General features: G+C 32.1%; 9 protein-coding genes across 20 annotated transcripts; 5 read left to right on the top strand and 4 right to left on the bottom strand.

Annotated features, from left to right (window-relative positions):
- Positions 1-25,975: 25,975 nt before the first annotated feature.
- Positions 25,976-121,903, bottom strand: LOC127063943 (E3 ubiquitin-protein ligase TRIM9). 2 transcript variants are annotated; one of them, XM_050994304.1, is made up of 9 exons: positions 120,672-121,903; positions 114,541-114,819; positions 46,331-46,426; positions 44,033-44,426; positions 42,361-42,393; positions 34,914-35,086; positions 29,914-30,052; positions 28,525-28,755; positions 25,976-27,981 (listed from the first exon to the last, which is right to left on the bottom strand). In XM_050994304.1, the coding sequence occupies exons 1-9, from the start codon at positions 121,158-121,160 to the stop codon at positions 27,653-27,655; spliced, it is 2,163 nt and encodes a 720-aa protein (XP_050850261.1). In that variant the 5' UTR covers positions 121,161-121,903; the 3' UTR covers positions 25,976-27,652. The 2 variants fall into 2 exon arrangements, with proteins under 2 accessions (XP_050850261.1, XP_050850271.1); XM_050994314.1 differs by lacking the exon at positions 42,361-42,393 and having other exon boundaries at positions 120,672-121,899.
- Positions 121,904-126,758: 4,855 nt separating this feature from the next.
- Positions 126,759-129,203, top strand: LOC127063956 (L-2-hydroxyglutarate dehydrogenase, mitochondrial). Of its 2 annotated transcripts, none has more exons than XM_050994349.1 (7): positions 126,759-126,882; positions 127,049-127,250; positions 127,409-127,621; positions 127,751-127,942; positions 128,018-128,289; positions 128,371-128,550; positions 128,639-129,203. In XM_050994349.1, exons 1-7 carry the CDS (start codon positions 126,800-126,802, stop codon positions 128,832-128,834), a joined length of 1,338 nt encoding a protein of 445 aa, XP_050850306.1. In that variant the 5' UTR covers positions 126,759-126,799; the 3' UTR covers positions 128,835-129,203. The 2 variants fall into 2 exon arrangements, with proteins under 2 accessions (XP_050850306.1, XP_050850297.1); XM_050994340.1 differs by having other exon boundaries at positions 127,046-127,250.
- Positions 126,801-130,987, bottom strand: LOC127063976 (post-GPI attachment to proteins factor 2-like). Of its 4 annotated transcripts, none has more exons than XM_050994411.1 (6): positions 130,397-130,984; positions 129,991-130,237; positions 129,697-129,912; positions 128,575-129,578; positions 128,199-128,453; positions 126,801-128,134 (listed from the first exon to the last, which is right to left on the bottom strand). In XM_050994411.1, the coding sequence occupies exons 1-4, from the start codon at positions 130,589-130,591 to the stop codon at positions 129,451-129,453; spliced, it is 786 nt and encodes a 261-aa protein (XP_050850368.1). In that variant the 5' UTR covers positions 130,592-130,984; the 3' UTR covers positions 126,801-128,134; positions 128,199-128,453; positions 128,575-129,450. The 4 variants fall into 4 exon arrangements, with proteins under 4 accessions (XP_050850368.1, XP_050850377.1, XP_050850381.1 ...); XM_050994420.1 differs by having other exon boundaries at positions 128,214-128,453; XM_050994424.1 differs by having other exon boundaries at positions 126,801-128,453; positions 128,575-128,766; positions 130,397-130,987.
- A 345-nt stretch (positions 130,988-131,332) lies between these two features.
- Positions 131,333-173,639, top strand: LOC127063964 (WW domain-binding protein 4). Its single transcript, XM_050994362.1, has 7 exons — positions 131,333-131,679; positions 170,777-170,984; positions 171,085-171,186; positions 171,287-171,364; positions 171,619-171,856; positions 172,533-172,881; positions 172,985-173,639. Coding segments are annotated over exons 1-7 (1,197 nt in total). The 5' UTR covers positions 131,333-131,677; the 3' UTR covers positions 173,205-173,639.
- LOC127063968 (calmodulin-lysine N-methyltransferase) lies at positions 138,503-147,573 on the top strand. Of its 2 annotated transcripts, XM_050994386.1 has the most exons (3): positions 138,503-139,566; positions 139,862-141,785; positions 143,780-147,573. In XM_050994386.1, the coding sequence occupies exons 2-3, from the start codon at positions 141,150-141,152 to the stop codon at positions 144,137-144,139; spliced, it is 996 nt and encodes a 331-aa protein (XP_050850343.1). In that variant the 5' UTR covers positions 138,503-139,566; positions 139,862-141,149; the 3' UTR covers positions 144,140-147,573. The 2 variants fall into 2 exon arrangements, with proteins under 2 accessions (XP_050850343.1, XP_050850333.1); XM_050994376.1 differs by having other exon boundaries at positions 138,503-141,785.
- On the bottom strand, positions 173,283-178,689 carry LOC127063948 (facilitated trehalose transporter Tret1-like). The gene is made up of 4 exons (XM_050994327.1): positions 176,402-178,689; positions 175,610-176,177; positions 175,266-175,467; positions 173,283-174,725 (listed from the first exon to the last, which is right to left on the bottom strand). The coding sequence occupies exons 1-4, from the start codon at positions 176,466-176,468 to the stop codon at positions 174,117-174,119; spliced, it is 1,446 nt and encodes a 481-aa protein (XP_050850284.1). The 5' UTR covers positions 176,469-178,689; the 3' UTR covers positions 173,283-174,116.
- Positions 178,690-179,028: 339 nt separating this feature from the next.
- On the top strand, positions 179,029-182,035 carry LOC127063993 (protein-L-isoaspartate(D-aspartate) O-methyltransferase-like). 2 transcript variants are annotated; one of them, XM_050994436.1, is made up of 6 exons: positions 179,029-179,167; positions 179,521-179,587; positions 179,647-179,786; positions 180,483-180,708; positions 181,045-181,130; positions 181,200-182,035. In XM_050994436.1, the coding sequence occupies exons 2-6, from the start codon at positions 179,533-179,535 to the stop codon at positions 181,380-181,382; spliced, it is 690 nt and encodes a 229-aa protein (XP_050850393.1). In that variant the 5' UTR covers positions 179,029-179,167; positions 179,521-179,532; the 3' UTR covers positions 181,383-182,035. The 2 variants fall into 2 exon arrangements, with proteins under 2 accessions (XP_050850393.1, XP_050850402.1); XM_050994445.1 differs by having other exon boundaries at positions 179,040-179,167; positions 179,509-179,587.
- Positions 182,036-182,232: 197 nt separating this feature from the next.
- LOC127064004 (NADH dehydrogenase [ubiquinone] 1 alpha subcomplex subunit 6) lies at positions 182,233-183,505 on the top strand. The gene is made up of 3 exons (XM_050994453.1): positions 182,233-182,592; positions 182,919-183,034; positions 183,206-183,505. The coding sequence occupies exons 1-3, from the start codon at positions 182,466-182,468 to the stop codon at positions 183,332-183,334; spliced, it is 372 nt and encodes a 123-aa protein (XP_050850410.1). The 5' UTR covers positions 182,233-182,465; the 3' UTR covers positions 183,335-183,505.
- Positions 183,506-183,726: 221 nt separating this feature from the next.
- Positions 183,727-256,885, bottom strand: LOC127063917 (receptor-type guanylate cyclase Gyc76C-like). Of its 5 annotated transcripts, none has more exons than XM_050994248.1 (21): positions 256,547-256,885; positions 255,321-255,963; positions 239,041-239,163; positions 217,141-217,872; positions 212,682-212,879; positions 189,969-190,275; positions 189,583-189,729; positions 189,216-189,409; positions 188,937-189,096; positions 188,619-188,773; positions 188,099-188,386; positions 187,656-187,916; positions 187,514-187,585; positions 187,259-187,427; positions 187,034-187,183; positions 186,577-186,916; positions 186,355-186,478; positions 186,181-186,279; positions 185,959-186,103; positions 185,613-185,869; positions 183,727-185,510 (listed from the first exon to the last, which is right to left on the bottom strand). In XM_050994248.1, the coding sequence occupies exons 4-21, from the start codon at positions 217,804-217,806 to the stop codon at positions 184,596-184,598; spliced, it is 4,647 nt and encodes a 1,548-aa protein (XP_050850205.1). In that variant the 5' UTR covers positions 217,807-217,872; positions 239,041-239,163; positions 255,321-255,963; positions 256,547-256,885; the 3' UTR covers positions 183,727-184,595. The 5 variants fall into 5 exon arrangements, with proteins under 5 accessions (XP_050850205.1, XP_050850197.1, XP_050850236.1 ...); XM_050994240.1 differs by having other exon boundaries at positions 217,141-217,849; XM_050994279.1 differs by lacking the exon at positions 217,141-217,872.
- Positions 256,886-258,318: the final 1,433 nt, after the last annotated feature.

Below are 258,318 nucleotides of genomic sequence, written 5' to 3'. Positions count from 1 at the left end.
ACGTAGTCGAAGTTACGTGCACTAAATCATATACGATTTAACGGAATGTCATGCTGTTTGAAATAACACAAATCCACGAGATCGTTGCGTATAAATATATATGTATGTGGGTGTATACAGTATGTATGGTAATTCGTGTCAAAAGCGTCTCGTCAACTTTTACTCGGAAACGAACTTTTAGACAGAAACGAGACTTTGGCGGATAAGATGAAACATCCTGAAATACGGAAATTAATGTTTGCGGTTGTAAAATTATCGTGTTCGCCTCTGAAAGGATTCAACGTGTTTACACTGATCACACGCTATGCGAGGATCCGCACAACGTAGAGAAACTAATTGTGACCAAATTGCCCGTTCGTAATTATTTCCGCCCGGCGTTCACTGTTGTCTACACGGACGCCGGACGGAATTTCAATCTTCCTGCCTGGTATCAATCGCAAAAAGCGATAGTATCGATATCATGATATTTTGACATCGAAAACTCCTATCTGTCTTTTTCTTTTTTACTTTGTTTTTATTTAAATTTGATTAGTTGTTTTAATTATATCAGAAATTTTAATTACGTTGATTCTATTTTTCATATAACCATTTTTCTGAAAAAAAGAATAAGCTTAACCGATGAGGTTCGTTATAGTAGTTAATACTATTTTAAATATCTTTCTGTAATTTTTATTTCCTTCAATTTAATTCGGTTAAATAATTTCCATCACTTTGAAACCAAAATTAATAAAATTGGACTGAAATAATTTACGGATCTTCATAGCGTGCAACTTCGTATACATTTTAAGCTCAACTATGCTCAACCATTTAAACTAAAACTAATATGTGGATTTGTGTACGCATATACACATATCTACGTTTATACGAATACGGATGAATCTATGTATATGGAAATACATTATGTATACATTCTGGTAGAAAATTTAAAGATAGATGAAGATTTCTCGTTAGGTCCACAAATTAAAATTATCATTATAACTGTCCATAATAATGACAATTAATAAAATTATCGTACAAAATATATTTGATATAGATCATTATATTATATATGGATTATTATAACTATTCGATGTTACGATGAAAAGAAATTTCAGTGTGTAGAAGCGCTAAAACTAATATGAGAATAAGGATAGGGGTAGGGGAAAGGATAGAAGAGCACGCGAGCAACGCAAAAGCTCTTCAAATTATTTCCGCATTGTACTAGACGTAAGAAGGAAAGCGGAGTTGCGGAATTTTAACGAGTTTTGTGCAACTTGATATTACGAGAGTAGAATATACCTTGACAGAGAACTATGCGTCCTCTTTTCTGACAGAACTGTCGCATCGACTTTGTCTTTCTTTCACGAACAATACATTTGCTTGCTTCTCTTCTCTTCTTTCGTTAAAATCCGAGAGAATACAAAGAGTGAGAGAGAGAGAGAGAGAGAGAGAGAGAGAGAGAAAGAGAGAGAAAGGAAGGAAAGAGAACGAATTCGTTTTTGTCCCGTGCAGGACGCGAGAAATCTCAGAGATTCGAGAGAAAATACCTTGAGTATCATAGCGAAACTGTTTCTGAGTATTTTCCATTCAAATTTATACAATGAAATTATTATATTCGTCGAATCAATGGTCATGGAAATAACATCTCTCTTTTTCTTGATAATGGAAAATTCCATCTGTTAAAATCCTAGCTAATAAAGAAGGAAACTAACAAGTTGATTTACTTTTTGACCACAGTTTTGATAAATAAGTTCGTTCTAGTGAAAATTGCAATTCTCTATTATCCAAAAAAGTTAATTAAAGTTATTTCGATGAAAAGAAAGAGATGGATTGAATATTAAAAGACAAAATAATATTATTTTTATAATTGTGTAGGTCGTTATTATAATTACAGAATACACGCACACATACAATACATGTATATACATACATATCTATATATACATACATATACATATATACGTATCTATTTACTGACACGAAATGTGATGTTAATAATAATTGTGATCCAAGCTCGTAATTGGATCGGTCATTGAATTACATTTAGCCAGTATTTCGTCCCATCATGTCTCGTCTTCGAGAAAGGCCTATATACTATATATCTATATGTATGTACCTACCTTACTCTCGAATGCCGTTCCGGAAATTTACGAGCTCTTATGCAGCGACGGGACTGCTCTTAATGGCGACTCGATTCGTAGTTACACATAAAATTAGAGTAACATTGCGATTTAAGTGGAGACAAGGGAACGCCGACCAGTTTAAACACAGAGAAAGAGAGAGAAAGAGAGAGAGAGAGAGAGAGAGTCCGACTATTTCTCGACCCTACTTTAAACTTCCTCGAGAGTAAGTCCTACGATTAACGTCGGACGATCCCCTAAGCTTAAACTTTTAAATCCTCTGTTTCCACTCTCTACGTCGTGATAAAAATTATCGAACGTTTATCTCCGTTCGAAGCAGCACGGATAATCTTGCTTTTCCAATTCAAGCTCTGTTAGATTACTTATACATGAAATGTTCAGAAAAGCTATAATTTTTTTAATCGTATTTATTACGAATTTACTTCAAACTTTTCCTCTGAAAATGGAAAAAAGAAAAGAAGGATATACGATAAAGATACATTATTTTTTATAGTAATCAAAATATAAACTTACAAAACTGTTTAGATACTAATTAAATACATTCTGTGTTACATCACTTTTTTCAGTTTTCATTATTTTTCAGTATGGCATTCTTCGCCTTCGAAAATTGAAATTTCTTTCTACTACAAGATTCTAAAAGTTTTCGTTTGAGCGTGAAACCGAACCGAGTCGTCTGTACATTCCAGTCCTTAAAAGTCACCGGACTTCGAGCAATATACCATTCTGTCTTCTATTCTCGATAAGAAATGCTAAAAGAACGAAAAGGAATATATAGGTGCGATATGTTCGCCGCATACCGTGCATAAGCCGAGTGCATTCGAGCCAATGCACTTTTCTTTGGCGAACATGAAACGTAGCCATTATTTTGCGGTTCAATAGTTGTTCAGAGATGTTGGAAGAGGAGTTAGAAGAGAAGAGAAGAAGAGAAGAGAGGAGACGAGAGGAGAGGAGAGGAGAGGAGGGAAGAGAAAGGATTACGTAGGCTGCTCGTGGCCGACTAATTACCAACGTGACGTGTCGAGTTTCGAAGATGGTTTCTATCTCTCTCTGTCTCTATTTCTGTTTCTCTCTCTCTCTCTCTATCTGCAATCGAACCGAATGTTATTGTTAATGAGAATCGACGGAATATCAACGTACTACGGTCGCATTCAAGATGAGATTGGTATTATGAATATTAGATTGTCCATGTTGGGCGAAATTCGGCCTAATCGTCTCTATTCTCTTCTGATTCTACAGTTCGATAGAATCAGATAGATCGTGCTTCTCTAATCAGCTGCTTGAAATCAAAAAGAGGAAGTTAAAAACGAGATATAATAAAGTAATCAAAGATAGAATTCTGCATAGATATGATTTTATAGAATTTCGTGCTTTAAGACGAAATAATCGATACGAAATAGAAGAAAAATAATCGAAAAATAATAGAACGATTTATTAGTACCTCAATTTGGTAGTTTTTATTTACCGTTTGTTCCGTGAACAGTTTACTTTCCACTATTTTTCTTTTTTTCTCTTGGATGTCGAAGTTTTACACGGTCCATATGAATTTAAAATTTTTAGCCAGTAGGGCTGCCCTTGGCGGCGTGGAAATTCGTAGGGCCAGCCATAATCCCCTTTTTCTCTTTCCTTCTTTCCCTTCACCCTTACTCGTTTCGCGCATTCGGTTCGCTTTTGTACCGCGTCGCGTTTACGTCGAGCACCGGGATTTCATTCCCCTCAACCCACTTCGTCCTCTTGGCCGCAGAGAGCATAAAACACTCGTAAATTTGCATTCCACGCGCGTCGAAAGAGAGAGACAGTTAGAGAGGTGGAAAGGGTAGAGAGGGAGTCGTTGAACCACCCTGTCGTCACTCACGCTACGCTTCTCATTGTCGAACTCGTTACATTTCTCTCTTGCTCGATCGTTAAATCGTATGAAATGATTGCTTCCTTCAAACGAATCTTGATAATTTTTCTTTTGAACTTTTTTTCTATCTAGATTCTATAAATCTTTCCGCTTTCTATCAATTTGTATTCTGAAATTTTACGATCAATCGATATTAGATATATCTACATGAAAAATAAACATGATCGTCCTCGATATGCCTGATATATTTATATCTTCCGATATGGTATATGAGATGTTCTAAAATGACTATTTCCTTTAAGCGATTCTTGATAATTTTCTTCTGAGATTTTCTATCTGGATCCTATAAATATATCCAATTTCTATCAATTCGTATTCTTGAATTTGAGGATCAATCGATATAGAGATACATATCTATATCGAAGGACTATAGTTGGACATTATTATTCTTATTTTTTCCGCTATAAGGATTCCTAAAACTAGAAAATAAGATTCGATCAAGAATTTTTATTTGATTTTCTTATTTCGTCATAAATGTGTCAGAAATGATTGAAATAAAGAAAAGGACTCGAAATTGAACATCGTATCCTTTGAAATATTTCAACTATTATTTTTTTCTTTGAGTTATTGAGCTTCGTAACACTAAGAGGTCTCAAAAGAGAAGAGTACGCTCTCCATCAGCGTTTACGCGGTATACGTTCCGCGGACGGTGTTAATCCGGTTCTTGCCGACAAATCGCCGGCCGCACTCACTGGACACGCTAAGTCTCCTTTAATCCGCGGTCTGATCTCAGATTAAGTTTTACGCTCGACCGGATTCCGTGACGACGTAACATTTCTCACTTTCGAAAGGTGCACACAAATAAGATGACCGACTGAAAAATACAAAACTCAATTATTTCTTATGCTTCTTAGTAATCCAAGTTTTTTTATTTATTTTACTTGAAATAAGAAAAAAAAATGAAGAAAGAAAGAAAAATATGATTCATATATCATATTAATGATAAAATCATCGAAGCAAAATATTCATCATCTTACGTTATTTTTTTTCGTTTTCTTTTTTTTTGAATGAAATTATCCTAATTTTTTCAATGAAACTATCCTAATACAAAAGTGTAGGCATTTATTTCGTTTCTTGTCAACAGATATAATAAATAATATCTGTTAGTTATCACCGGTCTTTTCGTTTGTTCTTTTTCCACGAAAGAAACTTAAGAAAGGTGTAACTTGCGTAAAGTTATTTTCACAGTGTACATAGGCTATCGATCCGAAATGCAAAGGGTCACCGTGAGACAGCTCAGTCTGTGCTTTACTCGGGCCATAACACAATTACGTTAATTGGCCGATGCTTACATTAGTATTAAGTGGAAGTCTGACGAGAGGAGCCGATCCTTTGGGTGGGGGTTCTTTGGATGGGTGTTGCGTTAAAGAGAGAAGGATGGACATATTAAGAGGCCTAAAGAGAGTGAAAGAGAAGGAGATAACGGTAGAATAGAGTTAGTAGGATGAACGAAAGAGAAGATGCAATATATATAAGAGCAATATATATATCTATACATACATACATACATACATATATATATTATATATATATATATATATATATATATATATATATATATCTAGCTCAGATGGTAAATGCAGAGAGAAGGAAAGGAAGGGCTAAAGGAAGGACTATAAGGGTAGAGGAACAGGTATATAGTTTCATCCCAAAGTTTGGTGGTTAGCTCCTTATAGCGGCAACTACTCGTCCGTGTCTAAGCCATATTCGACGTTGAAAGCAGCACAGCAGCGGTTTAGGTGGCTTGTCGGAACTCCGAGCTAGCACCGATTTTACGCCGTTTGAAGGATAAACGAGCCCGAACCGACATGCTTCCTTCCTTTAACACGACGACGTTCACTTGTCCTTCGTTTGTATGCAAATTTTCGTCTGAATTTCAAGATTCGTATGCATTTCCTCGTAAATGCTGTATACCATTGATTATTGTCACCACAAGTATTATTATTATTCGATCCGTTATCGAACGATAATCAACGATATGTATCTATGTATGTTTGTAAAATTTTTTTCCTAAAATTTTTTTCAAAGCCTACGACCGATTTCAATAGTTTTTTCCTTCATAGCGTTTTTTATACGAATAAAAAAGAAAAAGAATAATATAAAATAAAAAAGGACAATAACAGTCTAAAGCTCTTTCACCGAAAAGCCCTGAAATATCTTTTGACTATATAAAGTTTATATTATAAACGAACGTATTCTGTAACAGAAAAATCGGATAAACAAAAAATCTCATCGAAATTTCCGCTTCGTTTTAGCGAACTTGTCTCTTCCCTTTTTCTATTCCAATATTGTTCGATCTTTGATCTCTTTTTCTCTTTCATTCTCTTTCTCTCTCTCTCTCTCTCTCTTTCTCTTTCTCTTCTCTCACAGTTTTTGGTCCTCTCGTTCAAGGGCGGAAGGAAGGTGACGGTTCCGATGCCGTTCCATCGTCGGTAATCGAAATTTAATCGTCGGAAAGAATAGCACGCTGACGAAAGCTTCGTTCTAGCCGAAAAATTCTATAAAAATGGACGTGGAATCCAATCTGCGAGATAGACGAGACTGATCTGTGTCGGTGATTTGTATTCGTCAGGTATATACGCCATGAAATCGAATACCGAAACCGTCCGCTTCCGTAAAGCTCGTCAGAATCACTTCCACAGCTTCATCCTCCACTTCTACATTCTCATTTCGAAGCGAACGTGTCAACGGCTCGCTTAAAATCCGCTAATCGAATTTTCATTAACGCAACCTCGTCGTGCGAACTGTTAATTGCCCGGCTAATACCCTCATTTATTTGAAATCAAATATGTTATATCGTAATGGCCGTATCTGCACGTCCAAAACGTTCATTATCTGTGCGACACACGAAACGATACGTTCTAGCTATCGAGAGATATCTCGCGAATTTCAACATTTTGCGGCTTGCGAAAGGTTCATGCGGTCATTTCATCTATATCTACGAGTGAGAAATTAGATAGTTTTTCATTGTATCATGGAAAATGGTAGTGAGTACGTTAATACTATATACCTATCATGATTATACTTCATTGTAAAGTACATTCCCATTTAGTGTTTGATAAAATTTGAATAAATACCTAAAAATTACAAACATTCATCTAATATAAAATATATATATACAAAAATAAAAAAAATATATATATTTAAAGTATGTTTCTTTATTAAGATCTTTTTGAATAAGATCGTTTTATGAAAAGTATGCTATGTCTAGTTCGATTGAATACTCTAGCGTCTACTGAATACTCTAGCTTCGTTTAAATATTCTATAGTCTCTATCTATGGTATCGCCGTTTAACGGTATCTCTGAACGTACTGTTATACAGAAGAGAACAACGATGAGGAAGAGAAAGAAGAAGAACAAGAGGAAAGAGAAGCTCGGGTGAAAAAAAGATTGGACCACCGCCTCATTTAATTGTGAAACCACTTGGTCGGTTTCTAAAGGTGCTCCGACAAGTAGAAGGACTGGCTTTACTTCCTATAGACTCAGTTTTGCGGTGAAAGACGAAACTCCGAAGCTTGGTCTACCATCGCGCCACTTTCTTGGCTTCTCGCCCACTCAAGAAGAAGTAACACGAGGATCCTTCGGCTGTCACTCATGATGTCACACATAGATTAGCAAGATTCTCTTGACAAGATACTAATACAATAGAATCTTTATTAAAATTCTCTTTTAAGAAACAGAACCATCGATTTTATATAAATACTTATTGATAGTTATTGATATAAAAGACTTAATTGTGTATGTTCATAATTTCTCAAAAACTTCTATTATTTTTGTTCAATCCAAACGAAATTTTGTATAATTGTTTTTCATGGTTCGAACAAAAATTCAAACTGCTTAACTTGTGGAAATATTAGTTATAAAATAGACTAGACGGCTTTAAACGGGTAAGAGAGAAAGAGAGAGAGAGAGAGATAAAAAAGATCGGTGTACGACAACATGAAGTATACAATGAGAAAGAGAGAAAAAGAAAAAGAGTATAAAGAAAGGTGGGATGAGAGAGGAGGAAATCGTGAAGTTAGTTACACTAGAAATGCATTGATTGAGTGATTTGTGATGTAACTTTTCTATTTTGTTTATATACGGATGGTTCGATGGTAGTGTGCTTTATACGGATCCGTTGGCGCGTCCGGATTTTAAAATCCGGTTGTGGAAAAAAATTTTATTTCGTAAATTCTAGCGATTCTCGATTTTCCGATACGCGGTTGGTATCTTAAATAAATTTTTACTTCTCCAAATAATCGATGATAGTCTGTAGAAAAATGTTTATTTTACACTTCGAATCAATAGTACATAATAGATGATTTGAACTAATAGGAATACTTGATATTATATATTATTTTGAAAAAGGCAAGTACAAAAATGTTTTTTTAAAGCTTAGTTGTCTGTTTCGTTGATATATTTAAGTGCATTTGCAATCATTTTAATAGATCCCTCAAGACGGCTTTTACAATATTACTTTTATACTTATTTATTAAAGGGAAATAAAAATCTTTTGAGATACTTCTCCGAAAAAATATAAAAGAAAATATAATATTCTACGAGATGAAAAGTTTGTTAGAATAAAAGAATATTCGTATAGTGATTATTCAAATAATAAAGATTCTATCGTGATCGATAAATGTGGTTCAAATTATCTTCACCGACCGGCATAAATCTTTTTATACTTCGTTCACGTGTTGTCAGTTACGATGTTGCTCACATTTTCTGCGGTGTAGTGAAAGTTAGATTCTTCAAAATTTCAACAAATCATTGAATCCTGTCGTTCCTACGTATATCCATATCTAGTAATAATTAGATGCATCGTTTCGTTGTCATCGTCGGTGAACTCATATCGAAGAAAGAATAAAAGAAGAAGAAAAAGAAAAGAAAATAAAAGCGAATTGGTAGTACGGTTATACGAAAAGCCGATATTCATCAGCATGATGGCTTTTACTTAATACTTCGCTGACTCCCGTTGTAACCAGCTTCTATATATCTCCTATCAATTATCCTCTCCACACTCTACGCTCTCTACACTCTTATTAACGGAGAAACACTTTTATATACTTACGATATACATACATACATACATACATACATACATACATACATACATACATACATACATACATACATACATACATACATACATATATATATATATATATATATATATATATATATATAGACGTGTATTAGTGAACGTACTAGAAAGAAAGAAGAGAGAAAGCAGAGACCAAAACTTGGCTTTGTGTATTATATGTCCTAAGAACGTGAAAAATTCAACGTTGAAAAAGTAGTCGAGAGTCATGCTTGGGTTCCATAGGCTACACGAATTTTTCTGGCACAGCGAAAACCCGATATTCATCAGTCTGATGGCTTTTACTTAACGCCTCGCACTACGAAACAACAAGCCCTATAAAGGTTCTCTTACTATATCCCTCTTTCTTTTTCCTTCGATCCCTGAACACGTAGAAAGATACTACGTGGTTTTTCTTTTATCTTTTTCTCTTCGAAACCACCTTAATAATCGCACGCGTCCCGAATTAATTTTACCACTGCTTGTATTTTCTTCCTTCTTCTTCTTCTTTTATTTTTATTTTCTTGGCATATCGTAAAGTGAACTAACTTGATCCTAACTATGAGTAGGAACAGTAGAGGTTGATTATAGATTAGTTAAGTCTATGTTATTGATCGGTGAAAGACTAGATAGATCAAAAGATATATAAAATTTGATATATAAAAGTTAAGTAACGATATCGTTTTTGTAGATTATCTTGTTTTAACAAACTTAATTCAAGAATGTCATTGCAATTATTTGATAGATAAGTAGATATATACGTATTGAAATGTATTAAAATAATCGAAATTAGTATTGATTCTTTTTTTTATCACTTTTTTCTCTATTATTTCCTTTTATATACATCTATATTTCGCTTACTCATATTCGTGTTATTATTAAATTAACTATTATTATTTTATACAACCTATATGTTTGGTAGTTAAACTTTCTCTTTTTCTCTCTCTCTCTGTCTCTTTCTTTCACATATATTATTAATACTGGCATCAATATAGAAGCATGTTAGCCAAGTATCAACTCTTTTAAAGTATTAAAAGTAATGGCTACCGGGAAAGCCAATGGCTCAGCTAGTTACGTTTGTACTAAGAAAAATTACGAATGTCATGTGACTCGAGCGTGGTAAATGGTGTAAGAAAATAAAGAGAGAAGGACGAATTTCCGCAAGAGGATAGAAAAGGGATGTTGCGTCCATCCCCGTAGTCGGATTGAGCTTTTACTTAACGTCTAAAAGACGTTACGATAGAACCTTTTTGCAAACCTTTTATTGGACCTTTCTAGTTTCTTTGCGAGTCTGTCGTTGAAAGTTCAAGACGAAGAAATACTCTCGGAGATGCGTTTTCTCTAAAGGTATTACTAGCATGAAAATATTCTCACTCAGACGTTATCTTCAGAAGACGATACTTAAATCGATGTGGAATTAATATAATAACTTTTTTGAAATTATTCAAGAAATATGAAAATAAATTATTAATAACGATTTAATGATCTATACATATTATTATATTAATAAAAATAATATTAATGATAAAGTTATACAAAAAATTCCACGACTTTCCACAACGATCGAATATCAAATACTACCAACTATATAATTTTCTACCTAATTGGCGATAACCTGTCTGAGACATATAAATAACAGCTCGTTAAACCATTCGAACGAGTAAAACCTTTACGTTCTTTAACACACATACCTACATGATTTACCCATATAGGACACAACGTGTAGGTATAAATCGTAATGTTGTTGGTTCGAATAAATAGATAATAAATTAAACAACATACGTAATCAATCTGGCGAATCGATCGACCAACATCAAACAAGAAAGAAAGAAAGAAAGAAAAAAACAGAAAAGAAAGAGAGAGAGAGAGAGGGATAATAGATCATGACTTTTAAATCGAGCCGAGTAAAGAAGAAGGACGAAAACGCGTTCACGAGACACGCATAACGCCGCTTATTTATCTGGTTGTGTTCGTACTATCGCGTTAATTGGCTGGCGCCAAGAGAACGGCACGTTTGGAATGGCGCCGATCGACTTCTCTTTCGAAATTCACGTTTGGTAAACGACGCGATGACTGCATTCGTGAAAGCGGAATCGAACTGGTCGACGTTTATGTACAACACGCTCGTTCGTTTGTTGGTTCGGTTTATAAAGCTCGAGTTGCCTCCTCTATCCTCTATCCTCTCTTTCCTCTTTCTCTTCGTTGTCCTTCTCTTTCAACTCCCTTTTCCTCTCTTTGTCGTTCCTACGATCGGTTGCCTCGGTAAGCCACGAATCCACTTTCATGAACTGCTTGGACAGCCACGAACGATAAATCAGATCACGCGAACACGATTCGCGTTCCTTCGGCCGAGATCGAACGATCGACGTTGGAATGCGTCTACGATTCCGAGATATTCGATTCTACGCTTATTTAGAGATATATTATGCTCGGTATAAAGAATTAGTTATGTTTTATTATCTACGATAAATATATAGTAGCTGTAAGTATTCATTATAAAAGTGGGTACATATAGTAATAAAAAATATTCATCCTTTAATAACTTACTTTTTCCGAAGAATAAATTTGATTTTGTTGCTTCGACATGTATTGAGTATAACAATTAACTATCTTTTATTTCCTATATAAATATATAATAGCTGTAAGTATTTATTATACGAGTTATCGTATCTGTATTAGAATATGTATATATGTATTATAATAGATACATGAATGTATATATTCTTGAATTAAATAAAATTTGTACACTATATTATAGTATCTAAGTATAATAGATTTTTTGCAATGATTTTATCGCAGTAATAAAAAATAATAAAAAATGCATAAACAAGTGATAACTTTTTAAAAGATATAAAAAGCAAAAGAATCGTATGAAAAGAAAATAAAGTAAAAGAGAAAAGAAAAGAGAAAAAGACCAGAAATATTCCAAGCGAAAGGGATGATATTGGTAAATGAGAGAGAAAGAGAGATAAGCTGCAGGCGGTATAAACGGAAAGGCCAGGGATCAATTCACTGCTTGGCTATAACGCTTTAACGATGAATTATCACCGTCTTCGTGTTAATAATGATCGTACGCTCTCATTACCGGGGTCGTTACTTCCATTATCGCCTTTATATAAACATTTTAGCAAATTGCTCATAGCGAGACCACGGGGAGGAAAGAGAGAGAAAGAGAGAAAGATAGATAGATAGATAGAGAGATAGATAGAAGAGAGAAAGAGAAAGAGAGAGAGAGAGAGAGAGAGAGAGAGAGAGAGAGGGAGAGAGAGAGAGAGACAAGAAGAAAGAAAAATATAGGGATTATAAAAACGTGCATCGAAAGCGAGCACGGTTTTCATAAAACACCGGCTGCAGGGACGATAAATCAGATTATACGAAACGTTCTGCACGCGGATCGAGTTGAATGCTCCTGCAGAAGGCACTGTGAAATGTATGTACGAGTATGTACTTATGTAAATAGGTATGATCGTGAGCAACGAAAAAAAATATTACATCGTAAAAAAGCGAGCAAAATTATGAAATAGTGTTCTTTCGACGTTAATCTTACCCTTTTTTATGAGACAAATTTCTTTTCGATTCGTTTCAAGGCTTATATATTCTTATGATACATAATATATGTATAATTACGTGTAAATGTTGGATTAATGATTTATACAAATCATCAAGTCATTTAGTTTATACGTAATGTTAATTTTGTTTATAAATCATGGAATTCATGATTCGTAATTCTTGTAGAAGTAGTAGTACTCATTGACATATAGTCAGACATATGGTAACTATTTGATCGCAAAAGTAACTTTTTATTAATAGAAAAACCTTTGATTTATTTAGGACGTTTGAAATAGAGTGCTTAGAACGACAGTACAATAAATTATTCGAGCTCGAAGAATTGTAAGAGAAAAAGGTAAAAGTAAAAAAATTCTAGTACCACCGTCTTTTCTTACATAGCTATCATATTCGTGTTAAACCAAGCGTCGAGGGCATTCTCTTGATTTTATCTCGGCATCGGTATGAAATATTATATCGAAGATGGGGCCGAGTCCTCGTGCTCACGGTGGGAATTCTGCATGTGGCAGATAATTTAATACGAACTTAATATCTTCCCTCACCAGTGGAACAGTGACAACGAATTAAATTTGGATTAGGGAGTAAATTAAATATCGATCGTACGCGATAGTTCGCGGTTCGATGAACTCGCATCTTCCGAAACGTAACGTTGCATGTAGGTTAACGCGTTTGTCGATTCTAATAAACCGTTCTATTGTTTCATCCTTAACGAATCGAAAGTGGCGTGATCATTGATCATTTATAAACCAGTCTAGACAGGATAATTCCATTCGATATTTTACGTAGATTCCCGCAATAATCATAATTATCTTTTTCTTCTTATAAATATTGCAGAATCAACGAGATACCTAATTGTTTGATTAGATGTACATTTTCAATCAACAAAGCTGACGTTCGATTGTCTCTCAACAGAGGAATTTCATTAACTCTAATGTTCCTAATGAAGATGGCGATGCCAACGTTAGCCCAATAACTCTGTCTCAGGTGCATCAATAATGTACTAATGCACCTCCATTAATAATCCATTAATGTTACAAACGGACTTGAAATTATCGTAATGTTCTAATGTAGCTCCTTGCAATTGCAGTCTCCTCTTGTTTTTGTAAAATATACAACATGCTATATTGAAAATATTTTCAATACGTTATATATAAATTATAGATAGGCAATTATAGATAACAGTATTTCATAGAAAAATCTTTTCTTAAACTCGTCATGTTCGATTAAATTTTCAGAAATATGAAGTTCAATGCAGATAGCAACTGTCGAACGCAGTGACGTTATCAAATGCATGGAAAAAGATTGCTTATTCTGGAATAAATACTGAAATTCTTCGTCAAACTTCTCCTTTTTTATTTTGGCAAACGATCAGTTCTCTCTCTTTTATATCGAGTCTTCAGACAGTGTGCCTTAAGGGTCCATTACGTTATCACTAATTACCTTCGGGAATAAATTTAACAATGATGATGTATCCAAATTATCTTCTCTGTTTATTACTTTCCGCTTTCTACTTTTTATTCTACTTTCTATTTTCCATATCACAAGAGTTATTATTATTATTATTATTAGTATTAGTATTATTAGCATTATTACTAGTATTAGTACTGTAGAAAGAAAAATGATATCAGTAATGATAATGTAAACGTTTCGCATAAATATTAACATCGGAGAGAGAGAGAGAGAGAGAGAGAGAGAGAGAGAGAGAGAGAGAGAGAGAGAGAATGAAAGAAAGGAAGAAAGAAGGAAAAAGAGACATAATTTTATATAGTAATATAAAAAAAATATTTATTTATATACCTTGCGGATATATATCTGTATATGTATATCTCTCTCTCCATCTCTTTATTTTTCTCTTTCCACTTTTTCTATTCCTCTTCGATATGTGCGTAATATCGAGTCTTATAAGAGTGGATTTCGATACACGTGGCTATCGAGACTCATCCCTCCTCCCATCTCACAGTATCGTATCCTTCTATCCTATACTTCCAAAAAGTAGAAGAGAAATAAAAAGAATTTGTCCAGTATTCTCGCGAAGCAAAACGAGCGGAGGTGTGTGGGATAGGGAGATGAAAAAGGTGGTTGAAGTCGGGTGAACTCTCCCCTTGGTCGATACTCGCCGTCTCGACCGGAATACTTTTTCTTCGTTAACTTTGTTATTGAAAGGAAAGGAACACACGAAACAATAACGGATGATGCGACGACGACAAGAAAGAAATATTGAGACAAATGAGAGACGTATCGTTCATTAGGTTAAGAAGAAACTGATTGATAAAGAATAAAGAATGATTCGATGACAGAAACCGTCTTTGAAATTAAATCAAAATCATATTCCGATAATATGATTGATACGAGAAAAATTGTAATTCTCCGAGAAAAATATAAGGACAAATTAATATTTATATATATATATATATATATATATATATATATATATATCGTAATAATGTACTATATGACTACTAAAGAGCATAGCCGCGCATACAACTTCAAAAATGTGTGAATAAAAATAAATAAATAAATAAATAAATAAAAACAAGTACAAAATTTATTGATAAATTCATTAGTTGTCAAATGTTTATAGAAAAATTGATCACATTATTATGATTATACATTTTATTAAACTTCAAGACATCATCATAAATTGTTGAAATATGATGAAAAGGTTGATGGATACACTGTCAATACTCCTTTCTTATTGGTATTCTCTATAGTTTTTATAAGGTTTAAAATATCGATTTCCATTAAAAAAATTATTACGACTTCCATATCTTGACAACAGTGTTCTATATAGCTACAATTCATATTACATTTTCCCTTCACAATCTACGAAATTTTATTTGCATCACTTGTTTATAAAAATAGTAAGATAGGAGATATTTGGCTATACAGTTTTAAATGAAACATCCTGTATATATTTAATATAGTTTAAGATTAACAAATATTTACAAAGTTGAGATATAGAATTTTTAAATTATAGTCTCTCTTTTCTCTCTTAATTTAGTTTGATATCTTTTATCAGCTAACAAGAGAGAGAATAGAGAGGCAAAGATATACGTATATATATATTATATATAATGTGTGTGTGTGTGTGTTTATATATATATATATATATATATATATATATATATATATATATATAGAGAGAGAGAGAGAGAGAGAGAGAGAGAGAGAGAGAGAGAGAGAGAGAAGAGAGAGAGATAGCAACATGGTATAGAGAGAAAATAGGAAGGAAAATAAGCACGAAAGAGAGAGAAGGAAGAAAAAGAAAAAGAAAAGGGTCGAGGTGGTCGACTCCAATTACGACGTTTAGAGGAGGCACGCGGGCTTTATAAAGGACAGAGCAGCTCTCGCAGTTTTCCTTATCCCAAGGGCATCCCTGATTTTCAGATAGAAGGAGAAGGAAGGAAGGAAGGGAAGCGAAAGAAGGGAAGAACGGATAGCAGGTAAAAAGAGAGAGTACGAGGGAGATTTCCATGTTGTGATCTTGTAGTAGAGAGGGTCTCGTTAAATTTTCCTATTCGCATATTATACATTCGCATTATACGTGAGAGTTATTCTCTTTTGCTACTTATCGATTCGTTGAAAGTAAACGAGGTATGTTTAGTGCTTCCCTTTTCCGAGATGCTATCTTGAAGTTCTAATAAATACTGTAAAGCATTAATCGATAGAATATTCATGATTTGCATCATATATATATATATATATATATATATATATATATATATATATATATATATTAAATATTATTATATTTATTATATATATTAAATATAATTTATATATAATAAAATTTGAAATATATATTTGCCATTTTCATAATTATACTTTTTAATTGTTAAAATATATTTTTTATTTCATTTTAATCATATTTCTTAACAAACTGATTTATTAAGAATCGAAAAGAATTTGTTAAAAATTTTAATTTGTGACAAGTCGAACGAAGCAAATTTTGCAAATAAACATACTCGACAACACAAAATCAATTCTTATCGGTCATACTCCCTTCAACACGTACGCTATCTTTTCGCTTCGACTTCGCCGCGAGTCATCGCGTAGTTAGGCGGGTAGTAAAATAATGTCGCGGTTCCTCATTAGCGAGGCATCATGCCGGGTCACGTAATCCCTCTTTTGACGAGCGGTTTCGTCAAACAAGCGAACGAATAATTAAACGAATAATTATACATCTTCTCGAATCTACTTTTTTTTTTATCTCTATCTTTTCTACCGTGTTCTCACGTATTATTTAGAAGATGATTTTATCATGAAACAACCAATGAATTTCTTAAGTACTGAATATTTTTCGAGTATTATTTAACATGTAAAAAATATTATATATGATATTTAATATTATTTTATATTTCCCTGTGTTCCTTCTCTTTCAGTAACAAAGTTAATGGAGAAAAATATTAAAATATTTTTCATGAGTAATATAAACGGTATTTTAAATGAAAAATATTATTCAATACTTTTAACAAAAAATATCAATGGAATTTTTTATTAAACACGAAATTATGAAAATTCTCTCGGCGAACATTAAAAAAGAAATATTCGTCTCAATTTATTTCCAAATAAATTGTTTCCAAATTACATACCTTCAATGTTGGATACAATTCTATGGTCGCCAGGATATTGTTACGCTTTCATACAAGCGAGTGTTCGTTTTCATTTCCCTTTTTTCTCTTCTTCTCTTACTCATTCTCTTCCCTTCGTTCTCCCTTTCATTCCCTTTTTCTCCGATCAACTCCCTCTCCCTCAATGAATTTTCGGTCATGTGGATGGATAGAAGTGATAACAAAAGTCGTGTCAAGAGTGACGGAAGATAGAACACGTTCACGATTATTCGTGCATTAGTTTCGATGATCCTTGCTTTTATCTCTAATATACAAGTATTTATATTACATCAAGTACATATATAGAAATACAAACATGGTGGGTAGATGTTCAGGAAAATGATGAGGTTTAATTCTACGAGGTTTATATAACTACATAAATTTAACAATATATATATATATATATACACAGAGAGAGAGAGAGAGAGAGAGAGAGAGAGAGAGAGAGAGAGACATTATATGCATGTATGTATTTACAAAACAATAGTACTCTGGCAAGCGGACAAATGGTTCGTACAGAGCGCCGTGCAATCGAATGCCACTTCAGTAATGAACTTACAGGGAAACATGTTGATTAACTGGAACAGGACAGCAACCTTCCTACAAGCTAACATGCCTAGAGCACTTTGTACCTATCTCTTCTCTCTCTCTCTCTCTCTCTCTCTGTCTCTCTCTCTCTCTCTTCCTTCTCTCTCTTTCTCTCTCTCCTCTTTCTCTCTCTCCTCTTTCTCTTCCTTTCTCTCTCTCTCCTCTTTCTCCCTCTCTCTTCCTCCTCTTTCTCTTTCTCTCTCTCTCTCTCTCTCTTTCCGTTTACCTTTGGATATGTATAATTACTACTTGCGATAGCGTAGGAACTGTTTCTCAATATCACGAAAAAGACTACAAAGTGCTTTGCTTTCTAAAAATTTCTTGTAAAATTTTGATATTTCTTGTGTTTTTATGTCCGTTATAAATTATTAAAATCTTTTGTATTAAAATTATATAGTCAATTTAGTAATTCGATTTATTTTATGGTTTTATGCATGATAAAAATTATTGATATGGCTGTACTTAAATATATACGAGCAAGAATGGCTCGGCCATTTCGATGTCACGGATATATATATACTTTGGTACATGTCGATTTTATACTATTCATACTTGAGATCGTACGTACAGAAGTACACACACACACACACATATATATTTATACATATATATATACATATATACATACATACATACATACGAGAGAGCATGTCCAAGATTTTTCTCCTTTTTCTTCGACGTACACGAGAGAACTTTATCGGCGAGTGAAGCAAGTTTCTCTTGTTCTACCGTAAGAGGCTTTCAAATGCAGAAACTTTAAGTCGACGATGTCGTCTCGTCGTCCACTTTGCGTTCGATACGATTAATATTACGTGTCTAGGAACTCCCATTTAAGAATAAGACTTCGTAATAACATTAAAATAAAATAACGGATAAACTTTAAATATTTATATAGCTGCAATGAAAACTTTAATTGTCGAAATAACAACAATCGGTATAATAGTTATCATTTATATTCGTACTAATTAAAAATATGAATTAATACATTAATGTTATCTTTTATTACATCAAATGTGTCCCACTAACTATCTATGTACAATAAAATTTAACAATTTTCCTTTTGAATGATTCTTTAGATCTTTATATGGAGATAGATTTTATAAACATCTATCGTATTTATCAAGCGCGTATTTTTCTGTCAAAAACTATTGGTTGATGATCGGTTCGATTAATCGATCTCACAGTAAATCGCAAGCTCGACGCGTCAAGCTGATAATTTTGAAGATCACCGTGATCAGTAACACGGGGAATCATCGATTATACAATCTAGTGCGTAACGAGAGCAATCCGGAGGCCGCCCTCGGAAATTTAATTGAAAGCGCGTGTTACCACTTTTCCACGGGATTTAAACGGGATTTTAACGTGATAACTAGGTCCATCGATTCTCGATAATTATTTTACACGTTTTATCCTAATATCGAGCTTGAAAATTTCCTATAAAGATCTATACTAGTTATTCTCATGAATGTAACGACACGTAGTAATAGTAATAATAGTAATAATAATAATAACAGTTATCTATTCAAGAAGATATATTTTTCGTAAGAAGAGACTTCGAAATTAGATGCGACGACACTAGGAATTTCTTATTAAACTTTCAACGTACATTTCCTTGGCAGGGAAATTGGACTTTCGTGAGGTCTTCCATTTTGATTCTCGTATGAGCTTCTTCCCGGTGTTACGTTTTATTTAATTTCCTTTAAAACACTACCATTATTACTATTATCATCATTATTACAATCATTATATTATTATGTGAATGTTATTGTTATAATCTTCGTGTTTTGATTAACCAGTCCAAGTTCTTTTCTTGTTCATTTTCTCAAATAAAAAATAAAAAAAGTAATTCCTCAACATATAAATGTAAAATAGGAGTAATAATTAATACTGTAACAATGTCAACAATTTCATAAACGTTACTTTTTGAAATGATTCTATATTTTTTTTTTGCTATTTTCGTGATTATTGAAAATACAAATACAAGATTTTTAATGATGTGATTTAATCAAAAGAGATAGAACGATCAAGTTTGTTAGAAGTGTTATAACGAAGGTTAGTTTAATAAAAATAATCGGGTTAATTAAGAGGTGAGTTTAATTAGGAAATAACGTTCCGAAAACGGGCTGCTTTCGATTTAACCATGATATTCTAAATGCATGTGAAAAGGGTTTTGGGGTCGACCGGACGAGACTGTACGAGGAGAGTTTAGTCTAATCGTTCAGCCTTCCGTATGCTTATCCAAACGGAGAGCACGTAATCGTAATCGGCCCGCATGACCACGATTTAAATACAAACGGCAGTACTTGCTGGGAACTGTTGTAGTCTGTTTTAATAGTAATATCCTTTTGTCGAAGTATCGCGTTTGAAATTCACCTGTTAAAAGTACTCTCTTTTTTTTTTTTTATTAAAGTGTCTTAAAAAAATTGATAATATCAAAACAATATCTCTTAAAATTGAGTCAAAAATTGTATCATCGAAATTAAAATATTATAAAATACCCAACAATGTTTTTTTTTTTATATTTATATAACACAATAAGAAAAGAAACTAACAGATTATTTAAATTAAAAAAAATTTGAAATAAAAAATCAATCCTCATAAAACAATTTTTATTCAATTCTTTAATTCTACCAATTATGCATATTTTTTTAATACTCTATATTTATTATAAAATAACGAAAACCAAAACTAATAATTAAGTGAGAGAAGCTCTACTTTTTACTAGTAAAAATTTTAATAAACTTATATTTCGAGAGTGCTTCGCGAACATACTTCCGATGAAACTAACTTAGAATTGATATGGTTGAAGAGGATGGTTAAAGTCAAGCATGAAAAAGGAAGACTATGAACGCTGTCGAGTACTAATAACACTAACGAAGTGCCCTTAATAGGGTGGAGTGAACATCTAACACCATGACATGCATTCTTCACGGCTGCTGTTCAAAAGCTAATGCCGTTCTACTTTGGGTGAAAAGAAAGAGAGAGAGAGAAAAAGAGAGAGAGAGAGAGAGAGAGAGAGAGAGAGAGAGAGAGAGAGAGAGAGAGAATACTTCGGTCTAGTCCACTCGAAATTTTATGAATCCTAGTCCCTTCTGTACAGGATACTAAAAACTTTTTTATTCGCTCGGATAATGTATTAGATTATTAACGCGAGAGAGTACACTCTTCCACTACGAACAAAATGACTAACTTTTTTCTAAAGAATTTATTCATTTTATATAAAGAAAGTATCTTAATATTTTTATTCGTTTACTCCATTAAATTCATCATTTCAAATTTATCATTGTACATTAATTCAAATTTGTGAATATTATTTGTTAATGCGTTGACAAAATTCATAAAATACGACGTGTTTTATTGAAAAATGCTACAACTTGCTATATTTCGAGATAGTATACGTATTAACAAGAAAAATATATAAACTGAAGTGAAGCTTCGACTTTTTTCTGTGTTATAAGTATAATACAAAAAAATATTTACTAATCCTTATGTAAACAACATGATCTAAATTGTATATTTACACATCACTTTTATATATATCGATAGGTCGTATATTTTCCTATTTAATCTTAACATCATTTACGATCTTACAGATCGAGTGTGTTTAACGTAAAAGAAAAAATGAAATTTTTCTTCTTTTTTTCTTTTTTATATGATATGAAAATTAAAAAATAAATTAGTTTACTTCTTTTAATTCACTGTCGTCGAGAAATAGAAAGCCGGCGTGCAATCCACTCTCGCTGCCGGCCATCTTTGCTAATTCCTGCAAAACTACGCTTAAGCCTGGCTTTAAGCGTTACTCGTAATGAACATTGTTTACCAACAAATTAGTCGCTAGCTCCAACGTGAAGGATTTCCCGGACAAACTTGAAATCCGTACTTCTAGCCTGGGGGAGGCGATGCATTTGAGAAACTTTCGCTACGCTCGAGCATCTAAATTATTTAAGGGAACTTTGGCTTAATATTGAAACTGAAATTTTAGTATGACCTACCGAGAAAGAAAGAGCATTTTCTCGAAGCTTTCAAAAATTTCAAACCATTAGAATTTTACTGATGCAAAGAAAAAAAATAAAGCTTTCGACGAAATTAGGAAACTGGTATATTCGAATTAGCGGAAATTATTTAATGTTTATTTCTACGTAAGAATTCGTTGCGATTAGTTTCGTTGTTAAAAAAATATTATTAAATACGTTTTTAATTAATTACATGATTTAATTATGACATAAATTTTAAATAAACTATGATAACTAAATGATTATTATATAAATGTGAAAATTATTAAAATAAATTTGATAAGATTTTAATATCATAATAATTTGCATCCAATTAATTCGTTTATTTTTAATATTTAATATAAATGTTAAGAATGATCAATATTCTTTGCTTATGCTCGTTAAAGAACGCGTTTTGCGATCGCATAGTAGCTCCTTAATGTTTTAATGTACTCATAGAACGTCGGAGGCATCAACGTCGATAAACTTGTTCGGATGATGGCATCGCTCATCTTTGTTATATCCTCTTTCAACATCGGCAAAAATTATATGAGTATGCTTTTAATAAAAGCTACTATGTGAGCTAAAAGTGAACGATCTATAAAATATTTAATAAGAACTTTCCGCCCGTAAAATGTTTAATAACTTATCTGGATAGTAATGTAGAAACGTTAACACATATAGGTTTTAATTTAATCCTAATCAATATGTATAGAAATTTAATATTCAATCACTTAATAAAAAATATCGATATTTTTTAAACGGTCATTGATCTAAATACGAATTAAAAAATTGAATCGTATTTTACTTCCAATCTCAAAGTACCCTCTTGGCTCGTTCAAAGCTTCTTATTAGAAGAAATAAAAATTAATCCTATACTTACAGTACTAGTATTAACACACAAATGGTATTTTATTACTCCCACTTTGAATTGCTTTCATCTTAACCTAATCAAAGTGAACGTTAAACAACATTATTCCAGCTTAGCCACAATGAACTCGAGCGTACTGCCTTAAAAGCAAACGGTAGTCTCATTTTCTTAAGAGAGGGAGAGAAAGAGAGAGAGAGAGAGAGAGAGAGAGAGAGAGAGACAGAGAAAGAGAGAGAGAGAGAGAGGAAAGGAGAGAGAGGAATCGAACGTGTGCTTTCTTCGTGGTAACTACTCATTTTTTTTTCTTTCTTCATCTCCTTTCCTTTTCCCGTTCCTTTTTAATGGACTCGTCAATTGGGGTGGCACGTACGACGATACGATCGGACGACCCTCCTATAGGCTGCTTTACGCTTCAAGAAGCACTCGCGAGTACCGAAAAAGCCCATTCGCTTAATCTCATACCCTAAGGGTAAATAAGAAGTCGCATTGGGTGAAAGACGTGGTAGTACTGTTGAGGATTGAATTTCTCGTCCAGCATCGTCCATCTTTATTCAACTCATCCTCGTCTTCTTCCGTTCCGCTTTTCAACTCATCGTTCATCGCAATTCCAGCTATTACTACGTGAAAATCGCGAAAGAGGCCACGAAACGATTTATGACGTTTTAACAGATGTTCCTCTCTTTTTCTTCTCTCTCTCTCTCTCTCTCTCTCTCTTTTTCCATCTCTATTTGCCGTTTTTTCTCGGTACTTCTTTCGAAGGCAAAGAAGCGGAAACGCTACGGATCCTCGACGTTCCTACACCGATCCAGTGCTTTTAAGCTCTTGGCGATATCGACGATCATAAATTCTGCTTGGAGCTTCGTCGAGAGCGTATTTCATCTTACCAATATCCCTATGGAATATCTGCTCTCGATTCATGACGTTTTTCAATCGATATCGAGTCGAGCTGCTATAATCATTGAAATAAAATTCATTACTCGAGTATTTATGTTCTACATCTTAATTATCTGCGGCGATATTATAAAAGATATAAAAGATTTTAAAAGATTTTCTTTTTTTTTTTTCTTTTTCTTTTTTAGCGTTCTATACTTGGTTTAGATAATAAGATCTTACAAAATATTCCGTGCTTTGATCTGAATGGAAGATCTGAACTTTGTTAAATATATATTTGATATTTTCTTTAATATGGGCTATCGAGTTTAATCAACACACTTTCAAGTTAAACTAGCCTGGCTTCGAACGTGGCAAGTCAAGCGAGCGTTCTCGACGTAAATCACGCGCGTAACATTGTCGCTTGACGTCCATGCGTCATTACACATGCACCTATATGCAGAGAGTAAATGGCACGAAGATATGTACATACATACATAGGTACATATATATATATATATGTATATATATATATATGCATACAGCTTATGTATATAATGTGATGTGCCACCCTAGAGAGTAATCCCTTGTCCTATGTCAAATCATCTTTCAGTTAAGTTCGATTATCTTCGATCTTATGTACACGATCGTCTTGTTTGTTTTTGATATCGATTATCGTTTTGATTAAATAAATATCATTTTGTATGAAAATGAAATAATAAATCGTAAAAAAATACTTATCTTTCTGTAAGATTCTTTTTCTGGCGATGATTCATTTTTTTTCCTCACAGATAGCTATCGATTTGTAGATTTCCACATATTTCCGTGATATCGATATCGCAGTCGAGAAGAGTACTTTCATGTTTTCAGAATGAAAAATAGAACGATTATCAAAGAATAAATCGGTGCTTTCAATCGAAAAACGATTTTTGATGTTGACAAGGTCAGTTTGAAATCGGAAGTAACCCATGTTCTACCTGATTACTGCTTTTAGATATTTTGTTATCGTTCGAATACATTCTAAACTCAAATTTCTGAACTAAAAATTTATAACCATCTGTTACTGATTTTTATATTTACATGTACCGATCATTGATATCAAAATTCTACATAAATTTAAAAGATGTTTATATGTTCCTTATAAAAGTTTTAATAATTGTTCGATTATTTGCTTCTAAGAAAGTATGTACATTATATAGATGATAATTATTATTTCTTGTATTGCAAATTTTTGAAATTTTCAGTACTTTTTATCTATAAAACATATAATATAATATATATTATTTGTGTGTAATAATATATTAGATTGATCAATAAACAATCTTGAAATTATGAGTAAAATATTCGTATTGTTTATTTAAATATGAAACACTGAAAATTCCGACATTGCTTATCGATTAATCCAATGAATAGTATAGATACATACATGTTTCAATAGTTAATATTTTTTAATATCAATGCTTGCTTTTTAATGTCTTTTTTTCTTTTCTTCAAACGCTATACTATATTGAGCATTTCAATTTTTAGCCAAAACTATGCAATCTTTATAATTTCTCTAAGATCCTCGTTCTGTAAGAACATCTAAAAAAAAAAAAAGAAAAAAAGGAAAAGAAAGTAAATTCTGATTTTCAGTCTTTTTTAACGAGAGATTCTTTAGTCAATAAACTTGATATTCTTGCAAAAGAGAAGTTCGTAGAAACAAAAAGAAAGAAAGAAAGAATAAGAGAAAGAGAGAAAGAGAGAAAGAGAGAAAAAGAAAGAGAGAAAAAGAAAGAAAGATTCAGTATCATTAAGAAAGTAAGGCCTGCTCGTACTAATTGCGCTTAGTAAAAGCGAACCGTTCGTCATAAATCAAGTCTTTCTGTCTCTCTTTCTCTCTCTTTCTTTCTTTCACCCTTGAACGAAGAGTTCGAGGTATACGATTTTGCGAGCAGCTGTGATATCATCGAAAAGGAAACTTCTCTCTACAATTCTCTCTCTCTCTCTCTTTCTCTCTCTTTCTCTATATTCTCGTCTCTGTTATAGTCCAGAACTTCAACAGCCGACGTTGCTGAAACCGATGGCGAGAACTTTTGGAAGGGTTCAGGAAGCGACTTAGGGCTTCGCAAAGGGTTGAAAGAAGGAAAGAGAGAAGAATCTGGAAGCTAAGAAAGGGTTGAAAGCATGATGCATATACATTCGAGTTTGTATTCACTTCGAGATGTTTTCTATCTCTATCTTTATCTCTATCTCTATCTCTATCTCTATCTCTATCTTCTCTCTCTCTCTCTTTCTCTCTCTCTCTCTCTCTCTCTCTCGCTGTCAGTGTTTTTCACATTTCTTTCCTTGTTATTCTCTTTATTTATTTTTTTTCTGCACTTTATTGGTCGAATACAGTCGTAAACGTTACAATAGGCAATTCTTTTTTTTCTTTTTCTTTCTTTTTTTTTTTCTTTCCATCGGCAATATAATCGATGCTTCTCTATATACATCTATATACAATGCTCCCTTATCGAAGACGCATGGAACACGATTGAATTTTTCTTCTGAAAAATCATTAAACGTTCGAATTCCGTGATCGATACGCTTCTTATTTCTGTCCCTAAACATTGATATACAAATTGATAAAAAAAAAGGATATATAGGGATAGGACAACACGTGATTGAAAGCGACTGCAACGAATGTAGAAAGTTTCTTATTGATTTTTCGTATGATTTTCTTTTCTTTTTTCTCTCTTTTTTTAAAAATTGTTATACTCCGATTCATAGAGTATTTTTATTTCTTTAATTATATCATTTTATATCGAAAACATTCATTAAATCATGTGATTACGTTGAATGCCATATTGTTTTTATATAAATATATAGAGATATGTATGTATAATGTCTAATTCTTTTTTTTTCCTTTTTTTTTTTTAATTTTGCTTATGGAAATAAAAACACTGGAAAATGTATTATCATCTTTTTCAGACTACACACATTTTAATTTTTTTATTATTACATTCTCGGAAATGTCTGGAAATTGGACAGACAATTATCACTTACGGTACTCAACGTGTTAAAAATGCGTTAAAAAAGCATGATCGATTGTTTTATATCCTAAATGTCCTTCTCTTCGTTCCTGGTTTCCTTTGAAGACGAGAGGGCAGCTTTAAAGTGATAAAAGGTTCATGTCGAGTCGAAAGCTTCTTTGTTTTTTTTTGGTTTCTTCTTTTTTTTTTGCTTTTTTTTTTCTTTTCTTTATCGGACCATCTAGAAACTCGAATTTTCCATGGCTCAGCGAATCATCGTAGACGTTTTATCGATTTTACGAACGAATGATATATCGTTTCTTTGAAAATGACGACAAGAATGCAACGATGAGGCAGGACGATGTGAATCCTATAGGGAGACTAGAAAACGTATAACTCGCGTCTTTATTCGTAAGTTGAGAAAGTTTTTGCTATTCTTCTTTCTCTCTTCTTTCGAAATACGCCCTATCATATATTTTTATGGAGCTTAAACGTCTATACATACCATTACATTTATAAATCGTCTCGATATGGATAAAGTTAGGACCCAGGTAGAAAAATTGTCGAACGTTTCGCGATTAATAAATTCGAAATTCGACGTGTCAACTCGTGTACATTCGAGAATCTCGAAAAACTCGTGACTTTGTTTGCTCCCAGGTCCGAAGATAAAAGTTACGCGCTGTATATTTTTTTCTCTCTACCATCTTTGATCCGTCGACAGAAAATCTTACGCACGTACTCGATATAAAAAATGAAAGAAGAAAAAAGAAAAGAGAAGAGAAAAAGAAAAGATGATAAGAGAACATCGATCTTGAAGAACACATCGAAGGTCCGAAAAAGTTTTCGTGCGATTTCTCTTTCGAGAGAAATAATGTAGCGAGTCAAGTTGAATTCTCCGAGGAATCATTTCGGTTTATCAGCCACAGTTAGCTTCGCAGAAGCTTTCTTCGATGATACTCTCGAGCGTTTGGATCTGTGTAGAACCCTCCGAATCCTTGGTGCCACGCTCGAAGATGCTGTAAGAAACGGTCGAGGCCATTTCTTGGAACAAGCTTTTCTTCAAAACATTTAGGTACCCCTAGCTTTGGACTATATCGCCAAGGTAATCGTCGTGAGGTGCCAATAAGTGTCGAGGTACGTCCAAAGCAGTATGTAGAGTGACTGTGACACCACGATTAAGACTGACGGCTGGATAGAAGACACCATAGAGATCACGGAAAGCCACACCACCCTGGGCTTGATCGTTCACGAAGAAACGTAATGTATGGGTAGTCTCTAGGTCCAAGAGAACACCTACGGTCGAGCCTTGTTGCACACCACCCTCCGTTCTCTGAGCGTGACCACCACCATGCATGAACCAGGATCGTTGACGGTCTATGTACATGCTCCAGCCCTTGTCGTCTTTACCTGTGAACACCACAAATCGATGCTCCTATGTGTGGGATTTCGAATCGGTTGCTAATCAGACAGTATCGACCGTAGATCGTGTTTTATGTATATATGTATACTCGGTGAATTCGATTAAATGTTTGCTGTCTGGTTGAAAATTCGAAATATAGCAAATTTAATGAACAAGTTGAACAGCTCAACGATTATATGTCCTGATCAATAGAATAGGATATAAGAGTTTGAAATTGAAGATTATTGAATAATTTTATTTAGTTGTCTTCACTGTAATTCACGTTTTATATCATTTAATCGGTTCAAAATTATTTTTAGTATTTCGATTGATTGTATAGGCTGAATCAGGTACATTGAATTAAACTGTTCTGTTGAGATTATATAAATAATATACTATGGCAAAATTTGCAGACATTTTTGTAAACTACGTGACAATATCTTTGTGAAATGAAATGAAATTCCTTAAATTTTCATACAATTTACATGGTTAATCCTATTCTATTAAAAAAAAAGAATACTATACGGGGAATCTTGAAATGATGAGCTTACCAAGCATTTGATCACGTGCGACGTCAGCTCTAGCGATGCCGAAGGCAGGATCGGTGTCACTGTGATATCGATCGATGGTCAGCTCCCAGTAATGCACGCCTCTAGAAAATCCAACGCTAGAGAGGACCACACGATGCTCGTAACCCTCACAGGATGCGCTCATTGCATCCTCGGAAATCGAAACTTCCTGCGGTATCCCAGTAGCACCGGTTGCCCACGAGAACCACGCCACTGTTTCAATTGAATTTTGTTATCTTTCGATTTTACTGTTATTTTTTTTTTTTTTTACTAACATTTCTTTTTTTTAGATAAATTTTTAAATAAAACTCTCTCTTTCTGTTTTAAACATTTTTCTTTCATTTTTAAATTGATTGAATCTTTAATACTTTAATAGCAGATTTGTAGTAAAATCTAAGACGTTCTTTACATTTATTTACACGATAAATAATCATTTTTAAAGACATCTAATCGTTACTAATAGCAAGCATACTTAATCGTTCGATTTCAACAAACCCGCATATAGGTGCACTTCGAACACGTTAAAATCTATCGTTCTAAAGAGGACTAGCAATTCTCATGGAGCATTATGCTAACACTTCTAATCGTTAAGTATGAAGGGCACTGTATGCGGGTAGCTTTTGTGGTATTATTCCAATAAAAAAGCATTTTTTCCTCTCTCACTCGTTTCTCTCTCTTTACATTCATAATGTAAGAAAATCTAGCCAAATTTTTACTCGAAAATCAAACAAAAAGAAATTTCTTATGAAAAAAAATTGTATCGATTTAAAAGAAATAGGAAAAAAGAATTAAGAAAAAAAAAGTATAGAACTGCGGAGAAAATTAATCTACCTGTAGTCCCGAGTACGATCAGAAAAAGCTTTATCATCGTGAAATAATAAAAAAGTTATTTTCAGAAAGGTAAAAGATACAAACAGAAAGAGAAGGCGACAAAGAGAGAGAGAGAGAGAGAGAGACGGGGAAAAAGAGAGAAAATAAAAGAAGCAGACACGCGACTTCGTTTCCGCGCGTAAAAGCGTAGACATAAAACGACAGATTAATATCGGATCTGTCATCGGCAATGCGTGGCCTCTCTCCGATCATTTGATCTACTCGTTGAAAACACGTCAGTCCGAGCTGCCAATTTCAATCGTTCATCTTCCACTCGATACCAACGTCGATTTTCCACTCGAATCCTTGCCACGAAGGAAGGTAAAAAAAAAAGAAGTGAAAAAAGTCTAGAAGTGAGGCGGATAGTGGGGGTGGTCGAACAGAACGAAAGACTGAAAGAGAAAGAGAAAAACACAGAGAGAGAGAGAGAGAGAGAGAGAGAGAGAGAGAGAGAGAGAGAGAGAGAGAGAGAGAGAGAAAGAGCGGGTTGTACGAACTCACCCTCCGCGGTCTGAAGGCCGATCAGCTCGGAGTATTCGCCCTCTCCGGCGCTGTTGAATGCCCTCACCCTAGCGTTGTACAGCGAGTTGAAGTGCAGCCCGTCGACAGTGCAGATGGTCTCTCGTCCGCAGTACACCTCCTGCGCATTTCGAAATTCATGCGGTTAGCATCAACAAGAAACGGAAATCTCGACTACTCCTACCGAAAGGGAAGAAAAGGAAAGGAGAAACCGAGAGAAACGGATCATGGAAATGTTCATTTCAATACAGTTTCGTTATTTTAACATTTGTAACATGAAAATAAAAATACTATTCTATATCGATCTTATTCAAATCGGTGATTGTATTTTTATAATCAAATAATCCACAACTGCTTATCGTATATATATGTGATAAGAATTGCAGATTAATAAACAGATTTAATAATCGGAGTTTTAAAAGAGATGTTGAGTCACGTTCTTTTTTTTTTAAAAAAACATTAATAATGGTATGTACATTATAATTGGTATGTACATATGAAGGCGTGTATTTTATACGTGTATTTTCAAATATATGAACGTACTTTTTAAAATATCACATGTGCAAAGAGAAAGAAGATAACAAAGTTGTTCTTTTTCATGATCGAAAGATCTCACAAAATAGATCTCGACGTTAAAAAAGAATAAAAGTCGATCGCTAATCACGTACTCGTACGACAATGTAACCGAGTGAGATAATTAGCGCCTCCAGGATCAGTTCGGATCGCGGAACGGCTTGTAAACGATAGAAAGCTTACATTTTTGCGCTCTGATTAATAACGCGTCGCTTGGACCATTATATCGTACTGCTCGTTAGCGTACCAAAGCAATATCGCGCGTATAAATCTTTCTCCTAGCTTCATCCACCTTCTCAATTCTCTTTTCTCACTCCTTCTTTCCTTCCTTTTTTCCATTCCACCCCTTCTTCGTTCTTCTACCTTCTCCTTCGAGACTTCTTCGCGTCTACACCATCGCGATCGTCTCGCTTTTAATATTTAAATCGAGCTCGTTTCTCGTCACGATGTCTCTTCTTTCTCATGGTTTCTCGCTTTCCACTTTTCTCATCTCCTTCTTCTTCTTCTTCTTCTTCTTCTTCTTCTTCTTCTTCTTCGTCTTCTTCTTCGTTCTTTTTCTTCGTCGACGACCAGTCTTACCCCATCCCTATTTCACCCCCGGTTTCTTCGAACCGTTCTCTTCTTTACCTTAAAGATATCCGTCGTCGAGCCAGGAAAGAATTCCACCAACGCCTCGGACGAAGATTTTCAACAGAATTTTACGCGACACTTTGAATTTTCTGCTCGGTGTATATGTGTGCATGTATGAGTGAGTCAATGTGTGAGAGGAAGAAAGAAAGAGAGAGAGAGGAAGAAAGAGATAAAGAAGGATGGAAGAAGGTCGTGGAATCGGCGGATAAGCCGGCGAAATTGAGTTTCGGATCGTTGTTGCTTTTTCGTTAGGATTCGCGGGAAGCATCGTAAAAGGAAAGTTCTGTTCCGTAAAAAGGATCTCTTTCTCTCTTTCTCTTTCTTATCTGATTCGTAGAACGAAAAAGAACACCTATTTATTTTTCCGTGTCAACGAACAAACGAGCTTTCTGACAAGTTCTTTTGATTCATTTGAGCATGGAGACGTTATCGTTCACGAAAGAAGACGTACTCGAAATCTTATTGTCTTTCAATCGATGCTTCTTTTACCTCTTATTTAATTCTTTCTTTTTATCTTTTACATGGAGTATACAAGTGTATATCTATGTATATCGTTTGTAATTATATTGGATATATCATATTATAGTTCAATGTTCACAAATGACTAAGAAATTTTAATAAATAGAAATTATTAATTAGAAATGATTCTACAAATTTAAAAACATTAGAAAAATTAGAATACGTATATATGTATTTTTTATTTTACGGTTAATCGGAGAAATTTTACGATTATTCAAGGAAATCCATCTACGTTTACTATCTTTATTTGGATTTTTACGATACACGAAAGACATTTCAACGTTCGCTACTATAAATTAATCGTATCTTGATCGCGTTCTAATATTTCGTAACACGGTAGACAAGTACATAGGCGACTGTCACGATTTTATAAATCGCTTCTTGGAACGAGTCATTAAATCAATGATTTTTAATATTGAAAGTAAGAACGTATGAATTATCATTGCCTTTGGAAAATATGATTCCCTTCATATTTATGATCGATAAAATATTGATGTAGAAATGATTTTAATATTTTTACAAAGATAAAAAATATTATATTTTACGAGCTCATTAATTTTATAATTATTATAGAACTATCTCATAGGATTAATTATAAAACTATCTATTTTTGATATATATAATTTACAATTTTCGTAATAAACAAGAGAAGATTTATATATTAGTATAATTAAATTCACTTTAGTACGTAAGTATCTACTTCAATATTAAAACCACCTCTATAAAATTTTTTCAAATACAAACGAAAGATCGACAAAAAATGAAGAATAAAGCGAAATTTTATAATCAATGCCATTTCATTGATATTCATTCCGGCTTTCGAGCACAAGTATCGTATTATCAAATTATTGTTTCGACTTAATATTTCTCCAGTCTGTCAGACAAAAAGCGTCAAATAATTTATAGAATCGTTTCAATGACAAATTTGTCGTCGATCGTCACTCGAATCTTGCAACAAGTTACTGGAAAACTTTCTCTTTAAAAAGACGACAAGTAAAAAAAAAAATGAAAAGGAAAAGAAAAAAGAAAAAAAAAGAAAGAAAAAAAAGGCGAACGAGCGTAAAGAAAAAAAGGGAGAACTGATAAAGGGTAATATCCTCTTATGATTGATATCTCGATCGCATATTCATGATGTTTATTTTTCAAAAGGAATAAAATGTAAATAAGATCTCTTTTTCCGGAATGTGGCTATTACGAAAAACGAATGACGATTATTGATTCTTAAAGGAGAGACTGAGATTTAAGCGATTGTATGTATTACTATACATAAAACGAGCGATATAATTAATCTCGATTGCGGAAGCAGGAGAGAGAGAGAGAGAGAGAGAGAGAGAGAGAGAGAGAGAGAGAATAAGAGGAGGAAGAGGAGAAAGAGAAAGAAGAAAAGAGGTACTTAGAATCGATAGTGATGTCGTGCTCGACATAGTTCAGGCACGTACTTCTCGTATTGGCCGGAAGACTCGACTTCGGGTTAATGCGCGAGAGAGTCTCGGTGAGATCAGGAAGTATTAAAAGCCATTAAGTGGGTAGTAAATAATGGTTAGTTCGTAGAAAAGCCTCCCACACTTCTTTCCCTTCTTCCTTCTTTTTCTTCTTTTTCTTCTTCTTCTGCTCTCTTGTGTTTCTTTTGCTCCGCTCATAGCATTATCATTAATAACATTAATAAAAAGCAATCGATAACTTCCAAGCTTTCTTTCCTTCATTAAAATTTCTTTCTTTCTCTTCCACGTTTTTCTTTCTTATTTTTTTTCTTTCTCTTTTATTTTCTTCCTCTTTTTATTGCTTATATATTTCGCTTCCTTTCTAGTATTGTTATTAACAACATTAATCGATAAATTTCAAGTCTAAGATTTTTTGTCACATTTTTCACAGTATCTCTTTTTATTCTCTCTCTCTTTCTCTCTCTCTCTTTCTATCTGTGTCTCTTTCTCTCTCTCTCTCTTTCCGTCTCTCTCTTCTAGATTTATATTTTTCTTTTGATTTCTTTATTTCTCTTTTTATTTTTTTGTAATTAGTCCAGCTAAAAGTAAAAGTTTTCCACGTCCGTACTCTCGCCAACGTCCTCTTTGATAATTCACGCGTGAGAAGTTAAGAATTTTATTCGTAACTTTTCCCCGGTACGCCAAAGTTGGTAGAAATCTTGTTAGGCAAATAACGAGGTATATTGTAATTAACGTCGAACACGTTAATTATTACGTCGAAACGAGCACGCCCTCCGATGAATTTCGCTGTTAAATTCGAAATACGAGCGAAACAAACGACGATCCTCTATCGTGTCCTCTCTCACCTCCGCCACCAACTGCTGTTCAATTATCTTCCAATTACACGCGAGTTAATATTGAACTTGAATTGAAATATAGAAGCGCGTACGTGACCGATCGATCGCACGTATAACGCGCATTATTATCGCCGAATTCGAATGTTACACTAGAAAATTTATAAACGATCTATCGGTTAGTATAACGAGACGTATAACTATTAAACAATAAACCGTATGTATCGATGATTATAAAAATAGCAAGTCTAAAATTTAAAGTAAGTCCTGAAGACAAAAAACCATGTGACTAATTATAATTAATTATGAGTTAAATTTCATAATAACCATTCAATTGCAAATAATCAACCCTCTATGGGCCGAACTTCTTTTTATGATGGGAAATTTATACTGATACAATTACACTGTACTAAATATAATTTGTACGTAGTAAACATTAAGTTTCAGAGACGAACAAATAATGCCATGGCAAAAAGATTAAATATAACTTAAAAAAATGCATGTATATAAGAGTATATATCTTACAAGTTACATGGCTTATTATAGAAGATTAATAACACTTATTATCAATCTATACTTGATACAACAAGATATACTCGTAATGGATAAATTTTATCTAAAAGGATAAGAACTCTTTATTCCAATAGTTTCTTACTTTAAAATAGTTACTTTATTTTTTTTTTATTTCTTTATTCTTCTTTCGTTTTTCTTTTTTATAAAAATCCTGACCGAACTACTCGATATCGAGGTCTATCTTGATACGATACTTTTCTCTTTACTTTTGCTATTTCTCGAAAGCACGTGATCGATGAGCTTTGGTCACGTAGCTACTTCTTGTCTCGTCTCGAGAACTTGGAGATCGAAGGAAGAGAAATAGAGATAGAGATAGAGAAGTTTGAAGACGATAGGAAGACGGTAAGACGTCTCCTGGGGATCAGAGAGTAGATGATGGCAATGGTAGTGGTGGTGATGGTAGTATACTCACCCTAAACTCTCCTCCACAGCCGTCATCAAGTTCGAGAAGGTAACCTTCGATGGCTGGACCTCTTTGACCAGCACAACCCATAACTCCGTGTCCAGGAGGTGGCTGCCAAGCGACGGTAACGCTGTTGTTTTCCGCACTGCATTCCTCCGGAATCAATAAAGGTGCTCCAGGTGCTAGAAACATTTACATTTTCGATCGTTGATACTCGATGGTATAAAATGTTAATAGATTTAAAATATATTAAATGAGAATAAACTTGTTGAAAGTTAATTATAATTGTAATAACATTATTATCCTTGTATACTTATATTGTATATTTAAAAAGAACATTATACGTTTACATTTTCTTTGATAATAAATCTGAACATCTATAACATCTTTTATACTATTATATCTTTGATCTTTTCATTGAGCTAGATTCTAGTCGTTAACTTTTAACTCTAATATATATTTTTTTAAATATAAATTATACTCTTGGACTTTTAACGATACAACTAAATATTAAATAGACAGATTCTGGGCCTTCAATTTTTCAAATTAATGTAATTTATTTTAAACATATACGATATTTTCTTCTTTGCTATGAAATATTCAAACGTAAACGAGGTTTTTCTGCATTCAGTGTCCTTTTCCTAAGTATCTAAAATGCTTTGAAATTTATAAGAATAAAATAAAACGTATTACGGAACATGGGTCACTAGTTTTTTAATTCTGTTAATCAATTTCTCGATAAACGTAGTTATTCGAGTTCTCGCAAAGTCGAGAAAAGCTTTGCTAAATACTCACACATAAACTCGATAGCTACTGATAAATCGAGAAACTATTTTCTCGACATGCTGTCTCGTTGCTTCTCGTGAAGTTATTTCAAAAGCGTTTGGGTAACTTCAATGAGAGAGAGAGAGAGAGAGAGAGAGAGAGAGAGAGAGAGAGAGAGAGAGAGAGAGAGAGAGAGAGGAAGAGGAGAGAGAGAGAGATAGAAAGAGATGGAAAGAGAAGGATTGGCCACTAACCGACTTCGTGTCCGCTTTTGCTCGACCGTTTCGAATTTGTGGGTTGTACCGATTCGATCGAGAAGCAAATGGAAGAGAGAGGGAGAATACCGGTCTTGTATACGTGAGTGTGAGAGAGAGAGACAAAATAAAAGGTAGAAACGGGTCAGTGGTCAACGACAATCGTTGCCACAGAGAAAATGGATTCGTTCTGCATCGTGAAAACGTATATGTCCGTGTGAACGTACATACGTCGGATTAAAGCGATTCTCAAAGTTAACTCAATGCTTTAAATGGCTTTACTTGCGGTATGAATTCTTGATCAATCTTTTCTCTCTTTCTATTTGACTCTTTCTCTTCCTATTTCACTCTTCATTCCATTTCATTTATATTACCGTTCGTTATTAACCGTTCTATTTATTCCAAGTACTTACGTATATTGGTAACGACGCTATAAATTTTGGATATTCATAGTATTTCTATGTTTTAAAAGTCGAAATTATTTTCAAAGTCTTTTCATTGATCCCGAAGAAAATCTGACGAAATTTAAACGAAAAAGAATGTAAATATAATCATAAAGAATTTTTACAAATGTTAAGAAATATAATTTTAAGTAACAATGAAAATCTTTTTTGAAGATTATAATTAGACGTCAAAGTTAACAGGAAATTAATTTTACTACGACGAACTAATTTATGACATTGATCTATCCTCGGGAATAGTTGTTTTGTTCTTCGTCAAGGATAACCTTCGTAAAGGTCTTACCGTTGCGTTATATTATGAAATTAGACTAATGGAAAGGTCGTGAATTATGTATGTATATATGTACATGCATATAGGTTGCTGTTAGCATCCTATAGATCTTACATCTGGGATTAATTTCGCTTTACGAAAGATGAATCAAAGTTTCTAACTACGCGTCTATGCAAATAGTTTTTCTTTTTTCTCTTAATAAACGATCAACTGAGTTTAATCTTGAATGGAAAAAATTGACCATATTCGATCATTGCTAATTAATAAATTCAAGAAATTAATAGATTTATTATGTGAACCTTATTAATAGACTTACCAATAAAAATAATTGAACTTAACAAATAAATGAACTTAACAATAAAAATAATTGAACTAATATATAGATTTGATCGAAAATAAAAACTTTATTTAAGTGATGATGCCGGAAATGATTTCTAATTGTTACACTCGTTTCTATACGCATTGATACTAACAGAAAATAAACGATATATAATAAATCTGTATTAATAATATCATCATAAAATCAAATTCGAATTTATGCATATACGAATTAAAAAGCGGTAAAATATCTTTGTTGTTTTCGAAGTAATCTTTCAAATGAATCTTTAAAAAAAAAAAATGTGACGTGGCAATAGAGATAACCAGGAAAAATATAGGAATAGTCTGTACTAGTGGGCGTGGCTTATCGCGTGGCGTAAAAGCTCGTAAGCCGATGTCGATTTTCGATGGAGCACCAAACTCGGATTGTAAATTCTTTTCACTGCTGCGGCTGTCCGACTATATCGTCGGCATTACTACTGAGCCGGGATTTTGTCGGTAGTACGGATTTTACGACGGACGAACTCGCTTTTGGGGGAAGGTCGAAACGAAAGGGTGTGTTGGAAAGAGAAGGGGTAATCAGAGATAATCGATCGTGTACAATCGGCCACAGAGACCACCAAAAATGCAGAGAAGAGACCAAGGGAGAAGAAGGGCAGGAATATGAATGGAAAGCTGATTTCCACAATTGACTCATCAGCCCATCGATAATGCTGCCTCTTCAAATAGTATCCAATACGGAAAGGTATTACAATTTTTTAATAATAATTATAATGTATTACGACGTTGGAAGATTTATAATTTTCGTAGAAATAATATCTGATATTTATTTAGAAATTACAACGTAATTATTTTCCCATCAAATGTTGAAAAGAATAGTGAATTTTCGGTATGACGTTCTATTTTTTATCTGAAAATATTTCAGATAAAATATAATCGTTTGAATTCCTGTGTAAGTAAATCTCTTTATTTTAAATTATTTTATTAACAATACAACTACGTCTACGGTTTTAATGAATTTATTTTGTTTTTTACTTTACCATAATCCATTACGAAACATAAAAAAATACAGTAATTGTTTCACGGTATTGCGTAACGCATATAATTAATGTTCAACGAAACATGAAAGAAAAGAAAAAGGAAAAACCCATAGAACAAAGGATAGGTTTTAACGAAACAATTCCAACAACCAGTCAGGTCTTTCTCTTCAAGGGAGGAATATTTACTATGGTAGTATACCCAAGCGTAAGTCGAAATGTCGAGAAATCGAGATGGCAAAAGTTTTACGCCCGTATCAGCGTAATTTATCGCGAGCTCTACCAGCGATACAGTATCGATAACCGATACCTAGCGAGAGGCGGTCGATGTTTCTTCTTAAAAAAAAAAAAAAGAAAAAAACAAAAAAGAAAATAGGAAAGCGAGAGGAAGAGAGGGAGAGAGAGAGAGAGAGAGAGAAAGAGAGAGAGAGAAAGAGAGAAAGAGAAAGGAGAGAGAAAGCGAGAGAAAGAAAAAAGTAAGAGAAAAATGAGAATAAAGAAGAAAAAAGAATAGAAGAAGAAAGAGAGGAATCGACATAAAAAGAGAAGAAAAAGACATCCAGAAAAACTGCGATGGCGTTCGAATTTTTTCTTTTCCATCTTCGATAAATGTATTATATTTTGCACAAGCAATAAGTATTTTGCAATTTATATAGTGTCTTTATAATTTCATTTTTTCGTCTTTAAGAAAACTATATATGTATATATATACTTTACGAAATTTATAATAGGTAAAATATGTACTAAGCAAATATTAATTAATACAATATTATGATTTAAACTAATAAATATATATATATATATATATATATATATATATATATATATATATATAATTTTGCTACGATAAAATAAAGTAAGATATAAAAAAAAGTATACACACTTATTATTGTTTATCTTTTTTTTACTTAAAGTTACAGATTATAGAAAGTGCAAACGTTTGTGGATAATAAAGTGTTCAATGAGAAAGAAAAAGATAGCATGGGATAGTCGAACTATCTATTATGCAAACTGCATTTTGTTTCTACTCTCTTTCTCAATCTTTTTAAACGAATGCATCGATAGCCAAAAGCGTAATAAATGAAATAAAATTGTACAACGTGCCAGTTAGCCAGACGTTTAATAATACATGCGTTTGTGTCCGTTTTCCTTTCACCCTCCTATTCAATTCCCTCTTTCCCCTTTCTACCCCTTTTACTCGTAACTATAGTACTCTTTTCTCATCTCTACAGTTGCTGACCAGTCGTGATAATCCTGTTTTCCACCTACAAACGAGTATTAAAGTGGATTCACGCAGAAGCGACAGGAAAAAACGAAATCTCGATCGTCAGATTGTACGATTTATTTTTTCTTTTTCTTTTCTATTGTTTATTCGTTCTTCGATCTTTGAAGGTCAAACATCGTTATGGTTTTCAGATTTAAAAAGATATCGGAATAATATTTACAAGTATGATTTTAAAGTATATTACTGATATCGGTGGAAGAAAAATAAAATATAATATTGAAATTAAAATAGGTAAAATAAGTTAAAATAATGCTTTTTAAAGTAACTTGATATTTGCAGAATGTGAAAAAATAAAAACAGAGGATTACAATCTTTTTTTTTTTGGAAAAATACGAACGTAAAATGATTTTATTTGTGAATAATTATGGCAAATAAGATCCATTCTACGTAACAGATAATAATACATCTAAACAAATAAAATATAATATTATAAAATACAAAATAAATATAAACGATGTATAAATAAATCATAGTGATTTCTATGATACCAATAAGAAAAGGAAAAAAGAATTGAAGAAAATAACGAACGAAAATTCATTATGTACGCTAAATTTCGATTCAGTTTGACAATAAGAGAAGTGAAAACCTATAGCAGACTTGAAGTTAGCGATTACATAGTGAATAAACGATGTAATAAGATAAAATGACCGCTTTTCATTACTCGTTTATAGAGAATTTGCCACCATAAACGTTTCCATATAATCATCGTCGTAAACTAGCAAAATGAATGTTACGAGACTGGTCTCGTTCGTGTCCCCTCTTTCTTTGTTCCACGATAATTTAATTTTTAATATTGCGTGTACATCCGTTAGAGTCGCGTCGTTCGCAGTTTCGGTAAATTTGCACTCGTATTCGAGATCGTGCGATAACCACGTACCATACGTACCATGTTTCCCATACCTCTTTTGTTCCCTTCTCCCTTTTTTTCCATTCGTCTAATCGATACTTCTCCAACAAGGAAGAGAGAAAGAGAGAAAGAGAGAGAATTATTTCCTCGTGTAAATGGATAAACTTCGAGTAGGTTTACGATTGAGAATGAACTTCGTTCCTCGGTTAGTCTGTTCCTTTTTTAATTGCATAAAATGAATTTGAAAATTAGCGCAGACAACGTAAACAGAACTCTCTCGAAGTCTAACGCGGAATCGGAAATCTAACGGAGAATTCGTTTCGACTTTCCTTAATGAATAAACTACTCTCGATGGATAAACTTTTGAATAACACTTAACGATTTCGAGTGGTTGGAGGACTTCGTCAAGAACACTTTGACGTAAAAGATAAATAAAACGTACAAATTAGTTGGAGATAGATTAAAAAAAAAAACAAAAATAGGAACAAGAAATACGTAATAAAGTCGTTTCTCTTCAATCTTTTCGAAATATAAGTATAATATTAGTAAAATTGTACGAAGAAACAAAAAGAAGAAAAACGAAATATCGTATCATCTATTTCTACTTTTTCATTTATCGGGCATTACGAAATATTTTAAATCGTTTTTAATAGAATATCCATTTTTACTTCATTTTTCGATTCAATTGTGTTTTATTTCAAGCGCAATACGTATTCAACGAAATCAGTTATTATCCGCTTTCCCAACGAAACAAAATGCGTGCTCGGAACGCATGGAACTAAAAACGAAATCCTCTTAATTTTAAAAACATATCTAAAAACCTCGATTTACATGCTTCCCATTTAAATGAATGAGAAAAGAGAAACGAGAAACGAGAGGGATGAGAAACGTTGAATCATAAAAATTAATTTTGAAGGTAATCGAAAAAATATTGTGAGTAACAAACGCTCGTTTATTAACGCATTCGATCGAATTGTTTTAAAAAAATTCATTCTTACCGGAACATTTTCGGAACATCATTTTAGAGGTCATGAAATATAAAAATACAGTTGGTTCATTATATTCGATCGGTGTAACAATTATATTTTAATTATCTTAATTACGCCGGCGAGCAACACCTAATGATTAGATACGAAGGTAAAAATGAGAAGAAAAAGAAAAGAATAATCAGCCGAAAGTCTCGATTATAATTAGTCGCGAGTCACACCCACGCGAAGGTGCTTCGTTAATTAGAGCCGATCGACGTCGATGAAGAGCCAAACGGAACCTTCGATATAAGACTTGTAGGAGGTGGAGAGAAAGTTGATGATGATGAGGAGATAGATAATACGAGAGAAAAGGATGGAAGAAAGCTAACGGAAAAGAGAAAGAAGACATCTTTGAAGGAGGGTGTCCTTGTAACGACTTAAGGCCCCAAGATCGTTAAGCCTGTAGCTACCGTCGTCGTCGAAGCCCCGGTGCCTAATTAATCCGCTTTTCAAACGTTTTAGAGAAAGGCTCGTTCGCTTTGGTTGGGGCCTATCGCATCCCTGGGGCGACGTCAAATTATTAAGCGAGTTTCCTTCGACGAAATCGACCGAAGGAAGTATCGAACGTCGAGAAGATGTCACCAATACACTTTCTCATAAGATTATTATATAAATATGTACTGGAATGGTTCGTAAATAAATACAGTTTTTCGAAATAATCTTATATTACATTTGTTAATAAAGATTACGGATGAATTTCAATTTAATAATCAGTAATAAAACTTCTTTAATTCTTTAACGTATAACTTTACTTTTTCTTTTTGCTTTTTTCTTTTTAGATATTTTAAGAAAAAAAGATATTATTAAAAATGGATCATATAGTTATTAACATTAAAAGTGGGAATAATGGAAACACATTACACTGTTATTTTTTATATAATTCTTTGGTTGTAAATAATTATGTAATAAATTTATGATCTTTTGTGCACTTAAAAGTTAAAACGATATATGATCAATCAATTTTATAAGTGACAAATTACGTTCTATCTGTAGTTAAAATGCATTAATATCGTATAAAATTTACATCGCATATTTTTTTATGGACAATATTTCGAAAATTTGCTCAAGCGGATTGTATATCTTCTTTTTTTTTGTGTGTTCTATAAAGAAACATCTGCGCTTGACTTTATAATTTCCAAAGGAATTATAATTAGATCGGATTCATAATTAATTTGCGAACATTTCTTTACCTGCCGTAGGATATCGTTCTTCTCCTTCTGAAGCTGCGTCCAATATTATAAAAAATTTGATTAAAATATTACATCATGAAAGATACATATACATGCTTATACATGTATATATGTATATATATATATGTAGATGTATTTATGTATATATATATACGTACACACATAAATTGGAGTAAATAGACAATTCCAATTTACTTAACTCAAAAAAATAAATCGGCTACGATGAGCTTTATAGTAAATTTACGTTTAATGTAACGAAGACACGATATTGCCATCATAAAATGACTCGACTTTAAAATTCGAGTTTACTTTTACATTCCTCATTATAATCGTCAGTATATATGTAGACTTATGAAACGAATAACGTTAAAGATTCGAAAATATTTGTTAAGACTTTGAGGAGCCATCGAGAAATCATTTTTATGGGAACGAACGTCGATTTTGATGAGATAGGGAGTCATCAAATGGAAATGTTTTTTTACAAAATCTATACGAAAAATAAAAAATAGATAGAAAATGAAGAGAAAGCTGATAGACAGCAAAACGTAATATTAATTGGTGATTACCTTCTCCCCTATTCAAATTTCAACCGACAATCTCATTAATCTCACCAAATTCCTGCTTTTCCTCCTCCCCCCGCCACCACCGCCCGCTTTGCCCTTTCCCAACCTAAACGATTATTTACAAATACGTACGATCCGTCGTAGATACGATGAATTTATGTACGACCGCTTTAATAAAGTAGCCGTTTAATTATCCAAGCGGATGGATTAACCAAGTTGGAAAATATATTCCTATTAGGCGGAATTATGGACAAAGCGTTTGTCAAAGCCGTACGTGCGGCGTGCATGAATTATTCGGGCTATTTCATTAAACGGATCCACCAATAATCTCTCATTGATATGAGACCAAGTTTCTGCATTGGAGAATAATGCAGTTACACGTGTACTGAGAACTAACAAACGATGATAACGATGATGGTAGACGGTTCAAATAGTAACTTAATAAATTTTAAATAATAATAGTAATATGAATAAACGATGTATGCAATTTTATAGGTACAACTTTTCTTGTAAAGAAAAATCTGAAAGAAAATTTTACATATAGATGTCATAATAATTAACCGGGCAAGAATATAAAAAGGGACACGTAATGAAATATAATGATGAATTTTCTAAATAACTCAATGACTTGATACTGTAATTAATCATTAAAGGGTAAACAGGAGATGTATTCTAATAACGTTCGGTCGATGTGACGTTGCAAAAATCTCGTGGCTCCTCCATAAATCAAGCATTGTTAACTCCTCATAAATTACAAAATTTCTCTACTAACTAGCGAGTTTCTATCGCGATAGGATACGATAATTTTTTTCCATTATTTAAAATAGTATTTTAGAACATACTTCGCTTTATCAGACATTTTCGTTGAACATTTTTTGTTAACTTCGTCGAGTAGAAAAATTGATAAGCTTCGTTATTAAAATTCACAAAAAGTAAGTAAGCTTAGTGATTAGAAAATTTATTTACGATTAATTGTACGAATTTTCAGATACGTACTTATTTCGCGATATTCATTAATAAGAGTAAAAACTGCTACTTAAGATTAAAAAAAAAAGAAAAAGAAGAAAAAAGAAAGCAAAGGTAGTTGAAAATAAAAAAAAAATACTCACGTTTGAGTTGAACGAAGGTTAGTTGATCGATAGCTCGCCTCAAAGGCTTATCATCGAGGGTGAGATCAAGAAGAGGAAGACGAGCGATTTCTTGGACACCCTCTGCACCACCCCAAGAACCTGCAGCATTGGCAGCTCTAACGGATAACATTCCGCCTATCTGGAGAAAAGCTGCACTGTCTGTCTCCTTCAAAGCCTCGATACAAAATGTGAGAAGTGCTGTCGTTGCTTGAAGGTGAGTTGCACATCTAGTGACCTGATCCCTCAATGAACGAACCCTAGCTTCACGAGTTTGTCGCGCAGCTTCGATTAATCGTGATTTTCTTGCTTGAAGAAGATTCACCAAATTTGCAACACGATCTTCCACCTCTTCCTCCAGTGCCACGCATTCCTCCTAATAAATGTATTTTTTGTTAATATTCCTGTAATTGATATAATATTACATCTTTTCTTTTTTTTAATACGTTTTTATCAGATACAATCTTATTATACCAAACATTCATGTATATATATATTATATATTTTTTTATGAAAAATTAAAAATGAAAAATATATCGTTAATTGAAACAAATCATAAATTGTAATATACATTAGGTCATTTTATGACTAATGTGGTTTTCTTCATATTGATGAAAATTTTAGTGTTGATTTTATGTTGGTTTGAATAATTTTCTCTTAGTTTAATTTTTCAGACGTTAATTCAAGGATGAGAAAATAAACGTTATCATGGAAATGTTGAGAGAGCATTTAAGGTATATTTTGCTTTAAGAGTTTCACTGGGACAATTACTGCTACAGCAACAATAAATAAAATATGTGTAAGCTTATAAATGCAAGCCAAAGGTTAAAAATGCACTTTCCTTCTGAGAATTATATACTTGAGGATGAACAAAGGTCAGAACGCCCTCAAGAGCTTCTATCAACAGGATATTAAAAATTTTATATTAAGATGGGAACAAGATATATATAATAGTGGTAAAAATATTTTAAATTAAGGTTGGAAGTGTTCCCTTTCTTACGTTATTTTACAATTTATTCTAAAAAAAAAACCACATTATTTTTAGGATGACCCAATAATATACATAATTAATATATACAATTAAGTACAATATTTCTGTGATATTGAATGATTAAATATTATTGAACATTTTCTATATTTCCTACATTATCAACTTGTATATTAATACGGTTGAACGAAGTTACATAAATAAAAGCTACTTCTATATAAAAACTGTAAAACACATTATTTTCTGTTTCAAATTAAACCATTTAAATGCTCATTGCATTATACTTTGAAAGTGCATCGTATAAAGCTTGAAAAAGCGGCTTTCGGATTTGCTTTTCGCATACAAATTAATTCGATTCTCTTTTATTTTTTTTATTTTCTTTCACTTTCTTTTTTAACGTATAATTCGTGATTGCGTACTCGGGAATACGATGAAACGATTTTACTTGCTTTAGAATGTTCATCCTTATCCGTAGGAATTGTAGGACGATTGAAAGCGGTATAAACTTATAAGGCGATTCTTCTAAAATACCGTAGGGACGGTAGAAAATCGAACGGGTGGCTGTGTTTACTCGATAAGAGAAAAGTACGCCGACTCCATTTGCGCAAACTAAATTTTCCGTTCTCCTCTCCCTTCTTCACCACACTTCCCAGTCTGCTCGTCGAGCGACTCCACAATCCGGATTCGCGTCGCTCGACATTCTCAATTTTGCTTTCCTCTTCTCTCCGCAGTACTCTAATAAAATGGGGATTGGTGGTTTGCGATAAAAATTATAACTTTTTTGTGCGACTAAAATAGAATTCAAACAAAACCATGTTATCGATCTGTTGATTTTCAATTCACAATATACAAAGTAATTAATTTATTATTTAACTATAACGATTGTATACGAATTTCGAATTATTGTATAATATCTCTTTTTCTCCCTTTATAAAATAATTTGATCGTAATTTACTTTTTCACATAACAAATGCACAGAACATCCTTCATATTCGTTTGCGAAGAAGAAATCAAATGAAATACAATGAAAGATTCATTGTCAATAATAAATAATAAGTCACAAGATCCAAGCACCGTTTAATTAAATTTTAGATCTTCGTTGGATAATAAAAAGGTTGGATATAATAATGATAATAATAATAATTAAAGAGCCTGTTCTTAGTAATCTCCTCGTGTTATCCTTTTGCCCCTTCCACAGAGCATACATATACACTGTATGTCTATATAGATAGGTACATGTTCCTCTGGGCCATTCGAGTAAAATCCAAAAAGATACGGAAGGATCTACTCACGTGTACTTTGTCCGTCATTCCTTTGAGCCTCTGAATGAATTCCGTCGTGGAACGAGCACGCTCCGATAGCTGTTGTAAATTCTGCGATAGCTCCGTCTGAAATGAATGACGAAAACGTGTTAATAAACGAGAAACACTTTTTTCTTTTTATTTTGTTTTATTTCAAATAAAAAGAAACGAGATTTTTAACGGAATGGATAGAGGACTGATTTTAAATACTGTACACGGTGGAACGATTTTATCGTGAAAAACACATCACACGAGTGTGAAGAATTTTACGGCTTTGTACGACACACATATGTATATATATACATACATATATATATACATATAAATAAATATATATATATATAGACCCACACACACACGTGTAGTTCAATATTCTGTTTAATGCTTTTCACGTTCGTTCCATTATACAGGTGCGACGTGCATATAATTATGCGATTCAAAGTGCATGGGAAGATTTCTAGCCTGAGTGAATAATTTCGACGGATGAATCTTCCGATCGCTTTAATCTCCCTGTTGTTTAAATTAATAGAAATTAATCAGGAAAATGATCATTTTAATATTACTGATAAAAATTAGATATATAATTTTAATCTTGTCTTAAAATCATTTCTCTATAATGAATATTGTTGAAAATAAATTAACGAACTTTAGATCCAACATTTCACATTTATCGTTTATTTCACGATGATACGAGTACGATATAAATGAGATGTACGTATATATAGTAAATTCAATAAAATTAGTGTCCATACATTAATTTCGATAATGAAATTGCGCCAAGCAAAACAGGATATTCAAGGCACAGGATGATACAGAAATTATTCGTGTTTTTGTCGCGGTACATAATTTATCGAAGCCATTAACGTTAATTGAAGAAAGACAATGATGGCCGAATATAAAAATTAAGAAGGAAGTTCTCGTAACGTGTCTGGAGCAACCACCTGCGTTGTCCTATACAAATAACGATAAGAAATAAAATTAGCGTGTTTTAAAGCAAAACTTTTAATGGCATATCTTTGTAAGTTGTCTTTTAAGTACGCTCAAAGGAAAATCTAATTGCATTGGCAAAGTATTTAATTCGTTTCAAGCGGTTGCCCTCTCGCTGACGGAGTATGCTTCTACTTATAAAACGACGTTAAATGATGGAAGTGAGAGCAAGAAAAAGAAAGGAAAAAGAAAAAAAGAAAAAGGAAAAAAGACGAAAGAAAAGTGAAATGGTACACCGATTTTAAAAATTTCAATTTTATCGTTGCTAAATAAAACGAAAAAGAAAATTAATTAAAAGTACACTAAAACGAATAAAGTGGTTTCTCAACCGAATCAATATTATAGTAGGATTTTTAATACAAATTTTGTTTTTATTGACCGACTTATTATAACGAGCCTCGATAGCAGTCCTGACTACGTCAAAAAGATTTGTTCTCCTTTATTCGCATTATTTTCACTTCGCGCGATGCAGTACAACGAACGCGTGTGTCATAAATGAGGCGAAATAAAGGGGAGAGAAAGGAGATCAATGAAAACGCTTTTGTTCCTCGAGATGAGCTTAAACAAAGAAGGTATATTGTTCTTCGAAATGAGCTTAAACAAAGAAAGGACGTTGTTCCTCGATAAGTTCAAACTTTTGAAAACAAAAGCAGCATAACTATCTCTTAGGATACTTTATGAAAAATTAATAAAACGAGTACTATATGAATAGTCTGAGAAAATGCGAGATTTTCTTCAAGCTATTCACGTATGCGTCACGTTCTATGCTTGTCCAGAATCGTCGATTTAAATTTCTCGATAGGATGGACACGTTACTTGATTTTCCCTTCGTATGGACTTTGTATGCGGAACACGTGTCGAAAAATCTGGGCGAGCCTCAAGTTTTCAGCCTTTGTATAGAAAATCTTTCAAGTCGAACGATTTTTTTTATTTCTGAGATCTCTGAGAGAACGATCATACAATAGACGAAAAAGAAATGATTTTAGAAAAAAATGTACATTTGTATTATATATTGTTTATACAATACAGTATAGATAATATAATGTAATAGTATAATATTGAAGTAGCCAATAAGTAATATCGAAATTTAACTAACACGATATTATATCCGTAAAACAATTTTATAAATAAATTTTCAGTAATAATAATATTAATATGATTCTTCTTTAGCGATTTAATACTTTAGTTTTAACGTTTTAACGTTTGATATTTCATAAAAATTAATAAAAATCAAATAATACTAAAAAGAGAAAAGAAAAGAAATGATTAAAAAACAAATATCGGAAATACATTTATTCATGCAAAATAATTTTACATAATATATAACATAATTAACAGAATGATTGTTCGGCTTGATGCTTTTCTAAAGCTGTTAACAAATAATCGGGTAATCTTCGACGAGTTAAAATTTAGCGAATAAATAGTCACACCTGGCGAGTACTGACCGTCGAACATGGAACTCGTGCATTCATAAACGAACACATTGAAAGACACGATCACAGCACGTGCGAGCGTTCGCACGTGCGTGCGTCATTACGCGCTTCCCCTCGTGCATATTGCATTATATAATTGTGATCGCACGGCTCAGTGAACGGCGCTTCAAGAGAGTATACTGATAAATCCATACAAAACGTTATCCTTTTGAAAACACTCGTGGGTCGATGGTTATCGAACATTGTCGATAACTTATTATCTTTATTGATTATTACCAAATGTTATTTTTACAATACGAACCACGTCATCTCATTAATTTGAAAATAAAGCATGTGCACAATTATTGTTTTTTTAACGTATTAGCATCGACGTCTTTTCTCAAAAAATAATATTTTTCAATTTTATTATATAGATACATAGCACCATTTTTAAAAATGGTTATTTCCAACATAATCGACTATATTGATAAAAAAAAATTATTCTAACTTTATAAATTTTAAGACACATGTATGTAGTTTTTCTTTTCTAATTTATTCGTTCAATCCTTAGAACACTTTATTGTTCAACTTTGTACGACGTACATTTAAGAAATAAATCTGATCGTAAGTTAAGTTAATATAGAAATTTACAAAAAATTATTCCTACTTTTCGAACAATCCTAATTCTTTACCAAATCGTTTAATATATTAATTCGAATAGTATGTGTAAGAGAATATGAAAATAGAACGAACTAATATCCTTCAAGGATTTAAAAATAAACTATAAATTTTTGTGACATTGCCATGTTTGATTTTCTCGCACGCCGTTTCGCGTTCAAGTGCAAAGAAAAATATTAAATTAGAGTCCCATGGAAGGCCACGTACTTACATATAGGTATGTGTATATGTATGTACGTACGTGAACTGAAATATTCTATAGTATGTACTACTTTTATGTCCGTTTGAATTCTGCATTGCAACCTAACATACTTCCTTCTCTCTCTCTCTCTCTCTCTCTCTCTCTCTCTCTCTCTCTCTCTATCTATCTATCTATCTATCTATCTATCTATCTATTTCTCTCTCTTTCTCGTTTTAAGCAAACCCTCTTTCGTCGACGGCTGACGAAATCTTATTAGCATGAAAAGAGCTCCTGGGGATTTCGAACGGGTGACAAAAAATCATTTGGAAGTCCTTGCTGAGTATAAGCCTCGATTGATTACCTTCCTTCCTTCCCTACTTCAATATCTCCGAGTACCAGTCTTTTATTATTTCATACTGCCAATGAAATTTTTAATTATCCTCAATTCAATTTACGTAAATAGCTCCGTCATGTAAAGTTTTCATATGAACAAATTCTCTATTTCTATAATAGTTTATTCGTTGTACAATCATTTATGATACGAAATAAGAACTTGAAATGGAAAAGATACAAAGTTAAAGAAAAAAGAAAAGATACAGTAGAAAAGACTGAGAGTAAGGTAATTCACTAATATAGAAATTTGCTGAAAAGGAAAACTAATTTCGCGACGACGTGATTTCCATCAACTAGATATGACGAAATGTCTTTGATATTAAGTCTAGGATCAATCTCGGACTAATTTCAATTTATATCACAGAACGAATATAGACTATCTATGTATGAACTTATTTAAAAATATATATATATGTATACATACACTTAAACGTATGAGATATGTACACATATATGTATTATACTATATAGAAGTATACATACATTCGTATATATATGTATATATATATATATATACGTTATATATATATATATGTACATACATACATATATATACACATACATATACATATCTATATAACATATATAACACGTTTTACACACCCGTAAAACGGAAACTTCGTGCCAGGCAGGCATTCGTGCTGGAGGGTAATTAAGTTACTCCTTTCGAGTTAACGCCAGCCCCTCTGCGCACCGTAATTTCCGCAGCTTTCCTCCTAAGTTTCTGAAGTCGAATCACGAGGCCGGTTAATAGAATGCCACGGAATTGTTCTCGACGCGGTGTGGCCCCTCCTCTCTCTCATTCCCTTTAAACGTACCGGCCATTGTTATTAATTACTCTGGTCGTTCTATCACATCGAAATGGCACTTTCTCGTAAGACATTCTTGTTGCCTTGTTTCACGATCTATACTCTTCTCTCTCTCTCTCTCTCTCTCTCTCTCTCTCTCTCTCTCTCTCTCTCTTTCTATCACTCTTTCTCTCTTCATTTATCTCAAAAGACTTATTTCATTTCTTTCCTAGAAGTCTCTTCTTAGGTGAAACGATCTATAAATTTTACGACCAACCAACCAAAGTGAAACAGCGCTCGTTAATTTAACTCAAGTTTCTTTCAAGACACGATAACTCGTAAATTGGTCAAGAAAACTTTAGCAAATTAAATATAGAATATATAAATACGTATGTACCCGATACATATTCGTTTCATAAATCTTTCGAGTGATTTTTCATCAACGAGTTTCGAACTATTCTAAGGACAGTAAAATCGGTAATAAAGCCCAATGTTAATTTAAGTATTACGATCCAAAAAAATCTAATAAACTACACGTTTGTTATGACGTTAGTATGAGTAATGATGAAAAATAGATAAGTTGTTGACTACAACGGTCGATAACAATCGTAAATAAGGCTTTGAAAAAAAGTTATCCTTGCAATGACTCATGCAATTCATCCACTCTTCGAAAAAATTTAGAAGACGAAAAAAGAAAGAAAGACAGAGAGAAAGAGAAAGAGTAAAAAAAGAAGAGAGAACATTTGAAAACAAATCACCCATTACTGATTATTAACTTCGCAACGTAATAGTTCCTGACATTGCTTCTTTCTTATCGAGTCATTCCCTTAATTCCATATTATTAATTACTTTGGATTTTATCGTCCAGATTCGTGCATGGCAACTAAACTGGCATTGATTAACGGTATATTTAACAGTGGTCTTATACGATTTGATATTCGAAATTAACTACTAACTGTTTATTAAATGTGTATAAAGCGAATGAAAAAAAAAAAACACAATTAAAAAAATAGTATATATTACATAGAAATGATTTGTACATTGCGTGATGGTAATCTAATTAAAATAAATTAACGATGATTAAGATGTTATTAAACGAAAATAAGATAAAACAATAAAGAAAGAAAAAAGATAAAAGCAAGGATGCATCATCTTTCGTTTAGAGTAACTAAAGAAAGATACGGAAGAAGAAAAGGAAGAAATTACAGAGAAAAGGGTTGGAAGTCAGGAGAGTCTTGCTTTTTTTCCGGTCTCTCAGGATGAGGGTAAAAAAGTTTTGATTCGTATTTTTTACCCGTCGAGTAGTTCGAACGGCCGTGAATAAACTCGATGGTTTCCACTCTCCTCTCTCTCTCTCTCTCTCTCTCTCTCTCTCTCTCTCTCTCTCTCTCTCTCTCTCTCTCTCTCTTGAAAACTCCGACAAACACCGAATACGTACCGATACAATTACAACAACGAAACACGCTCATTGTTACGTCCGTTAATTAAGCAGAACGTACCGAATCGAATCCCCAAGCCAGTTGGTGGCTGGAGTAATTACGGAAGTCGAGAGCGCTTACAATTAGATCAATATGCTTACCGGCCTTTTCCTTGTCGATGAATCTCAATAAGGATGGTTCTTCTTCGAAACGAGAAGGCCAAATAGAAAAGTCGGCATATAAAATTGTAAAAGAGGAATGCATTATATTCGTTCAATGCTTTCGAGAAAGCAGGAAGCAATGCACAGTGGTCTGGCTATTGATCTTTCCTTGCAAATGAACGATCCTCTATTGATATTCTATTATTCGGAATCGTAATGCTTAATGCAAAGAACTCGATAAAAATAGAGTTGAAAGAAAACGAGATATTTGTTTTCCTTTTTTTATTCTTATACTTTCCCTATTAATTTTTTATCAAGTTAAACGGTTTAATCACGCGTTAGTTAATTTTCGATAAGTGATTTCAAATAAAATTAATTCGTTACGGTTACGGATGAGTTTTCGCGTTGTAAATATATCAACCGTATAAAATAACTGTTATGTCGTTTTAGAAGTAAGATATATTCACCCGTGTTCTAGCTATTTTCTAGAGTGGTTTTAAAAAGTGCGAAACTACGACTTCGTTATCCTCTACTTTCAAGTAATTATTCATTATTATTAAAGAGAATAAGTTGGCATGGACTACCGTAAAGATCTCGTCCTTGAGACGTACTATTGCTCCCGGTAAGAGGAGAATATAACGATGCAGAGTATAATGATCGTCCCATTATGCACTACGTTACCGTATTTTTAATTCGACATTCACGATAACGATCGCCTTTCCCATAGACCCTCGTCGTTCCTTCTTTTATCCTTCGTTGATTTGCACACACTACATATATACGTCATTTCCTTCGAAATACTTAAAGGAGTATGTTTGATGATTGACTTCGATTCTATTCGAAACAGTGTAACCGGTAATTATATTTTAATAAGCGACATACGTGTATATGTATATATGCAAATTAGAAACAATAATTAAACAGTATCATGCATTTGTTATGATAGAATTCAAACTACAATGGTCTGAAATAAGAGAACGTCATTAGTAAAATTAAATACTAATCGATACAATTAATAAGAGATTACGAATAAATCAATACAAATATTATTAATGGGATAATAAATGGTCAACAAAGAAAAATAATTATGTAAAACTTCTGCTGAATATCTAATCATTGCCCGTGTCAACGTAACAACTGATCGATTATATGCAAAATAACTAAAAAAAAAAAACAGAAATATTATTCATTCTGTTTACCTTCTCCAGTTAATTTCTTTTTACATTAATCTCTCATCTAAATATGATCGTCGAATATAATATTGTCAATAATAAATTAAACATTATTTATTGATCGTATTTACTGAAATTCGACGTTATACTGCGATAATAAAAAATCAATAAAAAACTATTCGATGGGTTGAGCCATAACGAGTGGAGCTTTCCATACGATGAAACGCGTAATTGGTCACCCGAAAGAAAGAAATAGAAAGATATGGGAACGACAGTTAAAGAAAGAGATAAAGAAAGATAGAAATTCATGAGACGTCGTAGGAAAAGTGCGAGAGACACGCAACGTAAGACCGTTCTCGTCGTTGTTATCGTGAAGTCGCAGCCCGTGCGATTCACCCTTCGTTCGTGCAGTGGGAGTAAAATCACCCTTTCCTTCTCTCCCCCTCTCTCTCTCTCTCTCTCTTCCTTTCTTTCTTTCTCTCTCTCTCTCTTTCTCTTTCGTATTCGGCGTTTCTCGTTCAGCCCCTTTACGACGGCACACGCGAAGGGCGGTGGCTCGATGGATAGGACCCTACGTAAATACGATGCCTCAACCCTCGCTCCGCAGCCCTTACAGTTGCATCGTCGTTGCATCGTCGTTGTACTATACATAGTCGATGAATACACACCGCAGACGAACTGCACGCTACGACCACGCGCATATCCGATGAGATAGATCTCTGTCTCTCTATCTCTCTTTCTTCATCTTTCTCTCTCTTTCAAAGACAAGAAGTTTCTTTAAACTTTTTGTTATCGATTATTCTAAAAACGTATCTGTATTTTATACGCACGATAAATAAATTATGAAGAGGTTGAGAACTGTTGTTTGTAATATTGTAAAGTTATTTTTATGAACTATTCAATACGTATGTGACGTGTTTGTGTGTATATATATTTATTTATTTATCTATTTATCATATTTGAAAATAAAATATATAATATAAAAAAGATAATAAATAAATACACACGGTATGTATACTTTATATAATTTATTAAATTTCATGTTGTAAAACGATAATTATTTTAAATAAAGAAGAAAATTGATAAAATATGAATAAATAATAACGCCTACGTTCCATTTACAATATATTATTCTTAATAATTTGAATAATTGGTGAATTTAGGTGTTTAAACGTACGGAAATTTCATGACTCTCTTGGTAAGCGAATATGTACTTAATAGTTTCAACGCGAAAATTCGACTAAACATCGTCGTGGCACGTTTGCGGCACCCCCTTTAAATCGCACGCACTCTCGGTTAAAACCATTATGCTTTCCGGCACATGAGAGAAAGAGAGATAGAGAACTCGTTGCTTCTTGGTTGATATTCCGCCTTCGGCTATATTCGAAGCCACGGCCATGTTGCAGATAAAGCAATATTTATGGTGCCTAATTTAAATTCAAGATTCACGTGAATTATCCTTGCGGGAGAAAAAGAGGGGGTGGTGGCGTTCGAGAAGATTACAAAAGGCGGTATTTAAGATTTAATCTAGAGCTCGTCGTTGAATTAGACAACAGCTCTCGCCTCTTTTAAAATTCGCTTTGAAAGGAGCCGAGAAAATAAAATCAAAGTTGTAAGAAAGATCGTCTTATTTCGTTTAATTTTACATAAAGCCTTTAGGATTTTCCTTTCGTAATATGGAAGATATATAACTATAATCGTCTGTACTTTATAAGAATATCATTCACATATAATTCAGAGAAATGTTTGAAATTGGACACATTTCTGCGATAACGTACTTACTCACTTTACATAGTTTATTGTAATTTACTTGATTTTGGTTAGTGAATCAAATTCCCCAAATGTTTATAAACTTTATACGACATTCTATACAGTGTAACAACGTTATTCCTTGTTTTTGCAAATTAAGGAAAAATAGATTTGAAATTGTACATGTTTCTATATTGAAACGTGGTAAGCCACGTTAGATTTACTTGGACCGTGACCAAATCAAACTTCGACGTTATATTCTCATCAAATATAAAGCCCATTTCCAAACTTTAGTTTCTCTCATTAAAAAGAAAGGAAAAAGAAAACGAAATTACTAACGATAGTCATTATTTCAACAAAAATCTACATTTCTCTCTGTTAGCTTCTTCCATAAAAAGTGAGAAAGTTTGTTGATTTGCTGATTTGCTGGTGTGCGACTAAAAAGAAAAAGAAAAAATGAAGAAATGATAAGTCTCTCTCTCTCTTTTTTGTCTTTTTTCTTCAAATCCATAGAATCGTCAGACGTTTTGTCTCGTCTGCCGGCTTCAGCCTGTGAACAGACTCGTAAAGAATCATAAAGCGTATCGCGTCGCGAGTAACATCGTTCTTTCTCCATATTTCTCTCTTTTTCTCTCTCTTTTCCATATTTCTACGAACCACATCGAAAACGTTGTTCTCCCTCGTTGCAACGAGTGCCGTCGTCGACACCCGTTGCACCCTCTAGCTGCACGAACGAAAGAACCCCTCCAATTTTTACCTCGTGACCACCATTTTGTGTTGGTGAGAGATATGGTGATATTCGTCTTGCGAGATATGTTTGAAGGTACATTTGCGTTTCTTTTAATCAACCACAAATGACGACGCTTTTCTTTTCCTTTTTTATTTTAACAGAACCCACCGAGTTTGTTTATATTCGTCTTTATATTTTTCGTATTCGTAGACAGAAGTGTTAAGATTTAATTTATAATATGTAATTATTTTTTAGATTATATTGTATCTTATTTGTCATATAATTTATATAATTTATGTAATATATGTATATATATATATATATATATATATATATATATGTATTTACGAACGAAAAAATGTTATAGAGAACTATGAAAAAAACTCGTTGACAAGTGAACAGGACCTTTCTGTTTTATGTTATACATATCTTATAATTTATCTATCCTATAGAAAAATATGATTATTTATCGAATACATACATATACACGTATTAAAAATAATTATCATGAATCGAATCATATATTCTCTATTATAAGATAACACTCTGATAATGGAATATTAGTTTATAGTTGTTTATAATAATAATTTATAACTAATAATGAAGTATATATATATATATATATATATATATATATATATATATATATGAGTCATATTAAGTTAGAGTTTATAAAAGTATTTTATTATGAAAATTGAGTATTACAAATTGTTCGTAAGAAATTGTTAAAAATTCTTAAAAATGCACTAAATAGGTAGATGTTGTTTTTCAAATGAATTTGTTTTAAATCTCTATGATTTATAATTCCAGAGATATTTCTATATAAATAAAAGATGTTTATATTGACCTATTGACTTAATTTCATTAAAGATGTATTGACACAGTGACCTACATAAACTCCTTCAATTTACGTGACCGGTTTAGCTGATTCGACGTAAACAATTTTTTTGGCTACTATTACTACGAACAAATGTATCTTTATAAATTATAAATGATAATATTTCAAAGATGATATCTTCGCAAGGAAAAATCATAAAAACTTGAAACAAGTATCGATTTAAAAAGGTAAACCTCTTTTTATCTACATACTTTGATATTATCAATATAATAAAATCAATTTTCTTGATATTTCTTAGACGATATTTCTCGTATTTATACATATTCGATAAATCCTTCGGCTTGATTTTCTTGAAAATAATTCTGTATTAACAATATAACTATAAAAGTTTATTGCATTCTAATTAATTATAATTATTATTATCAATTATTTATACATATATATATATACACATATTTAATCTTAAATTTATAATTTATTTGAGTAACATTTTAATACGAACAGTATAATTATATTACTTCACATATTGAAAAGTTACATTTTATTTTCAATTCATTACATTTTATTTCTATTACACGTACACACACTTTCTTTTTTTTTCAATGAATATGAAATATGATAGTTACAAACGTATTTGTACGTATCTTACCGTTAGAAGCTGTTTAATAAAATAACACTTTATACAATATCTCTTTCAGGTTTCTCTGAAGAGGTTGAAATCTGATTCTCCCGTGTTGTTTCTCAATAAGGAGACATCTGTCCTACCTCACGCTCCTTGACCGGTTTCTCCGAAACAAAACGAAGACACCTGCGGTCTACTGTTTTTATAAGCAACTCGGTCTTCGACTCGTTTTCCTGCTTCCAGGACTCTGAGAGAATCAATGTGGGTCAACGTCCATCCCATCCCTTTTTTCTTTCTTCCGTTCATTCATACAATTCGTTGACACGAAAGAAAAAAAATGATCTCAACGTCTCGTATTTTAGAGACGTATGTATTTTTACGTCCACCTGCACCTTTAAAATGTTTTCGACGACATGTCATATACATGTAGAGAATTCAAATGTGATTTAAAAAATTCAAATATGAGACGAACTATACGACATTCTAAAATGTTTCAATAAATGTTCATAAACTTAATAACTTTTGATATTATTATTTTGATTTTGCTTAAAACTATATAACTGCATATGTGTGTTTAACAATATACTTACATACATATACTTATACTTTTTCAAACTTTCACATTTGAAAAAGAAGAAATTTAAAGCTCCAAATCCTTTCATCCAAAAAGAACTATCGTTCACGTATATACATACGTACGTACATACATACATATATACATATATACATACATACATACATACATACATATATACGTACATACATACATACATATATATATATACATACATACATACGTATAAGGCGATATTTTTATCGTTGCATACTGCGTTTTTCCAACTCTTCCACCTCTCTCCTTCCCTCAGGGGAATCGATAAATCTCAAATATCTGCGCGAGGGAGTTTCAAGCACGGGTGAGAGGTGGAGAACATTGCATTTTCGACTTATAAATCCGACGAGCTTCGACGTTCGACGATGCTGTCGTAGAGACCCATCGTTCGAGAGGTTCATGTATCTTTCTCTCTCTCCCTCTGTCTGTCTGTCTCTCTCTCTCTCTCTCTCTCTTTCTCTCTTCGGATATGGCCCTCGCTAAATCACGTCGTTTGTGCCCTCACACCCTCTCTCTCTCTCTCTCTCTCTCTCTCTCTCTCTCTCTCTCTCTCTTTTCCAACGTACTATCTCTGCTCGATCATGAATACGAACCGAAAAACCGCATTCGATGAGCCGATGGGTACGAGTCGTGTTTTATAAAGCGAACTCTGTTTGTTGGACGAATGGACGAATACAAGCAAGAGAAAGAGAGAGAGAAAGAAAAGAAGAAAAAGAGAATTCGATTCGAGTCGACTCACGCCGAGCAGACAAACGTATCTGCAATTTTTATCAGCTTTTCGTTATTTACGTTTCCATATTTAGCCGCAACGTCCGATCGAAAGATCGTAAAACATGAACATGCGAATATGTTGCCAGCTTTTACGTTACATATCTGTCTATGTATTTATATATACATACGCACACATACATGTAGAAAATGTTCTGTATCGATCGTGATCAACTTTCAACTGTCACGAAAAGACCTTCGAAATTATCTCTATCCTTTTAATAACGCTAAAAAGCACAAGCTTTTCTGTGACTCCATAATTACGTTCTGAAATATAACATGAAAGTTTATATCATGGAAGCATGCAGGATGTTAATTCGTGGATTCAAATTATCATAACGCGGAGGTAATTACTGAGTGGTCGAGTTTCAAAATAGGAAAAAAATTGCACTACACATGAGCACACTTATATATGCGCACATATATATCCATATATCATACATACATGAACATATATATATATATATATATGTATGTATGTATGTATGTGTAAGTATTTCTTTACTGTACGTACAAAGTGTATTGTACCTACATACATATATGCAAAAGAGAAAGAGAGAGATAGACGTATAGGTAGGAAGTCACTCAATTTGCATATAATCCACTGCAAACGAGGGTGCCCTCTTACCTCCTCACGACTACGCATACAAATTAACTATACTGCCAAGGGTGTGGTTATTGTGAAGATGGTTTCTTCCAGAGGACTATCCGTTTCAGCTGTGATATCGTTCGCTCTTTCGACCCGTATAACGCCAAGCAGGAATACGATTTCCTTGAAGATAATCGCGATAATATGCTAAAACCACGTTTGAGCATTCTCTTTCTGTCTCTCTCTCTCTCTCTCTCTCTCTCTCTCTCTCTCTCTCTCTCTCTCTCGTATATTTGCTATCCCAAGGATCCTCATCTAGTTGGAATGTCGTAGAAACGTTGCTCAATTAACACTTTACAAATAGAATTCACAGGTTTCTATTAAAGAGAGAACGAGAGAGAGAGAGAGAGAAAATTGTCATGATCGATCTATGGTAAACCACAGTTTTACGTACGTCCACACGTGACACGTTTTGAAATAAAACAAATTCTATTACATGAGACTTATCAGAAACATAGAAACTCTTTGATTTCACTCGTCACGATTTACTATGCCTATTTCACGTGAGAACACTTCCCATTGCGTGCGTAGTTACTTGTTACGTTCTTTAGTGATTGATGATAACTCAGAACCGATTTGTTCTAATCGTTTCGGCTATACGAAGAGCTAATCTTTCGTTCCGTGATAGAATATCTACTTTGGCATGTTCGTTAAATGTGATAAATCACGTTGATATTAATTACCTGTTACTCAGGGTTGATATTAATTGTACCTTCGAACGATCAATAATTAATGAACATCTATATCGAACACGATAGAGAGTTCCTTTCAAGATAGTGTTATTTATCTCAATTTTCATATACTGGAAAGATAAAAGAAATGAAATTAACAATATATATATATATATATATATATATATATATATATATATATATATCTTCAGCAAATACAAAATCGATTAAAATTTCCTTACTCGAGGAAAATTTCAATATGGTTTCGAACTTAGTTTTACAGTGTCCAACGTAGAATAGTTCGAAGGGTTCTCGAAGTTCATTAGAAACTCGGTTGACTCTACATAGGGGTGCTTTTGTAATGTCGTCGTATGGATAAGGACGAGCAGTATTTAGTAGTCCTTTCTCCCTTTCTCCCTCTCTCACTCTCTATTTCTATTTTCCATCTTTTCCTTTTTATCTACCACTTTCACCACCACCTCGAGCTTTTCACCATTACGTTTCATGGCGCGTTAAGTGTGGCGAAGTGAATCATGGAAGAATTAGGGAAAAAAGAAAGAAACAAAAAAAAATAGAAAAGAATAACACGAGAAGAAAGTGGGTAAGAAAGAAATAGAAGGAAAAGGGAAGCTTCGCGTGTAAAAATATCAAGATGTTATAAAACCGACATGCAAATTAGTAGCACGAAAGAATGTGGTTCACCTGCGATGTGCCGGTACTGTTCCGCTAATTGCGAACACCTAATGAAATCCAGATTCGTTACATGGACAATGTAAACGAGACTTAATTCGCTCGTTTTATATATATATATATATATATATATATATATATATATATATATATATATCCGACGTCAATATTAAATTCAAGTCCAAGTTGTTTTTAATCTTGCTCGTAAAGAATTCTTTCTATTCATTTATGCTAAACGTTATATTTACATATGTATGTATTGTAATACTTACACTTAACTATCGTTCTAATATTATTAATTAATTGAACTTTATATCGTAAAAATGATATCAATGTAACAACTTATCTTTATACATGGAAAGTAGAATTATCGTTCTCGAGTTATGAACTTGAATTGAATTTTATGTCGTGATTATATCAATAGATGTAATAAATTATTTTTATACGTAGAAAAAAGATAGAGGTTTTATAGTACCGTTATTACTATATATTATACATGTACTATATGTATTTATTTAACCAATATAAAATCGTCGTCTGGTTTACTGAAACGTAATATGTTGTGCATTTTGTATTCTGTAATTGGCTCGTGTTTCACAAGATATCATTTAACAATAAATATGAATCAATCGTATGGTACAAACAGAGTAACGATAAGAACAATTCGTGCTACTATGTTACCGTTAATTAAAAGTACTCGAGCCAATTACTTTCCCCCTGTAGTTTCGTCTCCCATTTTCCGCCTTTTGCAGATAAGAAATAATTCTAACAATTTCTACGTCACTGCAGAAAATTGCTCGACTAGCGGCATTATTTCAGGTCGATGTCTACGAGGATGTTGAGTTATGTGCACACAGGGAAAATGTTTTCTGAACGGTTACCGCTTCTCTCTCTCTCTCTCTCTCTCTCTCTCTCTCTCTCTCTCTCTCTCTCTCTTTTTCTCTTCTGTTCGCGTATATAACGTGCAGAGTATAAATTCTCTCGAGCGTTTTTCGTAACCTTACGCGGCTCGCTTTGTTTCCCTCTTTCCTCTTTCCTCTCTCGCTCTCCCACTCTTCCTCTTTTGCTTTATGTCTGTCTTCGTTTCTCCCTTTCTGTCTCTCTCTTTCTATTCTTTTTTTCATCGTATCTTCCAGCAAATAACCTTGCGCTCATAGGTAGTCTAGATTCCAGTACGCCTTTGTTTCCTTCTCTTCTCTTCATTCCAATATTCCTCGTCGATGTAAATTCCGTTTCGTTCGATCGATTGGAATTATTTTATACCGTGCAATTATCTATTCGATGCAATTATTTTTTTATTCGCTGATTTAAAAAAAAATAAATAAAGTTGAAAAAAAAAGAAAAGAGAGCAACTTCGTATAATTCGTTTAGTCAAAATAGATAAACTAGATGCTAATTATATTTGCATTTTAATATTAAATAACTTCGCTTTATCCAGATAGATATAATCATTATTATCGGAGGAAATGATCATTAATAAAACATATATATGCATTTTATATATTTTCATCAATTTTCATCAATTTTCTATCATCTCATGCTATATTATTTACAATTCCTCAAAAAATGTATCATTTTTATCGTTTGACTTATCGATAATTTCGTTTCTCTTTGTTTCTTAAAATAAAAAGAGAAGTAACGAAAAATTGTCACTTTTGATATGTTCTAATAAATTTCTCTACAACGAGACTCATTTCCCTTCTCTCTCTCCCTCTCTCTCTCTTTATCTCATTATCAATTTATAATTAATGATATGTATATATAAAAGCTGCAAATACATGGTACACAAAACGAACAGTCGACAGATTAGCAATCCGTAATGTCCATCGCTTAACACGAACATTTATTATTTATCATTCGAACGTTGTCACACGCAGCCATTTCAAATCGATATGAAGAGAAATACTCTTGAAGCTTTGAAGGAGAGACAGAGATGGATAGAGATCGAACGTCTCGTGACTGGAATCACGAAACGATCCTTAATTTACGTTTGTCCATGTGCCACTCGACCGAATGACGAATTGCTTCGCGATTGACACGAGCGATGAATCTTTGACTCGATTTCATTCACTCCACCCTTCTACCCCTTCCACCCTCTCTGCCTTCCACCTCCTCATCCTCTTTTTCATCCTTGAAGGTTCAAAGCTCAACGATCTTCTCGTTCGATTTATTTACTTGCTTGCAACACTGCGAGATTTAGATTGTTCGATATAAGTACATAGATCGTCACGTTTCTAATAGATACACTAAGTGTCCGTCCATAGATGTCCGAGTAAATATCTCACAACTGGTTGTGAAATAATGATAATTTAACAAGAAAAATTTGCACGCTTCTGAGTTAGTTAAAAAATACATGTAAAACTAATTTTGTTTACTCCGTGATCTTTTCGATTTATGAAAGCCAAAATAATTTTTTTTTATTTAATGAATAGCTATAATTTATATTATAATATATACTATATATTTATACTACCTATAATATATAAAATATCAAATTATATACCTATAAATTATATTCCATAAGAAATTACTATGCATCATTTACGAGATAATAAACATCGGACATATTGATAGATCTGTATGTTATTATTTGTTATATATATATATACATATCTGTGTGTGTGTGTGTGTGTGTGTGTGTGTGTGTGTATGATGGATATATAGGATGAGTACATCAAGAGTAAAAATAATAATAATAGTAATAATAATAACAATAGTTTTTGTTATTATTATTTTATCTTATGCATGAATCACAGATTACTTAAATCATTCAAATAAAATATTTAACAATAAAATAATATTATCATAATTTCCTTTCCTATATTTAAAATTATATTTTCCTACCTACGTAGCTTTGATAAAGAACATCAAATTTGTACGCACGCGCGCACGTCGTTAAAATGCTTACGATAGAAGCTACAAGAGAATTCCACGACGGACTAAACTCTATGGCGTATACCACTCTCGCGGTAATTATTAAAGGGCGTTAACTTGGACAGGTGGCAGGTGTCCTTTATCGCGGCTCATTCTCTAAATTGTTCGGAAATATCTTGCCGCCTCGTATAGGGTAGGACGTGCCGTGATATTCTACGAACGACGTTGTTGCATTAAGATTGCGTATTATGAAATGGTTTGTACGATAATATAGTTGTCAGTATAGTCAAATGCTTAGAAGTAATTGCACCGAAATTTGCTACACTAGAAATAAAAAAGAAATAAGAAAAAAATTTTATTAAAAAAAAACTATCCTCTATCAGCGTTTGATTAATCATTATTATCGTTCTCAAAAATTAAGAATGTATTGAATATTAAAAAATTTAATATATATATGTATATCGTTAATCGTTTCTATGTTGATAAAATAATTGGAATTTTACTTAAAGTAAAAGAAATAAATTTGTACTTTCCAGGAGCATAAAAGTCTAAAGCTCTTTTTTATCTTTTCATAAACACTAATGTTTACAAAATAAACAAAGTTATTACCTTTAAATAATATTTATTTTTTGCAAACAATATTACAACATTGAAGAGGTTCTTGTACAAGAGATAATGAGAATATTATCTTCTTTAGATTCTAAAAAGATGCATTGTTATAGGTAAGAAAGATCGTTTCAACATTTTAAATTCCTTTTATGTTGCAAATTCCTACGTAAATTAATATCCCGTTGAGAATTAACGGGAATAAGCAGTTGGTTGATTATTTCTTAGCAAAGAATTTTTTCTTATCCGTTAAATGGTAATACTTCTTCGTTCCATAAAAAAGAAAACGAATGAAATTCCAAGATGAATTTTACCGTTAAAACTTTTTCATATTTTCCTTGGTTTTCTCTCTCTCTTTTTCTTTCTCTCTCTTATATATTGAAAATCTTAGTTTGTTTCGAGTTAACTCGACTATTTGTTGATAATAAATTTATAAGCATGAAAACGATTCAAAACGATATATGCAACGAAATGGATATTAAAAGTCATCTCCTTGGAAATCGTAACACGATCTATGAAAGTTTGTATTAAAAAGCAATATCGTTTCGAACTTTTCAAGACGCGATCGACCATCCTCTTTTTGTGAAGTTTTCAACACTATCGAGGAAACACATTTTGTGGAGGTGAATTGGGGGAAAAGGGATTGAAACAATAGATGCCATACACAGCGATGGTTATTGGCTCTCACGTAAAGAAATTTTTTTTATTATCACACACATGTGGCAATTTGATATTATTTTTGATTCTTGATACGACGTGGATTAGAAAAGAAAAACGAAATTGTTTGATAAAAGATTACACGGCCATTCGCTTTCTCACGGAGCTTTTTCTTCGGTCTTATCGATTAAAATTTCAAAGTTCTCGCGTCGTTGCATCACCGTCGCAATTGCATGCTATAAAAGGAATACTCTCGAGCGTGTTCACGTGAAAGTGATCGATCACATGGACTTCGATCACGCTTGGATGTCTACGTCAGTCGTCCATAATCGTTAAACGAATAAGTCTGTTTATTATTGAAAAAAAATCTCTTTGTAAGTTGGTTTATGTATCATTTGAAAAGGTAAAAATCAATAATCATACTTATTCTAAATAAAATATATTGTATCTCAAAAAGATATTTTACTAATCTTTGAAACTAACAACCTAACAAGAAATAATATCAAATATTATACAATATTTAACATAAATACATATAAATATTTGTAAATAATTTATTCTTATTATTAATTACAAATAATTTCAAAAACATTTTCATTTTGTTAATATATCTTTTGAGCGATTTGTTTGAGATTAAACACAAATTTACCAAATGGAACGTAATCCAACTTCCATATCTTGAATGAGAAATGAAAATATTGAATAATAGGAGCAGGAAAATGTTAATAACGCAAACATAAAAGATAAAATAAAGATCGATATTCATATTTGTTGTAAATAAAATGCATTTTATTTCTCTAAAAAATTATTCAAAAATCAAGTGATATTTTTCAACCTTTAAAATCTATCAATCTAACAATTTTATATTTTTAAATGTAAATAATTCATTCTTTTTATTAATTAGAAATTATTTTATACATATTTTCATACTGTATATTTATACATACATACATGTATATATGTATTACGTAATTTGACCAAGATAAAAAAAAAATTTAGCCAATAGAACATAATCTCATCCCCATATCGTAAACGATGAATGAAAATAACGAGTAACGAGCGCGGAGAAATTTTAAGGACACAAACATTCCAAGAGATGAAAGTACGCGCTCGCACGTGATATCGCGAATTATATGCGATAACGTATCATAGGCACGATACCACGCGTCCCGTCAAGAGCACATCCCTTGGGGTTCGAGTTGCCAATTTATTTTTATAAAGAGCCCATTAAATACTTGAACCCTCGTCGTAGAGATAACCGAACCCCAGTGCGAGCGTCAACAACCACTGACAAAGTTCAGCGTGCGCTCGCGTGCACTTACTCCCTCACACACGTTTCGATCGCGTTTTTACCCATTCTGCGTGTGCCGTAAAATGACGATATAGCAAACCCTTCCGAGTAACCAACCAACACGCTCGATTTTTTTTTCGTTCACTCTGCAGAACCCTACAAAATTTTGTTCCGTATATATTGTATACAGTATATATTTCGTATATATTGTATACAGAGTGTTCCATTTAAACTTCAATATTCCCTCTTGGATTGTATTATATAAAAAAATGTTAGGATGAAGTTGAATCATTCAAATGATTGAAATTTTTTAAGATAATTTATATTAAAACAAATTTTTTAATATTATTTCTTTAAGACTTTTTCTTAAATCGTCAGGTTAAAGAAAGCAAGGTGAAGTAATATATTTTTGTTATCATAGTATGATGATATCTTTCGAATTAATTTCGTTATAAATTATTTAACTTCGAACGACAAAAATCATGTTAGAAATAAAGTAAAAATCTTTTACATTTCTGTCTAAATGATATATTATTTAAGTCATAATTGCCATTAATTTTTTCCAAAATCATACTAAATATTCGAAACGATATTTTTCCATATTTTATTAATTCCCAACATATTTTTTAAATCCCATCGCAATTACATTATGTCATGACGTACAATTATATAACAGAAATATTTTCGAGTAACCAATCCAAATGCTCGATATTTTTCTGTGCATTCGCTTTCTCTCCATTGGCAGTAAGAGAAAACTTTGTTTCGCATATACGAGTCGTTTTTATTTACATTTTTCACTGGTTGAAAATTTAACACGACCGTGGAAAATGATCCATATAGAGATCGCAATATCAAATGTCAAAATGCTTGAAGTATGTACAAAAAAAAAACGAAAAAAATCGAAATTTCTCTGGGGAGATGATTATATATAAATAATTCAACAAAATTGAACGAAACAAAATAAATATATTTTAATATATAATGTTATAGGGACTCTGACCTTTCTTCACGATAACGTAAGCGAAACAAAAACCTATAAGTCTAACGACTCCAAACTAAGTCAAAAATATAACTTAGTATAAACAAACAAATATTAAATCTTTATTAAATGTTTCCAAAATATCATAAAAACTTTCTCGTTATATACTGTTTAAAAAATATTAATAAAACAATAACAGTATCTTTTTAAATGGATCATTGGATCAAATTAATCATTTTTTATGATTTTTTTCTTTTCTCAAAAAATAAAGCAATTAAGTTGATATTTTTATATAAACACTTTCACAATGATAATAGAACTGTTTTTGTAATTTAGACAATAATACATATATTTCATATTTTTATAAACATTTTAAATATGCACAAAATAACAACACAATATATTCCTAATTATATATATACATACAAACATATATATATATTAACGTCGAATAAAATTATTTCAGTGAAGAAATGTTACAAGTTTCAAGTTCTTATCGATTTATTGTCAGCACGAAAGCTTGTTAAATATTCGAACGTTCCTGCCACAAACGCAATAAAGTTGTAAAATAAGGATTTCCTGAACCCCTTTCACCCTTCCTTCTTCAACCTCACTTATCATCCACCTTCTCGTTCCTAGTTAGTTCTGAGAACAAACTTTACTTCGCGCTACATCGTTACCGTGTTTACTGTTTATAGTAGAGGAAGCGCGCGCATCCGAGTGGAGTACCTCTCAGAGAACTTAACCGTTCAAAAGTAGGGAATGAAAAAATACAGCGGAACTCGAGTAGGAGCTTTCACGGCGATATTCTTAACAACGTTACCAAGAAACCGATAAATATATATTCTTCGAACAGATATAAAATTAAGTATTCGTTGATCTTGGTATTTTGTTTGCTAAAAAAGGACGTAAAAACAAGAACAACAACAACTTTCTTATTTATATACAAAGTAAACCATTTACAACTATCTTGTCCAAATATCTCTTGTAATTCTTTAAATAGAACAAACGTATTAAATGATTAATATTTTTTATTATTGTTATTACTAGATTATTATATTTATGATTAATCTTTATATTATTATATTATTTTTATATTGTATGGTAAATGTTTATTAATTTGTTATTGTTTAGTTGAAAAAAATATTAAATAGTTAAAAAGATATGCATCATAAGAAATATAAGAGATATTTATATTACTTCCTTATATTTATACTTAGATCGAGAATTTGTCCTATATAATAAAAATAATAAAAATAAATCGATACTCAGACATGACGTTCAAATATATTTCTAAATTTCTAAAATTTGCGAACGTATTATTCGAGTGTTAATTGGTCGTGATGATTATAGATAGATAAAAATGTATAAAATGGAAAAACAACGTAAGATTATCGTGCACAATGAAAAAAAAAATAGAAAAACATTAAGGAAGTATCTCTCTCATGGTATTTTAAAAAAGAAAATTATATATTCGTATAGAGACACCTACTTTATCCACCCTTTAATTCATCTTTTTCCTTACACTCGACACACTGGTTGCTACTACTGCTACTGTGTGTGCTATTGCAACAACGTCAAGTGTTGCCCGTTCTTCTTCCTCTTCTCCTTCTTTTCTTCTTCGTACCTCGTTTCCCTCGTTTTCATCGTTTCACCTTAAAAAAGGTACGCCCCAGAGGCATACAGCGACAACCTAAACGTTTGTCTGGCACGTACTCGAGGCTATGTAAAGTCTCGTTAGTGCCCGAACACCGGTCGAACGTGAAGAGAAAGAAATTTAGTCTTTCATCTCGAAGAAAAATTTTCAAAATTGCAAGACCTATGATTCTTTTAAAACATACGAAAGATGAATGATCATTTCTTTTTAATTCTTATGTATAACTCGATTTTTTTGAAAAATTCATTTTTACAAGAATGAAAATGTTTTTGGAGATTCGATCTTATCTTCAACTTATGTTCATTATCAAGGAATGACTGTATTTAAGGAATTATCTAACTATGATAAATTAACAAATGTATCACGTGTAGAAATATAATTACACTATATGTCTGTTATTTCTCATGCTAGATTCTCTTAACATGATACACTTGCTATTCATGCTAGAATATCCTCATGTGACATATTATAATAGAATATTATATCAGAAAATATATTACTATCATTAGAACAATCTAGCATGAATAGTAAATGTATAGAATAATTGGGATTGTAAAGATTAATAATAATTTTGCATATAGAAATTTTTTTTTTAAAGAACTTTGAATTTACATATATTTGAACAGATAATAATAAATTTTTAAAAAAATCGATAATAAATTCTGATCCTGGGAAGTAAAATCACATAACAAATTCCTTTGTATTAACCAACCATGAAACAATTCTCTTTTATAGATAGCTTCGTTCAAAGGTTGTACGTCGATCGAAAGCTCGTAGAATTCGACACGCAAATGCCTCGAGGTCATGCAAATGATACGGGACTTGAAAATCACACCCTCTCATCGGCTATATTATTCCATTATCCCATCTAAACGAGATTTGCACGACGATTTACATCGTCCTATTACATTCCGCTTTCGACACTGCATTCTTTGATCTCTCCGCTTATATGAAAGAAAAAGAAAAGAAAGAAGAAGAAAGGATAAAAGAAGAAAAGATTAGATTTTTACTTCGTTAGCCACAAAGAGCCATTAATGATCTTATTGTTAAACTTGAGTCACGAACAGTCAGGTGAATGATCCTGCTATAGGCATACATAGAATATCGTTGGATATAGAGAATACCCTTTCGAATCGAATGTCTGCTCGTTTGATGGAAGATCGACTATGAAACTCTACACCCGACGGTATTATTTTTCATTCCGTTTGAACATAGCGACGTATGAATTTCATATCGACATTTCCTTCGTTGCATTTACATTATTCTCCATTCTCACTGAACTGTATTCACACACAATTTTTGTCGTATTATTTTGTGTATATTCGCTCTTTTTTTGAAATATTAATTATTAACACTAAGGCTATCAACCATTTTATACATAGCTATTTCTAGTGAACCGATGAAATGACAGGTATTTTATTTAAAGCTATATATAATGGTAAATAATGTAGACTCTGTGTGTGTGTGTGTGTGTGTATCAAGAGAAAAAAGAAAAGAAAGATAGATATTGAAAAATTAATTATATCTATATCATAGAAAAAATCGTAAATTTAAATGATGGAAAGCGATAACATTTCATATCTACAGAATTTTTAATTAAAAGTTTCAAAATGGTCATTTCCTCGAGGATTGTATTTTTATTGCTAAGAAAACTGTTGCACGTATATATTATACATGTTGTCTTTTTATATAAATAAACAAAATATTTTACTAACTTTATATAAGGAAATATAATTAATTATTCTGAATTATAATTATTAATTATATATATACATTACAATTAATTATTCATTTGTGCTAAGTTACTAATGAACTTGATTAATAATAAATTTAATTTGTAATAGTAAATAAATATATTGGATATATTATTATATCACAGACCAGAAGAACTGTGACAACTCAAAAAATAACTAAAATAACTCAAAAAAAGACTAGAAGAATACTGTGACAACTCAAAAAATACAAATTTTCAAGAGAGAAAAAAACAAATTTGAATTAAACTTCGTTAAATTGCTTAGTATTATTCCTTAAATAAGAACAAAAATATATTAAAAGAATCACAATATTTCTGTCCTCTAGCTAGCGACTTCACAAACAGAGTTGTGACGTTATTCCTCCACATAAATAACTTTTCTGGTATGCCTCCTGTGGGTTTAACTTGAAATATGAGTTTCTTTAAGTTATGATAATGTCCTTCTAAAGTGCTATATATTTTTGGACGTAGAAATTATTTACAGAAAAAAAATTTTTACTATTAAACAAAATGATTGCAAATACTTTGTTCATAATCTTATTAGATTTCAATCAATAATTGTAAATTATTGTACTTAAGGTATATTATACTCAAAGTATTATAATAATTTATCATTTTTATCCTTAAAATTCAGACTTTATTGGTCATACTTTAAAGTGAGTCGTACCGACACGATTTACGTGCATCGTACCTGTCACCAAAAGCGCATCGGGTATATGGTTCGAATCCCGTAACTCTATTTGCCAGTGATTAACGATAAATGGCTTTTCGTCCGCGTATTTTGTACTCCCGATCCACTAATCAACGCTCGCCATTGCCCCGATCATCGATTCTCACGTTCCGCTGTTCGCATTCGGAAATTAACGTTTTCACATCGATATTTTTTCATTTTTGTTCAAACTTCTGTTTTTTCTTTCTACCGATTGGCAGATAAGTCAATCGAATCGATTTAATAGTAATAAGTATCGAGAAACGATCGTAATTACGGATTTTATTTTTTTATTTTTATAGTAAAAACAAAGTATCGATCATTCGCATAAAATTATTATTTGAATACCAAACCAATTGCAAAGAATCATTGTTTATTTTGTGTTTACAAATAACATATGCATTGTTTTCTTTTCTTGTTTTTTCTTTTTTTAGTTTAAACAATTCCAAATGAAAAAATACTTATGCAATAAATCGTACCGAATGACGATGAAAATTCAGATTGCTAAGTAATTAATTTTTGATCGATCACGTTACACAGATACACGTTACACTCTATTTAAATTAGAATTCTAGGGACTCTTTTATTTCGTGATAAATTTCTATGTATGTGTAGAAAAACGAATCGTTATTTTAACGATCAAACGAGAGTATATATATTCCTAGATCGCTGAACATTTTCATTTGTCAGAACCATACATGCACATGCGTGCCACACGTACACACTTTAGGCATACATATATACATACATACTAATATATATATATGTGTGTGTGTATGTATGTATGTTGTATGTTTATATATACATATACCAATTTACGATAGAGTTCAGAGCGAAAGTAATAGTAAACTAACGTCGTGGGCAGCTTTCGTTCGTTTAAAGCCCCATCACCATACGTACATATGTATATACTACTCATGGATGCTGGCCCACGTATGAAGGCCGTGTGCAGATACTACACCCTTATCGCTACGAGCAGATATAGGTACGCGTAATTGTAGAAACGTACGCGGAGTGTACTCGTGTTTCACGTTGATACGAAAGGGAAACGCACCCCTTGTTCAAAAGCTCGTCGGCCCTTCGAATTCGTCCCCTTTCTCTGTTTATACATGTACATAGGGTGTCCCTAAAAATTGGTATACTCTGTTTACTCGTCGATAAGTTTTATATCTATTTTTTTAATTTGATTATTTCATTAGTAAAAGTAAATATTGTTAATATATACATATTGTATATCGAAGTTAAAACGATAGTTACGTTTTATTGTTTCTCAATTATGCGTTATTTCAAAAATTTCAAATATTCTATATTGAAGTGTAGATACATTTTTTTTGAATCACCCTATACGTATATCTTTCTCTTTCTCTCTCTTCGTTTCTAGCCCTTCTAGTCGCGCCAACATTGCCGTACGAGACGCACATTTCACGGTTACGCACATCGGCAATCGTTCGAGAGGAAACGCGATACCCGCTTGGTTTTTATACACTCGCTATGAGAAAAAAAGAGATAGAAATAGAGACGGAAAAGTCGTGAGATTTTATCTGCACTTAGCAAACGAGCCGTCGCGAACGATACTGTTTCGTGTTATCTCTGTTACTTCCATGGATTTCGAAAGAAATATACCTGGTAGCCAAGCGAATTCACAATTCGATTTCATGGAAAAATGTAAATACGATACATACGTGATTGAATTAAAAGAGTAGCTCATCTTACTATTCGTCCTACTATTTCTCAATATCGTTTTATATATCTATCACATAATGTATTCTTACAATTTTATCGGTAATAAAAATAATGAAATTTTATCATATCCATATCGAAGTTTAATCATAAATTTCAAATATCTCTTTCAAACAAGAATTCCTTTTATATATCTACTATATGCATAACTATATCTACTTAAAATATGTTTATTGAGTAAGGAATGTAAAGTCTGCATAATTTGTTAATTTCTTTTTATCCAATTTCGATTTTCCCTTATTTCATCTTATCAAATAAACTATTCGTTTAATGAGTGAAAATAGTTGGAAACGTGCGACGAGTACATAAGTAGAAAAGGATAGACAGATCGTTTGAGAGAACCTTAATGCCGATTTCCATAACGATTGGAGAGTCGTAAAATGCTTGCTTAGCCGAGCAAACTCATCAAACTTTTAATCGAATCAACGAAATAGCTTCCGAGGAGAATCGACTTTACCGGACGAACAAGGAACTCGATTCGACCCCGAGACAAAAGACGTAGTTACGATTTACGGATAACGCGATGCTTACCCTTCCAGGAAATCGTTAAGTTCAACGAAAGATAGAAAGAAAAAGAAAAGATCATTTCTTGAGTCTGTTTCCAGGCAGATATCGAGTTAAGAGGAGAATCTATGAACCGGCAAGGCGATAATCATTTTCGACTTTCTACTCATCGAACTTGTCGCACGATTTCATCGTTTTCCTCTCTCATTTGTTCTATTACGAGTTGTCGCCAAGATATACACGGTAGATTTACCTAAGAAGAAACTAGATATTCTCGAGATATCGAGTAACACAGAAAAATCGATATAGAGATATAGTAATTTTCATAGTTACAATTCACAAACTATTTTTTCTTAACACTATTAATACATACGTTGGATAGGGACATTAGGTAAGTACGAATATCTATCAATGAATAAGAATATTTTATAGTAAAACTGACAATAACAAAGTAGTCAAGATATATTATAATATATATATAATATATATATTGTATATATATTATCAACGAAATGTCATATGAGTTCATTATCGTAAAATGTTATAAATTATATTATAAATTTGAGTTTCTAAGGAGAATAACCTCTATCATTGATTGGTTATTAAAATATATGCTATAAATGAAGGCCCAACTTCTTATCTCCCTTTATGCTTCTCAAATTACCGATTTAAGTAAACGAAGTTTATTTTACAAGAAGTTTGGCCTTTGTTCACGTAGCGTAACAACCAGCAACTAACGAGATAGAATTATATTCTTTAGGAATTCACAAATTTATAATATAATTTATAACATTTTATAATAATAAATGAATTCATATCGATCACGTTGTTGAATTTATCTCAACAAATGCCATTGGATTACGAAAAAAAAAAAACTGTATTTCCATTTAAAAAAAAAAAAAAATGGATTTGGCTTTGAAATCTCTCACACCATTCAACAGGCAAACAAACAAATTGGTACCATATGATATTCCCTTTATACCAAACGTAAAAAAAGATTTTTTGATAGATTCAATCCCTCAATATGAATGAATATTTCAATTTTCCGAGATAAAGGAATATATATTCATGCCTTTCTAAATTTTATTTATATAAAAATTGATTTGACTGTAATTGTCAGTGACATGTATAAAATAATATATATGTTAAAACTATAAAACTATATAATAAACGTTTAACTTTATTTTAAAACTATAAAACTATATACCATAAAAATATATGAAACTATAATAGATATTTTATCTCGTATCGTCTATTTAAAAAAAAAAATCTATGTAAGAAATAAGAAACGTGCATAAGTAAATAGCATCCATATTAATTAAAAATTTACATAAATCCGTTAGATATTAGCCCCTGTAATAATTTGCGAACGAAGAAAAAGAATAGAAAAGAAGAAAAAGTTGTTCGATTTCTAAGTCATTGAGAATCGATGTGATGTCGTAAACAGAAGGAAGAAACGATCGTAAAGAGTGAGGCTCTTCGTTTGCGACGTTAAAGATCGTTGTAAGCGAAGCAGCACGGACGTAAAACCAGCAAAAGAAACGTGACATCGTTTCAACCTCGAAAGCATCGATCACGTCGCCGATCGTGTGCCGGACACGTCCCGACCTTTTTCCATTTAAAAAGGATCTGTGAAAAAAGTTATACGTCATGGTTCTATATGAAACACTTCCTTCTTTTCTGTGGTTAAGTCGTGTGAACGATCATTATCGATAAGAGAATTGATACGAGAAATATAATATTTGTTTTAATAATAATTCGCATTAATCGTACGAATTTATTTTATTATAGGTTTTGTATCGTCTACTTTGCACATTAATGTAGACAATCGGTCAATTTTGAAAATTAACATGAGAATATGAAAAGTAATAAAATAATTTTGATGATCAATATTCTTGAAATTTCCGTGAAGATATCAACTTTTACATCATACCTAAATGTAACTCTTAAATAGATTTTGATCTTTCTCTCATCATTTTGAATTATAAATCACATTTATTATCTTAATGTAATAACGATAAAAGGAAATAACACACTTTGGAAGATGCATTAAGATAAATGACTTTTATTTTTGACATTAATATGCAAATTAGAGAGAATAATACCTTTGAAATTAAGAAAGACATTATTATAATTGCAATTCTTTTTTTGGAAAATGTGAAAAATCTATTATCATGATCAAAGTCTTCGTTAATGTCAAGCATTTGGACGTGCATATTCATTGTTCTTCAATCCTTTAAAAAATGAATGATATTATCATGTAATAATCTATGCTTTACAGATTTTGCACAAATCTTTCAACTTTTGAACTTATATGGAAAACGATTCACACTATATCTTCGGGTAAATGTTTCTTCTTCTAATTTCCATAAATGTCGTTTTATTAAAATTTGTCTTATAAAACATTCGAAGATTCATCTTTTATAGGATTATGAAACTACAAACACTTTGTATTGAAATCTTAGATGCCCGAAGGTTAATATTAATGTCTAATGATATATATAAAAAATATAAGAGGTAGAAATGAACATTGGAATGTATAAAAATATTAATGTTCTTCGCTTAAAATAGCTAAGTAATTTTTCTTAAAGCCAAATTCACGAATGTATCACATTCGTGCTTTTGGCATAAGTGAATCAAGCTTGAAGTGTAACATGATTGTTATGCAACACACACACACATTTATTATTTTTACATAAAATTCTAAACAAGGGATATTTAATATACACCTCAACACAAAAAATTACACCCAACATATTCATGTCTCTAGCATAAAGAAAATGATATGTACGTACCATACCTATAATTTAAATTTATTTAGGTAATTATGTATATATGACGAATGATAAAAATATATGTATATACGATAAGTATAATATACAATAACTATGTCATAATAAATAATAAATGTGAGATAAAATATGTCGAAGAGAAATTCGAACTTTAATAACTTCTGATTTAATTAAAGAAAAAAATATATACAGCCATAGATAATGAAGTGAAGGCGATAAGAGCTAAACGACCATTACAATAACATGTCTACTTTCGATTGTTGATCTTTCTTTTTCATCGACATTAGCCGTCCTCTAACAATTATCTTTTGTTTGTTTCGTTTCGCCCACATTATTCTCTCTCTCTCTCTCTCTCTCTCTCTCTCTCTCTCTCTCTCTCTCTCTCTCTTTCATTCTCTCCCTAGCTCAGCCATCTCTTCCCTTATTCATTCTTACGTATATAATATATTATGTATATCTCTGATGAATGGATAAAGAAGTATAAGTAAGATTATTACTTTTACAGAGAAACACTTACAATATAAATATTTAAAGTAGAATTTAAGATCAGGTGTTAGATTTTAGACGAGAAAAGTTGATAGCATAACTGTGTTTCATTCTATTGGATTTATAAAATATACATACATATCATAAGCAAAAGAAGAGAAATGTAAACTGTAATAGTGGTGTACATATTCTTCTTTGACTAAAATTTGACTTATACTCTTTTACCCGTCCATCAGAGATATACAAACGTCAAGCTGTGAAGTGAATTACATACATAGAAAACACAAATTAATATAAATAGCTACGAAAATGTTAAAAAATAAGCAGATAGATTAAAAAAAGCATCACAATAAATAATATACACACATGAATAAGTATAAATTTTTGTATCACACGTATGGAAGCAGTAAAGAAAAAAAAATATATATAAATTTTAAAAAATCAACATTTATGTATAAATAAGACATGGTGACTACGTCATAATAAATAATAAATATAAATAAACGTCAACTAGATTATCACACATACATATAGAAGCCAAGAATGAATAGAAATAGATATGAAAATGTAATAACTATATACCAGAAGGAATCGACGTGACATTAAATCGCCAAATATCGTTTTTCCGATAATTTCAGGAACAACTATGACGAGACGGATCAAAAAAGGCGTCTCCTCTCTTTGAGGATCTTTCCCTTTGGCTCTTCTCTCACTTTGAAACGTCTGAGGTACGTCTACCGGTAAGAAGTGGAAGAATGAAGGGGATGGGCAGGGGGCATAGGATGGAGGGGAGGGATGGATGATAGAGAGGGGATGAGGTACGTTGTAGGCAGTGCAAATGAAATTCCGAGAGCACGATTTTCATCGTGATGGCTCACCCTCCTTCTTCCTCTTCTTCCTCACTTTTCCTTCCATTTTTTTTTACTTCTTCTCTAGACGGACCGGAACACGTCGGCAGCAGCCGAGCATTTCCGGTCTGGAAAGCCGTTCCCCACCGTTGCCGGTGGTGGTTACGAATATTTAAGCAAGGAGGAAAACTAATTCTTTTTCCATCCGGCCGTAGTTACTTGTGAGCGTGCTCGTTTATATGTGGCTGAAAGAAAGAGAGAAAGAAAGCAAGAAAGAAAAAAAAAAGAGAAAAAAAATAAAGGAAGACAAATAGAGACGGAAAAGAGAGATAGACATAGATCAAGATTATTCATTAATATTTATAAAGAAGAAAGATAGGAGAACCGACAAAGTATGTTTGTTTAACAATTTTTCTTTTCGCATGGTAACAAATAATGTTAAAAATAAATAAAAACTTTTATTTAACAGTAAAATTTACTAAATAAGATTAAATTTGAAAGAGCGAAAGAGAAAGAGAGAGAGAGAGAGAGAGAGAGAGAGAGAGGGAAGAGAGAGAGAGAGAAAGAGAGAGACGCGAATAAAGAAATGTGAAAATGAAGTCAGTCACAAAAAAGGAGAGAAACAAAAAGAAATAAAAAGGAACAAAAGCAAAGAGAAAGAAAGGGATATTAAGAGAAAAGATTCACATTCGGAAGGAAAGAAAGATTCGAGGCTTACTCGTGGAAGGAAAAAAAGTATGCGCTGTATTGTTTGCGAAAAATCGTCTCTTGCGAATAATAATCGTAGGAGGGAATGGTATGAAAAAAACAAAAAGAAATAACGAAAAAGGAACTGAAGAGTCTTGCAAAAAATGCAGCATACGCTCAAAAAGAACTTCCGTAGATACGAATCTCTCTACTTTTTCTCCTATTTTTCATCTTTTTTTACTATTTTTAAATTCCTCGATGGACGCAACGGGAAAAGAAGATCCCCCGACATTCCTCTCGACAGCCGACAACGAGTTTCCCAGGATCTTTTACGGTGCTAGACGAAACTCACTCCGATCTCTAATATCAAAGTAGAAGCTTGTGGTATATGGACGTGAATAAGAGAAAACACAATATCCACTCTACTAGAAAAAGAAAAAAATTACTTTTTTCGTTCGTTATTTGTTTATTTCGAACGAAATGTAATCGAATCACTTTATTTAATCGAAAAATAGATCTTTCAATACACAATAATCATTCCGTGCGATTTATCAAAATTTATATACAAAAAAAAAGAAAAATAATAAATAAAAAAGAACGATGCAGGAATTGCTTTTTTTCAACATCGCACATTTACACTGGAGTCAGCAAAAGTTCATATCTCTTGACCTGCTTGAAACTTTGTATACATCTTCAGTATATACGTTCTATATAATCTGTACCAAAAGTAGTTCAAAATCTTTTTTTTTTCTTTCTTTTTTTATTTTTTTAATTTGCCGTTTTTCAACTTCTGATTTTTTTTTTTTTTTCATTTTGTTACCCACTATAGCTAAACTCATCCTGATTGAAAAACATTATGATTTTTTTATACAGAACAAACTATGAAAAGACTTCTTTCTTTGTATTGAAAAATTTACTGACGTTTTGATATCTATACATTTTGATATTTGTATATATATTCTCGTTATTTAATTAACGTGACAAGAGTTTTTTTTTATTCAAAGCTACATACAATAGAAATTTTTTAAAAATCACGAAAGAAAAAAATCTTCAACAATCCCTAAATCTTTCTTATTTTTATGTATTTTGTATAAATTTGAAAACGATTCATCGAGCGATTTTTCAGATATCATGTTTCAACGATTTCGAAAACAGCGTTTAGAGAAAATCGCGTTTAAAGCTTTAAATATGGTTTTATTACTGTTAAGTAAAGAATTTTTAACTTTATATTTAGTCATCAATTTAAAGACCATATAGAGTAACTTAACAATTGCAGATTCATGGGAAGAGGATCATTGATGTCTGCGAGAAATTCATCCTTCGCGCGTCGCGTTCTGCGTTCAAATTTCAATTGTAGCAATGCGCTTTCGATTTCGGCACTTGTAGTACGCAATGCAATTTTGGTCAATATCGATATTCAATGAATGCATCAGCAACAAATATGCAATGGCACTTGCGTATGAAAGCACGTATAACAATATTTGCAGCATTTTCATGATCGATGCAATATTGCTCTGGGCTTTCGGATCCACTCGCATATATTACGTATTTTTATGAATATTAATCAAATTTATAAGGAGCCTTTCTCAGCCATTTTGACAAAGAGCAGGTGAAAATCAAAATACCGCTGGAGTGAGTTTTCCATTTGTGCAACGCCAGATAGACGAGTTCGAACGCTCGAACGCGTTTTATTCAGAATTCTATAACTTCATCAATTTTACAAATATCGAAGTGAAATGTTCAGAATACATTTTTAACACTTGAAATTTTCAGAAAATATAAGAAAGGAAGATACAAAAAAAATTTCTATATGAACGTAACCCTTTAACTTTAATATAAACAGGGATAAATATATATATAACACACACTAAATATAAATTATGTAAAACGAAACTTAAACTGAATAAAATGAAAGAATTAAATTGAATAAACTAATTAAAATGAAGAAAATACAAGAAAAAGGATTCCAGGTGGATGTGGATCTTTAACTAATGAACTCAATAAACAATGATAAATATACATGATACAGGCTAAATATAAACTATATAAAATAAAACTGAAACTGAATAAACTGAATAAAATCTATTTGAGAATACAGTTTATACTTTCTTGAAGATTTTTTATACTGCAAAAGTGAATACAACTTTTTTAAAACATAAAACAATTGCCCACAAATTTACGATGTTTCATTAAATTGTTAAAAAAGAAACGCATGCTTTAAAATCTCTTAATTTTGAACGGAATTTACTACTTCATGAGTATACAAATGGAGAAATAAAAACTTTGATACACTGTTCCTGACACGTTAGACAAGCTTGAACAGTTGAGATAGTACAACTTAAACAGAATTTTTAAAATGAACTTTATATTAGTATTTTAGTTTAAATGTTCTGTATTATTAACTGTTTTATTAGAAGAGAGAAAGGAAATTCAACTAAGCTAAAAATGCTACTGGAAATAAAAAATAATAAAAAAAATATATATAACTCGATTTAATTCATTGCAATATTTTTAAGAAAAGAGAAATTTCAACAAATTAATCAAGAAACTGAACTAATAAATTGTTAAAATTTATTCTCGTCTCATTGCTTTCCAAGCGTATTTATTATCTAGATTATTGTAAAAGGAAAAATGGGGAAGAATGATGAAACAATTATATCTAACAATGAGATTAATTATATAAAAATTGTAATAATTAGAAAAACTGCAATAATAATCGTAAAGAAGAAGTAAAAATAAAAATTAATGATACAAAATTTCAAAAGAAAAAAAGAAAAAAAAGAACGTACAACGTATTTATTTGGATTATTTTTAACAGAATAGAAACAATATCAACAACAAATTTATCGAATAATTTACGAAAGAACGAACGAACGGAGCACCATCTTACAAAAAGAGTAAAGCCGATTGAAATGCGAACACACGCGTTTACTCGCATCTCGTAAATAATCAACTCGTAAAGGGGACGTTTCGTGGACGCGATACGAATTAGGACACAGCTGTACCGGTCCTGGCTCGGGACGAAAATTTCGTGCTGAAATAGCGCCATGCTTCGAACAAACTTTCTCTTATACTCGGTCGCCAAAGAATGGGCCAGGGCTGCCTCGAAAATAAATGGACGAGAAGAACTTAAAGCTATGGGCCATGATCTAGCGTTCCATAAATGTGCTATTATAATACCGCACAACCTATTTTCAAGTTACATCGGGACAAGAAACTTTTAAATATATGTACTATATATATATATATTTACCATATATATATAATATATGTAGTATATATATTATATATATAATATCGTATATATATTATATATATAATATATATACACTATATCGTATATCGTATACATACACACACAGGATATAAACAAAAAAACAATGAAATGTATGCAATTAATAACAATTAAAAATTCATATTCAGAATAATGCATTGAATTTGATTAATTTGAAAGATTAATTAAATTACATTTTCTTTCAAAGTATATAGGATATTCTAGTTTGAAGAGAATTATTTATTTTTTAAAAATACTTATAAAAAAGACTTTTTGATAAGTCTTCCACTATTTATTAGAATACTTTTTATCTAACGACCTTCCTTATCAAAAACGTTTAAGTGTTTTCATTAAAATATACGTGTACTTACATCTATATATGTATATAAATATATAAAAGCCATCTCTCTTTTCTGTTTTTAAAAGAGATGAAAAACATTTTCGGGACATTTAGATGAATACTACGTGCCATTCGAACGAGTAAACTCCATGAAATTCGACTAATTAGTTTGCCCGACGCACGCTTAATTAATCGTTCTCGTAGTAAAAAGAAGAGAGAAAAAAACGAGAAAAGGATTACGAGGGAAACTTTATGCAGGAATAGAAAACTACGTCGACCTTTCGACATCCCTATACGACTGTTTCAGGAGTCAAGTGTCCTGCGAACAGGGCTGTCCCTTATACCGACATAGCACGACGACATTGATTTCATTAAGTATTGATTTTCCGGAGGGGTGTGGATTCAGGGCCGAATATATGAATGTTAATGCTTACCTACGAGTTTCTCGTTAATCTTCTCTGTTCTCTACGCCATAGTATCTTTAGATATTTCTAGTATAATTTATTATCTATATCGAATCCCAATATCGAACTATTTCTTTCAAGAAAAGGGAAAATAAAACGAAAAAAGAAAATAAAATAAAAGAAATAGAAAAGAATTGAACTTTGAGAAACATGACCGGTGTTTCTCTTTTTCAAGACGATTATTATTATCAACAAAAGAAAGAGAGACGATATTAAAGGGCTGCCATGCGAGATAAACGACGTCTATCTCCAGTTCAAGGGAGTACTCCTCGAGTTCAAGGAAGTCTTCCCCAAGAGTTAAATTCGATTCTTCTCAAGAAAACGAGATCTTGACTCTCTCTTCCTTACTTTTTTTCCTTTCTTTCGTTCTTTCTTTCTTTATTTCTCTCCATTTATTGCCACACGATTTTCGAGCCCGAGACGGATAGTCGTTATATTGCAGCTCGAAATTCGATTCGTTTATCTTTCAAATATATATACACATACATCCACACAGAAATATATATATAGAACAATTGATAGTTTATCGCTTCGTTCATTTAAAATATAAGGAAATCGAGTCTAGCGTGAAATCATGACGATCGAATTTCAAAGAGAGAGGAAAAGAGAGAGAGAATTCAAAGGCAGCAGCTCGTCGATCGACGATAAACGAGGCGAATCAATTTCAATGGGACTCTCGATCGATATTCCATCGATAAAGGGAGGTTGGAATTCTAAGCGTGGCATTGCAAAAAAGAAATATACGGATTGGAGATATATATGAAAAAAAAAAAAAAAGAAAAGAGAAAAGAAAAAAAATCTCTGGATGCATAGCTCCAATCTGAAAATTTATGCAAATATAAATGTACATATATACTATGTAATATACATAAATGAATGTGTGTGTTCTCTTTGTTCTTTGGGCTCTCATAGGCTCAGCCACGTTTCATTTCAATTATCATGCTCGATATTCGACTTTATACATAGTTATGTGTATATGTTGTATAGTTGCGTTTATCTTTCTCTCTTTCTCTCTTTTTCTCTCTCTCTCTCTCTCTTTCTTTTTTCCTCTGCTCATTCCTGATACAGCATCCAAGAAAAGCATTTGTTATTAATTGGAAAATTTTTGAAAGCTCTCGACTTCAAATACATAATAGATAGATACACATGAACACACACGTACACACACATATGTGTCTGTGTGTTTATGTGCGTAGGCGTATACACCCACGCACGGGCGTGGTATACTTAAGAGTCGATGCTAAGTCAAAGGCAAACTTAATCAAAGGAAAAAAGAAGAAGAAGAAGAAAAAGATGATTTACGTTCGACCCCAGGTATACTCTGTATATAGCTATGAGTATTAACGTATAACTTTATCTCGATAGCCATCTGTTCTTTCTTTTTATTCTTTCGAGAAAAAAAGAGATCGATTAAATCGATATAGAGAAGATTAATGTAATATCTAATAACAATGTAACAACGTTTTAACGAGGTTTTTGTAAAAAATTACATGTTCGAAGATGTTCGTTGAGCGATTAAAAAAAAAAAAAGAACAGAAAAAGAAAGATTTTCTTTTTTAACGAAGTGATTATATTAAAATTGACTTCAAATATAATTATTATGTAATTATAAAATAACTAAAATATTATAACAATAAATAATAATAAAATAGACAAAAAAGCAAAGATTAAGACGAAAATGAATTCGTAATATATTTTTCAATTAGACAAATCTATTGTCCTCGATAGTTTTGATGATAAAGCGATAACGAATCGACGAACCTTAGAGAATAAATGGGAGTAAGGTACTTCCCATCGAGCTGATTGAAATCTCAAGACAATCGTTACACGTGCGTGACGAATTCGAAGATACGCCCTTTACCTTTTTCCTTTCTGCCCTTTTTTCCAAGACCCTCCCTCGTTATCTTATCTTCAAAATGACTTACGAAATCCTGATAGAGTTGAAATGATGCACTTGCTTTTTCTTTTCTTCTGATTCAGTTATATTACTGTCCCTCTTATTTGTCTTCTTCCTCTTTCTCTTTCTTCTTCTTCTTCTTCTTCTTCTTCTTCTTCTTCTTCTTCTTCTTCTTCTTCTTCTTCTTCTTCTTCTTCTTCTACTTCCTTCCTCATGACTCTCTGGCAGCTGACAGGAGCGTAGTTTGACAGCCAATGGGCTCTTCGCTAAATTTAGAAAGCGAAGTGATGTATAGGCTTTGCGTTCTCTCGCACGTGTTTTGGCTGAGAAGAGAACCTACAACCTCGGCCTACATATATATAATACACACATATCCCTACACACACACACACACACACACACAAATATATATATATGTTGTGCCTCGTTCGTGTGTGTATATATATATATATGTATATAAATATAAATAAATATATATATATATATAGACACATACTCACACGAAGATGGCACAACATACGAGAAGAAAGTGTCATTGACCTCGTTCAAAGATTTCATTCATAATCTCTTATCCTTCTCGTTGTTTTCTATATTCTCCTGTAATATTAGTTAAATAAATTATTATTTACAGATATTGTAATCTTCTACGTAATTGTAAGGATTGTAATTGTAAGGATTGCAATTGTAAAGATTCTGAAAATCTGTATATTTACATACATTTCATTTCCCTGAAATGAATGCGTTCTCGAATTTCGAAAACATCTAAGAATTCACAATGGATTATATGAAAAGCGAACGGAGTATGTAGCATTGTTTCGAAAAGATATACGAGAACCGGATATGCTTCAAAGAGACTTGAAAACCGGATACCCACGACAAGTACCCCTCTTAGAAAGCGAAACAACCCTATCAGGTGTATTATAGCTTCCCTTTAAATCTTAATACGTTTGCCGTAGTAATATCCGCTCACTTTCTCTCTATTTACATTAAAAAGAATATTGTCAATGAAATTAACACGATATAAATAAGAACGATATTCCTTAACTATTTATGAAAAGATGATTTTATTTCGTTCAAACTTTTACTGCCCTCACGATGACCTCACGAGTACAACAGTACCTTCCTTGTTCTCTAATAAAAATTTTTCAAGTAAGCAAGATGGTTATTCATTAAACTCTACTACGTGCTTTTAATATCTTGCTACTATTTTTAGAATATGAAACGTATTATTTTATAAAAATTATTACAATTTATTTTATAATACGAAGTGCTTCAGTATTCTGAATAAAAATAATAATCTTTCCTTTTTCATACGTTCTAGATATTTCTCGTCATATTGTCTAATTATAATTATACAATTATCAGATTATAATTTTTTTAATTTTTCCATAACGTGATTTCATATGGAATTAATAAAAAATGATAGCGTTCTTTATCTACTTTTTAAATAATTGTCATATTATTTGATTTTAATCTAAAATACAATTTCTTTTTTCTTTTATACGATCGAAACGATTTATTTAACGATTTAATTATTCTTTCTGATAACTAAATTCGCTACTACGTGACTCGATATCGGACTAATAAATTAAGAAATTAATGAAAACGATTTTCTTTTATTGAACAGTATTTAATAAATTAAAAGGATTTCGTTCGTTTGCCAGGTCCAAAGGATATTTCGATTGGTTGAAATCTCACATGGAAATGGAAAGTTACGGAAATATAGAGAGACTATTTCCATAGATATTCTAGGTTGGAACGTTCTGCCTTCTATACACATATACATTCTACATTTATTCGAAAATGAAAAGGGGGACTACTTCGAGCGGATTTCTAAGTCTAAGGATTTATATAGTCTGGGTTTTAGTATAAGAGAAGATCTACGCTCGCGTGGCTTTACGAACGGTGCTCCGACTAATAAGTTAACGAGGAGAAGCCGGTATAAAGGAAAATTTCAAAGGGTGCAGCACCGCTTGCGTGTAATAAGATCCATTTACCTATACGCGGATTATCCTACTTCTCTACGTTGCTACAAGAGAAATCGCGTAAATAATATTTTCTCAAAATGTCTGCTTCGTTAGCTTCTCTTTCTTTATTTCTTCAATACGGTAAATGCGACAAATGTGGACAAACATGCCCTGAGAAATCAAGAAGTTTTTTCTTTTTTTCTTAATTACAAAAAATTTTAATATAGATGTAACAATGATCATGAGAGTTGTCTAAGTTATATATTTTTTGTTTTGTATTTTACGACGATTATATATATTTTATTTAATTAGTACAATATATATAGTACAATTAATTAAAATATAGCATAGTTTAATTAATTAGTGCGATTGATAAAATATTCATACATTTTTTAATTTTTATACATGGACGTGTATTTTAGGAAAAAGTAAAGTTCTTTTTAAGGAACTTGAAAAATATCAATTAGAGAGAAAGAGTAACGCTCCTCTATTTCTCTTTGAAGTGTATAGACTAACTTGTGTTCGTTCGAGTAAAGTAGTACGTGGAAATGGCGAAACCACTTTAGCTTCTTTCATTGTCCAACGAAAGCTTGGAGAAGGAGGAGAAGTCGAAGAAGAAGAAGATCATGATAAGCAAAACAAATCGTCACCGGAGAAGGAGAAGCATTTCGAAGAGAGCAGCTGCCGCAGCGGAATTTTCGAAAGCGCAAGAGCAAAAGATTCGCAAGCCACACCACGTTATTTTTGGAACATGAAAGAGAAGGGACGCAAGGGACATGGTTTCTACTCTCTTCGAGATACTGATACTTAAGTACGCGCCGTTGTAAAGTACTCGGAAAGGAGAAACAATTTTATAATTAAAATAAGAGAATTAATTGGTTTAATTATCGATGGTCTTTATTGATCTTCTCGAAAAACCCGTGTAACAACTTTTATTGGAAATTCAGAGAATTTGAATTTCCAATATTTCCAATACATATATATATGTAAGCAAAATAAATTAAAAAATTATTATCTCATGTATAAATTAATATTTCTATCTATGTATTATATAACTGTTTTATGCAATATCGAATAAATATATGTATTATATACGAATATTTTTACATATGTTACTTATTACATTAAAAAAATTTACAAGCATAATATTTTTTTTTTTCTTATAAGAATATGAATACTTATAATTTTCCCTTTTACATCCTAATCGTTTTCGATGAATCGTTATCCGCTTATACGATAAAAGTTGATCCTCGAACGTGAGAGAAAGTCCATTTACCGAATTCGAAAATCCAACGACATGGGAGCCACCCTTTGCTCGATATATTGCACAATATAAACGTCTAAAACGAAACGTAAAGCCTGCATAGGAGTACAAATTGCTTTCGGTCGCCCCCTCGTTCTTCTCTCCAACATCCCCTGAACGCACTGGCGTAGAAACCAACATAGGATCTGTCGTAAATAAATGTGACATATCACAACTACTTTGCAATAGTATTATTTACATAGAAGAAATTTCAAAAATCCTCTGTCATACTATATTATTTTAAGTATCGAAGATATCTATAGGTATCCACCAGTATTATATTTAACGCCAAAATGTTAGAAAATAAAATAGAAATGACTTTTGTAAGAAGTAAATAAATATTAACAATATAAGCTTAATTTTATAATGAAAAAGATCTCCGCCATTGCTTTTATAATAAACACAAATTTAAATGTAAAATGGATGGACACGAGAAATAGGTACCTAAAACAATATACACCCTCAAAGTAAAGTATTTGCAAAGTGTTCGGTGTCTTTTCATTCGAGACAAGGCAATTTGCATTAAACAGGAAGAGTCCTCTCGATCGAGAATCGTCGAGAGCACGCCACTGATGCTGGAAGGACGACATAGTGGGTAGGCACGTTGCCGGATGGTGCCCCATAGACAGACACAGGGGGAAGAACTTATTGACTTTGGCTGGCTGCATTTTCCGCCATTAAATTCGGAATGAAAGAGAGAAAGAGGATGGAATGGGAGAGGACAGGGTGGGTGGTTGTATGTCGTCGTCGATGTAAATGGTAGTAACGATGGTGTGAGATGACCATGGTGTTCATTTTGATGGTGGTTGTGAGATACAAACGTCACGACATATGTCGTGCGTGGCAGCACTATGTAACGCGTTTCTCGTCCTTATGTATCCTGCTAGCACCCTAACTTCGTGCAATGCAAAACCATAAATATCTAAGATACTAAGCTGATATACGTATCCAAGCAAACCGATAAAGTCGAGTGTATTTTCACGAATATGACCGAGTCTTATCGTCTATTAATCTCGACGTGAACGCGCGCGAATATGACGTATGTATAAGCACGATCGATCGTTCCCGTCCATGATTAATTATTCTTGATAACGTAAAAATATAATGAAATAAAAGTATAAATGAAAAGTAAATTAAAAGCGAACAATATGGAATATTTGCCCAACTCCTTCATCGCGTTTTACGATCTTATAAGATTATATTTTCGTGCTATAAAATATAAAGTGAAAGACATTTGTTTTTAATTAATTATTTGGGAGATTACTTTTATTTTCCTTGTGAATATAACCTTTTAATAACATTACGTGTTTGGTCAATGAAAGTAAAAAAAAAAAGAAGAGAGGGAAAAGAAAAGATAAATTAAGAGAGAAAAACGGAAGATTCGTCCATTTCTTTTCTACGGTCTATTCTGTGATTACATAACGTTATAATTTGACTCTGTAAAATGAAAAGAATAATGTAAAGGATTTTCTTTTAAATTATACCACGTTCTCAAGCACATTTCTTTTTAGCTTCAGCAGACCTTTTTGTTTCATTACAACCCCAAAGATATCGGAAGAACAAACAAAGAAGTGTGTTTCAATTTTGTTCAATTACAAATATCCAAGGATACACCGTAAAATTACAGTGCACGTGCGCAAACAAAATTCGTATAGGAGGAACCGTAATATTATAAGGGATCCCGTAGGATGCCTTCTAACCGATCCCCTCTCTGTAAACAATAATCTCGCTCCAACTAACGCAAGTTTTCATTTTTCCATCAAATTTTTAGATACTAGTATATGTTGTAAAAAGTTAGATACTAGAAAGTTTGCTAAATGTCTTATAAATAAAATAACTAGACAGGAAATATACAGGAAATAACAAAAGCTCGTTTTGCCTAACACGACAACGAAATGAAATTCGTGCGTGCAAACGAACATTCCAAGTTTTGCTTTCATCTCTTCGGCATATAAATTGGAAAACGCTTCCTCGTTCAAAAAAAGATATCGATAAATTTAATTAAGCCCGAAATTTAATTATACCGGACATGAAATAGAAACTCGCTCTTGGCATTACATATATATACACACACACACACACACACACTATATATAGTATATATATATAGTTATGTGTGTGTGTATATATATATGTATGTATGTATACATACATATATATATATATATATATATATATATATATATTCGTATGGAATATTTTCAATATTCGTTATCATTTCTCTTCCAAGGTAGACAGATATCGTTTGTAACGAATGTAAATTCGAAAAATATAGACATTTGTGTGATTTCAAGCAATTTCAGATCTATTCGTGTATGTGTTCGAATAAAGCTTGAAGCTTTCAAAACGATTTGATTATTCGCCTCGAGTATTCCCGGTCCATCGAATAATAACCGATTTAAAATAAAAGGGATATCATAAAGAATATAACGTTAACGAGACTTCAATCTATTGTTCTTTTATGAAGCTTTACTTTTAAAGCCATAGACGAACGGATTAAAAATTCACGCTTTTTTTTTTGTAAAGCTTTTCACATACTTGTTATAGAATGTTAAAGAAATATTCTTTACCAAAAGTTCTGTAGTTTTATCGAATAAAACAATTGTTAACAATAGTAATAAAGCTGATATGTTCTGATGATAAATTTCGAAACAATTTTTATTAAATACGTTTTATTGATATAACAATCTTTATATAAAATTACGTTTCATTTAAATATTTTATCTAATGTATTATTGTACAGATATACATAACGTACTTATAAATTTTATATAAAATAAATGTATTCACGAAGTATCCTTTTTCGTCCTTATTTGATAAATTATTTCGAAGTTCGACGTTGTCTTTTATTTATGCGACGACGGACAAGAACACGCGTGCTCTTCGCACGCTCCCGTTTATTTATGAACTTGCGTACGCGCGGGAGATCGTAGTATCAAACGTTGGCAATGTTTCAGCGAGCTATTTTCGTTTTTAGGGTGCCCCTTGTGCCCTGTGTCGATCCTATGTTTTGCATTCGAGTTTTCTCACTAGAAACGTGCCACGCGCGAGAATTAATCTAGATTTTACGTTATTAAAGGAAATTCCGTGCGAATAAATCATATCACGTTTACGTACATACGCAAACATTTATACAAAATTCATTTCTATGTATGATTTATGAAATAATAAGAATATTATTGTCATTAAATTATTATATATGCTATCGTTAAATTATTTAAAATTAAACATTCTATTACGGTTAAGTTATTTTCAAAGGAACCGCGTTCGAATTAAAATCTTTATAAATGATTATAAAGATTTCTATTTTTGATAAATGAAAAAATATCAAATTCTAATTGTTGTAGTAAAAACTTTATTGGACAGCACGAGATTATGATAGATATATGTTTAAATCCAACTATAAGTTGCACAAGCACCTTTAATGATAATATAGGAGACAGTGAAGAGATTCAAGGTGGGGTTTGATGTACGACAGTAACTCATTTCACCTGACACAATCTTCATCCTCATATATCTTACTTTAGACGATTTATTAACCATCGTCCGGGTATACGGATTCTAAATTATCATTTTATACGACGATTTGCCTATTGTCAAAAACTAAAATATTCTGCTAACATCGATATCTATATGTCTACATTTTTAATAATAACTTTTTACCTTAGTTAATGGATCCTTCGTACGTTTTTTATAGGTAGGTTTCATGTTTTTAAAAAATTACTTTTAGATGTATCAAATATTTTTTCCGGAGCCTTGTTTCCGACAGAAAAAATACAAATATTTTTTTTTATACTTTCTTTACTCTTTTCCACATATATATGTGTGTGTCTGAAAACAGTCACACGTCTATATACACATATCTATATATGAGTATATATATAGAACTGTAACTTTGGTATTCAGGCAGATCGATAACATCGACACGCGCACAAGAGTATCTAATCCATGAGTTTCAATATACAAAGAGAGAGAGAGAGAGAGATCAACAATTTACCTAACGATCTTCATCACTATCCATCTTAATCGTAGGGTGAAACTGTCACGATTTATCAGCCACCGACACTACCCACTTTCTCTCTCTCTCTCTCTCTCTCTCTCTTCCTCTCTCAGTCTGTCTCATGAAACAAGGAATTACCATTTCATACGGCGATTTGCTGCTGTCCAAGCAAATTTATCGACCTATCGACTCGACTTCGTCAACTTCTCCTTTCTCCTACGTTTCTCTTAATCATCCACTTTTGATTCTATATTTCCTTTTAATGGAGTTGGTGTAAAAAAAAAGAAAAATGCCATCACAAATCATCATTTTTGATTTCTTAATTACAAAGAATTTCATTACTCATAATGTACGATAAAAACAAAATAAGAATTGTAACAAAAGAAGCATAAAACTGTTATTTAGCAAATAATATTCATATCTTATTAAATATCCATTACGATAATCGTATCTTTTAAAAGGAAGATTAAACTTTTACCAAGATATTCTACACTCTTCTTGATCTTCTTGAAATTCCAAATAAAAATAGAAGGTTCGATCCAATCGAAATTTTTTTCCACTTTAGTAGAAATTCGTGATAGGAAAAATGGAGAGACAAATCGTCGTGAGATCAAGTTGCTCGCTTCACTTATTTCTCTCTCTCTTTCTCTCCCTCAACCGGTTGCCACGCATCCGTAACGATTTTCCAGCTCTTTAAGGTGCAATTTCGAAGCCACCCTTTTTCCGTGGCTTCTACCCTCTTCTCTCTTTCTCTCTCTCTTGCTTGTTCACCCTCTACTAGTCCAATTCACATTTTTTCTGGTGGCCTTCGTGCCGACTCCGACACCCTCACGCTCTGGCGGCACATTTTATCGTGATGGATCCACTTCTCTTTCTCTTTCTCTCTTATATATATTTTTCTTATCTTCTTGTGCTTTGAAAAAAACTGCTTGACGTTATATATATTTTATATCGTTGATTTTTATGTTCTTGGCTTTCGTCGTGTTATATCGATCGGTTATCCACCTTGTTATATTCGTCGATGTCCAATCGCGATTTAACATCTCACGATTACGAGCTTTCGTTTCAAGTATCTACATATGCATGTATATAAGTATCTATGTATTTATGATATATATACATCTATGGAAATTCGAGTAAGCTTTCGAAGCTTCCTATAACTCGTTAAATTATCGTCTCGATGAAGTAATAAATTTCGAAAGAAGGGAAATATTTTATGCAGACGATCTCGTGTTTGAATATTTTTAATTAGTGAACTCGCATCATTAGTGTAATGATGTCGATTTTAAAAGAGGTCTTATTTTTCTTGAGAGAGATTCAATCTTACAAAAAAAAATTAAATTCCATAATAAATTTGATATATATATATATATATATATATATATATATATCATTTATTCAAAAACTTTGTTACACACATATATTACACATACATATATTATAAGAATAACATCTAAAAATCCAATGATCTTGACAAAAAAGAACAAATATTCTAGCATATAAAATTCTTTTCGAGATAGACATTTTATTCTACTATAACATATTAAATATTTCTACAAAATAACATCTCACACGTATTAAAAAAAATAAAAATAAATTGTCTAATTTTGGATATCATTTTGCTAACAACAATTTCTAAGTACGGCACTGTATAATTTTGAAACTTCCGATGAGATTCCCTCTCTTTTCTATCCCCCTCCCTTTTCGTCAACGTTCTCTCTTTCCTGTGATTTACTTTCATCTACCAAATTTACCTCGTCGAATCAACCTCGATCAAGCGACGACGACGCTTAAAGCGTCGGCATATCCTTTCCAGTTTCCAGCCCTTACTAAAGTCGCGCTTACCTTGCTGTAGGTCGATAAACATTTTCTACCCTCCATACGGACGCGTTCTTGGCGTTCGCTTCGACACGCGCGCATGCACGGAGGTCACCTTTGATCCAAAGCCAAAGTAAATCGGGAGATCGAAAGTTATCCGATAAAAGGCTTGCACATTTATTTTTCTTCGACATCGTGATCCTATCTTCTCAAGTGATTGAATAAGACAAAAAAGAAGTATTGGAATAACGAAACAATAAAAATTTTAAACAATTATTATAGATAATGATAATAACTATATATAAATATATATATATACATGTATATGATCATTGTTGAAATCTTTGTTTAGTTGATTATAAGAAACTTTTAAACAATAACTGGATTTAAATTGATAATAAATTTTGAAAATTTTTAAACAACATAACAAAATAATTAACAATATGATTTCAAATAATAAATATTTTAACAATATAATAATAATTTCGAATAAACTGTAATATATATTGCATGATTTCTGTGTCTAGAAAACAACTAAATTGTGCGGCAGCATGATCTTAAAATAAAAGAGAGGAAAGCGATAAGGAGATAAGCGATAAAAGAAAAGCGAAAACAAGAGAAAGAGAGAGAGAATAAAAAGTTGCTGTTCTCTCAAACGAAAATTCCTATTTTTTGAGGCCGCGTGAACTTTCGAACTTTTCGTGACCAACTAGTTGACGAGGATCAGAAAATTAGTGCCGCGACTAATTAAAATCTCTCTCTCCCTCTCTCTCCTTCTCTTTTTTCGTTGCATTTTTTTCTCGTAGACGTTTGTTATCGTCGGACTCGTTCGAGAAAATTCATTTAAAGTACGTCTCGGCACGATGAGAAAGGGAAAAATTCAATTTTCGCCGAGACACGGAATTTACGATAAATCATGAATCATAAATAAATACAAAAATAAATAAATAATTAAATAAAAGAAAATATAACTCGCCTAAAAAGAAACGTTAGAATGTTTTCGTTAATCGAAAAAAGAAAGACTTTGATACGCGAGAATATCAACTTTTCAAAGTGATACTATTTTTTGCATTTTCTTTTCTTCTTCTTCTTGTTCTTCGTTTCCTTCTTTTTTAGAGACGTTTCACAACGCTCGACCTCATGGCTTTTGACCTCATTTAAACGCCCCTTTTATCTCGCTCCTCGCAGACGGAAACGAGAAATTAATTCACAGCAAACTTCAAACTTTCCCCGATTTTTCTTTTCCTTTTTTCATTCAACCTACCCTTTTTCTTTAAACCGATTACAAATGGACAGACCGATTCGACTGAATACTTTTAAACGATGCGGAAAGAAAGAAAGAAAGAGAGAGACAGAGACAGAGTAACGATAATATAGTCGAATTGAGTGTAAGTACTTTGGGTGCTATAGAAAGGAGAACAGAAGGAAAAAATGAGCGTATGAAAAAAAGAAAAGAAACATGAATGAACATCAAATGCCGAGGGATTTGTTATAATAATGAATTTTCGAGTCTGAATAATCTAAAAAAGAGAGACAGAGAGAGAGAGAGAGAGAGAGAGAGAGAAAGAAACAGAAACGAATACATAAACGTGATAAAGTCTGTATAATCCAATTTTTATCGTGTTTTAAAAGAATTATATAATGTGAAACTTACAATATACTTAATATACGCTTATATCATGTATAATTATATAAATATATAATTGTAAATATAGTAGTAATATAATATTAATTATATTTAATAAACATTAATCTTTATATAAACCGATATTTCATTTTGCAAAAAGAAAATAAAATAAGATATACAAGTGTGTCATTTCAAAGTTACGTGACGATATAGAACGCTAACTATAGTTAGATGTGTTGAGTGAGAAACAAAAAAAAAAAGAAGAAAACGCAAAAGACGAGATAATGATAAGAAAAGTAAAGAAACGCTCACACGATTTTTCGTGTCGTCGAAACGATAAATTTTACGCTAATCGCTGCTAGTAAAACTTTTCCTCCTCCAATTTTGCCGAGCAACGTAGCCTGCTAACTTCATAGCTTTCCCTCTCTCTTTCTCTTTCTCTGTCTCTCTCTCTCTCTCTCTCTCTCTCTCTCTCTCTCTTATGTTTCTAAGGGGTAACTTGTAAAGGAGGGAGAGGGGTGTATAGGCTAGCCTCATGACTGGCTGTATTTTCTCTGCGGTTCTACGCGCGAGTCCGGAAATAAGCCAAGGTGTTGCCTTTGCCGTCAAACTTCATCCAGCTCGTGAATTTTTAAACGTAATTCCCTCCCGAGACGAGAACGAAATGTTTCACGGTTGCCGTTGCGGATTTCCATAGTTCTGCGGTAAATACTTTTCAACGCGTTTCTATTGAAGATGATAATGAAATAAAGAAAAAAGAAAATATAAACTTTGATAATACGTAAGATCGTCAAAGGAACATTTAAAAAATACACGAATCTATTTTCTAATATTAAACAAAAGGATAATAATTATTAAGATCCTTCAGAAATTTTTTAATGATTTTTCATCGGACAAAAGGATGATATTTAATAATAATTCGAAAGAAAACATTGTTATTTTGATATCACATTCATTTATATTTAACCATATTTTTGATTATTTTAATTTATAATTATAATCAGATAAATGTGATACCTATAAAATTTGATAAATATAATACAAAAATACTTTTAGGAATTTTACGTAACATATACAAAGTTATTATATTTTTTATCGATCTATTGTCGATGAATGTCTCACAAAATATTCGTAATTGCAGCAAAAAAGAAAGTATTCAGTTCCTATCTCGAAGGAAACATCGCTAAAACACATTATTTCCCCGATATGTCGTTCTTCGTACGAGATTTAACGTGAAATGCGTGAAAAGCCTTTTACGTTGCGTTCCACACCGTTTGCCGACAGGTTTCCATTTGTGGAATACGATGTGGTACAAACCATTTCATTCTATTCGAATCCCACGAATGGAGGGAGAAGTCAAGCTTTTTTTATCTACATAATACTCCACTTCGAATATATGAAATAATATAAAAACCTATACCAATTTGAAATCCATATAAAATAATTTAATTCTTTAAAAGAAGAAAAAAAGAATATATAAAAAAAAAGAGAGAGAGGAGAGAGAGGAGAGAGAGAGAGAAAAGAGAAAATTCAATTTTGACGTACTTTCGATCAACGCGTTACGATGACGAGTGTTTCTTATCGAAAACACCAGCCAAATCGTGCACGATTTAACTTCTTTATTTCTACTGTAAATTTGCCAACTCGGGTTAAGTTGGGTCAAGTGATCGTACCACTTGAGAGTCGTATCTGATGTGGCCCAGACGCCAACGGCCAACACAAGTGGATCCATATTTTCTTAGCCTAAGAGATACTCCTGAAGGATATTCTTATTTATCTCTAAAGTCTTTTCTATTTTGGAATAATAAAAGTATTCTATAAAAACTAAATAACATCCTTAAAAACAAATATCTATAAAGATTTTTTTTCATCGACCATGTTACGTAGAAATTTATGTATACCAACATGAAATTTACAAACACGAATTTAACATCTCTGCGAGGTATCGAGCATAAATTCAACGACTTTGCGTGCGTATAACATTCGCACGAGTACAGATGCATGTACCACGTGCCACGTGTCATCCATATTCATATAGAATTAAGCGGATTACCAAGGAACTTCCAAACATCAATGTGCCGACTTTCGTATCAACGTTAAAACGTATCTTATTACCATACGCGCAAATGTACGTGTACTTACGTATATCAAAAACCTTTGTAAAGAAAACTTGTACTAAAATCTAGTTTTTTGTTATTTTTACAAATAAAGAGAAATGAGAAAAGTTGATTAACAAAAAAAAGAAAGAAAGAAAGAAAGAAAACAAAAAGCTACATCGCTTTTTCACATTGTATTGGATAGGATCAAAACGTTTCAATCGAATGAGAAACAAAGAGAGGTATTTACCGGAACGATATTAAGCTTCCGGTTCTCTTTAACAGGATATCGAGTGAAACGTAACGGAACTAACGAGAGAAGGAAAGCAAGCCAGAGAACGTGAGAATGAGAAAGAGAAACAGAGAGAGAGAGAGAGAGAGAGAGAGAGAGAGAGAGAGAACGAGAGTAACATAATGTCGGTGAGGCCAGGACCTTCAGGCGAGTATCCTTCAATTAGAACATCCTATGGGTTAAGAGCACGAGTCAACTCTCATTAAAGTCTCGATTCTAGAAGAGTCCTTCGAAGCGAGAAAGACCTTATTGGCTACGTCCAACGAACCAATTATCGCGTTCGATTCGCGGCGGACTCGATAAGGACCACTCGTCGACTGCTATCGACAATCGATAAAACGAAAAAGCTTCTTCTACTCGAATCTTTAACGATTCTCAAATTATCGAAATAAGTGAGAAAACTCGTGAAATTATTTATATACGTTCTTCCATCGTCCTTTCTCATCTTTTTATTTATTTTTTTTTTTTTTTTTTTTTTTTTTTAATAAAAAGTCTTTTCTTTTATTATTCCAATGTCTTGAAAAGTCATTTATGCATATACGTTTTTCCTTGTCTTTCTAATATTTTCTCTTCTTTTATCTTCTTCTCTATTCTTTTCTATCTTTTCATTTTACTTACACTTTATCCCTCATCCTCTTCTCTCCCTCTCTCTCTATCTTCTATCCTCGATATTTCCGTACGCATCGACTATATCGTCGAGGCAAATCCCGCCGAGTCCCTTTGTTGGATCAACGAGAAATAATGGTCCATAGGGGAAAGCTGCTTTTTGTTGTTGTTACGCTATTCTTTGTTCTTATTTCTCCAAATATCGATCTTGCTTTCTCTCTTTCTTTCTTTCTCTTTCTCTCTCTTTTTCTCTTTGGTCGATGCTGTAGAAAGCATCGATTCCCCAGCCGACAATTTTACCCTCTTTTCCTTCCTCTAATCTGAAAAACTACGATGACCTGGCGCCTTGTTTGACCGCTTCCGAACGTCTCCCACCCATTTCGAGATAAACTATGGTTTGCGATGGTCTTGAGAATCGAACGATTTTCTCCAACTTATGTTACATATGTAGACACAGACTTTACCTCTTTTTCATGGCTATAAATTTCGAGGAAAATGGTATAACGGTTTGATTATAAAGCAAGGATTTTGCTTTGATATTCCTGTAATTTTCATAAACTAAAATCCCTAAAGTATCATCAATTTATTCATTAATACGTCCTCATCATCATATATATAATGAATGAATTAATCTGCTCAATATAATTATTAATTTTCAATCGCTATATTTCCTTTGGAAATCTCTCATCGAAGATCAAAGAGTAAAGATTTAATATATCATAAATTCGATATATTCGAAGAAAATAAAATCGTCTTTTAAATCGTAGCACCGTAACGGAAGATTCTTAAACGTTTGAACACGCTCGAAGAAATTTTATTGGGATGTGGCTAAATACGTAGTTCGGATTAATTCGCATAATTATTTCAATGTTGTAACGTCAAAAGCTTTTCGACGCACACACACACATGTAGCTCGTAACTTTAGGAATATGTCTATACTTAGATATATTTGAGCGAGCGTAAATCTGCTTGTTAGGAACACCTGCGGTATTAATTAAACAGTCTTGCCGAGAAATTCAAGGTATTCTCACGAAATGATACGCCTCACCGAGTTCGACTGGCAAACGCGATGCTAGCATCCCTCTGGCATTCCTACTCTTCGAAGTACGCGAGAGATCTATATCGTTGGAAGGGCAAGAGAATCAAATCAAATTTTAGCATTACATTTTCTCATGTAATGCCTGAAACTCGTAATTTCGAGAATCGAAAACATCCGAAGTATTTACGGTGAAATGATTAGAAACAAATAATACGAAATACCTATGTATTCATTAAAAAGTGTATACTTCCTTGATACAACGATTAAGGAAATATCTTATTAATATTTGCATATTAACATACGAATCAATTAAAATTCATATTTATCTTTTAGCCGTTCTAATTATTAATTTTTGCCATATATAAATACATCATAAATTGAACGAAAAGACATTCAAGTGGAGAAGACGGAGAAGACCATAAACGGGAAGACCCTTCAAAGACGCATCTCCTTCGAAGATTCATCTTTAAGCTCCCCGATAAGAAGTCGCCCATGAAAGGATCCACGCTAGCTACGAAATTAAATTCGAAAATTAAAAGATAACATCGATATGGCCGTCGGTAACGGGACACCGAAAGCGTAAAATTATCTCGGTGTTCGTCCTCGAGAGAGTAATATCGTGAGGGCGGTTTGACAAGCTGCTGCTGAGTCTCGATGAAAAATTAAGGGGAGACGTATTAAAAAAGAGGCGAGAGAGATAAAAAAAGGAAAATAAAGAAAAAAAAAGAGAGAAAGGTAGAATCAGAGAGAGAGAGAGAGAGAGAGAGAAAGAGAAAGAAAGAGAGAGAGAGAATCTTTCGTTTTGAAGATTTTGTTTGAGGTGGACTAGGGAGGAAGAAGTAGGAACAAGATTCAAGGACGTGAAAGACGAAGAAAAAGAAGAAAAAGAAGAAAAGCTAGGTCGACGAAGAAGGAAGAAAAATAAGAGGGAAGTGCGAGTCGAAGGACGAAGGGATGATAAAGGAAAGAATGTTCATTGGGAAAGAGAAAGAAAGATATAGTACGACTTATAAGATAGAAAAGGACGGTCGATGCTAAGCTCGCTTTTTTCTTTCTTTATCTCTCTTTCTTATTCTTTTTCTTTATCATTCTTCCTTTCTTATTCTTATTCTTTATCACACACACATACACACACACACTGAGTCTGTCTCTCACTCGCTCTCTGTCCCTTTTTTTCTTTCTAAAATACAGCGTGGGAACGAAGAGCACCCAAGAAAAAGGATTGGAGCGAGTAGTATGCCAAAAGGGATATTCGTGTAATAAGGACACTTGTCAGGGAGAATGCACGCCCTATTCTCAACTAATGTTCTTCCTTCGTCTCACAATTCTATGAAGGGTGTATAGTAAAAGAGACAGAGAGAGAGAGAGAGAGAGAGAGAGAGAGAGAAAAGAGAGAGTGAGTAGGCCACGTGTACGTTCTCTCTCTCCCTCTCTCTCTTTTTTTCTCTATCTTTCTCAGTCTATAGAACCTTTCTTCCAGCTCGTAGACGCAGAACAATACGCAACGATTGGGGAGAACTTGCTGAATGGTAAAGCGATTCGATCGTTGCAATCTAGAGTCTACGGTTCTGGCAAAGAAAAGAATCTCTTCGCTTCGCGTCCATCGCGATTTTTGACGACGATCGTCAATGCTATTTCTTTACCGAGTCTCGAGTCTCTTTTTCTATCCAAGAATCTAAGACTAAGATCTAAAACGACAATTATCGATTATTATACATTTATATAAGAAGATTTGAAATTGTTCCTAATGTCAATTTAATACTTGTTTTATATAAATTCTTATGATCTATTCAAATGTTATTATTAATAGGTTTTATTAAAATAAACGATTGGTAACTTATTTAATAACAAAGAAATAAAGATGTAACTAGTCTAACTATTTTATTATTCATATTAAATAAAACAGTGTTTATATCAACTTATACTTTTAAAAGAATGTATGTAATATATACGTAAAATATTACATCTTATCCTTATTGCAAATATAATATATTTTTATTTTGTATTTTAACAATTTAATATATTTCTACTTTGTATATTAACTTCTCTTCTGTTTGTCTCTTTTTCTGTATTTCATTCGCTTTATTTTCCAAAGTAAATATATACATCTCTGTATATTTCTACAGAAATTTAATATACTCATTAAAGTTTTACTTTATTAAAAGAGACTGGTATGTACATGCGAGTTCATAGTTCGTTGCCGCTGACAGACTAATGATTGCCTTATTCTCTGAAAGCGGCGGCCCTTTGTAATAAATTTCTCGGATAGCAAACGTAGCTGCAGAATGATGTCAACGAATGATGTTTTCAAATGTCTTATCCGGTATACCTCTAATCTTCTAATTCGATGATAAAGAAACTGTTCTAACGACGAATTACGAGTCCCAATTATATCTAACGCGTAACTGAATAATACGTGCAAGTTAAACGATAAATGAAGCAAGAATAAAAAAAGAAATAATGACGATCAATATTATCGTTCTAACATAAACAATATTTTTATTTAAAAATCTATGAGTTGGCGAAAATTTGTTACGGAAAAATTTTACAAATTAACAAATTTTCGAATATTATCTTTCATAAACAAATTAATAGAAAATTATTGCCATTAACTATTGATTTTCGATATTCTTAAAAGTTTACGATTATGATTTTCGAAAGCTGAGAGAAATCTAACGACAAAGACACTCAATGAAGTCGAAGCTTTCATGATGCCGCCTCGAAGGCAATTCGCGAGGATTCTCTGATTAGATTATAAAGTTCCGAAACGCGGCATCCGCCCGTTCGTCACCGTTGATCACGGAAATCTCCATCGGTCGGTGTGGCGCGAACGAGATGATTCGATTTGAAGAGGCAGACTCTGGAAAGCTGCCGCCAGACGGACATTGATCGAATAATCGAGCTTGTCCGCTCGGATCTGACATATGTCGAACGTTGATCGGATCTTTCAGTCACATGTATAATACATACATAATAACTATAAAAACTACATAATATAAAAGATAAAACCCGGATGAAAAATAATTCTAAAAATGAAAAAAAGAAAAGAAAAGAAAAAGAAACAAATACAAATAAGCGAAGCCTTCCAGATAAAATGAAATCTTTTTAAACGTTGAAAGGAACTTTTAATCCCGAAGAAAATTCTACTTTGAACTCTCTATCTTTTCGTAGATTACCAAGATTTCATTCTTTCGCAATTCAAGTCTTAAAATAATCAGATAGACATCTCTTTGATGCGTAATGAATCTATCTTCAGATACAAATATACATTCTACCTATAAATGTACACAAAGGTTCAGAATTACAACACTTTTTTTCCAGACGCTCGCATAAAAGTAAATTGAACGAGAAAGAGTGAAAACGATTGGAGAATTCTGTAAGATTTTTGCAAAGAAAGAGAGAGAGAGAAAGAGAGAGAGAGAGAGAGAGAGAAAAGAAAGATTAGATTACGACAGGAACGATCTACTTTCCCGACGAGACTTTTCTTTCTTGAAAATAACCGAAGAAAACTAAGGAGACATACGAAAGAAGAAAAAAATTCGATTTAAAAAATGGTAGCTACAAATTCCTTTTCCTATCGTTCCTTCAATTTCTATCTCTCTTTCTCTCTTTTCTTTTTCTTATTTCTTGAACAGCATAAAAAAGATTGATCAGACACGCCATTGCTTTCCTTTCGATTGAAAATCAACTTTGTTAACGTTAACCAAACTACCTAAACGCAATTTATTTTTGTCTATATTTCAACGAATTCAAGAAGATACACATATTTGGTAAATGTCATTTATACGAAATGTTAAGCTGTAACAAATGTTGAAAAGGCAGACAGAGAGAGAAAGAGAGAGATAAACAGACAGACAGAACTAGATCCTAAACTCTTTGGCTCGTGAGAGTCATGACAACGACGACGAAACAGTGGAAAAGCTCGTTCGAGGAGATCCAACGAAGTCGTCCTCGTAGAATCGTGTAAGAGGATCGAGCGGAATTTCAGATGAGCTTTCCATCGCTCTTGTCTCATAACGCGAGAGGACTTGCGATTAAATACCCCGAATGTCACCGATGATATATTTCTGTTCGTTGCATACGTCAAAAGGAGTCTACAATAACAAATTATTAAGTAATATTATACAACGTTTCATTCATGTTATATTCATCGTATTAAACATTCAATGTTTTGTGAGAAAATTGTGAAATTTAATAATTTTATTATAGTAGATATAAATATATATATATATATATAAATATATATATATATATATATATATATATATATATATGTATGTATGTATGGCATTGTACAATAACAATTAATCCTCTGTCTATCTATTTGTTTTTCTATTTTTAAAATTCATTACTAAGTATAAGTTACATTTTAGTATAATATATAGTTTTATGCTATTATAATTATCGTATAAACTTCATATTATATAATTTATTTTTTAGACACGGAAATAATTATGTTATAAATATATATATATGTGTGTGTGTGTGTATATAAAATCACAATGCATATATATTCTTTTATTTATATATACTACCATTCAAATACATATTTACAAGTCTATTCTTTACTTATATAAAACATGTGTTATAAGTGATTCGACCGAAAAATCATAACAATTATGAGTTTCAAAATAAAGTGGCTATTATCGTTTCCCGAGGTCGATCAAACTCGGTAAATTACCCTACCGCTTAGGAACGACCACTAATGCTTCATAAACCGGTGTTTATTTTCCATTCACCAGGGTGCACTCTGCCCTCTACGAAAACCGCGAAAAGTAATTCACGCGCGAACGATGAGAAAGCGTATACGTTGATAATGGGAATATCAACGTGCAGAAGAGTGAGTGGGGTAAAAAAAAGAATGAAAAAGAGGTCGATAAACTCTTCTTTTTTTATGACGTCACGAAAGACTAGTCTGCGTAAAATAAAATAAAAAAGAAAATAAAAAGAAAAGAAAGAAAAGAGATCGTCGTTTAAGGTAATTATCATTTAATCGACAATTTCAGTGTCGCGCTTTCGAAGATAATTTATTTTACGTTAAAAGAACATTCATGAAGTTCATATCAAATATCTGTCGGTTCAACGAACTCGGAAATGAGCAATAATTTCAGGAATGCCATATAAAATTTCTTACGACAACCCCATCGTTAGATACTAGCGAATACCAACGACGAACGTTCCATATAATGTACTACTCTTAGGAATGGAATTTCTCTGTTAATTCTATTTCCTAATTTGGTACGTCTAATATCGTCTATTTCCTCTTCTAATCATTATTTCTTCTTTTCAAAGAGGCAATAAAAACGATTTTCTTGTTTATTTAATAATGAGAATATAAGGATATTCGAACGATGAACTAAATAAAAACTTTTCTTTTTTTTTCTTCTTACAATCTCGATCTACCTATCTATCTATCTATCTATCTATCGATTGTAAGAGAAAATATAAACGATTAAACCATTAAGATCGATCGATTTTCCACGAAGGTATGGCTTCCGTAAAAGAACAACATTGCGGTCAGCAAAGAAGATCGGGATAAAGAAAGGCTCGGAGATCTAATCGGGCGGCTATGGTTGGTTCCTCACTACTCGTCGAAGAACCTCATCAATCTGAAAGCCAGCTCTTCAAGAAGGAGCGGCCTTAACGTGTTTTCCCTTTCCTTCTCTTTCTCTCTCTCTGTCTCTCTCTTCTCCCTTTCTCTCTTTCTCTCTTAGTCTTCTTTCCCTGAAGAAGTTCTACTTGTCCTTCGTAAGCAAAAGAATAACGAAAAAGCATAGCCGGTAAACCAAACTTTCCGTGAGTGCACTCAAGAAAGGCTAAACTAAATCATAAACGACGACTCTCTTTCTCTTCTCTCCAAGAACATAAACGAAAAAAAAAAGAAACAAAGAGAAGGTAAAGAATAAATCGGTCGAGTAAATTCGTTTACGTGATGACAAGCATTACATGTTCTCTAAACTTCACTAACTTCACGATTGATTTTATAAGAGTTAAAGTTGTTGGTTTCTTGATCGAAATGATATCGGCAAAGTCTACAATATAAAATAATTAATATCTGTACAAGTCACTGATAACCGATACTCAATTTTGCAGATGTGATTTGAAAATATTTCTAGATTTTAGAAACTATTGGATAGATATAGATTTTTGTTTTCTTGGAATTTAGAAGATTAATATTATTAGATCAAGATTTTTAATTAGACTAAAGTCTCTAATGTAAAAAGTATAACAATAAATTTCTTCATAAATTCTTTTATTTAAACGCAAAGTTATGAACAGTATTACATGAATACATCAATTTTTTACAACAATCAATGAGTTAATGATTAATTATTAAATTTAAATAGTAAGATTGAAAAGAAATGGTGTTAATATTAAAAAAAAAGAACAAAAGAAAAAGAAAAGAAAGATAAAAATAACATCAAAATAAACTTTTGATTGATACTGTAGATCGGAAAGAGGTGAATGATCGAGGATATCCTGACGTCGAAACGAACGATCGATCAGCTTCCGTATCCGATGCAACACCAGCTAACTCTCTCTATTGACTCTTTTATCGGAGTAATCGGACGGACGAAGTTAACGATTAAATGTCACGGATATAGATGTTTCTCGTTTCATAGATTCGTACAACCATGGCTTATATATGTACAATACATGTATACATATCGATTTTACCAACGTTGATGCAAAGTTAATCCTATAAATGAATTCAAAGGATTCTCGTGTCAATCTATATCCGATCGTTAGTGATTTTCCAAAGTGAACTTTCTAAATACCGGAATAATAATTCACGAGATCTCGTCGCGGTTAGTTCGTTACACAACCAAATATGAAACGATCGAGTTTCGTAATTCGAAACGAAGAGAATTCTCGTGATAAAGAATCTATTTTCGAGACCAATTTAGTTCGAAAAATATTTATAATTATATTATAAATGTTTTTAATAATAATTTTTTCATTCATTCGTTTTATTTTCTTCCACCTCGCAATTTAATACTTTAATAAAAATAATTAAGATTTTAATTAAAAACACGTGTTTTTTGTCATAAATTGTTAACCTCGGTGTCACGACGGTTTACTTAATTTTTGCTATAACGTAATCACTGTATTTAACGCGTTTATCGGAAAGCATCGAGCAATTAAAAAATGTAAGTATATTAAGAAAATGAACTCATAAAATTTGTCGCAAGAAACAAACGAGACTATACCTATTTCTAGCATGCCCTTCGACTCTGAACCGACGCAACGAAGCGAGAAACGTTCTAAACAGGCTGATAGAGATAAATCGCTAAGCTACGAAGAAAGAAAAAATTTATTGGCGACAGACGAAGCGAGAAGAAAATTAACGTCACGTTTTTTTCTGTCTCTTTTAAACCCGTACGAGTAAACATCTGCAAGGTCTCCTTACGAGACAGTTAAAAAAAATTATCACTGACCTGCCTCCACAAAATTCCGTGGTTTACTTTCGGCGTGTATTTCCTACACTCGTGCATTCTTAAATACATACATAATACATACATATATATGTATAAATACCACTACTAGTAAGGAGACATAACACGAATTGCCTTTTACGCCGTAACCACGTATTCGATACGGCGAACCTCAAGGCCGTTACAGAGTAACCTCGAGAATATTACGTTCTTCGATTTCCCCATAACGAGCCGATCCACGCGGTGTTCATTTTTCTAAAAGAAGCGTCGCTTTGAGTTCAACGAAGCTTTATCGTGTCGACCGAGGTCAACGACATTTTACTAGTAAAGCAAGGAAACCGCAGCCTAGAGATCTTTTTGTTCAAGAGAGAAAGAGAGAGAGAGAGAGAGAAAAAAAAATACTTTATACATAGATAGTTATATATCTACGTACTATAAGGATTTGTATACAAATTTTTAAATACATATGTAAAATGTGCGAAATATATAATTCATACTAATTCAAAATACTGTATTCGTCTATAACTAATGTTTGATGAAATTACTTTTTATTCATTAGTTTTAGGATAAAATTATTTGATATTACAAAATGAAAATAATCACTTTATATTCTAGTCGACGTACGTGTTTTCTAAAATAAATAAAACTAAATCTAAAATATATCTACGTGACAAAGAAGAAAAGTAGAGAAATACGAAGCAATTTTGAGCAACACAACTACGAAAGATTCCCTCGTGTTATGTGGCAGATGTTACCAATATTCGTCCTTTCTATTTTCCTTATTGTGGATTATACATCGAATTACATTCCATATTACAGAATCGTGTAGTAATAAAACCAAAGATACAACTGGCTTTCGAACAAACGTAACCGTTGAAGATTTATCGAAAACACATCAACGGAATATTTTTTTTAGACATTTTATTATTCTATTCTTTGAAAGAAAGAAATTCAGTGTGAAATACGAAAGAGTAAGATGTAAATCATGCAATGTGAGTTAAGCTTTTAAATGTCAAATGGAGAGAATTTAATGTACGGCTTAGCAAGAATAAAGCACTGCATCTAAGTAGCCATTTCGTGAAGAGAGTTGGAATAAAGAGTTACGAGTGAAAAGCATCATAAAAGACAACGTATTGTCTACGTACAAACCCGTATATAGTATAGCCAAAAGTCATTCCAAGTTGAAATGCGACAATAATGTATTTGCTACATCAAATTAAATCTCTTAAATTATCTCTTGGCAAATCGTTCAAAAGCTTCAATAAAATTTACGATTAATTCGTCATTAAAAAAGTTTTCTAAATTATAACTAAAACGATATATATAAAAACGAATCTATGCCTATAAAAGTATCTACTAATTAAACCAATAAAAATGTAACTATGTACGTGACAGAAAAATAGAAAACAATTTGAAGTAAAACGATTTCGAAAGATATTCTAATGCTAATTTTCAATAACAAATTTTCTCAATATCATATTACTTAAGCAAAATTCAGCTTCGAACATTAAGCATGAATTCCATGATAAGACAATTGAGATTATCGCACGTTGATTCTCAAAGTTCTACCTATCGAGAATGGAACAAATCGGATCGAGCTTAATCCTATATCGTCAGGACATGATATTCGGAGATTCTTCGAGACTGGAGAGAAGGAAGAAAATCGTTATCGTACATCAGAGAGTCTCGTTACCCTTAACGTCCGCTGCTGTGCACAAAGTTCGACGAAGTGTATCCTACATGTGTCTGTATTTAAGTACGCGTCGTAATTTAAGTACGCCCATTCTCTCTCTCTCTCTCTCTCTCTCTCTCTCTCTCTCTCTCTCTCTTTCTCTTGTGTTATTCCTGTCCTCAGAACCCTATTCTCGCGTAAAATTTCAAGTTCTATGCTTAGCGAGAGAAGAGAAGATCCACAGAAAGGGAAAGAAAGGAACAATTTGATGAGTATAATATATATGTGTACGTGTATGTATGTGTATGAGAATGAGAGAGAGAGAGAGAGAGAGAGAGAGAGAGAGAGAGAGAGAGAGAGAGAGAGGGAGAGAGAAAGGAAATAAGGACGAAGGGTGAAAGAGGAAAGACGATGCATGGCATAATGACCCGAGAACGAGTACTCACACATCTTTACCTAAGTTCATAGTAGTATACGTATGTACATTGTGACATAGTATGTTTGTGTATATTATGCACACATACGCATTCACATATCACATATATGTATATGGTTTGATTCACCTGTGTATGTATATATCTACGTATATATACATGATATATAATACATGATATCGGAGAATCACAAGTCCTGGCCGGTTTAGTCTCTTCTCTTTTTAACTCTTTCTCTCTCTCTATCTCGTTCTCTCCTTATGCACCCACTATACCGTATAGGACTCTTCTATCCTTCTTCTCACATTACTCTCTCTCTCTCTCCCCTCTCTCTCTCTCTCTCTCTCTTCTTTCATACTGGACAAGCCGTTGGTTCCTTTCTTCTCCCTCACTCTTGAAAGGAAGCTTTCTTTGCGCCATGCGATATTCCGAGTCACGGCAAGCACGACGATCAAGTATATACATACAAAACACACACATGTAAACATACACATATGATTCTCGACGTCACGAGAGGATACCAGAAGGGAAGCCCACAGGGGGTCTCGGCTTTTTACCTTTACGCCTCGAGGTCGAGTTGTACGATTTACGTATAATACACGTCATACTACACAACCCGTTGTACTTTATATGTGTCTATATGTATGCGTATGTGTCTTTTTATGTGTGTGTGTGTATGTGTGGGTGGGTGTGTGTATCGCGCCTTTTCTTTGTGATAGACGCGGTAGATTCAAGGCGTGGCACTCCTCAAGGCAAAGCCAGGAGTGTCGGCGTCCCTGCCAGGAAATTGCGAACGTCGCGACGTTTGCCGTCGCTTTCGAGAGCCACCAAGAGAGACGAGAACTCGGATATGACCTGCCCTCTACGAACTTTCAACCTCTACTTGATATCGCCTTTCCTTTCCTTTTGCTTTCCCTCTATCCTTCCTTCCTTCCTTTCTTTCTTTCCTTTCTTTTATCATGAGAACTTTTTATCTATATCTCTATGTAATTTATCGCCTCAAAATTCTTCCATCTACATCGATATCTTATGGTAGATGTAAATTCGTTCAAAGTGATATTTGCTTATTCCAAGATCTTTATTAAAAAAATTGAATATATATGGGTGTGTGTGCGTATACGTACGCGTACGTGTTTGTTGATATTCTACGTATATTATTATACATATTCATAAAGCGTTAGATCGAAATCATATAATAAAAATATCAAATATATATATATATATATATATATATATATATATATAATATACATTAATATTAGATAATTACTGACATTTATACAATGTGAAAGAAATATTTTTTAAATATATATCTTTCCTTTATGTATTCATATTTATTAAATATATACTATTTATTCTTATAAATATTTTAACAATATTTTCTAATTAATGTTCTATTTAATTAATGATATTTTTATTATATTAATTCGATCTAACATTTTATAAATTTGTTTAATAATATAAATAGAATATTGAATGATTTTATAATGACCACGAAACGATTTGGATAGTGAAATAAATTAAACCTAATGAATAATCATTTAATTTAAACTACTTACCAAAAGTGAATTCAATCAAAACAAACGTATTAAATTTCCAATAGGACGAAACGTAATAAAGGAAGAAGATTGTCTATAAAATGTCCACTCACAAACCGGACATCTTCGATTAACTTACAAAAGCCATCCCACGCGTTTCTCCCTAATTAATTAGCGCCAAATTAGAGATACGTCATCAGCAGATATCGGTACTTGAGCATAGTCGTGGCCTTTATATTGTGAGCTTAAGCGATTTACGATCAATTAACACATTCTTGAAAAAAAGACACACACATACACATATGTATGTACGTTCTATACATATATTTGCCTGACAAATCGATTAATAGAATCTTCCGCGTCCCACGCATGCGTTATGTCACTTGCATTCTCTTAAAAGCAATCAAAGCTATCGGTTATCGGCACTAACATTTCGAACAGCGCTCAATGTAATCTCGTTTCTCGTTTTATTATTCGATACGAGAGAGAAATTCACGAACGACGACGATAACAATCGACGGAACAACGTGTTCGAGCAAAGCGCTAAAATCCTGAAGATAACGCTTAGCTACGTTCGGCTTTGTTCGTTTCAAAAAATATATATGCACATATATATATACACATACGTATATATATGTGTGTGTGTGTATGTATATATGTACGTCGAAAGTAATAAATTTTTCATGCGTCTGTCGAATTACGATATGCATGTATATATGTACATTTAACATCGACGTTATACGTACTATGTATATGCATGCGCGTGTGAATAAATGTGCTTTTACATATATAATTTATATACGTATAATTTTCACGCGATTCGTTCGCAGATTAACGTTGGACGAAAGTGATATTTTATGCGGGTCACAAATACATATCCTTTGTATGAGATTATTAATCCATCTTCCCATCAAAATCGTTGAAGTGAACAAGGAAAAGGTACTAGCATGAGTTTTATGTGTAAACAAGAAAACATTCGCGTCAGTTATTCTGTGTTTTGTGTAAAATTTTTAAGATGCAAATCATGGAAAGGAAAAGTGAAGAAGAAAATATTTAAATCATTAATCAATCAAATTCATAACCAAATTATATATACAAATTTGTATTAAAGATTATTATTAGCCTATTAATAACTGGAGTAATCTTCTATGCTGAACGTCAAAAAATAAAATTTATTTTAATCAAAGATAAACTTGAACGAATAAAAAAAAACAGAAAGTTATAGATAAATTAATGAATTGTAAAAGGAACACGTAGGAAACGTAATGAAAAGAATTAATCGTATAATAGGTATTATTATTTTACGAATACGAATTATTATTTTAAAAAATTAAAAAAGATATATATATTTTTTATTAAGAATTACGAAAAAAAATCTGATATCAGCCAACAAGTAACAAATATCCTTATAAAAATAAAATAAAGAAATAAAGAAATATTTACTGGATAAAACGTATTATCATATACGATAATACTTCAATATTCTCGAAAGGGTTCTCGCATAAAAGATCAACGATTGAACGTGCTTGGAATATATAGGTAAATTAAACGAGGACGGATGGTATCTTAATGAGCGTTTTACATCGATCTCGCTGTCGGCTTCAAGGCGAACGTCCTGATAAAGTCCCGGAGGACGTAAATCGTCGTAAATCACAGCGCATGTACGAAACTTGTACGAAGAGAGGAAGATTCGCGAGCCTTATTCATCTTCAAAGTGTGAGAGAAGCATAGAATATTAGATAGGTGCGTCGTCCTTCGTATATGGCCCAGCTCGAAGGCTTAAATAGGAATTATCGCGCAAGCGTTGCTCGAAAACGTGGCGTTCTCGTGATTAGCCTTGGCTCGAAGTAATTACCGGGACTATCGAAAGCATACAAGTGTCTATGTGTGTGTGTGTGTGTGTATATGCGCCACTATATTCTCATACATCAACATTAATACGTGATAGTACCAGGATTACGCGAAACGTATGTGCTTTCCTATGAGTTGACAAAGAAGCTAGTTCGTAAGGATACAGTTTCTAGCGTGATATAATCGTTTAGTATTGAACTAAAATCGATGCAATATAATCGATCAACCTGAAAGGTTGAATCTAAGAAATTTTCGACGACTATCTATCTTCATGACAAAGTTATCGTGAAATTTTTTGTGTTTCAATTTTTATTAAAATTATTCAAATGTAAATTGTATATGTTTGTACGACGAAGTATAGTATCTGTATCTAATATCTGTAAATAATTTTAATTTTTACTTTATTGTTATGGATAATTATATCTTCATAAAGATATTAATATTATTTTTCTAGGTATAACTAATTTATTGAAATCTCCTTTCCTTTATGAATAAAGATAATTAATAAAAATACGAATTATAATATGAATTTCCTCGTAATTGTTCTAATACGTATCGTTAAATTTGTGTTCTGTGTAATATTAATATCTTCCGACATAATTTATATTTATATTTCCTCGGACAAAATACATGAAAAAAAATAAGAATCGTTTGTATAACAAATGGCCAAAATCAATCTAATCTACGTTTCTAATCTACGTTAATGAACGGACGATATTCTAGTCAAAGTAACAATACTCGGGATAGTTCGATCGACAGCTGGTAACAATATCACCTATCTTACCTAGATGTGTGAGTGTAAATACGCACATATACGCTTCGAAAATGTCGAAGCGGCTTTCAGTCGACGCCAACACCTGGTCGCTTCCTGACATATGGGGCCACGATCCCATCGCCCTATGGGAATCACTTCCTCGGCTAATCTGATAAATTGCCGCTGCACCGTCAAAACCGCCTGGCTCCAGTAATTTGATAAATTGATTGCCGAACAACTGACCGCCTTGACAATCCGTCCTCGTAGTCTTAGCCTACTTGCCTCTTTGTTCGATATACGCTCGATATATAGACGTATTTGTATGAAAATCCTTGGGAGATTACAGAACATAGTTGTTTGATAAGACCGATCGAAATGCGTCTCTTTTACTCGCATACTACAAAAGTCTACTTTATTTCTGACAAAAAAAAGAAATACCGAATTGTGAAATTTATCATTCGAAATGTGTGTTGACTTAAGACCAAATTTTTTCTTTTATATCGCATGATTCGTTATGAAAATAAAAAAGGAAAATTGATGATTAAACGAGTTAGGTTATTTAATTAGTTATTGATATAATTGTGAAGAAATGAAGCACGTAAAAGATTTCGTATGGAAGAAATTTTTTCTTTTCTAAAGAAATATGTTACATTATAACAGTTTATTCGATTATAAACTGTAATAAATATATTTAATAATATTTCATTAATCAAATATTTTTGGCTGTATATAATAATTAATTAAAGGATAGTGAAGACAAAGATTCATTCGATTAATTCGTCCTTTGATAATAAGGAACCATTTTCTAATCGGAAATGATCCCCTTCGAACTATTTCCGGGAGGGTTATTTAACATGTCGGTATTTTAAAAATGTGGTCGTAATCTCTCAAAAACGAGCGAACCTTGTGTTCGTCAATGGGTCGTTACGTTATATGATGCGTAAAATTCAATGGCAGGAGCAACGCTACACGCTCGTAGAAAAATATTTCATACGATGCACGTTGCGTGGTAGCGAATATACCGTGATATGTATGTATATCTCTGTATGAGCCTGGATTATTGGCTCGGTCCATTGTGGCGGCGCGTCATCGATTATCTTCGAATGTTGCTTGTTCGACGATGCAGATAAATTATCTCGAAAGTAGCCGTACGAACATATGCTTATTTTCAAATTGCATTCGTTACAAAACTTTATATAGTAATAAAAATTTTTTTCCACACAGATATAATTAAAATTCTATATGGGAAAAGCTCTTTAAATAAATAGAACATCTCGTTTTACATAAATAGAAAATTCTTCAAAAAAAAAAAAAAAAAGAAATAGAATTGAAAATTTTAATATAAAACCTATTATATACGGAAGAAAATTCTTGAAAAACAAATTATATTATGTTATCGCAAAACGTTTGTGAATAAACCGTAGTAAATATATGCCGTAGTAATATTTCATTTAATAAGTATTTCTAATTGATTTTACAAAGAAAACTATTCGCTCTTCGATAAGAAAACATTCATTAGAAATATACTACGTTTTTCTGACGAAGTATCTACTTGAAAAGTGATTTATGAAAAAATACTCATTTTCTATAAATTACAAATTATAACGATTACTCAAAGAAATTGAAGACTTTTAAAAAAAGTATAATTTCCTTGAGAAGAAAGAAAATGGTAGATATTGGATTCATATAAACTCACCTTTTGTGCCTTGCATGCGGCTGCTAACGGCAGAACATCATGTGGATGAGCAGCGTGTCGATCTCGAAGGCAAAGCCCACAGATTGCGATTTTGCAGAGTGCACAATAGAGAGAAACGGCCTCGCCGTTATGATCGTTGCAAACTGGAGTACCTTCCGATGCACGAGAACCTTTGCCGCTGCTAGATTGCCAGCTGCCTCGCGGTGGTCCAAGATTGTGAGTCGCCAGGGGACCACGTTTTGGATGACAAGATTCTCTGCAGGCGTCGCAGTACAGCACCTATAAAAATGAAACATTTATTGCAGCCTCCATTCCATTTTTAAATCTTAATTTCTTTATTTTCATGTATTTAAATCAAACTTTTTACATAATTTTGCATCTCAAAAAATTCTTTTTTTTCCAAACAAAACAAAACAATTTTAATTTAAATTGAAATTTCATGATCAAATCTTCACGAGGTAATAACTATAATGGCATTAAAGCTTTGATTAAAATACTTCAATTAAATATTTTACATCATGATTTTTTATTACATTGTTTTAATTTTACATTTATCACGACTTATTGTTAAAAGACATACATGTATCAAGTTATCTTCTTAGTTTGATATAGAGCAATGCAAAATATTGTAATAGAGAGAGAGGGGGGGAGGAGGAGGGAGATCTTCATAGAAACTCTGTAGACGTGTTATTTTCCTAAGTCATTCAGGAAATACGACCGACTCTTTTGAGGGCAAGCGCGTTTAACAAAAAATATAAATATGTGGAGTCATCGCGTTAAATCATAGGATTAATTTCTGTGCATTTCTACGACGGATGCACTTAGTAAATATGTTTATGATGGAAAACATGATAGACATAACCGAGTAAAGAGAGATAAGGAAACGAATTTTTTAAATGAAAGTTAAAATTCTTGATAACACGTTTTACGTGTTCGAAGGAAAAGTTTTTCAATTTATCGATCTTAATATTCCAGATAAGTTACATAATTTATAGAATTAAAAAAAAAATTCCATTCAAATAAAATTTTCATAGAAAATTTTATAAAATCGATGAAAATGATTTGTTTAGTGTGTGTTTCTACGTTAATTTTTCAATTCACAATTTCTCTTAAATCATAGAATGACTTTAAAAGAGGACAAACAAATAATAAACATATAAAGAAATATAAACAATACTTTAGAAAGAAGCAAAATCGCAGAAAATATTTGTAATTTTACAAATAAACGTACTATTGTTCATGTCGCAATAGATTTCACAAAACATTTAAATTGCCAACCTACATAATTTCTTAGAAAGCTTTTCAGTGAGCATGCAGAAATTGTCTTTCGGTTTAAAACATTTTCCCGGTAGCGCATCTAAAGAGAATTTCTGTATTTGAAACGTTCGTCCATACAAATTCGTAGGGAAAACTCAACGAAATTACAAAGAATACTCAGAAAAAAAAAGAATTTCGTAGAGGTAAGTCAGGTTTTTCTTCACAATAGAAGCATAATATTTGCAAAAGAAAAAAAAAAGGATCCGAGAAAACGTGCAGCTTTGAGAAACGTTGAACTTTACATTTTATTAAATTATACCAAAACAAACAAAAAATTAATATGAAATAGATTTGTAATTAATTCGATAAACTAAAAAAACATTATTTTCAATATAATTCATTCCAACTTAATCAGTACTTATGAATTCCAATTGACATTAATTGGGATTAATTTGTCTTGCGAAGTGCAAAATCGTTGAAAAATTAAAAGAAAAAAAAAAAAGAAGAAGAAGAAGAACAGAAAAGAAAAAGAATCATTACTTCTTCGAATGATCCAAGGTTTGTAACGAAACACGAACGTTCGTGAATTTAAACGAAGCCTCACTTGGCAAGTTAAATAGTTGCTCGGTACAATTCCATATTCCGAGCGTCGAGAAGATGACCGCGATACGAGGGACATGAATCTTAACGAGAAAAAGAGAGAAAAAGAAAGAAAAAAAAGAGTATAAGACGTTGTTACCCCTTTTATTATTCCTCCGCTTCAACTATACTTCTCTCTCACTCGTAAGAAGTTACGAAGTAAGTCTTCGTAGGAAGAAACGAAAGGGGAATAAGGATGAGATAGGCCGTCTCTGTATGTGTGTCTGGATGTATATCTAAGGAAGAAGAAAGTAAACGAAAAATATACGTCTTACGTTGCAAGTGCCAGGCTCTTGTAATAACTTTTTCCTCTCTCTAATCCTACGGTCACTTCTCCCACACGAAAATAAGAAAAGACGGAAGAAAATAATGAGATGAAAACCTTCTCTTTAGCAACACCTGTGCTTCTTTGAGATTATGCATCAAAAATGTTCTTATCTTATCTTATCTAAGTAATTATTTTATTTCGCGATTGATTTTTACGAAGATTTATCATCGCGAATATCTACGTAAAATAATATAAACAAAATATCTACAAGATCGTATTTATAAGATATGAAGAATAAAACTTCTTCCTTCTTTCTAAAAATGAAATATGAAATGCGTCAGATACGAATTTTCTTTATAAAAATTTACACGATTATGAACACTTACATAATATAACGTAATATACCTTTACAAAATCCTATTTAAAGAGAAGGATCCAGTATAAATAAATATTATTCTACCAGCATTTCTAAAGATCAAATATGAAATGCGTCAGATATGTTATTGTTTTAAACAAAGTTGATCTAGGTGTTCAATATTTTTGATCTGTAAACATGAAAATTACGGGTTAAGCCAAGTTAGAGAGCTTTGTCTGAAGTTATAAAAGTAAGACAACGAGTAAGGTAGATGGTTGCACACATTGGAGTCTCAGTAAACTAACCTACATCATAGCCATAATAACTTTGCTTCGCATATTACGTGTAACATGGTTTGTTACTTCTGTGTTAGTTCGGGATGGACGGGAATAGAAGTACAAAGGGTTAAGAGGAGAGGTATGTAAACTGCAAACTAAATATCCGATTAGATATACTAGCATGCACACACATATGATAAATTTATTAATCTTCTATAATGCCATATAACTTCGAAATCGTACACATCATATTTCAAATCTTATTTCATTTAATCGCTTAGAAAATGAATTGTTAATTAATAATTAATAAATACCGTAAGTTTTGTACGAAAATCTTTTTTTAAACAGAAAAAGAATTGATTTATAAACTTATACTTTTTCGTCCTATTTCATTTTTTTTTTTTTTTTTAATATTATTTCATTTAATCGTTTAGCAAATGAATTGTTAGTTAATAGTTGTAGTTAAATAAACGTTATACCGTAAGTTTTATGTGAAAATCTTTATTTCGAGAGAAAAAAATTGGTTTATAGAAGGTTAAAGTATTATCGAATGTACACACACAGACGAATGTACAACCATACAGGCCCACACACATACATACACAGAGGTAAATAGTACACATATACGATACGATTAGCGACACGTTTGTTCGATCATCCAACGAAAAAAGAAAAGGTCTTCCTTCGTATTCTTCGGAAAATGCAGTGTAAAGTCGTTGAAAAGGACGACAAGTACTCGTCGCGCTTTTCATCGGATTCTAACGCGATTTAGTTTTCGGCTTTATTGCGATCCGTTGCTTTTCTCTGCATCTCTCTCTCTCTCTCTCTCTCTCTCTCTCTCTCTCTCTCTATCTCTATCTCTCTCTCACCTCTCTCTTTCGAGTTTAGCACAAGATCGCGAACTTCTATTTACGAACCCTCTTACGAGTATTTACGAACGGTAGAAAAATCTTTCGAGACTGCGCTGATCGATCGCCTAAGTTTATATTGAAAAGTTCGACTAATCGATTCATTTCACTTCAGACCAGATCTTAAAAAATATTAAAAGAACTTCTATCATCGGAATAAACGATAATTATAACGTAAATAAAGCTTATTCTTTATAAATAACAAATAACAATATCTGTACAAATTAATAAATAATTAAAAAACGATCGAACCTTTCTTTTCATAGTTGATAAAATATCAGGAATTATTTATAATTAACTTTCATGATGAAACGTTATCATCACTAATCGACGATATTAATTTAAATTTATTTAAATACAAAACTTATAGTTCGTGCAATAAATAAATAAGAAAAAATCAAATTTCTTTATTATACAATCGATAAAATATAAGGAATCGATTGTAACGAAACTATGCGAGAAAATCTTGTCATCACTAACAACAAAAAAGACAAATATATATTTAATTAAATTTAAACGTACACATATTTATCAATATAGAAACTATACTATCAATTATTCGATCATTAGATAAATAATATCTGTATGAAATAAACGTATGAGAATAAATAAAGAAACGAGTTTGAAAGATGATTGATAAACGAACTGAGATCGATACGATATCTGAAGATTTTCCCTCAGTTTCAGATTTCTCACGGTTAGGAGGTTGCTCTCTAAATTTCGCCAGACATCGTGAGATCAAGAGTCGATCGTGACTACCCGCGAGATCTATTTTTCGCCTTATCATCTAACACGCCTCCTTTTGCTCTCTCTCTCTCTCTCTCTCTCTCTCTCTCTCTCTCTCTCTCTCTCTCTCTCTCTCTCTCTCTCTGTCTGTCTCCCATTCTCTCTCACTCTTCTTCCACAACGATGACTTTAAACGATGCCGACGCTGCGTCGAAGAACGGCAAACATCAAACGCATCGAAATAAAAGGAACATAAATAAATATAAAATATATACATCACATTTATGTTCTATTACATTTACTTGATCAATCGTTTTAATAAACGTGTCATCTTCGATTAATTCGAGCGAACGTTCTAATTATATTCCTATTTATATTCAATCGATAAGAGAGAGAGAGAGAGTAAAAGAGAGAAAGAGAGAGTGATAGGTAGATTACAGCTCAAGTGCAATGCAAATAAATCAAGTACCTACTGCACTTTTTCGAGCAGTTCATCACATTTTCAAGCAACGATCTATCGAAACATCTTTCGATATTCTTCCCTGTGAGTTTGTTATCGATAAGAAACATAAAAGTTAATTCTGACCTATAAAGATTAGGTATTACACGAAGTTGAGATTTGATTACGTCTCTGTTAACTCGAATTTAAAACAAATATCTTTGATAAAGATAAAATGTCATTCTTTTCGAAAAACACGAAGACTCGAAGGAATCGATTCACGTCAAAACTTTTTGATCGACATGCAAACTTTAAACCTGTCTATCAATCTATCAATCTATGTATCCAAAATTCAAACTTCCGACTTGTGTTAGACATTTAAATGAGATTGAAATATATGTATGTGTTGGAAGATAAATGAAAAGAATTTTTTTTTAGGAATGTAAAAGAAATAATAACATAACGATGAATAAACTGCTTTCAATCTGCGATTGAAAACAAGGCTGTCCTTGTTTTGAGCAATTTTATTATAGCAATTGGTATACTATCGAGGACACGAGAATGTACCGTAAATATAATAGTAAACGATTAATGCTTATTATACGAGCGTAGCTTTGAAATTGACTGTTGTTTTAACATCAAGGACATTTGTATCGTAATTTTCAAACGTCAGATTACATTATCGTTGTTCTATATATCCATAAGTAATTAAACGTTTCAAAATCGTTTGAAAAAGAAAAATAGACAAAAGATGAATTCTAATAAATAAAAGCTTATATAATAAATAGTAAAACAAACAAAAAGTTCTGATTATAATTTCCTCATTTCTATTAAGTTATTAAAAAGAAATACAATGACGATTTGTTTAATCGTCCATAAATTGTCATATACAAATCTTGATTAATACAAATATATATATATACACACACACACACAAACATATTCATTATAACAATTCATAGATCAAATCTAATTCGTACAATACTCAACCTTCAATCGAGCTAATCAAAGCAATCAAGAAAACTAGTTAAACCTCTACGACGCAAAATATATAGTACTACAGCATACTATACTTATCTATATTTATAGTATATTAAATACAACTATATTTAGCAAGCATCAACATTCCGATGTTATAACTATATGACGGAAAAATGAAATAAAACAGCGTGATGGAAGATAAATAGATCACAGACAAGTAATAAAACATTTAGACAGGAAAGAGATTAATCGATCGAAGAAAAGAAAAAAGATAAATTACCTCGCATTGCTCGCAAGCGACGGTAGCTTCACGGGGTTCGCCCTCGCACATCTGGCATTGCATTCTTGCGTTCCTCGATTCTTGATATTTTTCAACGATACGTTGCATGGCCCTATACTTGGGCAAATTATGAGCACCACCCTCGTCGAAATAAACGGTTTTGCGACATACAGGGCAAGATAGACAAAGGGTTCCCCCGGATGGTGGGAAACCACCGTTCCCGGGTGTACCAACGTAACTTCCAGGTCGTGAACTAGTCGAAGTACTACCGCAGACGACGCCCGAATCCGTTTCCGAGAGTATCGACAATTTGTCGGCTTCTTGATCGGAGCACGGAGCATTTGAAGAGTCTGTCGTCGATTCGGGTGGTGAATCGGGTGGTGCTTGAAGATTAACAGCGCACGAGAGACACAGAGCGTGCCAACAGGGCAACAAAACTGGCTCCGTGAATAGTTCTTTGCAACAAGGACATCTCAGTTCGTCCTCCATTTTCTCCCTTTTTTTCTCCTTTTTTCTCCTTCCAACGAGAGTTATGTAGACTTTTCTTCTCTTTTTTTTTTTTCAATATTATTTTCGAACGATCGAATGTCTGTTTGTAACAGGTTACAGGATTGATTTAAAAGACGAGTTTAAAATATAAATTTCAAGGGCGAAGAGGAAAGATTTTTGGAGTTTGTTTTCTTTTTGTTTTTTCTTTTCTTTTCTTTTATGAGCGGCGCGCCGCTCGGCTACACGCGGAAACGCGCGTCCGTTCGCGTCATCGTCATCGTTACGACGACGCACTCGCACGGCACTCGAATCTCCACGACGAGTTCCACGAATCGCCGTAGGAAAGGTCGAAGGTGACGGTATAGCGCATCAGACTACGGGTTTACTTTCCTTCTTACTCTTTGAGAGTTCACTCGCGATCTGTGAGCGCGCGAATAAAAGGAATATCGGAGAGAACGAAATTCTGCTTTGGAAAATATCCTATTTCGAAGGATTGCTTCGATTTTTATTTTACGCTTGTTTTCTCTTTCTTCCTCTCTCTCTCTCTCTCTCTCTCTCTCTCTCTCTCTCTCTCTCTCTCCCTCCCTCTCTATCTGTCTTTATCACGAAGACGAGTGAACGAGCGAGATAAGAAGATTCGAAACGAAAAAACCGTCTTGCCTGGACGCCGGCGGCGGGTTGACTGACTCCGTGCACGGAGTCAAAGAACCGACGCGCAGCCGCGTCCGCGCACGACGCGCATCTCAGTGCCGTAGTTGATCTACGTAGTACCCCCCACTCTTTTCTTTTTCTTTGTCCTTTTCTCGATTTTTCTTTACTCCTCGTGAGTCATCGAAGTATATATTTCTTTTCTTTTTTGTTTCTTCAATTATATTTACGATAATCTGTTATAGTTTATTTTCTTCATTTCTTATAATACAGTTGTTAATTACGCTTGAATTGTTTATTATTTTTTGAACTTTCTACGCGTTCCTCATAAGGATGAATCATGAAATGTTTATTTATACAATTAGGTATATATGGTCTTTTTTATATATTATTCCTTGTACTTTAATTATTGTTATTGGAAGGCTCATATTTTTATAGAAACTGAAATCGATTTGTATGTTATCAAAATAACTTTTCTTAAATATATCCGCTTGTTATTCCGGTATTGATAACATGTCTTTGGGTTTTCATTCTATGAATTCATGAGATAAAATAATAATAATTGTTGAGAAAGACTGAGAAGAAGAAGAGAAAAAACGAACAGAGACAACACAAAAATGTTACTAATGGATATCGCGAAATGCATCGCGTAATGACGAAGTTTTTCGTTCGATGAATTGAAAATTCTTGATCGGAGACACACTGCTTTTAAGTGTATTCCCTATGCTCAATGATACGATCAACAATGGAATTGTTTGCTACGTTCATTCTATACCATCGACTATACTCAGTCGAACGAACGAACAGTTTTTCTTCAGAATCTTTCACGTTTAAAATTCAAACTTTCTGTCAAAAAGTATTTTGTCGTAATATACATTACAATAGTCTATTTTATAAATCATATTTTTTCTTCAAAACATCATACATCTTAATTTTACACAATAATTTATTTTTACACAATAGTTAATTTTCACAAATAAAACTAAAATATTTTTTTGCTTGAACAGCGAAGTTACGTTCAATCTTATAATATTCTTTTTCTTCTTCTTCTTCTTCTTCTTCTTCTTATTATTATTATTATTATTATTATTATTATTATTATTATTATTATTGTTATTATTATTATTATTATATTATATTATATTATTTATTGATAAAAATAAATTACATTTACTCGGAGCCCTCTCCATCAATGACCTACTTTCTAAGAATTAAAATTAAAAAAAAAATTAAGTAAAATTAAAAGAGAAAAAAAGGATAAGGAAAAAATTCGATAGAATAATAAAAGATAAAAATAGAGTTTCGTTTGAGATATAGGAGATAAAGGTGCAAGATGAAAGTGAGAAAGGGGAAGGAAAGAGGACAATGGCTATGAACGAAGGGGCGAGAAGAAGAGGGTAGGAAAACTCGTGCAGGGGTTCGAATTCCAACGCATTCTGGCCAGGTGGGTTTCGTCTACGTTTCACGAATGAAACGAGCGAATGAACAGATAGAAAAGAAAGAGAGAAAGAGAGAGAGAGAGAAATAGACAGAATAGAAGAGAGAAGTAGATTCTCCTAGGCGTTCAAATTTCAAATGCAGAACTTTCCACATATACATATCTATACATATACGTATTCAGGTTTAATCGATCTGTAAGATTCGTCTTCGAAATTTCATACGAACTATTGCAGAGTAGTAACGTTAACTAAACTTTCTCAACTAATATGAACGCTTGGTTGAATGAAGATAGAAAGCCAAAAGACGAGAGCTACTAGTCAAAATCATTTTATCAAAGAAATGTCAGTTTGCTTGCAGCAATCATATATGTGTATAAACTGATTTATGTTGCATATGGTGAATGTAAATGTCATAACTTTATATATATATATATATACATATATATATATATATATATATATATATGTATATATATATACATATATACATATATACACCATATACATTTTATACATATCCTATAAATCCTACGTACATCCTATACATTTTATATACATACCATATAATTTATATATATATATTATACGTATCCCATAAATCCTATATACATCTTATTTACATCTTATATTTTTTATATATATTCTACACATCTATATACGAAATATCTATATATTAAAATTGAATTTGACATAAGCGTAGGTCTCCATAACCGAAACGAACATATATAATTCGAATCAAACGAACGTGAAAGAGTATCTTAAAACGTTTCAAAACTGTCCTTCTCGATAGTTATGTACTCATTCCTGTATAAGATATATATATATATATATATATATATATATATATATATAAAAACGTACATTGTCTTATATTTATTGCAAGGCGACTATCATGAACCAGCCAAGAACACCATTCCCATTCGAAACGATCGTAAACACCGTATGGTCCGAACGACCAATGTCCAAAGACAATACTTTTAAAAATAATGATGCGAGTCGCCTTTGGGATTGCAATAACGCGCTTCTACGTATTAGTTCCAAATTCCTCGACAATACCCGAGATATATTGCACTTTGTTTCCGGCAATATATCGAGATCGATGCGAGTTTAAGAGTAACTGATGCATGAAATTCGAACGATTGTTATTATAAATGATGTGATTGTCGATGATTATACGATAAATTACTCTATATTTTACTTTATGATTTTTCGATGTAATTTCATTCATGTCTCTTTGTACTTTTGGGATGAAAGTTTTTAATTATTATAAACGACACTTGTTGTTATTCAACTTATGACAAGTTTCTCTATATTTTAATTTACGATTTTTTAATGTAATTTAACACGTCCTTTCATATCTTTGTAATGAAAATTTTTAATTATTATGAACGATAATTATTACTCACCTTGCGACAAATTACTCTATATTTTTATTTATGTATTTTCGATGTAATATCACATGTCTCTTTATATTTTTAGAGTGAAAATTCTTAATTATTATAAACGATGCTTATTATTTATTTTATGACAAATTACTATATATTTTCCTTTATGAATTTTCAAAGTAATTTCATATGTCTCTTATACATTCGGAATGAAAATTTACAATTGAATTTTAATATATAGTTCGATTAATACTATTGAATTGATTCATAAATGTCATAATAAATTTTAATTTTAAGTAAAAATTTTCTTACAATAAAACGATAATTATTTATAAATTAACATGCTGTAAATCATGAATTAGATTATATTTGTAGTTCACCTAATTAATTTTGAAAGCGATATTTAAACAATTTCAAGCACGAAACGTATTTAAAAAAATTCTCCTGAAATTTCATATAAATTCTCTGGAAAGTTTCATCGATCGAATAAAAACTCTTTTAACGAGAGTTTTATTAGAATATAAAACAAAATAAAATTATCAATAATTCGACGATAAGTAAGAAGAAACGTGCATGAAAATGATGGAGGCGCCACGTGCTTGACCCAAACGAACAAGCTTCCTTATCAATCGAACGACGTCGAGAATGAAACACATGAATTGAAAGAGAGAGAGAGCTCTCTTCTATCCGAATTATTCGAAAAAAAATTATTCACTAGTCTTCTTCGCACAAGCGACGAGAAAGGAGGTTCTTTATGCGCGTGCGTACGTCATCATTAAATTTAGTCACATTAGCATAATTAACATAATAAGCCTTTAAAACAATATGAAATTTTGACGTTAATATTTAAGAAAAAAAAAAATCATTTCTTAACGGTTGGTATCGATTCATTTTTAAATAAAATTTACCATCTACGTTCTATCTTAGTTTTAATGATTGTCTCTCTCTCTCTCTCTCTCTCTCTCTCTCTTTTTCTTTCACTTTCTTTAATTAAGTCACCTATTTCCATCTCTCTCCTTCACAAAATCTTCAGACTTTACCAAGAGATTTCGCATTTACATCTCTCGAACGTGTGTGAATTTATGACTATGATAAATACAAATGATAAATCTTGTGTAATCTATAAAAAGAAAAATAACATTATCAGTGATAATCATATATGTTTGTAGTGAGCAAGTTTAATGAGGACAACTAATTATATATGTATATAAATATATGTGCATATATATATATATATATATATATATATATATATATATATATATATTAGTTGATTAGTTAAGTACTCTAACTGCAAAGTTGCAAGAACATGAACGACGTATATATCAATACGCGTGACTGTCGTTCGATATTGATTTTTTTGTAATTGAGAAGTAGGTCGTAAACACGTGTTTTATGAGAAACGGAAATGAAGTTGTGTCTTAACGATGATGGCTTCTTTACGATTGAGTCGTATATATAAATGAAATTGGTTTCGTGATTCATTGAGGAAACTAAAATCAGATATGATGGTTATCGTTATGTAACCGGATCCATGTGTTAAAAACGATGGCGTAGAAAATGTAAGAGAGTAAACAAGTTATATTTCGAATGGATTAATTTCGAATTATCCGTGATACAAATTACTGAGATAATTCGTATAAGTCGATATCGAATTTGTTATTTTGTAAATAAATATTTGAAAAAATACGTTCGTTTTGGAATTTAAAATATCAACGACCTTAAAAGAAGTATAATCTTTTCTCTCATTGATTTTTTTGATTCTTTGAAATATTCTGAAATAAATAATGCGTTTACTTAAAGTTTCTCTTTTTCGTAAGTCACGATTAGAAAGCTACGATTACGCTGAATCTATTCAAGAATTGTTTATTCTTTAAACTGCTTCGATTCGATCAAGAAAATTAAATATTACGTTTTCTTATCGTAGAGTCGTTATAAACGAAGCTAAAAAAAAAACTATACGTAAAATATCGCGAGAACGATTATGAAAATGAATTTAGTCATAGAACAACTGAACAGTGATTAGAAACGACGACATAATTAATGATTTCGTTATATAAAACAAAAAAAGAAAAATTCTTTTCCGTACGATCGAGATGTACGATGTTCGTACATATTTTTTTCAGAAACGATATAACATCAAATTCGTAGAAAGAAAAAGACCAGAATGACGGGCAGCATTTTAAGTTTATTGATAAAACCAACGATATCGTCGAATTTAAATTGTCTGATACGTCGCTATACGTCAAGGTTAGTTTTAAACTTTCTCTCTCTCTCTCTCTCTCTCTCTCTCTTTCTCTCAACACTCTCACTCTTTTCCTTCTCTCGAGAAATTTTTGTTTCCAATGTAATAAATGTATTTAAATAAATAAATAAATAAAATAAAGTAAAATAAATTAATTGTTATATTTAGTAGCAGTGATGTTTGCAACGTATACGATCTCGTTGTTGTTGGAGGTGGAATCGTGGGATGTGCTACGGCACGTGAAATGTTAATAAGACATCCTAATTTGAAAATAGCTATCGTAGAAAAAGAGAATGCTTTAGCAAAACATCAAACAGGTCACAATAGTGGCGTCATTCATGCTGGCATTTATTATATGCCTGGTAGTATGAAGGTAATATAAAAAAATGATACTTTTAACGAAGGAAATTTGATTTACGATAACTTTCGAAAGATCTAGTTGCTTTTTAAGCAATCCTAATCTCGATCGATTCCAAACGATTGAGCAACATTCCCTTAAGAAATGTTTGATCCGGTAGCCAATGATTGCAGGCGAAGCTGTGCGTCGAAGGTTTGAAACTGTCCTATGACTATTTATGCAAGAAAGGTATACCTCATAAAAAGATCGGTAAATTGATAGTAGCTCAGAATGAACAACAGGCTAATTTGATAAACGTTCTGTTCGATCGAGGATTGAAAAATAATGTACCTGATCTTCAATTAGTCGATAAAGAGTGCATTTCAAATTACGAACCGAAATGTAAGGTAAATATTTGATAGAATACTATTATAAAATCGAGTGTTCGTTAAAAAATATCGAGTATTGTTTAAGAAATGTAACGATATATGAAAACTTCGCTATATCGATAAAAACAAAAACATTTTGGTTTTCAGGGTATAAAGGCCATTTGGTCGCCATGGACGGGAATTGTGAATTGGGCTGAGGTTTGCTATCACTTTGCAGAAGATTTTCAAAAAATGGGCGGTCAAATATTTCTTAATTACGAAGTTAGTGGATTCTCTGAAATGTTGGAATCGCATAATGAAGGACTATTGACACCTATAATCGTTCAGTCTAAAAATAAGGTGCACTTATTTCTCCTTTAATCCGACAGAAGTTTTACGAATTCTTACTGATGATTATCCTGTAATTTATTTCAGTTTATTTCAACGAAATATGTATTAACATGCGCTGGTTTATATTCGGATCGTTTAGCCGTCATGACGGGATGCGATCGTAATCCACGGATAGTTCCCTTCCGAGGCGAATACCTTCTTCTAAATGAAAATAAAAGACATTTATGTACAACGAACATATATCCGGTACCTAATCCGAAATTACCGTTCTTGGGCGTACATTTTACGCCTAGAATAAACGGTGAAATATGGCTCGGTCCAAATGCTATTTTGGCACTATCTAGAGAAGGTTACAAGTAAGGATCAGCAGAAATGTTCATTACAAAATCGTAAAAGTCAAAGATACTCATCGAAGTTCTGTCATTTTATGCATTTAGATGGACAGATATCAACATAAGAGACTGCATAGAAATGGCCAAGTTTCCTGGATTGTATAAGCTGCTCTTCAGGTACTTTATACCTGGAGTTAAAGAAATAGTTAAATCAATATTCTACCCATTGGCAATAAAGGATATACAAAAATTTATACCAGAAATTTCGTTTAAAGATGTAAAGAGGTAGGTATGGTTTTGTACGTGTACCTTATATCTCTTTGTTTTTAAATGTAATTCTTCTAATATTTTGAATAACTTCATTGTGTTTCAGAGGACCAGCTGGTGTTAGGGCACAAGCATTAGACAATGATGGCAAATTAGTAGACGACTTTGTTTTTGACAGTGGAAATGGCAGTATTGGAAGCAGAGTTCTTCATTGTCGTAATGCTCCTTCGCCTGCTGCAACGAGTAGTATGGCCATAGCAAAATACATTGCTGATAAAATGGAAAACGATTTCAAGTTTTAATATTCTGTGATATAATTGAAGGATCTAATGAAATTTCTCAGCAATGAGGAAAGTTCCATTCTCTTGTACACAGTAATTATACTTCATAATAGAATCTGTCACTGTCCAAAATATATATCGTAAGATTATAATATATTTTGTTACACCGTTTCTATATATTAGTTAGTACTTGATACTTCATAGCAATCATATAATGCATTACATGTGTTTTTAAAAGAATTTATTGAAAAGAAATAAAAACAAAATGAAATTTTTATATTCTTGTATTAAAATTTTTGTATAACAGCAATTGACGATAAATATCTGTTTATGTTCTATGTATTTTCTTGTATGTATATACATTTATATATAAATATCTTTTTCTAAAAATTTGTAATAAATCAGCATGTTTTGGTATCACACGTATGACGTATACTTTCCATAAGTATTTATCATTTTGATTGATTCGCATGACTGATATCATGGCTAATATAATAAACATATTAACCACTACCAGGTACATATGATTAAAAAACTACTAAAATCGAGTTAAAAATATGAATATGTTAAATAAAATATTTCAAATATCTAAAATGTATATTATAAATGTATATTGCAAAATGATTTATATAATAATTTAGATCAGTCTAATACCATTCCCTGATATTAAAACTCTAGATGTTGGAAAGTCCAATGCAACTGTCGAATGAAACATCATATTTGAGAGAACAACGACATATTCACTCAAAGCGAACATGGAATATACTGAAATCATAAAAAGCTATTGATTTTCCTTTCTACATTTAGAATTTAAAGTAATCTAGCTACTAAGTTCATACTTCATTGTATTGTAAATTTATTATTTTATAATTTTTCTACTTACCTAATGGTTCACAGTATTTATTATGCCTATAAAAAAAGTAAGATGCTAATAATATGGACAGTACATTTGACATCATTGCCCTCCATTTCCACCTTATAGATGTAGTTTCAGAAAAATCTCTGCTTACGTTACAACAATTTTTCATAACAAAGTATGATAATGGCATGTAGATAGAAGACATTATTAAAAATGTTATAAAAGATACTTTGTGAAATACTGCAAAAAATTAACAATCACTATTAACATTATTCTCAACAAATGCAAGTAAATGTATAAGTGTATGTATATATATACCGTAGTTCGAGTCAGAACTCCAGAAACTTAAAGTTACTAGAGATAAATTTTCAACAATATATGCGGCCAAAACAATGTTACTAATATATCGTGCCCATTTATATACATGCTCTTTATAATAACGGTAATACATAATCAGAACTAATGTTCTAGTTATAACTTGCGTAGCAATTGCCAATTTCCAAATATCCTTTTGAGGTCTATAATGGCCGATCGTTGCAGAGACTGATGGAAGAAAATTGTAAACCTACATAGAATAGCATAGAAAGTTTAACTATAAATGTATTATTTGTATCTAATTCATACATCTAATGAAATAAATAATATATTTTTAAATGATTACATTAATTCAGAATGTTCTCATTCTTAATTAGTCTTTGTAAATATTTCATTAATTAGATTTTACCTTACAATGGGTTGCAGTGGCATGTTCGAAATTATAGAGTACCGACCAAATAACGCAAAAAATAAATGCAAACAACGGTATAGATACAGTGACCCATGCTAATCTCGAAAATGAAATAATCGCTCGAACTTTCAACATGTCTTCTTCAGTGAGGGGAATGTAATCTGACCCCAGTCTCAATTTACTCATAGTCATGGAGTTCTTAGTTGATATTTTTTACGTCACAGAAATAGCGTCAAATAAGATTATGCTGCCAAATGCTTTCTCAATTCTTAATACCCTATGAATGTCGTAACAATATTTCGTTAGCTCGTTACACCTGTTTTGAAGATAAAATATCGTGACTGATAACGAAAACATTTAAATCTATATTTTGTAATTGGAATTAGTCTAAAAATACAATAATTTTGTTTCGCCGAATTAAATATCATAATAATAAAATTAATACGTAGGTGCAGCCATATTGGAAATTTAACATCTATACCAACAATAAACATAATCATGAACTAGAGAAATAGTTTTAGAGTTCTTGAGAGAAAAACAAAATGACGATTATTATGCACGCTATCTATTAGGAATAAACATCTTTTTATCTTTAAGATTCTAGCGACATCAACCGTGAAAATGTATTAATATGTATACGTAACTGAATATGAACTTGTTCAGATAAACTCTTATCAGTTATTTTTATCGTATTTAAAATCTAATCAAACAGAAAAAGAATGTAAATTTTATTTATTCATGAACCGTCGAAGACAAAATTTCAATTTTTATGGAAATATGAACGAATATGAATAAAACTGAATTTTGATGATAATAGAACCAAATAGAACTAAATAGAATTAAATGATGTTCCTATGTGCATGTTGCTCGAACGATAAAATGCAATGATGTATTTTTTTACGTGACTAAGAGATGGCTCTGTTCTAGCCTAATAGGTATCAGCTGATCGTACTGTGTATATCGTGATACGCGTTACAGTTATATTATTTGTATATTGCAATTTTATTAAAAGAAAGAAATATCGATGTGTTTTGTGGACAGAAATTTTAAACGATCTTTTATATTGTGTATCGATAATATTTAATGAATCTATTGATATAAACAAAGCGTTTCATTATTCTGACTTCATTTAATAAGTTTGAGGTTAAAGTTGCTAGTGATAATAAAAAAGTTATATGTTTTTTCTTAAACACGATTAAAAAACGAATATAAATCCTGTCAGCCTTGTTTATCAATTGGTAGAAGTAACATAGAAGTTCGCTTACCAAACAACGAAACATGTAAGTCTATTAACAGTATATTTTTTACAATATATGGTATGCTTTAAAATTTTTAAATAATACTTCAGTTTAATTTCAATAACTATTGATACAATACGTCAACCTGCAATACTGTCAGAACATTTGTTATAGATTGATTATTTGTTATTTATATAATAATGATGGCTTTATATAACAGGCACAATACTCTATATAACAGACATAATTGACTTAGTATTACTATTGTACTAGTATAAATAGATTTATTGAGTTAAAGAATATTTATTATCTATCTAAAAAGTATTATTGAATATTTATTGTTGATTTAAAAAATATTTTATCACTATTACCATATATCGAAACTTGTTTCCGAATTTGGAAATGAAAATATTATACAAGTATAGTATAGAAAAGAGATAGATGAATAAGAATATAAGTTCAGATTATATATCTACCTATAGATTTGTTAGAAGTTGAAAAGATGAAAGCAAAAGAAAAGATAGAAAAAGTATTCCGTATATTTTTTAAAACTTAATATATTTAAATAAAATCTACGCACCTTTTTTCATTTTCAACGTGACGTGAAACGATGAATCTTATTTAGAAATATCACTTTATTATCACATTTCATTAAGGCGTTACAAACGTATCCTAGTAAATCGTTATTTTTAAAAGCACTTTTTAATTAACTTCATTATGGTAGTTCCATTAAAACGGGGGTAGTCATTAGTCAGATCGTTCGCCGCGAAACGAAATCTTTCCCTTAATTTTCTTAATGCTTATGTCGAACATTAATCATTGTAGTCAAAAAAGTAACGTCTATGATAACGCGATAATAGTATTACGAACTGATGTATTTAGTATTAATAAGAAAAATAATAATATTAATTATATCTTTAATAATTTTTATTAATTTCTTTTTTCTTTTTTATTAATTTTTCAAATCAAACTTGACGATATACTTTTTCTCTCCGTTTTTTTTTTTTTATTAATCGATCGACTTTTCAAAACTCGGCGAGAAAGTAAATTAGATGCGTTAGGAAACGTTTAAGAAATGGATTTCATTATTTATGCTTGAAAATGTTGCTCATTTACTAATACACGTAGAAGTCATCATTCACGGACAATTCATGTTCCGGTTCGTCGAGACGCTAGTATCTCTTGTTAACAAGACTCTTTGTCTCGAGTCCACTCATCGATCAGACTGTTCTGGATTTCGGAATCCAGTCCTGCCGATTAATTTTCCCGCAGGGCAAACTGCCGGCCCTTGACAACTTTGGAACTGGATGGCACCGTTCCATCCGTCCTACTATTGTCCAGCCACATTTTACATTTATTTTATAAATCTTTTCTTAACACCGTTAGAACGATACATCGATTAAGATATTTACATGTTTAATGTATCCGATAAAATATCGTATTTAAATATTTAATTTGTGACATTAAATAAGACATAAAAAAGAAAAAGATTAATACAAACTATGTACTAAAAAAAACCGACAAAAAAACAAGATAAAACTGAATATTGGAAAGAACAAAGAAAGAAAGAGAAAAACGTCATTTTACGAGTCCGACGGAGTTCCGTTAATTAAATATAAATATTTGACTTGTTATGACGTAAAATAATAAATATCTTTTACAGAAAAACTGATTTTCTTTTTCTCGAACAGAATAAAACGTTAACAAAACTAACATTATCAACGTTATTATAAAATAATTGTCCTTTTTTCGAGATACGATATATTTAAATTGAAATGCATATTTTTAACGCGTGAAAAATCGAATTTAAACATTGACACGATAAAACCGATAGCAACAAACACAGTTGAACAAAATCAATTAAAAAATTTATTACACGCTGGTTGAACTCCGTCTCGTACTTTTCCACTCGCGTTTAAATCCCCGCTTCGATTTCGCGAGCAGGATCGTATTCATCTTTAATCCTACTTTAATCCGTTTCCTGGATGCGGAACGGCTGCGTTTTCATTACTGTGTATACACTCATCCCTTTTATTTTTCGTAGAAGCTTACATATTGTATTTTCTTGGTGTTGCTTTGATTTCTTTTTTAGAATTTATGGAAAATATAATAACGTTAGAAACATTGATAGTACATAGACGTGAGAAAAGAATTTCATAATGGGTTTCTTCTTTTATCTGAACAAATCTGGACCGTTTAGCGATCGATATTTATGAATTATTACCAAATTCCTCTCATATTTTTTATCGCGTATATTTTGTTATTCCTAAGCATAGTATATGTGTGTATTTGCGAGGGTTTCCACTTACCACAAAAGCAATACGACACGACATGTATCAGCCAAGTGCTAAAAGGAGCCTTTACTTCGTATTTGCCGTCTTCGTCTTCACGGACAACGTCATGGCTTTAAGGCTTGGCCAGTTTCATGCGAGGACTTAGACGCAATGCGTCGGGACACTTTGCCAGAAAGACCGCAGTATCGTTGTGTTATAACAAAGAACAGAGATAGATAGATAGATGAATAGATAGAAATGGAGAGAGAAAGAGAGAAAGAGAGAAAGAGAGGAAAACTAAATCCTTATCTTTTCTTCTATATTTTCTTGTATCTTTGTCTCTCTGTTTCTATTTCTCTGTTTCTGCTGTGTCTCTCTTTCTCTCTATCACTCTCTGTTTATCTCTTCGTTTGGACCATTCAAAGAACTGCTTTTGCCGACTCAGTCTCGTGGATGCGGAGAAATGCGGCCTTTTTGACTGACGCGCACCGCACTGCTGCTTTTGGCAGAGTGGTTACATCACGAATTGGTCGAAGCACCTTCCTCCTGCTTCTATCTCCTTTTTCTTTTTTTTTTTTTAATTTGCACACATTTGTCCGCGATGATCTTATAGGCTTAGGCTACGATATAACGAAAGAAACGATAAACAACAATAATATATTTGCTTTTTGTCCACTTTCGAATACGATCTTTAATTAACTTTTTTTATTTTTAACGATATACCTTTTTCTTGTTTTCTTATTTTTACTTCAAGAGAGATTAATCGTTTGTTAAATTTGTCATTGGAACATTTATATTTGGAACAAAAATTGTGGATTCGTTGAGAAGAGGAAGAACTTCTGTTTTCCGATTATGCAAAGTTTCCTTGGTGGCAAAGACTTTGGCGAGAGTACCTTCGACGCAATCGGTAAACGCAATCCGGTGCCAGCACTTTCAAGGTTCTCTTGACACAATGCCTCCTTGTTCTTTATCACTTTGATACAATCTTAGAGATGCTTCGTTAAAATATATGCGAAAATTGTCAAGTTCCATCAAGAAGCAATTGATTTTCAATTGATCAGATTATACAGTCTATCTTAAATGACTTTAAAAGAAAATTTCACTTTGAATTTTCTTTAGAAATACTAATAAAAACTACTTTTCAAAGGACCCAGTGTCGTATAAATACTGTACAAATTATTTGAAGCAAATGTAAGAAGAAAAGAAAAGAGAAAAGAATTAATACAAAAATTGAAAAAATTGACACCGAATGAAAATAAATATATAATACATACATCGATAAGAATAAAACTTATTTTTACAAGTCTCATCGTTTAAGAATGACAATTAAAAAAAAATATATATATATATATACTAAATATATTAATTAAATGTTTGATTTTCTATGACGTATAAAATCATAAAGGATGTAATGAAAAACTTGAGACAGAGTAAAAGCAAATATAAATTAAAATAAGTAAATATTTTTATACGGATTTTTAAGAACGGTCGAACAGAAAATATATTTATTAATTATATAATTAATTCATTCAAAAACGTTTCAATTCGTTATGATATATTTTGGTTTATTAAGAAGATACAACAGATGCAGATATTCGATGTTATCTAAGCAGAACGTCGTCGCTATTTCGGAAGCTAACTACGAATGTCGAAGAAGAAGAGAGAAGAAGAAACGACGGTAGCAAACCCAATAGGAAATGATTCGTTGGTCCAGCTAACATGTTCGGAGACGTGGAACGCCAGTGGAGAAATGTTTACGTCTTCTTCAGAAGGAAAGGCCAGTTGTATGAGTTGAATCTTTCGAACTTGTTATTCCACGCTTTAAACGAGCGACTGTTCCCTCGAAAATGAAGCATCGAGACGCGAACGACGTATGTACGCTTCACTGTATTTTGAAGATGCTGACGAAATGCAAGCCGTTCTAACGGAAGTACACGAAAAAATTTACGAATTAAAAATAAAAAAACATTTTGATTTTTACTCATTTATATATAAACGATATAGGTTTAGCACACGTACTGAATAACACACAAATTTAAATGGTTCTAATCGAATTATATGGAAAAACAAACGAAATGTTTTTATCTAATAAAAATGAATATGCAATTATCTAATATTCCTGCATAAGACACGAATGTCTTATTGACAAATTTAAATGACTCTAATCAAATTTTTATAGAAGATTTAAACGAATGATTTGATCTAATAAAAATAAATCTTGAATTATTTAATATTCGCGTGTAAAACATAAATATTGTCATCGAGAAATTTAAATGATCCTAATTTTATTTCGTAAATGATTTTATTTAATTAAAAATAAAAACAAACGAATATATAATTATTTAATAAAGAAGACTTTTGAAAATGCATGTCATTTCCATGATAAATGCACGTTCTATCATGTCCTAACGAGTACTATATTTGTCGCGGTCGAGCAAAGCCCATCGGTTTCACGGTTGAATGAAACTGCGTGTGCTGCCGACATTAGATTCTATTTGTGTCAAACAATACGAAACACATATATGTAGAAACCCACAGGCTGTCGAAGCTTGCATAAGCATCACTTAAATATCTTTACGTCACTACGATTCTCTTTTCTTGTTTCTCCTTTCTTTCTTTACAATTTCGATTTCGTCTTTTCCACTAGCGATGAAAACGAATTCGTTTTTTATTTCCAGAATCAAATATAATAAGAAATTCATACTTTCAAAAAATTATGGTTTTTTTTTTTTTATTGCTTGTAATATATACATTGAACGTCGTTGATACGAACACGACGATTACTATAAATCTTTTTTAAAATCACGTGATATAACTTAGCATCTCTGAAATGAAATTTATTATTTATTATTTTTATTGGTAATAAAATACGACGAATAAAATAGAAATTTAAGTGACGTCGTTTGACCTTCTCATATGATGGGAAAAGGATTAGAATTTCATTCGGGAGATGCGTAAATATGACATAAGCTTCGACGTGGGTCAAGTACGAAGAGAAGAGGGTCGGTGGTATTTTGACGCATCTGTCAGTCGATAAATCGTTAATGGAACTAGAAACCCAACACTTGCGATAGTGCAATGAAACTACAGAAGTTTCTCTATGTATCATAGGTACGGTGTAGTAAAAGCACGACTTGTTTTTCTTCTTTACGGTCTTGTTTTTTCGTTTTTTCTTTTCTGGTTTTTTCTGTCCTTCTTTTTTTTCTTTTTTAAGCGAACTAGTTTTTATTCAATTTATTTTCCTTTTTGGATTTTATATATAATTATATTTCAATATCAGAGAACGAATAAAATGATAATAATTTGAATTGAAAAAATTGGAGATGCAAATTATTATGAAAAAACGAATGATTAATCGAAATAACAAATTAATAATCGCAAACGTGTTCGTGTTCGAATTCATTGAAATTTCCGTGTAATTGTAAGACCATGTTCTGATTTTTGTTCGACCGCATTTAAGAGGCACGAAAGCTTACATACGTGAAAGTTGTATAATTATCGAATGATACGCATCCAAAGAAATTGGATTTCATTGCACTAGTTTCTCGGCAAGTCTTATCGCTTACGTTCGTAACCGTAATAGAAGTCGGTTATCGAACTGCATTGTCAGTCTTACGTGTGCATCTCCATGCAGTATCTCTGCAAATAATTGTTCATGTCTATTGGTTTCAAGGATAGTAAACTGTCAAAGAAAAGAAGAGAAATGCAAATATTTATTGGATTGATTCATAAATAAGTGACACATATTATTATTATTATTATCATTATTATAATTATTATTATTATAATTATTATTATAACGATAATTATATATGAATCAAACCAATATTTATAGATTCATAATTTCAAAAATAAATTGATCAGTTAAAATATGATAAAAATTTATCAATCGAATGCATAACGATAAATAAGAACGTTAAACAAATTCTCCAAACTTCCGGTAACATTGTCGTCGTAATTTTACAAATAGTTTCGATTCCGTTGGAACATTTCTCTCTTCGTTCTCCGATTAAACATGGAACCAGCGTTTCTCGTCTGCACGTAAATGCACATTCCGCTTCGTCATCAGTATTTACTCATTGCTCCCTACATTTTCCGATCACGTAGCGATTAATCGTCAAAGTTACTACGCCACGAACGAGATGAACGACGATTTTCGAATCGGCCTATTCGTTCCGTTCGTTTCAACTTCGTCTTTCTTTCGTTTGTAACCTTTAACGAGCAATCATCAGTGATTAAATTGAAAAACTGTTATATAAAACAACGTGAATTCTTTGTGAATTTCATACTAACGTCTATAAATAATCCTTTAGGATCAAGCTTTATCTCTCTTTCTCCTTCTTTCTTTTTTTCTTTTATAAATGTTCGAGTTTTAATTCGAATCATCTATAGCGTGTATACAACGTGAACAGAATCGTGAAACTATGGATTTGCAGTGAGAAATATGGAAAAGCTATTGGACGTACGTACGTATGTATATACGTATGTACGTATGTACGTATGTATGTATGTATGTATGTATGTATATATATATATGTATATATATGTATGTATGTATGTATGTATGTATGTATGTATGTATGTATGTATATACACGTCAAAAGAGGAAATCGAATTAACGGAAACGTTACGGCACGTGCATATTATACATATATATGAAATTCTATATCGACTTAAACAATTTCTGAAACGACGATACATAGGCGTATAAAATAAAGAGAAAAAAAAAACTAACGACATTACGAAGATATATCTAGAAGAAAATAAATTTTTATGAAAAATAAAGAGAGATGAGTATCGATCGTTGAAAAAAAATTGAATCAACGTCAAAATACGATTCATCGCTTCGGGGAGATAAACGGAGGGACGAGAATGGAAAATGAAGAAGTAGAAGATGAGATTATCGATTAGCGTAATATGATTTCCGGTGAGAGCAGGTATAAGTTTTGAGATAGAGTATTGCTGTGATGGTTTGGTTTATTATGCGTACGACGAAATTGTACATTTGCCGATTAGAAAATTAACTTGGAGAGTGAAAACGAAACGTAAAACGTGTTAAGTAATATGAAAGAAGAGGGTGGGAAGTATAATAATAATTATTATCATAATAAGATACCGAATGAATTCATAATAAAGTTCTATGTTATTCTTCGTCTTTTCTATGTTATGCAAGTATAGATAAAACAAAAGAAAATTCAAACATCGCGAATAATAATAATTTACCTTCTTTCTAATTCAATTTTTTTTTGTTTCGTGTCCTAAAAAAAATAAACGTTAATTCTTGGATATTAATTAATAATTAATCTTCCTCGCGGAAACAATAAATAAGATATCAAAAATACAAATGTGCATGCCTATCTCTTTGTGTGTATGTGACTTCAAAGTTATATTAAGTTATAGAGGGTTGATATCCTACCAAGTAAAGTTCTACTAATTATTAGACGCGTACCTACTCTCTCGACAAGTTCGCTCGAGGCAACGTATTAATTTCAGGTCGCCGGCACGTTTTATCGAAGACTTTGGCCAAGATTTAAACGTTGCTTCGGCGACAGTTTAATGTCCACGAACACGGCTGGCACGATATTCGAGCTACGCGGCTTAGATTTTCAGTGCCAGTGGTAAAAGCAGACGCGTGACACGACTGCTAGAGACATTGGTAAACGAACAATATTACTCTTTGCTCTTTTTCAAAAGCATGTTCTCTTGACACCTACTGTCGTGAAAAGTAACGAGGAAATTGACTTTCGTGGTGTTTTGTTCTTTTTTCTTTCTTTCTTTATTTCTTTCTTTTTGTTTCCCTTCTTTTTCTTTTCTTTTCTTATTTTATTTTATTTTATTTTACGTTACTATTCGTTTTTTATTTTTTTCGATCGAATTTCGTCGGAAAGTTTTTCACGGATTCAACGAGAAAAGTTCACGAGGAGAATGCGATAAATAAGGAATTTTTTCAGAACTCAGAAAATCCGTTGGAATTTAAAGGGACATCAGAAGATTTACTTCGGAAGATATTTCTCACTTCGCATATAATTCTTCGACTTCCAACTTTACTTTTCTGCCACAGGATTTACCAAATATGTCTGTCACATCGAAGTAGGAGTAATCATTCATCAATGAGTTCTTATGACATTCGTCTGTGTGTATAAAATCGTGTATCTCAAAGAAGTATAACAAAGTAGGAACGAGTTATCGATCAGCCTAATTTTCGAAACTTTACACGAAATACAAAACGTTTTTGTCTAAACTTTTCATCGGTAAAGAAAAAAGAGAGAAAAAGAGAAAGAAAAGTTTGTCTAACTGTTAACGAATTATCCATCGAGTAGGACATTAACACTTGAGATAATAAAACGAATTATTCGTGAGTTTATCAAACTTTTAATAAGCAATTATCTCGCATTTTAACTAGGATTCAGGAGCTTCTAGGTGTGAATTTTTGCATAAATTTAGGGAAAAGAAAGAGATGGAAGACAAAGAAAAAGAATGAAGAAAAATTACGGGGAGAGAGAGAGAGAGAGAGAGAGAGACAGAGAGAGTGAGAGGAAGAGGGAGGAAGAAAGAGAGAAAAAAAAATGAGAAAAAGAGACAAAAAAGGAAGAGTGTGAAACGAGAAACAAAGTGACAGTTTCAGCCCACGAAGAGAAGATATAAAGAGAGAGAGAGAGAGAGAGAGAGAGATAGAGAGAGAGAGAGAGAGAGAGAGAGAGAGAGAAAGAGAGAGAGTGAGTGAAGAATAGGGTCGTGGTAGTGCGAGAGAGACAGAGTATACGAGAGCTCGTAAGAGTGAGCAAGATAGAATGAAGAGAGACGCGCAAGCGCCGATTTGCGGCGTGGAGAACGCTTGCCATCCGCGTGGCGCGAGTTAGAACTTGGCTTCGTGCTTTTAGTCTTGCCCCGTCCCTTCGTCCATTCTCGTCCTTACCCGTGTGCTTACTCTACGATCAACCCTCTAACTACCCTCTTCTCGTTCACGCGGGAAATTCATCCTCGTGCGTCAAGAACGCGTGCTACTCGTTCCTGTAAACGAGTCCATTCATTTGTAAAAAAAAATTATATCTTCGATCGGAGGTATGATGATTTTGTTATCGAGTGCTTGTTCATCCTATCGAGGACGAAACTTTAGTTAAAAAACGATTGGATCGTTCGATCGACGTAGCTAAAGGAGTGATTGGAAAGTACTTCGATGTCCAATCATTGAAAAGAATCTGTAATGCGATATTTTTTATAAATCAAAGAAGTAACAGAATGTCGGAAGAATTATTATCCCATCGAGATTCGACGATTACCAGAAGGAATAATAAGTCAAATACAGCTCAAAGAAGATGGCGTATCTTAGCAAAGGCTTTAACAGGATCTTCGGATTATCAAACAGAATCAGACGAAGAGATTTCCGTACGACGTTTTACTAGTTTTGGCTTGCTCAAGCCGATACTGTTGGAGAATACTGTGACCGATTCTGACTCTTGTTGGTACGAGTATTCCGCCATGTTGGAGAACGAACTCTTTGAAGTTCAGATACGAAGGATAAACAAGAATTTTACTGCGAACGAACTGATTGGATTCAATAATACTGGGAATGTTTGCGTTTGGCCATCCGAGGAGTGTCTCGCTTACTATCTACTAAAGAATCGTGATATTTGTCGAAACAGAAGCGTTCTCGAGCTTGGTGGTGGGATGAGTTGTCTCGCTGGTGTCCTCGTTGCAAAATACTGCAATCCGAGTGCGGTCACGCTTACCGACGGCAACGTTACCAGCGTTGATAACGTTCGCTGCATCGTCCTCAGGAACGACATGGCCGATTTCGTCGAATGTGGGGTTCTTCAATGGGCTAGGGCTGCACGAGCCCTTAGGCAAGCTGCTGCAAACAATTGCAATCGAAAGGTGATTATCTTCTCTCGAAAGAGTGCTACGAATTTTCGAGATCATTCCGATCGAACTACGTAAAATTTTACGATGATCGATACGTTTAGTTTTATTGATCTCGATTGAATCGATTTCTCTCACATTAGTAAGACCGACTGTGTGATATATGTCGATCGTAAAGTCGATCATAAAGTCAATCACGATATCGTATCGATAACGATATACTTATATTGATTTTTTTATTTTCTGTAACTTTGCATGCTGTTTTATTACGTATTTATTCATATTGTTTCTAAACGATACTTCGTTTATCTTCTTATCCTATCTGTTATTATATATTTATTTATTTTACGTATTATTATATATTATTATATATTTTGTATAATTTTTAAACGATGATCTTTTCTGTTTTCTAATCACATGCATTTCTATATTTTTATTTTTTTAATAATTTTGAATTAATCCTTTGTTGACTTTTAATCGAACATTCATGGTAATCGTTCCAACACGAATCATAGTGTTAGAGAGCAGACAAATTTCGAAACGCATGGTCGATGCCCTCGTGGCCGAATAACGCGATTCGTCGTGTGCCATTCTGACCGATGTTAATGTGATCGGCATCGACAATGTCAAGTGCACCCTTGTCTTCGACAATGCGCATACCAATTTCGTATAAGACTCGACGTAATGCATTCCCCGTCACGTTCGATGAATCATTTCGAACATCGTGCCTCGTTCGATGAAAAAATAACGAAGAGCTCCGAGGAACGAAACAAGGAAATTTTATAGTAAAAATAAAAATAGAAATATATATATCATATATTATTAAATTGCCAAAGAATCGTATAAATTTTCTTACATTCACAAATATATATATACATATATACACGAAATTTACAATTAATTTATACGATATCTTTAATAAGACTGATTTGTATTCGTTTGGTAGAATTTTAATAATTCTTTTTATTTGCATTTGCATTTTGTGAATTTATTTAGCGATTATATTTTAGTTAATAATAACACGGTCAATTTGTTTCGTGTAAATACACATTTATCGTTCGAATTAATACTAACATTATTCTGTTAACGAGTAAGTCGAGCGATGTTTGTTCTATTATACGAATCGATGGCTTACGAAGCTTTTATAAGTTTGGTTCATTCGTGGATACTAAATCTTGTACAGAACTTCCGGGTCGTTTTCTCTATCACAGACCAGACGGAACGCGCGTGAATAGCTATATGGATGATGCACCATTCCAATGTTTCCGGCTAGACTTTAGTTCGACTTCCTGTGTAGATCGTACCGAGCTCTCTCTCCTCATATTTCCGGTTGTACTTAACGTTTTGCCTCTTTTCTTTTTTCTTTTTTTTTTATTTTTTATTTTTTTTTTTAAAGAATACATTCGTGCCAATGTCGAGTATCGACTCGATTCAGTAAATCGACGGCTTTTTCGTTCTACGTCTTCGTTTTAGTATTCTTTTTTCTTTTTTCTCTGTCTCTTTTTTTATTAATTTTAAAAATACGTTTTTAACAAAATTACACATTGACCTCATAAGAATAGAATAATTAATAGCTTTTTAATATCCGTGCAAGTTGTATGTTTGAGATGACAATAACAAATACTCTTTGTTCATTTATTTATTTCTTTTTATCTTGGATATTTCCTCGGAGAAATCTCAAAGTTTACCATCTAGTCTGCTCTCACTAGACTATCAAATTTCGGATATACAAGTTAACGTCTACCCCGTTCGCTCATAAATGTTTCGTCAATATTACATAAATTCGATTGGAAAGGTCTAGCATTTTCATTGAATGGTTTTAAATTTATGCAGATACTCAAACGTTCTTTCAAAGAATCATCTCTTTTATACTCCGATATTCGTTTGATCGTACGAATATCGACAAAATTCGATAGCACGTAATGTTCCTATCGTTTATCGAGTTTTTCGAAATTTTCGTATATATTTTGGGGATTTTTTCTTTTTTTTCTTTGATCCATTTTTATCAGACACGCATCATCGAGCAGGAGGATGACCTACCAAGCAAGAAAAGATCCTACGACGTGATCCTCTGCGCAGATTGTCTTTTCTTCGACGATGCCAGGCTTGACCTGGTCGAAACGATTTATGGTTGGCTTGCTGACGACGGTGTGGCCCTGGTGATAGCACCTAGACGTGGAACGACGTTTCAGAAATTCGCCGAAGCCGCGATCAAACGTAGTTTCATAGCCAGGCAGACCGAACGATACGACAGCGAGGTCTGGTCGAGACATCTGGAACTCTTGGATCAGAGCCAGGAATATTCAGCCGATTTGCATTATCCTGTTCTCCTGGAGCTCAGCAAGCAGAAAAAGACACCACCGGGATGATCGAGATCCATTGGGGATGAAGAGGACGACGACGATGACCTTGACGAGAGTATCAGCGAATGAAATCTCTTTTTTACTCTTCAAACCTTTGCCATTGTCTTTTTTCTCGGGTATTTTGTTCGAGTTGTTTTTGAAGTCAAGATCTATCGAGATAAATGAACGTTGTTTATATTTTATGACAACGAGGGACGAATGATGGATGATGAGAAAACTGTTAAAGAGTTCAAAGTTCAACGGCGATTGTCGAAAATTATATTCGAAGAGTACTTTGTCGAGTCGTTTGGATTTTCGAGTAGAAACTTGAGAGAAAGTTTTCGTAGCACGGAGAAACGCGTAAAACCGAATGGCATCGTTGTTCAGCGTTAATAACGCGTTAGCCAAATTGACGATGCTCCATCGGCTTCCTAGCATCATCTTAAGACTTAGACGATGTTGAAGATGTTCTTGGAATACTATTCTCTCTCTCTCTTTCTCTCTCTCTCTCTCCCTCTCTCTTTCTTTCTCTTTCTCTTTCTCTTTCTCTTTCTCTTTCTCTTTCTCTTTCTCTTTCTCTTTCTCTTTCTCTTTCTCTAAGTTATCTACTAGAGACCATTTTCATTATGCTCGAAAATGCATCTCGTTTGTATACAAGCGTGCACGTGCATCCTAAGTATAATATTTATACGACAAAGGAAACATTTAATCTTATTTAAACGAGAACATATTAAAAAGTAACGTTTAGTTAATTCTATAAAGTTGATTCTACAAACTTTCTTCTATCGTTTAAGAAGAGTTTGAGAGAACTATTGAGAGAATCGTATTCAACGTACCTGATTTTTCATAGAACGAAAAAGTCAGTGTTCCGATATCCCATTCTGTGACGTAATTGTATGTGCGTGTGTGCTGACAGAAGTTTCTAAGTTGTATTACGTACGTAAGGTTTGAGTAAATGTGTTGACGACATTGTGTGCGGGGTGTTGAACGGCGAGAAGAAAATACAGAAGTTTTTACTAAATTCTTATTTGTTTTTAAGTTTCTTCGAAGATCAAAAAAAAGAAAAAGAACAAAACATCTTTACACGAAGCTTATTTCTTTAACTACATTTTTCTGACTTTTTCTTCTTCCTTTCTTTCTTTTTCTTTTCTCTTTTTTTTATTTAGTAGATGTAAAATCTCATTAACGATCTTTCGTTATTATTGAAATTTATTACAAAAAAAAAACGATGTCATCGAATCGAGGAAATAATAAGTCGAGGGTTCACATGGATCGCGGTTATTCGAGTTTAACATGGTCTCCCTTTGTTTTCACGCACGATTACGGAATAACGTGTGTCTACTCACTGATCAAGAGTCTTTGAAAGCGATTCTATCCAAGAGAGAGAGAGAGAGAGAGAGAGAGAGAGAGAGAGAGAGAGAGAAGGAGAGAGAAAAAGAGAGAGAAGGGAAGAGTTCTTTAACCACCCTTATATGAAGTCTATACTCTCCGTTGGTAACGTGGACGATGATTGGATAAGCTTTCTCTCTCTCTCTCTCTCTCTCTCTCTCTCTCTTCCTCTCTATCGCTCTCCTTCTCTCCTTTTCTCTTGCTTTGTCTGAAGAATTTTCGAAAAATTCAGCGATATTATGTTTACTGTATCATCTCGTCGTCGATACTCGAGATTGCTCGTTCGTTGTCGCATTTTCGATAGAAAAGATCAACGTTACGTCGATGAAAGAAATAAAAGGAATGTCCGGATGCGGTTGACGGCCAGTACTGAAAATAAATACGAGCGAGAATGCTTTCGGAGAATCGATCGAGTTCCCCTCATTCTATGCTTTTCACTCGATTATCATCCCTTTTTTTGGGAAAAGCGAAGGAACGTGCGAAAGCGATGAAAAAAGAAAAAGCGATCCTTCGATTTTTTGATTCTTCGATCGACTTGATCGAGCTGACGAAGCAGTCGTTGCTTCTTTACTCTCGACTTCTTTCACGGTCGAATGAACAAGATTCAAAAGGCTAGGAACACGAACGACGGTGACTTGACTACTGTCGTTAACCAGAAAACGTTGAAATAACGTTGTTACGACGATGAATAATGATAGAGAAAGTTGGGGAGAGAAAAAAAACGCCAAATACCGAATGGCCAGACCCGATAAGTCGTCCCCATCGCGATCCTACATCGATCAAACTCGACAAAATATATTCCTCTATTTTGCTTGACATAATATCAAAAACGTCACAATCTACATACATATATAAGTTTTTATTTAACGTATCCACATATATAATCTACGATACGTCGTATATCGTTCTGATTCTAATTTTGTTTTATATATTTCGTTCTATATAAATAGATTTAAAATTGTTGTTTTGATTACCATTTTATTATGCAGTTTAGTGATTCATTATTTTTATTCGAGCTAATGAATATTTTATCTATGTGTATTTTTATCTTGTTGAAACGAATTTTATTTATTTATTATCTGATATTTTTTTTTGTTAGAATCGAAACGAATGATTTAGAATTGTTTAAAATGATTGAGGGTCCAAAGCTCTTATAAAGAGTCTTCTTTAAAATTTTTCGAATTTTCATAAAGCGAGAAATTTAGAGAATTTTTTAGCAGCTAATATTTATAGAAATAGTTGATAAATAATATATCGAAGAATACAATATACATATTCGATTATGATTACAAATTTTAATATGCAAATTGCTTTCTTATTATTGTATAAGAATTATATACGTGTAATGTTCTCTCTAATATTGTTATATTAGTAGTATTAATCGTATAAACTTTTTCGATTATTATCAAATAGTCGGAAAAATAAGAAATTGCTCTCAAAGTGAATAGGGCAATAATATTTTATCAGTAACAACATTAAAAAATGTATGCATATTGTACGAGCAGTTTTCCATTTCAATATTCGTATTACGAAACAATTATTATATTAATTATAATGCGGACAAAGTCGGAGTCGACTTATTCCTATTCTAGTTATTAAGATACAAGCGTAGAAGCATAAGAACGGTAAGAATGGATGTTGAGAGATTTTTTTGTTATATTGGTTTATTTCACGAAGTAGAAGAAAAATGTTCGAATGTTCGAGGATGTGTTTTTTGTAAAAAAAAAAAAAAAATTGTTTGAACGAAAGGTAAAGAAAGTTTGTATAGGTCGAGCAAGCCCTTTAGCGACAGACAAGATAATTAAGTAAAAAGTCGTTCGTTGAAATGGTCTAATCTGACCCTAATCCTGATCGTTTCTTCTTTTTCTATATCTTATACCTTTCCAACTCCAACGTCATTACCTCGAAGGACCAATCTAGTTAAGTCTAGTCAAGACTACCAAACTTCCATTATCACGTACCTATGTATCCGCAAACAGCGTCTATTATACATATGTATATATCTATATATATATATTTACGGTTATATCATATACTAGAGAATTTCTCGAATAATAAAATATTTTCAATTATTGCCTGTGTTAACTTTTTCTCAATCTACCCGGCTAAAACGTATCTCATTCCACTAAATTTTCTATATTCGAATTAGAATTAAACCTAGAATTAGAATTAATGATTAATCCTTTAATGCGTGATTTATTGTTGTAGAAACTTTTCAGAAAAGAAATATATATATATATATATATATATATATATATATACCAACTATGGAGTAAATATTAAAGCGAAAAAAGATAATTATAGGTATCAAAACTTTTTTATAAAAAATTGAATAAAAAGAAAAATTGTAATAAACGGATTAATATCTTTTAATTCTGCTATATACATTTAAGGGTTAAATCGAGGCTAAATGCATTAAGAATGAAATCGAAGAGTCGTTGATTCGAACTAAAAGCGATTGAAGTTGAAAGAGTTGAGCCAGGAGTTAAGTGTCTTTATCTCGTTGAAAGAAGCGAGAGCGAAGAGATATCGGCAAGAGCACCGGCCATCGCTTTATCTCTTTCGGCACGTTTGCCAGGACCTGACGCAATCTCGAGTGCCGGCGAGCTTTCTAGCACTAGGTTAGATCGTGTCAGGTGCCGCGTCTCGAAGAGACATTTTAAGAGACGTTCATCTCGACCTTGCGCTCGTACTTCCGGCTCTTTACCGAGCTCAAAACGTTCCCTTTAATAACTACGTTTTATAGTGGTCCACGAGACTCAAATAAATTGAAAACTCGTTAAACGAGAACATCGAGATTGTGATAATACGAAGGTGATATGCACACAAAGCCTGATGATTTTAATCAATAATTAATGATAATATAGCAGATATTTTTATTTGATATATATATATATATACATATTATAATAATAATAAAGAAAATATACTCAAGATATATATTAATCTGAGATATTAATAATATATTAAATAATATATTAATAATTTATTAATATATTATTAACATGTTTATATATTAAATAATATATTAATAATATATTAATAATGTATTAATCTGAGACTTTAATAATATATTAAATGAGAATATTATTTGAAATAATGATATAACAGATTAATCTATCGGACAAATACATAAAACGGAAAATTACGATGATAAAGAAAAATAGTTAATTATCGATAAATTGTTTCCCACGCGAGAATTCTTACGATAAAGCCACGCAAATAGAGTTTACGTTTACTTTTAAAATGCACTTTTCCTTTTAATTAATTAACGCGTCCGCAATGTGGCACAACTTCATCTTGTTTATAACCATCTCATTCTTTTCCTAGTTTTTCTTAATACCCAGTGGCGAACTTTAATGACCTCGTACAATATTTCAGTATTTTTATTCTATAATATATTTCCCAGAGCCATTTATTAATTAATTAATTATTTCGCGTCTAACGATTGTATTCATTCTTACGTTCGACTTTTTATAATGTAAATCTTTTATTTTATTTTTTTTCTCTCATTATTTTATCTCATTTCGAGTTTTGGACAAATTCGAAGAACTTTTTGATCGTTTAAGAAAAATTTTAAAAGCGCTCGCACGTTGAAGATTAATATAAAACTTTCTATGAAACTACGATCAGACTGTCTGCTTTAATTAAGAGAGATTTTAATAAGAATGGAATAAAAATTGTTCATACGTAAAAATTTTATTCAAAAGCATTTATTCCTTTGTGAATTATTCGACGAATTTGTATGACATACAATAAAAAAAAAAAAAATGAAAGCTTTTTGACGTATGATAATAGTTTCGATTAGCATCTACTTTTCGTGACCGAGTTAAACAATTCTAGAGAAAATAAAAAAAGAGATGACAAAAAGGGGTGGATACCGAAGAGAATCATATAGTCGACTTCTATACATTTACTACATTTATCCGTTTACCCACACGCGATACATTACAGAAAAAGAACGAAAGAAAAAGAAGCAGAATTGTCGTTTAAACCTAAATTCCAACTACGATGCAAATTCACAATTTGATTTGAAGTTATTGGCGGATCGAAAGTAGACTCGTGAGAGTTGAAAAGATTCTGATAAAAAGTAGAAAGGAAAATCTCTTGAGAGTTCTTGAAAAGAATCAAACAAATAACTTAATTATAATATAACAAAATAATAACAAATATATAATATTTGTATAATTAATTATCTTACTTTCCCTGCAATTTTTTAATTATACTTGGTTCATTTCTTTGAGAGATTTTCTGTATTATTATTGTTATTGTTATTTTTGTTATTATTATTAATATAATTATTCATATTATTCATATTATTATTATTAATATAATTAATTTAATAATATAATTAATTATCTTACTTTTCTTGCAATTTTTTAATAATATTTGGTTCATTTCTTTGAAAGATTTTTTTATCATTATTGTTGTTATTATTTTTATTATTATTATTAGTATAATTATTCATATTATTTACATTATTATTATTATTATTATTATTATTATTATTATTATTATTATTATTATTGTATATTTCGAGTGATTCTCGATTATCCTTACTTGCAAGAAATTTACTAATTATGAGTATGTATGGTGTACCTCTGGTATAACCTTTCCCTTAATTGAGCATCATTAACGAGGGTGTATGTTAGAAATTTACTACTGCCTGTAAGTATACCATCCGTTGTTTACTCAGCAACGCAACGCAACGCAGCACAACGTAACATGTCGTGCTCGACATTGGGGTATTGTGTGTGTGTATGTAGAACGATGTACCTTATAATTAACTAACCAACGATCGTTTATACAATAACAAACGTATGTCTAACAAGATCTTATCAGCATTCGTTCTGATTTCATATAATATTGATATTTAACTATAAAGTTTCACGCAAGTCATTCGCGATACATTAACTCTTAAATGCATGTGCAGAATTGCAACGTATTAATGTTTAATGTAGTTTAATGTGCTATGTAATGCACCTGTAATTATTTTTTTATTTATATCTCGCAAACGAATTTATGATAATATTGTTTTCCCATTATTTTCGTTTTAATATTCATCTAAAAGGTAGCATAAATTTATTTTTGTAAAAAATTACTAAAGATAATGAATCATAGATTAAAGGATTAAATAAACGTAAAGTATAAATACAATTGGATTTTCAATATGATTTGAAAGATAGTCGATGTCGAAGTTAAAATCAAGAATGTAAAAAAGACTTAATTTTATAATCTCGTATTTTTATTCGATTACCCAGTCGATTTAAACTCCACCTCTGGCGATCGGATTTAATTGAATCGGCCTTACAGTAGTATTATCTTACTCTATGAATTCTTCTTGAAAGTGTTATAAGCTTTTCGTTGAAAATGGAAGGGTTCTCCGAAAAGTGTAGAGCTTTAACCGATAAGTCCTCTTATGCGGTCCATTTACGACAAGTGCATCTCCGTGCCTGTTGGTCAGAGAATACCGTGAGATGTATTAAGATCGTAGATCCTTTTAGTTATATGACGTTCTTCCTGTCGTAATTCGTGGAGAAATAAATATAAATTTTTAAGGACGTTGTGTAACGTCGGAAACGATTTCTAAATACTTTTATTTCTTTTTTCGAATATAAAATATTAAAGCAGTCTTTTTCTATCGTAATCCTTAGAGAGAAATGATGTAAATTTTTAACGATGTTGTTAAACAAACGGAAAGAGTTTTCTAATAATTATCTTTTTCGAATATATTACAAACAAATTGAAAGAGTATAAAACGTCGAGAAGATATTCTTAATCTGAGTAGACGTTTTCCGTGAGAGAATTTGCGAGGGAGATTATTCGCATAATGCGAGACACAAAACGCAGGGTGAAACTTTCTTAGCGAACACTTGGGCTGGACGTGAAACGTTAAACAAGACAGGGGAGAAATTTTACGGCCGACAGATTCGAGCGTTTAACGACCATCTTTTACAACGTCTCCTGCGTATAAACAGTGCTGCGTAGTATAATGTACAACATCCTAAATAAAGATGTCGATGGAAATATCTGCTCTTGGTTGCAAAGAAGTTAACAATTAGACGATAAGAATGAACAACAATTAAGCGATAAGAGTGAAGAATGAAAATGAAAATAAATTTTAATATATGTCTGACTTCAAATTTTTCTTTAAAAACGAACTTTTTTAGATTGTTATAATATCTTACACATTTATGATATATATATATTTTTTAATAGATATAAAATATATATATTCTTTGTGTTATACATTTCATATTTATTAAAAAAATATGTGTTAAATATGTAAAACGCAAAGAAAATAATCTAATTCGCTATAAATGGAATACGATCGATTATGCAATTTAAAACTATAATATATTCATACGTTCGACAAAGATCACATCGGACGAAAACATTGGACTTTACTTAATGGATAGGTTTATATTTCTTTTGAGATAATATCATGAGATTGGAACGTCATCACGAAAGGTACTAGTCAACCAACGTAGATAAAATCGTGCCGATAGAACGTGCTCCGATCTGAAAATGATCTGAACACTAGGATAGTGAAATTCTCTAGACTAGAAGTGTAAAAGCGTCCGACAATCGTTTTGCTATGCAAATTGTTCGAGAAAAGCAGGTCGAGTAACTTGGAGTTTCTCGTTTGACGATCGAGATCGACGTCTCGCCGCGTGATTTAGGGAGCGCGCCACGTGTTGATAATATTTATCTTGACATCGAACCCGTTTAAACTCCCATACTCGTGTAAACGTTCGGCCGGGCGGGAAATTTTCCAGAAATAACACGAGTCGATCGTGAGTGGGGTCTCTTCGTAGATCGGCACGGAAGGTCGTGATTATTTTACGACTGTTTTTGTTTCGTCTTCTCGTCGATCGAAGCTTTTGTCGAAGGATCGACAAAATTGTTCATTCTGAACGACCCTTCCATTATTTCTCATCCATGCACGTATCCAATTTCGTTCCGTTTATCTGATTCCTACGATAAATCTAATACCTTTGATAGTTTTTTTAGAACCTTTTTATCGACTATTGGCAAGGGAATTCTTTCCCTTTTTTTCCCTTCTTTCTTTCATGAATACGAAGAGAAAGAAAGAATTCGATAATGAAATTGTAAGATCAATTGTTTTTACATTTTTACGTCATTTAATTCTGATTACGAATAGAAATGTTAAAGAAAATGTCGAGAGTCATTCGTGATGTTGGATTTTTTATGTTTACGTTGATAATGTCATTGAGGGGAATAAACAGAAAAAAATTATTGTTGGATTATTAATCGTGCCGTGAGAAGGCATTTTTCGAATGGACGTACAAATATTTTCTGTATCTTTAGATCTTTTCATTAAATATTCGATCCAACAGATTACCTTTTATTCTTCTCTTCGATCAAATATAATAAATATAAATGTTCTCTGAAAAGAAAAAGAAGATGCAAAATGCCTGCGCGTGCAGACAAATCATGACGATTAGACTCGCATCTATTTCGATTTAGAAAAGAGGTCGAACGATTGTAACAGATACCTCTCGACATTACCTGAAGACTCAGGCAGGGGTTTGACAATCGATTATGCAAATTCTAGGAAAAGCGAACGCGGCTGGTTTAGATTCCGTGGAAGAAGAGGCTGCACCTTTGCTCGATCACATAAATCTTTTCCATCCTCGATCGTTTTCCTAACGTTCTTTATGTAAATTCTCCTCTTCGTCCAAAAAATATTGCTACTGGGTCACGTCTAAACTGTCTCTAATATATATGTATATATATATGTGTGTTTGTGTATATATGTGTAGTATTTTGAATACATTTCCAAAATCAAATTCATATGACATATAAAAATTGAAAAAATGTATAATATATGCGTAATTACATTTATAAATGCTTCAAACATAAATACGTATTGTGTATAGATGTTTAAATACGTTGAACATGACGATAGATATATACAATATATATATAGAATATACATATATACATATATATATATATATATATATATATATATATATATATATATATATGTAAATATATCATGCGTAAATAACATCCATATACACACGCACAAATGTGTGTGTGTGTGTGTGTGTGTGTGTGTGTGTGTGTGTGTGTGTCCATATATATGTAGATTTATATTGCTTCTGGTATTTTACATTATTATAACGTTTCGCTAATTCACGAGATAGAAACGGTCAACTCGAATAACACCGTTGTGTTGTTTACGGAGACAAACCATGTGCAATTTAATTCCACTCGATCATATTGCTGCAATCTCGTTATATTAATCTACGAGAGCTTTTCATGAAAACTTCAATGGATTCGAATTAAATCTTAATTCCAGGATCTTGTTAAAAGGTATGAAGTTAAAGAAACGTTAACCCACGAAGGATATCCTTTGAGAATCAAGTTTGTATTGATATATCAATCTTTTTACCCCCTTCGTTTTTCGTTCAAAAATCTTGCTCTTCTAGAAGCGCAAAATATAATCGAAAGTTTGTAAAGTCGAGGAGAAATGTAATAACTTGTAATTAAAGTTTAAATTAACCAAGGGGTTTGTGCCAGGGGTATTTGAAAAAATTATGTATGTAAGAAGACTATATTGCCAGTCTTCATAAGTGGAAGAGTCACCGATGAAGTTAGGCCACAAAAAAGTTATTTACTTTATCCGTTATATACAAGATGTTATGAGCAGATGGTTAAATACGAAATTAAATTATATAACCGTCGTAGATACAAATAAAAATAGAATACAATGTATAAGCGTAATAAAGGATAAAAAATATAAGGATAAATCAAGAAATGAAGGTTCACTCTCTTTTTTAAAAATTCAAAACATTTTAAATTTAATCTTTATCCAAAGCAGAAAGATATATTTATAATAATAAATAAATGAGAAATTATAGTATCGAGATAAACTAAAAAATAATCCTAGATTTAAAAAAAAAAAAGATTCCATTTCCGATATAAAGGCCATCTCATTCAGATTATAATATGAATTTAGAGTATTATGGCCCAGATAAAGGAAAAGCTTTTAAACATAATAAAAAGAAAAATTATTATTCGAATATAACTTCTCCGCAAGGATCACATAAATTCAAAAATGTTGAGCATCCTTCGTGAAACCACTTATTATATCTCACACATCGAATTTAGTCGTCTTCTTTCGATGTATAGATATACTGCTTCCAATATCCAATGTATTCGGCATTATTTACTTCCTCAAAACTTTCTTTGGATTCTTGGATTACAAAATCCGAAAAATTTACATTTGAAAATAAATCTTTCATAATATTCTTACGTTTCGATTTGGTGAAATTTTTAACATGTTTTGTTACTTCAGCGTTTAAAGTTATGTAGTCTTCTACGTCTTCTAATTCGTTGAACTACACCTGATGACGTATACTGGTGATTGAATTAAAACATTGTGTCTGGCGTGTTTGTCACAGAAGTCTTTTTATTAATTGCTTGCGAAGAACCAGCTGAGCCATGTTTTGGTTCTTTATTTTCCTTCTTATCTTCTTCAATTATATCAGGCACATGTTATTCTTCATTTAAGAAAGCGTATAGTAGACATTCGCCATTAAAAATGATTAACGCAAAGAATAAAAATCCATCATCTTCGTATGATTAGCCTGATTTATGTCATACCAATATATAATTTTAAAATAAATCAACTATTCCAGTCGATGACCCCGATAGGTCAAAAAACCCATCTAACTCGAAAATCTGAAAGTAATAATTCACTTGTTTTTTTTAGTAATTCTACGATAATATCTCTTCGCACGATCTTTAAATATTAATACACTGTATCCAGAAAAAATCATTGCTTTTTGATAAATCGTTAATAAATTATGATTTAAAGAACAATCAGAAAATTTTTGAAAATATTTCATTTCTATATTACGAATAATTTACGTAATAATTTCTTAATTGAAAACAAACAAAGAGTACCGTTCATATGTTTTTTTAATAAATGTCAGGACAATAGCAGGATCATCTTATCTTGAATTATCTTAAATAAAATTACCCATCTTCTTATGAAAGACTATAATATATTTTAATAATAGAATAGAAATATTGTCTTTAAATTTTAAAGAATATATTAAATTATATTAATAAATTTCTGACTGCTAGGAATAGTATACTTTAGGACGTGAGTTACCATTCTCGCATTGTTTTATTGAAAAAATTACCGTGCATGCGCATAATAAACAGGTTTCTTTATTCTCCTAATCCCCAGACAGAGAAAATGATATCGTCTATATCATGATATTGTCGGTCTTTTCTCGATCCAACTGATAATATAGTCTTTTCATATAATTTACCTATATGAAAAGAATTTTCTTAAAATGTTACAAGTGGTGCGATAACATTTCTTTTGATAGATGTTGATAGATCAGCACTATCAATTGTGCAACACGGTCCATGCTCTGGCTATTTTTAATGTGAAATTTAAACAACGCGATTTTCCTGATGATTTTAATAAATAACAAAAATTCGAGAAACGTTTCTCTAAGGACATTCTTTGAGATCTTCTTGATAAAATTTATTACGTATAAACAATCTCGTTTGTTACTGTCTTTAATTATTAATGAATTCATTAAAACTGTTTCTTTTATTTTATTGCAATGTAATTGCAATGTAAATAAAAATACATTTGACAAAAGGCAAGATATTTTTAACTTCGCGTGTATCTTATCAACGTAGTCAATACACGATCGAAAACTCCTACGAAGATTCTTGGTGATATTTCATACATGAGATGCAGCGATTCTCAGATAACGCCTGCACAAAATTTCCATGTAAATAGTGCGAACCGTGAAAACGTTTACTTGTCTCGCATTCTTTCGAGTAAATCAATTTTTATCTATCGTTTTGTAAAAATTTTCAAGGAGCTAGTTGATTGTTGAATATCGATAAAAATTCAATTTTATAAAGAAACTCATCATTTTTCTCATTTCTACTCAACATTGCTAACAATTTTTAAAATAAAATTAATTTTACCAGCTTTTGAAAATATATTTTGTCGTTGAATATTTCGAATATAACAAACAAATATAACTAGCAATATGCATGTAAGCATACTTATCTAGCTATATATGTATACGTATACATATTTATATACAAATTTGCATGTGTATATATATTTATATAATTCTATTATTTAATAACGCATCAATCGATATTAAGCGAAGTTCATAATTTATTATACAATTTGGTGTGCTTTAGATTAACATTTAACAATCTTTTTGCCATGCGTTTTTGTTTATAATAATATTATCGCGCAAATGTTTGTAATATATTATTTTTTAACTTGTTAAATTGAAATTACTGTATATTATCTGAAAGAGATGGCTATTATTACGATATTCTTGCGAACTTGCAAGAACATCCCAAGAAAACTTTCTGAAAATTTCTTACAAATCACTTTCTAATCACTTTCTTCATTTCAACGCAAAGTAGTAATCATCATTTCGCGGCTTATGAAAAGTTTTACGTGATCCGATATTAGACTGCGGCTGATAGGTTGAGAAGCGCTGCTTTAGATGTACTAGTCTTTGCATAGATACTTCGTCCTTTAAATTGTCCTTTCAGGATTTACAAACGTCGAGGAAGCTCACGAAATATTTTTCAAAATATTTTTTAATTGATTTTCAAAAATATTTTTATTCGTTATATGAGTATTAGTATTAACCTTTAATAATATTTTCTGAATATTTTATCAGAAAATTCCAAAAATTGACAAAGTTATAACTGTTTAAAGTCGACCTTATCGAGTTTAACATCATATGCACTTTAAACTTAAAACTATGTTTTTCAAATCGATACCAATGATATTTTATAAAACTTATTTGAATTGATTTGAATGAAATTTGACACGAATATTTCTCATAAAATTATCTAATTTCTACTGTCATATAGACATTTCTTTAAGAACCGTAGTTTCTTTTTTAATCATTAAAAAGCTATTGAAATTTTTTATCGAAAATTGCTTAGTAAATTTAATCACTCATATTTTTTTATTAAATGAAAATATTAAAAATTGACTTTTTGAAACTGAAATTTTGTAAATGTACTTTAAAGGTTTTTTTTTTCTTTTTGATAATACTCTGAGAAGATATTATTAACTCTGCAAACATCGTCCAAAACGACTTTGCTTGATTTAATATCGATAACTTTAAAAAGATTGTTTTAATATTTTTATTGGAAAATATTTTTATTCAAAGTACATTCTACCACATATATTTAAGGACTTTTTATTATTAAGATAAATTACATATAGAAAAAAATCATTAAATGGTTTTTTTCGACCCTTCTGGAGTACGTATATAATCTCTCAAGATCTATGTGTTTTCAAAGACCTATGTGTTGTCTATGAGTGTAGTATTTCCTATAGTGGAAAATGATATGTTCAATTGTCAGAGATATGTAGAACTCTCAAGATGGGGTTTTTTCTTTCACAAGGAGTAAAGCAATAAACTGTTACGTGAGTAAAGCGTATTCTATCATGATTCTTGAGATTACAATCTGATCGATTTATATATTGTTTTTTTTTTATTTTACATTGTTATAATGTTTATCGGCTATTGGCTATTTTACATACCCTTCATTATATATTATTATTATTTAATGATATTATTTATTATTTTATATAGCACTTTTATTTCTTTGATAACAATAATAATAAAAATAAATTACTATACGTATATAATCAAATTCTAAAACATTTTACTCGATCGTATTATCTTAATTTACAATTTGAGCTCACATTCGTTAATTAAAATCATTAATTACATTCTTTCGCGAAAATTAACCCTTAGAATAGCTGATCCGATTCCCACGAAAATACTATTAGAAAAGAAGCAATGGCACGTAACGAGATCGACACCAAGACAACACAGATATATACGTTGGTATTGTATTCTAACGAAAAAGAAACTGCTTTGTTTCTAATTTTACCTCGAGCCGATTATAAACTCACATTCTTTCCTCTTCTCTTTGCGTCTCCTAATTCGGATCGAATTCATTTGCTAACTTTAAATCGATCTAACTTACTCTAACGAGTCTGCATAAAGAAACATTTTTGTATTTTTCAAAAATATAAATTCGTTTTTAATAACGATTCAACGTTAATGAGCGTCTACAATTATTGTAATTATTGAAATTAACAAAATCAACGATAATTATCTTAACGAGTGTGCATTGCTGATAATAAATCCTTAGTTATCATAGAATTTATCATTATAACATTTTCGTTCGAAATATGGAAATACATTTAATTGATCATCTGATTGGGACGATCAATATCATTAATTTTCTGATACTTAAATAATCTCGTTATACGCGATTTTTTAATTAATAAATTAACATATATTACTTTTCCATCTTTTCTTTTATAAAGACAATTTGTCGAATTAGCGACAAAGTGTAGCTACTTGTCTTAGAATAAAACGCGGTTAACACGTTCTTTATGAAAACGTACGTGCAATATCTCGTTTTCTTTCGCGAGAAACCAAAGTCTCTTCGTGTATAAGCTATTATATATGTAATTCAGACTACTCACGTACACACAAATACTTGACCCTCTCTTATTTCTTTCTGTAATATTTTCTTTGTACGTTATTAAAGATATATATTATTTTAATTAAAATTTGTTTAAATTTACCATTTATTTAGGCAATCGAATGAAAAAAAAGAAAGATTTACTATTTACGTGTATAATAAATTTTTCTCTTTTTTTTTTTTCTTTCTCTTTATGTTACAAAATAAATAGGTGGCGTAAAAAAGATTATAGAAATCGGTTTGTAATTCGAAGACTTTCAAGATCGACATACGTTTGCAAGTATTCGAAGCCGATATGGATTAAATGTAATATGCGAAGAGTACATAATATGTATGCAGAAGAAGGTATTAGAGATTAGAGATAGACGTAATACTCCATAAAATATAAAATATTATGATATCGACAGAACTTTTAAAATGAGTTTTGAATGTATTTCAAAGTAAATAAATGAACCACGAAATCATGATCTCTCGATGAATCGTTTATAATTGTTATCAATGGGCCAATGATGAGCAACAAATCATCCTGATTGATCGCAATTGAATTTCAAGCTTCCAATTATCTTGAATATATGAATATGAACGATTGTCAGCCTTTACTTTCGTTGGATTAATTTCACGCATAATTTAAATAATATTTAAAGTTCAAGTTAATATTTTTTGCTAATAATTAATTAATTATTTAATTTTAAATGATATCTAATAATCATTTGTGATATTTTAAGAGGATAATTGAAAAAGAGGTTATCAAAAATTCGTTAATATTCATTTTAAATGTGCAAATTTTTATATCACTGGCTATCGTTAATTTGCGTATGCAAATGAATAAGATATTTTTTTCTTTTTTTTTTGTTTTTACATTTTACGTTGAATATTCTCCTTTTTTTTTTACCGGTTTCACCCTTTGAGAGTGTTTTCGAACACAGAAATGCTTTCGTCATGTTATCGTTGTAACGTTCGTCTCCATATCCATAAAAAAAAATATGTGTCCCTGTTGACATGTATTTTTAACAAAATCATAATGTTGAAATCGCTCGAATAAATCTTTCAATAGAGATTACACTTTTCTTTATATTTAAAACAATTTTTTAAAGACTCACAGAAAGTCCTTTGAACCAAAAGACATTGAAAATTAAATTCTTTATGACGATCTTCTAAATTTACCATATGTCTTTTCATTTATTAAAAGAAGAAACAGATATCAAGAAAAGAGATTAAAATACGTGGTGTATAAAGAATAAAATATCATCTACGTAATACTACACACTAGTACACACAATCGATGATGAATTCAGAGAAACATTCCACAACTCTACGCCCCATTAATTGTCCGGTATATAAATCAACAAGCAAATTGGATTACGAGTCGGCGCATCATTCATTAGTGACGTAACTCTATAAAACCTCAGTGTTAGCTTTAGTCTGTCGTTAACACTCACGGCATTTCATTCAACTGCTTTTGTTCCGGCCAAAAGTTCTTTTTTTCGTTTTTCTTCTTTTCTTTTTTCTTTTTTCTTTTTTCTTTTTCTATCCACTATCCCGGCTGCCGTTGGTAAACTGCTTTCAGCATATAAATATCTTTATATATCATGAACCAGTTGTCAGAAGCAAGCTTCGTGTAGTAGCCAGTTAGAAAAAGAATCGTGTTAGAACACGTGCATTCGGTCGTTGAAAAAGAGAAAAAGAGAGGCGAAAGAGACGACAAGAGAAGCACTTTTGATTCTAATCTTGGTAATAATAAACTATTTTTTTCATTCTTATATAACGTTCAAAAAGAGTATTATTAGATGTTAACAACAATATCATACTTTTTACGATATACATAAAGTGAGTTAATAGATGATAAATTCGGTCCTATGAAAACAAAAGTATCATTCATACGTATCATATAATAATAAGAAGAAAAAAGCTTTCGATATTGTTAATCCTTTTTCCTATTTAAAAAAAAAAAATTATATAATTTTCTTTATATAACAATGTCTTTAGGAAACATTGGCTTTCGAATATGCACTAATAATAGTAAATCGTTCTGTGATAAAAAACTAAAATTAAAAAAGATACTTGTGATTGTGTAATTTCAAAGTTATATGACGTTACAGAGGGTTGAAGAAAAGCAAAATAAAAAATACTGAACGAAGTATCTTCTTTTTGTTTTTTTTTTTTTAAAGATCGATATCCACTTCAAAATAAATAAAAAATATTGCAAGAAAGAATGCGATCCAAAGAGAACCTACTTCGATTCATTCTCTCTTTCTCTCTCTCCCTTTCTCTTTTTCTTTCTTTTTCTCTTTCGACGGATAGCAATCATCCGATCCACTTTTTTACTACGTAATCCGAGAGAACTCGTTTGAATCATCGTCCTACTTTTCCCCCGTAGATCCCGTGCGGATGGCAAAATTTAAATCGGAATAAATTTTCGAGTTAGATGCGAACGTGTAACGCCATGAGCTAGTGCCTGTGCTCCTTCCACTATTCGAGAATTCCCGTGCGAACGAACGAATCCTCCTGTGATCGTGAATATTTCGTTATTAGTTCGAATTCGACGATATTAATTTGAATTGTTTCTATGAATTTTGTTTTTATATACGTATTTTTCCTACTTGACGATTGGAAATATTTCCAATAATGGATTTATTTTTATTTTTCCTGCGTGAATCATCGTTATGCGATATATTCATATTCTATTAAAGACTAATGAAATAAATTTATTTAGTTGATTTAACAATTAATATTGGATTTTACAGTATTTAATGTTTAAATAAATAACATTGTGTTCAATATTTTCTACTAAAAATACCGACTGTATTTATCGATTCGACCAATGAAATAATCATCGTTTTTTATCTCCGTGCTTACGCTTGATTTTTTTACTCGCTGCACGACGAAAAGCTCGTAATCCCCCAACTATAATGCTTTTATTTATTTATTTATTTATTTTTATTTTTTGTTTACTTGTTTTTCTCATTTTTATTTTAACGAATGCTTAAATTGTTATTTATTTACTTATGCAAGTGAGAAAGAGATAGAAAAATAAGAACAAGATAGTCGAACGAACGTTATAATTGGATGCAAGCCAATTGTCTCGGTTGAATGTTTGTTTCTTGGAAGACTTCTCATAAAAACGGCATAAAACGATTTAGCACAAGTTCTCTTCAACCATTTTTCATTCACGATAGCGACAATTTTCGCGACTCGATTTTGTCACACATTGGGTATATCGCGTTACGTTTGATTCCATCACGGAAGAAAACATAAACTTAACTCAATACTTGGAACGTTCCTTTAAAAGACGATTTTACGAGCTTTCGAGATTATTTACGTTTTAACCCCAATATCTTCTATTTAAAATTGCAATACAAAAAAGAATATATATATATATATATATATAAACGAAATCGATCTAAATCCGATTATAGAAATGTATAATTTAATGAATGATTATGGCAATTTGAAAAGATTAGTATAATAATCCTATGACAAATGACGTAACAATGTAATATGCGAATTATGATAAACGATGATACTTTTATCGTCCACGAATCATTCCCTTTTATTCGCATTTATAGTTTCTCCTACATTAACGCCAGATATCTGGGTCAATTTTTAACATTACTATATCATCTCCTTTCCATATTGAAATTGATAGCCTTCATTGACCAGTAACGTAACATGCTAGATTTGAGAAAAAATTTTTGACAAGATCTTTGAGGGTTGACTCGTTTCTAACCTCTCTCTCTTTCTCTCTTTTTCTCTTTTTCTCTCTTTCTCACGGGAGCTATTACGTTGCTTCTTTCTGAGAGGAAAAAAATGCTCTGTACACCATGGGCTTCTTTTTTCTCCCCTTAGAACCGTTTCTGTCAGCGAAGATAAATCGAGAGATTTACGATAACGAAGGCCAACGCCCAAATCGAAAAAAAGATCTTGGCGTGAGAAAAAAAAGCTGGATAATATGTGGTCTTTATAGTGATAATAGATAGAACAGAAAGAAAGGGAGATGGATATGTGTCTATTAGAAAAAACAAACATTTTCTAAAATAAATAAGCGCATAATTTAATAAGATTCGACGGGGAGTTAGTCGACAATACCTTTTGATTCTGATTCATGATCCCTCAACTTTGTACTCCTTTAACCTTTTGAAATTAATATACACAAAGAACGTCAAGCCAGCCAATCTCTGCATCCTTCTACAGAATTCAGAGCTCTCGAGAGGAAAGTTCCATCTAAGACGGAATTAATTATTCCTCATTAATATCTGTACTCGACGGACACACGCGACGTCCTTGCATTATGGAGACAGTTCGGCACGAAAGTGTTATAGTATTCTGACATTGTTTAAGATTCCCTCCTTCTATCTCTGTCTCTGTCCAGCTTAAATCCTCTATCGTAATTGTATACTAATATCAAAGTGAAATATATCAGTATTTTTATTTACATTTAATCGAAATAAAGAAAAGAAAGAGAGAAAGAGAAGTATTTAATTAAAGTCTTAAAGTTACGAAGAATAAAAGAAAAAGAAACGATAGCATTCACTTAAACGTTTAAAAATAGTTATTAAATAAAAAAGTAAAAAGAGAAATTTAAGAATAGAAATAAAATTAGATCGAATAAAATGTATTTAATTGATCATAATTATATTAGTAATTTATTTGAATAGATGTAATTAAATATCAAAGAGACTGTAGAATTCGACAAATAAAATTTATGAAAAAAAATATTGAAATAAAGTAAAATTACTATATATATGTTTGATAATGAATGAGAATCGAATGATAATTTTCATCGCGCTAGAATTACCCATGTGAAATTCTATTTTTCGATATTAAATTTTTCAGCGAAATTAATGCGAGAACCACGAAATACCATAGAGTGAATATCGTTCGAATGTCGATGTCCAAGAGTTCAATATAAAATTTATTGACGTATATTTCGTACGAATCTGCAACAGTTTGGAACAATTGACAAAGGGTACGTCAAAAACGATACTCTAGCAGCTGTCTGTTCTCACGTGGATCAGATATGGTCAGTTCGCGAATAAAATATAATAAGTAAATTCCAAAATTAATTAGCAAGAAAAGCATCTGCGGGAAACATTAGCTGAATTTTCTCTCAATTACTCTTTTTATTTAACTCGCTATATATTTTTTAAAGTGTCTAAATATATCAAGTCATTTAAAGGTCCATTTATACGTGCCGTGGCCATTCCGTGTCTCGGCCATGCACCAAACCAACCGAATTGGTTAACATAAGTTTTATATGTAACAGTTTATACATCATAAAAACCTTAATTCAATAAATTTTAGCGTTGGTAAAACATCTAATTAAATATATAATATTTTTAATAATGTATAATATTATTATATTATTATTTATTATATTTAATAATATATAATTTATATATATCTATAATTTAAATTTATATATATATATTTCTAATAAAGAAATATATATTATAAATTCGAACTCTAATGAGTTTTTCACAATAATATGATTCTTTGTTATAATATAATATAATATATTTTGTTATAATATAAAATAATATATTTTTTGCAACGTAGAAGGTCAGAAACTAACGTGAAAACGGATAGTCACTGTATATCCATGCTTTGATTAATAACTATATCTCTATAGGACGCATAAGCGACTTATAATATCAACAAAATGATCGATGGTGAAAATCTGTTTGCAAAAGTGCAGCGAATTCATCGATCAACTTCTTTATTACCACAACTGTTCGTAGATAAGTTTTTGAAATGTCAATGATATTTCAAAACGTATTTTACACATTTTCTTTAACTAAGAAACGTACGAATTTTCTTTCAATATTAAACAATTTCAACAAGTTCGATAATTTTCATTAAAGATTGACTATTACAAATAAAAAATAAATATTACGTTCGATTGATATTCTAATTATTGTTTCACTGCGAAAAAGTTTAGGATACTTAAATAACATTATGTATCGTTAAACGAACACTCGAGTTGACTAGGAGCCAAGCTGTAACGACACACCAAAGTCTGGCTCGTTTGCGACCTTGTTAGAAACCTTATGATAGACCGCCAATAGTACACTTAACAAGGTTAGTATATCTACTTCGTTAATCGGTCGCGCTCTGTGTACAACTTTAACGTCTTGTTATAAACGGATTTCAGTAAATATAAGTATTGATAAACTATGAAAGATCGCATAAGTTATTATCGTTGAAATAACAATAGTAATTTATCGACTTAAACAACAAGATAATTTTTATGTAAATACTTTTAAAAATATTTGCTATATCGAAAAAGAAAAAAGTAAAAGAAATTAATTTAAAGAAAATTTATTAAACGTTTTCGAGAAGTTTTTCTTGTTCACTGATTTTTTTTACATTCGCTCCATCGTTAAAAATGAATGAAATTTTTCTCTTCCGTTCTCTCGTTATTTGAAACGTGTTCGTTGGATTACGAAAAGCAAATAAAAAAACTTTCTGACGATAAGTTACATCCTGGAATGATTCGGGTGCGTCCATGTGGATGCACTTTCTTTACTGACAGAATTCTTTCATACGACTTACTTTATGACATTACGAACTTATTCTTGTGCTTTACTGTAAATATATACATAAATGTGTGTGTGTGTATACACAAACACGCATGCATACATATTTACTATATACGAAAACAAAAATTATTCGTAAATTTTTCATACAAAAATCTTTATATTTATCTCTTTAATATCTTAATTTAAAAAATGAAAATCAATAAAATTATCTTATATATTTAATGTTTATTAAATTAATTCGTTCGAATGCATTCAAGAATCCTTTGTAATTTTTCGTACGATATAAACGATAAGATCACTAAGTACTTCGACAAAAGACTTTTGGCATGTGGTATGCCAAGTGGAATAGCCAGAAGATTCTATTTTATTACCCTTATTATCGCGTATTTGACCTGCGTGGGAAACGTGACGTGGCTCTCTCGCCTTTTGACGAGCAAAGGGACGATGCAAATTGCATCGAGAAATCACAACCGTCCCAAGACCGAGCTCTATTAATAATAGACCGTATTAATAGTGGCACGGTTCTATAGATAGTGTCATCAGGTACCTAGGCTAGCAAGCTAGTTATGGACGCATCATTAGTACACTTCAACCGAGTCTCTTATTTTTACGACGCACTTCAAATACGAACTCGTACAATTTTGTGACGCATCTATTCGGCCTATGTAAATGTTTAAGTTAGAAGAAATTCGACTATTTCCGCGTCATAAATGATTTTCTTCTATTAAACGACAAATAAAAAATTTTTTTTCAAAATAAAACTACATATTATCGTTTGACTTTATGCGCTTATCGCGTAAATTATTAACATCAGACTATTAAATCCATCAAAGGAACGGATTACAAAATTCATGTTTTATAATTATTAAAGTCATAATCATTAAAAATAAATTAATCAGAAGCTGTATTTCTTTATTTATTTTTTTTTAACGAATGACAAACATTCGCTTTTAACGAATAATAAACGTAATTACAAATGAACTATTTTTTCCAAATATTCGTCGTATTGATATAATAAGAATAAACCTGTGATTTTAATGCTAAACAATACCAGTAACCGGCATACAATTTTACAGATTTTAATGTCAAACTTTTTCAAGATTTCTTTTATGACATTTAAAAGATTAAAGACATACTTGCTAATAAGAAGTATAAATTCTCTTGTATCTTTTATTTAAAAGTAGAAATTATCAAATCTATTGGAGATGAATTTATATAAAATTTTTTAATTAATTAACCTGATAAAAATAAGATGAATATAGAAAATAAATTCCGCAGCTTGAAATCCTCTAAGAGAGGAAACCAAAGAAAAAAAGAAAGAAAAAAAAGAAAGAAATAGAATCTTCATTCCTAAGAATTCCGAAAGGATTAAAAGATTAGCTTCATCTCATCTTGTCTCGAGATTTATCCTAATATATATGCATATAAATCGGTTTCGTTTGGCGATTATCGATTTTGCTTGCACGTAGCGGAATCAAACCTGTTGCTACGGTCGTGTTATATGCAAGAGCGAATGAGATGAAGAGACTAGACTGGCAAAGCAGTAGTAGCCTATGATCTCGAACTGTTTAGTCCGAAACTATATATCTAGTAAATTTAGGTACACGGATAGATTCTAAAGTATACCAACGTGAATCTGAACGTATGCATCGCGCGTACACATCGAGGACATCCAAGGCTGAGCTAGAGAAAATGAGTCGAGCTTAAAAAGAGGAAATGAAACGAGTGGATGTGTGTAGCTATTTTGGAAATTGGCCAAGCAACGTGCGCCTTGAAACTTAGAGTATTGATCTCGCGAGATCTTATCTGAGCTTGCTGGCTCGTTCGTCCATTATCGTAATTCATCGATGCTCGCTTTAATGGAACCTCCTGTCACGATCTATTCTTATGAATTAGATCGTTATAAAAGAGTGACGTTTCCACGTTTTCTTATCGTCGATAATACTATGGTACATATTTATTATCTTTCGAAGTGACGAAACTTTGATTGAAAGTAACCGTTTTTCATCATTGACGTTATATTTTATCGTTTCCAGTAAAATAAACAAAAACAAGTCATTTATATTAATATGATTATATTTCAAAGCGATACGACATAATTGAAAACGTATTATACGTAATTCACGAGATTATGTTTCGATCGAGAAATTATGCAATTCGTGATTAATTTCGACGTAACGAGCCCGTAATTGGAAGCGAACGGATTGAAGAATAATCGATAAGTGAGATTTCTCTCTAGTCCGAAAGATTAAACTCTGTTCGAGTAAATAGTAGGTACACTACACGGTACGTGAGATGAAGAAAAACTTACCGGTTCATCCAATTCTAACTTTATCTCTTCTTTCTTCCTTCTTCGTTAATAAAAATTTATCTTTATTTCCGACGTATATTACCGCAATCGAGTTTTCTTTTTCTTCTATATATATTGTGTGTGTATGTGTGGGTGTATATATATATATATATATATATATATCTTTTTCGTTTCGTGGGTGTCGTGTTCGTTGCTACTTTAATCCGATAAACAAGCCAAATTCTTTAGACGATAATTCGATGTAACTTCTAATTGGCTTTTCGTAATTGGCACTCGTACTATGATCTTGAAAATGCATTTGGCATCTGAAAATTACCGAATATACACATTTTTATATAAGTTAGAATTTTGTCGAGTCAAATATTTTAGCATCCTTTTATTTCTCTTTCTCTCTCTCTCTCTCTCTCTCTCTCTCTCTCTCTCTCTCTCTCTCTCTCTCTCTCTCTCTCTCTCTCTCTCTCTCTCTCTCTCTCTCTCTCTCTCTCTCTCTCTCTCTCTCTCTCTATCTTATTCTCGTTTCGTTTGTCAACGAATCTCTTAATCCTTTCCTAAGTATAATACACACACACGAAGATACGAAGGCCAAGTGCAAGTACTTCAGGTCGAGTAAGGTCGACGGCTAATTGCCAACTAATTCGCACTTCTCTTTGCACACGAGAAAAGAATTTTCTTGGTTTATCAACGTTCTCCTTCCCTCTACGTTTCACCTTTCACCTTCTTACTGCTTTAAATTAGGCGAGAAACATAATACAGCCAGAGGAGATTGTTGCCGTTGAATCTGTGAGAAAATTTCTCCGAGATTTTATTCTCTTTCTCTTGGATAGACGGTATATCTCTCTTTAACTGTCTACGTAAAATGAAATATACTGGCGTACGAAGAAACATCCGAGTCCGGATAAATATTTGACCTCTTGATTTACTATCCTATGTTTACGAGGATTTGTTGTCGTTATTGCATTATTGTCTGTTTTATTCTCATTCCAAAATGTTCGAAAGAATCAAATTTATCTATTATTTCATATCCAACAACGATCGTTCATACTTTAAATCTTTTCTTTCTTTCTTTCTTTTTTTTTTCATAAAAAATAAAAGAATAAAATGTTAATTACTTGAACAGATTGCCTCCCGGTACATTAAAAATGAAAATACATACACGATTTCTTTCATACGTATCGTTCAAATGAAAAAGAAACAAATGTAATTTTAATTTCTATCACGATTCTAATATGCATAGCAAGCGAAGTCAAAAGGAAATACATTAACTAAAAGTTTCTCCTTCAACATGAAAACTCGAACGCGTCCTATATGACTACCTGATAGCTTCGATCACTGTTAATTGCACTTTAACGTACTTTATCAGAGAGTCACGTATTCACCATTGACGTGATTTTGTATGAGAGAAGGACTCCTGCGTTTTCTCTTTTATGGTCGTAGCACGTAGACGTCGCATTACGCGACGGCCATACTTGTAATAACATTGCATAAAGTGCAGTATGAAGTGCTGGTTAGCGTGTGGTACGAATCGTTAGATTGCTTCCTTTTATACGTTTAGATATCATATTACAATGGAACAGGCTACGTTGAAAAGTTCTTTGCTTTATCGTGAAATTAGCATTGAATTAACGGAGACGACATTTTTACAAATTAGTTTTACAAATTGTTTTACAAATTAGTCTTCGATCTTAATGCAAAAGCAAACTAAAAATAAATTCAACAATCGAATCTTCGATTTCTGCTATTCTTATCCTTTTTTTTTCTTTTGTTTAATTTTCTTTACTTTCTTTTCTTTTACTCCGACAACGCATATACAGGATGTCCGTCTGTAAATGTCCGAGGAAATATTTCGCAGTTGGTTGAAGTTACAAGAAAGTTTTTAATTAATTTGCACGGTTCTGAGTCAGTTACAAATTGCATGTAACTATTTTTTTCTTCTCTTGACCTTTTCGAGATCGATGTATCTTTTTTAAATGAATACTTATAATTTCTTTTTTTAGCATATTTTTATAGCAGTGGTCATTTTCAATTAAAATCATATTTAATTAAAAATTGTTACTATGCATCTTTTACGAGATAATCAGCATTTTAACGACTGACTAATGGATTTGTACTATACTATAATATATATCATGATTTGTACTATACTATACTATAATTCATGCTCTATGTTATACAAATATATTATTTACAAATCGAATAATCATATACTTCGAGTTGAAGTCCTTCGACATACAAGTTCCAAATTTTATGTAGTTTATTTTTTATTGGTTTTCAAACTATGGAAAATCAACTAACTTAATACTTAAGATGCCGATGTATAAATTGACGCTATATAAACATATACAATTTATTCTCAATATCACTTGGATATTGTACATTTTTATAAATTCTCTCTCTCTCTCTCACACACACACACACACTCACTCACTCACTCACTCTCTCACTCTCTCATTCTCTTACAAAGATACTCTAGAAAGCATTTTTGTAGGACAAAAGAGAACTTGCAAATTTCATGATCCTGATACGCGTTAACGAGTTAAATAAAATTAGAAACGAGGTCGATCATAATGTACGAGACAACGAAGCATATGCACGTAAATGGATCATAGTAATACAGGGGGTGGGGTATAGAGGAAATTGTTATGGGTCAAAAACGTAAAAGCTTTTGCAGAATTTTATCGCCAATGATGTTACCAAACGACAGAGAATGTCTACGTTTATAGCATGTGCAATCTGCAATTTAAATCGAATCGGAATATCTTGAGAGATATGGAAGAGAAATTGTAATATTTGTAAACAATACACGGAAAATTGTAGATATTTTCTGAAGAAAGATTTCGAGGAAATTGATCTTTAATAATGTGTCCATTGCAGGGCTGATTATTGGAAGTCCCAGGGACGGAAATTCTGCGACTTTTGTAAATGTTGGATCGCTGACAATAAACCGAGTATCGACTTCCACGAGGGCGGAAAGAAGCACAAAGAAAATGTCAGTAAAAGGCTCAAGGAAATACACAAGAACAGTGCGAAACAGGCGAAACAAAACAAAAAATTTGAGGACGATCTAAAGAAGATGGAAAACGTGCGTATATTAATGTGATCCATTGTATAAAAATAACAAAGACTTTCACGAACTAATGAATTAATTAATTAAGTAATTCCCTTTAATTAACTTTTGATAGGCTGCCATGGCTGCTTATCTCAAAGACGTCGAAAACAATACGAGAGATATGACGGCTGACAGAATAATAAAGGAAAAGCTAAATCGATCGGAAAGTCTAAAAGTACATAGTATAAGTATTTTTTGTTGTAAAGTTATTAATAAGTTGTTATTACAAAGTTTTTATAATTAAAACAATTTTATAAAACTTTCTTTACATTTAGGTACCACAAAATGCGAATGCGATGCCAGATGCTGCACCGGAAACAGTACCGAGATTCAAACAGAATAATTATCGACATGTAAGTACATAATGTATTTTTGTCTTATTAATTTTTATTTTTTTTTTTTGAGATATTAATTTATTACAACAATGATGGAATATAATAGATTTTCCATAAATCGTGAGATATGAAAGGATTATGAAAAATATCGATCGAATAGTCGAAAAAGTTAAAACAAAAAAAAGAAAAAATTTTACTTTTTACAATTTGTAGCGACAAATATTTCTTTCTTTTTTCTTTTCTTTTCATTTCATCGTTGAAATCGTATACAGTTCCCCCAAGAAATTGATCCTTGCGATCCGACGGCTTTGACGAGGTTGTCGCATACGAAGAGCCAGCAAAGTGCCAGCGTCGAGAATAAAACTCAAGGGAAGAATAAAGCGAATAAAGGAAAGGGAAAAAGAAAAAAGGCCCAAGAGGACGATGGACGAAGAAAAGCCGTCAGGAAACTTTGGTATGAGGCTCTCAGTCCCGAAGGATACACTTACTACTGGCACATAGAAACTAATGGTACGTACATACAGACATGTACACACATATGTGTGTGTGTGTGTGTGTATAGGGTATTTCGTTCGAAGTTTCGCAAGCAATTATTTCACAAACTATAGTTCGATTGAAAAAATAAATAAAACTTATTCTGTTTCGGTGTAGAGATAGGAAGATGACATTTTATGATGATTATAACATTTCTTTCGAGATCTCAAAGTGATCTTTGTTTTTTCTCATATAGAAACTATGTTTTTATTTAAGTAGGCGCGCAACCCATTCCAAGACGAATTCATTGACCTAAATAAACCTACCTAAATAAACCTACCTAAATAAAAATATACAGTTCCGTATAAAGAAACAAAGGTCATCTTGAAATGCCGGAAGCACGTCCACCTGGAGAGGATTTGTGACCATCATAAGATGATTTCCCTTATCCCTTTTTTCACTCCACCCTCGTGACAAGGTAAGTTTTATTGGAAACATTTCTTGAAACGAACTATAATTCGGAAAATAATTACGTGCGGAATTTCAAGTAGAACACTCTGTATGTATGTGTTTATTTAGGTATATCCTAAAACTACTATTTTCTTACTCAATCATTTTCTTATCGAAATAAAGTCTTTCTTCTGCTAATTATATATAAAAATAAAAAAGAAATCAACATAATTAAAAAATATTTTTTCTTCCACATTACTAGAATCAGTCTGGGAACCCCCAGAAGAGGGTTTTATGACATTTGCCGAACAAGAAGAGGAAGCGAAGGAACAAGCTCTTCAGGAAGAACTTTTAGAACAGTTAAAAAAAGAAGAAGAGATCGAAAAAGCCGATCTTATTGAAGAACAAAGGGCTAATGCCGAACGAGAAAGAATGAAAGAATTGCGAAAGCAACAACAAAGAAAACAAGAAGTACAAATTAAAGAGGAAGAAAGTGAAGAGGTTATTGTAAAACAAGAGTCAAAAGAGGAAGAAGAGAAACCTTACAGAAGGGATTATAGCATTCCTGAATTTCAACAGCCTTATGGATCCTGGCAGACTGTAAAAGTCATGTAAATATTTATTTATAAAACGAAGAACTTTTTTATACAAATATTCCAATACACACACACACACATATGTATCACTTCGTTATTAATAATACTCTTTTTTCAGAGAAAGGAAGCCTGTAGATCTTCAATTGCCGCAGCAAAAGCAAATACAGTTGCCTACTTTCGAAACATCTGAACCACCTCCGCCCCAAAGAATCTTCAAAGAGAAAACTATTACAACTATATCGACAGGAGATAGTGACGAGGAGGATTCGTCGTTAAGGACCTTTAAAAAACGGAAGATAGGAAATAAGAATGTACGAAAAAGATTGGACGACGATTAATTTTGTTAGAATAGTTTGAGTATATTTCGGTTCGAAGATAACGAGAATGCTCTTTTTCTAATAAAAATTTAAAAAGAATTGTAATAATATTAAATTTTAGTAAAAATTAAAATTTGTACATCTCTTCATAACATAATTTCTATTATTGCAAAGTATTCTTAAAGAAAAACAAAATTATTACTTATTATATTTTAATATGTTTTTAAGACTTATGTAATAATTTTCGTATACACGCACACACACACACACATATATACATACATACATATATATACATATATATATACATATATATATACATACACACACACACGCGCGCACACATATATATATACTAAGCTCTTTTCGGGCATTATAATTTAATTAATAAATAAGAAGAAAATGTAGAGATAGAAAAAGCAAGTGGATACAAATATAAAATACTTGTAATAATTATCATCGCTGATTTTTTTACCATATTATACAAAACATTGAAACATTCACCTAAACATTGTATTTATAGGTTTTAGAACGAACACTATTTGGGAAAAATACAATATTATTTAAAATATAGTGTGATTTGTCTATAACACACGAATATTTCTTTTTTCAATATCCTTCAATCATATCTTATTTATCCTATATAATCTATACTTATATTATTGATATAAAATATTATTGTAATATATATGTATATATATTCTTTTTTAAAAGTAAAATATTCTTTGTACAAAGTTCAAAAAAACGATTCGCAAAAATCGGTCCAGCCGATCGATATACTTCATACATAACAGCTAATGAAGCACTCATTGCACAGCCAACAAATCAATGTTCACTTTCTCAACAATCTTTACTTATTATTATCTAAGGAATTTTCGATTCATCTAAGAGAACGTCCATTTTCTCTTCAATTATAGCAATCTCTAACGAACGTCATGCATGCGTCGTTGAAATCTTGATATCACCGACCGTCGAAGCCCAAGAATGCCCGCCATTTAATTCATTTAAAATATCTTCTCGCGACCTTCCCTTCGTTTCTGGTATAAAAACGTAAATGAAGATGAAAGTTAAAATACAGGAAGTGCCCAAAATAAAGAAACATCCGAACATGCCGATCAGATCCACCAAATTCGCAAAGAATTTCACTACCATGAAGGCAATGATCCAAGTAAAGAGAAGAGTTATTGCAATTGCTAAACTGAAAATATCCTGTTCGAATATTTCAGAGCAAATCACATAGGGTCCAGGACCCATACCCAAACAATAGGTAATCACATAAACCGATAAAGCTACCACAGGTATCCAACCAAATACAGAAATGTCATAATTTAATTCTTGAAGATAGCAGAAAGTACCAAGGACGTAATGGCAAATGCACATCCCCATACAGGATATTAATAGAAGAGGTCTTCTACCGGTTCGTTCCATCAGTGAAGTTGATAGATAGGATCCTATAACTTGTATGGCACCTACGGTGATCGCAGCTGTGTTTGGTGATAACGAACTCCCTGATATACGAAAAATCGTCTCAGTATAGCTTATCTGTAAAAAAAAAAAAAAAAATCATATTTTATTAGTGTACATATTATTGGATCGATTTATAAATAAGTGCAATTCTAAATAAGAAATTTAATATGATAAAATTCTTATTCATTCAAATCAATAGTTACGAAAAATAATAATAATAATGTGTATTATAAAATATTGCATTTATTAAGATGATTTATAAATAAGTAATAAATAATTCTTACTTATAATGATACTTATTTATAAATCAAATCAAACGTATATTAGATGATTGTATTCAGAAAAAATTATTTAGGATAGGCTCTATCTTCAAATGTCGTCAGTAATTATTAATGTCAGATAAGAAATGACGAGTAAATGTCAAAAACGTAACATTTATTTATCAGGCGCAATGATACTTGCAACAGATTTATGCCTCATATCGAGACGATAACGTTAAAAAGATTCAATGGAAGTCAAGTAAATCCTATTCTGCATTGTTTTTTTTTTTTCGATAATGCTTATCAAAGTTCATTCGTTGCAATTTTTCATCTAATAAAGTGCAGACGTGCTTACCATAGCGAATATACCACAGAATTGTTGACCACCGAAGATGCCTAGAGCGATTATTAATGCCTTGATTGTTCCTCTATTCCTGAAGAGATCCATGAAACCAACGGATTTAGTTGATGTTGCGGCTTCCTTCGCAGCGATCTGCAAACGTAGTAGCTCTCTCTCTACCGTCAATTGATGTCCCGCCCTCAACCACATCAAAGACCTGCAATAGAATATTCATCTTTACGTTTTGGCCGAACCGTGAATATATCCAACGTTTTTATTTTCTATTGATCGGATAAATTTAAAAAAAGAAATGTATCTAACTCGAACAACATAATTGAATCAATTTAACAGATACTCACCTATCAGCCTCACGAAGTCGATTATAGCGAATCAAATAAACAGGTGTTTCTGGTAGAAAAAGAAAACTTCCTAGATAGATCATAGGTAGCACAGCGATGCAAATATTAAAGATTTTGAAAGACAAGAAGGCACCTAATATGTAAGCTATCAGGATTCCTACGTTCACCACCAAAACGAGCAGACTACCCAGCATACCACGTATCGAGTCGCAGCAAATTTCGGAAACGTAAAGTGGAACTAAAAAGAACGCACCTGCACCCCCCACACCGGCGAAGAAACGTGCAATAAAGATATGTATTTGATCGGTCGCGAAAATCATTAAAAGAGAACAAGTCAAGAATGGTAGACCAAGAAGACAACCCGTCATCTTGCGTCCAAGTTTCTCTGATATTGGACCCATTATTGGAGTTGTTACAATTCCTCCTAAACACATAATTGCACTCAGCCAAGAAACTTCTTCGTTTGTCATTGCTATTATTCCAACTGGAGGATCTTCACTTTGTAATTTTGGTGCCATTGGTGATTGCCAACCGATCATTGTCCCATACGTCATGGTTGCTAGATTCACTGTAAAAAAAAAAAGAGAAGAAAGAAATATTACTCATTGATTTCTTTCTTTCAATTCGACATGAAATTCTTCTAAAGCTTTGTCTTAAACTGTCGAAAACTTTTGCACCGAAGTTTTCCCTTTTTCCTTTAGATATATCTCTTTTATAGCACTTTCTTCTCACTTTGACTTTCGAAGTTAAATAAAATAAGAACAAATTTAAAGTTTTACGAAAGATACTCACCAACCATCGCTGCTACAAATTGTCGAAACTTTCCTGGGTCATCCATTCGCTCCTTGATGTCCTCCATCGCGTTGAATATATTTAGAACGAAGAACTAGTCAATTTTTGGTGCACGATAAAACCGATTTACAAAGTTTGATCTTGATCGATAGAAAAAAAATTTTGTTTTGTCATCAAAATATGTAAAACGAAAGTGATTCACGATGACAATCGATCAAAACTGGAACGAGCTTATAATGAAAGTTAACCAAGATCGATCGTTCGATCGTTCGAATTCAACTCACTGTGAATAATCGAATCGATCGAAAGATCCTCGAAAAAAATCTATGAAAATCTTTCTCTTTCTATTCTTCTCTATGTATCTTAACCGAGGGATCGACTATCTGCGCTCTATGGGACGATCTGTACGTCAATTTATATCGGTATCGACAACCCCTTGTAACTGAACGCGCATGACTTTTTATCATATCTACTTGCTACGTGAACGCGCGTTCAAATATGTGTAAATGTATATCTTCGCGTATCTTCTTATCGGTTCTATAGTTCTTAATGATATTTTTTATCTTCCTTTTATTTTTTTTCACTCCTTATAACATTTCCTGTAAAAGATCCTTGATCAAAGAATAATATTAATTATCAATCAAGATTAAAACCAAGGAAAATAACTTTCCTCATTCCTCGTGATTTTTGAAGTGATTTTTTTATATTTCGTGATTCTTGAAATCTCGATTATTCTTTGGAACTTCGAAAATCTCTTATCTTATGACATTTTCATGATCGTCATTCATGTGAATTGATCCGAAATTAACTTGTTATTGCATTAGATATGAAAACAGAAAACCACGTAATATTCCAATCGTTCTAATTAATGTATTTGAAAATCAAATATATCTAACTTCAGACGTTAATCATTTGTATTTCTTTTCTATAATTTGCATAAAAAATAATTAACATTGGAAAATTTTATGTCGAAAATATTTTAACAGTTAAGTTGAGTTAATTTTAAGAATAAAGTTAAATGAACGTAAGAATTGAGTTGAATACGGTTAGTAAATGGACATTTCCCTCGGGACCTTTCCCCGGTAATGAATTAAAAATAAAGAGATTTATGCGAGGATAACAGGAATCTTAAGAAAGGGCAAAAGTTCTTTGATATTTAGTAAAATCGAATATTCTGTAATGAAATATCATTTAATCATTCTATCCATTACGAAAGAACTTTGATAATTTGTCAAACTTACGCTGGTTATTCTAAAATAAGATATTCTAAAATAAGATATTCTAAAATAACTAAAATATTAAAATATTAAATGCAGTTCATGAATGAGATGATCTAATTTTTATTTTTTAAATATGATTATATATCAGATGTTATTTTTTTTGTTATATTTTGAATAAGTTTTGAATAATTTCATAATGCAAATAAAGATGTTTCCTATGAATTAATTTGCACGTTCTATTTTAATTAAAAAATTAGTGTCCTCCTTGTCAAAATCCTTCATGACTTCGAAATTTGAAGTGCGTTAAGTATGACTGTGAAATGTGAAGAATGAACGCGTTTGCATTTATACTATTCATGAACCTGTTACTTTGATATATTTACAAAGTCTGTATTAGTAATACGAAATTAAAAATAAAAATATTCTAATTACAAAGCATACTGAAAATTAGATGATAACAAATATTCGTTATCTTCTAGATAAAACATTTCATGTTTGGCGAATATCTCATAAAATATTTGTTTTAAAAGCGTAGATTTCTTTTTTCTTTCTTCTTTTTCTTTGTTTTTTTTTTTTGTTGTTTTTTTTTTCTTCTCAACCTTTCCAGACATCTCCGATCGTATCGAATTCATAACATATAAATGCGGAAGATCTCGTGGTGCTTGTTTTAAATCAATTTGTTTAAAAATTTAGCAATGAAGTTCGTCGATGATTTATAATGAAATCTTTCCGCAGTATCTCAGAAAAAGTTTAATTTATGAGTTACTCTACAACGATTATTTACGACATATGTATGGTTAATTTTAACGAGTGGAAGCTGGTGTGAGAGAATGTAAGTACCTCGTTAAAATTTCAAACACTCGCATGATACACAATGGTCTTTCCTTTTCAATCTTATGATTTCTATAAATTTACGCGATTTACGCCAGAACTTCTGAATTTTAATTTAAAAAAAATTTGCTTATATCGATTAAAGATCTTGGAAAATACGATAGAAAGAAACTGATTGTAAATGATTTGTCAAAAATGTATGCAAATATTATTCGACGTGTTAATATAATATAACACGTACCATTTAATCAATAAAAAATCATTGAATGATAAAACGAAAACAAAAAACGACACTTTTTTGACAAGATCATTAGATCGAAAAAATGATCATATATCACGGAAAAATATAAATTTCTGAAATGATCACGAATCATCCTTTTTACTAACAATTTCGAGAGTATTATCAATCGTTCGTATTTTTTTACAAGTAAACTCGCGTACGAAAAGCGTGGTGATCGTCGAAATTCTTTACTCGACTTCCGGAAACACTTCCGCGAGAACTTTGAAATTAATCTAAGGACTACTCGAGAAGGAAGGCCAAAGTGGGATCGTTGACGAACTCAAAACGTGTGTCCACGTCGTTCCCGGGCCAAATCGATATCAAGGCATTCCTATCAGCTGATTCTTTCCTCCCCTCCACTCTACTTGCTTCCATTCATGACACAACACACCCTAAGGGTCGCTAACTGTCAAGAAACGGTTGTAATAATACAAGGTACGTTTCAAATTATTCTCGAAAATGTTTTTTTACGTCTCTAGTTGAATATCAACGAGCTGTAGCTATTATTTCCTAGTTGAAAATTTGCATGTAACAATACACGATACAGCTTTGTGGCAAACGAAAGAGATTTATTTTGTACTGTAATTGTTAGGTTACGATTTCTTTTTTTTTAACGAAGACGTTCAAACAATGTTATTTTTGTTGCTATTATATATTTTATGTTTCTTTTAACGATATCAAAACTTTCTGTAATGTATAAATCTTTTTTCGTTAACAAAAGTTTATATTATTAATTTGTTTTATATATATACATACATATACATATATATATATAGTGGATATTGCAGCATTTGTGGAGCATGGCATGGCACTGCAATGGTGTAACAAATCAAGAGATGGTGACCAAGCTAAAAGGTAACGTAACGTGTTAATAAGTAATAAGAAACTTGTATCGAATTAAATCGTGTTTTTAGAAACTGGCATACTGGCAACCGCTAGAGCAGAAGCTGCTATGCTTGCAGTAGATAGAGCAAGATACTGTCATGAAGCAGATCCTTATCTTGATCGACCTAGAAAAATTGGTTACAATGTTACAATCAGTGCTCCACATATGGTAAGTAAATTTTTTCTTTTTCAATTCTGTGAATCATGAATTATGACATTACTAAAATTATAACATTCTATTGACATTGTATATTTCATCAAGGTTATGTTAATGTATGTAAAGATATATAAAGTCTTTAAAGTCACAACTGTGTCAGTATTCTGTGCCAATAAGAAGATAAAGCAATGTCAATATATTGATACTTATGATAGTCTTTCCATTTATTATTTGCATTTCAAGAAGACTGTCAAGACTAAGCACACAATGATATATCAAACCTCAATAAATATGATAACTAAAATTGTTCAGCTGAATTTATGCTCCTTAAAGACTCATTTTAATTAAATTAAAAATAATCTAAATGTTTGTATTAAGAAGAAGTAATGCTGATATTTCATCAAAGGGGTATCAGTTTAACCCCCTTATCATTCTTTATTACTTATGTTAAATAGATATCTTTACTGGCTATTGGAGATTTTCCAGACATATATTTACAAATGAACACATACATATTAATGTCTGTTTTTTACACAATATATATATATATATATATATATATATATATATATATATATATATATTTACAAACATATTTATATATATTATTTACAAACATTATGTGATGATTGAAATATTTCCTGAATATTCTACTTATTTTGCTTTATATATTAAAGGACGTATTTCGATTTTATTTCTATGTTTTAGCATGCCTATGCATTGTCGATCCTCTCCGATCAGCTCTTTGATGGTGCTAGGGCATTAGATGTCGGTTCAGGTTCCGGATATTTATCTGCTTGTATGGCTTTTATGGTTGGTCCTCGTGGACGAGTCATCGGTATTGAGCATATTCCCGAGCTAATAGAAGTTTCTACAAGAAATGTACGGGAGGACTGTCCACATTTTCTCAAAGATGGCCGTCTGAAATTCATTGGTAAGATTATTGGGACTAATGCTTGAGTAATGTTACCGCGTGGAAAAGAAAAAATATTCTATGATTATGATTATGAGCCATAACGGGAACTAAACAACATCCCTTCTGTAACTGTTTCTACTTCTTGCTATCATTATCAGGCATATCTGTAAAAAAAGGCAAGGGATAATAAATAATAAAAGTCTAGTTAAAATGTGAAAAACTCGTAATCTATCCACGTGGAGTAGGTATTACCACGAAGAATCAAACGGATCTCTGTCCATCAACTGTGTGACTTTGCTGTAATCATAAAAGATAGACTGGAGATTAACAACAGATCATTGTGAATGCAACTAGTGGGAGATGGCAGATTGGGACATGATGCTGACGGACCTTACAATGCTATACATGTTGGAGCTGCGGCTGAAACTCTTCCGCAACAAGTATGAAAAAATAAAGAAAAAAATCTTTATGTTTATCTATTTGATTATTACAATTTTACATATCTGTAGTTGGTAGACCAGCTAGCTCCTGGAGGTCGACTTATCTGCCCTGTAGTTGCCATTGAAGGTTTCCAAAGGTTTCAAGATCTACTACAAGTGGATAAGCATGCAGATGGATCTACTACAAAACAGAAGCTAATGCAAGTTTCGTACGTTCCTCTAACTGATCCTAGTACACAATTGCGTAACTAAAGTACTTAGTAAGCTTTGCTACAAGTCTATGATAGCAAAATGCTTACCAGTAATCGTTGATATTGGAACCACTGTGCTACTTTGTTTTATGCATAAGCAAATTATAGAAGTAGTTGCCCCTTTTTGACTAATGGTATATTAATAAAATATATTTTACTTACACCCTAAGTGTTATACTTATTCCTTATGACATTAATTTCTAAAATATAAAGACAAAGGAATTAAAATACTTCTAATTCGAGATATTTCAAAAAGTATTTGACAATTCAAAATAGCGATTAATGTGTTACTTGATTGTCTTTCGAATATACTTTAACAAAATTTTTTAAATGAAGTAATTTACATGAATGTAGTCTATTGATTCAAAAATACTTGCGTTGTATTACAATTATACAAATATACGTTACTTCGCAAGTAATATTGTTTGTCCAGATTTCACCGCAAAAAGATTGCTGCGTACAGAAACCCACTTCGTAGATAATAAAATGTGTAAAATTAAAAATAAATGAAAGTTTAATATTTCTACGCAATAAATTATTAAGAACGAAATAGTTGTAACACGTCGAAGGAACAAAATGAACTAAGCTTTTATCCTGTATGAATGTCGTACTTGCTCTAACATAAAAACAATAAATATGTACATATACCTATAATTTCAATTGATATTGTTTTTCTATCAAACAAAGCGCCTTGAATACTACACAAAAATGACGCCTAGTGGCGCGATAAGCGAAAAACAGGGATAAATTTATCAATGCGCATGCGCAGGCCGATTGTAGCATGAACTATGTAAAGTATATACGAACTTATATAAAATTTAATACATATTATTTAATACATAATATATAAATAGTGTCATCTGTTTATAAACTATGTGAGATAGCTTAATAATTTTTTCAAGTTTATTCGGCTTTTGTATCGAATACACTCTTTATTTTTATAAAACAAGATAAATAACGTGACTAAAGTGTATTAATATAAGCAAAATAATTTTATAAATTGTTCATTAAATATTTCATGGACGTCATTTTGGTAACTATATCTTTTCAAAATTAGTAGTACTTGGAATACGTAGTGTTCAAAATGGCTTCGCCCTCGGTTGTGCGGGTTACTCGTCAAGCTCGACCTATTTTATCTTCTAATCATGCTGAAGCACGTAGAAGAGTCTTAGCCCTTTATAGGGCTTGGTGTAGACAAGTACCTTTTATAGGTATGTAAAAACATTTTTGTTGATTACTTATTTATATTTGTATTTAAGTATTTATTGTGTTGCTTAACCTAAAAATCCTCATAATTTAAAAGAATGATTAAAACGATCCAAAATAAAGTTTTGTATTTATTTCGATTATATTTAATTTAACGCGAATAGTTTCTTCTTTAGATAGCATGAAATTTTTCTTTTTTTATTAATTTCAGGTATTCAAGTAATGTCTTATGTAAGCATATAGAAATATGATATACTTCTTTAAGATTTAATACTTTTTTATGCAATTATTAAACAAGTATTTATGTTGTAAATTGTTATTTGTATTACAGTTATTGATTACGACATACCATACACAAAGAAGCAATGTTTAGAAAAAGTACGCTCAGAATTTTTAAAGAATAAGTTTATAACAGACGTGAGAGTAATCGACTTACTGATAATCAAGGTAATAGTTTATGTATTATATTTTTTATATTGATATTTTACTTTATATTATTTATATTTAAATGTGAAATATGTAATGACTATAATTATTAATGAAACAAAAGAATGCTTTAATAATCTTAGTCCTTTATAACTTTGTTAATAAACAGAATATAATTAATGATTTTATTAGGGTCAAATAGAGTTGACGGAGGTAATAAATATTTGGAAACCTATAGGAAATCTTTTAAATCATTTTAAAGATACACATAATCCAAAACCAAAAGATTTTTTGGGCAAATTTTATGCTGGTCATGAATAATATGATCAAATATTTGTAATGGTAGTAAACATTAACTAATGGTTATAGCCGTTAAACCTAAAATTCTATATAATTTATGTAAGTACATACCGAATTTATTAGATCAGATACCAATGTATCTCTTAAAAGAATATTAAAATAAAGAATATCTCGTTGCTAATTATAAAAAAATGTAAGTGTGCATTATTTCAAAAGTTCTAAATGTTTAATCTATTTTTATAGAAAAAAGAATATTATGTATTATGTTACACTTTCTAGTTGGGTAGGTTTATATTTTTACATAAGGTAATAATTATCTTTAATTCACACTTTTTTTGCATCGATATATTATTGTTCAGTTATGTACATTTGACAACATCATATATTACTAAGCACCTTAGGTACAATCTAGTTCACTTTTCACAGCCATACAGATAATTTGCTTCCTTCAGTGAACGAGTTTAAAATTATAGATACACATACATATACACGAGTGTGTACACATATATATATGTACGTATATACATACATACATACATACATACATACATACATACATACATACATACATATATATATACACACGTATGCAAGTATTTACGTACACACACCATATGTACATACTTTAAACATGAGCATGGAGCAAATTGAACGATGTATGCGGAAGACGTACGTATACTCCAGCTGCGTTAGCCCATTTTCTTCAACGCAAGAAGTTTTATTATGCTAACTCGTAAGAGATCGGAGTGATCTCGCGCATCTTTACACTTTGGTTAGAACGATATTTATAAAATAATTTCTTGTCTGTCCTTATTACGTATTCGGATTAAAAATCTTAACAGGCAAGGCAACAGTCCTGCGCTACGTAAGTCACTTTCGGCATCGACGCTGACGCACAGTTTATATAGTACGAATTATAAAATATCTATGTAATAAAAATATACACTGTCGGTAACTTTCACACGCACATATATATATATATATATATATACATACATGCATACATACATACATATGTATATGATATGTAGATATATATGTATACATATATACGTATTATATATATATATATATATATATATATATATATATATATATATGTAAATTTCACGTACATAATCTAAAAAAACATGGCAACAATTAATCATGCTTATGACTCATAAACATAATATACATTATACACTTTCGTTCTCGATATACAAGATTCTTCTATTACGTCATCATAAACTTGTTTCCTTTTAAGAAGGAGAAGCGTAGTAAGGGTAATAAAAAAACAATTCATTCAAACTATACTCTCACGCTCTGACTGTATATCGTATCCAGCAATAACACCCCTTCTTAAAGAAACATCGCTATTGCGTAATCCATTACCATTAAACAGATTTACCAGCCAGCTTCTTATAGAATTTCGTGCGGAAGACTTTTTGTCAGGCACATTGTCCGTACTGGGAGCAGGTACCACTTGATCCAAAGAGCGCCAACGTTTCACCGGCAATATTTCTCCTATACAACCACTTTCGTCACCCATCAGTAAGGGAGTCTCCGCTTCGTTCGACGTTACGTCGGTGTGAGGTATGATTATCATATTGCCATTCGGATAATTATTGTTCAACACTTTACCGGTAAGATCGGTTTTCGAGTTGGTCCCAACACACTTGTCACAATTTTCCAACGATCGAAAACTCTTTTTCGGTTCCTTCCAACAAAAGTTCTCTTGTTCGAATCTCTTTGCATAGGCCTCGAATGGAAAAGGATCTAATGAACGAGATTCTCTTATAACCGTTTGAGATGGATAATCGCTAGTCGTCGAGGAAGACGCGATGATAGACAATACTCTTTCATTCTTTCGAAATTTCGGTTTAGCATCTATGAAAAAGTCGTCGAGTGCGAGTTTGATATTAACAGCACGATTTGCAGCTTCTTCCCGTAGTGGAACATTTTCCAATGTAGTCTTTGATAAGCTATCCGTTAAACAAAGTGGAGATCGTTCCAATTTCCGAACATGAAGTGATCTTGGTATTGGACTCGACCCACCGCATTGCGAGGACGAGTCGTCAGCAGCTGGACGTGGTACACTCGATTGTCTTCGACTACCAGCACCTAAACCAGCTAATAACGACGCCTGACGTGAATCTGAATTTAATTTTGGACTCCTTCTTGGTCTGCAGAAAAGTGGTGGAAGATCACCAACGTCCACCTATAAATGTTAACATATTTAATATGAACGTCTTACGAATATAAACATTTGAGTGAACAATGTAAGATAAAATTAAGAATGAAATTCAAATTCTTTTTATACCTCTCTTTTCTGAATAGCTTTTTCCGTGGCTCCTGTAAGCCAATAAGTTTTCACTTCGCCTTTTCCCTTCATATTCACCAAACCACGTTCCTCGATAATGTAACCACCTATTTTATCCAAAGCATCTTTGCATTGATTACTTATGTGAATACGTAATGGTTCACCGTTCGATTCCATTCTTGACGCAGTATTCACCGTATCGCCAAATAAACAATATCTAGGCATTGTTAATCCTACTACACCTGCGACTACGGGGCCTGCGTTTTTAAAAAATATGTATTACATCGTTTTACTTATATGAATTCCAATAGGAAATGTTTATTATTCGTTACGCGTTTTATTTTACCTGTGTGAATCCCAATACGAAGTTTAAGAGTTTCCTGAGGACGGTGAGCTATCGTGTGATGCTTAACGGCATTAAGTAATTCCAAGGACATCGACGCTATTTCTCCGGCATGTCGGTTTCCATTTTTTATCGGTAATCCTGACACCTAATCAACAGTAGTAAATCATGAGATTAAGATATTCATTAATAGATAAGTTTAATATCTTAGTATATCGTACTCACAACCATGTAGGCATCTCCTATAGTTTCTACTTTGTACACATCATATCCTTTGATTATGCGATCGAACAGAGTATACAGATCGTTGAGAAAGTTTACCACCTGAAGAAAGAGTGTAAAGTTTGTTAATTAGGATATAAGATGTAATTAAGAATAGTTCTATTATCTTACACGTACCTGGAACGGCGTACTTTCTGCCGACATCGCTGTGAAACCAACGATGTCGCTGAAATATATGGTTACCAAATCAAACGCTTCAGGTTCTACTCCTATACCGTTTGTTAAACAATAGGCAACCGGTCTGAATCAAATTAAAGAAAAAATGTATGAGGAACTTTATCTATTAATGATGATACAACTAACGTGTGTAATAAAGAAAATATTGCAAATAAGACTCACTCAGGTAACATTCTATGTAGCAGGTCTTCAGTTTTTTGTTTCTCCTCGAAAAGTAAACGTGTACGTTCATTGACTAGATCTTCGAGATTGTTCGCATATTTCTCCATCATATCCATCATTTGGTCCATTATATTACGATGCCACCCAGCTTTCATTTTCTTTAATCTCGTCCTTATTGCTTTGAAGTCTGGCCTAAGTTCTGGACTTTCCGCCCAACAGTCGGTTATAGTACTAACGATATACTCAGCACAATCTGCCTCAGACTCGGACAGTATCTCTACGTTAGGTCTAAACGGTGGTTCACCATCTTCTGGGAACCTTTTCACTCGGTCTATGATTTCTGTCAATTTGTTAACGGTCATATTTATTTTTCTGCAGCTATACCTTTTGGCAAATGCCGATTAACGAAAGACTGTCACTACAGTTTAAAATCTCTTTACAATTACGTGATAGTTACCTTTGGGTTCCAAATTAACACCTCCGTACGGTCCTTTTCGTCCAATTATTTCAAACAGTATAATAGCAAAAGAGTAAATATCTCCTTCCTGAGTGCCTTTGATCGGTGCATTAGGATTCCTCAGCAACTCAGGGGCTTTCCAAAACAGATCTTAAAGAAGAATTAGACATTGAGTAATCTTCGTCGAATAAAGTTTTTAATTTGTTTTAAATAGTTCCAACTTACTTCGATAATACTGATGTTCTCCAATGCTGTCAGACTCGGCACAGTGACGCATATCGTGTAAGCCAAAGTCAGAAACTTGGAGTACCCAACGTGATGTCACCACGCAATTGGAAGACTTTAGATTACCGTGACAGACTAGCACTGATGACTCGTGAATGTAAAGCATACCCTATACGACAGAAATCATTTCTAAAATCACTCTACGATAGCGTAGCACAGACCAATAAAACGCTGGCCATCAAAGAGATCGCTTACCTTAATGAGATCGTGAACTAACGACGCAATGAACATATCATCTAATTTTATATCTTCGTTCTCGATGATGTCCTAAAAAAGTTGGAAATAACGACGATTAAATGACTAACAAGGTTAAATAAACGGCACATTTAATACTCACATAAAGACTTCCTTTGGCACAATAATCGGTAATCAGCAAGATCCTCATCGGTTCTACACACGCACCGATGAATGAGTTCAGATTACCGTGTCTGATTTCACGAAGAATACGCATCTCCTTCATGACATCACGCGATATATCCTTCTTCTTTGAAAACTTTAACTCCTTTATTCGCACCATTACTCCGTGGTAATGGCCAGTTTGTGCGAACACTTGACCGCCACATCTCGACTCGTAAGACATTGCACTAACTAAACTTAACTGTAAGGAAATATAAAAATTATTAAATAAATATATACACATGTATATACATAATACCCTCTATTATATATAATAATATAAATTTAATTACATTGTTATATATAATTGTTAAATATATATCATCAATATTCGAGTGGAAGAGAAATATATTCGAATGGTAAAATAAATTCGAAGTCACTGACCTTACTAGGGGAAGACATCATATTATCGAGATGAGGATAGCCATGTATCTCGCCTGGATCTATCTTCCAGAGCAAACCTTCGATCTCCTGTTCGATCTTCCATCTTCGATAGATGCTCATCGTGATCACAGCGGCGCAGAATAATAAAACAGCGAGGACACCGGCAGCAACGATACTACGAAGATGAGTATCATCTTTGGGACAGTGCTCGTTGAGAAAACCACAACCAGGCTCGGCTTCCGGCTTGTTTTTACCTGGCCAATCCATAGACTCCGATGGTCTGTATACCTACACGAGATAAATATACTTTAATACTAGTTAAATATAGGTGGAGAGAGAGAGATAGAGACAGAAATAGAGATAGAGAGAAAAAGAGAGAAAGAGAGAAAAAGAGAATGACTTGTTTATAAATATTTCTTTTAGATATTAATATTTTTTTGTTTTCTTTTACTTTTTTTGCTTCATTATTATTACATGTAAAAGAATGATTCGCACGAATGCTATTAAACAACTCACTCACTAGAGTTTCACCTTGTTGAAACTGTCCCACAGGTTTCATTTGATAATCGCAGGAAAAGTTGTTGAAACGGAAGGGATCCTTCTTCAGAGCTAGCACCGAAAAGTTTCCCTCCGAATCTCCGAACTTATCCAACTTTATCGTTGCACCGCTTACACCTACGGGCAACGACAATCATATGTAAATAAGTAAATATCGAAAAAGTAGGAAAATTTTTAACATTGAGAAAATCTTTTAGTTACAATCAGATTGAAAGAAAGAAAGAAAGAAAGAAAAACAAAATAGTAGTCGAGTCTCGATTATCAGATTATACGTACTTACTTTGATACGTATGATTTTTTATGATCGTCTCTATTATTTGCGTTCCATTGTTAACGATATCCTGGAGACTATGCTCCGGTTGATCTCGTAAAAGTTGGTCCAGTGCACGAGCATACAGCTTCACTGAGTCGTAAAGGTACGCTGCATGAATAGAGACATACTGTAAAAAACGAAAAAAAAAAAATATATAAATCTCTCTCTTTTTTTTTTTTTAGATACAGGAATCTCCTCGTTGCACTTTCCTTGTCCTTGCAATCTTTACTCATATCTTAAAAATACCTTTTCATACTTTCTCAGAAGTTCTGGAATAACGAAGTTGAACGGTTCCTTGTTGCTATACTCTCGAACTTTTTTCGTAAATTCCTCGTAATTTTGTGTGGGTGGCGTGGAAGCGACTACCATAAGAGATCTTGCCTTCTTTAGAAAATCCTTCGGTTCGAGACAATTTTCCACGCTGTCGAGATGTTCCGGTTCTGAAAAGATTTACATAAGCAGATTAATTATGATATAATAATTTAATTCGTTTCAAATGGATTTCTATACGAAGATTATTGAAGATATTGACTTTTTTTCTCGAAAAAAGAAAAGATGTGTTATTTGAAGGCTCGATTTTGAAGAACGTCGTTTGAATAATAGGCATACTAACTCCATAAGTACTTTTGTGCTTCTCGTGGTGAGTATGTCATCATGTCCACGTGTATGACCATGTATTCCCCGTTGTCCAGTAACCTTTGATTTAGCATCGAATTCATCATATCTATTAGAGATATAGCGGTACCCAAAAAGATATATACTGAAACAATAGATAAGAAATTTTTCATTGATCGATTTTCTGAAGATTAAAGTTTTTTGTATGTAATCGGATCTTCGTCGAAATCTCGACTTCGTTAATTTTTGTGAAACGTTGAAAAGTGAAATTTATGAAAAATAATTAAACAAATATGATCGTGCGAATTGTCTATACTCGTTTGAGATACGAAAAATTATGGAATCGTAAAATTTAAAGAAAAGACAAACATAATGTAGACTGACTTCTCGTCATATTTTTGGTCTCCTGTATAAGTTGGAACCATATGCTGACTTGACAGCACGGCAGCCTCTCCTCGCAGCAAGTGTGACGATCCTCGACGGTCCTGTAGTGATTCACCGTCAGATTGTGCTTCGTCGCCTGTTCTTCGAGCGAACGAGCTACCGTCGACCAGGCGATTTCCGTTATAATCGTGAATTTGTTCCAGCCGTAATGGAGTAGAAGAGCTATCACCGACTTTGTAACTTGCGTATCCGGCGGCTCCGTTCTTGCAAAGGTGTTCACTTTCGAAGCTTTATAGTCCGAACATTTCTATAATAATAAATTGATTTATAGATCGTATTGAATTCAACTTGTGAGAGACGTGAGTTTTTACTTCATTTATATATATATATATATATATATATATATATATATATATATATATGTAAATCGATATATTGTTCTAATGTATGTAATCATTACTAAGAAGAAACATATGGAAACATTTAACTGTAAATAAATAAATTTTTATAAACATTTTCGCAACGAGGTTTACTGAACCAAACAGATTGAAAAATCCATGATATACCGACGAAGTCTCGTATAAAACTTATAAATTAAAGTTGACTTTAATTAATCCACTCGAGATAAAAAAAAAAAGAAAAAAAGAAATAAAAAAGAAGAAGAAAAAGAAAATTGCTTTAAATCGATGGAGTCATAAACGGTGATGATCGGCGTCGCTCTCGAACTCGCTCGAGTAAGTAAATAACCAGTTCGAGGAGTTAATAATCGTGGAATGCGCTGAGTTGGATCAAAGATACTCAAGGAATATCAGGAGATGTGGAAGATTTGAGTTTGGGAAGTTGAGTTTTATAGAATTCCGGATTATTCCAAAGCATATGAAGTGCAAAGTACCGTGCAGCAATCATAGGGAAAGACAAACAAAGAGAAAGGGTGAAAGATAGACAAAAAGAGAGAAAGAGAAAAATGTAGACGGCAAAGACAGAGAGATAAAACGAGAAAGAGATAGATAGAAAGAGAGAGAGAGAGAGAGAGAGAGAGGGAGAGAGAGAAAGAGAGGAGCGGCCAGGAGAGCAAGTCGAATGCACTCGTGGGAGAGAAAGAGATAGAAAGAGAGCGTAGCGGAGCAAAGTGGGCTGCGCCTGGTACCATGGTGTGTGGCGCGAGTTAAATATAAACTCGTGGCGTGCAAGGAAGGAAGGGTAAGAGGAAAGTGGAATGAACGGGCGAGCGAACGAACGGGTGGCGGTGGCGGCTGTGCCGCGAGTTGCTCTTCGTACCGCCTGAAATGTGACATGCCGCTCATTAACATATAAATTAAACGTGACAACTGAGGGTCAGTTCTTCTTCAAAAGTGTGTGTGTGTGTGTATTTATATATATATATATATATATATATATATATATATATAAATATAAACACACGTATATATGTACGTTTAAATATGTATGCATTCATGCATATATGTATGTATGTATGGAAAATGAGACGTCTAATTTATTGTTTATATTTTTTTATGATAGCATTTTTCTATGACAGAAAATTTTTATCTTATTATGATGTTATCAAATTTCAGAACTATATATATATATAGATAGAGAGAGAGAGATTTATCAAGAAGGTTTTTCACTTAGCACATAATTACTTTTAAGTAAAAAGAATTAATAAATAAAATTAATAGAATATATCGCTTGTATATTTATATACATATACACGTATGCATGTATATATGTAACATCTCTATCTCGATAAAATTTTTATTCATTATCTATCAGTTTTCTACAATGGTTAACTTTCGCTTCTTTGATCCTTGGCGATGACAGCAAATTTCAGATCGAGGATCAAGAAAATCTCGCGAACCGTAACGATCTGGTTCTGTAAAACGGTAAAGTGAATGATTATATGTTAAACGTAACAGTGCAGAAATTGCAGCCGGTGGTAGCTTGTTCTGTTCTAACGCTATGCGAGAACTAAATTGACACGACGCATACCGCCGTGACGGTGAAATCATTGTAATCGGCGTGTAAAACAACGCGCTCAGTTCGCAATTGACTTTGACGTTGCTTCTTCGGAGAGGAAGTACCATTACAAATGTAAAGATTTACATGTTGTTTACATGTCTGTTTTATTATTAATCGCATAAACGCTGCATATTTTATTTATATAATAATCGAAGATCATATTATCGATTTTTTTAGTCATCCCTTGATTTATTTAATACATAAATTACTTTTTTGTAATCAATAACTATATAATATAATTATAATTGATTAGAAAAAGTGATTTTAGATATCACTTTTTATTAAGCAAATTGAAAATTATTTCAAGGCATATATAAATATATATGCGATTATATATAATCATATATAGATAATAAAATTATTATATTAATAATAATAAAATAAATAAAATATATAATCATGTAGACACACGCACACACATAAACATAAAATTTATGTATACCCTATAAAATTATTAATTAGAGAAAATAATATTTTGATAAATTGTACATAATTTTATCTTACTGTTCAATCATTAGAAGCCTAATAAATCTATCTCATTAATAAAATCAATTAAATATTAGAATTTTTGTCGATGACTTTTACGAGTGATCGTGAATGATGTCAAAGATCGATTGATCGATCGATCGTTTTCATAACTTGTATCGCGTTTGTATGTTGTGTGATTTTGAAGATCGATCGAAGTATATGAAAGTGACCCGCTTGGTCGGTTTATCCTGCTTCGTCGACGAGGTGAGGTGGGCTTTGGTCATTGCCGGCTCGACGTGGTGTTATTCTGAGCTCCACTCGGCTATATTTAGACGAGACCACCTTGAGGGAGCTCCAGAGTCGAGATCTCCAACGTGCTACACACAACGGACGGGTTTCTCTCCTCTCTCCTCTCTCTCCGCCCCCCTCTCTCTCTCTCTCTCTCATCTGTGCACTCCCTTTATCTATCCTCTCTCACGTCCCAGTCGTATTCGTCTTTGAGTTGTGCAACGCGTCTCCGCGACCGTTTGAAAAACAATCGAGGAATCTCACTGCTCGTTTGCGGAGGCGAGGAGATCGATTCGAACTGCGTCACATGATCGATCGAACGATCTATCGATGTGAAATCTCTTGATCTTCGAAATCTTACCAAGTAATGGATGATTGTTTATTATCCTGATATTTTATGGTATTATGAATTCTGAAATATTGATACGATCAATTTTACTACTTGCTAATACCAATAAAATTGTATTATATGTATGTAACAAGTGTACGCATACGTGTATTCTATTTATAAATATTGTAATAAGCTTGTTATTGTATACAAAAGTTTTGTATATATTATGTGTTTTAAGAATTTGGAAATCAAATGAATTTTTTAATTTGATCGGGAACATGATGTTATTATAAATAATTACATAGGAATAATCGATCGAACATATATCAATTTATCGGATGAATTTTTGAAACAATAATATAACATTAACCTGTATAATTTAATGAATGAATGTCATCGTAGAGTAAAAGCATTTAGCGACATTAAACACCGGCTAAACGTGAATTGTGAAGTCGATGAAATCGAATTCCGGCTTGGCAAATGCGATACTACAATGCCATGACCTCCGAAGTATGCGTTCGGAGTGAAGATAAGCGATCTCTTAGGCTCGATAGATGGTTGAGCGTTAAATATCGTGACTCGTTACGTTATGTTACGAAGTCGAGTGTATATTATTGGTCACGTTTTTCGACCTCGTCGATTGCCTTCCTGTTCGTATGAAACGGAAGTCGCACCTGAAGAGGAAGACTTTAAAGGAAGTCCGGAATGGAATATTAAAATCTTTTTTTGATTTTAACTTTTCCTCTCAGATCTTTTTATATCCACTTTTTTTAATTCTTTTAAATACATGTAATTGTAAAATTACAATGTATCATTAAATTTACTGTAGTTTCCCATTAAACTTTAATTATGTTAATATTATTTTTTTCATTATCTACGCTTTAATATTATTTCTATAAAATAGCTGATATATTATCTTTTTTTTTCTAATATAATATAATAAATAAAATTTTCTAATATAAAATTGTCTAATACAATATAATAATAGAAAAAAAATAATATAATAATAAAAATTTCCTTTTCTAAGAAAATGTCATGCGTTAAAGAGTTAATCGATTTCAATGAACATTTAATTAATACGAAAGGTTAAAATAATATGTCCACTCAAATAAGATCGCGAATATTTTGAAAGGGTCTCGAATTACAATTTTTTGTGAGGAATCCTTATGACATAGTAATCTTCTCTCTTTTCCGGAAGGCAAGTGAAACCTGATACGGTCAAATGCCCACACTAAAGGTGTGCTCTGTCGTATTAACTCTTTGAGTGTTAAAAAGGATTTCGTTCGTGGCCGACGTTCTAAAGGGAAGCAAAAAAGGAAGAAAAAAAAAGAAAAGAATCCTTTCAAGAAGTAAAAAATATGAAGGGAAAAAAATATATCATTTAATATCCAGTCTTGAGCGATGAAAAATAAGATGATTTCTCCTACAAGTCTCGTGAACGATCGAATGATCTTTTTATCGAAAAACGACCTCGAGTTCTTCTTTGAAAATACGTAAGGATTCGTCGTCGATCTCGGAGAAGATCAAAGTTAGGAGCAATTTAATCGGCGTATCGAATTCTACGAGCGTACGAAGTACAGGTAAATTCAGAAGGATCAGCTTCCTGCGTTTTGTTGGTGTAAGGTGGACCAAAAATAAAAAGAAAAAGAAGAAAAACAAGTCGAGAAAAGGAAAAAGGAAATCGTAAAAGTTCCTTCGAGAGGATACCGATGATGGCATCGTCGAAAGGAGCCGATCCTGATGGTTGGAACGAAACGATCGCTTCCTGGAATTCGCGAGCGTGCGAACGGATCGGCGAATACGTTGTCAGAGTCGTTAATGGTGGCCATTAGAGTTCGGAGAGAGATCGTTTACGTTCGTGGACCTTGTTGAACGAGAACCGAGATAAATTCGTCGCTTTTCGACGATTCCAATCTCGTTTCCTTTATCCGTGGGAAGATTTTCAGATGGGGACAAGTCTCACCAACGAATTTCATTAAACATAGCAAAACGACCTCGTTTTGTTTGTACTTTAAATTGTTTTCCTCAAACAATCCTTAATGAATAATAAATTGATACAATGAAAACGATAGTTGTTCAATTTGAATCGATTATAAATTTTTTAAATCGTTTAGTACGAACGATTATTGATAAATAACGAATAAGTGTTTTGTTTTCTGCATTATGATTTATAATACCTATCAAAAAGGGGAAAAAAAAGAAAGAATTGTATGAAATCGAAAGAGAGGATAACAATTTCTGGATCGTCTGTCACTGTTAATTATTTTGACGTTTAAATGAAATAAAATAAAGAGAAAAGAGAAGCGTTTCAAATAATTTTAGAACATCCTCGACTTTCTGAGAGAAAGAGAGAGAATTAATAATGCTGAATAAATTATACATTCCCGTATGTCGAACGAAATTAACGAAATGTTCTTGACACGCGTTTAGCTAGCTGTTTTTCTTCTACTTCTCTCCAACGATTCGTCGTCGAACAAAACAAGTATCAGCGAGTTTATGAGATTTTTCAAAAATTACGTCATATTATACAAGAGAAGAAAAAACGAAACAATCGTATTTCGCGTCCTCGACCGTAACAGAGCTATTTTTAACCAGCTTACGGCTTTAATTCGCGTGCTATTATGTATGCGACCGCTATCGAGGGAATGTTCAACGATGCATTGAATGTTTGTTTGCTTTCCAGGTAATAGAACATTTGCCCATATAATCGTCCTTTGAATCTTTTAAATCAAAAGAAACGAAAAAAGAATAATTTACATTTATATTTCCGATTAACTCGAAACGACAAAAGTAATTAATCAAATTGAAAAACGTATCTCTTGTGAATAGTATCTATACGTTTTGATCGATTAAAAGTTACAACGAATTCAATATCAATTGATATTTTCAATAATTTCCATCGTCGATGTTTATCGAAAATTTTTCTTTTCCTTTTTCATTTATAATTAATAGAACATCCGACGAGCAAAAAGGATACGTTTTTATTAATTTAAAGTTACTTAAAGATTTATTAAATATTCGATCGATATTTCTGATAATTCCTATTGTGAAATGACCATTGAAAAATTCGTTGATTTTCTTACAATTTACAAAATATTCCATAAATCGATGATAATAGATTTTCCATAAATCGTTGTTTAAATCAAGATACATTGATAAATGATAAAATATTTTCTCGATCGTTATTTAAAATCATTCCTATCGATATTCTTTGCGACCTCCACGGTATTATTGTATATAATACCTATTCACTTAAGAATTCATACGTTGCTCTATTTATATTCTCACAATGTTCATTAGAATTTCCTTTAGCGTTCAAGAAAAGGAGGGAAAATTTAAAGACGTCGACTTTGTCGCGTCGCAGTAAAACGGCACGATAAACTCGCGATAAACGGAGGAGAGCGTTTAAATCTACAGCTATCTCTTTCTTTCTCTCACACATATACAGATAGATCGCACATATAAGAAGAGTTGGATCTTTGGTCGTTCAATTCTCCGGCAGTGCCGACGGCAACCGTTGCTGATCTTTCTTTTGAGAACCGTCGGCTTGCAACGAGAGCCAAAGGTCACGATCAAAAGGCATCGGCTGGATTGTGACACGCTTCAAGGACGCTCGTGGTGGCTCGAGCTCTACGAAAGAGAAAGAAAGAGAGAGAGAAAAAGAGAAAGAGAGAAAGAAAGAGAGAAAACGAGCGACGACGAGCTACGTCTTCGTCTTCGACGTCAAAGAGACACGCTGACGGAGTCTCGATCATTATCATCCTTGGGATCATTGTTCCGTAGTACACGTATATATGGATTTACACGTGTATGTACGTATGTATATGCGTGTGCATACGAGCCGATAGCCGCCGGCTGCGACAGGTGTTTCGGTGAAAGTGACAAAATATCGTTCGAACGTCTCGTGACTCTCGTCGATGATGACAGAACGTTTCTTTTCTTTCGTGTCGTGACCTTTAAAATATTTGAATTTTATCATCCCTTGTTTCTCTCTGTCTCCCTCTCTCTGCGTATATAAATATACATGCGTACTTGCACATACGTATTTATACACTTTTAAGTACGATATTTTTTTTTACTATTATGTAGAAAATGTAATTCTATATAGAATATTTTATTTTATATTGCAGTGAATATTAATGAATAATATCCGTTTATCTGTTTTTTTCTCCCTATCTTTTTATATCCTTCAATGGTATTTAAAATTTTCATCCATATAAAAAATTATATATAATATATAATATGTAATATTTTTGTACTTGGTTTAATATCGCTAGGGACGTGATTATATCTATCTATATTTCTTCTCTTCTTTATCTCTTTCACTGACATTCCTATATTCATACGAGATAAATAGAATTCCTCTGAATGCTGTAAAGATCGAAACGAGAAACGTTCGAGAATGCGACGCAACACAGCAGAGATGCTATATATATATATATATATATATATATATATATATATATATATATTGTATATAAAATAAATTCAAGGTAATCGCAGCAGTTCGCGAAAGTGCCCGTGATGAGTTCTCTCATTATGCAATAAACTGTTTCGCTTCTCGGAATTAATTACTCTCCTCTCTTTCGAGGGACGGTGACTCAAATTACAGAGTACTACCGAGCGTTCGACGATTAAACGCAGATCCTGCCAATTAATCTCGATCGATTGAACACAATCTCTCTCTTTCTCTCTCTCTCTCTCTTTTTCTCTCATAATCGTGAATTTACTATTATTATTTTTGTAGTTCTCTTATCAGCATTACGACGATTATTTCGTAATATCTATATTTGATCTAATTTTTTACTACATATATTGATTAGATTTTGATTAGAATTCATTTTGATTTATTTATTTAGTATATTTGTAGCAAAGAGAGAGAGAGAGAAAGAGAGAGAGTTGTTAAAATAATCATGTTATATTTCTTATTCGATAAATTACATTTTTGTATGAGTTAATATTAGAAATCTTAATATGATGTTTAAGAAAAAAATTGATTATATCTTTTTATGAAACAGTATAATCGGTCGTTTATAAATCGACGAAACTAATAAAAATCAAAAGAAAATATTTTTGTACGTACATGTGTACTATTGTACGTATATTCTATCAAATTTTGTTCGGCAAGATTTCAGTCTTAACAAAAATAAAATCCTTTTTATTTTCATGTTAGTCCAGCAAAAGGAGGAGAAAAATTTATTTAAAAAATTTGGAAAAAATAAGCGGGAATATTTGAATCGGATAACTTGTCATTTCGATAGGCGAGTACGGAGCTCGAACATCTGGCGGCGACATACGGCGCAATCTCTTCGCGCAAATAACATAAATAGACACGAATGATAGAGAGGAGAGGAAAACGAGAGAGAGAGAAAGAGAAAGAGAGGAAAAGAGAAAGAGAGAGAGAGAGAGAAAGAGAGGTACACACGCGTCCGACGCAAACGAGGAGGCACGATCGAGCACACGATCGCACGCGTGCCTTCACACGGATAGGGCAGTGCTTTCATTTATTCATAAATCAACAGTGTCTATTTATAGTAGCGCGACGGACAAATAGCGATAGAGTTGCGCACGCGCACGCGCGTGTATCCTTGAATGTGACGAAACTCTTGAGAGCCGGGTAAATCGAAACACGATTCCCAAGTCGAGAAATTCGATTTCGAGGGAGAATCGATAACGCTGGCGCGTGTGTGGCCTCTGTAGATTAATTTCATTTTCTTTTCTTCTTTTTATTTTTTTCTTCTTCTTTGGATTCACCTTCGTTCATTAAAACTGTTATTACTTGACGGACGTATAAAGTTTGTAATTTTTTCTAAGAAATTATTAAGAAGTAATAAACTTAAATCATACCATTCGTGTAATAATTTTTATAATATTGGGATTAATATTTGGGATAATATTATTCTTAAAGATTCATATGTTAAAACGTGGTTATGTAAAACGTAAGGTGAAATGTAATATTTTTATATACAAATGTAAAATATTTTTATCCTTTTTTGTATAAATTAATTCGTACAATATACAATTATATATTATTTATACAATACATTATACGGATCTTCGAATTAATATTATTAAATTTAAAGATATTATAGTTATTCAATCTAAATATTAATATAAAGAGGACTAGAGAAATAATATTTACATGCTATTATCATAATAAAATTCTTACCTTTAACTATAAAAGTATAATATCAGTTAATATTCTTCAAAAAATAATAATAAAACTTAGTATTAAAATTTAAAATATGCAAACAATATTTTTATTTCAACTTTTATAATTAATATTTTAATTTGAAGTTGTTAAAAAAGTATATATTATAAATTCAATTTTTTATGGTCTAGGATAAAATTTCGAAATTACGATCTTGATTTTTTATATTCATTAAATCGTTTCGTTTATTTCGAGCAATGAAAGAATTCCTTTTCATATAGATAACCACTATTCGCTACAAAGTACGATTAAATTCGTTGAAATTCATATGAGTAGCGAGCATTCAATTATTGTTTTTTTCTTGGTATGCGACATTGCGGTCAGAATTAAACAGAATAATAACGATTTATTATTACAAGGATTACTGAATCACAGTGAAACATTTGTAATTAACAATGTTAAGAAGCAATGTGCCCTTCTATTACCTCGGCGTTACTAACATAGTATCGTTACGTAAGAAGAGTTTTGTTCTCTTCATTAGCCGATCAATGCATGAACTTGATCCCGGTTGCGTGCAACAAGTGAAAGAGCAATTTGATCGTCGATAAACACGATAAATTTCACGTGAAAACTAATAATCAATAACAACTAATCAGCATGAATGAAGAGATATGTAGTTAATAGTTCGAAAATCTTTGAATAAAAAAGAAAAAGGAAAAAAAAAAAGAGAGCTGAAGAGGAATTAATTAAAAGTTGATTAATTTCATTGCTATCTAAAAATATCTAAATTTCGTAGGAAACAAACAAAAAAAAAAGAAAATATTCAAAAAAAAAAAAAAGAAAGTTTATGAGTTATTAACGAATAAAAAACTCTACAGAAAAATTTGCAAAAGAAGAAAAAGAAGAAAAGAAAACAATATGGTGATTCGAATTTATAAAGAAAACGATTGAAAGATCTATCACATTCATATACGAGAGTAATCATAGATAGAGTCGAGTGTTTTTCCATTGAGACCAAAATAGTTTTAACAGGCAAATTCTAGCAGTTGATGTTGTAGTTGTTGCCGATTCGAAGTACGAGACTGGATTCTTACGAGAAGAACGTGGACTCGAGATCCTCCAACTTCCTCTTTCTTTCTCGTTCTTCTATGAGCGTGCATGGTTAACAAGTAGAAGAAGGAGAGAGGGAATTACAGAGTAGCATGGGAACGCGTTGCTGCTCTTGGTTCGTTGCTGTTGGTACGACGCTACTGCTTGATGGTGTTCGTTGTTACTGTTGCTGCTGACCTGTTCCTTTCTTCCTTTCTTCCTTCTTTCCTTCCTTCCTTCCTTCCTTCCTTCCTTCCTTCCTGCCTTCTTCTTTCTTTCCTTTGCCTTGTCGCTCGGCCAAGCAATAGCCCGGACTATATTTAGCTTCGCGATAAACACTAGCAGTTAGCAAGCTACGCTGCACCACCATTGCTGCTACGCCTCATAAACTTGCACTGATATTCTATCCATTGAATATGCTCGAACTATGATCAGTTTGTAGCCTTATAGTTAATTTCAATATAAGTTTATGCGTGAGGAAAATATATAAATCACATTTAATATCAAAACCTTCATATTTTTTATTAATTTAATGTAATATAAAATTCTTGAAACTTTACTCGTTTCTTGAAAATAAAGAATATAAACCTAAGATATCCAATTGTAGGTTTTATCGTTCAAAATATTAATGATTATTAACGTTATTATATAGATTAAGTATCCTAATGATGCGAGATTTTATGATGATCGAATCCTTTGAAAAATTGTAAAATATAGTTAGAAATATATTTCTCAAGTTACTAATCTGTTTATTAATTTAAAAATCATCTCGGTGATCGTCAGGAAAGATCAAGAAGGTAGGTAGAGCTACGATAAAACGGTATCGCCACGTGCTACTAATTTTTTCAACTGACTGCATTCGAAAACCTGGCGCAGCTCGCGCGATAAGTCTTTTACCGTATGCGGACGGTGCAATAAATGTAAGAAATTAATGACTCGCCGATACCGTTGAACGAACCCGAGGCTACGTACATACACGACTACTCGCAACATTCCCAATTTGGAATGTCCTCGTCTCTAAGTCTATCGTCTTAGAACGGATATCTTCTTTTTTCTACAGAATAAAGATTTTCTCTCTGTCCATTAACCATCGTGAACTCGTTCCGCCTCGGGTATCCAATCTCTCTCTCTCTTTCTCTCTTTCTCTCTTTCTCTCCTCTCTCTCTTTTGCTTTAACATCTCGATCCTAACGGGAAATTTCTAATTTATCCAATTTGCTAAGTCCCCTTAACGGATATGAATCAATCGTAGGAATCCATTGAATCTCATAGAACTTTTAACGATCATAATATGATTGAAAATGAAAAGATTGTGATCCTAATCGAAGAAACATTCGCATAGGAGGGAATTCCTAAAAACTTTATGTTTAAAACATTTATTATTTTCAATATCTTTTCCAAGAACGATTTAGACAGTTTGTAAGTTAATTTAAGTTTAAATTAAAATTTGCTTTAGCAAATTTTTCAATGGAAATTATAAAAAATAAGATTAAGAAGACAACTTTATTACTATATTTTTATCAATAACAAAAAGAATTGTATTTAACCTGCAGTAATTATTCGATAAGATCTTTACATTGATATTAGTGGTTCTAATCTCGTAATATAAACAATAATAGATTTGTATTATATTTTTCATTATGTATGTCTCTATACATTTCATTAACTCACAATTTGCATTTTATACGTTTAATCGTTTCTTTTTTTTCAAATGATCTACATCTTTCGTTTCTTATTTGTTTTTACACTTATATGTATTATTAATTATCACTTATACTCAGCAATAGAACATAAAATATATAAACGAATAAAAAGAAAAATAAGAAAAGAAAATAAAACGAGACTCCTCCCTGCATATTTTTATTTGCAATTCGTTAATAGGTACGTATTAGAATTAAAGGATTTATTGATCGGATCAATGTGTAATTCGTCTACTCCATGTTCGTTCCTTTCTCGATTCAGGCAGTCGATTCGAAGCGAGAGAGCGTGTGTTTTCTGACTAAGCAATACTTTTGGCTAAATATAGTTGGCGATAAAAGCAGCCACTTGGACATGTGCTCGACTGATAACGGACACCCGCTATAATACGGTTGCCGTAATACCGTTCGCACCGCGTCGTAATGCCGTTTGATTTATGCGCCGTTCGCACCGTTATTGTATCCGTGAACATAGGAACGATCGATAGATCGATCGATCGATCTATCTATCGTTACTTTAGCTACTCCATTTTAACGCCACGTACGTAAGTATCTACGTTGAATGATTTTTTTCTTAGGTTTCTTTTTCTCTGGAAACGAGCGTACTTTCACCGAATCGACGTCAATCGAATCCATTCGATTTAAGGCCTCGATAATATGATCGCGCGTGAGCTCAATATTTAAAGTAAAGTTTATTATATGTTTACCAAGCAATACAAAATTGCGATTGGCTCGTTTCGAGAAACGATCGAGGGCATTTATTTATACGAGAAACGATTCTTTTAAACGATTTTCATTTAACTAAAGTAGTTATACACACACACACACACACACATACATTTTGATTTGTTCGTGTAGTTGGAAAGTTATAAAAAATATAATTAAAATCCTTGACCGTGTTCGTTTATTTTTCTTAGAATTGTATGAGAAAGTTAAAATGGTTTTCGAGGATCCACGTGCCATAGTTTATACGTTGTGTAATCTCTTTGATTCATCAAGATAGAATAACAAAAGTGTAGGAAAGTTTGAGGAAGATGAAGAAGAGAAGAATTTTCATTTTCTTGGTAATACGATCGATAGAGGAATATTTATCGTTCGACGATCGTCAAAGTTTAATTTTCTTACTGTTTCTCTCTTTCTTTTTTACTCTTTAAGAAATGTAAACGATGGAAATATCTGTTTGAGATCGATAACGATACGAAGTCTATAATGTAAAGAATCGCATTCTTCGTCGATAAGCTTGAAAAATCTTAAGGATTGTATGCTAGTTTAAAGATCGAGAAACACGCGATTTGAGACTACAAAAAAAAAAAAGTGAGAATATTTTATGTCGAAGCTTCGGAATTCGATCGATTTGACGTCACGTTGCATGTATCGAAGAAAATTCTAATTCATTCGATATAGATACATAGATAACATTTTTTTTATATATTTCTTTTTCCTTCTGAAATTTCAAATAACATATAAGTCATCGACGAACACGGAAGCAAGAAATCGTAGAATGACGTAGTAAAAGGCGACCTTGCACCGATTCTCCGATGGATGACGATCCTCGCATCTCGGCCCAACCCGAGTTCTCATTAAAATTCAAAAAAAAGTCATTTCCATATAGCGTTGTCGGTGAACGGCTCGATCATAGAGAAAACCACGGAAGGTGGAGCAATACCGGTGTTGCTTATTAATCATCCATATTGCATTGAAAATTCGCGGTCAAGAATTCTTCCTTGGAAAAACGTTTATCTCAAAGCTATGTCATAATAATATGTAATACTTTGAAATTATTGACATTTCAGTAGTAATTAATTTTTTTAAATTATATATAAAAATAGAATTACAATATATCAATGTAACAATTTAGTTTTTCGTTAAATTTCGTAAAAAGAAAAAATAATAAAAGAAATTATGATAATGTTATTTTTGCTTTAATATTTATTAAAAAGTAAATATATTTATAAGTGTAAGAACTGTGTGTAATGTGTGATGATAACAACAGCAATAACAACAACGTGCTAAATAAATTAAATGGCCCTTTAAATTTCTTGAAATCTTGGCGAATGGAGCAACGTCTTTGTCTACGTGTTGATCGTAAAACGAGGGAAGAACATCGCCTTTGCCCGGTCATACATTCTTGTTGAACGAATGAATACGCGTCGCTACATCGGGACCATAATTGGTGCCGACCAATTAAGGATTAATTAAGTGTATTTTAGTCTGAAACCAGCCGCGTCGTCGTCACTTAAGGCGGCACCCACATTAAGCGGACACATAAGAGTGAGAGTGAGTGAGAGTGAGTGAGTAAGTGAGAGAAAGAGAGAGAAAGAGAGAGAAAGAGAGAGAGAGAGAGAGAGAGATAACGGATAACTTTATTATTACTATTACTATTACTATTACTATTACTATTACTATTACTATTACTATTACTATTACTATTATTATTTATTTATTTATTACTATTATTACGTTTAGAGAGATGAATAAAAGTATTGCATCAGAATACTAAATAAAAATAAATGATCGGAGATAAAAATGAAAAAATGATTGAAAAATAAATTTGATTGACGATAAGATGAAATAGATAATTAAAAGATTTATTATTGAAATTGTGATTTTGAGGAGTAATTAATAATAGAATTGAGTGAGATAAATTGTTTTTCGATGTGTCGTAACAAGCGCTAAATTCGATTCGGTCGAATAAACCAAATCAAAAATGTTTTTGTTCGGATCAACAATTTTCTTCTCGAATGGAGATGATAAGAAAGCGTGAAATAAGACGAGGAATATGAACGACTAGAAATGATTATTTTGAAATTACAATATCTCGAGTTACTATCTTAGAGAGAAGAAAGATGAACGTGAATTAAGTCGAAAGATACGATAAAGTTCGTGCGCAGCTTCGTGTTTACGCAAGAGTCAACTTTAACAAGCATCTTCCTTTTATGAATCGATATTAATTAACTCATATCGTTGTGCAATATCGAGATAAACGTTTGCTCGTTCTCTCGATTGAGATTGAAAGAGAAAGAGAGATAATAAAAGAATTTAGAAATTTGAAAAGGAAAAAAAAACAAATTAAAATAAAAGGAAATTTAAATAATTCTTTCAGAATCGATGCTTCTTTCTTTCTTATTTTTTTTATTTCCACTTCCATTTATTTTTCCTTCCTACCTCTATCTCTCTCTCTCTCTCTTTCTATCTCTTTTCCTCTGTTATTTATACCAATCGATCATTCGTCGTATCTATAAATAAATGTAACAATAATCGACGAGACGACAAGCCTTTTTCTTCTCGTACTCATAACGAAGATGACTCAAATGTCAGTATCGTCTATTTTTAATTATCGATGACTTCATCAGACTTTAGTCGATTCCGCAGTGTTTTTAATTTTAATCTTAAAGAACTTCCTACGATCTTAGTTTTTATTTCATACTTTATTTACGATTTTTTTATTCCTTTTGAAAAATTCATTATCGTTTTATTTTATGTGGTCGAGTTAGCGAGTTGCCTAAAAGCTTTGAATAGAAGAAAAGAAATTATTTTATTTGTTTCTTTTCCTTTTATCTTTTACGATCAAACGTATGTAACACAATTGAAATTATTTCACGGTTTCTCTAAAAATAGTTTTCCCATCCAACCACAGTGAATACGAGACACAGAAATACGTGTCTTCTTTAAAGTGAACGAAATCGCTTCACACAAAACCGGTACGTATGAGTTTTCCCACGTTCTATTCGTTCTTTCATACTCGATTCTATAAATAAAATTTAGCTGTGTGTGAACACAGAGGAGAGACAGGAACCCTCCATCTGTTTTCTTTTTTCGTTTCTTTTTTTCTCTCCCTCCCTCGCTGTCTCTCTCTCTCTCTTTTCTCTCTTTCTCTCTTTTTATTTTTTTCTCACTTTTTGTTTCTCTCTACTCCAATTACAATGAATGGATTCTCCCTTGAACGAGATTCTTTCGATTCAAGGTCTTCGATTCTACTTGGCTTCGCACTAAAATATTAATCGTATAAATCGGATAATGTTATGTAAAAATCGACTGACCTACTTTATTCAACAAATGTCTCTTTTTCACTCTTTCTCTCTCTTTCTTTTTCTTTTTCTTGTTTCTCAATGCAACTGGATCGATTATCAAAAAGAAAAGAAGAAAAAAGAGAAACAAAAAAGTAACAAAAAGAAAACAAACAAAAAAAGAAAGAATAGATACAAATTTATATTTAGAGAGGAAGAGAGGAGGAAAGAGGGAGAGAGAGAGAGAGAAAGAGAATTCATTTCGATCCCTTTATAGATGATAATATTTTCTTACTCTCGACGAAAGCTGCCAATTAACGAGCACTCTTTTCCCGCGACATAATTATACACTCGGTCGCGAATTAACGATAATGCGCCGGCCGAATCGGATCGATTCTCGAAAAACCGGTATTCTTACGCTTCTCATGAACGTCTGTCCGCACTACTTACCTAAAGATAGCACCTACTACTACTACATCGTTGCCATCAACCAAAAACGTCTAAACGTGATTCCACTTTTCTCAATGACATTTGATATGTTTCTATGATCGATCGATTCCTTATATAGAATATAAGATTTCAGAATCGATTCTATAGATCGAGTTCTAGAAAAAGAGAAAAGAAAAAAAAAGAACAAAAAACAAAACAAAAAGAAACAGGAAAAAATAAATGTCTTTTTTATAATCAGATTACAGATGCAACGATTACTTAAACGTTCATTCGTCCTTTAATTCCGATATTCATCTGACGATGAGATCAATTTTTTTTTCACGGAGAGAAAAAAGAGAAAAGAAAAAGTAAGAACATAAAAATAAAAAGAAAAAATAAAAATCTATTCGTAATTAAATTCTACTTATATGTCAAGGCGTGATCAAGCAAATGTTTTTACGATTCTTAAAATTTATATTCGTATAGGAGTAGAAAGAAGAATTAATTAATTTTCAAGATTAAAGACACGCGGATCGTTTAGATCTTCGTACGAATGAGTTCTACTTTGTTTTTGGATATGAGAAGAGAAATAATGAAGGATCGGTCCAGGACGTGGAGTCTGGGACAACGTCGGGCTAATATACCAGGCCAGACCAGGTAAGAGTCTACACGAGTAGTGCGTGGGGCATCAACAGGCTCGGCTATAAATAGACCGCGAAGGTCAGCAGAATCAGCAGTTTTCATGCAAATGCCCCCGTCGATAGAATAATATCGTTTCTTTCGAGCCGAGCACTGATCGTTCGTCTCTGTGTAACTTATCAGACTCTCGTTCCATTTCATCCTTATCTTTTATTCTTTCAAGCTCGAATTTTAACAATAGAATTTAATTTGACGAGTTCTCACTTTCTCAATGATACAAAATTTTTCTTTTTCTTTTTTTTTTTTAGAAAAAGAGAGTATTTGTTAAATATTATCAATTTTTTTTTTTTTACATAAAGAAGAAGATAAAAAATTAGATCTTTTTATAAGATATTATATACTATTCATCGAAGTTAATTAATATAGAAATGATTAATTATTCAAATAAATTAATATTTATCTACTTTAAATAAATATTGTCAAGAGAGTGGTGATTAGTAAGACATACGTAAATGCAATTCATAAATATGCAACGGTGTTACGTAAATTTTGTTAATAAAAAAAAAAAAAAGAAAAAGAAAGAAAGAAAGAAAAAAGAAAAATAGAAAGAAGGATAAATTATTTGTGATAAGACGTTTCTTAAGAAAATAGTTATAAATCAAACAAGAACATAGGTTATCCATAAATAATTATCATTACATATTAATAGAAAAATAACGATTCATCGTCATCTCTGTTATATATGACGCACATGTATGTAGATACGTAGATACCATTAAAATGATCCAGTGATCCTAAATTTCGTTCGCAACGTGTATACAACAATTCACAGAGAATCGAATAGAGCGGTAGCTTTAATAATGCCTCGAATATCCGCTTCGAAGTCCGCGTAACGTAAGCAGGATCAACAGGTGGTTGCACGAAGGAAGGTAGGTAGAGAGATAGCTACATATGTAGGTGTCATATACGTGTGACTCTCTTACATGCATATCAAAAGAGGAAGAGAGAGAGAAAGAGAGAGAGAGAAAGAAAAAGAGAGAAAGAAAGAGAGAGACGAAAGGAGTACCAGCGAGTTGCATTATCGAAAGTTCCCACTGACTTTCCGTGGTATTCGTGCGTGTTACGAGCTTCGCTTCGGCACATAGGTGGGCATTACAAGCTCAACGTCCACCTACACATATGTACCTAAATGGGTACTCGGACGTGTACAGGGTGGTCCACGCAATCTCGAGTCGCCTTCGTCTTTCGAGAGCCTTCGATCTCTCTCTCTCTCTCTCTCTCTCTCTCTCTCCTCTCTCTCTCTCTCTATCTCTTTCTCGCTCTTCCTCTCGTTCTTGGTAAACCCAGATGACGCAGAGACGTGCAAGCATGAACGCATTTTAAGCGCTCTCTTTATGATCTCGACGTACTTTCTCTGCGATCATCGAAAATAGCTGTATGTGAGTCGAGGATGTCGCCGATACGAAATATATCCACTTATCGTACTTGTACACTCGATTGGTACATATCTTTTTTTTATCTTTTTGCAAACAACAACGAACAAGATATTTTCTTTTCGCTAGTAATCATTTTATTTTTTATATTGTTATTATTAGTATTAGTATTATTATTCTCTCTCTCTCTCTCTCTCTCTCTCTCTCTTTCTTTATGCAAATAATAACGATACATTCTTTTCACGGTAGTAATATTATTATTTTTTTATTATTATAGTATTATTATAATTGAAGATAATAAATAATCATTCGAATTATTCTAAATTATTTGACTTTAAATGATTGAGGATCGATCGAGAAAAGAGGTCGATATCGAGAGAAATCGAGAGTACGATCTGTCTTCGTTTCACTTTTGCAAAAATAAAAAGGTAAGAAAAAAAGAAAAGAAAAATAATGCATACGTTAAAAAGAGAGACGCATGGCGCCATAAGATCGAAGTCGACGCGCTCGAGACGAGTCGGGAAGAGTCGCCGTTAAAGGAATCCGACAAATTTGCTCGACGGTACTCACTGCCAGCAAGTATAACGAGTGAAACTAGGTGAAAGTAAGTAGCTCTTTGCGGGAGAGAAGGGCCTATCGCGGCGACGAACACGCGTTGTACTCACGGCCCGTTTGTCGATCCATCCTTTTCAATGATCATCTTTACGTATTCAAATATGAAAGAAGAAAAAAAAAGAAAAAAATTTCGGAATTTTACACTGTGAGAATACGAGAAAAATTCGTTCCACTTGGTATTAAAATATTATTAAATATTATTAAAAAAAAGAAAAAAGAAGCCAACTTTAAAAATAAGTCAATTAATTAATGAAACATTTTATTATTAATTACTTCTCAATTTTTCAATGAGAAAAATCCTTTTTGAATGATCCATATAATATCGAATGATGGGAAATAGTTTGTTAATTTTTTAAGGCTCTGATGAGTTTCCTTAAATCAATGAATATCAATAATTTCTAAAAAAAATTGTATAGCGATTTCGATTGTTTTTCTTTTTAATTCAATCCAGCGTGGTTATTAAATGAACGAAATTATTGAAGCGAAGTTTAAGAAAGAGAGAAATCGATAGTCGATAGGTAATCATGGAAAACGACTTTCAACTTTGGAGGGAGTCTGGAACCTTCGCCGATCAGCTTTTCCACGCCACGTTTCATGGGGGACCTTTGCCACCAACGAAGTCGCCACGACTTTCACGAAAAGCGTATAAAGGTTCTGAGGAAGGCGGTCGTCCGATTGGTTCGATGACTGGCAACGAGACAACATTCGATTTCTCGATGCTTGATCGAGCGCGAACGTCGTCCTTGTAAAAAATATTGAACAATATTTTCGCGTATATTCCTGTTTTACCATATTTAGTAATCCTAATGAAATATATCTTAATTAAAAAAGAAATATTTCGTTTATTTTTTCTTTTAAATAAGTCTTAATGACATGTTTGGAATAAACGTTAAAAGTATTAATCATAAGCAGCATGATCAGACACGATTATTTAAAATTTACATAAGCATTAAAATTATTCGATTATGTTTTTCAAATCGATGTACGCTTGATTCATTTAACATAACATTATGTATATACATAAATCTTTTTTTAAACGTTGTAGATTTTTTTTTTTTAAATATATTATGGTCTTCATAATCTTAAACGAAAGTGAAAAACAATAGATTTTAATCCAAATATGGGATAGATTGAGAAGATTTTAATTATTGAATTCTTATCCGATTAAATCCAGTCTTGATTGTATGTCTTTGAATTGAATTGAACAAAAACAAAATAAATATGATTACGCGTTATGAATCAAAATAATAATACCATCAATGAATCGAATCTAAATGTTACGCGTTACTTGATGTAAACAAAGTCATGTTAAGAAACGCTAAAGGTTAAATGCAAAGTTAAAGCTAAAAGGTCTATCATTGAATTTCATTCTATTATAACCTTAAGCAATGACTGACACGGTAAACAAAACAAAAAAAAAAAACCAACAGTATAGAAGAAACGAATGTATAGAAATAACATTGGTATGCGACGATTTACACTATACATTTGTCGAAATATTTGTCAATATTAATGAATTACAAATAACAAATAAAATTTAAAATAGTCACCATAATTTTAATTGCCTAAATAAAAAGATCAAACGAACAGACCGTACAAAAAAAAAAACAAAGAAGAAAAAGAAAATAGAAAAAAATGAAAAAGAATGGCGACGTCAAAGATATAATCACACGTCGAAATAAAAAATAGACAACGTACGTATGTGTGCGTGCATTTCGTACGTATTAGTAACTAATTCGAGCCATAAGATCGGTATTACTGGAATGTCGTCAAGTACATACAAGCTGGCAGGGTTCGCCCGTCGCGTTTATCGCGGTTATCGAAGCTAATCGCGCGAGCTTTGCATATTTCGAAGTTCAACGACCTTGTGCGTGCCGATCGATCGTCGATAAAATTATCGATAAAGATCGGATGCGATAATAAAACGTTTACCATTCCAGTCCGGTCTTCGACCGCCTTCGAATTAAATCGATTTTATCTCGAATATCACGATCGATTTTTCCGTCGAATTTTATTATATTACCTACTTAAGAATACACGCACGAGCATACACACACACACACGTGCGTAGAAAAAGAGAGAGAGAAAGAGAAGTGTGCGCGTGTATATAAAAGAAACAGATTTCACGTAATCAAGAGTGACGGCTCGATTAAATGCACATTACGAGATTTAGTAGAAAGAATGAGAAAAATCTAATAGATAGACGCTTATCTAATCGCTTTGCGTCCGTTTCGTACAATACTCTAAGTTCTTAACGATCTACGCAAATATAAATACGTATACGTACATATGATACGTATATATTACATGACCCATATTAAATCGAAGGAAAAGTTTTATGTCTGCTTAGGGCACAGTTATTTATAAAAGAACGTAAGTCATTTCATCGTCAAAGTTTACAAGTTTAAGAACTTTCATCAATATAAAAAAATAGTTGATATTAACCAAAATGATATTGTTAATCAAATATTAAAAAGCAATTATATCAATTTATTATTTCTTTTTATTTGAAAAAAAAGGAAACAAAAAATGAACGAAACTTTTCGGTAGATCTAATATATTATATACATATGTATGTATATTGCAGGTAAAAGGATGCATTGGATGCATCAGTTATATAAATATATTATTTCCTTCTATTTAAAAAGAATGAATAAAACTTTTTGATAGATCTAATATGTATGTGTGTATATATAGTATCTATATATGAATATATATATATATATATATATATATATATATGTATGTGTGTGTGTGTGTGTGTGCATGGATGTATACGTGATATATATTACAGGTAAAAGGATGCATCGGAACACGTGGATGTGAGCACACGTTTGCACGCGAGAGGGTAAACATAACCCGTAATTATATCGTCGCGCCGCGGGTGTTCAGTTTGTCGAAGAATACCCTCGTCTAGTTCGTCTTTGACAAGACACGGCACGACAGCTTTCGAGCGAGCGAGAGAATCCACGTACTTTCTCACGCTCCCACCAAATTAATCCTCCTGTCTGCGATCCTTTTTCGACGATCCTGCATCCTTCATTCGCGTGATTAGAAGCTTTTACGTTCTCTCTTTCGTATAAAAATATTCGCGAAAGAGGAATTTTATGATGATGTTTATATTCAAATACCGGCTTATTTAATATTTCATTAGGGTTTTGTTTCGTTTTGTTTTTTTATTTTATTTCTTTTATTTTTGTATTTTTTATTTCTTTTTACGGAAATGTTTATAAAGACATTAAGATTAATGTGTGTTATTTTTTAATTTCGGCTCGTCGATATTTTGCTGAGTTGTCTCTTTTATGAAAAATGTTCACGTAAATGTACGATGATTAATAACTAGTCTGAACTTGATGTGCATACGTGTGTGTATACGTTCGTCTATACGTATTGTGTTTGCCTATGTTCTTTTTTACGGACACTTTCATGGAAATATTCGAAGATTAATCTATTAGAGTGAGTTTCTTTTATTATCTACTTATTCATTTTTTTCTTTTCCTTTTTTCTTTTTTTTTTTTTTTTAATAATGAATCATAATAAATACTTACGTAGCTGATCATAGGTATATTTCGTGACTGAGCGACTATGGCCTCGACGTAGCAAGAGCCTTCGGGTCCGAAGAAGGCCGCGACCCCCTCGCAGATCATGTCGATCATCGCTTTCGTAGCTTCCACGGTCTCTCCCCTTGTATCGCTCCAACGCATCTTCAGTCTCACGTTTGGCAAGATGTTAGGGTCGTTGTTGATCTGGAAAAAATATGCGAATATTTAGAGATTGTAACGGATACTTTAGAATCGTTCCAAAAGAACGAAGTATCGATTTTTTCGATCTGTTAAATAATTGGAAATAATTCGCGAGACGTTTGGATCGAAGAAAATGTTGAAAATGTTTTCCATAACGATATTCTCTTATATTTTCTTTCTTTCCTTCTCTCTTCCTTTCGTCCTCCCTCTCTTCCTCTCTTCTCTTTCTCTATTTCTTGTATACAATCTCAGCACTCGGTATATCCGGCTCCCGTATAAATATCACTCGCTTGGTTATTATGCAAATCTGAATTCCAGCAAACAATACTTTTCCAAGTAGTCACTACGCCGGCGTGCCAATTTACATGCTTGCCAATGCGAGTTGAAATTATAACCGTCGGTACCGTTGAAAAGTTCGCACGTGCAATAAATCCTTCTAGACTACCCTCCTCCTCTTCCTCCTCCTTCTCTCTCTTTCTCTTTCTTTCTTTCTTTCTTTCTTTCTTTCGTGTCTCCTTCCGCGGATTCGTGAGTTTACCTTTGAACGGTGCACAGAAGCCATTATGCGAGTAGCTACTTTGCGTTCTCGCATGCCTCCTACGCGAATAAAGAAGAGCGAGAGAAAGAGAGAAAAAAAGGAGAAAGAACGAGATATTGCGAGTTGCACCCTCGTTGCAGCGAATTTATACTCGTGACACGAGTTTCGGAAACACCGCCAAAAAATCCAGCGAACCGTACTACGTTATTTGTTGTTTGTTTCTCGAACATGGATTACTAAAGATTTTTCATTTTTTATTGGAATGTTTTAACGTGTTCCTTATTAAATATTAATGTTAAAATATCCTTGGGAACAGACAAGCTTTGGCTATAATTTATTGTTTAGTAATTAAATACATGTATACGTATTGTAAGACGAAAGAGAAAGAATAATGCATTTTGTTTTATTTATCTTATGTTATCAATGAAATTATGTATTTATCTTTTTTTTTCGAACTTGTTATCATAAATTTATCAAATTTAATATCACATGAAATTTTTTATATAATTTTTGAAAAATACATTCTTTCTTTGCGATTAAATGTACATCGATCGATAAATAACGCATTAAAATGGAGCTACATATTTTCTCCGATCCTCGATCTGAATGATTTCATTCGCGGATTTCTGAAAGTATTTAATTATTACTCTTTCCGGATGCAATGAATAATTTTAACGTTACATATAAGGAATGGAAAGAAAGTATACATGTAGAAGAACATATGCAATTTTATCAATCGGTTACTTTTCGAATGGACCAAGGGCGTCCAATTTTGAAAGGTAACGCGAAACGAAATGTCGAATTTCAAGGACGATGAAAGTTATTTTACAACATATTCATTCTATTCTGCTAAATCATAAAAAAAAGAAGAAAAAAAGAAAAAAAAATTAATTAAGTTCCGATAGAAAAAAATAATATAAAAATACGAACGATCGCTCCAACGATTTCTTTCCTTCCATTTCTAATGTCGATCAATTGACAAATGACGCCTCGAACGATCTCACGATCTTTATCATCGATTTTACGCACGTGACTGCTCTCTCTTGGATCGATACGTTCCATTTACCGATCTCACTCTATCTCCCACGTATGCTCCAGTTTACGCGGTAAATTCCGCACTTTTTTTCATTCACCCGACGCAATGACGAGGATAAACCGTACAAGGTGCACCTGCACGCTGGTAGAAACGCGTTCTCGCGACCACCAACCACGAGAACGCTTATTACGATATGGTAGGTATATGACGGATAAAGGCCGCGTTATAAGTCGCCCAAGTAAGTGTCGTTCTGCTTACGGCAGCAACGCCAGGAGTCGACATTGCGATCGCGATGCTTACTCTTGCGTGACATATCGAGGTGTATAAATAAACGGCCGCGAGTCGTTTCCTGCGCGCCTTTCCTGCGCGCCTTTCCTGCGAACTCCGAAGAACTCCTAGTCATTCTTTTTAAAGTTTTCAATTGTCGACATTTATGTGTCAGCGAAATTTTTCCTTCCGGATCGACGATAATCGAAGATGGTTATATAACGGTTTAATACAAATATTCAACGAAGAGTATTTACGAAAGATCGAGAACGATCGTATTAATTATCAGGAATTGATTTTGCTCGAATAAAGTTTCAATTATTTTCTAAAATATATCTATACGAAGTGTATTATATGATTTGAATTATCTCGATAATTTAATTTTTTTAGAAATTCTTTTTTACAAGAATTTAATCGAGAACTATATAGTTTTACATATGTTATAATGTATATTAAATTGTACTAAACGTTGATTAAATTATATTAAACATTTGCAAACTACGTGCATTTAAAAGTTAACAAGAATGAATAATAATCGTTCGTCCTAATTTTCTCTTTCTTACGTACTTTTCCAATTAATTAATAACTTAACACAGAAAATATAGTAATTAATTCTTTTTTCTTCCTCTTTTAATCGAAATTCACGAATTTCAAGATCTCACGGATTTCGAGTTGAGTTCGAGGCAAATTTTTAAATGAAATTCACGAATTTCCGAGGATCTCACGAATTTCGAATTGAGATCGAAGCAAGGGAAGGAAAAAAAGAGAGAAACAAAATGAAGTACAGAAAACGGGAAAAAAATTAAAAACCAAAAAGAAAGAACCGTAGATAAGACGTTTCTCTCGACACGAAGGGAGAGAAAGAAAGGCCAAGGTGCGAAAGAACGAACGAACGAGATCGAGCTCTTTGAAATTAATAAGAAAAATCGATAGCAGAATACACCGCGATGATCTCGAGCCGCGAAATGGGGTGGATACGGTTCGCGGCTGGTAATTACTGGCGGATGGCCGATTAATCTTTGACATAACGGCGTTTTATTTTCGCGCCAGGGTGGTGGCTACAGCTCGGACCGCGATACGATCGGTTCATTTCGGGCATTCCCAGCTCGTAACTTCTCCTTCTGTTTCTCTCTCGCTCTCTCTCTCTCTTTCTCTGTCTCCTTTTTACGTGCATACAAACATACACACATAGAGATACATACTCACAATCATGTATCACATGAATAAGAAGGAAAAAGAGAGAAAGAGGAAAGACAAACGGATGCATACCGCAGCTTGCAAAGAGATCTTCTCGAAGTCGAGTTTGGGATAAAACGAGTGGGAGGAGGGGGAGAACGAAAGAAGGAGGAAAAAAAAGAAAAAAGAAAAAAAAGACGAAGGAAAAAGAAGGAAGAGGCGTTCTCGATCGCGAACGAATTCTTCTCACGGTTGGCCGTGAGTGCAGTTTCGTTGGTGCTCGCGTGGGCGGACCGGCAAATAATGCCAGTCTTGTATTTTTAAACCCAAGCGACGAAGGAGTCTCTCTCTCTCTCTTTTTTCTCTCTCTCTTTCTCTTTCTCCTTCTTTCTTTTCTTTCGCGAAGAGAAACTAAAAGAAGAAAGTAAGAAAAAGAGAGAGAAAGATGTGGAATCGGTCGAGTTACTTTACTCCTGCTGTTGCTGCTGTTCCTTTTAGAAGAAGAAGAAAGACAGAGTGTGCGTGCGTGTGCGTGTGTGTGTGTGTGTGTGAGAGAGAGAGAGAGTATTACTACCTTTCTCCTCTTCCCACTCTGATTCGGCGAACGAGACGGCGAAAACGATCTCACGGTCACCGCGAACGCACCGATCTCCTCGAATGAATTATCGAACCTCCTGGAGCCCACCGTCGAGCCCACCACACATCGGTACTACGTGCTGCTCTTTCGAACGATCGAAAAGAACATTTGACCGGTCCGATATATCGAAAAGAAAGAGAGTTTGCTTCGATCTTTTTGGCAAATTCGATTCATATACTTGTTTCACATTTATACGTTATTTATGAGTTATTTTATATAACTACTCAATTTTAGATAGAGATTATTCTAATCTCTTACTAAATCTTAAATACTTGTAACCGAGATTACAACGTATTAATATTTATAATATAGTTTGTCATTAAATTTCTTTAAAAAAGAAGAAAAGAGTTAAAAAAAAACATTGATAACAAAATACCAACAACAAAAATAATAAAACATGTGATAAGGGTTAATAGGAGATTAAATGTTTCAAATATCGTATGCGATTTGTGTGAAAAGTCCTTCAACAAATTCGTTGGAAATAAAACGATGAAATAAAAAAAAAAAAAGAAAGAAAGAAAAGAGAAAAGAAAAGAAAGAAAACAATTGATCAACTGGATAAATTCTTAAAATAATTAAGTCAAAATAGAAAGAAAAGAAACAAAGTTACCTCGTCGAGTGCCATAGACAAAGCACCAGAAATGGCGAGTCCCTGTCGATCCTTGAGGCCACCCTTGATAGCTGTGAGGTATCCGATCGTTAGATTATGTGACTTGTTCAGCGGCATTTTCGTTTGGGAGGCAGAGCTAATGATGTTTCTATCGATGGCATTCCTATCGAAGGCCTGCTTCGAGGATCCGTCGGATTGTGAGGAAGAAGGGGAGTAGGAAGTGTAACTTGTCCTTCTTTGCCATTCGAGTGTAGACGATGGTTCAGCCAAGCCAAGGACCAAAGGGCTGCTTGCCAACAACAGAAGAACGAAAAGACTTTTTCTCGAAGATAATAAATGTCCTCTTTGGAAATCTCTTCTTCGTCCACCTGCACGTTGACGTTCCTGTTGACGATGATGATTACGATGATAATAATAATAATGATAATGATGATGATAATGATGAGGATGATGTTGCTCTTCTTGCTGCTGTTGCTGTTGTTGTTGTTGTTGTTGTTGTTGTTGCTGTTCGTCCTGGTGACATGAACAAGATCGAGGATGTTGTCGATGATGTTGATGTCGGTGTTGTTGTTGATGTTGGGAGATTCGGTGCAGCCGATGGGGCACCTGATGCTGGCGACGGGGAGGCCTGCGGCGGCTCGGCTGTATTAGCGGGCCAGGGCGCATGGCCGCCGCCGCCACCGGTCAGCAGCGCCTCCCTCCCGCTCACCTGCCAAAAGAAAAATCGACCCGCTCCTCAAATATCTCCTCTGACCTTTTTATCATCTATGCAGGACACATATTAATTTATTGGATAATAAGACCTAACACTTTTTTTTCCCCGTTATATGAATGAACAGAAATTATTCATTTTATACGAATTTTGAATTTATCAATGGTATTAATTCATCGATAAAATTTATCATGATTTCGCAAAGTTGTGTCGAATAGTGTTATTATTATATATGACGCATTGATTCTAATAGATTTTTATTTCAATTCAATTTTTTGAAGTAATATCTATTAGGTGAAGTTTTTAACAAATTTTCGTCAGTGATATGTTTCTTATAAATTATTCTTATTCGTAATATCTATAATATCTACAAGATCTACAAGGATCCTTCAGTGTTAATATTTAAATATTTCACCGTGTAGACATATACGAAAGAATAAATTATATTGATTATTAAACAGTTGTCTGGTTTAATAAACGAGATCTAATATGAATAAAATCAACAAAATTTGGTTCTAAATCAAATCGAAAAATTAATAATTTCCATAATCCCAACAAATAAGGACTATACTGAAATATTTTTTTCTTTTTTACGTTCATATGCCATTTACAAATATGTATTATATATACACATACGTAAGGCGAGAACATTGAATGCAATTAATCAAAGATCGATCCGATCCTCGTTCTATGACGTATATCCAACGATTCTCATAATTGCATTAATAATTCATCGTTAAAAGGCACGAGGAACTCCAATGGAGCTATTAATATCCAAGAAAAAAGACCTCCATCGTTTTTATCCTTTCCGTCATGCTTTTATATCGCCTTCGTAATCGCAGACGTGTCGTTCGCGATCGGTCGTGTACAAAAAATAAAAAGAATTCATAAGGAATTCAACATCGCAGTAATTTTGCAGGATCTACGTGCCTTTCGTTAACGCAATATACTACTATCTCTCTCTCTCTCTCTCTCTCTCTCTCTTACTCTCTGTATCTATCTTTCTATATGTAAAAACGTTATAATCTCATGTATAAAATAACTCGTATGTTCCTGTTAGAGTAGTATACTTGTCACGAGGCCACGTTCATTTACGTGAATCATCATTTTGTTGCCATCTGTCTTTATTAACGTGTTAACAGAGAACATTTTTGATCGGTTAACGTATAATATATATGAAATTAATTTCAATGAAAAATAAAATTATACGTATGAAGATAAGAATGTTTAGATAAATTAATGAAAATCGAAAAGTATAATATTAGAGTTATGATGAAAAATTTCTTAATAAGAAATAAAACAGGTTCATTTCTATCACGAAAAAGAAAAGTGTATTTTTTGTGAACTTCTTTTCCTCGGTTAAAAAGTTACTAACAATTCTTCTCTCTCTCTCTCTCTCTCTCTCTCTCTCTCTCTCTCTCTCTCTCTCTCTCTCTTTCTCACTCTTTCTAAAACATAATATCGTAATAATAACATTGAAATACAAAAATATGAGAACGTATTTTTACGTTACCTTCACGCAGTCCAATAAATCGTGATACGTTCGGCTCGTAAATTTTACGTGTCACGAATTTTCTCGTAAATTCTTGCAAATTGCGACTCCAGGAGAACGCTTCGAGTAAAGAAATAAAAACAAAAAAAAAAACAAAAAGAAAAAGAAGAAAAAATAGAAAAGAAAACGAGCAAGAGTGCTCGTTACATTTCGATTTTATTTCTCTTCTTACAATTGATTTGTTCACTTTTTTTTTAACCTTCATCGTTTTGTTGATTCTAATTGACCCGATCTATTGATTAGAATCGCAAATTATAGATTGCAGTCTCGCCATTTAAAATTACGTATGACGCGATTGTGGATTTCGTTGAAAGTCATATTAGATCGATAACGACAATGCTAACAAACGTGTAACAAAGAAACATTCAAGAATCTAATTAGTGGAAATTTTTAATAGAAATATCGATTTAATTTTCTTAAAGTTTAACATGTGGGATTATTTTTGAGTTGTTAGGATTCTTATCTCATGTTATTCTTTTTTTATCTTTCTTCTGAGAGATTTAAAAGAATGAAAGAATAAAAGAAAAACACAGAGAGAGAGAGAGAGAGAGAGAGAGAGAGAGAGAGAGAGAGAGAGAGAGAGAGAGAGAGAGATTAGCCTTTCTAACATCGACATTTTCGTTGACATTTTCCCGAGCTAGGTCGTTATGGCGGACAGGATGTCGGTTGCGTATAAGGACGTGAAAGTTTTGTCCCTCCGCGCCGATGCGAAAAGATGCTGTTGATCCGTCGTTGTTGTTGGACTCCTTTGAAAAACTGGAAGAACTCTTTTATCGTAATTTATGCGCCGTTTATTGCTCTATAAAAGGCATCTCGTAACTGGTTTCTATTGTTATAGATGAGAAGAAGAAGTTGAATCCGTCGATGAATCTTTCAGTTGCAATTTTGCTGGATGAATCGTTACGGATAAATATAGAAAAAATTGTTAAGACGTTTAACATCAAAGAAAAATTCTTCGGATAGTTCGAATTGTAAAATATTTCATTTCTCTTTACGAATTCATCTCTTTTGTTAACGACTGATATCCAAAATATTTCATGTAACATTTATTAAAAATGATATTACTTTAGATATATAATACTTCATTCTTTGTAATTTATTTTCATATTTATATCGTATAAATATCGTTAATAGTTATCATAGTAATATCGTAAAAAATTATTATTAATAATTAATAAATTAAAATATATCTAATAATCCGGAAGTCCAAAGAATTTTAAAACTTTAGGTAAAAGTATATCGTCCATAATACAACCCTATTTTTTGTTCATACCATAATTTTAAAGGTTGAAATCATTCTTTGAAAAAATGTTAAATTTTCTTTTTCATAAAATATTTTCAAAAAGAAAATTAAACAGTTGCATCGTTTCATAGTGCCTACTAAACTGCGTAAAAAATTTTGATAAAAATCAATGATTTTCGAGTTAGAGCTGTCCTATTAACACTTTTTTAAAAAATTTGATTTAATATATATATTAAAATATCTTTAGATACACTTTTTCCATAAATGTCAATGACCTGTGTATTAACATTTTTTTTATTTTCAATTAAATAAATCAATTATTAACAAATTTGAAGTCCATTTTATAAGTTTTTTTTTTTTTAACTGGATGTAATACTTGAATAATTTACATTTATTTCAAGTTCATTTACATGAATATTATTAATATTAAATTTAATTATGCATTCGCATTAAGTATTTTAATTAAGTATTTGCATTCTCATTTTATATATTTTTACATATATATAAAGCGAGTTATGTAAGTAGCAAGTGACGAAAACAATGATAATGTTTTGTAATTAATACAATAATAATATTTCTTATATTTGAAACAAGGACATTCGTCAGACAGCAGATGCACATCGTATAAAACCCATCGTTTCTTAAAAAAGTGATCAAAAATCTACAGGATTTTGAAATTCGTTGGAATGCATTTATAAGTATCTTTTTTAAAACCAAATATATTGGAAAAGATTTTTAAATCTGACCGAAGAAAACTGTTTATTGATTAATGATTGCAATTTAATTATTACATTGTATAAATACAAATTGATATTTTTATCTAAAAGAATTATATTATTTGAAAATGTCAGCACAAAATATTTCCATATCCATAAACCATATGTATCTAAAGATCGATTTATATCCCTTGTTTTCTTTAGAATGATTAATGATCTAAAATCAACTGATTTAACTGATTTCAATAGTGTCTCGACCATTTGCAATGCACCATTAAAATGAGTAGTAGTATGCTTTTGCTGTCAATATTCGGTAGATATATTTGGCTAAACCAAGTTTTGAAATATTCTGATGATATTTTGGACGGAATAGAGTTTCTTGCACTCTTGTTCCAAATTTTCCTTTGAAGTTTCCTTTAAAACTATATATAATGATGAAAGAAGACGTTTAAACGAGTATATGCTTATTTAAACATTGCATCTTGAAACTACATCGTTAAAGAAAACTACTAAAATAGAGTTCAAATTTGATAATAGTTGGTTTATTTAATCGAAAAAAAAAGAAAATTCAACAGATAAATCAAATTTACAAAAAGAAGATATTCAGAAATATTTCAATATAAAATAAAAAAAATACTTTTTGAAGTAATGGTAACTGTAGGAAAGAATAACTCGAAGATCATTGATTTTTTGAAAATTTCTTTTACACAGTTTAATAGATACAACGAAACGATGCAAATTTCGTTTAAAATTCTTTTTTTAAGAGAATTTTTATCGTTCTCGAGATATTTCACGAAGAAAAAAATTTCGAATCTTTTTTTTTCAAGGAATTTCATAGAAATCTTGAAATTTCAACATTTTTTATAATTTCCGTATTGCCTATTTTTCGTTGTAAGCAATATGAGAAATTTCGATCGTTGGAAAATTAAGAATGTTAATCGAATATTTATATTATTATTGATATAAATATATAATGGAATATGAATATTAAGTAGATATTCGACGAATCTGAAGATTTCGTGGGATGATAAATTCATTAATTGATCAGCGATCGATCAAAAGCTTTTTTGAAAAGCTTATCGTGGTCGAGTTCGCAATGTCTATAAAACCAAGAGAACTGGAAGAGGTGCGACGACACGTGCTTCTCGTTGAGGAGACAAACGCACATGGAGAGAGATAGAAAGAGAAAGAAAGAAAGAAAGAGAGAGAGAGAGAGAGAATAGTGAGGTGCACACATACACACCTGTTGCAAGTTACGTAAGTACTAGCTTGAACTACGTAGGCGACACGACGGGCTAGGCCGTAACGACTTCGCCACAATAAAGACGTCTTCCATCCATGATGCATGGTGTCATTCACCAACTTGAGTATAGATATAACTTTCCTCAGCTCACTCGTTTCTAACTCCGATTTAATTACGAGGAGGTGAAAGTCACGAGACATGGATTTATTCGACGCGTAGGATCAACGTGGAGGACGTTTATAGGAACCAATATATATATATATATATATATATATATATATATATATGTATTATCTTTAGAAATATATTTTGTATGTTTCTTATTATGTTATTATGTAATTATACTTGAGGATAAAATTGATATATTGTAAAACTTGAAGTAACGAAATGAATGTCTTCGATCGGTTTTTTTTTTAATGAGTAATTAAATCGTACTAATTAACTTCATAAATAAATTTTATAAATGCACTGTAAATTTTACTATTAGACAATGGAAGATTTAATGAATATATTATAATTTAAAAAATCTTTACTTCTGTGTGTCTCTGCGTGTAGAGTTAATATTTGTTTAATATTGAAGTAATGAGATGAATGTCTTCTATCAATGTTTTTTAATGAATAAGGAAATCATAAAAACGTGCTAATTAAAACTACAAATATATTTTATAAATGTATGACTGGTTTATAACTAGGTAATAATTTTTATAATGAATGTAATTAGAAAAAGTCATATCTTATATATCTGTGTGATAATTGAGAATTAAAATTCTTTTAATCTTGAAGTTATCAGATGAATATCTTTAATCGATATTTCTTTAGTGAATAATTATATCAAACGTATTAATTAAAATAGCGAATACATTTTATAAATGTATGACTGGTTTATCATTTAGACATTTATTGTTTTAATGAGTAATGGATTTAAAAAATCATTATTTTTATGCATCTATACAGTTAATACTTTTTTAATATTCAACCAATGGGATGAATGCCTTCTATCGATGTTTCTTAATGAATAAGGAAATGATCAAAGCGTGCTAATTAAAATTACAAATACATTTTCTACTTGTATGATTGGTTTATAACTAGGCAATAATTCTCATAATGAATATAATTAAACAAGTCATTATATTTGTGTATTTCTGTGTGCGATGATTAGAATTTTTTAATCATGATATAATGGGGCGATTGTCTTCGATCGATACTTTTTAATGTGGAAGAAAATGATGAAAACGTACTAATTAAAATCAAGAATATTTCTTATAGGTACATATTCATATAACAGGTTAATTATTAGTCAATGATCCTTGCAACGTGTATGATAAAAACCACAATTACTTGTGATTATCATAAAAGAGAATATGTTTATTATTTTCTGTTCGAATGAGTTTGAGAAAAAGGAGTTTTGACAAAAATAAATCTTACGAATGGACGAACAAAGTCACACTTTTTCTCGCTCATACTTATCGTGAATCACTTCCGAGCAAAGTCTTTTTCTTTGCTCGCGAATACCTTCACTCCACTTACGTACACGTACACGCACACACACGTGCAAAGCGAGAAGGAAAGAAGTGTATCTTGGATCTCGATAAATTTACGCTTACGTCATGCGATACATTGTAAGTATATACGTATGAAAAAATATGTCTTCTCTTTACTACTCCTTTTTTCATTTCTTTTTTTTTTTGTACTTTTTTCTTTTTGTCAGAAACTTACGCAACGGTACATATGTACATCTATTGGAATCCACGGTATTTCAATGAAGTTTCCTTCCTTAGAAACTTTATAACAAAAATTAAAGTACGTATCGTCAGATGATTGTACGTTTGGATTGTAGGAATTAGATTTTTACGTAAATAAGAAAAGTACATCAATTTTTATTCGTATAGGATACTCGATTTTATCGATTCTATTCTTTTAATAGGGTTACCGAGTAAAGAAAGAAAATGTGAGAGAAAATAAAAATGAAATTTAGTTAATAAGTTAAATACGATATTTTTGTTTTAAGAATAAGTTAAATACGATATTATCGTTTTAAGAATTTGTCTGTAAAGGTGCACAAGATGTACAACAAAGGAATCGCAAACTCGAAATCATAATTAATTCTTAATTCTTTCCGATGGAAATAATATCTACGTGATGTAAACGTTGTGTCCACGCCTATGTTTGCGAAAGAACGCCATTGTTCTAGTATTTCTTTTCTTCTCTTTTTTATTTCAACGTCGTGACATTTCTTGATAACATCTCTGTGATTTTAGAAAATTCTACAAAAAAAGAAAAAAAAAGGAAAAAATATGTCATAGACAAATAATTAGATTCAATACTTTTAACATTCTTTTCGTACTTGTTTTTGGACTAACACGATTTGTTTGCTTTCTAGAGTAACGCTTTCGAAGATGCGACGGGATTGACGGAATTCACTCGAAGCAAATAAATCGTATTCATATATATACGTATATGCACATGCTAGAAAACAATCGAGATAAACAAGATGTTTGGCGCGAGACTCAGTACTAACGACAAATATTTGCACGAAATCGCACGAGCCGAACGTGGGCGTTCGTCTCGCGATAATATCGCGAGTACGCGAAAAAGCATAAAAGCGTTAAAAGCAATAAAATCTTTCAAGTTTACATTTGTTTCGAAATAAGATAAAGAAAAGGAGGAAAACAAAAAGAAAATAAAGAATAAACAAAACCAAATAAAGAAGAAGAAAAAAACACAAAAGAAAGGAAAGAAAGAGAATTATAATATTTGAAAAATTTCGGCCAATTTCCGAAGTACATTTTAATAATACTTACTATTTTTCAGTCAGTATTACAACAACAACAAAAAAAAAGAAAAAACAGAAAGGAAGACAAAATGAAAAAAAGGAAAGAAACAAAAAATATAATAAAATTGATAAAAAACTGGTGCTCTTCTACGAATATAAACGAGTCGTATAAATAAGTCTTCGAAAAAAAGAGAATCTTCGAGAAAGAGAAAAGAGAGAAAGAGAGAGAGAGAGAGAGAGAGAGAGAGAGAGAGAGAGAGAGAAGGAGACAGCGTAACTGATACGCAAAGCAAATTTAACACGATAAAGAGCTAAGAATAGCCAGCGGTTATTTGTCGAGGCCCACACGCACATATGTTCGTATATATAAGTACACACACGCATATATTATATATATATATACATATATATATGTGTGTGTGTATACGTACGACATATTATTTGTCGATGCTGCGTTACCGGTTCGCGGCCAGGCCGTAACGAAATCGCTTTTCGCGTTTTAACGGCCCTGCCGCCGCCTTACGGTCGTCCTCAGCCAACAACGACTGTCCATTGAATTCGTTCGTCTATTTATAATCTTTTTATTTCTTTCGCAAACATTCTTCCTTTTGACGAAAACAATAAATTTCCTCCTATCCTATCTAACCGTACATTTCCTTCCTCCTATTTTATCCTTATATTTTATTTAACCTTTGCCATAGATCTTTTTTTTTCAGATCGTTTCTTTTCGATTTATTTAATTTTGCATGTTTAATCGTTTTATATATATATATATATATACTTTATACTCTATACAATTTTAATATATAAAGAGAAAAATATTTGTCCTTAAATTTTAAAAGGCTGAACTTATTCTTTTCCTCCATTTTTTCTTTTTATTTCTATATATATACTCAAGTTGGGTTAAAAATTCCACTGTTTTATCCTTACTGTAATCATTTAGTTCCTTTTTCATTAGCGATAACGCATTCCATTTAGACGGAAATGAAAGAAAAAAATAACTACGGCGTCGGTTGGATCGAAGGAGACGGAATCATGGCAGGAAGTGGAATCGTCGGTGTTCGTGTCATGCGTCAAACATGCGTTTACGCAATCCAGGGTTAACATTCGCAGTGCATATCATTTAGATAAACAGTGATAAGTTTCCTTTATCCCTTTCTCTCTCTCTCTCTCTCTCTCTCTGAAATCTTATGTTTAAAATTTCTGGACTTTTGACGACATTCATCTGTTTGTCTCTCTCTGTTTTTTCATTTTCTTCTCTCTCTCTCTCTCTCTTTCTGAAATCCTACGTTTAACATTTCTGGATTTCTGACGACGTTCATCTGCTTGCCTCTCTCTTTCTCTTTTTTTCATTTTCTCCTTCCCCTCCTCTCTCTTTTTCTCTCTCTATTTATTTATTTTGTTACATGTCGCTACGTCAGAATTTATTTTAAGAAAAGCATCGCTCTTTCGAAAGAACAACGAAATTTTACGATGCGACAATCTTCCCGTTGCCTGGCCTGTAATTCCGTAAATTCGTGGAAATCCGCTTATATTTTGGCCCGTTTAAATCACTTCCTGTGACTCGTCCGCTCTAAATTTAGAAATTGCACGCAGCCGCTGTTGTTACTGCACATCATTTTTGCGAGACGAAGGTCGGAAGAAAAGATATAATTACGAGCTTATGTACATATAGCAAAGATACGCTAGAGAGTGTAACGTATAACTTTGTCGTACGAAACATTTTCATTGTAATACAAATTTCAAAAAGATATTTTCTACAAGAGTTTTCTAACTTCGGGGAAGCTATAAGATAGTGTCATTGATTTGATAATTTTTTAAAGTTTTTAATACAAAAATCGTGTTCAATTCAATTCATTAATTATCGGAAATCGATAATTTTTAATCCATGTTTTTGTAGCTCATCTCGAGAGATTTTTTCAAAATACTATAATACAAAATTTCATCATCAAGTATTACAACGTAATTTATAAATTTTATTAGGAATATCGAGATAAATTGAAATGAAGCGAATAGCGAAAGCATCGTCGAGCGATTCGATTTGAAAAGGAAGAAAGTGTAGAATGGTTAAGAAAAGTCGATATCATAACGAAAGACGATATCTCGAAGGACGCGTAGAAACCAAGCTCAAGCTTGGAAGATCTTAAGTGACGAGATAACGCTCGGTGATATACGCGCGTCTCTGTAACATTATGTTCGGTCCACGTGACTCGTGTAATACGGACACTAATATGTCGCGTCTCTACGGTATATCGTGTTACGAGGGAGTAATTGAATATCGATACACGCGTACTTGTAACAAAGAGAGAGAGAGAGAGAGAGAGAGAGAGAGAGAGAGAGAGAGAGAGAGAGAGAGAGAGAGAAGACATATATATATATATATATGTATATATGTATGTATGTATGTACGTATTATCTGAGTAGGTATGAACATCCTTCATACATAATAAGTTTAACGAATAATAGAACTCATTCTTTCTTAAATTACTTTGAAGTAAATAAGAATTTTTTAAATAATACGAATAGAACATTTTAATATACCTAATAGTCTATTCTGTATATAAAACACTGTGAGAGAATGAAAAAAAAATTTTATATTTGTTATTAAACCTTCGTAATCTAATTTCTTTCCGTGTTTTAGAAAATGGTTATGTAAATTTTAAAGTATCTTTGGATATATATTAAAACAATTAATGTATAATTTTTTTATAAAGTTAATTATAAAACAAGAGTTTATGTATAATTTCGAAGTCACGTATATACAATGTATGCATTAATATAGTCTTGCATTACATTTTATATAAGTCTTCATTTATTTTTATTCTGAAGGAATGACATAATAATAAAATACTACATCAGCTTGCATCGATTTAAAAAATATAGATAATATCAATGTGTGACTTTAAAGTTACATAAAGTTATAGAAGGTTAAATAAAACATAATTTAAAGATATCTCATGTTGATAAAACAAGCAATTATGAACATTCGACTAGGATGTAACAAGAGATCTATTTGCTCTTACGGTTAATAAAAAGTAACGTTTGTCGTGTTGTATAAATATATATATATATATAAATCGTTGAACATTCTTTTAAAATAATAGCAAAGGAAAAAAACGAGTTCTGTAAATGTTTAAAAATTAAGAGTTGTCGAAGGAAACGCATTTAAAATAAAACCTTTATCGATTGAATTATGTTCATAATCAATATATGAATCACACGAAGAAACTTTTGTTAGAACGTAATACCCTCCCGATAAGCTCGTTAACAGTACAGTCAATTAATCTCTGGCATAATAGTTAATGCGTTTCGATCTCTGTTTTATTCTACAATTCGCCGTCGTCAAAGCTGATAGACTTTACGTATTGGATCGATATCTCGTTTCACAAGGCGGCTTAACGATCGAACCCCTTCGCGCGTTCTAATTGTACCGACTATAAATCCGACTAATTAAACATTATATAGAATGTCTATAAACGCAGGCTCTTTATTGTTTTACAAGGTTCTTACTAACATTGTTTTATTCTTCTTTTATTTGATTTAATTAATCACGCTTAACAAGTCATCTGTGCCTTCTTTTCAAGTTTTATATAATATCCTATATGCCATTGTACATATTTTTAATATTATAATTATTTACTGATTTATTCAAATATATATACATATACGCAGAGAATAAGCGTCCATAGATGTCGATGCAAATATCACGTGATTGATTGAAGTTAGAAAAAAGTTTAATAATAGAAATTTGTACGACTATGAGTCAGTTAGAAAATACATTTAAAAATTCTGTTTTTTCACTCATGACCTTTTCGAGTTATGAAGATCGACATAATTCTTTTTAAATGGATACCTATATTTTTTTTGCATATTCATATATCAATTATCATTTGCAATCAAAATCATATTTAGTAAAAAATTCTTACCATTTATCGTTTACGTGATAATCAGCATTAAGTATCGAATTAGTTGCTTCTTAATATTACAAATTGAAAAGCTTGATATATAAATAATATATTTGTATAGTATGAATTACCCTTGAACAATAGTTAAGATGCTGATTATCTTATAAACGATGCATAGTAGCAATTTTTTATTACATGTGATTTCGATTGCAAATGATCGCTACTATATAAATATGCAAACAAAAATTATAGATATCAATATAAAAATATTGACCCATGTTGACTTTCGTAACTCGAAAAGGTCATAAGTAACAAAAAGAAAAAAGAAAAAGAAAAAAAAGAAACGAGTGTTTACATACACTTTGTAGCTGACTCAGAGCATTGTAAATTTTTCTTAATAAACTTTCTTGTAACTTCAACCAGTTATGAGATATTTGCTCGGACATCTACGGACGGATACCTTGTATATATACATATATATACATATATAAATATTCATTGTCTTTAAATCAACGTTCAAATAAAAGCAACATTAAAATCTCCTACGTAAAAGAATTGGAAAAGTTATAGAAAATACGATACATAAATATTTCGCTTCCTGTATCATGTTTGATCGATAAGAAATTGACTTGCACAATTTATAATCGATTTTATCTCGATGTAAAGACACTTTCCATTCTCTCGACCTATCGTATATACCTATACAACGTTGACTTGATAGATTGAAATGAAATAAAGAAAAAAAAAGGAAAAAGAAAAAAAAGGAAGAAAAAGAATTATCAGAGAAAAATATTATTCCGATGAACTTCTAATCGCACGTATCCTCCAACGATTTATCAATTCGTTCAATGTTGGCCGATGTATTCAAAGAGAGAAAGAGAGAGAGAGAGACGGGAAAGGAGGTAGGGAAGTTTCTACGAGGATGCAGTCAGCAGACGGACGTAGGTTAACGCGTAGAATGTCTAATGAATCGATGCATCTCGACGAGGAAACTTCGATGTGCGTTATGGGTCTTCCTCTTTCCGTGTACACGTTTTCATTTGTGAGAACGTTTACCTTGTTGTTACATTTGATTCTCTTTGCATAACACATAATGAAAGATCTTTTAAACTCATATCTTTTCATCTTTTTCTCAATAAAATCCTTTCATCTTCTGATTACTACGCTTGTACGATAAAGGTCAAATATTATCTTGCGAAACTATTCACGAATTATTTAAAAATATGCATACGTATTGTACAGTTAAATGTGTGCGTGTGTATGTGTGTATCGTTTACATAAGTAAATATTTATATATCAATATTGTAAATATTTGTAATACCAGGAAGAAACGTATGCATATTTCTACGTTGCCTACGAATTTTTTTTTTTTCAAGTTAAAAGATATTTTTCGGTACGATAATAAATAAGATTGAAGATAGATGACAAAAACTTTTGTTATAAATTCTCATTAAATATCGCGTTGATCTTTCCTATCGCACCTCGATACATAGTAATAAATCAATAGAATCTTTGTTAATATTCTCAATTAACTTATTTAATCACTTTACGAATTCAAAAACGAAGTTGTGTCGTTTACATAACGATATAATGAATCATCGTATTTTATTATCGCATTTTATGTGGTTTTATATTTTTCTTTGTGTTACTTTCACGAATATTAATGATTACGACTTCGCAAAAAGAAAAAAGAAGAAAGAAATAAAAAAAAGATCCATGTATATACACATAAGTATCGATAGTAAAAGATTTTTTTATTAATTCGATAGTTTCTCGAAGCAAAGATCGAACTGGAAACATTGTTGACACGCTGATAGAATTTCTGAAGTTGTAATGTATGGTACACGATGAGCATGATCGAGTAGATGCGTTATATGCGTGCGAGTCTCGCATTATTGCTTCGGGAAAGCATAAATCGCGACATCCTGTCTGGTTTTTCTTAATTACTACGCTCGTTCGACGTTTCCGTGCGAATAAATTATTTTTCTTTTTTAACTTCCCGAACGAACGTTCTAGAAGCTCACGTACATATTTTTTCCCCATTCCAATAGAATTTTATCTGAAAAGAACAAGGTATTTATCGTTTAACGAAAAAATATGTACGCAAAGGAACGCGACTGAATGATTTACATCGGTACGATAGATCATACGACGAGCATTAACGATGGCCATTGTTACCTGCGATATGTTCTATGCATAATGCGTCAAACCGACGCGTAACGAGTTTAGTGAAGGCAAGCGGAATTTCCTAAACCACATCTTCGCGTGAGTCACGAAACGCAAATACGAACTTTGAAATCGATCGTATCGTTTTTGTTATTACGTTGTCGCTCATAAAATGAATTCGATGCGTGGTTTACTTAATTATACAATGAAAGAAAATAAAATAACTCTTGTGTACTTATTCATTGCATGCACGTTTCTTTTGTACCTTTTCTTTTTAAATAAAAAATTGTAAAGAACTGTTTATACGAAACTATTTTAAGTATAATACACTTGCTGCGTAACTTCCTCATATACACACATACACACACACAAAATTGAAATTATTTATGTAAAAAATATTTTTTGTATTTGCATACACGTTAAAGAAATTTTATTTCCTTTGAATATAAGTTAATCGAGAATATGTTAAATTTATATGCATCAAGGCTAATCTTATGGATCAATTTATTCCTTTTTTCTAATCATATAAGAAAAACCTGCTCACAATAGACTTTCCTCTAAAGACCTTAGACTACTTCAAATAAAACAATATTTTTTTTCTATTTGCATATATGTTAAAGAATTTTTATTTCCTCTGAATATAAATTATTCGTGAATGTGATAAATTTGTATGCATCAAGCCTAATCTTATGGATCATTTTATTCTTTTTTCTAAGTATATAAGAAAAACCTGCTCACAGTCAACTTCCTTCTAGAGTTCTTAGGCTTCAAAGATCGTGTCATATCTCATTAAAAAACAAAACAAAATAAAATGAAACAAACTAAAATAAATAAATAAATAAATAAAACACGAGAATGTTTGCTGTTGCCTGAAACAATTTTAAGATATAGTAAGGACCATGATTAACAAAAGCAATCAACGAGGGAGTTTTTTTCTCATTCATCCGACATCGATGCTATTGTGTCTCTCTCCTAGAGGAAGTCGTTCTCCGATTCAACAACGTTTATGCTTCCCTCGAAGTCAAACAGGATGTTCCATGTGTGCGTGTGTGTATATATATATATATATATATATATATATATATATATTTATAGAGAGAGAGAGAGAGAAAGAGAGACAGAGAAAGAGATAGATATATACACGAGAATATCCGATCTCTACAGGGACCATTTTTCTTCGTTCCCTTCAATTAACTCACGCCGGCCGGCGCCAGAATCTCTTTGGACCACGTCCCACGATAATATACGCCGATTCGCTCGATGAACGCGTCGATTTTGCGATAAACCGAACGTCTGAATATAAACATTCTCCTTTACTTCCTCCGGATTTCGTTTGGCTACCAGCCAATCGAAATCAACTTTACGAAATTATTTACAACTAGTTAACGAGGTGACAGTACTTATATATAGGTGTACACATATGTATGTATGCCTTGAATGTATACACATACCTATGTCGAAATACGTAAGTATTTAGGTATTTTGATTTTCTTACGATTCCGAGGTATTCGACCGATCTTCAGACAATTCGAGACGTTATCTCGATGTACATATATAAACGTTGGATAGGAGATCGACAAGATGCGAGTACAGTTATATCGTAATATTTCTCTAAGATCGTATGTACTATAGATCAAGCGACAGGACGGACTATCGTCGATCATAAATCACGATCATTATTTTATACCAAATGACTTTACGTCGTAAAATTACAAATTCCCATGAATTCTATGTGCTTCCTACTTTCTGCCTTTCGATGATAAACGACGGAAATTTCATGCCGTTAGAGTATGCGCAAAGGTCAAAAAAGTTAAAATAAAATATAAATGATCGTAGATCGTGATCGATGATAAACTATTTTCTTTCTCTCTCCCTTTTTTCTGATTATTTCGTTCTCGAATAAAATTGTAGTTTCTATTTACGCGACTCTCTCTCTCTCTCTCTCTTTCTTTTCTTTCAACAAAGAAAATCTATCGTGTGATCGAGAATGAAATATCTCTTGAGAGGAGGCGTATATGAGCGTGTTAATAAGTGTCATTAATTATGCTCGTCGATGCACGTAAATGAACGTAAAATCGATGATGCGCTTAACAGGTGATCGATAATTAGGTGCCGTGAACATTATTAAAGCTGTATAAAACATTCCGATATGAGCTACTTGTTAGCCGATGGTAAGAATAATAATACTTTCTAAATGTTTTTATCATTATTTCTGTTATACTTCCATAATCCATTAACTCTAAAATATAATAGAATTAAACCTTGATGTTACCGTTCAAGAAATACGTCGGCCATTCAATTTTATTTAGAGAGATTATATCAGATATTGAAACGATCTAATAAGACAGTTATTAAAATTTCTTAAAATTTTTAGCAGTTCTTCGTTCGTGATCTTAAATATTTATTGTCTTCGAAGTTTTCTATTTTCATTCAGGCAAACAATAAAAATTTCAATGATATTCATATTGATTGATGAAAATATGATACACTATATGTCTCTTCTTGTTTTTACTCTATAATATCGAATAACATATATTATATTTTCTATAATCGAATAAGAAATAGATAAAATTTAATAAGTTAATGAATCAAATCGAACTTAATAAAATTATATTTCTTATTTTAAAACAGAAAAATCCTCGAGAAAACGAATAAGGAAAACAAAAAAATAAATAAAATAAAATAAAATAAAATGAAAGAAAGAAATAAATGAATAAAAGGAAAAAAAAAGAAGAAAGAAAAAGATTCGTCCTGGCTATCGTTCCTTTGGAAAATGAAACTTACGATCACGGAAAAGGCTCGGCTTACGGAATATTTTTACGCCGACGGTGAAAGAAATAACGATCATTTATTCCGACACATAGAATTTCTAATTTCACTTGCTTGGCTCGGCCGTAATTCATGTTACTTGTTACGTAACCATGCGTAAATCATAAGTTTTCTCTCTTTCTCTCTTTCTCTCGCACGCCTGAGAATATTTAAATGATCCGCCAAGTTTCCGACCACTTCGAGAGCATGTGTTCGAGTCGATCGCGACTACCGACACACGACGTTGCGGTTTACGATTGGGACTGGGAAATAGTCGACCGCGTTATAAAGTTACATAGATGAATGTAATACGATACACTATGCGCCATCGGGAGCAACAGTAGTTGAAAACCGATAAAAAAAAAAAAGAAAAAGGAAAAGAAAAAAACAAAGGAAAAAAGAAAGAAAAAAAATGAAAAGGAAAAAAAATCTAAAGAAAAGGAAAAATGAAAAGATATAATGCGGTGAAAATGACGTTGTGCTGTCTAGGGGAGAGGAACAGAGGAGAAGGGGGCGAGAAATAGGCGAGGGCGAAGGGGATGGCTCAAGTATCGGATCGTTCTGATAAATAGAAACGGATCTTGGTCATCGATTAATTATTAAGAAAAAAAGTGTAATAAAAAGAGAACGATTTTCATTCCGACTTGTACATTAACTGAGCTTGTCATAAAATTAGAGAGAAAGAGAGAGAGAGAAAAGAAAGGGAAAAGAAAAAAAAAACTACTATATCCGAATGTTTAATTTTGGATCCGTTTGTCACAACAACTTGAGACTATAAAATGATGGATCTATGATAATGATCGGACATTCTGACGAAAGATACGGCCCGTTTGAGAACCACTGTTGTGACGTTTTTCTAATGCACGTGATGTAAACGTCTATTTCGGTACTTCTAGGCCAGTAATGTGAGCGTTCTCTATACATAAGCACAATTAAGAGCAACGAATGGTGGCGAATTTCAATTGTTAGAATCACAGACCGGTCTCTGCCACTACGTATACGTAGTACTATTCCTTTCCCCTTCTTCATCTCTTATTTTATTTTCTTCTTCTTCTTCTTTTTCTTCACCGACGACGAGCACTAATTTAGTAACAATGACACTTATTAGCCAGGACTGTAAGTATAAAAAGATGTTACTCGTTAAATCCGCCGGGACGAATACGCGAAAGAGAGTATACTACTCATTAAAATCGTTCCTAAGCTCGTTCAGCTTTAATCGACAACAAATGAGAGAACTGATACATTATCGAACTCGACTAGGACGTTTTATAATAATGCTTCACTATTCGAGATCATACTCAAAGCGAGATACGATAACAAATTGTATCTATCGTATACGTCTGTCTATCCTATTTTCTATATTTCGAACATTTCCTAGAAAATATAAACGATTCTAAGGATTGCATTGCTTTCTAGATCGCTTGGGAGGGAATAATCGTGTGATTATATTCGAAGAAAATAAACGCGAGTGTGTTCTCTGTGACTTGTTCTCTTATGTATTTTTCTTTTTTTTTCTCTTCTTTCTTTATTTCTTTATTTTTTTATCTTTTCTTAATCGCTTGAACGCATGTGATTCCAGAATTACAGCATTCCAAGTGTATTGATATTAAACAATGTAACTTTTTGTTAAATTTCATAAAAGATATTATACGATTAAAATATATATTTCGTATAAATATTATATAATATCATACGATATTATATTATGTATTATTTAATATTATATATGTATATATTATATAATATAGAATAAAAAATATTCTTATGTATCTCTATAAAAATATATTATGCATTAAAAAGTTATGTAATTCAATGATTTGTTATCTACGTACGATGGCTATTAATTTTTGTTAATTTTCATCGACTCGTTCTTCTTTTTTTAGTTTATAAATCTTAACGATAATAGTTATAATGCGTAAGTGTTTATGTTTATGCGATAAATGAAAAGTCATGGAATTCCAAAAATTTTACGACCTTTTAACAAGCACGAAATCGTAATTGTTGCGGAACTTACGTAATCGGATACGCAAGAGGATCAAAATTATATGATGACAACGCGATATGCAGCGAGAAAATACTCTGCCAGCCGGATTCTCGATGCCGTAATTCGACTACGACTACGAGGAATCCATTTTGTTGGCTTTGCGTTCCATCAATTTCTTTTTCCGAAGACGTTATTCGCTGTCGTAAATCTAATTATTTTTGCATCAGCTTCGATGTTACGCGATTCGTTACTTGCGAATGATCGAACAATTTTTATAACGACTTAAGTTAAGTCGCTCGATTCTGAGAAGCGAAAAATGAAAAAGAAAAATAAGAAGAAAAAGAAGAAGAGAGAGAGAGAAGACGATAAGATACGAAGCCGATAAACATTTCTAAATTTAAAACTTCAATGAATTCGATGATCGTTGAAGAAATTTATTCTTACTTGTTTTCTTTGATATTTCCTAAGGAATTTGATTTAAATTGATTTGTCAATTGACACACATTAATCACATCTTACTATTATTAATTAATATACTTTTGTTATTATCGAACAGAAGAAATCATTTAACTATTAAGACATCCTTCGAACTAAATAACGAAATATTGTATTAACCTGTTCAATATTCGACGCGACTATTAGAAAGAAGAACGAACGAATTTGATTGTTATTGCGAGTAAAGAAGAGTTGTTTCCTCGTCGGAACTTCCTTTTTTTCGCGAGTCATTGTCATTCCGTTCCCGAACGAGCCATCCATCAGAGTTCACAGCGTGGGCGCTTAGGGGTCTCTAATTTAAGAAACGTCAAGTGACCGAGCTGATACCTGAATTGGTACTCGTGGGAGTCGACTCATAGAATATATCGTTCCGAGCGGTTAAACAATTTATCCTTATAATGTTATCCTCGTCGTATATGTATCTAGACGTATGCATATATATATATATATATATATATATATATATATATATATATATATATATAAACATCTTGTGGCTTGAACGAGGCCAAGAGAAATTCAATGGTAACGAGTAATAAAAAACAGATGATTTTAAAATTCACATTCTTTTTTTCTTACGATACTCTATTTGTATAATCAAGTATAATGTTATTCTCAATAAAGACCGTTTTAAATTCTTAAAAGATATAAATATTTCAGAAAAAATATATTCTTCGAATGAAAATTAAATTAAATCGTTTTTCTTTTTCTTCTTTTTCTATGCCTTTTTTCTTTTCGAAACTTTTTTTTTAGGAAACGAAACGTATTTCGTGTATTTTATAACTGCGATAGGGTAATCAAATGTTATTGGAGATATTCATCATTAATCAATAATTATAATATAAAAATAATTTATGTACTTTTTTTTTATAAAGTGTAATAATTATTATCGATGATAGTAGGGACGTGATTAAAAAAAAAAAAGAGAAAGAAAAAAAAAGAAAATTATTAAATATTCTTATCTAACGAACCTGTCTCGTGGGCTACAAAATCAATGAAAAATTTCATAGAATTCGAGAAATGTTCAGTTTGAATTCACGACTCACGATATTCAACGAGATGTTGAACGTTAGCTCTCTTTTCTGAAGTGATCCTTAGATTCATTCGCGCGAAAATATCAAGTCTGTTCACGCACGCAAGCGCGCGCGTGCGCATTTCGTTCGCGGTTTTTCATCGCGCTAGTTTTATGCGGCGTAGAGACCGTAATATCTGAATATTACGTTTTTCTCTCGTTCCTCGTATATTCATCGTATCCACGTCACGATTGCACTCTTCTATAAGTGAGTGAGCGAGTGAGTGAGTGAGCGAGTGAGTAAGTGAGTGAGTGAGTGAGTGAGTGAGTGTGTGAGAAAGAGAAATAAAGAGTGAGTAATAGAAAAAAAGAGAAAGAGAGAGAGAGAGAGAAAGAGAGAGAGAGCAAAGACGGAAAGAAAGAGAGGAAATCGGACGTGTTTGCAGTTTCATGGCGGACGTGGACCGAGATAACTCGTTAAAATAGTATGGCAATGCTCGCCGATAAGACGTATTTATAACATAGTTTGTTTGAGCTCGACAACCAGCTTGTCTTTCTCGCGAATGATGTGTGTGTGTACACACACACACATACACAGACATACATACATTTATATATGAATTATGAATTTATACAATTTTGAATAATAGGTATTTTATAAATAAAAACTTAGATATATATGTATTTATGTGAAAAGATAAATTAATTTGTTTAGTAATAAATTGTACATTTTTATATATGCGTATTGATTTAAAATTATATGAAAAATATTTATCTTCCAAATATCTACTATTCTGAATTATATTAATTTATAATCTGCATATATATGTGTGTGTATGTGTATGCATGTATGCATATATGTATATGTATCGAATTTATACATCGAATTATACATGTATACATCGAAAATATACATTTAAAGTATTAATTAATCTGAATTATATATAATTTTAATCAAGTATATCTATCTTAGTCAAGTGAACCGATCGAGTGATTTTAAAACAGATCAAATATCTTCCAGGTTTGTAAATAGAAAGAAAAAAAATTGTAAATGACACTTATCGAAAAAAAAATTAATTGTCGCATTATAGTTCACTTAACATGAAAAACATTTACTTAAAATATGTCTTTCCATCATTAAATCTATTTCGTTAATTAATAATATAAGTCAATTAAAATAAAGTTAATGCGTTCCTAATACATATAATATAGATATATGTATGTATGTGTATATATACATCTGAGTTAATGAGCTAGATCATGATCGATCGATTCTGGATTTAATCTTTACCTAAACAACATGGCAAAATGGCCTCAGCAGGAAGATAGTCGATGTCTCAACGCTATTTTGTATTCATATTGCTGCCAATCCGTACTCTTCACAGTTTCAGCCTGAACTGCTGCTAACGGCCACCTGAAATCAAGATCAACAACGTTATACATTAAGTAAGAAGAAAATCATTAGTGCGTGCATTAGAGTGTGAAAGATACAGTATCTTTAGATATTAAATATTTGCGTGATAAGGTATCATAAATTTATATCGATACATACATCAAAATACATATGTCTGTCAAATGATATCAAATAATTTTTATATCTTCGTAGAAAAATAGAGAAACGACTGTTAATTTCTTAGAAAATTAGAAGACAAAGTATACCGATCCGATATCCGGCCTTGGCATTGATTGCGATGAGTTTTGAGTAAAATCTATAGATAAAATCTTTCGTTATCGATACTTTATAAATCATATAATCAACGAAATAATACAAAAGGATCAAAGAGAAATTATATACGTAAAAAATACAAAAATATTGTGAAATAAATATTCAAATAAAATTAATCGATCATTGAAAGAAAATCGAAAGATTAATTTAAATCTTTTGTTATCCAACAAAATATATTTTTTTATGATAAGATTATATTTTTCTACGTAAGTGTTTCTTTTTTTAACGTCTGATGAATATCGAACAAAAATTCTCGGAAAGAAACATACGTAAGCCAATCGTTTATAATTTTACCGTACGTTTGAAAGTGTTTCTCATTTTTACATGAGAACAAACACCTGTTGGCACGTGTCACGTCCGTCAAAGCTCGATCATGCCTAGTCACTCCCGTAAAACGTAATTACATCAATTAAGGTGACACTCATGGATTTCTAATCGCGTTCGAGCTCGGGCCACACCAGCCTCGGATTATGTCAGCCATCGTTGGCATGCCGACGATTTTAATCGATTTGTTCTCTCTCTCTCTCTTTTTCTTTCCCTCTTTGTTAAAAGAAAAGTGAAACGACATACAAAATTAAAAGTCTTTAGAAATTTGATATCTTTCGGATTAATATTATTGCAATCAGATCACTCTATTATTGCTTAAATACATACGATTGTTAAATCGTAATATATTAATAAATTTAATATAGTTGAATGTGTGCACATTTAAATAAACTTTATGAAAGAAATGATGACGACAATGTATTCTTTTTTATTATTTCCGCCTTAATTATTTATCTAAAAGTTTACTATATTTTTAAGTAAAATATGATATGTTATATGATCGTATACTTTATAAATATATAAGTATATATCCTACAAATATGTTAAATAAATCACTTAATTTGTTACAAGTCGATGTTTTAAAGAATCACTTAATTTGTTACAAGTCAATATTTTAAAGAATCACTTAATTTGTTACAAATCGATGTTTTAAAGAAAATGTTAAAAAAAAAGATGAAAATAGAAATAAAGAGCAAATTAACAAAAAAAGAATTACAAGTGATATATTTAAGAAGCAACTTTCCGATCTCGTTTAATTCCATCTGTCCTCCCCCATTCGTATTCTCCTCTTCGAAAGAACGATCGCCCTTTAATTACGTAGCCGCCTCGGTGGAGCGATAAAAATGCGAGTTACGAGTTCGATTATAAACGGAAGGAAGGAAAAGGGGTAAGAATAAAAAGAGCATAAGGATCAGATTTATCTCGCGAGTATCTCGTTTCAGCCGTCAAAGGTAATAAGCTGTTGTCTCTCTACGCTCGTTACCGTAATGGAAGACTTATCGGGTCTTACTCGTGTAAATAAGGCACACGAGTTTCCGTGAAATGCTTCCGTTTTTCTTATTATATCCTTTTTTTTTTATTTATCAAAGAGGTGTTTCAGTTGTATGTTGTACGAGTTAAAAAAAAAGAAAATAAATAAATAAATAAATGAAATAGAACGAAATAAATGTATTCTTTTTCTACTAGAAATTATGCACTATTATTATCTATAATATTATATATCGAATATGTAATTAGATCGTTGAGAAAATTTATAACGATTTTTAATAAAAATTTCTGCAGTATAACTATATACGTTTATATCTACGCTATCGACATGATCGTTTGTTCAAAAAAAGACATCGATATAATATATAAGAATATTTAATATCCTTTGAAAATTGTTTCAACGTATCGATATATCTAGTTATATATGATTACGTTAAACAATTGTAATAAATTTCTCTTAAAACTTCACGTACATGAAGCTAATAAAATAAATAAATAAATAAACACATTTCAAACGTTAAATTCACATTTTCTCAAGAACTTCGCCACTACAACTAACGATAATAACTCGCGCACGAGCAAGGGCCGCCGCAAAGTAGTCGCCGCTGGCAGAAACTGTTCGATCCTTTCTCTCCGTTCTCACGTGTTCATTTTTTTTTCTTTTCTTTTTTTCTTTTTCATTTTTTCAAACGTTTTTCACACGCGATTTCTGAATGAACGAGAGCCAAACTACGCTACACTACTACGTTGCTCACGCAGAATTCACGCACACGATGAGAGAAGGCACGAAAGAAAAAAACATTCGAGTCGATTAGTTGGAACGCGCTTCGGGCAAAGAAGAGACCTTTTTCGTTTTTTTCTTACACGTATCCATATACGTATCCACGTGTATATTTTTATATGTGTATGTACGTGTAAGATGCAAGGGAACACCCACGTAGGTTCAAAGGAAAGGCTCGAAGGAGAAAGGGCGTGGATGATTTTACTATCCCTAAGCACGATGCATCGGATAAGACAAAGAGAGAAAGAAAAGGGACCGTGAGGTGGTCACAAAAGACACAAATAATTTTCTTGCAGGTATATGAATAGTATAGAATAGATGTAGTATAATAGTAGTAGTAGTAGTAGTAGTAGTAGTAGGTAATAGTAGTAGCTAAGAGGACGAAGGTAAGCAGCTGTAGGACCGGTAGGTTTGGTTTGCTCCGAGTTTGTTACGAGCAGGTCGATCGACCACTTTTCTTTCGTTCCCTTCTTTCTTTCTTTCTTTCTTTTCTTTTCATATATTTTTTTTCATTTCCTCTGCTTCTTTTTTCTTTTCTTTTTCTCTTATACTCTGTCTTTCTGTTTCTTCCTTTATTCCTTCATAATCTTCTATAAATTTTTGTTCGCGTTTCAAAAAATAAAAAAGAAAGAATTATAACGCACACAAGTGAAACTTATAACTCGTTATAAATTATAGTATTAACCTTCAGACATGAACCAATAATTTTATGGCAGAAATAAGAAAAAAAAAAAACAGATGAAATTATATATACGTATGATCGACGTGATTTCAAAAGTTACATAGCATTACAAAAAATTATTATCCCGAATAATGATTTACTTAAATCTTTTTTTCTTTATCTTTTTTTTTCTGATTGAAACGTGTTACGTTGTTTTTTCTTCGCCGTCACTTCCGTTTAACATACTATTTCAATTTGGAATTAATTCGAATCGTTAACGGTGATGTAAATGTTATAAATTAAGATTGAAAAAATTACAAAACCTTCTTCCTTCGCACGATTATTATTATCTTTTTGTCTTTATACCGATGATATCAAAAAACGTTTCTACAATTGCATACAAGCGCGTTAATAAGAAACCACTACGTATACGTTGGAATCTCCACCATCAGGGACAATGTTCATTATTATATTACGTCATTGCGTAATCGACGTTTACGACGACTTTATGGAACTGGCCTCGTACGTACGTTCCGCGTGTAAAAGAGAGAGAGACAGAGAGATTACACGCGCACAGATGCACGCACAATCACCCACCCACCTAAACATATACATGTATACATAGATAAATACCTACGTACATGCATACTTACATCCATAAATACATATATACATACATACATACATACATATCATGCAACACAACATACATTGAAAAATAGTATACTCATACGAGAGCACACGTGTGTCTCTTCAATGAAATCGAGAAAACTCGGTAAACTTCGGATCTCTTCGGCTAGAACTCTCTTGGCAGACATGCTGGCAGCATAGAGCATGCTTCCTACTCGTTTTTATATGTTATATATAGTGAACACTCTTATTCGTGAAAGACTCAAGTACCTATGTACGTGTATTCATGTACGTACGTAGTACGTATTATACACTCGTATGACACGAAGAAGAAGACATTAGAACCAGATGTGACTTGGACTGGCGAATAAGTTCCGACGAGCACATCAACGTTGTACTTCCGATTGCTAATCCTCTCGAACAAATGTATGTATATATGTATATGTATGTATATTTACAATTACAATCGTACTTTTCATTGTAATTAATGTCTCTTCATTTGATTTTCACGTTTGATTCGTTATCTCATATTATCTTATACATTAAGTTGCTCAAAGTTTATCGCTCAATAGGTTTATCTCTTTTCAAAGTAATCTCGAAGCATACTTCTTTAATAATTTTATCGTTAAATTCTTACGAGAGATTCTACGAAATTAATTGGAAAAATATTCGAAAAATGATGAATATGAATGTACGACATTTATTTTAATTAAAAATGAAATACTATTAATAAAGATAGGAATGCTCGAATAAATAAATTAATTGAAATTAATAAGGTCAACTAATTGATTGTTCCGAATCAAAGTTATAATTGTCAGATAGAGACCGATTGGAATACATATATACATAGAATTAGAAGGAGATCGATTTATTAAATGAAATTTTTTATTAGTTAAAAGATTATGTAATTTGAATTGAATAATAGTGAGCAACAAATAGAACAATAAACGAAGGATTGTTTTTCAGAAAGAAAAGAGATAATTAGAGCACGTACGGAAGTGTTAACATAAATTTCTCGAGCCCGTTAATAAAACGTTCTCGAATCGACCGCAGTAGTAGTGGGTTTTACGTAATTGCGTGTACTCGTCGTGAAACTTGATTTTCTCATTAGCAGGAGCACGTCAACTATCACGTACGTACTTGAATTATCGTTTCTGTCAACCGAGCCACCAAGGTTTATCTTTATGAAACATTATCTCGTCCTTTTTCTTAACTTTTCCTCTATACACAGGACGATTAGCGGATTCGTAAAAATTTTCAAATGTTTATATCTACTGTTTAAACAATTTCGTTAATCGACTAATTAAAGAATATGACGTGTAAAATGTTTCCATCGAAAATATACCATTTTTATATTGATTCTTCTTCACGACGATCATTAGTATTTCTTTCTATCTTTTTGTTTTTTCTTTATTTGATTTCAACGTCGCATTATGGAGATAATAAATCTTCCTTTCTCGTAATATTCTGAGTAATCAATATTTTCTTTTTCTTTTTCCTGTTTGATCGATTTTCTATGAAAATCATTTAGAATTTGTCATGCTTTCTTTTTCGTTAGAGTTTTATATTTTTCTTCTCACTCTTTCCTCATAACGATTAAATATCTTTAATTACAATATTATTACCAAGATAAAGATATCTATCTATCTATCTATCTATCTATCTATTTATAAATCTCTTTTATTCTCTTATTCACGATTCCTAGTTTTCCTCTCGATCCTTTCTCTAACCGAGCTCGTTTCTCTCTTATTCACGAACGGCACAAAGTGCCGTAATATTCTATCGTGATGGGGTTATTTTCGTCGTCGTTCTCCTCCGCAAGGAGCGGACAAAGATATGAAAAAGAAAAGAAGAGAGCAAAGCGTCGAGGATTCGCGTGAGTTTCGCTCTCATCGTATTGTCTTTCTCTTTCATGTTGCATTCTATATATGTATATATGTTATATATAACATATATATATATATTTCTTTCTCTCACACATCCTTATAACTATAGGAATAACTGGATTTCCAGGGTAGGAAGGCGATCGGTCGAGAATATGCACACGTTTTGCACTTCTCTTTTCTTTTCGAGGAGCTTCACAATACTCTGTCTCTGTCTCTGTCTGTCTCTCTCTCTCTCTCTCTCTCTCTCTCTCTCTCTCTCTCTCTCTTTCTCGTACAAACCTACGTGAGATTCTTTCCTTTTCTTTCAGCCTCCGGCCGGTACTTTGAATCGCTTCGGTACTTCGTTTCGCAAACGAGAAAATGGATAACGTAAAATACAGGTTGATATAATAAGCATATGTATGTATAATATATACGTTCGCCATATTACTTCTGTGTTATTTAAGTAGCTAGATACAATGTCCGTTATCTATACTTTCGTCTTACCTTCGATCTATCGTTCGATCAATATTTTTCTTTTCGATTTGGAATAACGTTCGAACAATTTCCTTTTTCGTTTCTATCAAGAGAAAATATGTTTCTCGAACAAGATCATAGTAATTTTACTGGAAAGAAAAAAAAAGTAAAAAGACCTTCCTTATTTCTTAAGAAAAAAAGATACAAAACCTTCCTTATTTCGTTAACGATCATTTCGTTTTAAGATACAATTTTCGAAATGTCCTTGAAATTTATAATTTTGAAAAGTCATTGAAAAGTCATCTTGGAATGATAAATTAATCGTTAAACAATATATATCGTCATACATTATTATATCTTTATACGAGATAATTATTTGTCAATGAAAAATTTCAAGGAAAGGAAAAAAAAGGAAAAAGAAAATGGAAAAAAAAGAAGTATAAAATGATTAGCGATAGCTGGTGTCACGTTGTTTTATTAAACGCATCCTTGGATCGTTAATCGTGTTCTCGGATGAAAGAAACATCGTGATCTCGAGACAAGCGTGCTCGCGATCTCGCGCGGCTCTTCTAAGTACGTCATCGTCGATGGTTTGTTGCACGTGAGTGCACTCTCGTTATTTAATGTTTACTTATGCTCTACGCGTTGTTATTCGTTTTAAGACATATTACTAAACTCGCGATTGAAGCTTCTAAGAGCAGGAAAAAGATGTACTAAAGTAGGTACAAGAAGCCTAAAAACTCCGTAAAAAATTAATTAATAATCAAATTGGAAATACTTTTTTTTCTTTTCTTCACGAATATTTTTGTAGATTATGCGTATGTTTAGTTACACTATATTTCCTTGAAATTTTGAATAATTTTAATAGAAAAGATTTGCAATTACTATTACCGAATTATCATTCATTACAGAATCTTCTAAAAAAAGAAAAATAAAAATCTCTTTCATATGATACATTATAATATTTTAGTCAATTTGATTCACTTAATTTGTCATAACGAATATTTTAACGTTATTTTTAATATGTTAAGCTGGTTTAATTCTTCAAAACAAATTGTTATAATTTAATAAAAATAATCGTGTAGATATAATAATAAAACTATTTTCGGTATCAATAATTGTGTTAATCGCACAAAAGATTGATAAACATATGCATATATATCAGTATCCAAGATTAAATAATGGACCATCTTATGAATAAAAACCTTCCATAAAGAAATCATAATTCTACAGTCATAAACTCATATACCCATATTTTTCAAGTTTTATTTCATTTTTCGTCACAAAATTAATTATTAATTTATATCTGAAGTGTAAATTATACTCAGTATAATATAATGTAGTTACACTAGTTCAAGTTTTATATTTTGTGTAACACATTTTATTATTTTTTCTGTTTTTTTCTTTTTTTTTTTTTTACTGAGAATAAAGCTAGGTCATAGAAGAGTAAAAAATACATAAAGTGTATAAGTTAAAATGATAACGTAACGATCGGTATTTTTCTCGAATTCGAGCAAAGTTAAACGCCAAAGGTCGCACAGTTCTAAGTAAATATTATCGAGTTTTCAAGTCTGCGAGTAAGTTTGCGAGAAGGAAGGAATACTAAGTGATATAGAGGATTGTACGAAGAGCTACGAGATATTATTTGATAAAAATAACATTCTATTTTTATGGATGCAATTCACGTACTTGAAGCATTTTTCAGTAAATCGCATCTTTGTGATTGATGATTTCACAAAATGAAAAAAAAGAAAAAGAAAAAGAAAACGAAAATAATCATTATTTTAATATCATTCACGATAAATCAAATTCATTTCTAATCGTCAACGTAGTATTTAATAATAATAATTAACTTAAATTCTTTCTGTTTCTCCAATTGTATATATGTACATATTCTAATCGCAGGAATATATATATTCCATGTATATATATTCTAAGCACAGGAATAAATATTTTCGACAATTTTCCTTTTCGATCGTAATTAAGAAACTCGTTAAAAAGATATAACTAAACATACTCGTGTACGAAAAAAATGTTATTGAAGATTCTAATAAAGTGACATGACAGAAAAAACGTAGAAAATAAATAATTCATAGCTCACAATATCCACTACAATTTTTCAAACACAGTTACACACAAACACATATATGTATAAACACACATATATACATATATACATATGTATGTATGTTCAATAGTAGATGACTCTTTCGACGATTTTAATTATGTATTTTTCTCAATTTCGTCTGTCTGACACACTCTCTCTCTCTCTCTCTCTCTCTCTCTCTCCTCCCTCTCTCTCTCTCTTTCTCTCCATCCTCCACTTTATTTTTCTTATTCATATTGAATCAATTTAAAAGAAGAACCAAACATGTAAATATGTATTTTGAACGGTAGGTGAGATGTCAGTGGTTGCGTTTGTGACGATGACGCGTTTTCACTTTCCATGCTCTCGAGAAATCGTTCCAACTATAATTCTCTCTCTTCTATTCGTTCGTTCGCTCGGGTTAACGTTCGATAGTCGCGAAGGCCATCGCATTATTGCCAGCTGACTCGAGCGATTCTTTCCAAGCTCTTTGAATCCTACGATGAGCGACGGCAAAGAGACTAAGATAGCCGTGCTTCTTCGTATCAGGAATATTCTCTAATAAGTAGTTTAAACGAACGTCATTCTCTCTGTATGCATTTATTTTTTCTTTATTTTTTCTTTTTATTTTTTTTTATATAAACAAATGATTTATTAACTTAGATTGTCTATAGCATTTTGTTTGATCGTCACGTAAAAGGGCCATCTGTGAAATTTTTCTCGACATGCCTAATATCACCGTACGTTTTTTCAATATTTTTTGAATGAAGAAAAAAAATTTTAATACAAAAAAAGAAGAAAAAAGGAAAATTATTATTATTATTATTATTATATAATGACTGATTCGCGGAATACGTCTAAAAAGCCTGTCAAGACATGTCAATTATCTTTGAACGTTCTTGCTGTTTGTTCGTCGTTGTTAATTCTATTTGAAAAAAAAAAAAAAAAAAAAAAGAAAAAAAAAGAAAAAAAAAAGAAAATGACACTTTTTTATCTATTGATTTTTCTCTTCTTTACACAAACAAAGTAAAAATACAAAGTGGGTAAAAAGACAAAAAATAGAAAATAAAATAGATGAAGGAAATAAAAATACTATAAGAAATGGAAATTCTAAAATGAATGAAAACGATTACGTGTAAGATTTAATCTTTTAATCGTTAACGAGGACGATGATTTTCCTCATAGAAAGAATTCGTCGATCCTCTTGTTCCCTCTTAACAATTGATTCCCGTCATGTACGTCGCGTAAACAGATTTGACGAATTAAAATTGGTCGCGTGTACGTGTAACTCTTAGCGAGGACGAGAAAGAAAATATCTCGAGAGTGCTTGAGATTAACGTTCGAGGTTTGAAATAATTAAGCTCGTTAACGAAGTCGAGTGCTGTTTCTTCGTCTCTTCTCGAGTTTCTTCTAAGATAGAATTTACCGTTTACATTGAGAATCGTAAGAATGTTTATTGAGAGACGACCTCTGATCGAACGAGACGAGAAAGCAAATTTTTCTCTGTCTGCGTTGTCTCAGACAAAGAAAACGAAAGAGAGAGAGAGAGAGAGAGAGAGGGAGGGGGGGAGAGAGAGAGAGAGAAGTAATAAATTATTCTTTCCAAAGAATCGACAAATTTAATTTTTTAACGAAGGGATTACGTTCTAATATTATATTTTCGAACGACAAAATCTCGTTCGTACGTTAATTAAATTTTTCCCTATACACGTATATTGATTTTTTGCAAATTTGTTTTAATCAAATCATAACTCATTGCAATTGCAAATTCAATGAAACTCGCTGACGAAGTCGAATAATTGAATATATTTATCGATATATACAATAATATGGAAAAGAAAGAGAGAAATAGATAAATACATAGATAGATAGAAAGAAATATGTTTAAGGGAAATATATTGCTGAAGTAATAAAAAACTTAGTTAGGTATCGTTAGAATCGTCGATGGGATTTAATTTATGCGACGATTAATTCTAATTCCTTCGAAAATAACACAGGCTAACCGGTTTTCTAGTCTATTAATAGAAACCATTCGGTCTCGTTCAAATTTTCTACCAACTAGATATCTCCATTTTTTTCATATTCTCTTCTTTCCTTCTTCTTTTCCTTCTTTTATCGGGAAGATAACACTCGAGGCTAAAAATAATCGTCGTTGCTCCGTATGATATATTTTTTTCTTTCTCTTTTTCTTTTTTCTTTTTTTCTTTTTTTTTAACGTCTCGAGGTCACGAATCCAAAGAATTCATATACACATTCACGGATTCCATCGATAATGGAGCACAGCACCGGATAAAGTTCGTTGCAAATGTAAATTATTCGTGTCTTTCACTTTCTTTTTAATCTCGAAAAAAATAATTTTTACTAATGTTTAAAAATAAATTATATGCTATGCGATACTTACAGATGAACTTGTAATTATCTATGATTATACTACATTAAGTAATATAATTTATACTTACAGCGAACATTTAGATACGAACTGACAATTAATTTTCTAGCAAAACAATAAAATAAGAAATTAATTAAGAAGTACAACGTGTATGTGACTAGTTAATTAAATTAAATAATGTTACAAAGCATTTCAGATTATTCTAGTGTCACTTCGTATCTACGAAAGAGAGAGAGAGAGAGAGAGAGAGAGAGAGAGAGAGAGAGAGAGAGAGAGAGAGAGAGAGAGAGAGAGAGAGAGAGAGACAAAAAAAGAGAGAAAGAGAGAGAAAGAAAGAGACGAAAAGATCACGCTCGGCTCATGTCAACAAGATCCCGTCTTAACGGTACATCCGCATGGCACGTGCGAATACTCGAGAAAAATCAATCTTCCTCGAATGCCAATCGATTATATATATAGATACATGATACTAACGAACCGTCCAGAACGAGAGCGATATCATGACGTATGTATTCAAAGCGATTAAAAAAATAAAGTATCAGGAACGATTGATCAAGGTCGGATGATCGATTTATTCAACGTATACACGAGCAAAGATTTATATACCATTTCTCCGATTCGCAAAAGTCGGACTACGTAACAGTGGAAAATTTGCGTGATCTTGTCGGAAATTTGCGGATTATGAATTTTTCTGATATCTTACGGAACTTTTTCGATAATTATTTTTCTATAGAAATATTTAAATAATCGTATGTGTATGTATCTATAAAATAAATTGAAGATACATTTATAAAAAGTTAATTATTAACACGCTTTTATTCGGAATAAGAAAATTCTATGCGACGTTTTCGGTTATTCTATAATTAATGTAATTAAATAAGTTATGTTACTAAATCGTCAAATTGAAAAGAAATGTTGGACCGCAGGAAATGAAAGTAACTCGGGCCAGGCTCGTTTCGAAAGAACGAGGAAGCTCTTTCGAGGAAACTCGGTGCACGCGGAGCCACGCGAGAGTCATCGGATCGACGTAAATCAATCTCGTAGTGGCTCTCGTAGGTCGTTAGTGCCGCGAGAAAGAATCCCGATAGAAAGCCTCTTACGTTCCTTCGTCTCGGGCTTATCTCTCCGTTAAGTAAATCTCTGTTAAGAGGTCGAAGGCACGGATACTTCGGATTCCAATGTTGCTCCTTTCCTTCTTCTTTCTTTCGTTCTTTCTTTCTTTCTTTCTTTCTTTCTTTCTCATTCTCTTTCTCCCTCTCTCTATCTCTTTTTTTTCGTCACTTTGTAAAGTAACTGAAAATTTCCAAACATTTCTTAACGAATAATTACGTACGATATATACACAGTTAAGAAATTTATTATTATTTAAGAATAATATTCCATCGAGCAATTCTATCGAACAAAAGTCATTATTAAGAGCCAGAAAAATATTTAGTAAAGAGTGATTTTGTAATTAATTATTATAATAAGGATTTAATCGTTAATTATTAAATATAATTTTAGATATGAATGTAATAATTAAATTCCATTATTAATTATAATAATAAGAAAAAAATTGTACAAAAAATAGCAGATGGATACAAGGATTTATATAAAAATCCAATGAGAATAATTTAATCGTTAATTGTTGTAATATTATTAATAATTTCTAAGCATAACTAATAATACATAATTACAATATAATTAATAATTAATGATTAAATTATACTCACTGGATTTTTATATGAATCCTCGTGTTCTTTTTGAATAAATTAACCGATCATACCTATTGGAAATATAATACATATAAGTCTCGTTATTAGCAATAATAAGTTATTCATTCATTATAATCGTGGTAGTTATCGAACGACCTTTCTATAAACATTCTAGTACTGTGATATTTTTAGAAATATTGACATAAGGGAAGACCTTTGCTTGTTGGAAAATACAACAAAAGAAATATCGATCTTTCTTACACGATCGTGTATTCCTTTTTCTGAGAATATATATAAAAAAAAAGAAAAAAAAGGAGAAACAAATATGTAAGAAATATGTAAAAGAAGCTATCGATTCTAAGAAGAAACGCGTGCTGTTTCTTGCGTTTGTAAAGAGAGAGACAGAAAGAAGGAGAAAGAGAGAGAAAGAAATATCTGCGTCAGGAGGAACAGTCCTCGGATTCCATGTAGTCGATGAAGCAGAAGAAAGTCGGGAAACCTTTATTCTTTGGAGCAGCAGCAGCGAGACTAAAGTTTATATTCTCTTCTCACCGACACCATCAACTTATATTGCTTACTATGTGTTTATGAAGATATTGAACGCGTAGTTTGACGACGAGTAAACATATACGAGAGGAAACTACCAATGTTTTCTTTACCTAATCATCACTCTATGAGTATGTTTAATTATAAGAAACAATGTTTCGAAAATTGCCCGAAATATTTTATAGTAAACAACTGAGTTTTCAACGAATGTGATTTCTATGTTCTATTATGAAATGAAATATTAGAAATATAAAATATGTATTTATACAATATATATAATGAAAATATGAAATATTTATATAATATAATACAATATTGTTCAAATGTATTTAGACAAATATAAAATATTTGTAATATTTGCATGAATTCTCTATTAAAACGTAATTGAATTAATTAAGATCTTTATATATTAATGAGGTAAACATTATTTAAAGATTATTTCAAACTCGAGTAAGAATACCGATACATTCACGAAATTGCATAAGAGATATTGAAGATATGATAATAAAAAAAAGAATGAAAAATGTAGACAATTGAACAACCTTGAATTTGCACCTGAGTGAGAGAGAGAGAGAGAGAGAGAGAGAGAGAGAGAGAGAGAAAACTCGCAGAGCGACGAACCGTCCTGCGGAACGATTAAACGTCGAAGAGTTATCGCTCGTTAAGCTACCAAGCAAATAGAGTTTCTTGACCGTGAAGTAATAATGCTCGAAGGAGATCGTTGCGCCTTGTTAAGATTGTTAAGCATGGAGTTCTTCGTTGGACTCGGTACGTTCTGTTGTATGTTCTCTGTGATTCTTACGCCAATGTCGCGTGAATTAAACGATAAAAACAAAATATATTTTTTTTTCATTCGCAAACAAATTTATGTAAATTTATTAAAAACAACGCAAGTATTTATTTAGCAAAATTATTTAAAAACAAAAATTAAGAAAAACAAAAGTGACTAAATTATTTTATCGAGGATATCATATCCAATTATCATATATAATTGATTATGATAATGAAAAAAAATATATATATATATAAATTTTGTGATCGACACGTTGTTTTACGCTATATAATAATTAAATAAAGAAATACGTTAATGAATTGCAACCAAAATGATTTCGTAATAACGATGGCACCTATCGATGATCATTTTGATAATGATGACGTCATATATACATACATACATACATACATACATATATATATACATATATATACATGTGTATATATATATATATATATATATATATATATATATATATATATTGATACGACGATCGTTGAAAAGTGATATAATAACGAACGTAGTACGTAATCCATCGCGATAATCATCCTCCTTTCATCATGCTCGAAATAAAAATCACCTGTTAATCGTCCTTATCTTTGAGTAAAGCCAGACGAGCGTTCATTCTTGAGACGTAACATACTTAAAACTCGAGTGGAAAAATTTCAAACGTGCTTTAAGAGGAGATTACAAAATCCAATATGAAATTCTTATGCAAATATTGTTTGCATAAGAATAAATTTTTTTTCTTCTTTTTTTTTTCTTTTTTTAATATTCAGAATAATCTCCCAATTTTCAAAATATTATATCGCTTTATACAGACTTACAAATAAGTAAAAATTATTGGATATATTATTAATATATTAATAGTAAAATAATTATTATATATTTTTTTATATTGATAATATACTAATAATAACGTATTAATAATAATCATACTAATAATTATTATCAGTACATTATTAATATAAAAAGAATATTGGAATATTATCAATATAATAACGAAACGATATCGAATGTACATTACTCGTTTTTAAATAGTCTCGTCTATTAATTTCTGTTTTTAACATCAATTTAAATTACATTTGTTTCGTAATTATTTGAACAATAAAGACATACGTTCTCAATAGGTCGAACGATCAAATTGCCAAGCTCTTGTCGGTGTATGAGTACATACATACATACTCAGAGCCATCGCCCTGTCGAATACAATTCAAAGTGAACTTCAAATATTTACGTCTCGCCTCATTTCCAAGTATATGTATATGTGTATATATATATATATATATATATGCATACATATATATATACATATGTAAAGTCCAGAACACGTGACTCTCGAGAGGAAGCTTACAATTATACAAAAAAGAAAGAGACGAGAGTATAAATCTTCAAACTTATTGTTAGAATAACAATAAAACATAAAGGGGAGAAGAAAAAAAAGAGAAAAAAGAAAGAAAGAAAGAAAGAAAGAAAGAAAAAAGAGAAGTGGAGGAAGGGAGTAAAAAAAACAAACAAACAAAAACAACAACCAAGGATAATATCCTTTTCTTACAAACTAGAGAGAAGATAGATAGATCCAATAGGTTAGAGCTTTCACTACGAAGTCGAGAGGCCTATCGAAGGAAGAAATCGAAGTTGGCCGAGAACCAGGTCTAAAAATAGCTTGAGTGCAAAGGGTTAAAACCGTGAGAAAGCATCCGAGAGCGCGTGCTCGTGGCATCCCGATTCGAATTTCTCGATCGGAGGAAGAAGAAGACGAAGAAGACGAAGAGGACGAAGAGGACGAAGAAGTAGAAAAAGGAGAACGAAGAGGAGAAAGAAGAAGAAGAAGAAGAAGAAAGAGGAGAAAGAAGAAGAAGAAGGAAGAGGAGAAAGAAGAAGAAGAAGAAAGAGGAGAAAGAAGAAGAAGAAGGAAGAGGAGAAAGAAGAAGAAGAAGAAAAAGGGAAAGAAAGAAGAAAGATAGAGAAACGGAAGATAAGAAAAGAGAGCGAATCCGCATGATCTCGAGACGATCTCGAGACGACGACTTCGAGATATCTTTCCTAAAGGAAGAGAGAGAAAGAGAGAGAAGGAGAAAGAAAAAGAGAGAGAAGGAGAAAGAGACAGAGAAAGAGGCGGCAAGTCGAGCGGATGTATCGAGTCGAGAGGAGTCGCGTGGTAGCGGAGTACGAAGATTCTTTTCTTCTTCTTCTTCTTCTTCGTTGGACGTGCCATGACCGTGAGAGAGAGAAAGAGAGAGAGAGAGAGAGAGAAAGAGAGAGAGAGAAGAAGAAGAAGAAGAAGAGAGAGAGAGAAAGAGAGGAAAGATGATGATGGCGGAGAGGAGTATACGAATGAACGCGACAAGGATGGACAGATATAGACGACGAAAGAGAAAGAAAGAGAAAGAGAGAGGAGAATATGCTGCTTCAAGTCGATGGACGAAGAAAGAAGAGAGAAAGACGAAGATAGAGATTGGTGAAGGAGAAAGAGAAGAGAAGAGAAGAGAAGAAAAGAGAAGAGCAGAGAAGAGAAGAGTGTGTATCGAAAGAGAGGGAGAACGGAGAGAGATAAAGAGAAAAACAGAGAAAGAAAGAGAGAGAAAGAGAGAGATAGGTAGGGTGCGCACACGGTTCTCTGTTACCTGCGACTCGTGGCCGTGTCCAGCATGGTAATCCAATCCCGCGGATGAAAGAGAGTGGAGTGCTTCGTCGATGTGTGTTTCGTCGTGGACGGGTATATATGTGTTAGTGCGTGCGAGTGTGTATATTCGCGAGGGCTCGGAGGGAAGCTCGGTAGGCTACCTCGACATCCTCGCGAAAAAGTCGGCGAACTTGGTCCTCCTTTTTCTCCTTCTCCTCCTCCTCCTCCACCTCTTTCTCTTTCTCTTTCTCTACTCTTCGCCGGAAAGGAGCGATAGAGAGAAAGAGAGTGATATTAGAAAGAGCGAGATGGATGATACTACTCGATGACGGTTTACGTGCAGTAACACCGACAACACCAGCGTAACACTATCTTCTCCGATTTATTAATGTTGTACTATATTCTTTCTTTCTTCCTTTCTTTCTTTCTTTCTTTCTTTCTTTCTTTCTTTCTTTCTTTCTTTCTTTCTTTCTTTCTTTTCTTTCTTTCTTCCTTTCTTCTTTCTTTTCTTCAATGACGTTTATTTCTCGTTATATTTAAGTGTTGTGTGTTTGTTGTTTGTTTATTGTTTGTTGATTCGTCGTATGCGTGTATGTATGTACGATGTATGATACGACGCGTGTCGATGGATAATCCGATGAAATCTTCATGAAAAAAAAAACAACGAAGGTATAGCACTCACTCGCATAGGCGCGCACGATCAACGGAGTATCTCTCGTCTCTTCTTCTACTATGATGAGGGAGAGAGAGAGAGAGAGAAAGAAAGAGAGAAAGATGACGATGATGATGATGATGATGATGATGATGATGATGATGATGATGATGATGATGATGATGATGATGATGATGACGATGCGGAGAAACAAGAAAGAGGAAGCTCTTGTACTTGCGCGCGCGCGCGTGCGTTCACTTGAAAGGAGGAGAGAACGCGGAAGAACGCGGCCTCGGAGCCGCGAAACTTCCAACTCTACGAGGAAGATGAAAATTAAGAAGAAGAAGAAAAGGAATAAGAATAAGAACACTGCATTAAGAAAAGGAGAACGTTGCTCTCCTTTTATCTATCTACTATGTATATATATATGTGTGTGTATATATATATGTATCTATCTATCTATCTATCTATCTCTCTCTTTCTTTATTTCTTTCGTTCTCTCCGTTTCTTTTTGTTTTCGTTTCTTCTTTCTTTTTTTCTTTCTTTCTTTCTTTCTTTCTTTCTTTCTTTCTTACTATTAGCTCCTCTTTGGAAGATACTCCCGTACTAGCCGACAAAACGCGATCGCGTATATTATCGGACGATTCGAAGGTCACGAGGTCGAGCACACTTGCTTGCGATCTATCGAATCGATTCGTTGCTTTTTCGGTGACTCGTCCTCAAACGTAACACTGCTTACAATTACGTCGACGACGTACTTGGTCCGCGTTGATAAAAATTATACCGACGATTATAATGATCGAATTGACGAAGAAACGACGATGACGATCGTCCCGACCGAAAAAACAATCGCTCGAGAAACTCGGATACGACCGCGCTTTAGCAGAGGCCGCAACATACTGAAGCGAACACATGATCGCAAGGGGGCTAGTATTGCCTGCTACCGCTCAGATGGCGCCACTACGACCCTCCGACTCCTCTCGAACCATGATCGAGCGATCGATCTTTACGCGCGGTGATCCGAACATCAACATTTTTCCACGCGACTGATTTTCTTTTCTATTTATTAATTTTCTTTTCATTTTTTCATTTATTTTCCTTTTTTCTTTTGATTATTTTTATTTCTTCATTTTCTTCCAGTAAGCTCGTATTTATTAATTGTAGTTAGTGTTATTAATTGTTATGAATTTAATTTTTATTTGCTTTTTTTTTGGTTAATTCTAATTTTTTTTTTATCTTACTCGAAGTAAATATATTTTTCACGTTTGAAAATATGAAATTATGAAAAATTATAAAAATTTCTCGATATCGAAATGGAATTTCCTGGACTCTTGTAAATTTTTTCTTTTTTTTTATCTTCGGTAAAGCATAATTTTACATATATATTATTTATTCATTTTGACTGTTTTCATCTTTGATTTATTTATTAAATGCGTACGACCGTAAATGTTTTTCAGGTGTCTCTTCACAAACTCATCTCGATCGTTCTGGTACAAATTCATTAAATATAATTAAATGCAGTGACTTTATATGCGTTGCCTCGTTTAATTACTTCCTCTGAATTTAATATACAATATTTCGTTACTCTATGTTTTACCTTTTACATTTACTTTTTGCATTTAATATGTATATAAAGTTATTTTCCTTTCCTTTTTAGTTTAAAAAAAACTAATGTTTTTATAAGGCCAGTGATACACGTCTAATTGAATTAAAATTGGTTCTTCATAGATTTAAATTTTATAGTTCGAGAATATTTATGGATATTTTGTACTTTCAATTTGAGCGAAGGTTAGATATCGTATAAAAGTTATTCTCCTAAATAATAATAGAATATTTTCATCAAAAACTCAGTAGTAAATCGATTTTTAAAAATTTACTTCATAACTAGAATAATAATATATAACAATAATAATAATAACAACATATACAATAATAATGTTTTAGATAAAAAAAAAGGAAAACAAAATGCATAACTTTTAATAGCGTAAACAAACGAAATAGCTTATTTTAAAAATGAACAGAGGATTCATTAAAAACAAAATTTGGTTTCTTATCACGTAGATATACCATCGGTGATATCGCTGCGTGCTTCGTTTTTTTTGGCCTTATTTTCGTATATTTTTGAAACTCACTTAACTCTTTAGTTTCTTTATACGTACTGGCGTAGAATGTAAAGAGATAAAGAGAGCAAGAAGATTCTCTTTGGATGTATTCGCACGAACGAGCACGTGTACCGAAGATGTCATTTACGCTCCTAACTGTTTGCAAATCCATAGTCTGCTCAAATGTAATCTTATTTACGAGTCGAAGTTAAGCGGACTAACAGTGTTTGCTTAGTTCCCGTCGA

Source organism: Vespula vulgaris, chromosome 1 (genome assembly GCF_905475345.1).
Source record: "Vespula vulgaris chromosome 1, iyVesVulg1.1, whole genome shotgun sequence".
NCBI classification, from domain to species: Eukaryota; Metazoa; Arthropoda; class Insecta; order Hymenoptera; family Vespidae; genus Vespula; species Vespula vulgaris.
The sequence above is the reverse complement of the archived record's forward strand: the minus strand, read 5'-3'. Positions and strand labels throughout refer to the sequence as shown.

Bases quoted from the DNA above. Each gene is read 5' to 3' on its own strand.
- LOC127063943 (XM_050994304.1), bottom strand. From the start codon at position 121,160: ATGGAGGACGAACTGAGATGTCCTTGTTGCAAAGAACTATTCACGGAG. The intron at 35,087-42,360 runs GTAAAGAAATGT...AAATGTTTCTAG, and splicing joins AGAACGATATCCTACGGCAG to CACCTGGAGCACCTTTATTG. The intron at 30,053-34,913 runs GTGAGTATACTA...CGAAATGCGCAG, and splicing joins GCTGTGGAGGAGAGTTTAGG to GAGGTGTACTGCGGACGAGA.
- LOC127063948 (XM_050994327.1), bottom strand. From the start codon at position 176,468: ATGGAGGACATCAAGGAGCGAATGGATGACCCAGGAAAGTTTCGACAA. The intron at 176,178-176,401 runs GTGAGTATCTTT...TTTTTTTTACAG, and splicing joins ATTTGTAGCAGCGATGGTTG to TGAATCTAGCAACCATGACG. The intron at 174,726-175,265 runs GTAAGCACGTCT...TTTTTTTTACAG, and splicing joins TCTGTGGTATATTCGCTATG to ATAAGCTATACTGAGACGAT.
- LOC127064004 (XM_050994453.1), top strand. From the start codon at position 182,466: ATGGCTTCGCCCTCGGTTGTGCGGGTTACTCGTCAAGCTCGACCTATT. The intron at 182,593-182,918 runs GTATGTAAAAAC...TTTGTATTACAG, and splicing joins TAGACAAGTACCTTTTATAG to TTATTGATTACGACATACCA. The intron at 183,035-183,205 runs GTAATAGTTTAT...TGATTTTATTAG, and splicing joins TCGACTTACTGATAATCAAG to GGTCAAATAGAGTTGACGGA.
- LOC127063993 (XM_050994436.1), top strand. From the start codon at position 179,533: ATGGCATGGCACTGCAATGGTGTAACAAATCAAGAGATGGTGACCAAG. The intron at 179,787-180,482 runs GTAAGTAAATTT...TCTATGTTTTAG, and splicing joins CAATCAGTGCTCCACATATG to CATGCCTATGCATTGTCGAT. The intron at 181,131-181,199 runs GTATGAAAAAAT...ACATATCTGTAG, and splicing joins CTGAAACTCTTCCGCAACAA to TTGGTAGACCAGCTAGCTCC.
- LOC127063917 (XM_050994248.1), bottom strand. From the start codon at position 217,806: ATGCGCCCTGGCCCGCTAATACAGCCGAGCCGCCGCAGGCCTCCCCGT. The intron at 187,184-187,258 runs GTAAGTTGGAAC...TTCTTCTTTAAG, and splicing joins AGAACATCAGTATTATCGAA to ATCTGTTTTGGAAAGCCCCT. The intron at 186,479-186,576 runs GTGAGTCTTATT...AATTTGATTCAG, and splicing joins CTACATAGAATGTTACCTGA to ACCGGTTGCCTATTGTTTAA.
- LOC127063968 (XM_050994386.1), top strand. From the start codon at position 141,150: ATGTCGGAAGAATTATTATCCCATCGAGATTCGACGATTACCAGAAGG. The intron at 141,786-143,779 runs GTGATTATCTTC...CATTTTTATCAG, and splicing joins CAAACAATTGCAATCGAAAG to ACACGCATCATCGAGCAGGA.
- LOC127063976 (XM_050994401.1), bottom strand. From the start codon at position 130,591: ATGACTATGAGTAAATTGAGACTGGGGTCAGATTACATTCCCCTCACT. The intron at 129,913-129,990 runs GTATATATATAC...AATTTTTTGCAG, and splicing joins GAGTTCTGACTCGAACTACG to TATTTCACAAAGTATCTTTT. The intron at 129,579-129,696 runs GTAAGTAGAAAA...TTATGATTTCAG, and splicing joins TAAATACTGTGAACCATTAG to TATATTCCATGTTCGCTTTG.
- LOC127063956 (XM_050994340.1), top strand. From the start codon at position 126,800: ATGACGGGCAGCATTTTAAGTTTATTGATAAAACCAACGATATCGTCG. The intron at 127,251-127,408 runs GTAATATAAAAA...CAATGATTGCAG, and splicing joins ATATGCCTGGTAGTATGAAG to GCGAAGCTGTGCGTCGAAGG. The intron at 128,551-128,638 runs GTAGGTATGGTT...ATTGTGTTTCAG, and splicing joins TCGTTTAAAGATGTAAAGAG to AGGACCAGCTGGTGTTAGGG.
- LOC127063964 (XM_050994362.1), top strand. The intron at 170,985-171,084 runs GTGCGTATATTA...AACTTTTGATAG, and splicing joins ATCTAAAGAAGATGGAAAAC to GCTGCCATGGCTGCTTATCT. The intron at 171,187-171,286 runs GTACATAGTATA...CTTTACATTTAG, and splicing joins ATCGATCGGAAAGTCTAAAA to GTACCACAAAATGCGAATGC.